At 36.3% G+C, this 288,358-nt stretch overlaps 1 protein-coding gene across 4 annotated transcripts; it reads right to left on the bottom strand.

The window, feature by feature from the left end:
• Window positions 1-58,256: 58,256 nt before the first annotated feature.
• Window positions 58,257-267,237, bottom strand: KCNC2 (potassium voltage-gated channel subfamily C member 2). 4 transcript variants are annotated; one of them, XM_032645605.1, is made up of 6 exons: window positions 266,601-267,138; window positions 264,745-265,444; window positions 68,137-69,064; window positions 65,904-66,068; window positions 60,301-60,395; window positions 58,257-59,387 (listed from the first exon to the last, which is right to left on the bottom strand). In XM_032645605.1, the coding sequence occupies exons 2-5, from the start codon at window positions 265,423-265,425 to the stop codon at window positions 60,334-60,336; spliced, it is 1,836 nt and encodes a 611-aa protein (XP_032501496.1). In that variant the 5' UTR covers window positions 265,426-265,444; window positions 266,601-267,138; the 3' UTR covers window positions 58,257-59,387; window positions 60,301-60,333. The 4 variants fall into 4 exon arrangements, with proteins under 4 accessions (XP_032501496.1, XP_032501495.1, XP_032501497.1 ...); XM_032645604.1 differs by lacking the exon at window positions 60,301-60,395 and having other exon boundaries at window positions 266,601-267,237; XM_032645606.1 differs by lacking the exon at window positions 65,904-66,068 and having other exon boundaries at window positions 266,601-267,237.
• Window positions 267,238-288,358: the final 21,121 nt, after the last annotated feature.

Genomic DNA, 288,358 nt, shown 5'->3' with positions numbered 1-288,358 from the left:
CTGCACTTTGAATAGCAGAGTTCCCTTTCATGAATATTCTAATCAGGTTGAAGATTACAGCCATAGCAGAGAGTTCCCCACAAATGGCAATACCTGAGCAGAGTAAAGCAACAAATATCTGCCTTTGGCAGCAGGAGAAACTTCTGATTTTTCATAAATAGCTCCAGTGCATCTTGGGTATTCATATCCGGAACCCTAGACAGTTTTAAAGAAAGAACTGTCATGTTTTGCTTCCACATTTGCCATTACACCAGGCTGAGTTTTATATTATCTGGCTGTTCTCTCAGTAATTAGATCATTTAAGTATATGAAAAATGTAAACTAGGACTCTACTGCTTCTAAAAGAATGAACTAACCTTGTGAATGACTGAATAAATGAATGACCCATTGACAGAAAAAGTACCAAAGTCTGACATGTTTTCTTATTCTTGACACCACCTGTTAATCTTCCTTGGCAATAAAACCTTCTCAGTGAAAAGGACAATTTTTTGACTGGTAAAAATAAAATTAGCCTAAAATGTCACTGGAACATTTTTGAACTGGGAAAAATATGCCAACTTGAGGAAACATTTTTTCCGTGAAATATTTAGCTAGAAGAAATGACAGAACCAGCCAATAATAAAAAGCTCCACATTTTTAAATAATAGAGAAAATGTTCTGAACATCTAAAAGTATACAGGAGAGGTTTGCAGAAAATCAATTACCTTTAAATAATCATTTAAAACAGCCATTTACATTAAAGTCATTCAGTATAGATTCATAAAGGATGTGTGCCCTAATGATAGTGTTTAATTAATACTGCTTCTTACCCTTTGTGGCAGATAATGAGTTGAAGTTTTTAAACATATGAAATTACATAGCAAATCGATGTGTTTTCTAAATAGTTACTTCATGGATATGGACAAATCAAATACGTTTTATCCTCTGTACACATTCAAGGTTATATATATATATATTATATAATTATATATATTATTCATATAATATATGTATAGATTACTTTCCATATGGTAGACAAAAAATAGGAGTTTTGTAATAAATATAACATACTCTCTGTTCTAAATTAATTTATATCCCAAAGGAGGGGACACCCAGGCAATTACAAGGCCACCTGACATGTGCTGTGACAGCACCTAGGAAAAATTAATCTTGGCATAAATGGGTAAGGAAAGTTTTCTTGGTGTACATAATGGCTAGAAGAATCATAACAAATGAGAAGCTAATTAAAAGTCTGATTAATAAGTAGATACGAATATCCCTAAAAATCTCAAATTGTGTTAAACATGCCAATTGTGGTGCGTGTTACAACGACAGGGTCTTTTAAGAGAAACCACCCCAATCCATTTGTCTAAGCTACAGCTGTGGCCCAAGTGCAGCCATTTTCTGGACTCCACTGTGGCCTCTGCCCTGGCCTAGCAGGGTGACCTCTACAATAACAATGAGACGTCAATCTTGTCACTGCTCTTTAAAAAGTAAAATAGTTGACAGTTTGAAAAGCTGCCGAGAGAAAGACCAAGAGAGAGAATAGAAGATATAAGTAATCTGAGATTGTAAGAAAATACACAATGGATGTTGGTAGAATCTCTGTGTAGATACCAAGTTGAGGGTGAGGCAAAAGAGAAGCAGTGTCAGAAAAAGTAACTGCTGAGCCAAAGGCAGAAGAAAAGAAAGAAGGTCTCAGCTTTGGGTCTAGTTTGTCTCCATCCGACCCTCTCACTTCAATCTCCCTCACGTTTCCTAAATTCCCTGCCTCCTGCCTGATAGTTGAAATAACTTTCCAATATTTAAAGTAACGTGAGTGTCAGTCCCTTGAAGCCAAATAGGTCTAACTCTAACAGAAGTTATCAGCCTTCATTATAATCTATATAAATGTATTTTAAGATCCCAAAATCATTCAAATTACCTTAGTGAGAATACATTTTAAGGAAAGGGAGAAAAAAAGAAAGCTTAAAACAATAAAGATGTGGGACAAGATCACATAACTTAGACTAATGGAGATTATATGTGTTCAATCTTATTTGTAAAAGGAAAGAAGAGGAAACATATCTCTTGGTAATATCTTGGTGCACACACTGACATTTAAATGGGTATGGAAGAACCACATGTTTATACTGAGTTCCTGCTCACTGGTCAAAACTGCTAGGCATCACCTCGGAAAATGGCTCTGCAGTTCATCTGGCCAATCTGCATAAAAATATCAATTATCATGGTCCAGTGACCACATATTTTCCACAGATGCTTTGAAGTTGTCATAACAAATGAAACATTGAGTTTCTCACTTAAGTAGACAAAGCCAGGCTCACTCCTGATGCTTGTTTATTTAGCCTCAAAGGGTAAGAGAAGGGAAATGGATTGACACTGAGCAACTACTGTGTTATACGCTGGGTGCTTTTCATTGACCATTTTACCTAATCCCAACAGCATCTCCATGATTTAGTGTATCCTTTCTCTGCAGATGGAAACAGTGACATCAGAGAATTGTCCAGAGGTCACATTATTGGCATTTGAACTCAAGTCTGCCTAGCTCCAAATCACCTATACCATGCTGCCTCCCAAACTCCTGGATAGATTTTCCATTTTCATGCTTTGTTTAGCCTCCACAAATTGCTTTACCCTGAAACGCTAGAGACAAAGGGCACCAGGAACTGAGGTTGCCACTATGGGTCACACAGGCACAACCATGACACTGAAGAAGGAGATGTTTGAAAAGAGACTAGAGAATGTTTAGCTATTGTGGACAGACTCTGCTGGGGTGATTATTAAGTCTGCATATAGAAATTCTCATCTAAGAAAGGAAGACTCATAATCCAACACAAGCCAAACACTTTTGGATAATGGCTGTCACAAGTTAAAAAATGCATATATTACTCCCTCAACTTTCCCTCCCTTCTCTAAAGAGAGAAGAAAGGAAATAGGATAGTCTTTCTTTTCCATTTTTCCTGTTTTACACTGACAATGTCCCTATGTCTGTGAGGGTAGGGAGACACAGTCAGTCTTGCCCAAGTCTATCCCTTGAACTCTATGTTCTGGCTCCCAATTCTGGGGAACAAGAATTTGGGCAGGGTACAGTCAGTACGGCCTGTCTCTGTACCATGATATCTAGGTTTCATCAAGGAGCACAAATGTCAGGATATGGCTGAGACAGCCACATGTCTTGGACTTCAGTTCTTTCCCACGTGGCATGTTCTGGGTCTGGGAAGTCCAGGATGACTACCTCACACTCATTACTGGTATCTGGACTTAGGCGGCAGAACAACCGGCAAATAACCAGTATTGCTTTCTTTTTATATATCCTCTCCACATGACCATTTTGGAATTCCTCACCAAGACGGTCTCAGGTAATTGGACTTCTTTTTTTTTTTTTAATTTATTTTTATTATTTATTTTATTTTCGGCTGCGTTGGGGCACGCGGGCTTTTCTCTAGTTGCAGAGAGCAGGGGCTACTCTTTGGTGTGGTGCGTGGGCTTCTCATTGCAGCGGCTTCTCTTGTTGTGGAGCACTGGCTCTAGGTGCACGGGCTTCAGTAGTTGTGGCACTCGGGTTCAGTAGTTGTGGCTTGCAGGCTCTAGAGCGCCGGCTCGGTAGTTGTGGCGCATGGACTTAGTTGCTCCACGGCATGTGGGATCTTCCCAGACCAGGGCTTGAACCCGTGTCCCCTGCATTGGCAGGTGGATTCTTAACCACTGCGCCACCAGGGAAGCCCAGGTAATTGGACTTCTAATGTGGTGTCCAGTTTCCCCTAAAGAGAGTATTTCAAGGGACAAGAAGTAAAACATAGCAGATTATTAAAGCCTGAATCTAGAAACTGGTGAGACTTCTGCTCTAGTCTGTTGGTCAAAGAAGTCATAGGACTCACTCATATTCAATGGAGGTGATATAGACCACCCCTCTCAATGGAGAAGCTGTTAAAAGTGCGTTGTTAAAACTGCCATACCTTATTTCCTGCAACTTTTCCCTCCATTCTGCCTGTTTCACTATTAGTATGGATTCCTGACCTAATGAATATTTTTAAACTTCTTTTAAAAATTAAGAACCTACTATGTACTACTCACTGTACTAATATGACAAGGGAATAAAATAGTGTACATAATTGATGGTTCTACCCATTACTAACTTAGTATCTTTGTAACAAATCTACTAAGCAATTCACGTCTCCTTCCCTGATCCATTTTTGTCATCTGTAATAAATATATATGACTGGGATGTTTTAACAATTAAATGAGATAAAACAAGTAAATTGCCTAACACAGTTCCTGGTATAAACTAGATTGTAAATTGTCAACTTTCCCTTCCCTAAATTAGAGTTAGTTGTGGTTAATGTGTGTAGTTTGGGTATCATAAGTGTGATCTGAGGATGGAGTAAAAGGGAAAGTAAAATTTTATTTTGTCAATGCCAGTATCATAACAGAAATAGAATCCTTCATGCTCCATTTCTAGGGAGTATGGAGTAGTAATGGATGGGTTTATTTGAGGACATCGAGAACCCAGCAAATCTACCATCATTGAATAAGGGCACGAGAGAAGGAGCTTCTGAAAATACTAATAATTATTTGGGTCTAATACATTGTGTTGGCTTATGCACAGTTCTTTTCTTTTTTATTACAGTCTTCTTACATTACAGTGATTTTAGGTATAAATGAGTCCAAGTATCTTTTTACACTTTAGTATCTACAGTTAAAGAATAGAGAGCCTACATATTTATTTTATTCTATTTTCCACAGGACTTATTATTGTGGTACTTCACACATAGTAAGAACTCAATAATTAATTGGTCAAACTCCTAAGGCTTTTTACTTTTGGTAAATGGCAATAAGACATGAATAACATTGGGCTTCCCTGGTGGCGCAGTGGTTGAGAGTCTGCCTGCCGATGCAGGGGACACGGATTTGTGCCCCGGTCCAGGAAGATCCCACATGCCGCGGAGCGGCTGTGCCCGTGAGCCATGGCCGCTGAGCCTGCGCGTCCGGAGCCTGTGCTCCGCAACGGGAGGGGCTACAACAGTGAGAGGCCCGCGTACAGCAAAAAATAAAAAAAAAGAGACATGAATAACATTAATCTAGATACTGTATGACTTTGCAGAAATGGATATTTCTCGATGATAAGGTGCATAGTTTCATAGGTACAAGTTAAAGCTCTACGAGATCCACTGGATTGATATTGAAAAACTGTAATATTCTTCCTCCAGCATAAATTCATTTTTATAAACAGACAATTTGATCATGCATAAACAAGTCTGAATTGCTTCCTTGCTTTTTATTTTCAAATTCAATAGTGTGGATTCCTATGGTTTGCATAATTTGTAACTAAAGACATTTGCCTAAAAGAAAAGTAACTTTCCGATGAAATTCCAGTTATCTTATAAATTTAATATATACATTTTGTATCTTAAAACTCACTTCACAATTTCTTATTTATTATTGAAAATTTAATTATGAGATGTAGACTTTAGGAATAATGTATTTCCAAACCATGAAAGAGCCATTAAAACAAAGTAATTTTTATATTTCAAGAATATTTTTAGTGTGTGTACATAGCTTCCACAACCACAAAAATCACATCAGCATGCAGAAGAAAATAGAAAATTTTAGGTGAAGTAAAAAGAATATTAAAAGAAATTTTATATTATTAAATGTTCTTACATAGGCTGTGACTTGCTACCTTTCTGTGGTATTTGTTTTTTTTTTAATTAGCCCAATTCTATATGGGGTATATAGAAAATTCAGCTGTCATTGAGATATTGAAATACAGGAGTCTACTATTTAACAAATGAAATGCTAAGCAATGAAAATGGACTAAATAATTTAGAGGGTTTTTATTTGTAGTATCTGTCAATTAGAATGAATGCTCCTATTGACAATTAGTAATAATGTAATCCTTTCAACTGATATTTTAAAACTTAAGTTACATAATAAAATTATTTATTTAATAGAAAAAAGAGATTAAACATGGACACTGTCAAGCAGAAATCAGATGATAACGTTAGGAATATTATAAGGGAATCCTTTCCATTACTAGACATGTGTTCCCTCTAATTCTATGAAACATTCACAATACACTGGCTAATGAACACTATATGAAATTTAAACATAGTTCCTGCCTAGTAATTATCTAAAATAATTTATATGAAAAATCATCCTCTTATTTAACTAAAAAATTGTTGGTATGCCAGAAACAAGATGATTAATGTAGAAGGAATTGCTAAGAGCCTTGAACTGGCTGGGTTACAATTACAGAAATATGACCCTGAGTCTAAAATACAAATAGAATTGCACATAATCAAAGTGTTTTCTATTTGAATCCGAATTTTTAGAAACCAGGTCAACTGTACCTAGTAGTTTTCTGTTGAGTCCAAAGAGACTTACTTCAGCTGAGTCTGTCATTGTTAGTTTTCATAAGTGAAAAATGTGCCTTTCACTGTCCCCTCATTCCTGTTGTTCACTCACTTTTAGATAAACTATTCAAATACTACCAGAGCTACTAAAATTGAGAATTCAAAAACAAATGTCAGTCCTAAACAATGAATTAATCTACACCTTTTTTTCCCCAGCTTTTTTGAGGTGTAGCAAATATACAAAAACTGCATATATTTAATGTATCCATTTTCATGAGTTTGGACATATGCAGACACCTGTTATATCATCACCAAAATCAAGGTAATAAATACATCTGGTACCTCCAAAAGATTAATAACACCTAATATGATGTCTATCCTCTTGAGTTTTAGAATGCACAACATTGTGTTAATTATAGGCACAGTTTTATAGCAAATCTTTAGAACTTATTCATCTTGTATAACTGTGATTTCAGACCCACTGAACAACAAGTCCCTACTGCCCCCTACATCCAACCCCTGGCAACCACCCGTCTACTCTCTATTTCTATGAGCTAGATTATTTTATGTACTTCATATAAGTGAAATCATGAAGAAATCTTTCAATGACTGTTATTTCACTTTAGAATAACGTCTTCCAAGTCCATCCGTGTTGTCACAAATGGTAGAATTTCCTTCTTTTTTAAAGCTGAAGAATATTTTCATTGATTTTTTCTATTGTTTTCTTGGTCTCTATGCCATTTATTTCTGCTCTGATATTTACGATTTCTTTCCTTCTGCTAACTTTGGGTTTTGTTTGTTCTTCTTTCTTTAGTTGCTTTAAGTGTAAGGTTAAGTTGCTTATTTGTGATTTTTCTTGTTTCCTGAGTAAGACTGTATTGACTTTCTAAGACTTACCCTTAGAAATGCCTTTGCTGCATTCCATAGGTTTTGGATCACTGTACTTTCACTTGCATTTGTCTCTAGGTATTTTTTGATTTCCTCTTTGCTGGTTCTTTGACAAGATAAACAAAATTGATAAATCTTTATTGAGACTCATCAAGAAAAAGATGGAGAGGGCTCAAATCAATAAAATTAGAAATGAAAAAGGAGAAGTTACAACAGACATCACAGAAATACAAAGGATCATCAGAGACTACTATATGCCAATAAAATGGATAACCTGGAAGAAATGGACAAATTCTTAGAAAGGTACACTCTCCCAACACTGAACCAGGAAGAAATAGAAAATATGAACAGACCAATCACAAGCATTGAAATTGAAACTGTGATTTAAAAAAAACTCCCAACAAACAAAAGTCCAGGACCAGATGGCTTCACAGGTGAATTCTATCAAACACTTAGAGAAGAGTTAACACCTATTCTTCTCAAACTATTCCAAAACATTGCAGAGGAAGGAATACTCCCAAACTCATTCTATGAGGCAGTATCACCCTGATACCAAAACCAGACAATGATATCACCAAAAAAAGAAAATTACAGGCCAATATCACTGATGAACATAGACACAAAAATCCTCAACAAAAATACTAGCAATCTGAATCCAACAATACATTAAAAGAATCATACACCATGATCAAGTGGGATTTATCACAGGGGTGCAAGGATTTTTCAATATTGGCAAATCAATCAGTGTGTACACCACATCAACAAATTGAAGAATAAAAACCATATGATTACCTCAATTGATGCAGAAAAAGCTTTTGACAAAATCCAACACCTATTTGTGATTAAAAAAAAACTCTCTAGAAAGTGGGCATAGAGGGAACATACCTCAACATAATAAAGGCCATATATGACAAACCTACAGCTAACATCATAATCTATGGTGAAATGCTGAAAGCATTTCCTCTAAGTTTAGGAACAAGACAAGGATGTCAACTCTCTCCACTTTTATTCAACATAGTTATGGAAGTCCTAGCCATGGCAATCAGAGAAGAAAAAGAAATAAAAGGAATCTAAATTGGAAAAGAAGTAAAAATGTCACTATTTGCAGATGACATGATACTATACATAGAAAATCCTAAAGATGCTACCAGGAAACTACTAGAGCTAATCAATGAATTTGGTAAAGTTGCAGGATACAAAGTTAATACACAGAAATCTGTTGCATTTCTATACACTAACAACAAAAGACCAGAAATAGAAATTAAAGAAACAATCCCATTTACCACCACATCAAAAAGAATAAAATACCTAGGAATAAACCTACCCAAAGAGACAAAAGACCTGTACTCTGAAAACTATAAGACGCTAATGAAAGAAATCAAAGACTACACAAACAGATGGAAAGATATACCACGTACTTGGATTGGAAGAATCAATATTGCTAAAGTGACTATACTACCCAAGGCAATCTACAGATTCAACACAATCCCTATCAAATTACCAATGGCATTTTTCACATAACTAGATCAAAAAATCTTAAAATTTATACGGAGACACAAAAGATCTCAAATAGCCAAAGCAATCTTGAGAAAGAAAAACTGAGCTGGAGAAATCAGGCTCCCTGATTTCAGACTATACTACAAAGCTACAGTCATCAAAACAGTATGGTGCTGTCACAAAAGCAGAAATATAGATCAATGGAACAAGATAGAAAGCCCAGAAATAAACCCACTCGCCTATGGTCAATTGATCCATGACCAAGGAGGCAAGACTATACAACAGAGAAAAGACAGCTTCTTCAATAAATGGTGCTGGGAAAACTGGATAGCTACATGTAAAAGAAATGAAACTAGAACATTCTAACACCATACACAAAAATGAAACTCAAAATGGATTAAAGACCTAAATGTAAGACCAGATACTACAAAACTCTTAGAGGAAAACATAGGCAGAACCCTCTTTGACATAAAGCGCAGCAATATCTTTTTTGATCCTTCTCCCAGAGTAATGGAAATAAAAACAAATGGAACATAATTAAACTCAAAAGCTTTTGCACAGCAAAGGAAGCCACAAACAAAATGAGAAGACAACCCACAGAATGGGAGAAAATATTCACAAATGATGAGACTGACGAGGGATTAGTCTCCAAAAATTACAAACAGCTCACGTGTCTCAATATCCAAAAAACAAACAACCCAATCAAAAAAATGGGCAGAAGACCTAAATAGACATTTCTCCAAAGAAGACATACAGAAGGCCAAGAGGGACGTGAAAAGATGCTCAACATCACTAATTATTAGAGAAATGCAAATCAAAACTACAATGAGATATCACCTCACACCAGTCAGAATGGCCATCATCAAAAAATCTACAAACAATAAATGCTGCAGAGGGTGTGGAGAAAAGGGAACCCTCTTGCACTGTTGGTGGGAATGCAAATTCACCCAGCCACTATGGAGAACAGTATGGAGGTTTTTTAAAACAGTGGTCCCCAACCTTATTGGCACCAGGGACTGGTTTCTTGGAAGACATTTTTTCACAGACTGGGGGGAGGGGAGATGGTTCAGGTGGTAATGTGAGTGATGGGGAGTGATGGGAAGTGGGAAATGAAGCTTCTCTCACTCGCCCACTGCTCACCTCCTGCTGTGCAGCCTGGTTCTTAACAGGCTGTGGACCGGTACCGGTCTATGGCCTAGGGGTTGGTGATCCCTGCTTTAAAAAACTAAAAACGGAACTACCATATGATCCAGCAATCCCACTCCTGGGCATATATCCAGAGAAAAATGTGGTTCAGAAGGATACATGACCCCAATGCTCATTGCAACACTGTTTATAATAACCAAGGCATGGAAACAACCTAAATGTCCATTGACAGATGAATGGATAAAGATGTGGTACATATATACAATGGAATATTACTCAGCCATTAAAAAGAACGAAATAATGCCATTTGCAGCAACATGGATGGACCTGGAGATTATCATACTAAGTGAAGTAAGTCACACAGAGAAAGACAAATATCATATGATATCACATATATGTGGAATCTAAAAAAAAATACAGAATGAACTTATTTATTAAACAGAAACAGACTCACAGACTTAGAGAATGAACTTATGGTTACCAGTGGGGAGGGGTAGCAGGGAGGGATAGACTGGGAGTTTGAAATTAACATGTACATACTACTACATTTAAAATAGATAACCAACAAGGAACTACTGTAAATAAATAAATATAAAGCTGAAGAATATTCCATTGTATGTATCTACCACAGTTTCTTTATCCATTCATCGGTCAGTGGACATTTAGCTTGTTTCTGTATCTTAACTATTGTGAATAATGCTGCAATAAATATGACAGTGCAGATATTTCTTTGAGATATTGATACCAATTCTTTTGGATAAATACCCAGGAGTGGGATTGCTGGATCATGTGGTAGTCTTATTTTTCATTTTTTTGAGGAACCTCTATACTGTATTCCACAGTGGCTGCACCATTTTACATTCCCACAAACAGTGTACCAGGTTTCCAATTTCTCTATGTCTTTACCAACATTTGTTGTCTTTTGTTTGGAGCCATTTAAAAAATTTTTTTTAATTTTTTGTCGAGGTATGGTTGATTTACAATGTTGTGTTGGTTTCTGGCATATTACAAAGTGATTCAGTTATATATATATATATATATATATATATAATTTTTCATATTCTTTTTATTATGGTTTATTACAGATATTGAATATAGCTCCATGTGCTATACAGTAGGACCTTGTTGTCTATTTTTATATAGTAGCTTGTATCTGCTTATCTCAAACTCCTAATTTATCCCTCCCCACCCCCTTTGCCCTTTGGTAACCATAAGTTTGTTTTCTATGTCTGTGAGTCTGTTTCTGTTTTGTGCAGCCACTATGGAAGACAGTATGGATTTTCCTTAAAAAACTAAAAATAGAGTGAGCATATGATCCAACAATTCCCAAGGTTCATAGTAGCATTATTTACGATAGCCAAGATGTGGAAGCAACCTAAGTATCCATCAACAGATGAATGGATAAAGAAGATGTGGTGCATATATACAATGGAATACTACTCAGCCATAAAAAAGAACGAAATAATGCCATTTGCAGTGACATGGATGGACCTAGAGATTATCATACTAAGTGAAGTAAGTCAGACAGAGAAAGACAAATACAATATGATATCACTTATATGTGGAATCTAAAATATGATACAAATGAACTTATCTTTTGTAGGGTTTGTTTTTGATGACAGGTGTGAAGAGGTATCTCATTGTGGTTTTGATTTTCTTCTCTCTGAATGTTAGTGATGTTAAGCAACAACAAATTATAACTGCGAGAGAAACATATGAAATACCTCCTGTGACCATGAGATGTCACAAATATAATACTAAGATGTTAAATGCCTGTTAAATGCCTGTTAAGATGACTGTTAAATGCCAACTCCCTTTACTAGTACAAGGGAAGTGCTTTTTTTTATATTGCACACAATTATGTCCCTTGGCAACATGAAACAAAACTCAACCATTATAATGTCTCCTTAGCACTGAGAAAAAAAAAAATGTGGCATGTCCCTGGAACTGATCCCTGAAAAGCAAGAGAAAGTCCAAATATTTGATTGAAAACAAAAAGGAAAAATAAAGTTGTATTGTAACAAAGAGAGACTGAATTGCAGGCAGCTCTCCAATTTGTAGCTAAAACCATTTGGAATATATGCTCTTAAAATTCAGCCAATTGCTCCTTTAAATTGCAAAATGCTTTGAAGACAATGGTAGAATGAAGTAGGTAAGATTTAGGTAAGTAAAATGTCTGTTATGTTCTTGGAGAAACTAGACTGATATAAATGAAGCAGTTAGAAAATCTAGGATAGTTTGTGATTTGGTGCTAAACTATTTAGTACAAACTAAACTCCTAGGTCCCTAGGAGTTCAAGAAAAGGAAGAATTAATGTAGCATAACATGACTTTTGAAGACTCCAGAGGCTTGAACTCTGAGTCTTAAAGATGACTAGAATTTGGAGAAGAATAAAAAGAGAAATGTTTTTATACATCTTCTGGATGGAAAAGAGTCTGTGGGAGAAAAAAGAAAGAAGGTAACTAATTTTTTCATATGTATAATATCTTGGTTTGCTTATCAATAAAAAAGAAGAATTTTATAAAACTGTTGTGAAAATTTAAGGTGACGATATGTGCAAAGTATTAATACTATGCCTGAGACATTTAAGTCTAAGAACTTAAGACAACTGGCTTAATAGGATTTCTTCAATTAAGAACCAGCTTAATATGAGCAGCCAGTGTTAACTAGTTGCCACATATAAAAAACTAAATATGTTTTCTGTTAGGTAGCTGAGTTTTCTGTTACTAAAAGTGACAGAAGCTATTTGATTATTTATTAGATCAGTGTGTGAAGCAATGTCAGTGTTGGGTGGAAGTGGGATTGATTGATTTCTACCAGTTCTTCCTTTAATCTTGCATTCTTCGAGTTAGTATAGCTCTATTATAGATCAGCCTGATGTTTCCTGAGAATAAGAACCATCCTTAAGCTCTGGAATAGAGTGGACAAAACAGTGTTTCTTATGACAAACTTCTTCAGAAACTTACAGCATTTACTTTGCTGAACTGTTGTGTGTCTTTACTTTGCTGAACTGTTGTGTGTGTGTGTGTGTGTGTGTGTGTTAGTGGGGGAGATGATTACTAAGAGATAATTATTGTTTGGGGTTGAATCTACATTTTTAGAGGGAAATGGTTCAGTTCTACATTAAGCACTGACTAAAATTTTCCCTCTACATTTTATCCAGATTTATTTTCATAACATTGAAAATGTTTTTCTAGACTCCTTTCAGAAACAACTAGTCTAAGAAAAAAAATCATGATGTGATTAAAAATGTCTAAATATGAATAAAAACTCTTCTTGATTAAGTACAATAATTAAATGACCTACTCACAAATTGAATTAATGAATACATTTCACACGGATCCTTATTGAAAAACCTGGGGTTTCAAATATTTGTATTTATTTTATTGAACATAGCCTATAGGTTTCTAGTTTTATATGACACCCATATAAGATAGCTATATCCAGTTTCCAAATAGGACATGACTTTAATTATAATTCCAGAATTCCATGTCAGTAAGGGATTCATTAATAATATGTCTAATATGGATTACCATATTCAATAGAATATTAGAATATTAATGCAAATATAAAAAAACTGCAGTTAGGAGCTATGAAGACTTAATTCACTGTTCTCTTTTTTACTTACAAAAGAGAGGAATTTTCTAATAAAAATTTATTATGGTGTCAAGGTATTAACGACAATAATACACCATGGAAAAAATCTAAAGCAATACTTTTTTTAAGTTAATATGAAGTATAGATGAAAAGAATGCTCTAGGTTAGAGGTATATGAACTTTTTTCTTTACAGGGGCCAGATGGTAAATATTTTAGGCTCTGTGGGCCATATGTCTCTGTTGCAACTACTGAATTCAGTCATAGATAACTGAAGAAAATACATAGATGCATAGGTGTAGCAATGTTATAATAAAACCTTATTTACAAAAGCAAGTGGTGAACCAGATGGATTTGGCCCACAGGCCTTAGTTTACCTTAGTTCACTTAAGGTGAGCAGTTAAACATATTTCTTTTACAAAATAATGGATCCTTAGAGCCATAGTTTGAGTAGTATATTCTGCCAAATCCCTGAGGGTTTAGTTGGGAGGAAAGGTGTTTTCTTCAGATACTTGCACACCAAGGCCTCAAGGGTTTCTCTGCCATAAGCTAAGACTCCCTTTTTAGAAGTAAATGCTTGACTAAGTCTGCAGAAACCTCTTTAGAAACTAGACTCTCACAATTAGAAAACATGGAGGAAGAAAAACACAGCTGCATAGGATGCTGTGGACCGGTAATCAGTGGAATTGCTGGTTATTTTCTGTGAGGACAATAGATCTTAATTTAGTTCTGCTATCTTCTCCTATCTTTATGTTACATACTCATCTTTATCCTAGAATAGCGTATACTGAGTATAACATTGCTGCTTTATCAAAATTCCATGATAGGTATATTTTTTGAGGTTCATTTGGCTGTTAGAATTTAAATGTTTCGTGATGTCAAAAAAAAAAATTCTTTAAAACTCCCTTATCCTAGATTCTGTGTTATGAGAATCTATAATATCTCTTTCACTGTCTCCTAACACAGAACTACAGGCTCCCAGGAACTTAGGAAAAGCTTTCACAGTATAAAGAGGTAGAATTTTTATTTGAACTATAAATAAGATCCTGTTGAATAGAATATATTTAACAGGATAAAGGATAATCTTTCTCTCACCTCTGGACAAGAGAAAACATCTTGATGTATATCCTTCTATCATTTGAAATGACTCTTATTCCATATTAGAAATATTTCAACCAATTTCCTGCTGTTGACATAAAGGTCGTTTCCAATTACTTACTAAACCAAGTAATGTTATGATGAGTATTTGTACACAAATCTTGAATGCCAAGGATAATTCCTAGAAGTAGAATACATCAGACTGATATTTTGAGGCCTTTCTATGCAACTTTGGATGAGTACAGGATATTTTTGTTTTAATTTTGCCATTTTAACATACAATAATGGTAATTGAATGGTTTTTATATCCATATTGAATTGAGTTTAAATTTTATATGTTTACTTTCCATTTGCATTCCTTTGTCTGAAGATTTACTCTTCCAACCAATATTTGTCATCTTCCACTTGTGCCAAATACATCAGAGGGTCCTGGAAAATACAAGATTGCTATTCCTCTAGGAGTCTAACTTGTGGTGTATATGTCTGTCAACTGATCAACAAATATTTACTGAGGGTCTTCAAAGCACTGAGTATATAGCAATGTATAAGACAGAAAAGATCTTTGTTCTGAGGCGGTAAGAGAATGATATAAAACACAGTGAGTTAATATATATTTCAGATATTAATTCTACAGAGTAATATGGTAGAGGACAAGCAGATACAGTGAGGTGTGGAAGGGGAAACCTGCTTTATTTAGAGGAGTCTGATGAGGCAGCATTTAAGTTGAGATGAATGATTAAAGGAGTCATGTTAAAATCTAACTGGAGTATCATCCAGCTTGGTGAAAAAAAATTACAAAAGGTTCTGAGATAGGAGTGAATTTTCTATCCTGGAGGGTTAGAAACACAACCAATGAATCTAGAGTATGAAGAACAAGGTAGTGAACAGAGGGGAACAAAATCACAAAGTTAGGCAGTGAACAGATCATGTTGGATCTTGTAGGTCAACATAAGAAGCTGGATTTTTATTTTAAATATAATAGGAACCTATTGGACAATTTTGAGTAGGGAAGTGATAAGAAAGGGGCTGATAAATTGTTAGAAGATGGAGTAAAATGATTAGAAACCCTGATGAACTAGCAGATCTGGTGGACAAAATAAATTCATAAAGTTAAAGATACAAGATTGATCTCAATGCTTTTGGAGGTCATATATTTACAGAGTGTCCATGGTGTGGTTACTTGAAGTGAAGTCGAGGTAGAATTCATTGTATTTGAGGAGGTCAAAGAACTTTGATGGGACATACAAAGTGACACTGAAGTGAGAGAGGATATCAGGCCTCAGAAGGGAGAAAGGATGAGAAGCAGGTGTACGTGATGTGATAACAATCGAAGATAATCAAAGATGTTAACCAATAGAATGTGCCATAGGTAATTAGCATAAGGGTTCATTACATGATGGTGAAGATGGATGAGTGGTCAACTGGAAATATAAAATGTGAGCTGGGAGAATACCACCTTACCTGGCATTTCTATAGTACATGGCTGTTAGTGGAGCATGGATCTTCAACGTGATATGGCTGAAGGGGTCATGTATTCTGGAAACCAGCATATTTTATTTATAGCAAGAAGCAGCGGTCTGTTCTGCAATGAAACTGAAAAATGAAGGGAACACAGTTCCCTAGGAACGTAAGTGTCTGAGGCACTTTAACAGGGCTTGGGATGAATGAGAAGTGGAGAAGGAGATTCAATAAGTGTAAAAGAATGAGTTTGTAAGAATGGGTTATAATTGACTTTGATCAGGTTCCAAACAGAAGTTATTATAAAACCTTCACATAAAGCATAAAAATAAAATTATCTCAGGACTCTCATCTCGTGGTGAAGACAGCCACAGGTCTTAATACCAAAAGGATTCAGGCTTTTATTCATGTATTATTTATTATTAAAAACCATTGAGGGCTTCCCTGGTGGCGCAGTGGTTGAGAGTCCACCTGCTGATGCAGGGGACACGGGTTCGTGCCCCGGTCCGGGAAGATTCCACATGCCATGGAGCGGCTGGGCCCGTGAGCCATGGCCACTGAGCCTGCGCGTCCGGAGCCTGTGCTCCGCAGCGGGAGAGGCCACAACAGTGAGAGGTCCGCGTACCAGAAAAAAAAAAAAAAAAACATTGAAGCATTTGCCAGGCACCGCTGGGTGCTAGAATTATAAAACTAATAAGAATTGATCCTTTTCCTCAAGAGGCTTACTGTCTAGTAGAAAGAGGCAGAATGCATTTTCTAAAAGTGTACGTAAAGTAACTAAGTATGCGTAAATTCATAAAATATTAATCATCTTTTTTTGCTCTAAGATCAAAAGTTCTTATTTTTAGTATTTCAGGAACTTCATACTACAATAATATTTGCTAAGTAGTGCAGAATTCTAGGCTGAATTTCACACTGGGTATGGCATATAGAGGGCAATGAAGTATGTATTTATGAAAGGTCTTAAGCAAGGGACTTTTGTATAGAGAATCTTCCAAGACAAATCTCAAATATACCTGGATCAGGAGCCAGGTCTTTCTGCCCAGTCCTGCCCTTTACAATGCAAATGTCCTGTTATATTATTTAAGGATGGTTTGGTCCCTATTCAGAGAAAACTGAGTAAGGTTGTTTGCTTAAAATGTACGCTGGACGTGTCAGAAGTAGTCAGATTTTGTCATGCACCTATTTTATGACAGATCCAGGCCATAGACATGAAGCTTGGCAAGTGCCTTATAAATTAGAGCTGTGCTGAAGCCTACAGCAATGCTAACTGTAGGCTAACTCAAGCCCACCTTCCAAATATTCTTGCAAAAATAAAAATGATACAGTTACCTAACACAGGAAAGGAAAAAGCAGTTCCTCAAAAAAACTGTCAAAGCATCCAATAATGGTCTTAGATTTTTAATTAATCTGCTTTATTTCTCTTTTTAACAAACCTAGAACTGTCACTATTAATAGAAAACCATGTAATATTATGTAATGCTTTTTTTTAAAGTTTAACCAGCCCTAATTCTAAAGTCCTGGCACAGTTTTTATTTGACAAAATTTCACCCCAAAGAAATGCGATGCTAATGTCACTCTTTGCTTCATTTTGAATATTGATTTGGTAATCTTTATATTCTAAATGGAAATGTTCTGCATTATCTGTATTCTACCTTCTAAGAGGGCAGAAAGGAAAATGCCATCATTACTTAGAAGTAATGTATCTCTTCATTCACTAATTTAGAATAATTGTTCAGTATTATTAAGAGACACTTTATTATAATGGCAATAAAGGTTCCAGTATAAATCTAATATTCAAACTAGAAAGAAGTCTGTAATAAATCAATGAAAGATTTTTTCACCTCAGACAGTGTGACACATAAGCCCATGTGTTTCAACAGTAGATTAAACTTTCACTATTATATAAAATTTATATAAACTCTTATAGCACCATTTAGTTATTTATAATTTGTTTGTGAATAGTATAAAAAAATACAATAAATCCAAAAAGTCCCAAAGAATTTTGATTATCTATTTCTTAAATTTTCTTCACTTTTGGGTAATTATCATGGACTTATTATACATTCTTATTGACTTTCACAACTTTCATATTCTTTCTAGGAAATACTTGCCAGTACATGATTCCCCTCAGACTACTAAGAAGATGAATTTCTCTTTTCCTGGCCTAGCGCTGCAGAATAGCTTCTATGGGCAAACCTGAAGCTTTTGTAATTATTCAATTCCAAAATTCCTTAGTAAAAAAGCATGTTCAGTCAATATAAACAATTTTTAAAATATGGTGCTTAAGGTAGAATCATTTAGTGTGTAATTGTATGGACAAATATGAAATAATGGCAATAATTCTAATTGTCCAGCCCTGTGAACCCAGTATACGGGTACAAAAGTTTTCTCATAATAGTGTTGAGGAGAGCATATTACATCTAGATTCTGAAACATTTTCTTCCAAAACAATAGTATGAACAGAGGTCTGATTTATTTCAAAATGAAGAACCTTCCCAAGAGAAATACTTCCATAAAGCTTTATCTTTTTGGTGAAGATAGATAAATAAAGACATAGAAAATGATATGAAGAAATTTTTTTACATAAGAAAAATAAAACTAGGATCTTGCAATTCTCAGCATGATGGGAAAACTGTGCCCTTATAGCTGTGCTGAAGCCTACAGCAATGCCTTTGAACTTGAGCCCACATTCCAAATATTCTTGCAAAAATAAAAATGAAGTTATCCACACAGGAATGAAAAAACAATTCCTCCAAGAAACTGTGTCAATTATCCAATAATAGGAGCTAGGAACTGGACAAGATATATGAAACAACTTTTTTCAGACACTGGACAAAATGCAACTCAGAACTCTAATCCTTGAGCTAAGAGAAACAAATGAGATGATCGCTATGGTCACCCTGTCTTTCTGCCTACAACCACATTCCAGACCACGTGAAGGCAAAGGGAATCCAAGCAGAGCATAGTTGTATCACTGAATTTAGGAGACAGAGAATCTAGTTTGGGAAGGCTGAGAAGAGCTTCAGAAATTTGAATGGACGTTGCCTTGAGTCTTTGGATGAACACTAAGCTGTGCATGACCAGGTTTATTAAGCTCCATAAGGCTCATCAAAGAATACCATGGAGCTGTAAACTTAGCCATTCCCAAGGCTCTCACAGGACAGAGAGATACTCAAATTCCAAACCGAGTAGAGGAACTTTAGTGAGTAACCAAGCATTCATTAGAGACCCAAGAAGGTCATACTTTAGTAAAAGGGCTAAGATGGTGTTAGGGGTTACAGCTATTCTAAATGCATCCTAACAAATGTTAAAATCTTCAAAAAAGCAAGTTGACCCAAGATTGACTTAAATTATTGTAAAACAAAACAAAATGTCCAAAATCTTTAAAGAAGAACAACCAAATCCAGACATCAGACAATTTAATATTTACAATACTCAGCATACAATAGAACCTATTAGACAAGGCAAAAAGCAGGAAAACGTGAGCAATAACCAGGAGAATGACCAATCCTTAGACACAGACGTGACAACAATGGTAGAATAAACAGATAGTTTTAAAAAAAAAACTATCATAGTTATGTTTAAGAACTTAAAAATATGAATATAATGAGAAGCAAAATATATTTATAAAACCAAATGGAACTTTTAGAGATGGAAGAATACCTGAAAAAAAATTTACTGAATGGGTTTAATATCAGATTAGACACTATAGAAAAAAATAAAAGACTCTCCAAAGGTAAACATAAAGAAAAAAAAGGTTGAAAAAGTAAAAAAAGCCTAAGTGGCATGTAGAACAATATCAAGCAGTCTAAAATTCTGTGGTTGGAATCACAGAAGGAGAGGAAGGAGATTCGATGGTGAAAATATTTGAAGAAATAATAAGTTTACATTCAGAGGATTAGATTTCTATCGACTTCTTTTCAGATATAATGCAAACCAGAAGAAAATGGAATAGATTTATAATGCTGAATGAAAACAACATTAAATTAAAATTTAATATCCAGCAAAAATACTTTTAAGAAATAAAGGTGATAGAGACATTTTCAGAAAAAACGAAAGATGAGAGAATTAATCGCCAACAGCCTTGCACTACAAGGTGTGCTAAAAGGAAGTCTTCTGGCTGAAGGAAAATAATCCCAGATAGAAGATCAGATCTACACCAAAAAATTTAAAATTCCAAAAATGGTAAATTAAAAATAAGACTTTTGTTTCTTGTTTTATAATTTATTTAAAAGATAATAAAACATCTGCTATTTTACACATTCACCACAAAAGTTTATCATTAAGTGGAAACTGGAAAGAGAGTGTTTAGTTTAAAATATGCAAGTTTCAATATCAGAAACAACCAAGCAAAATCTGACTTCATGGACTTGGTCAGGCTATTTTAAGTGGAGGAAAAGTAAAAAGAAAAATTAAGACAGGAATTAATTGGCAAATTTTGAAAACCAAAACTCAAGTCTTTTCACAACATGGCCTCAAACTAATTTTCTAGAGTTATTCCTCACCATTTCCCAACATGTTACAGAGAGTTCATGCCTTCTGTATTGTTTTTATTGGTTATACTTTCTCAGCACTTCTTGATATTCTCACTACCTAGAATGAAAATTTCACTAGCTCAACAACCTTTAAATGTCTCCTCTTAGCCCAAACCTATCTATTATTTGAGGTCTGTTTCAAAAGTGACTTCCTCCATGGAGCCTTTCTTAATTCCCCTTGACAAAAATAATAGCCTCTTTTTTGAACCTCATGATACATTGTAAGAAACTCTTATACACATGGTCTGTGTTTATATTACTTTTGTGCTCAGCTCATCTTCATTGGTCAGGCACAAGCAGAGAACGTACCTTTCTTACTGTGGTATCATCTATCTCATGCAAGATGAAAAGGGAATTAACATTTACTGAGTACCTACAATGTATCTTCAGGGAACTAATCATTTGAGAAATACTTATCTCTACCACAACCCAAAGAAATGGGAATTAATATTCCTGTTTTACACATGATGAAATAAAACCTGTGTACCTTGTCCAATATCACATAAATACAAAGGCAAAGCCAGAAGGATAACCTGTGATTCTATGACTATGAAGCATAGTTTTATTTCACTAAATATTCTATATAATTAACTGGCAAAAATAAATACAAACAACAGTTTCAGTTCAGGTAAGTTGTTAATGTACTAAGTATTTCAAAGATAAAAAGAAGGAAGGGGGCTTCCCTGGTGGCGCAGTGGTTGAGAGTCCGCCTGCCGATGCAGGGGACACGGGTTCGTGCCCCGGTCTGGGAGGATCCCACATGCCGCGGAGCGGCTGGGCCCGTGAGCCATGGCCGCTGAGCCTGCGCGTCCGGAGCCTGTCCTCCGCAACGGGAGAGGCCACAACAGTGAGAGGCCCGCGTAACGCATAAAAAAAAAAAAAAAAAAAAAAAAGAAGGAAGGAAGGAAGAGGGTGGAGGAAAGGAAAGAAGGGAGAATGGAGAGAGGAAAAAGAAAGTAAGAAAAGAAAGGAGGAGGGAGAGAGGGAGGAAAATGGCAGAAGTGGAGGAAGATGCTAACACATATTTCAAGCAGAAATGCCGAGCATTTTCGTTTAGAACATTTCATATAGAATACCCAAGGGAGTACAAAAGGCTAAATCAAAGTAACTTTCAGCTCAATACAAGACAGCCATCTTCTAGGGGAAAAAAAAAAAAAAGCCAAGCTACTACTAAAACTGACAATTGTAGAGATAAAATTTCTATTGATTTAGATTTCTTAGAGTTAGAGGAAGTACCATGAATAAACAATGCCCTGAATTGCTGTTGGCAACTCCAAAAGCCATCTTATGAATGCCTGAACGAGAAAATATATTTCTTTCAAGTAGATCAACTTTCTTCAACAGATGTTGCATATGTATATAATTAGATCTACATCCTTGGAATTAGCATGATGATGATGAGAGGACTTTGATTTCGTTAATAAAATAAACACATTAGTTAAAGCCTTAGTTACTACAAAAATGTCAGGAACACTTTTGTGCTAAGAAGCCTCAAAGAATATTATTTCTTGCTCAATGACAGTAAATTTTTAGATAAATAAAGCCATGGTCTCCACCTGTTCTTTTAAACATATGGTTTGGAGCAAGTATCACATAAGTTGTTAAAATATTCACAAGTATTATTTGTGTATATAATCTATGTCTATTTATGTGTGTATACATATATTTACAAAAACATACATATATATACAAATGTAGAATAAATCTACTTACAAATACCTCTGAATCTTGCTACAGAACAAGATAAAAATGCTGGAGATTACCTACATTGATAGATACATATCACTGCCAATAAAAATAGTTGCATGATTTACTAACATATTTCAAAAAGTAAAATGCGCAGGTGTTATTAACCTCCATTTTGGTCACATTAAGTCACAGACGTGCATTGTGATGACCACCACCAATGCTCTGTAGAAATGTGTTAAGTGCTTAGGCATATGAAGTTAATATCTAAAAGATGTATACATCTCATAAAAATACATATGTAAATCTCTCCCTGAAGGACATTAACAGAGTTTCTCCAATATGAAATTTTAGGATATTGAACCATTTAAAAAATGTATTTACTAAGGCTCTCTCTTCAACATACATTCCAAAGTGGTTCATAATAACAATAATTAAAATTTAAAACAATGATGATCTTCAATAATAGGAAGCAATTATTGAGGTAATAATCTGTGGAAGATAACTCCAAGCAGCTAATAGCAAAGGCAAAATTATAGGGACTGAATAATAGTAGTAATCAAATGAACAATTTCTCTACTAAAAAATGCTTATTTCACGGCAGCCTGGTTAATTAATATTGTTGGCTGCAAATCAATTTAAAAAACAAACAAGTATATTAGCTAAAATAATTAAGCAGAACACCTTTCAAAATAACTGAGAAAACTATTCCTGAGCATCACACAAAAGACTAAGTTGACAAATATTTGTGGAAACATATCTCAATCAGGTAAGTAGGTAAGAGATTTAGATGCAGTGGTGAATTATGAATCATAATGCTAATTGATATAGTTTGCATCACGTCACAAATATTACCTAATGTTTAACCTCCATGAGATCAGTGACTTTGTTTACCACTACATTCACAGATCTAGCACTTGTGCATCGTACTTCATTTCACTGAACAACATGTAGCCCAGAAGGAACTGAAAGCTTAACGTATGGGTTAAATGTTCCTTTTGATGTTTCACTGTAGCACTGCACAGTAAAGTTTTATAGGTTCTATGAAAACAGTAATTCAGACTCTGGTCTAACTATCTCTATAACCTTAATTTTTGTTCTCATTTATGGCATAGTCATCTTGGGAATTCTTATTACAAAATTTAATTGCTGAAGCAACAGAGCAATTCAGAAGCAAAGCTGTTCAACCCATCAAAAAGGTTTGTGTTGCAGAGGGCAGATGAAAGGCAGGAACCTCTTTACGTTCATTCGTGTGGTCTTAAGAACTGACACATTCTGTCTGGTATCATAAATTCCTTGCCACTAGAGCCGACGGAGGTCTTATGTTAAACCAGGTTAGTTTTACCTGTTCAAAAATGTCCCTAGCCCCAGCTCTAATACGTATGCTCAAGATTTTATGAAAAATGAGTTGTCAAAGCTACCAGCTCCTTGAATATGATAAATAGGCAAGAGATGAATACTGGGACTTCCCTGGTGATGCAGTGGTTAAGAATCCACCTGCCAATGCAGGGGACACGGATTCGAGCCCTGGTCCAGGAAGATCCCACAGGCTGCAGAGCAACTAAGCCCATGCACCACAAGTACTGAGTCTACGTTCTAGAGCCTGCGAGCCATAGCTACTGAAGCCTGCGTGCCACACCTACTGAAGACCACGCGCCTAGAGCCTGTGCTCTGCAACAAGAGAAGCCACCGCAATGAGAAGCCCGTGCACCACAACGAAGAGGAGCCTCCGCTGGCCACAACTGGAGAAAGCACGAGGGCAGCAACGAAGACCCAACGCAGCCAAAAATAAATAAATAAATAAATAAAAATAAAACTTAAAAGAAGATGAATACTGTCAATGATTATGGGATTAAATTTTTTTAAAGAATATTAAAAAGGTCTTAGAAGAATTCTGTCCTAAAAAGAAAAAAAAAGGAATAACAGACTCAAGATAAGTGAGTAAAGACATTCATCACTGAAGTTAAGGGGCAGATCAAGAAAAGTGATGACCGCAGGAGGAGAGGCTGAAGTAAAATAAAAATACAAAGGTAAATTTTTGATTCAATATCTTGTAACTAGCTAGCTCTAGCTCATATGTGTAAAAACAACATGGGAGAGACCAGGATAAATGTGGTGATCTATGGAGCTTGGCTCTGGAACTTCAAAATTCTTCAGTATTTTTTAATGCTTCAATTAGATGTGAAGGGCAACAAGTGGTACAGTAAGTGTCAGGGTTGAATGAAGAAATTATGTTATATGTATTATCCAGGATACATATAAAACTTCCTGCGATTTCTCTTTTTAAAAATCAATATTCCAGGTCATGTGAAATAAAATTACTGGGATAGACTCCCAGTTGGCATTCTGGTTTTCTATTCCTGGATTGGAAATGTCAGGGCTGAGCTATGTGTTGAGTCTTGTCTGCTTCTCTCTATGAATAAGAGAATAGTATAAAGAAAACAGCTTTCTTGAAGTTAATGGAAAGTAAAGGTGATTAAAGAAAGCAACTCAGGGGCTTCCCTGGTGGCACAGTGGTTGGGAGTCCGCCTGCCGATGCAGGGGACACAGGTTCGTGACCCGGTCCGGGAGGATCCCACATGCCGCAGAGCGGCTGGGGCCATGAGCCATGGCCGCTGAGCCTGCGCTCCGCGGAGAGAGAGGCCACAACAGTGAGAGGCCCGCGTACTACAGAAAAAAAAAAAAAAGAAAGAAAGCAAGCAACCCAGGAAGGAACAGCCCAGGTTCCTGAGATCTAGCCAGGGAACACTGAACAACCAAGGTGTCACCATCTCCAGTTACATGAAACAGAGCCTGTTGCCAAAGATTCCAAGGATGATTCAGATCCTTTGGGAGAATTCAGTCTTTGAATAAAGAAAATATTGCTCTATCTTTTGAGTTATTTGATACATATAATCTCAGCTTTGAGACATAGAACAGTCACATAATCCTGGATTTTCTGAGTCAGTGCCAAATTAAAATTTTCTGTTGTTGATGTGCGTGCCCTAGGTTTGGACTCAGGAAATAATGTCCCCTTGAACCTGACACCACTGGCATTAAAAAAGCCCTACCTTAACTCAGTCAGGGCAGGGAAAGGAAGAAGGGGTTTTCTTAGAGTTCTAAGTCCCACACCAATTTTTAGCTTCTTAAAAGAAAGGACGCAGACTTTGAAATATCACAGAGATCAGGATAGTGAAGAGGTTGGCAGAGAATATGGATTACTTTTAGATAAAGAATATTTGCATACCTTTATCTTATTTATTATCATTGGAGCAGTTAGAAAAGACCCTAAAATAAGCGTAGAAATTGAGAGCAGACATAATATAAATGCACCTGCTTTTATCTCTTCCATTCACTTGTTATACTGTGTGCATGTATGTGTGTGTGTTTTCTCAGCATTTCCCCCACTATATTGTGAGCGTTCTTCAGGTAGGGGTATATTTTTAAATATCTTTATGTTCTAGAGCCTGACTTAGAATAGGTACTTAATAAATGCATATTTGTTGCATCAATGCATGCATACTTGAATGAATGAATGCTATTCACAAGATAGAAAGATTAAATAAAACAAAAGTTACATTCGTTTTAGCTAACATGCTTAACTACCGTGGTGAAGAAGATAAAATCTTGGCTTTTAAATTGGAATGTAATTTGTTTCTCTAGCTCGGATGTAGGAAGCAGTAGGGGTCTAGGCTTGGAATCGTTGCCTAGCTTATCACTGCTTATCACTAATAAGGAAAGGTCTCAGAGTCAGACCCGAAGAAAGGATCCTAAACCACTGTAGCACAGAATTTATTTTCTAGCTCAGGTACAGTTAATTCTTGATTATTTAATTCAGCTTCATGATCTGGTTTATGACTAGCTGTGGACTACAGGGCTTGCCTACGAGGAACGTAGAGCAAGCAATATTCTCTATTTGCCTTACTCAGTCAAGCCTTTGCACCCCTCTCTGCTACACTCAGTGCCGAAAACGTAAAGCTGAGTCAGCTCTTTAAAGGAAGAGGTGAAAAGAAAGGCATATGGAAAACATGGAGCCAAAAAACCTGCTTGTCTGGAAGCAGGTCAGGTATGGGGAAAAGCCACATGAAACGACGATGGCCACTCTGGATGCTTCTGGGAGCTAATTTCACCCAATGGAACTGTGTCACTCACTTAGCTTAAAACCTGGAGAAGCTTGCATTGCTTACACCAACTCAAGGCCTTCAGACTGGGTGTATCTGACAGACATGTTTTCTTAGGTCTATTCACTATTAGCCTTCATAGTATTTTAAAACTATGGTTTATCAACAGTTACGATTTGGTTTTGGGATACTTCACAAACAAAATGTGTAAGTCTACATTTCTTGAAAAATTGGAAGTTGTGGCAACACTGGGTGATTACAGTTTGTGCTTTGTAGTAGCCACTTTAGATAATAAAATATTCTCCAGTCTACCACAATCCTCATCACTCCTAAATAATCAAATGACTGTCAGGTCAGGACTCCTTTCTGGTATACGAAGGTAAGACTGAGGCAGTGGTATGCTGGAGCTGGCTAGTTCTGGCTCAAGAGAAAGAGTATGCACGTCTCTGCCAAATTTCAAGTTCAACGGCACCTTGCTGGTAGCTTGAACGGTCAGGTTCTTTAGCCAACCTTGGAGACCAGTTGTTAAACATTTATCAGTGCACCTCTGGACTGAGGTGAAATGAAGAGCAGCTGCAATTCACAAAGCCTCTTCAGTTAACATGTTACCTGCTTTATAGAAAAAAAATCACAATCCACAATAAAAATATACTGAATCTATCATGATTGACCTCTATACTTATTTTTTAAGCATAATATCAAATGCTCCATTCCAGCCCTACTGAACTGTTTGCTATATCTAAGATGGAACACCATTTTTTCTTTGTTTTTTTGTAAATATTGTTCCCTTTTTCTGGAATAACCTTTCCATCTTCTCCATCTGACCAGTGCCTACCTGTCCTCTAAGATTCAATTCAGGTAATATCTTCTGCGGAGTTATCTCTTTAACTGGCTTCCATCTCTGTGCACTTGAACATGGAGCACATTTTTATAATAGTTGTTCAATGTTTGGCCATTGCCTCTTTGATTGTCTCTTTCCCCTCCTGGACTTTGTGCCACTTGAGAATAGAGTTTTGCTTTTTAATTTTTTTTTAATATGCTTATAGAAAGAGACCTGTTTTCCAGTAAACATTCAATAAAAGTTTCTTAATTTTAAGAATATGAATTTCTTTGTATTTTGAGACATTTAATGCCTGCTTGTTCTAGCTATTAGTACTTGCTGTCTGTTGATCAAAATGTGACTCTCAAGCCTTAAACACTGGAGATAAGTTATGGTGAGGGGTTAGAATGGCAGATAAGAGAAATAGCATGGGTCACCAAGACCACAAGGCTCTCAGTAACTGACTGAATCAGAACGCTAGCCCAAGGTTACTAAGAACAAATCCAATCTTTCCACTGGTTCCCAGCTTCCCTTTAATCCTATTACTTAATCTTATTACTCCAGTGTTTTCTCCCCACTGCTAAAAATTCCAGCACTGGTATTATCGTCTTCCTAAAGGCACTGAGATTCAATAAATAATGTAGATACCTAATTTTATAATTTAACACCTTAAATTTCTACTTATGAGTCCATTTCTACCTTTCCTGGAGTTCCTCACAGACATCCCCTATCATCATCTTATCATTGAGATTTATTGATATCATTTCATTTACCAACTGCCCTTTTCAATTTCTGTCAGAGGCAGATGTTCAATCTGGCATCTTCCCCAGCTACAATCAATGTACATAATGCCACAGCTCCTTGATTGGCTTCAAAACATTTTCCTGTCTACAGACAGGAAGACAGTTTAAGGTTTCTGATGGCACATTTCAAGTGATGCTGCTTAATCTGTCTCCAGTTCTCAATATCTTGGTTGTTTTATACTGATCTTTAAAAACAGACTCTCTGATGTTACAAGCTGAAAAGTGGTCCCAAAGAAAAGGAGATTAAAACCATGATGGTGCAGTATAGATACGGGACATCCTATTGCACTATGAGTATTAAAATGAATATGTAGGAGAAAAATGGAGATGTTTTGGCCCTGAGAAGTTAGATAACACCTGCTAGGTGATAAAGTTGTTTACTGTGTTTGTTCTTACTTTCCTATTCAGTTTTTTTAAAAAACTCCTCTTAATGTAAAAGGGTAATGATTTTCTTGGCAGTACTTATATATACTTATATATATAAGTACTTATATATACTTATATATTCATGATCCATAAGAAAAATTATCAATTAAAGAATGCTTTTAGAATACTTGTTATATGGATTCTCTTACGCTGAATTAAAACAAATTGTTCCAAACACACTTAACAAAATAAATGCCATTTATCCAAGACCTTTATAAATTTCTCAAATAGTGTTTTCACCTTTTTAATTTTTACATATTTTATTTATTTTTTTAACATCTTTATTGGAATATAATTGCTTTACAATGGTGTGTTAGTTTCTGCTGTATAACAAAGTGAATCAGCTATACATATACATATATCCCCATATCTCCTCCCTCTTGCATCTCCCTCCGCGTGAAAAATTTTTTAAAAAAAAAAACAAGAAAAAAAAAAGAAAAATAGGAATAAAAAAAATCAAATAGTGTTTTTAAATGATTTTACTTATAATAAAATGTGCAATCTATCTTCATTGAAATATTTCCATTAATATTTTCATATGAATGTTGTTGTCATTTTTATCATTTCTTTGCTGGCCATTGATCAAGTACATACAGCAAAGCCAATGTTTTTGCCATTCTCCATTGAGTTTGGCTCTGCTCTGACTCTTCCTCCCTCCCCAACTTCTGAGACAATTAAACCAAGACTACCTTAAAACTTCAGCTGTAGTTGATGAATTGAAAATGGGGTGACTTTTAAGAGAACTTTTTCACAAAAATCATAATAGAAAACACACAAGTGATTTTTTTAAAAATTCCTCTAGCTTCTAGAGCTGTGTTCACTTTGCTCACTTGTTATAAATTGTTATTTTTTTAGGTAGATTAAAGCAACCTGGTGTTTGGAAAGTCTAATAGACTGGCTTTTCGGTTTCTACTGTTCTATTTAAAGGTATTTTAAAGAATTTTTAGCAGTATTTGTACCACAGGGGATCCAGGATATATTAGGAAGGTGGAATGAGGTAAGTGTTTCTCAAAGTGACAGTTATAAGTGAGTAAGACATAGGGAGATGAGTCACTTGGTCATCATATTGATGTGAATTCTTTGAGGACATAGATCGTAAATTTGAAGGAGAAGGGCGATGCAGTTCTGCAAATGGATCGTGCATAAGTCTCTAAAATGCTCCTTGAAATAAATGGGACACAAAGGAGGTTGCTTTACCTAAAATGATCTCACCTCCAATCTTAGCAGATTTCAGCATTCTTGAGACTTCCAGACTACCCTCTTAGATCAGTGTGTCTCTAAGGTGGTAGGCAATGGGGTATCGACTGGATGAGAATCAGAGGCCTTAAGCAAGTCACTCTAAGCAAGCAGGTTACTCTGAGTATTAACTGTGCCATCTGTAAAATAGACCTTGTTGAAGAAAAATGTTCACAGATCTCAAAAATTCTGTGACATACAACAGTGCAATGCAGCCTCAAACCAAAAGCCATTCTATTTTCTTCATAGACTGCTGTCTCAGAAGCTACTGGAAAATATTCCAGTAAAACATCTAGTAATTCCTGAAAATTCTGGTGCTGTATATACATTATGTTTTTATATGATAAGGCACTAAGCATGTAGGTTAGGTCTCAGTAAAATTCGTAATTGGTTTATTGCCAGAAGAAATTGGCAAACACATATAAATACACAAAATTTTGAATTTCATCTTTGCTACTTAACATTTTCATTTTAGCTAAATAACCTTAGCCATCTCACAAAACTCCTCTGAGTTTCATTTTCTTCCTTCTATAAAGTGGAAAGAACAATCCCAATTCTGATTATATCATGGGTTATTAAAAGTAAATTAAACAAGGTAAAAAAACTAGCTATTATATTACCTAGGGATGACTTGTGTATATGAGTAGAAACCAAGAGTCTCTCATAAGCAGTGAATTGCTTTACTGGCATGCTCAGAAGAGGGGCTGATTTTTAAGTGAGATTCATTCATTCATTTACTCATTCAAGCCACACTGATATATTTCAAATATTATACCAAGGTGGAGGATACTGAGATACATAAAGCACCTCCTGTACCTTCAAGACAGGCATAGTGCAGAAAGGGTTGTAGGCTCAGCTCCTTGTGGGCCACAGATATATTTTGTTGGTTAGCACAGTTTATTTAAAGTTTGATTTAGAAGACGTTTTAATATACTCTCCAGTTAGCCACATGCTCAACCACTTCCTTTCTTCTTACATTAACCCACTTTATTCAAACATAATATATGTATTTGCCTCCCAAAGTTCATGTGATAGAGGTGTGATACAGGCATGATACTCCTTGCCTTAGCCAAATGAGCACCGTAGTACAGATGCCTTATTAATTTTGTTGTTTGACTCTCAGGCTACTTTCAAGAATGCATGTTCCCACGCAAGCTGTTGGAATAACATTCAGATCATCCTTTCTTATATATGTGCCCCAAAAGGCTTTTTTTCCATCTTTCTTCTGGATCATGCATATCTCTAAATATTTCTTAGATTTGCTGTATTTCATTGTAGTTTTGCTGAAACATAGCCCTGCCATACAGGGTATGCTTCTGTTACATCCTTCTGAGGCCTGTATTTCCCTCAAACTCAACAAAGTGAAATCTTCACTACCAGACTAGTTTACTCTTTAGTATTTGCTCCCTTTTCTGAATTCTTGTAGCATTCTTAATGCCTATACCAGTCATCTGGGAATGGAACCACATTTGGAAACATTTCTTTAGCTACTTCATATCTTTCTAAAACTGCTTTGTTTATTTTTTGAGAACAGGCACTGGGTGTTACATTCTCTTGTTTCCAGACCTTCTCCTAGTGAAATCTTGGTGAAGTATATTAACAAATAAGCAGTGAAGGATGACACAACTCAAAATGTTACTTCAAATACATAGGTCTAATAATGTACATGGCACAGTTATATGAAATATAAAATTATATACTATATAGTAAAAATTACTCTTAATTCTCAGAAGCAACAGAATCAACTAAGAGTAACTTGTATGTCTACTTTATTCATCCTTAAGCACAACCACCCACCAAAAAAATAAAAAGCTCCAAACGCTCATTCCATAGTTACCTGCAATAGCAATTATAATAATAATATCTGTGGTGCTATATTATACATTAGTTTTCCTGGAGGGCTAGCCTTATCTTCTGTTGCACTTGAGAACCTCTTGATTTTATGTATAAACTTATTTTTCTGAGGCTAAGTGTCTTTACCTTATAAAATCACACTTTAATGCCTCTGGAAATAAAGCTTGTTGTGAGAAACTATATGGAAACCTAAAGACTATTATCTTAATAGTTTCACCTGATACATAGCTATATAGTCTGCTGCAACCTGTAATTGTCTCCATGTAATTCCTAGGAGACTACATTACTTTGATTTGCAAGATTTTAAGACTACATTTAACCATGCTTAGGCAAGTCAGTTATCCTTTGTGGCTTTATGCCGTGAAAGACTGGCCTCTTTTTGTACACATTCATTTTTCTTTCATTTTTTTTAATGGCTCACTGCATGCTGGTCAGATATTCTCAAAATGATTTCCAAGGAGAAAAAATGTAGATTTGGGATCTTTTATAAATGTCCCCCAAATGGAATGATATTTTTGTATATAAATTGAAAAGAATTAGCAGAAAGTGAAATTACTGAAGAAGCATTGAACTTCAAATGAGAACATCAAAATTTGGCTTCCAGGGACTTCCCTGTTGGTGCAGTGGTTAATAATCTGCCTGCCAATGCAGGGGACACAGGTTCAAGCCCTGGTCTGGAAAGAGCCCACATGCCGCGGAGCAACTAAGCCTGTGAGCCACAACTACTGAGCCCATGTGCCACAACTACTGAAGCCTGCACGCCTACAGCCTGTGCTCTGCAACAAGAGAAGCCACCTCAATGAGGAAACCGCGTACCACAATGAAGAGCAGCCCCCACTCGCAGCAACTAGAGAAAGCCTGCAAGCAGTAACTAAGACCCAATGCAGCCAAAAATAAATAAATAAATAAATAAATTCATTTTTTTTAAATGGCTTCCAGTTTTGTTAGTTAATAATGATACAACTTTGGTTGACCAACTTTCCTATCCAGGTAGTATGATAATTATAATTCTACCACTCATTAAGAGTAATTGAGAGGATCAAATAAAATATTTTAAGTGAAGAGATTTGCAAACTTTTAAACACTACACAAATGTCATAGTATAACTGCTAAGCATGAATAACGATTGCTAGAGCCTCATACTTGGCACCATTAATTCTTGCATAGCCACAGGACAAGCCATTGTTGATGGAAATAATCAATAAACAATCTATAATAGGAATAGATTTGGTTTCATTTGAACCAAACTGAGGACAATAAGCCAGGAAGACACAGATTCAAGAAACTCTGGACTACAAAATGAGGGAGGCTTATAAAAGGCAAAACCTGCAAAATTGCGTAGACTATTTTTCAAGAATTAGGATTGGAGCTGGCAAGAAGTAAGGATGCTTATTAAACAAGGATTGGTTGGAGTCCGAAATGGTTGCATAGTTACAAGGGGTGAACTTGAGAGCATAAGCTTGCAGCTAGCAGCTGCTAGCAGATATTCTTTTAAGAATGCCTTGCCATGTCCTTGAGTTTGATACAGTTCAGAAAATTCATGTTCTCAGTGATGCAGGAACATGTCTGAAACCATACCCACAATGGCCACCCAGCTCCATTCTGAATGCCTGAACAAGTTACTCCATTTTGATTTTTAAATGCATTCTTTTCTTTAATGGTTAAAACAGATACACAATGAATGTTTAATAGGCTACAAAACAGGTTGTTCTAGTTGGCAAAAACTTGAAGTTAAAGCATGTATAATTCATAATGACTTCCCTATACCTCAATAGCAGAAAATTCCTTCCATCACCACACAGTATGGGAGTTGAGTGTACTGACTGACCTGTGGAATTATGCAGAGTCAAAATACAGTTTTGAATACATGAGAAAGAGGCCAGAGTTAGATATTTGAGTGGTGAATAATCAGAACAAAGTAATTTTGAGAATAAGTTCAAAACCAGGAAATTGCATGTGAGAAAGCAACAGACAGTACATGAACAAATAATAATACAGTGGTGGTGGTTGTGATTCTAACCTAAATTTTCAATCAGTATACAAGATTCAGGTAATCTATCCAAGTAGAAATGGAGCAAATAATCAACAAATAGCTAACAGCTATGCATTTGGTAGCAGTCAAGGCAAGCAGATAAGCAGCTGGCATTCATGTAATCTCACAATAAAATTTCAATCTAGTCAAGATAACATTAAAGTTGATTGGAAAAGGTCCAATTATTAGAATGATTGGTTAATCAACAAGAAAGAAAATGGAAAAGGAGTTTTGTTTGTTTGGGTTGTTTAACGTAGTATATTGCAGTGGTTAAAGAATATAGCTAAAATCTCTGTTGGACAAACCACAAGGCAGATTTGACTTTTGGTCATGTAGCAATGGCCAAAAGAATCTCTCTACTTCTTACCAGCCACACTCTCAAAATTTAGGCTGGTACTTGCATATATTTCAGGATGAGACCAAGGATGGCATTAATAGGCTAATCTACTAGTATTAGAGGAGTTTCATGCAACTCCATTGTATTTTGTATCTTTAGAGAGCTCACCTTGTATTCAATGAGAAATCAATCTAAGCAGCATACAAGGCTGTAAAATTAAACCTGTGATAAAAGCTATGTCAAAAAGCTGGTGATACTATTAAACTTCTAAATTGGGCATTTACTTGCTTGTATATGCCAGGGAAATTTCCCTAAGCAAGTAATAACCGAATTAAAATATGAAGAAAAAACAAATTAAGTGGTGGGGAAGACGAAATCGGCAGGAAGCATTCAAACAGAGGAACAGTATAACCTCTTCAAAGGTAAGTATCTTCTCCCATTCAGTATAGGCAGCCTTTGTGTTTTGTTGATAGTTACCTTATTTGCAAATGATATGTCTGATAAGAGGTTAATAGCCAATAAAGAACTCGTACAACTCAATATCGAAAAAAACACTGTGATAAAAAATGGGCAGTGGACTTGAATAGACATTTTTCCAAAGAAGATATACTGATGGCCAACAGGCACATGACACGATGCTCAACATCACTAATCATCAAGGAAACGCAGCTCAAAACCATAATGAGATATCACCTCACATCTGTCAGAATGGCTGTCATCAGAGGCAGGAAATTACAAGTGTGGGGGAGGGTGTGGAGAAGAGGGAACTCTAGAACACTGCTGGGGGGAATATAAACTGGTGCCACTATGGGAAGCAGTATGGAGGTTCCTCAAAAATCTAAAAAAGAGCTACCATATGATCCTGCAATTTCACTCGGGTATTTATCCAAAAAAATGAAAACATTAATTTGAAATGATATATGCACCCCAGTGTTCATTGCGGCATTATTGACAACAGCCAAGATATGGAAGCAATCTAAGTGTTCAGTGACAGATTAATGGATTAAGAAGATGTGGTAAATAGATATTACTCAACCATAAAAAAAATGAAATCTCTCCATTTGCAAGAACATGAATGGACCTGGAGGATATTACACCTAGTGAAATAAGTTAAACAGGGAAAGACAAATACTACATTTTTTCACTTATATGTGAAATCTAAAAAACAAAACAAGGAATAAAATAATAGAAACAGGAGGAAAGGAGCTTCAAGATGGCGGAGGAGTAAGACGCGGAGATCACCTTCCTCCCCACAAATACATCAAAAATACATCTACATGTGGAACAACTCCTACAGAACACCTACTGAACGCTGGCAGAGACCTCAGACCTCCCAAAAGGCAAGAAACTCCCCACGTACCTGGGTAGGGCAAAAGAAAAAACAGACACAAAGAATAGGGATGGGACCCGCACCAGGGGGAGGGAGCCGTGAAGGAGGAAATGTTTCCACACACTAGGAAGCCCCTTCGCGGACGGAGACGGCGGGTGGGGAGGGGGAAAGCTCCAGAGCTACGGAGGAGAGCACAGCAACAGGGGTGCGGGGGGCAAAGCGGGGAGATTCCCACACAGAGGATCGGTGCCGACCAGCACTCACCAGCCCGAGAGGCTTGTCTGCTCACCCGCCGGGGCGGGCGGGGGCTGGGAGCTGAGGCTCGGGCTTTGGAGGTCGGATGCCGGGAGCCGGGAAAGGACTGGGGTTGGCGGCGTGAACACAGCCTGCAGGGGATTAGTGCGCCACGGCTAGCCGGGAGGGAGTCCGGGAAAACGTCTAGAGCTGCCGAAGAGGCAAGAGACTTTTTCTTACCTCTTTGTTTCCTGGTGCGTGAGAAGAGGGGATTGAGAACGCTGCTTAAAGGAGCTCCAGAGACGGGCGCGAGCCGCAGCTATCAGCGCGGACCCCAGAGACGGTCATGAGACGCTAAGGCTGCTGCTGCCGCCACCAAGAAGCCTGTGTGCAAGCACAGGTCACTATCCACAACTCCCCGCCCGGAAGCCCGTGCAGCCCGCCACTGCCAGGGTCATGTGATCCAGGGACCACTTCCGCCAGAGAACGCACGGCGCGCCTCAAGGTGGTGCAACGTCACGCCTGCCTCTGCCGCCGGAGGCCCGCCCCGCATCCGTTCCCCTCCCTCCTCGCGGCCTGAGTGAGCCAGAGATCCTGAAGCAGCTGCTCCTTTAACCCCGTCCTGAGGGAAGAACAGACGCCTTCAGGCGACCTACACGCAGAGGCGGGGCCGTATCCAAAGCTGAAACCCGGGAGGTGTGTGAACAAAGAAGAGAAAGGGAGATCTCTCCCAGCAGCCTCAGAAGCAGCAGATTAAATCTCCACAATCAACTTGATGTACCCTGCATCTGTGGAATACCTGAATAGACAACGAATCATCCCAAATTGAGGAGGTGGACTTGGGAGCAACGATATATTTTTTTTTCCCTTTTTCTCTTTTTGTGAGTGTGTATGTGTATGCTTCTGTGTGTGATTTTGTCTGTACAGCTTTGCCTTTACCATTTGTCCTAGGGTTCTGTCGGCCTGTTTTTTATTTTTTTTATTAAAAATTTTTTTCTTTATAATTATTTTTTATTTTAATAACTATTTTATTTTACTTTATTTTATTGTATCTTCTTCTTTCTTTCTTTTTTTCCTCCCTTTTATTCTGAGCCATGTGCAGGACAGGCTCTTTGTACTACAGCCAGGCATCAGGGCAGTGCCACTGAGGTGGGAGAGCCACGTTCAGGACACTGGTCCACAAAAGACCTCGCAGCTCCACGTAATACTAAGCGGCAAAAAACTCCCAGAGATCTCCATCTCAACGCCAAGACCCAGCTCCACTCAACAACGAGCAAGCTACAGTGCTGGACACCCTATGCAAAACAACTAGCAAGATAGGAACACAGCCCCACCCATTAGCACAGAGGCTGACTAAAATCATAATAAGGCCACAGACACCCCAAACCACAGCAACAGATGTGGACCTGCCCACCAGAAAGACAAGATACAGCCTCATCAACCAGAACACAGGCACTAGTCCCCTCCACCAGGAAGCCTACACAACCCACTGAACCAACCTTAGCCACTGGGGACAGACACCAAAAACAACGGGAACTACGAACCTGCAGCCTGCGAAAAGGAGACCCCAAACACAGTAAGTTAAGCAAAATGAGAAGACAAAGAAACACACAGCGGATGAAGAAGCAAGGCAAAAATCCACCAGACCTAACAAATGAAGAGGAAATAGGCAGTCTACCTGAAAAAGAATTGAGAATAATGACAGTAAAGATGATCCAAAATCTTGGAAATAGAATGGAGAAAATATAAGAAATGTTGAACGGGTTGCCCTGATGGCGCAGTGGTTGAGAATCTGCCTCCCAATGCAGGGGACATAGGTTTGAGCCCTGGTCAGGGAAGATCCCACATGTCGCGGAGCAACTGGGCCCGTGAGCCACAACTACTGAGCCTGAGCGTCTGGAGCCTGTGCTCCACAACAGGAGAGGCTGCGACAGTGAGAGGCCCGTGCACCGTGATGAAGAGTAGCCCCTGCTTGCCACAACTAGAGAAAGCCCTCGCACAGAAACGAAGACCCAACACAGCCAAAAACAAATAAATATATTAAAAAAAAAAGATCAGGAACAAGACAAGGTGCCCACTCTCACCACTATTATTCAATATAGTTTTGGAAGTTTTAGCTACAGCAATCAGAGAAGAAAAAGAAATAAAAGGAATCCAAATCGGAAAAGAAGAAGTAAAGCTGTCACTGTTTGCAGATGACATGATACTATACATAGAGAATCCTAAAGATGCTACCAGAAAACTACTAGAGCTAATCAATGAATTTGGTAAAGTAGCAGGATATAAAATTAATGCACAGAAATATCTGGCATTCCTATATACTAATGATGAAAAATCTGAAAGTGAAATTGAGAAAACACTCCCATTTACCACTGCAACAAAAAGAATAAAATATCTAGGAATAAACCTACCTAAGGAGACAAAAGACCTGTATGCAGGAAATTGTACGACACTGATGAAAGAAATTAAAGATGATACAAATAGTTGGAGAGATATACCATGTTCTTGGATTGGAAGAATCAACATTTTGAAAATGACTATACTACCCAAAGCAATCTACAGATTCAATGCAATCCCTATCAAACTACCACTGGCATTTTTCACAGAACTAGAACAAAAAATTTCACAGTGTGTATGGAAACACAAAAGAACCCGAATAGCCAAAGCAACCTTGAGAAAGAAAACTGGAGCTGGCAGAATCAGGCTCCCTGACTTCAGACTACACTACAAAGCTACAGTAACAAGGCAGCACAGTACTGGCACAGAAACAGAAATATAGATCAAGGAAAAGGATAGAAAGCCCAGAGATAAACCCACGCACATATGGTCACCTTATCTTTGATAAAGGAGGCAAGAATATACAGTGGAGAAAACATAGCCTCTTCAATAAGTGGTGTTGGGAAAACTGGACAGCTACATGTAAAAAAATGAAATTAGAACACACCCTAACACCATACACAAAAATAAACTCAAAATGGATTAAAGAACTAAATATAAGGCCAGACACCATCAAACTCTTAGAGGAAAACATAGGCAGAACACGCTATGACATAAATCACAGCAAGATCCTTTTTGACCCACCTCCTGGAGAAATGGAAATAAACACAAAAATAAACAAATGGACCTAATGAAACTTAAAAGCTTTTGCACAGCAAAGCAAACCATAAACAAGATGAAAAGACAACCCTCAGAATGGGAGAAAATATTTGCAAATGAAGCAACTGACACAGGATTAATCTCCAAAATTTACAAGCAGCTCATGCAGCTCAATATTAAAACAACAAACAACCCAAACCAAAAATGGGCAGAAGACCTATACAGACATTTCTCCAAAGAAGATATGCAGATTGCCAACAGACACATGAAAGAATGCTCAACATCATTAATCATTAGAGAAATACAAATCAAAACTACAATGAGATATCATCTCACACCGGTCAGAATGGCCATCATCAAACTATCTACAAACAATAAATGTTGGAAAGGTTGTGGAGAAAAGGGAACCCTCTTGCACTGTTGGTGGGAATGTAAATTGATACAACCACTATGGAGAACAGTAGGGACATTCTTTAAAAAACTAAAAATAGAACTACCATACGACCTAGCAATCCCACTACTGGGCATATACCCTGAGAAAAACGATAATTCAAAAAGAGTCATGTACCAGAATGTTCATTGCAGCTCTATTTACAATAGCCAGGACATGGAAGCAACCAAAGTGTCTATCAACAGAGAATGGATAAAGAAGATGTGGCACATATATACAATGGAATATTACTCAGCCATAAAAAGGAACGAAACTGAGTTATTTGTAGTGTGGTGGATGGACCTAGCAACTGTCATACAGAGTGAAGTAAGTCAGAAAGAGAAAAACAAATACCATATGCTAACACATATATATGGAATTTTTTTTTAAAAATTGGTCATGAATAACCTAGGGGCAAGACGGGAATAAAGATGCATACCTACTAAAGCATGGACTTGAGGATACGGGGAGGGGGAAGGGTAAGCTGGGACAAAGTGAGAGAGTGGCATGGACATGTATACACTACCAAACGTAAAATAGATAGATAGTGGGAAGCAGCCACATAGCACAGGGAGATCAGCTCAGTGCTTTGTGACCACCTAGAGGGGTGGGACAGGGAGGGTGGGAGGGAGGGAGACGCAAGAGGGAAGAGATATGGGGACATATGTTTATGTATAACTGATTCACTTTGTGATGAAGCAGAAATTAACACACCATTGTAAAGCAATTATACTCCAACAAAGATGTTAAAAAAAATAGAAACAAACTCACAAATAGAGATAAGAAATTAGTGGTTGCCAGAGGGGAGGGGCATGTCGGTGATGAGCAAAATATGTGAAGAGGATTAAAAAGTACAAACCAGTTATAAAATATATAAGTCACAGATATGTAAGGTACAGCACAGGGAATATAGTCAACAATATTATAATAACTTTGGGTTTTTTTGTATGCTATATCCTTGCACTTTATTTATTTTATGTATTTAATATATTTATATTATTGAAGTATAGTCTATTTACAATGTTGTTTTAGTTTTAAGATATACAGCAACGTGATTTAGTTATGTGTATATATATATATGTGTTATTTTTCATATTCTTTTACCTTACAGGTTATTATAAAATATTGAGTACAGTTCCCTGTGCTATACCGTATGTCCTTGTTGTTTATCTATTTTATATATAGTAGTGTGCATATGTTAATCCCAAACTCCTAATTTATCCCTCCCCCCACTTTTTCTCTTTGGTAGCCATAAGTTTGCTTTCTATGTCTGTGGGTCTATTTCTGTTGTATAAGTTCATTTGTATCTTTTTTTTAGATTCCACATATAAGCGATATCATATGATATTTGTCTTTCTCTGTCTCACTTACTCACTTAGTATGAGAATCTATAATAACTTTGAATGGTGTGTAATCTGTAAAAATGTCAAATCACTATGTTATACTACTGATATTAATATATTAAAGTCAACTATACTTCAAACCAACAAACAAATAATCAAAAAAAATGTTAAGTAAGGCTAGAGTTCTGATAGCAAAGGGAAAAATGGAGAAAAATGAAGCTGTGAAGGTAAGGTCAGGTCTGGAAGGCCTTGTTTATGGGCCCTGCCAAATATGTTGGAACATTTGAAGTTTTAAAACAAGAGATCATATGTCTAAATTTACATACCATACAGCATGTGGCTTCAGTGTGAAGAAGAAATTTAATGATGCAACACTGGTTTTGGGGACAATTGCAGTAGGAAGGAGACAATACTGTGTTAACTAGGGCAATGGCAGCGGAGATGGAGAGAAGACCGATTTGAGAAATATTTAGGACGTAAAATCTATTCACAGTGCTGACTTCTACATTGGAGGAAAGGAGAGGGCAATGGAAATTTATGTTGGAAACAGTGGAAGAGATCCAACTTAGGGGGACAATAGTGAGTTCATAGATGTTGACTTACAGGTGCCTTTGAGGCATCCAATTAAGGATATTGGAACCCTAGTTGGAAATATATTTCTGGAGTTCAGAAATTTCAGGATGATATAAATTTCTCAGTGATTTGCATATGTTCGATAGTAGAATGGTTGAATTGCATTCAGACCTATTTTAATTTGGTGATCACTTTGCTGTGTTGTAGTACAATGTGGCTAGTGTTGCCAAATCTGACTCCCTGTGCACCAATGCCGAATCAAAATACGGAGACAGAGAATTGGAAGATAAGAAATAGAGAGGCTTTATATTTTCTTTGCCAGGCAAAGGGAAGACACAGTAGGCTAGAGCCTCAAGAACTGTGCCCCACCTTCCTGGGGAATTACAGGGATTCTTAATGGGGAATTTGCAGTCCAAAGTGACTGATAAGGATCAAAATGGTGAAGGTCTTGCATTCTTCTTCTTGCATTATTTCAAAATAGTCATCGCTGGAGTCAGGCAACCCGGTAATTGGGTCCCTTAGCCTCTGGGTTATCGGTCTACGACCTCCCCTCTGAAATGTAAACAGCTACATGGGTGATTTGCTACAAGAGTTTATAGGGAGAGTAAAGAGTAAATACCAGGTACAGGATGTAAATTATTTAAATTACACAGGGTTAGGGATGACAGATTAGCTTTGTGAAGGACAAATCTAACTACAGACACAACAGATTTGTAACAGTTAAAATAAAACTAGGACTGATTAACTCAGGCCAGTTTATGTTTCTTCTCTAGCCTGTTCACTGTTCCCTTTATTTTCCTGGTTATCAGGAGAGGAAAAACCTCATTTCTATTTTTGCTGCAACACTAGTCTCAACAGTATGTGACTGGTGAAGTGCATTTACTGAGAAAGCAAGTGGTTGAACTTATTCTCAGTTGGGGGTTTGTTTGATGCATGTGACAAAACAGCCGAAGAGGCCAAGGAATTGAGAGTATTATCAAGAGTGTGTTAAAATATGGATAGTAGACTCTAATGAAATTGGAGATATTTGAAGTCAGGGAAGAAGTACAGGGGATTAGTGGCCTTGAGAGACCAATGAAGTCATAGATCAAAGCAGCTAGAATGGGAGAAGTTTTGAGATCAGAGTGTGATGCGCTTTAATTCTGACTGAAAATGAAATAGTTACAGGTGGCAGCAAGGTGCCCCCTCAGAATGAATGAGGTGGTGGAGCGGAAAGGAAACTCATTGGTAGTGAGGTCAAAGAGCTGGGGAGCTGCATATTGAACATTCCATGCCCTCAAAGCAATGATGAAGAGAAAGAATGAATTGTTATGCAAATAAAAACACAAAGACTTGACTTGCATACTATTTCCTTGCTTAAGAATATCAAAGAAACTAGAGCATATTCTGTTCCAGGAACTTTAAAAACATTATCACAATAAACACTTTGAGGTGTCTCAGTTTTTGATTTCAGTGCCAAATATTTGTACATAAGAACCTAGTGCTTTTGGATATTTCACATTTTAGCTGATATTGCATCCTTGTCTCTCATTATCACACACACAAAAAAGCCCAGAAAATATAGCACCGAAAAATATCTATTTTGACAGTTTTGATCATTAAGAAGCAGTGACAACAGTCACAAGATATTTCCTAGTAGGCTCTTGGATAGAGAAAGGAAATGTAATTAAGATGTTGAATAATTTAATGATGTACTAATAATTTAATGGTATACTCTCTAGAGCATACCTACTTTTACTGTGGTTGCTATTTCCAGATCCTATTTTCCAGCCAGCGATTTTTTCATGAGTTGTGATATTCACTTGAAACCTTAATCATTCTCAGAGATCCAGCTTTAAAATGGAAGCTAGGGCTTTTCCCTCTACCTGAAGCTCACTTGAAAGAACTACAGCTGCTGTCAACTGCTTTCAAGAATTATGGAGGGCAGGCCAAGGGAAAGCCTTAAGAATAATGTAATAGTTGCTTTTTGTTTGTTTTTTAAAGGCACTGGTTATCCAGACTTTCCCTAAGAAAATTTCAGTGCTGAATTTTCAGGTCCCAGATTAAGGTGCTGGTTAGATGCACAGTATGATCTAGGTAAGAATCTCTAATAAAGACCCTATCGTTGTAAAATGAACCATAGGCAGCATCTAAAATAGTGTAACTACAAAGTAAGTAGGAAGCAAAATTTTAATACTCAAAACTCTAATTTGAAGAGTTCTATTAATTAAATTTCAATTTGTTTTTAATGTTATTCTACTGAATTTATTTACCAAATTCTATCATTTTTACCTAACACTGTGCACACACTTTTACCTTTGTTCCTGACTTTAAAACATAATCCTCATTCACTCCCAATTTGCACCCTGAAATTTGTCTCTATCGGTCTCCTGGCTATATCACTGTTTCCATGCAGTCTTTACTTTATGATATTTCCCAAAATGACTCTTTAATTTTGCAAATGCTTTCCTGTCCCAAAGGGAAGATACAATGATTGATCTCATTCCACCATTGTTTTTCAAGCTGTAGCAGAATAATGTCCCCCCATAGATACATACGTGATAATTCCAGGAACCTATGAATATGTTATGTTATAATACATGGCAAAGGGAATTAAAGTTATAAATGGAATTACATTTACTAATCAGCTGATTTTAAAGTAGAGAGATTATTCTAGATTATCCCAATGTAATTGTGAAGGTCCTTCGAAGTAAAGGAGGCAGAAGAGTGTCACAGTGAGGGATATTTAGTGATGCTACACTGCTTGATTTGAGGATGCAGGAAGGGGCTTTGAGCCAAGGAATGCAGGTGGCCTCTAGAAGCTATAAAAGGCAAAGAAACAAATTTCCTTCTAGACACCTTAGAAGGAACACAGCCCTGCCAGCACCTTGACTGTAGCCCCGAAAGTCCCACTTTAAACTTCTGATCTCCAGAACTGTAATATAAGTTTGTGTTTTTTAAATCACTGCATTTGTGAAAATTTGTTACAGTGTAAAGGTAAACTACTACACAAGCTTTTACTTATGTGTCTATCAGCAATTTTCAGCTTCTGAATTCTCACCTTCATTAACAACTTGCACAGATTCTCCACCCACATCAGTGACTGACATTGTTATCAAATCCGCACCAGTTAGTTTACTGCACAGTAGTTAGGGTTTTCCATTACTCAGTGGCAATATCCTGAAATAAAAGCACTCCCATAAAGGAAACATTGGAAAACCCAGCATTAAAGATGACAGAGCTTCCAGTAAAGCTGCAGTGAAGGATCACTTTGCTTAACCTCTGCTCATATCACTCACCAGGCTTTCTCATCTACAGGGCTGTTTTTCCCATATTCCCAGATTCTCTTCTCTTAGTGCTTACCAGATCCAGAGTCAAACCCATTTGAATGTACCTATATGTGTGCCCCAAAGTCTGTATCTAGGATTCATCCTAGGACTGTAATATCCCTTATTGTTGTTGCTAATTAAAACAGCTCGTGAAGTATCTCTTCCTCCTAGGTAGTTCACAACTAATTGGAGGAGATACATTGGTCATCTAACTAATTTGTCTAAATAAATAACAATTTCCCAAAGGCATATAACTTCCAATTATTTCTAATAATAATCTGAATTATTGGTCCTGACTAGTCCTGAGTGTTAAAAAGCTGGAAAAGACTAGTCTGAAGATGAGAAAATCTGAATGATATGATATTTCTAAAGGATAAAGTTTTAAATTTGTATCATTGACCTAATTATGTTGCAGCTCTCAAGTACTGAACTATTTTTCTTAAAATGATGTCAAGGTTATGAGCAACCTATCAATGTTTCTATGCTTATAGATGCTTCTAGTGTGAAAAAAATAGCTTGTCCTCCTAAAAAAAAAGAAAAAGTTGAATATCCTTCTGGAATGTTACTCATTTTCTCATCATTTTTTTTTCTTTCTGAGAAAGTAGAAAATTAAGTTTGTGTGCCCAGAGATGGCAATTTCTAAGTTAATGAACAACCAATTGGTTGGGTTTTTATTTATGAAACTGATGTATGTATTACATAGTAAACATACTTGTCTACATCTGTAGATTTTTGTTTTTTGGGTTTTTTTAAAATTCCCTCCCTCTTGCGCCTCCCTCCCACCCTCCCTATCCCACTCTCTATGTCGTTGCAAAGCACCCAGCTGATCTACCTGTGCTATGCTGCTGTTTCCTACTAGTTAATTATTTTACATTTGGTAGTGTATATATGTCGATGCTACTCTCACTTCACCCCAGCTTCGCCCTCCCACCCCATGTCCTCAAGTCCATTCTTTATGTCTACTTCATTATTCCTGTCCTGCCACAATGTTCATCAGTATCATTTTTTTTTTTTTTTAGATTCCATATATATGTGTTACCATGCGGTATTTGTTTTTCTCTTTCTGACTTACTTCACTCTGTATGACAGACTCTAGGTCCATCCACGTCACTAAGAATAACTCAATTTCATTTCTTTTTAGGGCTGAGTAATATTGCATTGTACGTATGTGCCACATCTTCTTTATCCATTCATCTGTCGATGGACATTTAGGCTGCTTCCATGTCCTGGCTATTGTAAATAGAGCTGCAGTGAACATTGTGGTACATGACTCTTTTTGAATTATGGTTTTCTCAGGGTATATGCCCAGTAGTGGGATTGTTGGGTCATATGGTAGTTCTATTTCTAGTTTTTTAAGCAACCTCCATACTGTTCTCCATAGTGGTTGTATCAATTTACATTCTCACCAACAGTGCAGGAGGGTTCCCTTTCCTCCACACCCTCTCCAACATTTATTGTTTGTAGATTTTTTGATGATGGCCATTCTGACAGGTGTGAGGTGAAAACTCATTGTAGTTTTGATTTGTATTTCTCTAATAATTAGTGATGTTTAGCATCTTTTCATGTGCCTCTTGACCATCTGCATGTCTTCTTTGGTGAAATGTCTATTTAGGTCTTCCACCCATTTTTTAATTGGATTGTATGTTTTTTTGATATTGAGCTCCATGTGCTGTTTGCATATTTTGGAGATTAATCCTTTGTCTGTTGTTTCAGTTGCAAGTATTTTCTCCCATTCTGAGGGTTGTCTTTTCATCTTGTTTATGGTTTCTTTTGCCGGGCAAAGACTTTTAAGTTTCATTAAGTCCCATTTGTTTATTTTTGTTTTTATTTCCATTTCTCTAGAAGGTGGGTCAAAAAAGATCTTGCTGTGGTTTATGTCAAAGAGTGTTTTTCCTATATTTTCCTCTAAGAGTTTTATAGTGTCCAGTCTTACATTTAGGTCTTTAATCCATTTGGAGTTTATTTTTATGTATGGTATTAGGTACTGTTTTAATTTCATTCTTTTACATGTAGCTGTCCAGTTTTCCCAGCACCACTTATTGAAGAAGCTGTCTTTCCTCCATTGTATGTTCTTGCCTCTTTTGTCATAAGTTAGGTCACCATATGTGCGTGGGTTTACCTCTGGGCTTTCTATCCTGTACCAATTAGCTATATTTCTGTTTTTGTGCCAGTACCATACTGTCTTGATTACTATAGCTTTGCAGTATAGTTTGAAGTCAGGGAGCCTGATTCATCCAGCTCCATTTTTATTTCTCAAGGTTGCTTTGAATATTTAGGGTCTTTTGTGTTTCCATATGAATTGTAAAATATTTTGTTCTAATTCTGTGAAGAATGCCATTGGTAGTTCAATAGGGATTGCATTGAATCTGCAGATTGCTTTGGGTAGTATAGTCATTTTCACAATATTGATTCTTCCAATCCAAGAACATGGTATATTTCTCCATCTGTTTATGTCATCTTTTATTTCTTTCAGTAGTATTTTATAGTTTTCTGAATGCAAGTGTTTCACCTCCTTACATAGGTTTATTCCTAGGTATTTTATTCTTTTTGTTGTAATGGTAAATGGGATTGTTTCCTTAATTTCTCATTCAGATTTTTCATCATTAGGGTATAGGAATGCAAGAGATTTCTGTGCATTCATTTTGTATCCTGCAACCTTACCAATTTCATTGATGAGCTTTAGTAGTTATTGGTGACATCTTTAGGATTTTCTATATATAATATGTCATCTGCAAAGAATGACAGTTTTACTACTATGCTCTAGCATCTGTAGGCAAAAGCGCTGCATTATGGAACATGGATAGGGGTTTGAGAGATGCATTCTTTAAAAATTAGCAGTAAAAATAAACATAGTAATCAATTTTTTCACCTTTCAACTCAAAAGCCCCAAATTCACAGGCAGAATGTTTTAATTAGAAAACGAGGATAAAATAAACAGATTACCTTGAAGGACTATCATGAAAGCCATTACCCTGATTGTGTACCTCAGAGTATACTTTCAAAATCTATTTGGAAGAATTAATATATTGATGATCCAATTAGACAATGCATGGTTTGGGAATGTCCTTTTGGTGAAAAGGAAATGCCATGCCATAGTTTACAGGAAACATGAGGGATAATGAAACCAACACCAAAATAAATAAATAAGCAAGCAAGCAATTCTTGCCACCAAATATGGGCTATACTCCTCAGATTGATGATGAACCTTTTTAAAAGGTTAACTTTTTTTAACATTTTTAAAAAGGTCTTTCTGAGAAACACAATTTCACAATATTTTAAGAGATATTTTCTTCTGAGCTGGTAGCCTTTGAAAGAATCCATCAGGTTGTCAAGTCAGGATGAAATAAACCCGGATCAAATGGAAAAACAACAAAGCCTAGCAAAAATATTCTGAATCTTCTCTTATTACCCTTTCTTCTGGAAAGTTCAAGCAAATAATATTAGCTTTATTCTATTTGTGGAAAACAGCTATCCAGTTACAATAGTTACACATTGAAAAGTAAAATGACTTGTTTTTCATTATTTTAAGTAAACATTGTACTGTTTTACTGATAGCCTTACCCCTATGGCCAAACATGAGAGAGAGAAAGACAGAGAGAGAGAGGGAGGGAGGGAGGGAGAGAGAAAGAGAGAGAAACACAGGTGAATACTGTGCCTGTATGGAACTGGGTTGTGGCAGTTTGATGGTTTAAATAAAAATGTCCAAAAGTCAGGTCTTTTTACCTATGTATAGATACCCATTGTGCCTAAATAAACTTTTCAAGAGGAATATTTGATGCCCAATGACCTCATCTGAACTGCCACGTAAACCAATATCCTTTATATTCTGTTTGTAAAAATGGAGCTCATATAAGGCTCACAATTTTGCCATTCTGAGTCATTAAACAGTCCACAACACTTGAGATAAAGAGTTTTTAGAAAATAAGCATATTATCTGTCTTTATACCATATTATTTCAGTAGTCAAGATTCCTTCATTTTTTTATGAAGCTTCATATATGCCACACAATGTAAGCAATGTTTCATTATTACTCAAAGTTTCCTATTGCAATTTGGAAATAAAATTATTTGTGTCCACCTTAGGGGTAAATGTAGCTTCTTACGTTTTCACTTACAGAATTGAATGGCCCTAAATCCTTTGAAATTTAAATAACTTCAATAGCTAGAATATTAATTTCATTTTTGAGAACTCATACTCTTGAAGGGAAAGACCACTAATGCCAAATATGGTATTGATATATTGCCCACAGGATTATAAAACAAATTTGCTTCTGGGTTACATAATCAACTACAAATTTGGGGAAATTTCCCTTTTGGCTACTACCATACATTTCTGTAGCCTCCAAACCAGAGAAGGATTTAAGGAACATTAGGAAAAATAAGACTAATTTGGATCTAAAAATTGCATCGTTAAATCATGGCATAAAAAAGATCCAACTTTTATTCAATTACGCTCCAACAGTATAAATCTACTTAAAGTGAAAAAAAGGCCTAGAATATGATCTTTAAATATTTCATGTTGGCTCTATGTTATATTCTTTTCATGAACAGGTGAGAACATTAGCAGTTATTTTGGGTTGTTCTGTCAATTAATTGTAATAGAAAAATCAGTGCTTTGGGAGAAGACCAAGGAGCTGTTGATTTGTGTTGCAATTTTTAACAGCCAATTTGAGAGTTTTTAAAATTTTTTAAATATTAAGGTTTTATTTAAATTTTATTAAAGTGATTAATGTTTTAAAACAGTTGTGTTCTAGAGCATCAGCTTCACGAAGGAAACAGTCTTTAATCTGTTTTGTTCACTGACACCAAAGCACTTAGGAGAGTACCTGTAAAATAGTAAGCAATCAGTAAATATTTTTACCATACCCTGAACTAAAGTCACCACATACTCAACAGAATTTGCAGAAAATAGTCATCTCTCTGATCTTTGGACATTAACCTACCAATGTTTGTTTATTATATTCAGTTTTATGTAAATAAAGTGTATTTTATTTAATAAGAATATAATGAACATTTGGGAATAATTTTTTTTTCTAACTTTTTTCTTTTTGGTGTCAGATATCAGAAATTCAAAATATAATATTACAATATACGTTCAATATTACATTCAAATTACTTCTCAATTTTATTTTAAGTTCAAGCTATGCATCTTAAAGAGCAATAGATTTATAATTATCTCAGCAATTCACATCAAGAGAGACAGTTTTCTAAAGTTGAAATCTCAAAAGATAAAGGTCTTTAAATTTTGCCTTTGAGGGTACTTCCATTTATAAAAACAATGTACTTGAACGTTTTATGTAGCACACTTTGGATATAGGAGGGATTTTGCTTCTGGCTTAGGTTTACACCTGCCATTCCCACCCCACCCCCATCCTTGCCCATGTCAAGAAAATGATAGCTCTGATTCTTTAGTGAATATTGCTTTCTCAAAGAAAATGACACAAGCTAAGGCATCTGGTTCTGTCATGTCTTTTGTTTTGTTTCAGAATAAAGATATCAAGACTTGAGAATAAACTGCAAATTGAAAACTAAAACGATCCTTTAAAAAATGCATGCCTAGGGGCTTCCCTGGTGGCGCAGTGGTTGAGAGTCCGCCTGCCGATGCAGGGGACATGGGTTCGTACCCCGGTCTGGGAGGATCCCACATGCCGCGGAGCGGCTGGGCCTGTGAGCCATGGCCGCTGGGCCTGCGCGTCCGGAGCCTGTGCTCCGCAACGGGAGAGGTCACAACAGTGAGAGGCCCGCGTACAACAAAAAAAAAAAAAAAAAAAAATGCATGCCTAGGGCTTCCCTGGTGGCGCAGTGGTTGAGAGTCCACCTGCTGATGCAGGGGACGCGGGTTTGTGCCCCGATCCGGGAGGATCCCACATGCTGCGGAGCGGCTGGGCCCGTGAGCCATGGCCACTGGGCCTGCGCGTCCGGAGCCTGTGCTCCGCAACGGGAGAGGCCACAGCAGTGAGAGGCCCGCGTACCGCAAAAAAAAAAAAAAAAAAAAAATGCATGCCTAAAAATTATACCCTTTTTATCACTGATATTTAATACAGAAACTCTAGATACTGCTTTGTAAGCCCAGAGTTTATTCATATGAATATTTATAACATAATCCTAGGTAAAAGAGAGTGAGTGCATGTTTTATTAGTAATGTGGTAATGTAAAGAGAGAAGTTGCATAATTAAATTATTCCACTCCTTAGAATATTTCATTCCTCCATTAGCAACAAATTTTATTTTTATAGTGTTGAGGGTTTTTTTTATAGTTTATATATATGAATGTGTTGGGAAAATGCTAAAGAAATGTATTTCATGTAGGTTTATTCAGTCACAAATACTGGAAGAGTTCACTTATCTAGTATGTCGTTTCTTTGTTAAGTAGGACATGATCACCATTCTGATATTATCTCAGAAAAGAACAAACCCAAAGTCTTGTGTTACTGCTGTTGTTAACAACATTGGCCACTGCTTCCCCCCTTCCCAAGCTAAATGAGGGCATTGTTTTCCATTTTCACAGTATTGTGAGAAATGACTAAGAGAATAACCATGTTATTAAAACCATTACTTGAACTAGTTCAGAACAAAACTTCCTCCTAATGTGAAAAATAAACAGACAATTCCACTTTTGTGGATTTGGTATTTTCTAAAGAATTCTTAATAGACTAGGGAAGTACCAATACCACCCAAAGATCATGTCTAATTTGGGGTGGTCTTAGTGTGACCTGGGGGTAATCTTGGAATCTCTTAAGCCTACTTTGCAGAATTAAATAGAAATTATATATACATATAATATTTTTATATTATTCAGGAAATATGCTAAGACTTTCCAATCATATTGAAACTTTAAATTACCAAAGAGATTCTGCCGACTTCTATTTGCTGTTATAAAATGTAAATACCTCCATCTCTGAGATTTAGTCTGTAAACAATTTCTTAAAAACCATTGAAAGTATGTTCATGTTGATGCCAGGATGAATTTGAAAGGAAGATTTCATTATCTTTAAAGGCAATTGGAAATGGGTTTAGAAACTGTTGTCAAAATTTTGTCCCATGTCTATCACACACAAAAACATCAACACTAGAGAAAAAATTACAAGTTACTACACTATAAAAATTCTTTGTAAAAAAAAAAAGTAATAATAATTATAATCATAATTGCAGTTCACATTTACTGAGCAGAATCTCTGGATACAATACTGTGCTAAGCATATTACATGCATTTTCTCATTCAAAATTCATGACAAAATTATGTTGTAGATATTATTCTCAGAAGTTTACAAGTTTCTATGAAATTTATAGTTTAAATTACTTGTCCTAAATCATATAGCTAGTAAAGGATGAGAACAAGATTCCACCTCAAATTTACTTTGACTCTAAATACCATTTGATTTACCATAGGTTAAGTAGGTTTATCTACAAAGCACAATAGGACTTAATTACTTGTGCTAATTAAGGGGAGAGGGCACCAGAGGAGATCTGTAAAGTGAATTTCTGATCCTGGGAGTTAATTCTGGCATTGCTGTTGAAAAAGTTTAGATAAATATAAAAGAGATTTAAAATAGAGTAACCATAGAATCTGTGGCAAATTGAAGTTTAATCCAGATAGTTATTAGTGTCCAAGAAGGTCCAGACCAATAAGTGAGGCAGGGCTGCAAGAGGTCCAGGGACAATGGTGAACACTGTGTCTACGATATCCTAGAGACTCTGTGAGGCCCTGGAGATACTGAACAAAGGAACCAAAGAAAAGAATAAATTGTTCACTATAGAGAGGTAAAAAGAAGCCAAATGATAAAATGTCTTGAATGGCAAGCTTAAAAGTTTGCATTTTACTCTGATGTTGATAGAGGTACAACTAGGAAAGAACATAGTGAGATACAAATTTCAGAAAAATGAGTCTTAGTAACAGTTCAATGTTTTTTGTTTGTTTGTTTTTTTGCAGTACGCGGGCCTCTCACTGTTGTGGCCTCTCCCGTTGCGGAGCACAGGCTCCGGACGCGCAGGCTCAGCGGCCATGGCTCACGGGCCCAGCCGCTCCGCGGCATGTGGGATCTTCCCGGACCGGGGCACGAACCCGTGTCCCCTGCATCGGCAGGCGGACTCTCAACCACTGCACCACCAGGGAAGCCCGTAACAGTTCAATTTAATAAATATGTATTGAGATTCTTCAGTGAGCCTGGTAGTGTGCCAAGCAGTAGAGATAGAGTGATGAATGCCTGCTGGGAGACTCCAAGGGACAGTGTCCAGAAAAAGAGCAGATCTAATTAGATCATTTTATCATATTTTTGGCAGTAAAATGAAAAGACATGAATGGCAGCAACTTATCAGTTTACTTACAGCTGCCTTTCAATTTAATCCTTTCAAAAAAGGAAACTTAACTGTTTCAAAAAAGGAAAGGAGCTGATTTTTATTCATTTTCAAATTAATTTATGATATTATTAAAATCTTCTAAAGATTTATTTCAAAATTAAAGTGACTAACAGAGTGGTTGGAATTCCTCCCCACTCCTACCCAACCCATGTAAGTCCTCAAAGTTTTTTTTTTTTTTTTTTTCTGTGATTCACCACAGCTTATAATATCTACCAAGGAACTGTTAAAGACAAATTGCGTGGTACTAGTTAGGCAGGGAAGATTTTATTTAAGACTACTGCAATAAAGGAAAGAGATGGAACTCAACTACACTGAAACAAAAGTGGTAGAGATTTTAAGCCCCGGGGTGAGCTAGTGAAAAGTACCAGAGGACATTAGAGGGGAGTTTGGTTAATGTGATTTGGCCATCTGTGTTTGCTAATTGGCGCTTAAGAAAGTTAGGCTCCTACCTTCCCACAGAGACTAGGAGTTAGAGGTGCTATCTTTCATGATTATTACATTTCAGAGAAATGGCTCCCGGGCCCTTGAGAAAAATATTCCTGGGTTGTAGAACTGGCAAGAGCTAGGAGAAGACTTACACTTCCAAGGGGCAGAGAAAGAATTTACACTAGCAAGTTTTCAAAAGTAAATGCTCTGAGAAAAGGGTTGTCAGGGGCCGATGGCCAGGAAGAAACATGTTTTGTGGACTTGAGGGGAATGTTAAGGCATCTTGGTCATAACCATCAGTTGGCAATTCAAAAGATAACATTCGTGTCATGAAACAGTCTCATAGTTAAACCTAGTTTAGTTGGATGAAGGATTATTCAATGGTGTGAGGCTGTAGAAGTTACTGCCTATGGATCTCAAGTGAACCACTTAGGTCAGAAGATGCTTTCTAAGGAGTAATTCTGTGTGTCCTTTTTCCACGGGTCCAACACACCGCATGTCAATACAAGAACATTTGGTGCCAAGAAAAGATGATATTAAAGGCAAATAATCTTATTTCCCCTTAATATTTTGACACTCAATGTTATGGTTGTTATGCCATTATCAGTTCTAAAAAACAAGTAGGTAGATCTGAGCCTGAAGAAATTTAATTTTGGAAAATAAACCTTATAATGATATTTTTCCTAGGAATCTCATTTGTGTCATTAAGGAGTTTCACATTCAAAGGCAGTGTGTTCTCAGTAGTACTCTGTCATGTGGTGCTCTTATAATAAATTTTTAAAAACTTGTACAAATACATTTTACACAGATCAAAACAAATATAAAGCTAGTGGTATTTTATATTTTGACAGTCATCGGTTGGTTCTGAAAACATTTAATCTTAACATTAATGTAAAAGTAAAGAAAGGATATTTCTTTGTCAAAACTGAAAGAAGCAAATAAAAACAGAGCATCTGAGAGAAAATTGTCTAAATTCATTCTTCGTTAGGGAATGTGAAAATTGATGGTCTCTTCTCTAGGCCCCTGTGATGTAATGCAAACCTTTCAAGGTCTCCAGTGAAAAGAATGTCTGGTCCTTTTGTGCAGAATTTATTCTAACATGGCTTATGAAGCAGAATTATATAATTATTCCTTTACCTTTGACTTGTCCTTTTGTTTATTTCACACTAAATGACCTTGCTTCAGGCAATATTCAGCGTTTGCTGCTCTATCTTTGGCTTTTCTTTGTCTCTGAATATCCAGAGGTATATACATGTGTGTTTTAATCATTACTATCTTAGATTCTGATGCTCTCTATCAGCCATCTGTCCAGAATTCCCATGATTTTTTTAATCTTCCTGCCAGCACCCAGTGTGATAAGGAACAGCTACTGCAACAGGAGTAAACATCATCGTAGAGTGTTTAAACTGGTGCCCTTTGTTTCCAGAGAGACCAAATTACTGGTAAAATGTGAGCTCTCAGGGAAAAAAAGAAAAAAATAAAGAAATACACATTCAGTCCTTAGGTACTGCCTTCATGCTTAATCCTTTGCAATAAAATTACAGGTTTTGTTTTGTTTTATTTTTGATCAGAAAATTAGGCATATCTTTAAGTAATATACTTTCTCTTGGCCATTAAGAAAGAATTGGTTTTAAATAAGAGTTCAGTTCATTGCTAACAGATCTCAAAAGGAAATAAAAACACTGAGCCCATTGATTAAAGAAAGGTTTAATCAAAGGTTTCAGAAACTACCACCTTCAAATTACATTAAGAATCCTTTCATATGCTAGCTGTTTCATGTCACTATTCACCACTCCTAAGATAAATGTGAATTTTTCACTAATGCCAAAGAAATTTTAATCATTCTGGTGTGACAACAACACTTCCTGGCTCATAGACAAAAGTCTAAGTGTTTATCAAATTTATAACAAAAATCAAAAAAATTGAGTTTCCCTCAAAAATAAGTTACTTGATCTTGAGTTACATGGTATGTCCTTATATCATTTTTTATTATAAGAAATATACTGAGAAATGAAGATTTAAACTCTATGGATTTATAATACATGCACAAACATTTTTTAAAACGGCTCCTCAAATTTGGAATCACATTTAAGGACTACGAAAAAAAAAAAGAATTTCCTAATGAAGTACTTGGTTGGTCTGCTAGTAAAAGACTAGCTATATAGTAAATAGGGGCATGATATTTCTAAAATCTATAATAGCTTAATTCATGCTAATTTTTGTTTGCTCTGTTACATTTGTTAATAATATATATGCTAAGTCTTTCTTAAAAACAGTGTATGTCTAGGACTCATCTCCAGATATAATTTCAAAGTTTAGAGTTGAGCGCTGGCATTAGTTTTTTTAAAGGACACCAACAGTTTTTCTGATGCAGAGCCAGAATTAGAGATCAACATAGTAGATGAAGTTTTCAATGCTAGGAATGATGTCTTACTCATCTGTGTTGCCCTGGGATGTTTCCATGAACATGCACATAGTTAGATCACCGTACATGAGAGAGAATGAACAGAGGCTAGAAAGGTAGTAGGCCAAATTGCAGCATGACTTGAATGATAGGTTAAATACACACGCACACACACACACACACACACACACACACACATTAGTATTATAAAGTGAAAATAACAAAAGGGAAAAAAGGCAAATTGATAAAACAAAAACATTTGATTTGTGGAGTGGAAAATTATGGAATTATAGTTAATTTTTTAAACTTTTTTGATTTCTGTAAGAGCTTTTACTATTTTTTGTAAAAAAAAATTACTTTTACAGAGAAAAATCTGTTGGTGGATAATCAATCAACATATTTACAGCTTGAAGTGAAGTGACAGATTTATAAATAACTCCTGTGTGGTTCACATGATTGACAGTAAGAAGATGAATTAGGAGAAAAGTAGTTCTGGTAAATATGTCAGGACCAAATAAAAAAAAAAATGAGTGTAAATACCAGCAGCTGTGCACCTTGGTATTTACCCAGATGAATTGAAAACATATGCCCACACAAAACCTGAACACAAATGTTTGTAACAGCTTTATTCATAATTGCCAAAACTTGGAAGCAACCCAGCAACTTCAGTAGGTGACTGGATAAACTATGGTACATCCAGACAATGGAATATTATTCAGCACTAAAAAGAAATAAGCTATCAGGCCATGAAAAAACATGGAGCAACCTTAAGTGCGTACCACTGAGAGAAAGAAGCCAATCTAAGACTACATCCTATATGATTATAACTGTGTGACATCTAGAAAAGACAAAACCAGGAAGACAATAAAAAGATTAGTGGTTGCCAAGATGAGGGGAGGGGTAAATAGTTAGAGCACAGAGGATTTCTAGGGCAGTGAAATTATTCTTCAATAATTGATTCCTGTCATTAGACATTTATCAAGTTCCATAGACTGTACAACACCAGGAATGAACTCTTGGGCTTCCCTGGTGGCGCAGTGGTTGAGAGTACGCCTGCCGACACAGGGGATACGGGTTCGTGCCCCGGTCTGGGTAGATCCCACATGCCGCAGAGCGGCTGGGCCCTTGAGCCATGGGCTGAGCCTGCGCGTCCGGAGCCTGTGCTCCGCAACGGGAGAGGCCACAACAGTGAGAGGCCTACGTACCGAAAAAAAAAAAAGAATGAACTCTAATGTAAACTATGGACTTTGGATAATGATGCATCAATGCAGGTTCATCACTTGTAACAAATATAACTGGTGTAGGATGCAGATAGTCGGGGATGTTGTGCGTGGTGGGGGGCAGGGGATAAATGGGAACTCTGTACTTTTTGCTTAATTTTGCTGTGAATCTAAAACTGCTCTAAAATATAGTTCATTTCTTAAAAATTGAGTGCTAGGTACCTGGGATCCTCAAAGGAAGATCCATAGTCTTTGAACATTTTAATGTTCAAAATGCATATTCAGTGATCTGTCACTTTGACATGACGGTTTGATAAGTAAAAAAAGAAATCATGTAATACTAATTCAATTAAATTATTTAATTTTTAGACAATAATGAAAACAATTATTTTAGGGGAGAACAGGAAGTAACAAAATTTAAGATGAATATTAATGACACAGCAACCATGTTAGAGAAAATTTGTATAAATCTATAGTTTAATAGTGTCCAAGTATTTAAACAATTCATTAAATTTTGGCAGGGGAAATTGGAAGGAAGGATGACAATTTTTTTCAGTCAGGAAAATTTTAAACCACATATTTTAATCATCATAAACTGCTAAGGATTTCAATTTTTTAACAGATTCATTTAGCTCTAAATGTCTTCAAGCATGTTATAAATCCTCCAAAGTCCCTGCTTGGTACTATAGCCTTTTAATACATTCATTGTCTCTTTCCAAGTTAAGTTCACTGTTGCTATTCAATTCATCTGTCTTGTGATTTATTTCAAAGATAAAATGAATATCTTCACTTTTCATTCATGGCTATTTAACCTTGATTTTTTAATCAAAATTTGATGTCAATTATCTATTAAAATGTATTCTTTCCCCATCCTACATATTTTCCCTTTTTACAGTAAGTCCTACATCCTGACACAATCATTAAAAACTTTTTATCAGTAATTATATTTAGACAGATTTCCTTTTCTGAATCTCAGTTTCTTAATAGTCTCTTAATAATCAACACTGAGCACTTTTAGACCTAGAAAAGATTCTGTTGATGCATTATGGGAAAGTGTTGGATTACCCAACCTTATTTCTCTTTTCCATTTTACCTTTTCCTCTAATCCTGTTGGCATCATAGAATTTACAGGATAAATTTACACATAACCCCCCAATACAAATGGAATGTCAGCTACGTGTGGTGCACTGCTGAAACAGTGGTCCATTATCCAAAAGTGAGACAGAAGCCATCTTTGGAAGATAAGTATTTACAACAAGAGGCTCAGTAAATATTTAAACCATAAGAAACTATGACAGGGGAAATTATCTGTGACACAGTTTTGGCTCTGTGATCCTTCACTTCACCACCAATAAAATGAAATCAAAAAATATTTACCTCCAGAATCTCTGTGATAATTAAGTTGGAAAGTGCAAGTTAAAATTCAGTATTAGTCATAAAATGCCATATAAAAATCAAATACCATAATAATTCATAATTTTACCACTTCTGAATCATAAGAGAAAAAAGCACTTAGAAAAGGAAGACACTGGCTACATGCCTAAGACTTAAATGAAAATGTGAGCTATGTATGTTTATAAATCCTTTCATCTCAAATTTTTTATAATGTATGAGTATTAGGTTTGGTATCATGATGCATAAAAATAGTAAAGCCTGTTGAAAACTCCAAAACAAAGAGAAGAGCCAAGAAAAGAATATGAAGAATTTAATCAGATAGGATTCAAGTTTATCCCCAGCTTATTTGCCTTTTATTCTTCATTTCAGTTATTTACATTTCCATCAGTTATCAACAAGGATGTGCATGCACCTTGAGATGTTCACAAAAGGTCCACGATACAGAGGTTCATAATTAGGTTATATGTTATATTCAGAATCCCAGGGGAACTAATAGATTCTGGAAATACTGATTAAGCAAGATGAAGAATTCTTATACAGTTTCAACTACAACAGTTTTAAAGACAAGTACAAGCTTAATTTGTCACAAAACACAAAAAAGTAATTGATTGAAGAATATCTCTTTTATGCAAAATATACATTTTAGGATATAATTCAATTAATATTCTACTATATACTGACATTTTTCCTTGATCATTTAATAAAAAAATAATCTCATTGCCAGAATTTTATTTTTTGTAATATTAATAATTGAGGTAACAATGACAAAACACTTAAACTATAAGTAATATTAGTGAGTTTTTTAAGTCAAACAATTTTTCAGAACTTAAACAAATGTGGGATTCAAAATAGGTCAGTTTTGATAAATAGGCACTGAAAATTTCACAACGTAATCTGACAAGCTGATCATATAAGTGGTTTATTAAAAAAATGATACAGTTAGTGTTTGTGGATCCAACCAACAAAGGAGAAATAAGGGAAATTAAGACAGACCTATACTACACCAATATCACTGCTTTTATGATTCACAGCACAATCTACTGCAACTCCATGAGGTGGTAATTCACAGAGGTATGGGCCTTACTTGAAGCTCCAGAGATGTTGATCATGAATCTGGCTTCCTTTGATGTGAGATGGCCAAAGCTGTTGATCCATGCACACACGCTGGTATTTACAGTTGTTTCATGGACGCTGGCCAGTCCACAAGCAGACCACTCATACGGGGAGCACCAAATGAGTTCCATCCACAGTTCTTTTACGAACTTTTAATGCCTCATGAAGACGGGAGGATCTCTTCCAAGTGCAACCTGGTCACATCAGGGCACATTCAGCAGCAGAAATCTGTTTCCAGTACAGTCCTTGGTATGGCTAAATTCCACAGTCCCTTTTTCAGCAGTCAAAAATCCATGATAAATTCTGTACAACACTGCAGTCAATAACAGCAGCACCAGACAGTATATTAATTTCTTTACTATAAAGCTGTGTGTAATTATAACTTTTTATGTGTGGTGTTATCAAAAGCATCACTGAATCTCTAAATATCAGATGTTTATGTCTGAGTAAATACATTGCTGTACAAGGTCTTTGACATGCAGGTCATGCTCTAGGACTTAGGAATATAAAGTAGTACTTGTTATGTGGCCAATCATAAAAGTGACAATTATCTTCCTAACTGAAAATAAACATGAGCATTAGGAATTAGCAGTCTCTAGGATCCTAAATGCCTCTGAAATATTGTTTATCTCTCAATTTATAGTATGACATTTTTCCTCCCTCTCATGCCCAGTACACCAGACACACTACTGCTATTGCATTTGTAGGGATGTGTAAACAGAATTTCTTCCACTTGGACTGAATAAGACACCCTGGGGGTTTCATCGGAGTGAACAAGCAGAGAGGCTTGTTCCAAGTAACCAAAGAAGGCAAGGGGCAGGGGAGAAGACCCAGTACTAAAATCATGAACACCTTATCAAGGCATTTCTGTGCTTCATGGAGACGGATGGCATATACACTTAAGACAGGGAGCTAAGACAAACGGACAGAACAACATACAGGACAAAGCACCTGATTAAATACTGCCTGAAAATCTGATTAATCCTGTGAGTCAGAAATTTAAGGCTGGTCAAGAAAGCTTCCTGTGAACAACAATGCTCCTTGTTGTTTGCAAAAAAATTAATAATTAAAATAAAGGAAGGGGGTAAAAATGACAAGAGCTTTGAATGATATTTGGCACTCTGCCTCTGAAAATGATGACAAATTCTGGGATTTAAAAAAAATATATGACTCTAGTACCAAGCAGCAATTCCTATCTAAACAATGCAAGCCTGGCTGGCAGTTACCTTTCTCTCATGTTTTGTGCCTTCCCCAAGCCATTAAGTAAGAGATCTGGCCTCAGCTTGCGTGTAACCAGTAATGACAACCTCTTTGCAGTTATCTGTGTGCAAACAACCAGAGATATTCAGAACTCCAATACAGCATTTTGGAACAAAAGTAAATCAATCAAGAAATTAAATCTTTTAAGACAAATATTTTTTTCAAAGAATAAGGAAAAAAAAAAATGTCAGGGAGAAACTCGCCCTCCATGCCCCACAATTCAACATGCAGAACAGTCGACCAGTGCTTTCACATCAGCAGGATGGTTCGATGCAAGTACACATATCCCGAGCCATCCATGGTCCCCGAACTTTGTGACATTGCTTTCAGGTGATAGAGACAAGATGGTCCATGCAAATGAGCTGACCAAAGTCATGTTGTGAGCAATCAAAATAGAATCCCAGACATCTTCAGAATGGTTTAGAGAGTCACAAGAAATGAAGTTCTCATGAAGTGGTTGGCATTTGGAAGCACACTGGTTTAAATATATCTCCCTGAAGATATGTTTATGTATTAGGGTACTGGCCAATATCTGATGCTATCTGTCATTTTATTGCAAAAGGAGATCAGGGCAATTAATATGGAGAAGTAGTAGCACTACCAGGATAAGATTCATTTAAAGCCAGGATAAGATTTGTTGGCTACCCAAATGGCATTTCTGACTTCAGATAGTAGTATCATGCAGGATTGGTACTGTATTAATGGAGCTTGGAGTAAGTCTATGTTTAATTATTTCCATTATGGGGTAAACAGTACTTGAATTAAGACAATTAAGCCGACTGATGCAGTTTGGTTTACAAGATAGATGGGATGGGAGATCGAGAGCGCCTCAGAGGACAAGGAGAGTTGTAGGGTGATGTTACTGGAGAGAGCCTCAGAGCATTGCCTGCCAAGCCCGCTATGTTGTTTAAGCTTCGGGATTTTTCATATCCTTTTATGAAAAAATGCACAGACATCAGTTGAATTCAACCAGAAAATAGACAAAGACAAACAATATCATGCAGGGTAATCAAAAGTGCTATTTTTGAGCTCAAAGAACTTGTTTACAAAGAATTCAATATTGAGACAATTTACAACTCTAAAAAAAAAAAAAATGAAGCTCACTGTAGTTGTCACTTCCAAAAGATTAAACCAGCTATCACAAATTACTGTTGCAATACTTCAAAATCTATTCGTTCGCACATTACAGTCTGTATTGATGTAATTTTGGCATACACAATATCAGAAAGCTTTTAAGAATTAGGCAAAGCAACTTAAGTAAGATATAAATTTGGCAAATATTTTAAAATTTCAGAATATGTTCCTTAAAAAAAATGAGCTATTTTTTCTCTTTTCACTTTTTATTATTACTAAGCTAATAAAGCATGCTTAACTTTAAGTGGACAACTCTTTTCCAGCATATTTAATCTTCCAGCCTTATGGGGTTAAAAGGATGATTCCTAAATAATGGTTTTTAATGCCATTATCTAGATGATGTAGAATGAATGCCTCCCTTGTATTTAAAAAAAAAAAGTAAAAAAAAAAAAAAGAAAAGAAATGAATATAAATTGAGTCACAATTTTAGTAAATTAAAGTCTGATTTTGATTATATATTTTCAGCTGACTCTCCCCTGCCAGGAATTGAGAACAATTTGATCTTAATCCACCTTTTCTTTCTATTATCGTGCATTCTAATCTTTTGTTCATGATCATCATGAATTTACAGAATGAAAGATACTTCCCACAAGCTCTAACCTATTGATTTGCCTTAGCTACTCAAGCAACACCCCATCAAGGTCACCTTTGGAAGGATTCATATATTGCAGTACTTTTTATTAGAAAAGATTAGAGGCAGGTAAATGAGGAAGGGAGTACCTAGTATAAAGTTAGAAGTAAAATTGTCTTAAAAGCCAGGCAAATATTAACTGAAAAAGTTGTTATATTATACAGCTTAGCAAATAAATGTTCTGACAGCTCCACTGAAAAAAGTGTTGTAGATAGGAAAACTAAATAGCTCTACTGCGGGGTAAGATTGGAATAATAGGAACCTCTCCCTACATATACACCCACAAACTTTCAGCAGATTAGATGTCTTCTTTGATATTTTGTAGATGGAAATTTATGTCCTCCATTAACTACAATGAAGTTCTCTAGGACATAATTTCTGCTAATGAGGAAATTATCTGCCTATATATTTTGTTAGTATTTTGAGCTATAAAGCATGGGAGGAGGTATATATTTCATTCTCCTTTGGTAGCTAATGGAGTAGTTAATGGGAGAATGTCTTAAATAATTAAAAAGGAATTGCAAGTCATTTTTTCTTACATAGGGATCTTCACGTGCCTGGAGGGCTAGTTATCACTACTCTTCTGTAATGCGATTGGAAATATCACTGGAAATTGTAGAAAGAATAATTTATACAAGTTGACTTGGATTTTTAGTGTAACCGAAAAATGTAAACTAGACTATAAACATTGATTGGTTTTGATTAAAAGCGAACTAGTGAATATGTATGAAACAAAGAGGTTGTTAATAACTAAAATTCATCCTTATAAAAATGTACCTTTTGTCCTCACTGTCACCATGTTCTCTATAAGACTTCCAAAAAGGTAAAAAATCTGTTTGACAATTTACATTAATCATGCTAGTTACATGTAAATCTTGGTTGCCATTCTCAATGTTTACTTTTCTGAATTATAGTTATTAACATAAATATTATTTATAGGTCTTTTATTTTTAATAACTATGATTTCAATGTCCATTTGAGAAGGCTTCCCTTATAATTTAGTAACAAGTATTTAATTAGTAAAATTATAAGTTATTCATATAAATATATTGTTCCTTTATTCTGGAGGTTCATTTATGAACAGAAAATTTGATAAAATTTTGCCTTATCAAACTTCTACTGAATGGAATGACTAAAAATATAATTCATGAGAATAAACAATGTTGAACCCAATACATGGTATACACTTTATACAGCTTTTAAGAGCACATATTAGTTTAGGACAGTATTGAAACTTCCTATTCATGTACTATCAATGGGTATGTTTGTGTTCATGTAAAATGGTTTCATAAAACTACTATATAAATGAAAACACAGGTTCTAAGTTTTGGGAGCTTACTCTTTTAGGGAATCCACATGTTTTCTTAATGTATGCCCAACTACATTTACATTTGTTGATAGAAAAATAATACAATGGGAATCCAGTCATTTATCTCATGTACATAGGGGAGAATTTTCATAACTCTAAAATCAGGCTAAGGTAGAAACCAATTTGAAAGGCAAGGAAGAAATCATATAGGAAATAAATATCTGAGTAGGAGTAATAGGAGACATCTCTAATCTACATAAAGGAAAAAGGAGAAGAAATGAATGGATTTCTAATAGACATGACAAAATAAGACACTGAGAAGATTAAGTGAAATTAGCCAGAAATGTTATCAGACCTAGGAAAAGAACACAAATCTGCAAAAGAATTGGGCAAGAATGAAAACAAAGTTGATTATGGTGAGAAATGACAAAGAATAAAAAACTCATAGATGAGTTTTCAAAGATGTTCTCACTGATAGAATTTGTATTTGTGAAATAAGATTGAATGTATAGTTTTCTCATATAAACTGAATATCTTATGAATTGCTTTGCTCATGAAAGTTTGCTATTTTATGGAAAAACTATATTTATATAGTGCTTTATAATTTGCAGTCTTTTTTCAAATGTGATCCCCTTTGACAGTTTAAAATTCAAAATATTTTCTAACCTAGAAAAAAAAATTCTATCTAGATCCTTAAACATGTAACCCTAGTATAAATATTGCATGTGATACTTTATTGAATGATGCTCAAAATGCACATAAATCTAACCACATATTACATAAAAATACATAAATACATGTATAAGTATATATGTATATACATGTATAGTGATTTAAGATTACAATACACTTAAAATACTATGTTCTATATTATTAGTTAGATATTATTTAATATATGTACATATATTTTGCTCAAATACTATGACAGAATATTAACTATCTTTATAAAATATTTAAAAATTGTTGTAACATGATATTTAAATGTAAAATAGCAAAAAATCAAATAAATCTATTAAGATGATTGAAATACATTTTGGTGCAAGGGATAGATGTAGAGATTGAAAGTTCTTAGAATGAAGAAGGATTTAAAATATTACATATTAAAGAAACAAAAGAAGAGTCCTTTGTCTTCTCTTTCACGACTCACAGGTGTGGAGACAGAAAGAACAATGTAAAGTGCTCAGAAGAAATGAAAGAGAAGCACAACATGGGTAATGAGCTATTTCAAAGAAAGTAGTCATCACAAAATAAATATTTTAGGCTTAAAATGGTAAAGTATTCAATAGGGAGAAACTGCAATGAATAGCAAATAAGCACAATATTTAAAAAATGTACTTGCACTAACGTGAAAGTTTTGGAGTGGCTTTTCATTCAAATTCAGTCAACTGCATCAGAAATTATTATTTCTTCATAAGAAATTAATAGTTCTTTCTCTATTCTGTCAATAAACAGAGAAAAATAACCATGACACTAAAGCCACTGGAATTCTCAAAGTAGGAGGTAATCTAAGAGCATACCAGCACTTTGACAATGGTGCGTTATAAGTGTCACAAAACTATTTCTTAAGGAGAAGAAAAGGGTCCAACTGTTGGTTCGTAAAATTTACTAAAACAAAAACAAAGACAAAAGACAAAAACTAGCACCTAAGGAATAGTCATAGACACCTGGCACAATCTAGGGAAATGAAACTGTGCTGGAGTGGAGCTTCAGTATCCTGTTATATTCCTTAACAAAGATGTCTGTCCGATACAATGTATTCATTCAACAAATATTTATTAAGTATCTTCTATGTGCCACGCACTGTTCAGTGTCAATTAAAAAAATAATAAACTTAGAATTATTACTGCCCTGAAGAAAAATTCCATCAATACATTTTGTAAGTACACAAGTAGCCTTTCCTGTGATTGGGTATATTGTTCTATATGGCTGAGGATCTTGTACCTTAGCAACCTTCTGACATTCAGGTAAACCACTAGGAAAAGTTGCCCAAATACGGGATAAGAGACAACTAGAGTACGTTTAATGTTTTACTTTGAAAAAAGCTTTATTATTGTTTTAAATTATTAATTACTTATCAAAAGCTTTATTATTGTTTTAAATTATTAATTACTTATCAAATATATGCATAGTGTCAATTAGTGAGTTTAATTCATTGTAGGAAAAATGATAACTTTTAAAGACTGCTGAATCCATTGTATTAATTAGACGAGTGACTTAATTTTTAAATACTTCATTACAATTCTGCCCATAGACAAATGAAAAACCAAAATGTAAAAAAAAAAGGGTGAAATGCCTTTTAGATATGACAATCAAGTCGGCTGTTATGATATGTATTTTTAAATGTTTATAAAGAGAGAAGATATGATGAGGAAAAGAGCACCATGATTGCACAGTTGCTCCTAGAAAATGATGAAAGAGCATTTTACAGCACTCCATATATTTGCAGCATTTAATTGCTAAGTCACCTGTTAGGATCTGATTAAATGCATGCCTACCTTTCCTGATCCCTCCATCAGAAGCACACGTGTAATCACCTGTCGTCAGTAGGAAACATGTTTCCCCTCTTCTGTGTTTGTCTCTGGTACTAGAGCGTCTGATGGGGAGCCTTTCTGGGGGTGATAATGGCGGCTCACTTCCTGTACTGTCGTCACCTGATAACACTGGTCACAGCACCATGCCCATTGACAGACAGTGATGGATGAGGAAATGAGACAGTACAAAGAGTTTACGCCGAATGTCCATAGTACAGTCACTCGATATACAAAACACAATAATCACATCATGATAAGAAAAAGAATTTTCATCACTCATTACAAAAATTTATGTGGAGCAAAATGGAAATGTACTGAAAAGGAGAGAAATGTTTTTTGGGAAATTTTAACTTCATTTTGGATTTTATCTAATAGGACAATAACTTTTACAAAATTAATGTGAATTCAAAATAAGTGTGATAATGAAGTAGCACACAAGTTAATATCTTTCCATTTTTGACATGTTATCTAGTTAATGCAAATAGACATCTTTGAAAGTGGAGCCTACTGAAGGAAAAACTCCTAAGTAAATATTTGTCTTTGCAGGGCTTTAAGACGCATGCTTTTATTATTTTCTGAAAGTAATTTTCCCCAATAAATTGTAATGAAAATAATCCTGAAGTTCACAAACTTCATGTCCAGGTTCTCTATTTTGAGGTGACATAATATTTTTGAGCATACCAGTGGAAAAAGATCAACTTCTCAAATGCCCTTGAAACAATTGTTTACTTCTATATGCTTTTGCCAAAGACTTTCACATCCTATCAGCCTAGATACTAACTAATAACAATGTTTGCCCAGGCTGAGAGTGTGTCCTCATTTCCATGCCCTTCATACGGGCTCTGCGCAAGTACGTGAGAGCAGTCTAATGAGAGCAGTAACACCAGCTAAATTTCATCTTTCATAAAGACATTCCTGGCATAACAATTCTCAGATACATGTTGACAGAATTTGCAAAACAATGTACTAAATAAACATAAGGACTGCGAATAAAATCTTTGAAAAAGCAGTTCAGTTCCAGCCAGTTTTTTTTTTTTTTTCCATGTACCCCATAATAACTTTTGGAAGCTAAGGAGGGAACCTGTGAAAATGTCACTTGCCTTTTCTTTTGTTTGTTTGCTTGCTTGCTTTGTTTAATTGGTGTTATTTCTAAATAACGCAAAATTATTCACATGGGATTCTAGTAAGTCATTTTTCTACAAGAAAAAGGTCAAACCTATCTAAGTTATAGGGAATGCATATACCTTAACTTTTCATAGTGGACAAAATCTAAATTGTGTAAACTACAAAATATTTCATCTGTAGTAGACATAATAGACTAGAGATGACACTATTGACTATCACTTTGGCAAACTGAATGTCAGCTTACAATCAACCCTAGATTATTTATGACAATAGAGAGGAGTAGCAATTCAAGCAGTAAATCATCCAAAACTGAGTTCTGGGAGGGAACAAAGCCCAATGCAGAGTGCATAAAAAAGGAAATCCACAGAGAAATTCAACCTTGCCATTGATTAGCCAAAGCAGATCATCTAGCCCCTGAATAATGTTGGGCTGATTATATTACATAGCACCTTACCCAATCCAAAGGGATTATGTTGAAATATCCTAATTTAAGATTAATGAAAACTTAATGAACCCTCAGTAATATTACTGAGGAAGCTATTTACTTTGAAAAGGGACATCTTACATATCACCTCTTTGGTGTTTAGGCCTTTGAAATGTAAACGTCCATTCTTCTTACATATCTTCTTCTTGTGAATTAGGTTAAAATGCATGGCCCCATGTGGCAGAGATAAAACTGAGACAAACACGCCAAGCCAAATGATATGGAGATCAACATTTTGAGAATGAAGGATGGAAAATGTCCAGTATCGTACCGTCACATCGTGCAGGGAAACAAAGAAACATTGGCACAAAAGCAACAAACAGGCAAAAGAAAATATTGGTACCATCAGCAAAGGGCATTCCCACTAAAGCAGGAGAGCTCTATAGTCAGCTGTGCAGACTTCTACTTAGGATTCATTTAGAAAAGCTATAATCTAGCTATCTACAAGCCTGACACAAACAAATTTTTTGTGAAGGTAGAATGGAAAACTCATGAAAATTTGCAGAAAATGAGAATGCTTGCCTTCTATTTCAGGGACATACTGGTCTATAAAGTATTTAATGGCATGCATTTGAAATCGTGCCTTACCTGATCTGTTATGTTCCGGAAGCCGATTGTCTTTGCCCAGACATGGGTCACCCTGTGTGCTATTACAGGCCATATTTAATTCTGTCTTGCAAAATGTAGGCGAGGTTGCCTGAGGGGCAGGAGGGATGTGCTTCTTTCTTTTTCTTGGAAGTTTCTGCTTCGCCATTGCCAAGGAGTAGTACATTCCAAAATTGTTGACAATGACAGGCACCGGCATGGCTATTGTCAGTACTCCAGCCAGAGCACACAGGGCTCCCACAAGCATCCCTGACCACGTTTGGGGGTACATATCTCCATAGCCCAAGGTAGTCATTGTCACTACAGCCCACCAGAACCCAATAGGAATGTTTTTGAACTGCGTGTGCTCACTAGCTGAAGGGTCATTGGGTTGAGCTCCTACTCTCTCCGCATAGTAGATCATAGTAGCAAATATCAAAACTCCTAGAGCCAGGAAGATGATCAGCAGCAAAAATTCATTAGTACTTGCTCGAAGCGTGTGTCCAAGCACCCTCAGACCTACAAAATGGCGGGTGAGCTTGAAGATTCTCAGGATTCTGACAAACCTGACCACCCTGAGGAAGCCAAGTACATCTTTAGCAGCTTTGGATGACAGCCCACTGAGTCCCACCTCTAAGTAGAAGGGTAGGATGGCCACAAAGTCAATGATATTCAAGAGGTTTTTGATGAATTCAAGTTTATTGGGGGAAAAAACAATACGGACTAAAAATTCAAAAGTAAACCATACCACGCACACTCCTTCTACATACGTCAAGGCAGGATCTGTTTCGATTTCATACTGTAGAACGACACTTGTGCCATTGATGACTGGTTCTGTCTTGTTTTTAACAATATTGAAAGCTTCATGTGTCTCCAGGCAAAAAGTTGTGATTGAAACCAGGATGAAGAATAAAGAAGCAAAAGCAATAAACTGTAGAGAAAAAAAAAAAAAGAAATAAAAGAAGAAACACAGAGTGATCTAAACATAATATATTTCAATCCAAATCTAAATGTATCAATCCCTGTAGTAGAAAAAGTATAAACATATATTTGAAGATTTCACTTGGCATGTTTCTCAAGTGTAAGAAGACATGTGTAGGGAACATTCATTAGAGTTGCACTGATGATATGTTTCAAGTTCTGTTTTCAGCTTATATAGGTAAAAAGTTTTGATTTATGTTGGAAAATAATTTGACTCTTTTGTGTAAGACACTATACCTGTGAAAAGAGCATAAAAATCCTTGCAAAAGAATGTTAAAGGGCAACAGGCTGAAAAAAAAATAAATGTAGACAATGGCTCCAGATATTTTTTACCATCCTAGAGATCTTCACATATTAGATCAAGATTTACAACCATAAATAAAAGGTGCAGTCCACACTGACAGAAATTTGGTAGCCACCCATATTTAACTGTAGGTTTCTTCTATAATGTTCAGATTGTCATGAGGTATGAACATGAAAAAAAAAAATTTGAGCTATGTTACCATTTATATTATATCAACTTAAGGCAGAGTCTTGTCTAAAAAAGCAAATCTAGGAAGAGGAGGCATCGAGACTGAAGAGAGAGAAAGAGTTAAGGAACAAATTAAAAGGCAGTCTTCTTCCTGTCCTGAAAAAGAACTCCAACTGTTAAAGTAATATGTTATAAAGTTGCAGGATTTTTTTTAAATTCAACATTTCTTTGGTCAATAATATATGAATACACACCTACTAATACAGAATAATAATAAAAGCTCTCACTTATATAGTTCTTACTAGCGCCAGACACTCTTCAAAGCAATTTACGTAATTAACTCACGTCAACACTCATAACAACACTACACCATCACCTTTTACAGTCACAGAGTTTGTCACTTCTCCAAAGTCATAAGATTACAAAGTGATAGACCTGAGACACTAACTTGGTAAGTTTTGCCCCCGATTCTGTTCCCATAACTACCAAACTCTCAAATGTAGAATACAAATATGTTGAAACCTTTATTTATCTTGGGATCACATACTTCTTAATATTAAAGATCTGAAAACTTGAAACCCAGTTGTTTTAGTAAATGGCACTGTTGCCATTTGTCAGCACCAGAGGCTTTCAAAGAAGCTGGCAGATTTCTGGTGCTCTCTGATAACGCTCTTAGATTGAGCATGCTTAATGAATACCAAGAGACTATTCCTTGAATGTCTAAACAAATGAATTATTCAGCAGGAGGAGGTCATCAGTCAAGTGGAGGGAGGCCATTATTTAGAAATAATAGGGTATATCCCAAACCCAAAGCTCTTCCCTAATATCCTGCGTCTCAACCATGACACTGAAAAGATCTAAGTTTCAAGAAGAGATTGAAACCACCTCTTTTTTTGCCCCTGGTTGATCTTCAATGGACGAGATCTACAGATCTCGCCAAATACATAAGAGATACACAAAAAGACTAAAAAAAAAAAAGCTTTGGCCTGAGATTATCTGCTTTAAAGAACTACACAAATACCTGTGAATAAACAAAGCAACGGAATAGTTTCTAAATATACACAATTCTAAGACACAAAACTTTAGAAACCAAAAATTGTCTGTTTTTATGTCATTGGAACTTGCATTTATAAATATTTTTATTAGCATAATTTAAAGAACTACATGATGATTTTTGTATTTGTATTATTCTTCATTGTAATCTTTATAACTCAGTATATCTTTAGCTTTTAAAGACTTTGTAACTCTGCTGGAGTGTGATAGTACTATAATCGGAAACTAAAAAGAGTATAAAGAATGGAAACAAACTTTGATATTCCTGGAAATATACAACATTCATCTTAGAAGTACCTCATTATTTTGCTTAAAAATCAGCTAGATAGGTCATTTTTTATTTATAAAGGCTTAGGACACTAGGTATGGTCTAGAACAGGAGTTGTAACTGAGGACCAAAGTATGCTTCATAATAACATGGTAGGAAATTGGAAGTTGGCCTCTATCAGCCTGTAAGTGAGGACCTTGGAAGGAAGTTGAATTCTGAAGAGAAGGAAGTGGAAAATGTCTCTAAAGTGAAGGAGGAGAGGCCCATAATATGAGCACAAACAATTGAGAAATCCCCCCACAGGTACAGCAGCAGAACTTTGGGAGACCAATAGAGAATATTAAATTCTAAGATGATGCTTGCTCTGTTAGGCCTTCAGCAAAAGGTGGTTGTACAAAACAGCTTGGTGTTGAAGGTGCTTTGAGTAATGAAGGCATTGGACCATGGGAGAACAAAAAGAGGACATCAGTCAACCACGAGAGGCAAAATACGTACTGAGATTCAAAACCATAAGAGAGTAACAAATAAAAGTAAAATGTAATAAGGAGAAATGCAGCTCCCAATAAAGTCCTTGGAGATATTGGGAGACAGAGCTTCCCATGGAATGAAGAATAGGGTCTCAGTTTATTAGGAACTTAGTTTGAGTATCAAATGAAAGGGTGACTCCAGAAACCTTGAAGATCTAGAATTATCCAGAGGGCCACATTTGGATTCCTTTAGCAAGGAACTTGTGCACTTTACCTGAACTTAAATCTAAGAGTCTTGGATATAGAAAATGTCTTCTTTTGTTCCTGACTCACTGAGTTAAGCCGAGATGGGTAAATATGAGGTTAGATTGAATAATATTTTTAAAGAATTAAAAAGGAAATAAATGGGGAAAAAGAAGGTTTTATTTGTTTTTCCTCTTCACTGAACTGGGAACTGTTTAAGGACTGGAATGATGTCATATTCATTTCTGTACCTCCTGCTTCTGTCACAGTAGTTAGTATTTAGTATGGCTGGATGGATGAATAGAAGGATGGAAAAATTAATAAAAGAATGAATAAATTAACAAAACAAGGTAGACTATATTCTAGTGAGGATAAAAATGATGTGAAAAAGGAAATAACAGAAATGAAAAATGAAAGTCCGCATATTGAAGCAAAAAAGCCAAATTTACAGCTGAAGCAAACTGAATTGGCTCACAGGTCCAAATGTTGCCAATGTTAGCTTCCATTCATTCTGTTAATGAAGTTTGTATCTTACCAGGGAGTTGGGGAAGAAACTTATACTGCCATCTTTCTCTTCCTTTTCCCCTGTGATAAGACCACAGACTCCTACAAGCATTAAATGAAAATAAAAAGAGGCATGTTAAATACTAATTAAAATGTTAGAAAGCTTTCCAGACAAAATGTAGCATGTTGACTGAAATCACAGAACTGATATTTCACCCAAGGCAGTTTCAGGCTGGGAATATCCTACTAAAATATTGGCTTGTGCGTCCAGTGAGTAGTTACTTTTTCTCCATAAGCTCAGTGCCCATGCTTAGCAACATAGAGTGCCCCAAACTCTCTCTCTCTCCCTTTTTTTTTCCAATTAGCAATTATGGAGTAGAAGTCCTCAGAGTCCAGATTCTACATAGAAGGTATTAGGTCAATCAACCTCAAAGCAAACATTCAAGTAGAATCTCCAGGTATATATAATAGGCTGAGAGAAACAGGGGGAAAGTGTGGTATATTTTTATGTTTCATCATTTTCTCTTTCAGGTTAGCATTAAAATATATGTAACTGAACTCAACAACTAACATTCTCTAACACCATATACAAAAATAAACTCAGAATGGATTAAAAACCTAAATGTAAGGCCAGATACTATGAAACTCCTAGAGGAAAACATAGGCAGAACATTTAATTTTTTTATTAGAACTATTCTTTTTTTCTTCTAGTTTTATTGAGATATAATTGAAGAACACTCTTTGACATAAATCACTGCAATATCTTTTTGGATCCATATGCTAATGTAAAGGAAATAAAAGCATAAATAAACAAATGGGACCTAATTAAACTTAAAAGCTTTTGCACAGCAAAGGAAACCATTGACAAAACGAAAAGATGACCTAATGAATGGGAGAAAGTACTTACAAATGATATGAACAATAAAGGATTAATATCTTACATATATAAACAACTCCTACAACTCAACATAGAAAAAACAAACAACTCAATTAAAAAATGGGCAGAAAAACTGAATAGACATTTTTCCAAAGAGGAAATGCAGATGGGTAACAGGCACATGAAAAGATGATCAACATCACTAATCATCAGGGAAATGCAAATCAAAACCACATGAAATATCACCTCACACCTGTCAGAATGGCTGCCGTCAAAACACAAATAACAAGTGCTGGCAAGGATGTGGAGAAAAGGGAACCCTTGTATATTGTTGGTGGGAATGTAAATGGGTGCAGCTGCAGTGGAAAACAGTGGAGGTTTCTCAAAAAACTAAAATAGAACTATCATATGACTCAGCAATTCCATTCCTGGATATATATCCAAAAAAAAGAAAACCCAAAACATTAATTCAAAAAGATACATGCACCCCAATGTTCATAGCAGCATTATTTACCATTGCCAAGATATGGAAACAACCTAAGTGTCCATCAACAGATGAATGGATAAAGAAGATGTGGTGCAGAGATACACACACACACACACACACACACACACACACACACACACACACACAATAGAATACTACTCAGCCATAAAAGAGAATAAAATTTTGCCATTTGCAACAGCATCGATGGTCTTATAGGGCATTATGCTAAGTGAAATAAGTAAAACAGAGAAAGACAAATACTATATGATACCACTTATATGTCAAATCTAAAAAATGCAACTAGTGAATATAAAAAAACAGAAGCGGACTCACAGATATAAAGAACAGACTAGTGGTTACCAGTGGGGAGAGGAAGGGGGGAGGGGCAATATATAGGGGTAGGGATCAAGAACTACAAACTATTGGGTATAAACTAAGCAACAAAGATATACTGTATAATACAGGGAATATAGGCAATATTTTATAATAATTGTAAATGGGTATAAACTTAAAAAAGTGTGAATCACTATATTGTACACCTGTAACTTATATAATATTGTACAGCAACTATACTTCAATAATAAATAGCTAGCTAGCTAAATAAATAAATAAATAAAATTGAACTCAATAACTAATTCAAAAGCTCCAGAACTTACAAACATAATGAGAACAAGACTCATTAAGTGACCCTTCTCCATGCTTCCCTAGCCCAGGATCACTGATGATATTGTAGCAATTTTCACACACTTTTGTTACTGATTCTACATGCCCACAAGTTCTTCAAAGAGAAGGATTTAACATCTATCCTTAGAGCCAAGGACAAGGCCTAACCCATGACAAGAAGTAGGTGCTCAGTTCTTATAAAATCAGTAAAGCAGCACTTTTAAAAATATTTATTTGTTACGTAAAAATTCTGTTGGCCACAACACGGAATCTGTCTTTAAAAGTCACTTCTTATTAATTCACAGTCAGAAATATGGACCTTCATTGTAAAACTTAAAGGGAGAAAAAACCTGAAGAAAAATTAAATTCACCTCTATTTTTTAATGAAAGTCAATGAGATAATTTAATACTTGGAAATAAACTATGAGAAGATTTTTAAGACAAGTTACTTAAATATATGCTAAGGAATTTGTTTTCACAATCCCACATGAGGTACACCTGTTTTTAGTTTGTATTTCGAGAGCTTAAATGAAATCAATACACGAGAAGAGCAAGGACTTCCAATGATGAAGTATCAGAGCGCATAGTGCCTCCTGATCCAAAACCTCCACTTTTAGAAATTTACTCGGGTAAAATATGTATATAAAAGTACAAGGATATATGTAGGGCATTAATTTAAGCATTACTTGTACCCGAAAAGACCCAGAAAAATGTAAATATTCATAGTCATGGTATTGTCATAAAATCGCATCGCAAAGAATGATGTAGTTCAATACATACTGACACAGAATGATCACTACTGAAACATATTAAACAACAACAGGTGGCTCATAGTAAATACTAAGTATTTGATTCTATTCTAAATGGCTGTGGCACAACAATACGCAGAGTCCAATCCCATTTCTTTCTTTATGTACAACTAGTGTATGCAAATAAATAGAAACACTATATTCTCAGCAGTGGTGATGTCTGGGTATAAGAGTGGCCTCAGGTGAGTGTGTTGCTAATGGAGAATCATAACTGATTTTATAAATGCCTGCAAAGTTTCCATTTCTCACAAAATTTTTATCATGTATTTTAAGTTTAATTTTAAAACAAAATTCAAAGAAAGTAATAACCAAGAGAGGATTAAACCTGGATCTTCATTCTCAATGACCATTAAGCTGATTTTATTTGTCCATAGAAATTATACATTTGCAAATTTTCTTCTTTTCTACAGCACCTGAAACACAGCAGATGCTCTTAACTATGTACGTATTCAAGTCCCTTGTACTACTTTTGCCGTAATTAACAAGTGTGGTGGTGTTTACAGAAATGTGGTCTCTAGAGAGAGAAAAAGTCTCTTTCATCAGTAAGTCTATCCTCAAAGGCCAACCAAACAGGGAAAACTAGAGACCAGTGTCTGCTGGTTCCATGCAGAATTGACAATTACTTTGACTTCTTCTGAAGCTGGTAAAATCAACTTCTCTTCATCCAAGTTTCACCATTTAAAAGCAGTTCCACAAACTTAACTGCATTTATCGTACTGAATTAGATTGAAGAAAGCTGATCACATACATGGTTACTAAACTCAGAAATCAGTGAAGAAGATTAAGCTACAGGTACATAATCATGTGTGTGTTTATAACAAGTTATATGTTTTATGTCTATATCTACATATAAAATGTGTTATATGTATGGATATATGTGTATTATACACAGTAGGTATAGATTAAATATAGACACAAATATATTATATAGATAGGCATAGAAACAGACAAAAAGCCCAAAAGACATAGAACAATATAAGATTTAGATTCTGTAAATCAAGAAAATATACCCCAATATTTCTTTTGGCTACTGAGACTTATGTGGCCCCTAATAAATATCTTCAATCATGTTTTTTGGTACCTTTATTCAATATATATACCATTCTCTCTACATTTTTTTTTTCTATGCCACAGACTGATTTCATTGAAATTTTAGCTGTTTGTTTACAGTCAAGGCCTATCCACTCACACCCAAGTATAATTTTGCAAGATACAGGCAAGAGAGTCCTGTACATAATATTAGTTTTATCATAATGGATTGTTGTATTCAAAGTTAGGGAACTAGAATTAAAAGTCATCACATATGAATATACAATATCATTTTACTTCTCTAAGTCTCACAATGAAATGTAAAGTGTACAATTAACATACTTCATGAAAATAATTTTTATAACTGTTTCATTAGACTGAAGAAAAATTCTATACCTTTTGAGTCATAAGAATAACAGATTATATATAGTCATTTCACAACATAAACATGAATTGTATACCCTAAATTCCAATTATTGAAAACTCTTCCCAAACCAAATTTTCCAACTTTAGCATATATTAATTTGTCTTAAATTTATTTTTTAAATGATTCAGTTTGTCTTGAAATGATATTATGTACACCACCATGATCTAGGATTTTACATAGGGGGGCACATTTTAAGCCCTATGTACCCCAGTATATCTTTCTTTAGACTAACAATTACTTTCCAAAATGAATTATTTAAGGACCCTTGATTTTACTCAGTTGAAAGTGAGAGAGATTAAGGGAGGATTAGTTGAAGGTGAAGGGAGGTGACTAGCTTTCAAACACCTGCCAAAGATTCACTGACTCATAAATCTGTTTCTTTCAACACTGTGGTGCTGTGGTTAAAACACACTCTACCCAGTGACATGAATGGCTGTCTACCCTGCAGTGTCACCTCTGCTGTACACCACAGAGTGTCCCAAGCTTCGGTCTCAAATATATTGCTCTCTTTTTGCCATATATGCTTGCTCAGTAATCCTTTCTATAAAGAGGACCTGTGCCAAGGTAACTGGGTCCTGAGAGTCCTCCAAGCCCAGGCATAGCTCCAATGGATCTGGCCCTTCCCCAAAGAGATTAACATATTTGTTAGGGCTTTAGTATTCCCTCCTCCTCAAGATGATTTATTTTTTAGTGGACATCTGCTCTTCCTTGCTACAAAGCCTGTGTCAGGACCTTCCAGTCCACTCTAGTCTACCTCCACAGGTATCCTTATGTGGATAGAGGAAACTAGAGTTTCAATTCCTCCCCTACCTGAAGATCTTGGGCATCTTGCAAATAGTTCAAATTCTTCCCAGAGGGCAGAGGCAAATTTTCTATATTCCACAAAACAAAAGCCTGTGTGTAACTTGTAATTTCGTTAGGAGATGCAGAAATGCCATATTTAAAATCGGGAGGGGATTGATTGGCTGTGTAATTGGAAACCCAGTAGGGTCGACCTTAATGCTGTTTGCCTTAGCGATTTAACTATATCAACAGCTATCAAAGTGTGGCCTGGGGACTTCTAGCGGTCCTCAGAACCTTGTTTGGATCTACAAAATCAAAATTAGCTTTGTAATGATATTAAAATGATTTTTGCCTTTCTCATTGTCACACCAGTTTACAGGGAAGTTTTCCAGAAGCTACATGACATGTAGTATTACAACAGACTGAATGCACAAGGAGATATGAGAATCCAGCCATCTTCTATTAAGTCAGACATGAAAGAGATTTGCAAAAATGTAAAACAATGTCAGTCTTCTCACTTTATTTTTTCTCTTTCAGAGATGCTATTCTTTTTAAAAATTTATTTTTTATTAAAAATACATTTGCTCACATCACTGAGTTACATCCTAATCCAGGAAAATAGGTATCTCCTGGCCCTTCTATATATAGCTAATAGGACCCAACAGTGACTCTATACAAGATCACAAGGTCTCCAATGTGATTTTCAATACAATTAGCTGCTTTACTAGATAAAAAACCATGCATTTGTCATATTAACACTTTTAAAGCTGTCATGAATGAACTGAACTCTAACCAAAGGAATTCTCGGTATTTACAGAAATCTGGATTAATCAGAAATATCTGCGTCCACAGTTTAAATATTGAAATCTCTGGAAATCTGGTAATTTCATCTACTTCCACAATTCCAACTGCCATCAATGCATGAAATGTCAATCTTCAGGTTATACCTTTTCTTTGTGATTTATAATCATAATCTCCAAATCCATACAGTTCTTCAGTCTCAGTAAATTAACAAATAATATGGAGGTAATCAAAACAATGGCTCTATTAGTCCAGGTTCTCCAGAGAAACAGAATCAATAGGATATTTATAGTATATAAAAAGGGATTTATTATGAGGGATTGGCTCACAAGATTACAAAGGTTGAGAAGTCCCATGATTTGCTGTCTGCCCCCTGAAGGCTTAGAAAAGCCAGTGGTGTAGTCCCAGTCCAAGCTTGATGGCCTCAGAACCAGGGCAGCCAGTGATGTAAGTCCCAGTCTGAGTCTGATGGTCCAAGAACCAGGAGTGCCAATGTTCGGGGGCAGGAGAAGATAAATGCCCCTGCTCAAGCAGAGAGAACTAATTCACCCTTCTGTTTTTTTGGCCCTCAGCAGAGTGGACGATGCCCACCCACACTGGTGAGGGGATCTTCTTTACTCAAGTGGACGGACTCAAATGCTAATCTCTTCCAGAAACCCTCATAGACACATCCAGAAATAATGTTTTACCAGTTATCAGGGCATCCCTAGCCCAGTCAAACTGACACATGAAATTAACCATCACACTATTATACCTTTTATTATTGAAGATTTTAAAGGAACTTCAAACTCTACCTGCCTAATATACTGCTCAAATCTGATCTTCCTGTTCCATTATATTTCCTGTTATTATTATTATTATTTTTTGCGGTACGCGGGCCTCTCACTGTTGTGGCCTCTCCCGTTGCACAGCACGGGCTCCGGACGCACAGGCTCAGCGGCCATGGCTCTGTGGCATGTGGGATCTTCCCGCACCGGGGCATGAACCCGCGTCCCCTGCATTGGCAGGCGGACTCTCAACCACTGCACCACCAGGGAAGCCCTATTTTCTGTTATTTTGACCATCATTTACCCATTAACCAGCTTGGTACCTAGATTCCTTATTTATTTTCCCAACACCTTTGGCTGTTGAATCAATGAATTGTGTAGATTCTCAGACTTCAAATACCTCTAGTTAGTATTCTTCTCCCTTCTCTCCATTCCCAAAGTCAGTGGCTTATCTTTTAATTTTCCTCTAATTAGCTTGTCTTGGATTACTAGGAATAAGCAATCCTTTAAGGGAACAAATGTGATTATATCACCCATCTGCTTAAAATAGTTTAATCGCTTCCAATTACAGGATAACACACAATGTTCTTAATATGTCATTCAAGAAATTTTTTTATGTGGACCTTACACACCTTTCTGCTGTGAACCTCACCATCTTCTATGATGTATGATGCCTTTGTACATGCAGTTCTTCTGTCTGAAATACACCTCTTTGCTTTGTGTGACTGGCAAAGAACTACTTAATATTCAAGACTCAACTCAGGGATCACTTAGTCTTTGAAAGTAATCCCTAAAATCTAAGGCAAAATGACGCACTTTCTTGTTAGGTTCCTATTCATATCTCTACTATAGCACTTCCCTCATTTCTGTAATATTTTATTTTTTCTCCTTTGGTTGAACACAAGCTTGTGACAGCAGGAATTTTTATTCCTATTTTATGTCAATGGTACTGAGTAGTGCTTAATAAATATTGACAATAGCAAAGACTATGGCCACGCCAAACATAAAGTTTAACACAACTTTGGTTCACTTATTTACACCCAACCACTCCCCCCAAATGGATGTTTAAGAAGGCTTATGAAAACAACAAACATAATAGATTAGGAAGAAAAGTATAAAGTAAGACTAATAAGGGACTAATAAGGGAACTAATAAGGGAACAGATTGTCAGTTTGAGTGACAAGAGCAAGACAATGTCAGAGATAAGAAAAGAAAGATAATGCTTCAAGGAAGAGGGATTAACAATGCCAATTTCTGCAGAGTTCAAAGAAGATAAAAATGGAGAAAGGACTTTTGAATGAGATAATTAGGCCATCCTTAGTTTCCCTCGATTAAGCACTTTTAGTGAAGAAATATGAGAGAATCCAGATTGCAAGGGATTAACAGACTAGTGGGTGCTGAAAAGTACGAGTCACACACACACACACGCACGCACGCACACACACACACACACACACACACATAACTGCATTCACAACGGTAAGCCAGTTTTATTCATAGAGATCATTACCAATTTTTTATTTTTGGCTCTACTTGCTATAAGAAAAAACAAAACGGGCCAATTCTAGAAAATATAAAAAGTTATTCAGCTAATACAGCACCAGACCATAATTCTGAAATTGTGAAGATAAGAGCTTAGTAATGAAAGCTAATACCAAACATTCCCAAGTACTATAAAACTGTCTAAATCATAGACGTTTTCTATCCATAACCAATCAGCAAAATATGGTACCTACACAATTGTTTTATACTGTTTTTAACTAATTCTACCTCCCAAATCTAATTCAGTGTCCATTGTCCTCAGAGACATCAGAAAACTAAGAAATTCCAGGCTATGCCACCAATGACAGTTTATACGATTAATAAGTGATACTTTAAAAAACTAGGGATAGTTTTAAGATGCCAAGAGCAACACTGCCTTTGTCATTTAAAAATAGCAACCAAAAAATAATAAAGATAACAATCTAAAACCAAGAGCTATAATAATTTTAACAGGTAAAATTCAGTGAGGGCATCTGTCCTAAAAAGATAATTTGCATCTCTTCTAATCCTGCAAACATATTGCACAGTAGATTCCACTATCCCATTTTAAAGAAAAGTGAACCGAGGTGTAGAGACTAAGGTCAAAGCTCTCTGTTTTGTAACATATATTGCTTCTCTGAATTCACCTTTTTTTCAACACAAGAATCTTAAACCCTACTGAACACAAATATTTAGAAAATAAATATTACAGTATTCCAATAAATAGCATTTTATACACATATATGCATGCAAACACTCATGCACGCACACATGCTAAACTTTTTTCAACAATAGGGCAAAAGCAGCAAAGCCAGGAAAATGAAATTCCTAAGCTTTATTCCTGATTTATCTTATGGATCTTTATATATAGTACTTTTTCAAGGTCCTTATAAAATAACTGATATAACCAAATGCTGACTCTACATAAGCAAAAATAACTAACCAAACAGGTGTCAGGATAGAAAGCAATTGTGTGTTCATTACTTGGACAAAGTCAACTATACATTTTGTTCCTAAAGTATCTGAAAAAGTCTGAAACATGCATGAATGGACATGTATGAGCTGGGTTCTCCTCCTTTACATACTTTTTAAATTTTGCGGTACGCGGGATTCTCACTGTTGTGGCCTCTCCCGCTGCGAAGCACAGACTCCAGACGCGCAGGCTCAGTGGCCATGGCTCACAGGCCCAGCTGCTCCGCGGCATGTGGGATCTTCCCAGACCGGGTTACGAACCCACGTCCCCTGCATCAGCAGGCGGACTCTCAACCACTGCACCACCAGGGAAGCCCTCCTTTACATACTTTTTAAAAATATATCTTCTAGCTAGAGAAAGAAATGGTGGTTTTCACAGATTATTTAGCTCATTTCAGAGCTTCCAAAGCAAGGTTTACAGGATTTGCCCTTGATACAGAGACAACAGAAGGGAAGCTTCTGAATATTTAATAGAGCTAGAAAATCCTACAGTTAATATTCTCTTGAGCTTGCACAATGCTGACTTAGAAAGAAACCCAAAGTATCTCTTTTCCGCACTGTAGAATCTTAAAAATGCTGTAAGCTCTAAAATGACACTCACAACTTGAATTGCTTTCACTCTTAAAGGTAAAACATTTCTTTTAAAATATGTGCTAAAAGTTTTAGTCAATCAGGAAAAGAGAACTGTGACTGTGCTTTAGGTTTTCGTTAACATCTCATTTTTTATTACCTTATTTCTTCTTTTTAGAACTTCAACCATTTGGCAACAGCCCAAATTTTATCTAGGTTTTGTTTTATTTTGTTCTGCTTTGTCATTTTTGTTTTGTTTTGTTTGCATCAGGGACACATTTTAGGAGTACTAAGCAAATCAGCCACCTAATGCCATTTAACAGTTTTTGCATATCCAACAGGCTTTGTTGATTTTGATTTTGCAACTGTGAAAATTTCTTTAGGACAGGGTAAGCTTTTGAAAGAACTAGGACTGGAGAAGGAACCCCCATACCTAAAAGTCCTTCTCAAATGGTTATAGTAATCCTTCATGGGATGTTTTTAATGACCTACAGTTTTCTTTCTTCTCTGTTCTATAATTTTGTTGGTTGTGCAAGAGTCTAATTCAATTCAATAAATATTTCTTGTTCAACTATTAAGTTGAAGGCTCTCTGCCCTAAGATTCTGGAGAAACCACGACAAGTTCTTATGTACAAAGAGCATGTAATCTATTTGGGGGGAAACATAAAAAGAAACAAATCCCTCAAATAAAGGTAGAAATTGTTCATTCAATAAGAAAGAGACAAAATGTTTAAAAGTCAGCCATCCACTCACTTCAGTCTGTCTTCCATTCATATTTCTCCAATTAGAGCAGCCGGCTCTTGTAGAGGTCATCAGTTGCAAGTCAGTGGCCAATTCCAACGGATATTTTTATGTTTTCCTCTCGGAAGCAGTAAACACTAAAGGTCCTCTCCCTTTGAGACACTCTCACTAAATGATTTTCCACATTCTTCTGATTTTCACCCTACTTCTCTGGACAATACTCTCAGTTTTCTTTGCTACTTCCTCTCTTCCACTTGATCTCCAAATGATGGAACAACATACAACTTGGCTCCAGATCCCTTTCTATATTTAGGCGACTTGATATGGTCCAATGATTAAAACCTACATCCATTTGCTTCTGATTCCAAATTTATATCCCCAGCCCTGACCTCGGTGAGCTCTAGACTGCATTCTTGCTCAGTTGCTTTCTTGTCATTGTCACTGGACATGGTGTCAAGTAGGTTCACCAAATTTTTAAATTTCTTTCCCCTCAAATCTGTTCTTCCCTTCATCTTCTTTATCTCAGTAGATGGAACACAAGTCAAAACTGAGAGGTCATCTTGGTGCCTCCCTTTCCTCCTCACTTCAGAGTCTAATTCACTAACTCACTGAAATCCAAGTGACAATCATCTCTTTGAGAAATCACTACAGTCTTCTAATTAATCTCCTTGCTCCCATGCTTCCAGACATGAAAGTTGTAATTATCTACTGCTATGTGAATATTACCCCAAAACTCAGCAACTTAAAACAACAGATATTTATTATCCCAATTTCATATCAGTCAGAGTGGGTCTGGGTGGGTTCTGGCTCAGAGCCTCTCATGAGGTTGTAGTCAAGATTTCAGCCAGCAGCTGTGGTCACCTAAGGTTTAACTGGGGCTGCCAGATCTATTTCTAAGGTAGCACACTCAGTCTGTTGGTAGAAGACCTAAGTTCCTACTGTCTATTGAGAGAAGGCCCCAGTTTCTTACCATGTGGGCCTTTCCATAGGGCTCCTTGAGTGCCTTCATAACATCACAACATGTCAGCTGCCCACACCAGAGTGAGGAATCCAAGAGACAGAAAGGACAAGGAAGGAAAGGTGATGTCTTTTATGACCTAGTCTCAGAAGTTACTTTATGTACCATCACTTTCTCCACATTCTATTTGTCAGAAACAAATCACTAAATCCAGCCCACATTCAAAAGGGAGAAATCAAACACTGCCTTTTGAAGGGAGAAATATCAAGAATTAGGGGAATATTTTTTAAAAGTACCACAGCCTTCCTTTGCCCAGAGTGCAGGGCCTTTACATAAAACAGCTCCAAGGCCATCAAATAACATATGGAGAGTGGAATTAAAGGGTTCTGAAAATGATTAATTCAAGAACTGTGAGTTTCTGCATATATTGATTCAGAGAATAGCATTTACTAAAAGAAATCTAGGTGAAAAAGTCTAATGTTGACAAGAGGGATTGGAAGAGGTTCAAAAATTCTGTGGGTAATTTCAGTGAAAAGGGATGGCCTAAATGCATAAACTACAGGGGCCAACTTTACTTCAAATGAGGAAAGCTTCAAAACATGGTCTGAACTTGGCAGCAGGGAGGAAAGTGAAAAGTACTTCTTCTCAAGGCATGGCAAAAGCAGGCACTGCTAATTAAAAGCAATCTCAGGAAAAGTTAGGTTTCACTTAGGCAAGGAGGTGGAAGAATGACAGGAAAATGAACTATAATCTGGGTTTATTAGTCTGGTCTAGCTGCCATAACAGAATACCACAGGCTAGGTAACTTAAACCAGGGGCCCCCAACCCACGGGCTGCAGACCGGTACCACTCCGCAGCCTGTTAAGAACCGGGCCACACAGCAGGAGGTGAGCGGCAGGCCAGCAAGCAAAGCTTCTTCTGCCGCTCCCCACTGCTCACATTACTACCTGAACCATCCCCTACATCATTCTCATTACCCCCTGAAGCGTCCCACCCCCCCCATCCCCCGACCCAGTCCCTGGAAAAGTTGTCTTCCACGAAACCGGTCCCTGGTGCCAAAAAGGTTGGGGACCACTGACTTAAATAAAATAACAGAAATTTATTTCCTTGCAGTTCTGGAGGCTAGAAGTCCAAGATTAAGGCAGGTTGTTTCTGGTAAGATCACTCTTCCTGGCTTGTAGATAGCTACCTTCTCCCTGTGTCCTTACGTGGTCTTTCTTTTACGTGTGCTCATTCCTGGTATCTCTTCCTCTTCTTATAATAAGGTATCAGTCTTATTGGACTAGGGCCCCACCCTTATGGCCTCATTTAACCTTAATTACTCCATTAAAGGCTGTGTCTCCAAATACAGTCACATTGACAGTTAGGATTTCAACATATGAATTTGCAGGGTGAGCAAGAGACACAATTCAGTCCGTAACACTGAATTAGTTAATTCATACTCAAAATGGACTGTGGGTTTCTTGGGACCAGGTGAAAGAAGAGAAGAACATCATGGTCCAGGTTGCTGTAGGCACAGGAAGGAGTCAGAATAGATGTTAAGAAGGTGGAAACATACAATGGGGAAGGAGATCTGAAAGCAGGGACGCAGAGTCAGATTGAGGAGTGGGGAGTAACTGAGGAATAGTGGGGTGTATCTTCACGAAGCAAGATAAAATTGCAGGCAGTGCAATGAGATGGAGAAAACTCCATATTAAGTGAGTATTATGAGAAGTTGGAAATTAGAAGTTATTCAATGTTCAATTTATATATTAGAAATTTGGCTTGAATTGGTGCCAAATTTTTAGCCATCTCAGAGCACCCACCTGCCTTCTCTGAGCCTGGAAGGGTGATTATTCTGCACACAAAAATGTTTTTCAAAACCCAGAATGAAAGAAGGAGGAACTTGATAGGAGTGTGTTAGCGACAGGTTGAGGGTGGAAGGGCGAGCAGAGCTGAATAAGCCGTAACTTGTCATGTCATGAACTAAATCACCTCAAATACTTCATTCAATAAATAATCATTGAATCACTGGTGGTAAATTCAAGAAAATGTTTGAGATCCTTAAGTTTCTTTTTATACATTTTGGCAGAACATGCATATGGACCAGAGACAGGACAAATCCTTTCACAATTTATGATAAACCTGTTCAGGCATGTGAGAAGCTGGATGAGAAAAATTAGATGCAGAGGCAAGACTAATCCAGTATGTCTACACTTCCTTAGCTTGCCAATGTATTAATTTTCACAGTCAATTATTATTTTTCCCAACAAATGATTCATAATAATTTGGATGAACTTTGAAACACTACAACTAAAATTACATAATTTTCACTTTCTTGGTGTTATAAAAGTGATTTCCTGATTATAAATTCCTAACATGGGGATATAATAAAAAATCTTCCCATCATGTTTGAAACTTTTATTAAATTATTAAAACTAGACTGATTCCAAGATAGATAAATACTGAGAAGCAAAAATTGATATGTATGTCACTTAATCTCTCTTAAATTCCATTTTGGAATAATTTCATTAGCTCCTTTGCTCCTTTATTCCATTACGTTACTACTCTAAGGTGCTATATGCAATGTCTCTTTTTGGATTCTAAAAGATTGTAAAGCCAAAAAAGCCACATTAGATAAACAATATCACCTCCCCATAGCACCTTTATCTTTCACGATGCAGCTCCATGTTATGGCTGTGACTATTTTAATAAGGTGTCCCAATTTTTCTTGAAATAATTATAACTTTTCATTTCCTGGAAAAAAACTTGAGTACACTAAATTCTTCTGACCAAGAAGTATATATTAAGTGTTTCACATAATTGTATTAGGAAGACAATAAATATTTCTCTAAATTGTATGCATTATACAGAAATGATGCCTAATTTTTTGTTACTGTGGTTATTAGATTACAATTTCTTTCCATTGAATTTTTGCTCGCTGTTGTCAGCAGTGGCAATTGTTTTTCAATAAGGCAGATGTTTTGAAAAGTGGACTTAGAAATGACAATAGAAATTATGCTCAAAAATGTCATTTCCAAGTTTGTTTCTTATGACAGGGTGTATAGCCTTTTAACTTTGAATTTAACCAATCAGAAAATGTTCTCTTGCTTTAAATTTTGAAGTTGCATGCTTGAATTTTGCAGACTTAACCCTCCATTGAAGTATGCCATTTACAACTTTTACACCAGGCAAAACTTTTTGGTATGCATTATTTAGATTGTGAGTGTATACACTCCATTATATATACATGTGTGTGTAGCACAGGACCAACAAATATCATACAAAAGTTATATAAAACTTGTGAAATTGTGTGTATATTTCCCCAAATAACATAGGCAACTAGATAGGTGGAAAAGAGAAACTAATATCAGTGAATTTCTTCACCATCTGAACATCTAATAATCTTTATTCACTAATTTGATTTTTTTATTAGCTAGCATTTACATTATAAAATACAAAATTAAATATAATTATCAGTACTTGAAAAATGGATTTCAGTGGTAACACAAGACTGAATCACTGGTATTCAAAGAATCCCTAGTAGGGATGCAAACAGTAACAATCAATATTTTTTGGCTCAGTTTCTTCAAAGGACCCCAACAGCTGTGCAAATGTAGTCATTCAGTGTGTTGGTATGCCTCAGGTGAAGCCCCAGTTTGACCTAATTTTAACTTTTTAGAAATTGATAACCATGTGATTTTACTTAAATTTAATTATTTATAGTTTTTATAAATTTTATAATATTATAAATATGTATGATATTGCCAGTTATTCATTTTCTCTAAATTTTATTTTTATAACTGCTCAAAAACAGCATTTGATCAGGCTTCTCATGACTTTCTTAAGTAAAATCATATTCATGTTTTCAATTTGCTATTGATCCCATTTGCACCAATTTTTTAAAAATGTGAAATATATTATCAAAATCTTATCTTAAAACACAATATCAAATATCTATTAAAAATAAGACATTATTCTTCTTTTATAGAAATATAAGAATAATTCAAGAAGACCTAACTTTATAGTAATATTTTCTTTTCAGCCATCTTTATCATTTTTTGATTTCTTTACCATTTATTTGGCACTATTTTTTATAGTTAGCCAATGTCTAATGTGTCACAATAAAGTGTATAGTTTACCTTAGGTTATGTTATAAATTTTGTTTTTATATGATGTCTAATACAGTAAAGATTAATATTTTCCTACAAGACAAAGCTTAAACTATAATGTGCTCCTCAAACCATTGGAAGAAATAGTAATTTTTTTTTTTCAACAGAGCAAGATCACTTATAAGTTGGATTATACGAATGTCACAACCTTTGTCTAAACTAAAATTTCCTAGATAATTTAAGCCTTTGGACTATAATGCTACTCAGTTGAAATAATTCATTTGCATATAAAAATGAAAGATTTGGATAATATCCAAATCAAATAACTCACTTACCTTCAATTAATGTTACTGAAATAAACAGCACTCTGTTACTACTTGAATGATGTAGTTATATTACATGGACCTGATTTTAAGCCATGTGTTCTTTCTCCTTAAGTAATCATTCACCATTTAATAAATAAGCTTAAAATATTAATTTCAATAAATCTAACATATTTGGGACCTGGAATTGACCTATGTATTCTTGTTCTTACTAGTTAATTGAAAATAAAGATTTCCAAATTTAACAAGATGTGGTTTAAAAGTGATATTGTTACCTTAAATATACCAAGGAAATATATTCCAATTAGTTTTTATCTGTTACAAATTGATAGAAAAGGAAATTTTAGACTTTAAAAAAACTTTAAAAGCTTTTTGTCTAACCTCTTCAATTTATGGATGAAAAAAGCCTAAGAAGTTAGGTCTCATGTCCAGAGTCACCTAGATAGTTTATGGCAAAGTCTCTAACTCACCAAGGTATTTACATACAGTTATTTTTTAAATTTTACACACAAGTAAACAGATAAATTATAAAACAATGTAGTATATTATGTCCTATTTGAGAAATTCATTATATGTGCATTTAACCAACACTTGTTGAACACCTACAATAGGTAAGACCCATGATAGATCAGATATAACATGATCAGATATAACATGATATAACATGACAGATATAAATGGAGTTCTATGGGAATGGAGAGACAGAAAAGGTGAATTCTTCCTGGGGGAATATGGAAAGGCTTCACTGTGGAGAAAATATTAGACTCCACCTACTCCTTTAAAAAGCTTTCCCTGACTGTCTTCTGCATGGCTAGTTGTGTTAGAAGAAGAATCATACCCCAAATCCTATGGCAGCACTGAAAATAGATTCTAATCTTTAGCTACCTGCTCTAAATATATAAAGATCTGAAAAAGCATCACTATGGAGAATATTCAAAAGTAGTAGCTACTATCACTGTAACTCCCTGTGTCATTGATTAGCTACTCCCTTCCTGGGTTTCCATGATATTCTATCAATTAGTCAATATCTCTCACATTCTCCTTACAGACTGTGAACTCTTTCGGAGCAGAGAAAATCATTTTTTCTTATATTCTCAGTCTTATGCACATAGAGAGCCCCTACAAAACTTCTGTTAAACTAAAGTAAACTGGGTCTAATGGGATGATCACAGTGTTTACCTCTCAAGCAAAGAAGCTGGAAAATGACTTCCCAGGGAAGGAAAAAAAGTGGAAGAGGTACAGAGTTTTAAAAGACTCTACTAAGTCTGAGGTAGAGTTTAGTCAATTATGCATACTTGGAGGGGTAAACCATGGTATGGAAAGTGGGGGCATGTTACTTGTGAAGTAAATGATGGGTGATGAGTTGGATCTAAATAGGGAATGGTCTTAGATGCCATAATAAACATTGTGTGTTTTTCTGTTCACCACAGGTATCCAAGGAAAGTTTTAAGCACGGTAGTGACATATTCAATCTTTATTTTTTAATAAATTGTAATTAATAAGAAGGAAGGAATTTGGAGAAAAAAAACTAACTAGAGTATATTCTAAACAACTAAGCAAGAGAAGACAAGGGCATGGGTTAAAGCCATGGCAGCAGCCATCAGGATGGAGTAAGGAAATAGGTTCAAGATATATTTCTGAGGTGAAACAAACAAAATGTACAGATATATTTTGTTAGGAATTATTTAATGAGGTCAATTTGTAGAAAGCAGAAGTTAGAAATTATAAGAGGTGAAGCTATCCAGACAAATTAAGTGTGCTTTACTCCTATGGGAATTGTCTACTGACAGAATGATTATATTTGTACCGGTAAGTTTAATTTTCAAAAACCCAAAGGAGGAACAAAATTTGAGGAGCAGAGTGTTATTAACAGTTACAAATATCAGGCAGAAATAAAAGAAAACTTAAGATAGGTCTTTGGACTTCCCCAATGGGAGGTAATCAGTGACCAGAATGGGAATCTTTTCAAGGGAGTATTGGGCCCAGAAGCAAACTAGGTTTAGGAAAGACTGGCATAGAAGAAAGAAGGGCTAACTCTTCTTCACAAAACTCACCATAACAGGAAAGCAAAACGCTGAAGGGGAGGAAGAGTTAAAGCAAGGTCTGTTTGTCTTTGCTTGGTTTTTGCTCTTCTTTTAGAAGACATTTTGAGTATGAATACTCAAAATAGGCAGAAAGAAAGAAATCAGTGGAAAGGAAGAGCTTGAATATACAGGAGTAAGCACACTTCTCTGTAAAAGTATCTTCAAGAATTAAAATAAAGGACCATTGAAACATGTCAAAAGAACTAAAACATAGCTTCACTTTTATATAATCTGAAAATCAAAACAATTTTCATCTCAGGCTTAGTGTACTGTTGCTGTTGAATGATTCCAGTGGGCCAAAATTTCATTATACAGTATGGCTGTTGCACAATGACTACTGTGGACAAATTTCAGTGGTTTACAAACATCTTATTTCTGTTCTTCCAATCTGATCATAACTGGGCTTAATTAACCATTCTTTATTACCAAATACTGAAAAAGAGGAAAGGAAGTCCCTTTATTGGGTGTAACAAGAAAAGGAAAGCATTCCTTTCCACCTTCAGCCTCTGGGTAGAAGCTTCTTGCAGACCTAGGGGATAAATGAAGCTTCAAGACCATAAGGAGTTATCTTCTCTATGCCTCAGCTAAACTGTCTGCATCTTTCCTATTTCAGGGAGACCCAGAGGAGTACAGGTGGGCCTCAGAGTATCAATTTTTGAGGCTGTAAAGTCAACTTCAGTAGCCCCCACTATACATCAAGAAAACAATAAACTCCTCTGCAACAAATTTCACGAGTGGGAGACTTCTCTCTCTGGCTCCTTTATTCATGTATAGAAATGTGGTTTTTAACAATCATTAGCTAAGCTCTATGAGCTAACTTAAGAAAATGCACTTAATCAATAAAAGAATATTAATAAATAAGATTATTCTTCTTGCTAGTATAAGAAATATTTTATGATACATTTTTAGACAAAGAATAGTCACTCTTTAACTTGCATAATATTAAAAATTGCAAAGGCAAATTCTTTCAAGGAGAATTAAATATTTTCAGAGAAAAATTCCCACACAGTCTGATACCTACATTGCCATTTTATCTCAATCCTCAAGGTGATATTCACAAATAGGACTTAAAAAAATCCTTTACATATTCTTAAATACAGAATTATAAAATGATAATATACAAATGTGTAAATGCATTTATAATACATTTAATTTATATGTACCCTTTATAAGATGTCTGTGTATTAATTTAGTTTAAAAGAAAATGAGGGCTTTCCTGGTGGCGCAGTGGTTGACAGTCCACCTGCCGATGCAGGGGACACGGGTTCGTGCCCCGGTCCGGGAAGATCCCACATGCCACAGAGTGGCTGGACCCGTGAGCCATGGCCGCTGAGCCTGCGCGTCCGGAGCCTGTGCTCCGCAATGGGAAAGGCCACAACAGTGAGAGACCCGCGTACCGCAAAAAAAAAAGAAAATGACTTTATAAATACTGATTAAAACAGCATTTGTGGGAAATAAATGGAGAGTACAAGTATTCTGAAAAACTTATTTTTCAGACTAAGGTGCTAAAATGTACTCATAGGACATAAAAATGTAGGGAGAAAATTACATTTTAAAAATACAAGTTTTAAAATTAATAGTCTATTTTATTAGCAACAGATGTATTTTTCAAATTAATTCTTATATTTATTTTGCTAAGTTCTTTATTTTCATCTTTCTCATGGTTTTCCTGTACCTAACCACACTTTCATGGTATAATAGAAAATAAATTTTATAGGACTGGAGTAGAATCATATCTTCACCATTTACTATCTGTGTAACTCTGGCCATTAGTGTCCCACTTGAAGAAGAGAGACAATATACTCTTTATATAGTTACTATTTGAGCTTCAAAATAATCTGATCTATGTAAAAGGCACTGCATAATGCCAGGGTCTCTGCTAGCATAAGATGTCTTGAAAGCAATTTAAATAAACATTGGCTCTGGGCAGACTAATTTCTAAAAATCCTTCCGTGCTTCACCAAAGTCTCATGGTTTAAGGACTGAGAGAAGGGATTTCAGATCCCCACTTATACCCCATGACAGGAGCCATTACATGCAGCACAACCTGCAAAACCTAAATCAGAGTCCTTAACATTTACTAAGGAGGCACTTAATAAATATTATGTTTCATTCCCCTCTTCTTCTTAGACACACCAGGTTTATGAATAAAGAAGTATGCTAAAAATATTGGTACACTTTTTAAAAATTTATGTTTTTAATATAAACACTTCAAAAGGAAACCCAACACGTTCTTTGTTATCTTAAATGGTTAGGTTCATAACTTATTCTTATTGGAAGTTATCCTATGTGCCTCATGCACATATGTGCCTCAAAGAATTAGAAAACAATGAACTATGCTTCCTACTAAAAGTGTACTCCACCAGTTAAACCTCTTTTGTCCTTCAGCAGACACTTAAGAATACTCTATTGATAATTCTTCAGGGCTGTCATCATGAAAACAATTAACCCTCTATCCAAGTGAGAGTTAGCTAAGGTGCTGGTTAACAGAATGCCAGATACAGAGATTTTGTTTATATAAATCTCTTTCAAATGAAAGCTCAGTAGGGGTATTCCTTAAAATAATGTCAACTTGATATATGTAACATAGCTGATATAGAATTAATATGTCATGGAGCTGGTCGTGAAGTTGCATATTGCTCTCTTTGTCTTTCCGTTGATGCCCCTGTTACCTAACTGTTCATAGCTGTTACTAGACATCATGTCATCAAAAGGGAGAAGAATTAAAGTGACCTTGACATTTGTGGGCACTGTGGCAAGACAATGTGATATCTAATTTGATTCAATTAAGGTTTAAAATTATGCTAATCACTGGTAAATAGATTCAACATAGATGATTCAAACTGTTATTTATGGAAATAAAACCAAAGAATGGTAAAAAGGAAAGAAATTTATTCTTCTATAATTACAAAAAAATATTTCAGAAATATATCCTTCAAGAAGATCCTTCTTGATGTCCTTCAGGAAGTCCTATTAAGTGCATGTGTTAAGATGCTTAATCTCCCCACATAGCTGAAGTTTTAAAAATGGATAACATCTGGGAAACCCAAAGATATGAAACATCAGGATATTTAAAAGGGAAAACCAATAGAAAAATCAAGTAAGTCCTATATACAAAAGGTCATTTTATGATTAGCATTTCAGGAACTCTTTTATAGAACACAAAAATTTCTCTGGAACTTGCTGGATGCCTGGGAATGACAACCTTAACTTGCAATTTTCTTTTGCTTGTCAGTTTCAATCAGACCTTTAATGCTATTTCAGTAAAGGGTTTTGAACCAAAGATCTTGAAATGGCTTTGATCTGACATGATTTTAAAACACAAATCTGTCAAAACTGTCAAATAAATATAACTTGTAGACTATTAGGGGATTTAGGATCTTTCGATAAGACAGTTTCTACTGATGTGGGTAGAATGGTGCCCATTCAAAGGAATAGAAATACATCCCTCATTACAAAAATGACTGTTTATGTTGAAGAAAAACAAGTCTGATCTAACCTGCTTGAGTCCAGGCTCATTTCTTTTTTTTTTTTCCCTCTATACATGTAATATTACATTAGTTTCAAGTAGGTACAAATGATCTTATTTTGAGTATTTTGTTTGTTTCTTTGCTTAATGCACAATTAGAAATGCTGCACCTAAATTTAGGAGACTGTGAATTATTCATATAAACTATATGCAACTAAGATATCTCTTTAGAGAAGGAAGAATATAAAATTCCATAAATACAGAAGTAGATGACTTTCAAATGCCTCTATTAAATAAACCATGGAAATGATTTAAAATTCCAGAGAGCATATAAATTTACAGGCTACCTAGATCTAGGTAGTAATTATCCTTAAGATGTTGCTATGCCTCTCAACTGATGATCTTTAACTCAATAAATCCAAATAAAACTAGAGGTACTTAACCTAATTAAAGTTGCCATTTTGTATTGTAGTTCTTCCTAAACATTCTGGACAAGTGACTTTTCCCTATGTCAATTTCACATATAGTAGCACTTTTGTTTTTTGTCTGCCTATTGAAATTGTAAGCATTTTGAGAGGAAAGGTGGCTCATAAAAAATAACAGCCAACAGAAAAATAGATTTAGAGTTGAAGATAGTGGTTTGGTTTTAGGATTGTCATAAGAATCTATTTAAATAAAAATCTGTTACTTTATTAGTTATAAGAGAAATTAAGTAGGGAATCAGCAAGCTGGGAAAGGGAGGCTAACCAAAGCTGGCTCACAGATGTTCCTTTTGCCATTTGCGTAAAGTCACTGGTGAAATTCTGCAAAACTCATCAGTGGCCAGCTTCCAGGGTAGAAAGTGTAGAGCGGTCCCACAGACAGATTTGAGGCCAACGACAGGGAGGAGGGGAAGAGGGGAGAGTCATACATAGCCTGGTTTCTCTCTCTAGAATGCTCTCTCTGATACCCAAATCTTTATGAAGTTGCTACTACTTCACCAATTCTGCTTTCCTTGCCCTTCTGGATATTAACATCAAATCAAGTTGCCTCAAGGCAATAACTGCATTAACACTTTTAGTTTCAGCCTCATTTAGAGTTTTGGTCTCAGTCTGTCACTGAAGTCCTGACCTCTTGGGTCCTGTGTGTAACTCAGGATTTGGATATGATCTTGGAGACCACTTTCAAGTTCAAAAGTATCCGCCTGGTCTAAGAACTGAGCCTCGCTCAGCTCTTATTCATTTCATAAACATTAATTATAGACCTACATTTTTGCAAACATTAGATATGAGATACTGATACCACAAAGATGTATATGATATATTCTCTACCTCAAAGAGACTGAAGTGCTAAACAAGTGAGATGGGTAAAATAATACTTATTGTAAAGGTATAAGTGTGTTTGAGAAACACCGTGTGCCTATAGAAGCACAGAAAGAGGCCTAACTCAGGAGGACAGGGAAGGTTCACTTGAATCAAAGTCCAGATCACTGAAGGAGGGAAAGGTGTTCCTGGATCAAGAAAGAGAAGGAATAGAAATGTTAGTAAGCAAGATATATAGTATTATTGAGCGACAGTTTTATGTGGAGGAGCAGAAGAATGTGAGTCTAGAAAGATCAGACAAAAAAGAAATAATTTAGGAACCTAAATTGAATCTACAGGCTTTGAACTCTAAGCCCAAAACAATATTGAAGGCCTGTGCAAGACAGTGATAGATCTTCTATACTCTGATTAAAATGTGAAGTTACCAAATGTCTTTGTTTTGTTTTGTTTTGTTCTCTTGTTTTATCTATTTATCCTAAACCCCACCCCACCAGGCCAATGTTGGTGGTTAAACTCTGCTCTGGTCAAGAGATGCTATGATCCCTCCTCACATTATCCCTTCCGAAGAAAACACCCCTTCAGGAACTGAATAATCTCCTTAATCTCTCTGTAGGAAAGGCGAATGTTTCCAAACATTAAATACAAGTCTCAGGAGAACAAAATGCAAAAGTTCCTCAGCATGTATACCTTCTAATCTGAAGACTGAAAGGGAATTAATGGAAGCCTCTTTAGAAGAAAAACGCATAGCCAGTCTGGAATCAGTTGGGTTGAGTAGAAGGCAGATGACAGCTATGATTGTATTATTGGTTTCCAAAATGTTAAAGTTTTGACCTAAATGTTGAAACTCCTGACTTCATAATTTTAAAAACTTGATGGAATTATGGCTGCATTCATGCTCTAAATAAAATAAACTATATACCATTACTTACATTAATAACTTAAGAAGTATACCTAGGAAGAGGTACAGTATAGGGTCTTTTTCTACATCCTTTTACAAGTTTATTTTAATATCTTATTTTCCAGCTATATATATCTATTTCTCTCTGCCTAGCCAAATATATCACAAGCATTATTGAGTTCCAATAAAGCTTAAGAGTAAGATTTTTTGTGGTTTGAAATAGCTCCAAATTTAATCTAATCAATGAAAAAACCATGTCAATTCATAAAAATTTTAGTTTCACCAACTTTTAATAATAGATTTATTACATCAAGAGTACACCTTGCTAATGCCAGTGCTAGTTTCATTAGTATTTGCTGAGAAAAAAATCACTTTTGTCCTCATTATTTAAGTGAAAAGGCAACCATATCTCTATGATAAAACCCATTAAAGTCAATTTTCTAAGACTTAATAAATTCTTATTTTTATGGATCTAAATGACTCATACAATAGTTACTTTCCACACATGGTCATTTTGGTAATATCTCATCACATGCTGTCTGACCAAATTTGTTTGTTTCCTAATGGGATATTCCATGGCTCCTAGTAACTTTAAATGAGAAAACAAGGTAAGGTTTCTGATGCAAATCAACTTCTTGGCAGTACTCATTTGTTCTTTTATTGTTTAGTCCATTTTAACCTTGAAGGAGAAAAATTTCCTCTCTTGTAAAGCGTTCCAAGAGACACCTTAATTTGTAACCACGGATCTGTCAGCTGTCTTATATTTATTCATATGGTAACCATTAGAATTTTAGAAGGGAAGTCTAGGTTTATTTAGGCAATGTCCTTTGTTAGACTATCTAAGTAATGATACAGTAAGACCTCCAAAATGTATTACACAAATTTGCAAGTAAAGGGGCAAATGAGTTGAAACCCCACTTCCTCTGGTACTTCTGAAAGGAAAGCAGGATGGAGAGTAGAACATTTAAGAGCAGAAATACATAGTATCCAGGTATCCCAGTAGGAGGCTGGTGTTGCAAAAAGATAGTACATGTTCAGTTACTCTCTGAGTTATAAGAGGAGACCCCTGATTATCCTTATTATTACATTCCCCTTTCTACTTCAGAACTCAAGCTCCCTGGCTGTATTATTCTTGTCACTTGTATTCATGCTTTGTGTTGTTGTTTCCATTTTTGGGTGACTATGGTTAATAACACAAAATACATTCAGCCCATCTTAGGTAGCTTGTATATAATATTCATTAGGCAGAATGGTCAAGAATAAGAAACCATAAACTGTGAATAAGTGCTAGGAAAAAGTAGTCTGAATAAAGATTCAAGAATGGGTGTGTGATTTCACAGGCTCAGAAAGCCAGAGTAGTGGGTAGTGGGAGACCAACCCTGGTTGGAGGGCACTTTATTATAACTCGTTTTCAGGACATATAAATACAAAGGAGTTTAACTCCTGGCTTTGCTCAAACTTATGCTTTTGGACATTCAGTTCAACATTTCCAAATAAACCTATATTCTATCATTGTAATGACTTTCAAGAAAACGTGACACTAGTGTAGAGAATACAGAATGACTTGTTGAATGGTGATAGCAATTTCCTTCAGTGCAATCAGTCTTCATCATCATAATAGTCAACACATATTGAAAGCTCTTACTACATAACAAGCACGGTTCTAAGTTCTGTACATGTGTCAACCCCTGTAATCCTCGAGGAAATCCTTCATTCTATAAATGAGTGAAGCACATAGACATTCACTTGTGCAAATTCACATAGGTAGGGCTGGGATTCCAATCTAGTCAGTCAGCTTCTGTATTAACCAGGAGAGTAAATCTGGTAAGCAAAAGGAATGACGTGAAGGTATAGTAAGGATACTTTTAACATAACTTACATCCCTGCTATATTAGAGTTTCAGCGGTCTTCACTTAAGATGGTCTTTGAATACAAGTTAATTAACTTGGGTATGACTAGAGAATATCTAAGTAATGGTAGCATAAATTTCTGTAGATTCTATCTATACCCAAGTTTAATGTAAGAGCACAGAGAATTTTATTAAAGTGTATTTTCTTACTTCACTGAGATAAACATGTACTAAACACAAAAGCTTCATATTTTACCATGAGAAGCTGAAATTAGACTAGGATAGCAGAGAAAACTAGAATTATATGTTTTACATAGATCCTAAAATACATAACACCAAATGGTGTTTGCAACTTAGAGAAAATGTTTATGGTGTTGTGGGTAAGAGTATATAGGAATATGTTTAAACCATATTTATGGTCTGTGCCTCTTCCACTGTTAAACATGAAGAAAGATCAAAGCTTTGACCTTTCCTATGGACACATTTCCAAATGCCCTAGAGCTACAATTTCTCCATGATTCCCCAGAAATTCTCCAGTACCCTACCTTAGGGAATGCAATTGTCTTCATCCCTGAATAGAAAGATTATATGTAAAATTTCAATTTCAAAAGGAAAAAAGTTCAACTGTGAAAAACAATCTAAGATCTCAAGATCTTAAGAATCGTTATATTTATTGTAATTGGCATGTAACACATATGAAGGAATACTTTGTTGACTAAATGAATGAGTGAATGAATAAATGCATACTGAACCCCTTTGGTAGTATACCTATGTGTTTAAAATGGGTATGTTTGTATGAGTGTATAGATGCTAATAAACTGATCACCATAACTAACTGCAAGGTAAATCTTATCATGCATCATAAAAATAAACAGTCTCTACAAAAGGCCAGAATTCTAACAGAAATAAAACAAACACTCAGTTACTGAACATCTAAATCTGGAATAAATCGAAGCATCTAAATGGCTAGCTGAATTTTACAGCTCTTAGAGTTTCTCAATATAAGATAACCAAATAATCAAAAGTTAAGATAATTCTCTGACATATTTTTTAACATTTTAGAGATAGAGAGAGGGGAAAAGTATAGCATCCCTCTTTGATACAAAGCATTTCTTTCATTGATGCAACTCTTTTACCGGGGACGATGTGTTTTCCTGTTCTTGTCTCTGAAGACTTTCTGCATTTCATCAGCAATGAGAATAAAGAGGAATAAATGAGATGCTAGATTTGGCAGTGACTGTAAGACAAGGAGGCTGGGTCAATGACTGTAATGGTTCTTCAGTAGAGACTTTCTTCCAATCAGTTTTATTTTACATGAAATTTTTCCTTTTTTAATTTAAAAATATATTGCCTCTGTTCTTTCCATTTTCTTGCTCAATCTCAGGATCAATTCTGTTGGCAATGAATTACTCGTCCAAAACAACTTAAGAATTTCACTGAAAATAATTTTTAAAAATTAAAAATGTAGAAAAAGTAATTAAATAACATGCTAAGACAGAAAAAGATGCACTGTGCAAATAATCCTTTATCTGTGGCATTGTGCACCAAGATTGAGGATTAGAAACTGTCTTGTCTTGAATATGTGAGCAAGGGAATGTGTGTATTCACCATCATGCATAAGCTCCACTCAGAGTGGTAATATAGAAGAAACAGCAAAACATTAAGAAACTACTCAAGTTGTCTCTTGATATAAACCAAATAGCCATGCATAAAGGGAACACAGTGTTCATTCCAACATTCGAGCTTCAGATTTACAACAAAAACAAAAAGCATTTTTGAACACATATAACATCTCTATAAATGGAAATGTTATACTGGGCTAGAATCGTACTAAGTTACACATAACAGATCAATTTTTAAGATACGATTATCCTTGAAGAAATGTATTGTGAAAATAAATAAAGGAAACCTCATTTAAAAACAAATGAACAAATATAACTAAACAGAAACAGAGACATAGATATAGAGAACAAACAGGTAGTTACCAGAGGGGAGAGGGTGGAGAGAGGAGAGAAAGAGGTGAGGGAGATTAAGAGGTACAAACTTTCAGCTACAAAATAAATGAGTCACATATGTGAAATGTATAGTATGGGAAATATAGTCAATAATTATATATCTTTGTACGGTGACAGATGACAACTAGACTTAACACAGTGATCATTTTGAAATGTATAGAAATATGGAATCAGTATATTATGTACCAGAAACTAACATAATGTTGTAGATCAACTAACACTTCAAAAACAAACAAACTCATAGAAAAAGAGGTCAGATACATGGTTACCATAGTCAGGGGGTGTGGAGGGAAGGAGGCATTGGATGAAGGTAGTCAAAAGTTACAAAATTCCAGTTATAAGATAAATTAAGTACTAGGGATGTACCGTAGAACATGATAAATATGATTAACACAGCTGTATGTTATATATGAAAGTTGTTAAGACAGTAAATCCTAAGAGTTCTCATCAAAATATCTTTTTTCTATTTCTTTAATGTTGTATCTGTATAAGATGATGGATGTTCACTGCACTTATTGTGGTAATCATTTCATGTGTATGTAGGTCAAATCATTGTGCTGTGTATACCTTAAACTTGTACAGTGCTGTATGTCAATTATATCGCCATAAAACTAGAAGAAAAAAATTTAAATTAAAGTCAGGAAGCTCTGAGGGGGAACTGTCACGCACACATCACTCCACAGCTTACCGACCCCAGCAGGAAGAAAGATTCCCTTCTGACGCAGTAACAACAAGCTTCCCACCACCTGCAGCTGATGAAGAGCCATCACAGCTTCCCCAATTTCCTCCTAATACCTGTTGAAGGCTGACCTCCCATTTGTCTCCTCGGACTTGCTTATGTTTCACCATAGTTTGCATGGCCCAAATTGCAATTCCTCTGATCTTCCCAAATAAACTCATTTTGCTGGTAAAATAACTGGCTCTTTTGTTTTTTCAAGGTCAACAAACTCAAGGAACAGCTCTACACTGAAGCTTCCCCTGGCCCCTTTCACACACAGAGCCTCTCTCTAACCCTCTGTCCTCCGGCCGTGTGCCAGGCCCCCACTCCCACACACACAGGCAGAGCACTGAGATATGTGCCTATACTAGAATTTCATTCCTAGATAGTTGTTTGATCTTGTATTTGACCACCCCCATGATGGCATAACCCTCAACACATAGTGCAGGGCTGAGTCACATTAACTGACAAAAGTTGATGGATCCATTATGGCTTCTCAATCTTCTCATGGCAAATTCCTCCCTGAAAGAAGATATGCTAGCACAGGGTAAAATCAGTGGTTTTCAGAATGCCTTTCTCTTGTCTGTAATTATATTCTATAGCCTCCCTGTAACTCTACACACTGTCTTCAGTATCCATTCTATCAGAAGTGTAACTTTAACAAGTTTTCCCCATTAATCTCTAAACTTCCTGGAACAGCATTCAAACTAAACTAAGTCCCATCCCAGAGAATGTTTTTTTTTTCACATCACGACTCGGGTACGTCAACACACTTATTTTGACCTTGGAAGCCCCTTTGGCAGAAGACAAGATTTATAAAGATAGTAAAGTATAATAATACGACCTGAGACTGACTTGACCAACCTCAAAATACCTTTTTTCTATAGATTTACAGCTTTCTTGTAATAATTTGGTTGCTGGGGATAGTTTGCTAAATATTTTATCTACAAACAGCCTGATTCACTTCTTGTAATAAATGTCCTCAGCTATCTTGGAAAATGCCAGCAATAAAAATTTCCATTGCAGGTAACGGAGTCATGCCTATATAATTGTTTGAAAAATATAAAAAGACTATGAGAACTATTTATACCTAAGAAAAGAAAGGCATAAATGCTTCAGTGGAAACACACAAATTGAAAATCATGACGCACATCTGCTAAGTTTAGAAAACAAATATAACCCATGTTAGTAGACATCCTCTGATATAATTGTCCAGTACCTAGAAGCCTGTGCTGGACCCAAAGCCAATACCATGTGGACCGGACCTTTTTACTGGTTTCTACTCACACGCATCTTCAAAATGATTACATTACAAAACTAAGTTGAGTCCAGTTTCCTGGACGTATGCATTTCCATAGGATCTCTTGAGGACCACTTAATTTCTGCTCAAGCTTGAAGAAGTTGCCTTTCTGCTAAGTATCTTCAGAATGTGTGAAAGAGGCACAATAATACTTATTTCTTACTATTACCTCAGTGGTGTGAAGATTAATTAAAAGCACTGTTTGCTGACAACTTTGAAAAGTGCTATATAAACACAAGGTATTACAATTTTGAGGAGTAAGAAATTATCTTAGGGAAGTTTTAAATGCTGGAAACAAATGATACATCAGAAGGCATTGTAATCATCTATAAATTCATGAAATAATAATAATTTTACTTGAAATTATAGAATGACAATGGAAGTGAGATTTCTACACCTGACCCTGCCACTACCACCAACACCAGTTTTGTGTGTAAAAGAAAAAACTTTCATAGATAACAACCTCTAGAAAAATACAATGAATAGCACTCTTATACACAGATGAAGGAAGGACAGACAACATTATTTATTAAGCACTATATTATATACCAGATACTTTGCCAGTTGTTTTTACGTAGTAATCTCATTTGACACTTACAACAATCCTTAATGTAAATGGGTATAGTTTTAATTATTTCAGAGGTGATGAAACAGTCTCAAGCATGTTCAATAATATGCTCAAATCAAACAGCTTTTAACTACCAGAGCTAGGATTTCCAACCAGGTCTTCTGCTCTTTGCATTTCAACATGTTGTGAGTATTTATTTTTAATGGTCATTGACCAAGATATAGTTAATATTTCTACCATTTAATGAGAATTTAAACTTCTAAAATTAGAGAGATTGCTCTATATAAGAGTAGACACTTCCTTATGAGGGAGTGGTTATCACCTGTGTGCAGGTAGATACTGCCCTATGTGTAGGTACATAATTAAAATGTAGTTGTCACTACCACTGTGCAAAGACAATTCAGATCGTTAATATCACATGTAAAATGAAAAGACAATTAACAACCTAAGAAGAAAATGACATTTGCAACATATGTGACGTCGATTAGCGTACTTAATATGTGAAAAACTCTACTTTTTAAATTAATTATACAATTTTTTAAGGTGAAATATGAGTCAAAGAACACAATCAGTGAATTCACAGAGAAGAAATACAAATTCCATGTGTGTTTTTTAATGTTTAGCTTCACTTATACTAAAACAACGCAATTCAAACAATATTTGCTGCCAATCAAATACATTTTTGAGCCAATGTTTATAAAATTCAGGGATGTTTATTCCTCCGGTTGGAGTATAAACTGGTACAACATTTCAGAAGATTTTAATGTAATCTATAATATAAGCCCCAAATCTTAAAAATTTAATTTCTATTTGATCCAGAAATTCTTTTAGAAAATCAACTAAGGGAATTAAGCTTCAATGTGTCAAAATTTTTTGCTATGAGAATATTCATTGCGGTGCTGCTTTTCATAGTAAAAATATGGACATTACCTCAGTAAAGGTAATAAATAAAGAATAATTTAGGTAAATCCTGGGGCATTCATATATTGAACTTCTTTGTAACCAATTAAAATGGTATTCTGGAAAAATACTTAATGATATGAAAAAAATGTTCACAAATTAACTGAACAAAAACTCAGTGTACAAATTAGTATTGAGGATGATTCTATTTTGTTTATATAAAGACAGCATACATTTCATTTTTGCATCCAGAGATAGAGATATCTATATAGAGAGATAGAAAGACATCTGTACAATAGAGATAGAACCAGAGAGAAAATGAGAGAGACAGAGACAGATATACCTACCAAGATGGACATGGAAGTAAAATAAAGATAGAGATATCTACACAGAGTAATAAAATATATTTATAGAGATAAAATTACAGATTCAGAAATACATAGATATAGGTATGCATATATATTTATATGCATACCTATATCTATATACAGCAAAAGTTTAGAAGTGGTTATCTATAGGTATTGAGGATTAGATTTTTTTTCTTCTGTTTATCTGTCTTATTTTGCTTAAAAATTTAGAATTAAAAAAATTAATATGTAATATTTTCTTTAAAAAAGTCATTTGTAAAGACAAAAAAATTATGAATAAAGGTCAGCATCATCTTACCAAGAAGAGTATCATTGTTGTTTTCTGTTAGCTGTTTTAATTCATAGAGAGCAGAAAAAAATCAATACCCTTTTAGACTTCTCCAATCACAACTTATTTCTGTTTGTTAATTTTATCGGTAGTTAATTAGCATCATATTTAAAATTTTTCAGGTTCGCAAAAAAAATCCTTAGAGACAACCATCCTGGGTGCATTTAACTGGTCAATGTGTGGAGAATGTAGTTAGTTAGTAGTTAACTTGATAAAATTAATAAGGGCACATGTTAAAGCCAAAAGAGAATAATAAATTAGAAGTCATGAAAATAAGAGCTACAATCCTACTTCGTTATTCACTAGGCACAAAGCCTTGAAATATTTCCTAAAAATTTCTACACCTCATTTACTTCATTTATAAAATTGAGCTAAAAATAACTGCCCTTCTACCTTAACAGGTATATGTAAATACTGACTCTGGCAGTACACATAAAATCTAAGAAAGTTTATATAAGTATTACAATCAGTGTGATTATTACTATTTAAAAATAAACCAGGAAATTTACAATGTGAGTTAACTGTCGTGTCTGTTAATCAGTACAAAATACTTAAATTTAGCATTTTTAACCCTTTAAGAAGATATTTTACTATAATAAATACATGATTTACTAATGTTTTTCTTACTCTTTTTTTATAGACTAGAAATGTTCTGTACTGCAATTAGTAAAAATTCAGAAACATCAAGACATATAAAATAAAATGACATTTAGTTAAATTCAATGAATTTAATTCATTTTTATTCCCTCTATACTGTATTCTCGAACCAAGTGGAATATGTAAGCACCGATATTCCTAAATTAGATACACCCTTTTAATTAGAATCCTCTGTTCAATTTTTGATTTGAGTGTTTCATACTTCTCTTGAAGTATCCTAGAATTAAACCACTTCAAGTGTGTTCACAAAGAAAGTTGGAAAATGTGGACATGAAAGTAATTCACCCAAAAGTATCTAAGGAGCATCTTCTTTACCAAATACAATACGAAAAGGAAACCTTGCTCTCCAGGAGTTCATAATCTAATTGATTTTATATCTATATCTATCTATCTGGCTATCTAATAAATGAAATACACACACACATAAATACACCAGTTAAATATGAGAAACAGTAGGATTTTTAAGCCCCCCCAAATACCATAAGAATTCATAAAAATAAGACCTCGTCCTAGTTCTAGTATTTTTAGATGATTAAAATAATTACCACCCCTATGCTCTTACAATTAGGGAGTGGCGGAGCTAGGATTCAAACATTCGTCATCAGAAGTCAGAGCCTACACTCTTACCATCTACAGAGATATTTGAAAATTCCATTAACTCTCTTAGGTCACATATATCTTAGTGTCTTTAAGAGTCATTTTTCAAATAATAAGTGTCTCTAGGAAGTTTATTGGTCCAATAAAAGGTCTTTATTACCAGTCTCTCACACTAGTACTCCTAAGGATAGATTCCTTTTAACTGATTATGATCACTTATCTAGTAACTTCCTAAAATCTCATATCTCAAAATACAAATAACAAGAAAATTAGAAAATTAAAGATGAACTTAAAGTTGTGCCATTAATGCAATTGTTGTGATGGAAGAATATTACATTAAGATTCAAAAGACCTGATTTCCCACTCTCTAAACATTTCTTGATGAAATTCCTTTTCTGCTGAAGGTATCAGCCTAACTCATGCCCATGCTGGTTCTAAAATTTATAATTTTAATATAATTCAGCTTTTTTAGATAAATATATTTTCCACCTTCAGTATGCTCCATTCATATTCTAGGAAAGATTTAGGGTGCAAGAAGTATCAATCGTGACTGTAAAATTTCTCTACCCCAAAATTCAAGAAGCCATCATTTTGCTCTAAAACTACTGGGAAGGGTTTTTGCTGGCGTGCGTGTTGGGTGGGGTGGGATAAAGAGTGGAGGGGGCAATGGGTGAGAAACCTGGTCATTAGAAGACATGATTTTGTGCCAAATATGCCACACACGGCTCAACAAAAAGGAAACCGTCAAAATACTTCCTCTGTACCAAGTTCTTTGCTATGTATTGGGGATGCAAGGATAAATGACGCTGTGTTGGTCTTTGCGCTTACGAAGCTTTGGAGTTTGAGAAGGAAAACACGTAACAAATCATTATTATTCTATGTGAGAAGCACCATATGAAAGAATGTTCAAAGTGTTGAACCACTTATCTTCACAGTAACCTTGAGTTAAAAATAGTTAATGTTTGCATCCCCATATTAAAGGTAGCATTGGCGTTTGGAGGTATAGCAGGATTCTTCTAAGGCCTTAGAGCTAACTGAAAGCAAAATCATGATGAGACTTTTCATCTGTAACATTCACCTTAGCATTAGTGCACTCCCTCTCTTCCTGTTAGTAAAAATAATATTCTAGAGGTTTAGATTTATAAACCCTTTGGCTGTTATTTTAGATATGTAAAGTAATATTAGCTGGTGGTCTCAGCATCATTTTATAAGCAATTGTTCCTACAATTGGTCATTTCAATAATTTTTAAACCTCTAATAATTGTGTAAAGACATGATACATTTTTTGATTAATTAATATTTTGTAGTACTTTCATTATTTTGAGGTTCGTGACCTTTATCACTCAAGGAAATTACCATTTGGTTTTTCTTTTTGATGCCCATGACTTTAGTTCCACTTGTCCACATTAAACTCTTTCAAATTAAATCTTGGGGAAACCCAGGCCAGCACTCTTAGTTACTTTGCAGATTCCCATCCATGGGCACATGTTACCATGGAGTATAATAATGCAAAGCCTGGGCACAGGCTGGGAGTGGACCAGGCATGAGAACGTGAAGATAGGCCTGTGGAAAGCTGCGTCTTCCCCCAATAATCTGACTAAAGTGTTTCAAATGAAACCCTTTGGCCACCAGTACCATCCTCTTCCTTTTTCCTTAAGCTCTTGATTGCCCCAAGTGACAGAACCAAAAGTTTCATGGTAACAGAAATTAGCCTAATAATTGAGTGACAGGCTTTTTATTTGGTGGATATGGGTTTATATCCAGTCTATGACACTTATCAGCTGTATAACATTGGGCAGCATTTTTATCTCTCACCTGTGAACTGGAGGTTAAAACACTATTGATCCAATAGGATAATTATGAGGATTAAATGAGGCAATGAACATAAGTGTTTAGCACACTGTCTGGCATATAGTGAAATCAATGGAATTTAGCAAATTGTACAAAGATGAAGTTCTAAGTTTCAATTTCCACATCTGTGAAATGTAAGTAAAAATAATTTATCCCATAAGCTTTGAGAATTTAATGAGGTAATGCATGAGAGCATTTCACCTGGTGTCAGGTCTATAATATGAGCTCAGTAAATGTGAACTCTTAATATATTGCACAAGCATAAAGTTAAAGTGGAAGCTCTCTTAACCTCTAATTAATTAATAGCCTAGATTAACCAAAAATTCTGTTCTTTGTGTAAAACATATGAGCTGATGTCCAAAGGATCCAAACAGCATGGCTAGTGACACACCCTCTAACTATGGTAATCATAGGCCTCAGTTTGTCCAGGACTGTCATAATTTATATTTTCTTTTACTCTCAAAAGCTTCTAGGCATGGATGATAAATTACGTGCCTACTCTACAAGTACACCCATGCCCTCCATACACGCCAGAAAATTTGTATGCTCTTCAAGTACTCTCTGCATTAGTCTGCAGTACTGTTTTTGCAAATTTTCCTTACTATTGTAAATTCATAATTCAATTAAATTTTATAAAGACTGATGAAGATGCTATAGAATTAAATATAATTTAATTAAAAATCTACATAAACTAATGAAAAATTCTACAGCATTTGACATGAGAGAGGAAAAGAAAGATCAGGACAGGGGACTAGAGAGTTTTTGAAAATGTAGAAGCTTCCACACTCATTACTTCCCAATTTAAGTGCTTGCTCTCATTCACAGAAATTCAAAGTAAAAACTGTAGAGAATGAAAAAAAGAAAATGTGAAATGTGTCACTGGATTCATACATACATTTCCATTATACCTCAAAATAACCTTGCAAGGAAATAATTTGTCTAAGTCCACTAGTAAACAACAGTGCTGAATCACAAACCTAAATGTGTCTGAAACAGAACACTTTGCTCTCAGTAGCTAGATAATAGCTTCCGCCACCCCATAACGAAGATACAGTATGTAAAGGCTAGAGCAAGCAAAAAAATGTGATATCTTTCGAATGGAAGCCCAAAGAGCTTAATTTGCTAATTCTGGAAGACTGACTACTTAACTGATTATAAGTTAAGGATACATCTTTATGCTCTATGTCAGCATTCCATTGATATAGACATAGATATAGATATAGATATTTTTAATTGCAAAAGGAAAAAGTGAACAGAGATTGGGTACATCCTGGTGATTTATTTTCTCTGTTAATATTCTACTGAAAATTAAGTGCCTATATAATTCTGCTGTAACATACTAAAGGAATATATTTAATCTGCAGTCCATCAATGCATAATCTTTTATGTTAAATAAGAAACTGCCATTGTATTCTCAACATTCACTATGTCATACTCCTAAATTGATATCTTCTATTAGAACTTTATGTAATATAACTATAAAATAGACTCTAGTTGCATCAGTAATTGAATTGGGCTCTGCTTTGAAAGATTATCTTAATTATAGTGAAACTAGGGAAATAAAAATGCAACCTAGGTAGATTTAAAGTACAATTTATGAATTTTAAAACATTGAACACTGTTTTACCTACAGGTTTCATTAATGTCAATGGGAGATGTGCAGCTAAAAGAACATGCAACATTTAACAATTTTACATTTAACTGGGCACTTTTTTCCGTTTTCCTTATCAGTGATGAATTTGGTGGAATACTGCAAATGGAACTGTGGTCTACAAATTGTTAATAATGCACTCTGTTTTAGATTTAAATATGTGCTTAAAATATGGATAAAATATCTAGATTTATACATTATGAATATAATTTATAAATATCTAAATTTATAAATAAGATATTTAATATATTACATAAAATTTAAAATTCACTCTCACCAGCCATGTTTCAAGTAGTCAGTAAATACATGTGCTTAGTGGCTGCCATATAGGGAAGTGCAGATATGAAACAGCTATTGGAGAGCCACTAAATAGGATTTAGAATCAATTATTTTTAGCTTTCACTTTTCCATTCATAAAAGTCCAGTTTGTGACTTTCTAATAAATGACAATGGATTTTTAAAATAATATAGTGTCATTATTAATAAACCAGGGAGGTTTTGAATACTACCTTATAAGGAGCTCCAAATCCTCATTTCAATAGCCTGACATATCTGCCAGAAGTTTCTAAATATCCTCAAACTCATTGCTTTTGGAAACTCTACTTATCTGCCATACACAGTTCTTCAAGGTTTCTGTTTCCCTTCTTCCTCTATTTATGCTTATGGTACCGCCAAGTCAACATAATCTTCAAAATCATGTCTCTGATTTCTTCCTCTTCCTCTCTTCATATCTCTAAAATGGTCACAGTGCTATTTCTTCAATCACGTAATTCTTTTTTGTCTTTTCCTCCTCTCTACTGTCATGCACTCTTATCAACCTTTTTCTCACTTTAATCTATCTTCCAAACAAAAGCCACAGGAGCCTTACTAGAACACAGATAATATGACAGATCCAACTACAAAATGAAAGGCAAACTCCTGAGCATAGCTTTAAGGAACTTCATAAACCCTTACACATGCTACTGCTGCCCCTGACAATGGCTTGGTGACCCCTGTTGGCATATTTTGAAACCTTTTCCAAATACCTGAAAATAAGTTCAAGGTCTTTAATCTTTGTGACCCTCAGTTCTTCTGTCATAAAGTGAGGGAAAGAATATTTACAGGACTTCCCTGGTGGTCCAGTGGTTAAGAATTGGTCTGGCAATGTAGGGGACGCCAGTTCCATCCCTGGTCGGGGAGCTAAGATCCCACATACTGCGGGGTAACTAAGCCCGCACACCACAACTACGGAGCCCACGTGCTCTGGAGCCAGTGCACCAAAGCTAGAGAGAAGCCCACACACCGCAACAAAAGATCCCGGGTGCTGCAACTAAGACCCAACGCAGCCAATAAATAAATAAATAAATATTTTTTTTAAAAAAAGAATATTTACTTTCAGGGATAATTTAGAGCTTAAAATTAGGGATAAGTTAGAGCTTAAAATTAAGCCACGTAATAAATTGCTGCTGTTTATATCATCATCATCTTCAACATCATCATTCATTTGGCTCTAACCTCCACATTTCTGGTTGCATTTTCGAAGAAGTCTGCATAGACAAATGGCTAAAGATCCCTATGTTTCATTTCACTGGTGAAGAAAAATAGGTCAGACAAGGCACCATGCACTTGCCACGACCAATCGTATCACTAGGGTGTAGCCTCAGGATACCAATGACCTTCTCATTACTACTAAAAGTTTACTCAAAGGCTGTTGAAGCCTAATGCTATAAATGACTTTAAATTGTTTTTATCAGATTTCTGAATTTAGTGCAAAAACTTTCATTGTACTTCATCTACCTCTTGATGCAAAGATCTGAAGCCTGCATGCGCTCAGACACATTACAATACCGAGTCTATCCAGTTGGTAATATTACCACATTACTACTAAATAAAAATGACTGGAATATTGTTACTATAAGACTTATCTAAATCTTCATTCTTTTCTGTTTCTTCCAGTTTTATTGAGATAAAATTGACATACAGCACTATAGAAGTTTCAGGTGTACAGCATAACGGTTTGACTTATATACATCATGAAATGATACCACAATGAGTATAGTGAACACCATCATCTCATATAGACACAACATTAAAAAAATAGAAAATAATATTGTTTCCTTGTGATGAAAACTCTTAGGATTTACTCTCTTAACAACTTTCACATATAATATACAGCAGTGTTAATTATATTAATCGTGTGTTGTACATTACATCCTTAGTACTTATTTTTCTTATAACTGGAAGTTTGTACCTTTTGACAACCTTCACCAATTTTCATTCTTCACTTTCATTTGAGCTTTTTAATTCTTTGAGTTTAGTTTTTTTAGCTCTTCATGCAGCAACAATTTAGGAACAGTCATTAATAAAATAGCTGCCTTTTGATTTAATAAAGGCAACTTGTTATTAACAAAAGCATCAAATTTGCTGAAAGATCATAACATCTTTGTGAGGCTGTCCTAGCAAGTGAATCCTCTTGAATCTCAGCTTTCCTCATACAACAGTCTTATTTTGAAAAAACATTAAAAAATGCTTAAAAAGCAATTTATAAAATAAGAGGTCCTTAAAATAGAACTTTTATCCTCATAAAAAATAGGTGTAAAGTCAAGTATTAAGTTACTCTAATTAAAAGGTCTTCAGTTTCTATAATGCAAACCATGTGTTTGTGTTTGTTTCATTTTGTTTTTGAAACAGAGTTTAGAAGTTGTTAGAATATGTGGAGAATCCTCTCTCACTGGTGGTAAAAATATTTATGGTTATTTTTGAGAACCATAACAGAACAGAATGCCATAAGGACTGTAGGTAAATATAAAGTTGTGTCCTTTATTACTCAGCCATAAAAAGAAACAAAATTGAGTTATTTGTAGTGAGGTGGATGGACCTAGAATCTGTCATACAGAGTGATGTAAGTCAGAAAGAGAAAAACAGATACCGTATGCTAACACATATATATGGAATCTAAAAAAAAAAAAAAAGGTTCTGAAGAACCTAGGAGCAGGACAGAAATAAAGACGCAGACATAGAGAATGGACTTGACACAGGGAGAGGGAAGGGTAAGCTGGGACGAAGTGACAGAGTGGCATGGACATATATACACTACCAGATGTAAAACAGATAGCTAGTGGGAAGCAGCTGCATAGCACAGGGAGGTAAGATCAGTGCTTTGTGACCACCTAGGATGGGGAGGGTGGGAGGGAGGCGCAAGAGTGAGGGGATATGGGGATATATGTATATGTATATGTATAGCTGATTCACTTTGTTATACAGCAGAAACTAACACACCATTGTAAAGCAATTATACTCCAATAAAGATGTTTAAAAAAATTTTTTTTAAAGATATATGCAGGGCTTCCCTGCATATATACGGGTTCATATACGCGGGTTCGTGTGCATATACGCGGGTTCGGGTGCATATACGCGGGTTCGTGCCCTGATCGGGGAGGATCCCACATGCCGCGGAGCAGCTGAGCCCGTGAGCCATGGACACTGAGCCTGCGCGTCCGGAGCCTGTGCTCCGCAACGGGAGAGGCCACAACAGTGAGAGGCCTGCGTACCGCAAAAAAAAAAAAAGATATATGCAAATACTATCCACTTTGGTTATAAGACAGAGCTTATAAGATCTCAATTATTTTGTCATTTATGGCAAATGTTCAACAACTCAATTGTGGTTACTAGCTAATTGAGGGAAATAATGTACATGTTGCCCTTTTGTATGATTTCCCTCAAATACCAACATTATTTCGTTATATCATGTGCCTCAAAATGTGCTCCTTGGATCAACTGTATCAGATCCACCTGAAATGCTTGTTTGAAATACAAATGCCTTGGAGAATTTAAATTCTGGAGGCAGTGCCTGATCTGCATTTTAACAATCTCCTCAGATAACTCCTAGGTATTCAAAATTTAAAAACACCGCACTATATTTTTTAGAGTGAAAGAAATTAAATGACAAAGCCAAAGGCAGACGAAAGGCCACGTGGCCCATCTCCATCCTCTCCTCTAAATCACACTGAACAATTGGAAGTCCTTACTTTAGGATATAGTCAGCATGCATAATTACCCTGTAGCATAACAGATCTGGTTTTCAAATTTTCTTGACAAAGTTTTGATAGTTTAAATAGGAAAACAGACTGTTGCTTATATATCCAACGTAAATTTATTTGTAAAAGTATCTTAATCAGTTAAGTGTAGGCACTTCTCTGGAGGGAAAGCTTACTTTTCATTGCCCTGCAAACATATTCAAATATATTTTACTCAAGTTTGCATTAAAATTCACTGATGACAACTTGTATAAATATCTTCAAGGCAAATTGAACAAAGACATCTATTCCTGAAAAATGAGACTCTCCCTTGGGAAAGTGATGATTATGATAATCAGTTGCACAAAACTCTAAACAATAATGATAAAAAATTAAAATAGTATGGTTAAGGAAAATAAAAGAATAATTGTCAATCTTCCCTCCCCTTTACCTCTTCATATTTCTGTCACAGTCTCTAAAGGAAAACACATATCAAATATTACATTAGTCCTGAAGGAAACATTCTTTGAATAAAAGGCACAAATTAATAGCTATGCTCACAATTAAACCTAATATGTGGATAAGCTTATCATATGCCAGAAGTCATTCTTGTATATATTGTTCAATCAGTTCGTCACATATCTTTATCACAAGAATGACGCTAACTTTAAAAGGTCATGAATCCAGTATGTGGTTGTAATTTGACCTTCAGTTTTTTTAATTAGTTGAATAGCTAACTGTTCCTTCCCCTATACTTGAAACTTCTAAAAAAAAATGAGGATAGGGAATGGAAAGAAACCAATACAGCAATTGAAATTGTTCCTTTATATCGTTTTATGAATTCATAGATCCAAAATACTTTGGCAACAATAAACATAAAAAGAAATGTGCATATTTGGATGGAATGGCAGCAATTCATAAATTAAATGAAATTCAGGAAAGTTTTCTTTTAAAATTTGTTCTCTTTTTTCACCATAACAATTGTCTCAGTAGTGTCAACTCTGCATGTTACAGGATCAGTTTATGTCCATAAAAAGAAAAAATTATGTTAAAATACATTCCTTCTCTCATGTGTTTGTGAAAAATCAATCTCTGTAAGAAGCTAATGGCCCAACAAGCCTGATTTCTCCAGATGCAACATCTATTCTTTAGATCTTTTCACCACTGATTGGTCACCCATGGATTTGTGGAAGATTAAAAAACTTGAAGCTCTTTTTTAGTTTACTCAGGGGTAGAAGCACTAATTTCATCTAGAAGTATAGACAACAACATAATAAAAGTAAATTATTCTTAAATTAAAAGGGCTAATGAAGTTGTCAAAGATACTTAATTTACAGCGCGGCCTCCTAGGTATGGAGAACCCAGCACAACTTGACATTGACTAGAGCTTATTGCACTAATTTTGCTTTAATTTAAATGACCAGTGGCAACTAAGACCCATGGTTACCCGTAAAAGATTCAAGCTTTTCTGAAAAAGATTAATTTATAATCCTTATTTCCAGTTAGTAAACATATATGTACTGACCAGCAAGAAACCGATAATGCGAGGCTGCTTTACTAGAAGGTTCCACTTTAAGAGTGCAGTTTAGTACATTTTGAATGTATAATAATGCATAATCTCAGTGTAGTGTTTTATTAGGTCCTCCTTTTAAAATTTTAGTTATTTTCCAGTTCACAAAAAAGCAAACTCTTGCCCCCCAGTTGGGTTAAGGTTCAGAATACCAGTCCTGCTTACATTTAGTGACTAGTTCACAGTTTGGGTGGGGTGGGTACAACTTTCTGCTTGTTAAAAGTAAAGTTAAATATGATTTTTCTTTTAAAGTTGTCTTTTGATTTTTCAATTAAATAAAATTTAAACATACAGAAATTACATATTAAAAATAAAAAGTTATCTATTCCATCTATACTAACATCAAATATTCCATCAACTAATATTTTATGAATGGGCCACCAAAACACATTGCTACCAAGATAATACATAGTTGAATGAATTGTCATTCTCAAGTTGAGTGAAGTAACAGCCTATTTGTTCAAGGTGATATAGCAGAATTATTCTCCTCTTGTCTGCTTATAAAGAAATACACCTATTCTCATATTGTCTTAGCTTAAAAGTTGAACCTGAATAGCAAAAGTCTCCTCCACCCCTTCATAATTATGTTCAGTAATATTTTGCCTTCTCATTTAAATCAATTATATATATAACCCTTCTCTTATCCAGGGAAATGTCTGACTCATAAAATCATTGTTTCTGTTCAGCAAGAACTTTCACCTTTCTAACAGCAAGGTTTCCATAAGGGCAATTCAAGCAGACATTGAGAAGTTTCCAGGAAGTTTTAATTGAATCAGAACTGATAAAGATTAATTAGCTACATCTGTCCTCATGACAGCCCTGATGTGGGAACAATAATCAAATAAAAACTCTGTCAACAGAAATGGTCAGTGATAAAGACTTACTGCATCTCTCTATCTCAAATGCAAATCCCCACTGCAAAGACATTACAGAAAATGAAGTTACAATGAGATAGAGGATAAGTGACCTGCTGTGCTTGGAAATGGACCAATGCAGTCTAGGAACATCTAGCTCTTTTAAAAGTAACAATGGGTAAAACCAGATATTAATAACACCTAATGTCCCCTTGATAGAACAAAGTCTTAAAGGCATCATGCTTCCACATAGAGTGGACTATACGTTGTCAGCACATTTATATACTGAAGGAAGATCTGTGTTTATTCATCTCTGATTTATAGATAACAGAAGAAGTGTAAAGGAGAAATATAAGGATGGAGAATGATTTATAGCTGATCATTAACAAAGAAAATTACACAACCATACTTTCTGCTCTCATGTCCAATTTATGATTTTAATCATTAAGTTGTTCCTCAGTGCTGGCAGGCAATTCTACTGTAATCTTTTAGCTACCTTAAAATGCATGGGTGTATTTGCACAAGGCCCACACTTAGAAACCATGCTTGGTTTTATGCAAAGCTGTCACTGTCTTGAATTTTTTAATAATTTAACAGGACTCTGACATTTTGTGTTGCCTGTGCGGGCTCTAGTCAAATCTCTCTTATATTCCTCTACTTTTGCAAATAATTATTATTGCTTCCTTTTATTATTCTAGTGTCTTCTCCTTTCTTGCTCTCAGTTTGATGGTTTGGGTATATTATTTTATAAAAAGAAAATGAAAACAATCAAAAGAGAAATTCCACCTCCTCATGCAACCATATTCAGCAACCTAGCTACATCTATACACATATAAACTTGGGTCTCCTCCTGTTACACTGAATGAATGTTTCTTTATTTTATCTAAAGCCACCTAACCCACAGGGAACATGACTCCTACTTAATGCCTGGTCTAGTCAATCCCATGACAGGACAGTAAATCTGCCTAATTCTGGAATGCAGTATTAGGAAACCCATTTTGCCCTTGCACATGAGCTACATTCCCCATTTCCACCTTTAATACTACTAGAGATAATATATTGGGACCTCTGTCTATTCATTCTTTGTCTTATTTTTTGGGACAAAAAAATTTTTAATGTTGTTTATAAGAGTCCCTCAAAGACCTCAACCGCAATCACTTAATAAATATTTGTTGAAGGAATGAATGAGTGAAGCTAATCATGTTCTTAAATATTTGTTTGCTTAATCTACCAAGTAACCTTAATTTTTAAAAAATTTCCTAATTTTTACTTCCTTATCATAATTATGATATTTTATTCTTATTCCATTAGATAGTAATGTGGATGGGTACAGGAATCTATTTCAAGTAATATTGGGGTGCTCAAATAATTTACTTGAGAAAGTAATTTAGAATGGCTTTTGGTAAAATAGTAAAGTTATGGATGACTCTATAGAATTCAGATTTCACCCTCTCCCTACAACAGGCCATCTACAGCTTGGCTGAAGTCCTTAATTTTCTCCATATATCATAATGGACAAATCCCACAATTTGCACTCCTGTTACACCACTTCCAACCAAATCAAACACAAACAGCTCAGCTCAATTTTATTTTCCTTTAGAAATAAAGATAAACTTTCATTTCCCATGCTTATAGGAGATTCAAACTGAGAAGAATTAATTAGATTAATGTTTTCTAATATTGTTGATTTCATGAAAATATTTTAGAAACAGACTTGGGGAAGTTCAAACCAGTCTGAACCACTGGTTTAAATTACTACCTTCTGCCTACTCAAGTTCTGTAGTAGGAAAGTTTATTATTTACATTATTTAATATTTCATGAAAATATTTTAGGAACAGACTTTAGAAAATATTTTAAGAACAGATTTTCTCCACTTGGGGAAGTGGAGAAAATAGGAAAGAATCCCAGTGAATTCCCCACTTTCTACCAGAGCAACTCTGTATTTATCTTCCTTATTCATTGTGTTTCTCATAACATTTAAGATATTCTTCTGCTAAAAATTGTCTAAGTCCACTTACAGTTCTAAGTGATTAAATAAAATATTTTTGTTGAGTATGAGAAAAAAGCATATGGTCAATTTGTTACTCAAAGGATCTTTATCAAAGAAAGAAATGGTATATTTCTTCAGAAGAAAGACTGAATGACAAAAGGCAAGTGATTATGTAATTACAGGAGAAAAAGGATGAGTAGTAAACAACAAAAGAATAAGAAAAAGTAGCAGAAGCACATATTCATCCCTACTATCATTAACCTACTATCCTTAAGCACATAGGAAATGGGTTTACCCAGATTTAGGAATTTGAAAAAATTCTGCAATTCATAGATTGAGAGATGAATTTAAAATCAAATGAAACTCATAATGTTTAGTGCATAAATAATATCCTCATTAGTTTCAGGCCTTTAAGGAATTTCCACTTTAATATTATAGAGAATAATTTAATTTATATAAATATAAACTAAAATAGAAACTACCTTTTTGACCAAGCAATTCCACTCCTGGGTATATATCTCAAAAAACCAAAAACACTAATTTGAAGATACGTATGCCCCAATATTCATAGCAGCATTATTTACAATTGCCAAGATATGGATGGAACCTAAGTGTCCATAAACAGATGAATGGATAAAGAAGATGTGATGTATGTATGTATTATATATATATTATATATAATATGTATGATATATAATATATATATATATACATAAAGCTACAATGGAATACTACTCAGCCATAAAAAGAATGAAATTTTGCCATTTGCAACAACATGGATGGATTTGGAGGGTATTATGCTTAATGAAATAAGTCAGACAGAAAGACAAATATTGTATGATATCACTGATATGTAAAATCCAAAAAATGCAACAAACTAATGAATATAACAAAAAAGAAACAGAGTCACAGATATAGAGAACAAACTAGTGGTTACCAGTGGGGAGAGGAACGGGACAGGAGCAATGTAGGGGTAAGGGATTAAGAGGTATAAACCATTGTGTATAATATAAGTTACAAGGACATACTGTACAACACAGGGAGTATGGCCAATATTTTATAATAACTAAATAGAGTATAACTTCAAAAATTGTGAATCATTATATTAAACACCTGAACTTATATTTTACATCCACTGTACTTCAATAAAAATAAGTAGCTAGGGACTTCCCTGGTGGCTCAGTGGTTAAGAATCTGCCTGCCAATGCAGGGGACATGGGTTCAAGCCCTGGTCCAGGAATATCCCACATGATGCGGAACAACTAAGCCCCTGCATCACAACTACTGAGCCCACGTGCCACAATTACTGACACCCACGTGCCTAGAGCCCATGCTCTGCAACAAAAGGAGCCGCCACAATAAGCCCGTGCACCACAACAGAGTAGCCCTCGATTGCCGCAACTAGAGAAAGCCCACCAATGAAGACCCAATGCAGCCAAAAAATTAATCAATTAATTAAAAAACCCAAGAAAACAAAAACACAAGATAGTACTTCACATCCATTAGGACGGCTAAAGTTAAAAAAAAAAAGTAACTAAATAAAGAAAGAATGAGATATGTTCATGCAAAAGCCTGTACATGAATGCCTATATTAGCTTTTATTTTATTTCTAAAACTTGGAAATTACCAAGATATCCTTCAATAAGTGAATGGATAAACTGTGGTATATGCGTACGATGGAATACTATTCAATGATTTTTAAAATGAGCTATCAAACCAGAAAAAGACATGGAAGAAACTTAAATGCAAATTGCTAAAAGGCCAAACTATATAGAGAGTAAAAAGATCAATAGTCCCAGGAGTTAGGGGGAGGGAGGGAAGGATGAATAGATGGCGCATAGGGGATTTTTAGCACAGTGAATATACTCTGTGTGATATTATAATGGTGGATATATGTCATCATATATTTGTCAAAACTGTAGAATGTACAACACAAAGAGCAAGTGTGAACTGAGGACTTTAAATAATAATAATGTATCAATATTGGTCCATCAATTGTAACAAATGTACCACTTTAATGCAAGATGTGGAAATGGGAAGAGAGGAGGGGAGAAGCATATGGGAACTCTCTGTACTTTCTGCTCAATTTTTCTGAAAACCTAAACTGCTCAAAGATAAATAAAGTATTTTTAAGGCCCATAAAAATGAGAAGAGAAAATAAAAGTACAGTAGTGAAGTAATTCTACCTTATAAAAAAAGCATTAGAAGCCTATATATAGCATGATTTTTAACAACAAGGACTTTGAAGAGAGCTCAACCAGCATTTCAATTGAAGCTTTGCTGTTTACCACCTGTTTGACCTTGGGAAAAAAAAGTTTCAACCTCTCAAAAACTAAGTTTCATCATTTACAAAATAGAGGTGATATCTGTACCTATTTCCCTCCCTTTGTTTTTTCTCAATGTGGAATATTCAAAAAACTAGTAATGTCCTTTTATTTGTTCTTTTGGAAATAAAAGCAGCATCAAGTTATGAAATGGTTCAGTTTGAACCACTGGTTTAAATTACTACCTTCTGCCTATTCAAGTTCTGTAGTAGGAAAGCTTATTATTTACATTATTATGAATATGTGCAATTCAGAAGTCTTGCTCATTTTCAAGCCTTAAAGAAGTGGTGAATTTATAGCAATAAGGCTCCAATCTGAACTTCATTAAGTAGAGGCAGTTCTCATCCAGATAAGGGCAACTTAAGGACATGATTATCTTATTGAATATTTCATATTAAAACACATCACCATGGGCTTCCTTGGTGGCGCAGAGGTTGAGAGTCCACCTGCCGATGCAGGGGACACGGGTTCGTTCCCCGGTCCAGGAAGATCCCACATGCCGCGGAGCGGCTGGGCCCGTGAACCATGGCCGCTGAGGCTGCGTGTCCGGAGCCTGTGCTCCGCAATGGGAGAGGCCACAACAGTGAGAGACCCGCGTACCGCAAAAAAAAAAAAAAAAAAAAAAAAAAACATCACCAGCATTTAATAGAAGAGAAGTTTGAGAAGTATGAGAAGCCCTTTAAGTACTTACATGTTTTACTGGGCGCTTATATCACTATGCAATCTGTTGCTATTTGTAAAGTATTTATTTCACATTACTTCGATTGGTTGATTCAGGTTTTATTTCCATGGAGAACTACAGAGAAGCTTTTCGAACATTCTAAAACTCTCTTAAATCTGCTTTCTCTGTGGAATTCTTAAATTGTGTTGGTCTGGTACAAGGAATTATTTCTCAGAAATCATACTGGAAGAATTCTGAAGCTATACAAAACCATAAGCCTAGCGTTGTCTGAGAAAGGATAAGAGAGCTGTTGATCCAGAGTGGGGCTTTGCCCTCAGAGAACTTGGGCAGATTCTGTTCTCAGTGTCCTGCTGATTCATTGTTTGACCTCTCTCAAGAACTCTTCCTCGCTACGGGAAGAAAACGAGCAAAAGGTGTCAACATCTTCTACATTCTTTAATGACAACCTAATTAATAACCTTGCCTTATGATGCAAATCTGAAGCAGAAATATTGCTAAGAAATGCAAAGCATTATTATTATTTATGCAAAATGTGATAAGAAAACTGGAATGTATTAATTCGAAAAATTACGAGTAGTGTCTAGAGGGCTGACACATATGCAAGGTGCTATTTGTGCTGAGATAAATTTACTTTCTATTTCTAAGATTCAAATGAGAGAAACAAATTGAATATTTCACACACAAATGCACAACTGTACAAGGCATCCAGGGATTTTGGAGTTGAATTTAGTTCAAAGTCAAATAAAGTTCAATTTTTGTACATTTTGCTTTATTTTGTCCATGAAAGGCCCAGCTGCTTGCCCAGCTGTCTATCAGTCATTCTCGATCATAGCTTTATTAGTGTGATTCTGTACTCCTGCTATATCCTTTGCAACTAAAAATTGTAGACATATATTTTCTTTGTTTGAGGGTCATACAGAAAAGCTTCTGACTCGATGAACACGAAGATTATAAAGAAGACATTATTTAAAGATTCTTATACAAAAATATGGCATTTATAAGAATTCAACCCTGATTGAGTTATTATGGCTTCCTTAGATAGTTGTTGAATGACCAATCATCTCAAGATAAACAACTCAGCTTGTGCTCAAATACTAGATTTCTATTATTCCCACTTCAATCTCAAGTCTCTATTGAATAACTTCAAATTAACAAACAAACAAAATATATCACAAGAAAGAATGTTATGTTTCTTAAGACCTATAATATTTGTCAGAATGAATAAAACAAAACACTTGCTGTGGAAAAGTGAAGGAATAGACCAGGATCAGAAGAACTTTCTCTGACCCCAAATGATGCTGTGATCTTTGGAAACTATCTGGACCTCCATTTACACATAACAATTGAGAATAGACTAGATGAATGTCTTTTCAAATTGTATTCCAGAACCTCTGGGTTCTATGAAGGTATTGTAGGGGAAGGTTAAGGTTACAAAAAAAGGAGAAAGAAAAGTTCGCACGGGTAGGATTTTCACTCCCCTTTTCATTAGAATCACTCTGCGCTTATTTTTCTTATTCTTGGGGATTATCATAAGATTTAATTTAACAAAAATGTTTCCTTTTCTACACATGCTTTAAATAATTAGGTTATTTCTATAGTCTTTTTTATATCTACCAGCCAAACTAGAAAAAAAATTCAATGATTTCAGACAAATCCTGATCAGCCTGTTCCTCAAACAGGTCTACATCAGAAGTTTGCCCCTCCTTTGGTTTATTTGTTGGTATTATGTACTTACTGTGCATGTCCACACAGCAAAACATATTCTAGCAATCCAAACCACCTGTAAAAGGCAGTAAGAAAATGTAAAACTCCATGAATCAATAAAGCTCCCTAAAGATATTACAAAAGAATATATAACTTTGCGTACTGAATATAGAACTATTTTACATGGAAATAATATTTATATAAAATGTATGTACAGCACACGTATTTTTGGGTATCATGAAGTACTATATTTTCCTTTTTTATGAATCATATTGCTACTACCATTTCAGGGGTCCCCCTTCTTTACTGATTAGAGAGACTATACATTTAGAAAGTCTTAAAGTAGTATATTCACAGTGATTATAAAAATCCCAACTTATAGCACAAAAACTTGACTGCACTTATTTTTAATACATTTTTGTCTTAGGAAAAAACTTGACAAATCTAAGTATTAAATTAATATTCCTTATTCTTCTTAGATCATGAACTACAAGCTCTGTAGAAGCAGTTAATGATAAAGGTGAAATTAGGAGTTTAAGTAATCAGGTATCAAGAGAAATACAACATGAAAAATAGTAGGAATTATGAAGCAGTAAATGTGTTTAAATAAAGCAGATCTCCAAAATCATATATAAATATCAACTCAATTTGGATAATAGACTTAAATGTAAGAGCAAAACTACACAACTTCTAGAAGAAAATACGTTAAAAAAAATCTTTTTGAGGGCTTCCCTGGTGGAGCAGTGGTTGAGAGTCCGCCTGCCGATGTAGGGGACACAGGTTCGTGCCCCAGTCCAGGAAGATCCCATCTGCCGTGGAGCGGCTAGGCCCATGAGCCATGGCCGCTGAGCCTGCGCATCCGGAGCCTGTGCTCCACAACAGGAGAGGCCACAACAGTGAGAGGCCTGAGTACCACAAAAAAAAAAAAAAAAAAAAAAAAAAAATATTTTTGAAATTCTGTTAGACTCATCCTTAGATAGGACACAAAATTCAGGACTTATGAAGATAAATACATAAATAGGACTTTATCAGAAGTAGAAATCTTCCGTTTCCTGTTTTCATGCTAAAAACATGGCACGAGAGGCAACAAACTATAAGAAAATATTTACAAAATACATTATCAGTTAAAGAACTTGTATCTACAATATGTAAAGAATGCTTATAGCTCAATAATTTGAAAACCAACAGTCCAATCTAAAAAGGAACAAAAGATTTGAACAGACACTTCACCAAACAAGAGAATAGGCACATGAAAAATGCTCAATATTATTAGTCATCAGGGAAATGCAAATTAAACCACAATGAGCCAACTACTAGAATGGCTAAAATTAAAACAAAACAAAAAAAGACAATACAAATTTCTGACAAGGATGCAGTAAAATTGAAACGCTCAAAAATTTCCTGGTGAGAGTGCAAAATGTTACAACTACTTTGGAAACCAGTTTGACAGTTTCTTATAAGGTCACAAGCATATCTACTATACAATCCAATAATTCATAGGGTAATTACCCAAGAGAAATGGAAACTTGTGTCAAAAAAGGTCCTGTACACAAATTCTTCACTCACAATTGCCAAAAACTGGAAACAACCCAAACTTCCAACAACAGTTAAATGGATAAACACATTGTGACAGATCCATACAGTGGAAACCTATACAACAATAAAAAGCAACAACACTAATGAATATCAAAAGCATTGTGCTGACTGAAAGAAGCCAGACACAAAAGAGTACACACAGTGTGATTCTATCTATTTGACATGTGGAATAGGGAGAGCAGTGATTTCCAGGGGCTGAGATGGCTGGCAGCGATGAAGGAAGAAAGATTGAACATAAAAGGGCATCACACTTTGGAGTGATGGAAATCTTCTATATTTTGATTGAGGTGCTGCTTCCAACTGTATACATTCACCAGAAATCATCAAACTCTGACCTGAAAAGGGTGCTCTTTTAAAATGAAAATTATACTTCAATAAACATCTTTTCAAAAAATAGATCTAGCTAATTGTGGTTTAACAATAAAGGGCTAGTTTTTAAAAAGTCATTATAGAAAGATATGCATAGACATAGGATTCATGGAATATTTCAGTTTACACAGAGCTTTTCAGTATCACTTTAGAGTGATGTGTGATTTGAACTTCCTTGGCAAAACCTATGGGGAACTAAAACAAGAAAAAAAAGAAAGATAAAAAGATACCTCCAAACAAACAAGAAAAGCTGGAAGGAAGAAACTTACAAGACAATAAATGTTGGGACATATAACGCATATTAAAAGAGCAGTAGGGCTTTAGATAGCACAAATTCTCAGGGCTCCTATCTCAATTAACTCTGTAGTGCCTCTCATACCACACTTCCTTTCCTGTGGCCATTTCTGGCTGCTGAGAATGGAAGAGCATCTTCTTATGGGATTTGCTAATCCCCCTACTCCTCAATTCTTAAGCAATAGCCCAGAGGGCCCTCCAAGTCGGACCAGAGTTCTAAGAGTAAGCAATATGTCTATGTTGTGTTTTATTTTTAAGATCAAAGAGTTGTCTCTTAATGGAGCTAATTAGGGGAAGTACAGAAAAAATTAGGTTTATAACATGGTGAACTTTCAGTTTTCAGAAAGTGCCACTGCCCATGGAACATATCCCCTCCCATACAGGTTTACTGATAATGGATCTTTTAATAGAGAACAAAGCCTTCAATTTTATAAGATAATATGTTTCAAATAGGAATCTATGGAATGCAATGTTTTGATCTGAACTTTTCCCATATGATATAAAAATTTGTAACTAACACTTTCCTCAGCGCAGGTCTTCATAGCTGGAGGAAGAGCACTGGGACGTGAGATGCCTCCACTGAGTGCAAGCCTGACAGACAAAGCCTGGACGCCAAGAGGTGAAATTGAGAATGTCAAGACACATTCCAGCTTTCCCTAAGAGGGTGCTGAATTGCTTAAAAAATAATCTCCAAGGGCAAATCATAAGCTCTCTAAATGAAAATGATTAAAAGGGTTAAATCTAACTCCATGGAAAACAAGCCAAAGAATGTAATTGGAAATTTCCAACCATGAGTCAGACTAGATGTATGGGTTCTATATCCACTATTATGGTTCCCAAAAGTGTAGGGTTTTTTCTTTCCTTATTGTTATGTAGAATTATTAAGGAAAGCCTACGATTTGTCCTTATCCATTTTCTTGAAACCTGACAATATAGCCATTCATAAAATTCCACCAGTAACTTTCTATAAGATATCAAAGCAAGGACAGCAGTTATATGTTCTGGGGATTGGTCCTTCTTCTTCAGTGCCACGGTTGCTGAGTAGTTGATTTACTTAGTATCAACCATTCTGTAGGACATTCTACTGGGTTACAAAAGATGTTACAAAAAACCCAAACGAACTTTTTGGCCAATCCAATATATCTGTTACCTCATTTGCTTATTATACTAGATCTCTGTGGTACAAATATGCCCCCATTTAAAAATGAGGTGGATAAAATTTAACATTAGTAACCTAAATCCACACAGCTAGTGGGAGAACTGGAACTACAAATCAGATTCCAAACCCCACACTAATCGTACAACATGACATTCATATACAGGGATCAGTACAATGTGTTCCCCCAAAACAGGAAGTGAAAGAAACAATACTAATAATTAAGTATAATCAGACTAGTTCTATGACCACCATTATATCAATATATTTTACTTCTGAGCATAGATTTTTTTTTTAAACATCTTTATTGGAGTATAATTGCTTTACAATGTTGTGTTAGTTTCTGCTTTATAACAAAGTGAATCAGTTATACATACATGTATATTACCATATCTCTTCCTCTTGCATCTCCCTCCCTATCCCACCCCTCTATGTGGTCACAAAGCACCGAGCTGATCGTCCCTTGCTATACAGCTGCTTCCCACTAGCTATCTAGTTTACATTTGGTAGTGCATATATGTCAATGCTACTCTTTCACTTCATCCCAGCTTACCCTTCCCCCTCCCTGTGTCCTCAAGTCCATTCTCTACATCTGTGTCTTTATTCCTGTCCTGCCCCTAGGTTCCTCAGAACCATTTTTTTTTTTAGATTCCATATATATGTGTTGGCGTACGGTATTTTTCTCTTTCTGATTTACTTCACTCTGTATGACAGTCTCTAGGTCCATCCACCTCACTACAAATAACTCAATTTCGTTTCTTTTCATGGCTGAGTAATATTCCATTGTATATATGTGCCACATCTTCTTTATCCATTCATCTGTCAATAGACACTTAGGTTGCTTCCATGTCCTGGCTATTGTAAATAGAGCTGCAATGAACATTGTGGTACATGACTCTTTTTGAGTTATGGTTCTCTCAGGGTATATGCCCAGTAGTGGGATTACTGGGTCATATGGTAGTTCTATTTTTAGTTTTTTAAGGAATCTCCATACTGTTCTCTATAGAGGTTGTATCAATTTACATTCCCACCAACAGTGCAAGAGGGTTCCCTTTTCTCCACACCCTCTCTCGCATTTATTGCTTGTAGATTTTTTGATGATGGCCATTCTGACTGGTGTGAGGTGATACCTCATGGTGGTTTTGAATTGTATTTCTCTAATGATTAGTGATGTTGAGCATCCTTTCATGTATTTGTTGTCAATCTGTATATCTTCTTTGGAGAAATGTCTATTTAGGTCTTCTGCCCATTTTTGGATTGGGCTGTTTGTTTTTTTGATATTGAGCTATATGAGCTGCTTGTAAATTTTGGAGATTAATCCTTTGTCAGTTGCTTCATTTGCAAATATTTTCTTCCATTCTGAGGGTTGTCTTTTCATCTTGTTTATGGTTTCCCTTGCTGTGCAAAAGCTTTTAAGTTTCATTAGGTCCCATTTGTTTATTTTTGTTTTTATTTCCCTTTTTCTAGGAGGTGAGTCAAAAAGGATCTTGCTGTGATTTATGTCATAGAGTGTTCTGCCTATGTTTTCCTCTAAGAGTTTTACAGTGTCTAGCCTTACATTTAGGTCTTTAATCCATGTTGAGTTTATTTTTGTGTATGGTGTTAGGAAGTGTTCTAATTTCATTCTTTTACACCAACCTGAGCATCGTTTTGAAACATGTCTAATTCACATATCAATTTAATAATAATAATACTCCTTGTGCAGTATATATACAGGTAAGGAAACTGATGGGATAATTAAGTAACTTGTCTAAGGTCATACAAAGTAAATGATAGAGCCAGGATTCAAACCTAGGCAGTATGACTCCAGTCTCAAGAATCTTACCACTAGCTTGAATGGCCCTTTAAGTAATAAAATCATGTTCTCAGTATTAATGGAAATTATTATAATCCATTAATTCAACAAACATTTTTTGAGTGCCTACCTTATATCAGATCTTGATCTATGTGCCTGAGATGAAGCTAGAATCAAAATATATCAAGGCCCCTGACCTCAGGGAGGTTGTATTCCAGTGGGGAAGTCAGAAAATAGGCATCATCAATAAGTAAAATATATGGCATGTCAGTGCTTTAGAGAAAAAAATGTTAAGTAAGTGAAATAAGAAAGTCTAGGTGTATAGGAAGTGAAGATTTCCTGTTGATATTTTAAATGTCACTACAGAGATGACATTTAAAAGAGCTGCAGGAGATGAATGTGTGTAACATGTAGATGCCTGGGGGAAGAGCATTCTAGCCAAGGGAACAGCAACTGCAAGGGTCCCAAGGCCAAAAAATGCTTAACCTCTATAAGTAACATCAAGAATACCAGTGTGGCAGGAGCAGTATGAACAAAGGAATAGACTAACAGAAGTGAAGTCAGAGATAAATGGAAACCTAGGTCCAAAGAACCTTGGAAGGACTTTGGCTTTTACTTTAAGAGTAATGAGATGCCATTTTTGGATTTTGAGCTGAAAGGTGTTTTGGTCAAGAATGGACTAAGAGGGGAAATGTCAAGGCAGGAAGATCCGTTAGGTTATTGTACAAAAACAGGTAAGATGATAGTGGTTTGGATTTGGCTAGTGGTGGTGGAGACAGAGAGAAGTATCAAATTCCAGATATATTTTGAAGGCAGAGCAAACAGAATTTCCTAAGGAATAGGATATAGGAAATAAAAGAAGAGAGAGAGGTTAAATTTGACTCCTGTGTTTTGGAGTCACAGGATAAAGTTGCCATATCTTGAGATGGGGAAGGCTTTTAGAGAAGCTGGTTTAGAGCTTACCAGAATTTCATTTGGGGTCATGTTAAGTCTGCAGTGATGACTATACGGCAACAGGAAGAGGATGTCAATTACAGCAGTTGAATACAAGACTGCAGAGTGTGGAGAAGAGGACTATATGCATGAACATATAGATGGAATTTAAATTTCTTAGACTGGAAAAGATCACCAAAGGGGGAACTAGAGAGAGTAAAATTTTGAGGACCTATCTCCTAGAGACTCAATCATTAGGACATTGGGCAGAGGAGAAAACAGCAGAAGAGACTGAGAAGGAGCAAAGAGAAGGTCAAGGGGAAATCAGACGACCTGTAAACCAATGTTTCAAGCAAGATGGAATGATCAATTGTGTGAAATGCTGTTGATAAGTGTTAGTGTTGCCAAGGATTAATGATTTCATCTTAGTTTTCACCTTAGTTTTAGCAATTAGAGGACTTTGGTTACCTTGAAAAGAGCAGTCTCTGTGAAATTGAGGGCTGAAAGCCTGAGAGTGGTAGATTCAAGCAAGACTAGTAAAATGGAGAATGTAGAGAGAAAAAATGGGCAACTCTTTTGAGAAATTTTTCTGTAAAAGAGCAGAGAAGTAAGGTGGTGGCAGGAAGAAATTATAGTATGTTTATATGCTGATGAAAATTATTCCAGGGTAAGAGAAAAAGCAATGATAAACAAGAGAGAAAGAGAATTGCTGGAGAGGTGTCACTGAGGAGAGGAGATGAACTGGATTTACTGAACAAGAGGAGAGATCGTTATCAGATGGGAAATGGGAAAGTTCATTCATGGAAACAGGAGGGAAAGCTAAGGATGTGGATATGGCTAATAGATGCAGACAGGTGTCTAGAAGCACATGTAGGTTTCTTTCAGATTGGTACTATTTTCTCAACAAAATATGAAGTGAATAAACTATACTACAAATACAATCACCACTAATATTGACTGAGCATCAGCTATGTAGCAGGCACAGAGCTGGGTCCATTAATTATGTGACTTAATACATCTTTTAGTTTAGATATTATCCCTACATTACTATGGTGTAAGCTGATGTCAGCAACAAAACAATGTATATATTCGATTTCAAAAATATATTTTTAATTCCACACATGTTAATATTTAAAGAAAGCCAAGAGTAATCAAACAACAATATACACTAAAAAATAGTAGTTTTTTGAATCAAGTCAATTTTCTGTTAGCAAATTGAAAGTTGTCTTTTTTTCTTTCATAATAAGAAGATAAACCAAAAAATAATATAACACAGGGATGTGAACAGAGTTGAAAGCGTAGGAATAATCACTCATTAAGAAAAGCTTTTCTTATAAAGTTCATTATAAAATCAAAAACATATAGAAATCAAATAATATTTTCCATCTTCTATGTATTATCTGAAATGTTCAGTCGATTTTATTAACTTCTGTCAGAAAAAGAAAAATTTTTCTAAGACTAATGTCCGATTAATGACATGGCCACTCAATGTTCTCAAGTCTTTGCTAGATTTATGTTTTCAGCTGAAGAGCGGAAGGAAAACATGAAGTGTGTCTTTTTATTTGACTATGTTTCTTGCAAATATCTTTCATATAACACAGCTATAATTTTTAAGTTTAAAAATCAGAAGAGTAAAAGGAATGTGATGATGCCAACCATAAAGAATATAAATTTTAGAATAAGTTGTAAGAGCAAACAAAGAAAAAATAAGGCCCAGGTCATTGATTTTTACCTTTTCTAAGCTATCAGGAAAAACTGCAAAAGAATTACTTTTACCTGATGCATATTAAAACACAGAGCTCTCCAGATACTCTTATTTTCTGAAAGTAGCAAGCAGAATCCTGCATATAAACTTAATTTACTTTTAAATTCTGTATTCATATCACAAAAGATGAAAAAGAAAATTAAAAAACAAAACAGGGAAGAGAAAGAAGACAATTGCAGAATAGAAAATAAAGTCACCAGAACTGTCCTTAGGCCTATGACCTCTGAGAGCTGACACATTACTTCAGTCAATAGTGAAAAAGAATGTTTGCTGAATAAATCAATCAATAAATATTGAGCAGATATTTGGAACAGCATTTTGGGTTATTTTCCACTTACCTCTTTAGAAAATGACCTCTCCGAAGCTAACTGAATATATCCAAGAAAAATTAATCAACAGCCTGAATCTTGACTCAGAATGACTAGTGGTTTAAAAAGCTGATATGCAATAGACCAATGTGACCTTCGGCAAGCTGATTAACCTCTCCAATCTTTAGTTTCCACATCCATCAAATAAGAAAATATATATTTTTTAATTTAATGAGTTATTATAGGGTAACTTGTGATAATATAAATAAAGAGCATTCAGGAAGGGGTCTGGAACAAAACAAAATGAAACGTCTGCTGCCATGATTATGACCTCGTATAGCCTTTCCCAACCTCACTGTGATGATATATTTCTCCCTTCTATTTCATAATTTTTAATACGTTCAGAAACATCCATGTACATTCTTTAGGCATCCCACCACCCCAACTACTTAGTTCCTTATATTTTCATATGACAGTGAATTTGAGAACAAATTTAATTAAAAATTAGAGGAGGAAAGAACAGTGACTAAAATTTGGTTCTGATTATAGATATATAAAATAATTACTAATATTTGAATATTTTTGTTTATCCTATCTTTTCTATGACTATTGAACTGAAGACTATTTAGGGCAAGAAAAGGAGATGTTGCCATCTTTTTCCTTTTACCCCTCGACAGCTTCTAGAACAATTTCTCTAATATTGCTGCTTATCTATTTCACCTTAGAAGCAATTATTTTAAAAATACATTTAGAATTGGGACTACTGTTTACCATGACCAAGCCTTTAACTGCCCTTATCCATTCCAAAACAGCTGCTAAATTTCATGAAGCCAGCAATTACAATTTGCTCCCCCAAATCCTCACAGCTTCTTGTAAATGGATTCTTTGTTTAATTCCATTCTAAACCAAATAAGAAATGGTGTTTTCATGAATCCAATGTGGTAGTTTCAAGGCTGAGATAGTTTTGTTGGGCATGGAGATTTAAGCATTTTTTCTCAGAAGTCCAACTGAAATCAAGCTATCAGATACAGCCATTTAACTTTACAGTAAATACCATCCCTAGTATCTAGCAATACTTTCACATATGTGCTAGAAGGAAAGAAGGGAATATTATAGCAACTTTCACAATTTTTCTGCAATTAAGTTCAGGGTAACTCAGAAAGTAAGACAGTCACCTATTGGAAAGAGTACAAAGTTTAAAGTCCAGACAAACTGCAGTCAAAATCTGAGCCACTTACTCGTGCAACTGTGAGAGGGTTACTTATTTATCTAAGCCTCAGTTTCCTCACTTAAAGTGGGGCAGCTATTACATATCTAGTGCGATTGATGTGGTGATTAAAAGTAGATAATGCTCGACACATAGTAAACCCCATAAAAGGTATTATCTTTCATGTAAAACTGATCAATCTTATAGAAAGATCTGGGAGTTCTGGAGAGGCAGTGTCTCCTAAACTTTACCTTAATGCTCCCACCATACTCTCTCTTGCTCTATGGTTCAAGACAGCAGCCACTGAAGACAAACTGTTCACTCTCTGTGTTTTGATGGGAGTCCAGAAACCACTGGTCTGGGATGATTATTTGGACCTTCATACACCCAGAAATAACCTCATCCTTGAAAATCTGTGAGTTATTTTAGGGAAGTCATGCTTATGTGGGGTCTGAGAACCTATAGAGAAGCCATAATTGGAGCTACATTGCTAATGGTCTTTGAAGTTCGTGGAGTATTAAAGCTTACATTGCACCCCAGCAGGTCTAGGAGCACCCAAGAAGTTCCTTCATGGTGCCTCATCAGATTTCAAGTCCCCTGTCTGACATTCACCACAGGCCTAAAGGAACAAAAGTCATTTGGGCTCCCTTTCCTGGTTGGCCAGCACTTATAGGACCCTAATAATCTGATCTGATGGCTACCAACAAGCAATGAAACCCAGAAACCTCTGGGAGGACTTTCAAGTAGATGATCCCAAACTGAAGGCTTTGAAAAAATTCACTAAGAAGAGTCTGATGATGACTTGAAACTAGTAGAAAGCAATAAGACTATATAAAGATATCCTTTAGATCTTAAAAAATAATCTGGAATTTTAAAAACATTCAGTAAAGGAAATGAGAGAGAAGATGACAACGTTTAGGGAAAGATCAATGAACAGGAATATCTCAAAACATACAAAAAATGGTACTAGAATATAAAAAGTCATGGGAGAACAGTTAAGAGTCTGAAGGAAAAATACAGGAGGTTTGATATGCAAGTAATAAGAATTTAAGGGCTTCCCTGGTGGTGCAGTGGTTAGGAATCTGCCTGCCAATGCAGGGGACACAGGTTTGAGCCCTGGTTCGGGAAGATCTCCCATGCCGCAGAAAAACTAAACCCGTGCGTCACAACTACTGAGCCTGCACTCTAGAGCCCACGAACCACAACTACTGAGCTTGAGCGCCTAGACGCCGTGCTCCGCAACAAGAGAAGCCACTGCAATGAGAAGCCCGCACACCGCAAGGAAGAGCAGCCCCTGCTCGCCACAACTAGAGAAAGCCCACGCACAGTAACGAAGAGCCAACACAGCAAAAGTATGGAAAACTGCTTATTTTTTTTTAAACATCTCTAATGGAGTATAATTGCTTTACAATGGTGTGTTAGTTTCTGCTTTATAACAAAGTGAATCAGTTATACATATACATATATCCCCATATCCCTTCCCTCTTGCATCTCCCTCCCTCCCACCCTCCTTATCCCACACCTGGGAGAATTGCTTCTTAAAAAAAAAAGAAAAAGAATTTCAGAGCAAGGAAAAGGAAACAGTTTGGAGGAGGGAGAATAATCAAGCCAACAATAGACAAAACATTTTCTCAACTGCAGAAACATTTGAACTGCAGATTGAAAAGATTCACCATGTCTCAGAAAAGACTAATGAAAAAAACATATTTTTATAAGTACTCTGGTAAATTATCCCAAATTCCTAAAATGAGGTAAATTCTTTTAAGCCTCCATACAAAGTAACTTTCACAATAAAAAGAATCAGAGTAGCATTCAAACTCATCTGAAATCCCAGAAGGTAAAAGAAGTTCATATTCACAGGCCCCTGAGAAAGGACTGTAATCAATAACCCATACCCAGATGAGACACCTGTCACCTGGGAAAAGAAAAGAAGTATATCTCTGGATACACAGGGAATCTGAGCTTATGTCACTCACGTATTCCCATTTGCAGAAAATATGAGAAGGTACCAAATATCAACTGAGCAAGACTGGAGACCTTGGGATCGGAAAAAATGAAGGGAAGAATGGTAAGACAGGAACCTCGTAAAGCACACAGATAAATCAGCAGACATGATAGCCATGATAAGGCTGATGATTGATATGTTATGTTGTAAATATGCATTCTTTTTTGGAAATATTTTAATGTAATGTTTTTAGTTATAAACTATGTTACATATATAAAAGCTATAAAGAATATTCACGAACCAAACACCTAACTACTCCAATACCTTGATTGTAGGCTACAATACCTCTGCCTTACTGTATCAGCAGAGACCACTATCATTTTCTTGCTTTTTTGAGTTTATGTTTTAAAAAATATATATGTATATTTCTATATGATACATTCTTTGCTTTTCTTGTTTATAAGATTTATAAAAACTGGTGTCAGACTATGCAACTTTCTAGACCTTACTTTTTATGCAGTAATATGCTCATTAAGTCCATGAATATTTTTATGTAGATGATCTGCTTTCACTGCAGGATATAATCGACTGCATGAACCCACTACACTGTTTGTCTTTTTTTTTTGTTGGAGAAACCTGGTCGTTAGCAGTTACAAACAGCATTGGTATAAGCAATTCTATTTATATTTCCTGGTGCAATAGTTTCTCTAGAAAACATACCAAGATAAATGTATCAATTTTTTGTATATTAATAAATATATGTTCTACAAGGTAATGCCAATTTCATTGTCACCAGTAGTGTATGAGTTTTCAGTGAAAGTTGTCAAGATTTGGCATTGTCACTAAATAATGAGTCTTAAAAGCTAGTGACACATTAAAAGAGAAAACTTATTAAGTCTGGAATTAAGAATATTAAGCTATCTCCTCAAAATCTAGAGACATAAAGTGATTTAGGGAAAGATGGGAAATATATGCATTTTTAAAATATGTGCATTTAAATATGCATTTTGTGGACAGAGGCACATTATACTTGCTTCTTTTTTTACATAATAATCACAAAATATGAATATAAAAACTAATGATTAGGGCTTCCCTGGTGGCGCAGTGGTTGAGAGTCTGCCTGCTGATGCAGAGGTCACGGGTTCGTGCCCCGGTCCGGGAAGATCCCACATGCTGCGGAGCGCCTGGGCCCATGAGCCATGGCCGCTGAGCCTGCGCGTCCGGAGCCTGTGCTCCACAACGGGAGAGGCCACAACAGTGAGAGGCCTGCGTACCGCCAAAAAAAAAAAAAAAAAAACCAAAAAACTAATGATCAGAATGGGAGTGTAAGCACCAGCAGAAATGAAAGATATATTAAAAGCTCTAAAATTATCAATTTAGACAGAAGAAATTCCCTATCAGTTTATAAAATAAGAAATAAGAATGAAGATAACTAGAAAAATTCAGAGAGCAGAATTAAAAATCATGCAATAAAGCTATCATTAGTTACATTAAACGTGACTGACTTGACTGCTGCTTTCCCCTATTACAGAAGAGGGGCTGAAAAAAAGCACAAAAAAGCCCCTCTGTTGTTTTTTCTTTAAAAGTACACATAAAACAAAAAGTCTAAAAATAAAATGAGAGTCAGCTATTAGACAAATGCAAATAGAAGCAAAGCAGAAGTGACAATATCAGTAAAGTAGAATTTAAAGTCAAAGCATCAAATAGGACAAGAGGCATGTAATGTAATCATAAAGACGCAACTTACAAAGTTCTTCTATAAACTCTGCAGTTAAATATAAAAACTCGAACTTACTCAAAGTACAAGGTGACCTTGATAAACAATTATAGTGTGAGATGCTAATTTACATCTTTCTGAATAGAACAGAATACAGAGCAAAAACATTTGTTAAGGAATGAGGGGTCTGAAAAATACGATTAAAAAGCTCAGTTATGTTGATTTATATTTTCTATCCATCTCTGTATCTATCTAATTATGTCTTATACTGTAAGAACTGAAATTCTTTTCATGTCTTATGACCAAGGAATATTTACAAAAATGCATCACGTACTTAGGAATTAAAAATATTCAGTATACTTTACAAAGAATAAATCAACAAATAAACTTAGAAATGATAAAATCAATAGAGTAATTTTTCCTTACAATTGCATCCAACTGATCAAGAAAAATATGTACTTATTTTTCAAATAAAAGGCCACAAAATAGAAAATATATGAATGTCTATTATTAATCAATCAACCAATAAACTTAGCAATGAATTAATTGCAACCATACAAAGAATGAATACTGATAAAAGTCACCATGCCAAAAGCTAAAAATTTGAAAATGTGAGAGATATTGCTAACAAATGCCTATGGTATACAGATATTCTATCTTTTCTTGACAATCAGCCTTGCCTTGATATTCAAATAATAGGAATCAACCAATAAACTTAGAAATGATAAAAAGACAACTAAAAACCTTAGTACAATGGCATTTTCTAAATGTTTTTCTTAACCCTTGGGTCAAAGAAATAACCAAAACTAAATTTACAAAATGTATTTTAAGGGCTTCCCTGGTGGTGCAGTGGTTGACAGTCCGCCTGCTGATGCAGGGGACACGGGTTCGTGCCCTGGTCTGCGAGGATCCCACATGCCGCGGAGCGCCTGGGCCCGTGAGCCATGGACGCTTAGCTTGCACGTCTGGAGCCTGTGCTCCACAATGGGAGAGGCCACAACAGTGAGAGGCCTGCGTACCGCAAAAAAAAAAAAAAAAAAGGAAAGAAAAAATGTATTTTTATAAAGATTTATTTTAGAAAGAGCTAAAGATCTACTCAGAGGAAATCTGATAGACTTGAGTATCATCATTATTAATAAGTAGGAACTGAAAAAAATAACTTAGTGCTCATCTTAAGAAACTGGAAGGTAAAAAAGTAAATGAATGAATAAACCAGTAAAGTAAGAAGATGTAATTAAATACAGGTAAATACAGTTGGCCCTCCATATCTGCGGGTTCTGTATCTGCAGATTCAACCAACTACAGATTAAAAGTATTCAAAAATATAAAATTCCAGAAAGTTCCAAAAAGCAAAACTTGAATTTGCTACAAGCCAGCAACTATTTACCTAGCATTTACTTGTATTTGCAACTATTTACATAGTATTAGGTATTATAAGTAATCTAGAGATGATTTAAAGTAGACAGGAAGATGTGCATTGGTTGTATGCAAATACTACACCATTTTATATAAGGAACTTGGGCATCTGCAGATTTTGGTATCCGTGGGGGTCCTAGAACCAATCCCCCACAGATACTGAGGGATGACTACACTAAAATAAAAGAAATACAAAATTAAAAAGGAACTTCGACTTTCCAAACTGTCTTTTAGTATTTCATTCTAGCTGCCTTTATCATCAGTGTCCTTTAATCACATTTTACAGTTAACTACCATAACACTCATAATAATAAAGAGCCTGGAGTTTTTAGAAAGAGAGATGGTCATAATTCATCATTGTTACATTAGTTCACTAGAATAGGTCACAAATGCAAATGCCTAAAGAATTCAGGTAACTGACATAATTAAGTACATCAAGACAGGTCGGGGTATAGTAGGGAAAGATGTGCACTGCTGTGAATTGGAACACACAGGCTGATCACAGTGCTTCAGGGAAACACTGCCATGTGGGAGTGTGCGCCAGTGCAGCATATCTTCCAACTTTTCAAAAGATGCCTATTAACTCAATTTTGTTTTATTTTGTTTCGCTTTTACGTGAAATTACTTGGAAACTAAAAACATTTTAAATACAGTGAGGAACTATGCTATGTGAACTAAAACTGTTGGCCCAATAAAACAGATCTACAGCTAAACTCAGTCCATGGGCGACTTGTTAATCACCCTCTTCCTTACAGCCAAAATCTAATGTTCCCTAGGGTATTAGAGCAAACACATAAACAGGAAACACAGCGATTTCATTTTTAAAGTTCCTCGACAAACTACCCCATCAGTGTTGTGTGAAAAATTAGACACTTTTAAAATACTCTCATTGTTTAAAAAATAAACATTCTATAGACAAGATGAAGAAAATTATGAAAATATTGAATTCTCCATCCAATTCACACTAGATTTTGTATCTTTAATTTTTAGAAACCTTTTCTATTAAAATACAAAATGTCTGCTATAATTTCTTTTATAAATTAAAAAAAAATTTTTTATTTTGTATTGGAGTATAGTTGATTAACAATGTGTTAGTTTCAGGCATACAGCAAAGTGATTCAGTTATACATATATATGTACCTATTCTTTTTCAAATTCTTTTACCATTTAGGTTATTACAGAATATTGAGCAGAGTTCTCTGTGCTATACAGTGTTATAATTTCTTTTTGATTAAGTTTATTTATAACTTTATGTAACGTGAAAAAAAATGAACTACCACAGAAGATTGCTAATATCTTAAAAAAGAGTATCCAATTCTATTCTTTGCTTATGAAAATTATTCATAATTCACAAATTATTCTCCAACTATCATATATTAAGAAAAGAACAATATTTCAACTGAAGTTTTCTGAATTAATGCCTCCTTGATAGCAATGACTACTGAAGATTACATTTAGTTTAATAGAACTTCTAAGAACCAAAAGATTTTTTACATTTTCCAATTTTTTATGCTTTTCTTGTTAACCCTTCCTACAATCGGCCTGTCCCCATGTGTTTTATTACTACCTCAAGTCTGGCCATTCCGTGTTAATTCTATCTCATTTAAAAATTCTACTATGTTCTACTTTTTTCCTCGTTTTCTCCGTTTTTTACTTCTCTTTGAGCCAATATCATCTTCTTTTCCTGCTCAACTGCAAGTCCCTACGTATTTTCTCCACTTACTTGTACAATTGGAATGTACAATCAATGCAAGCCTGAACTTTGTTAATAGACAATATTGCGCAGAAGTGGGCATAGCACAAGTACCACAAAACATAACAAGCCACCAAACTACATAGCAGCCGTAAAATTAAGCATAAGGAGACCAACAGTCTAATAGAAATCTTAAGTACATAACTTTTGAATTAATTGTAACAATACAAAAGATGAATACTGATAAAAAGTCACCATGGCAGAACTAAAAATTTGAAAACATGGGAGATACTGCTAAAAAACGCCTAGAGTATACAAGTATTACTTCTTTCCTTAACAATCAGCATTGCCTTGATATTCAAATAATAGGAAATTGAAATGCTACAGAAAATTCTCAAATCTACACAAAGCAGAATCAAGTTAGTATAAGTAGGAAACCTGTATTCATTTTACTATATATCTCAAAAGATAAGCAATAAGTAACCACCCATAGTTCAGAAGACACCAAAATTAAGAAGCACGTTATATGGTAGAAAACTATGCTTATAATTATATATATACCAATATTTGAGCATCTGGAATGTTCAAAGTGAGTATATACATATGACGGTGCCTGCTATTTGATGAATTTAATTGCTTTAAAATCAATGTACTGACACTAATCAAAATTTCCATACCAAGGGATTTGGACCAGTAAGGTGAATGTACTTAATTTTCATAAAAAAAGATCTCAGCATTATCTCTTGAAGGTTGAATTCCCAAACTTGATCCCAAATGTATTAGTCATTTGGATATGCAGTCTGCGATCAACCGAATATTAAACCCACTATTTCCCCTGCACAGTAGTCCCCCTTATCTGTGGGGGATACATTCCAAGATTCCCAGTGGATGCCTGAACTGAAGACAGTATCAAACCCTATATTCACTATGCTTTTTCTTATGAAAAAGTTTAATTTATAAATTAATCATGATAAGAGATGAGCAACAGTAACAAATAGTAAAATAGAACAATTATAACAATCTACGGGTATAAAAGTTACGTGAATGTGGTCTCTCTATCTCTCTCAAAATATTGTATTGTACACAAATACATCTTAACTAAGCCCTTATCATGCACTGTGGCCATAACTTTTGCAGTTTGAGCTATGACAGCAAAACTAGCCCAAATTTCTTTTTCCTTCTTCACAATTTCATGGGTAGAAGATTTGCTCTTGTCGTAGATCTTAGCAACCTCAGCGTACAATTTCTTTTCTTTCCTGATTAGGTCAAGAACTTTCACCTTGTCACTTAAAGGAAGCACTTTATGGCTTCTCTTTAGCATCTCTGAATTGCCAGCGTCACTACTCTTGCACTTTGGGGCCATTATTAAGTAAAATAAGAGTGACTTGAACACAAGCACTGCAACACTGCCACAGTAGATCTGTCTATTACGTGACTAACAGGTGGAATATGCTGGACAAAGAGATGGTTCATGTCCAGGGCAGGGACAGGACAGGACAGTGTGAGAATGGTACATAATTTAAAACACATGAATTGTTTATTTCTGGAATTTTCCATTTAATACTTTTGTAGCACGGTTGATGCAGGTAACTGAAACCATGAATAAGGAGGGACTATTGTAATTTTTCAAAGAAAGATAGAGAATTTAGTTCAGCATAATCTTCCAAAATAGTATTGCATTTAGGGCTTGTATTTATAAAGGAATCACACCATCCTATGCCAGAAATCCTGGCCTGTTAACTTCCCGACACTGCAACCCAACCTCCGTATCTCCAGCTCCAAATGTCGTAGCCATCCTCAATTCCAATGGAGGTTAGAATGGCTACGGATACACGGGCTGCCCACTATTTATGAGAAACTGTCACTTAAATCGCAGAAACCCATTTTTGCAAATTCACAATACAATAGAGACATGAGGGGGAAAAATACCTCTTATTCAGGGAGACCATCAAGATGGCAGAGGAGTAAGACGTGGAGATCACATTCCTCCCCACAAATACAATAAAACTACATCTACCTGTGGAACAACTCCTACAGAACACCTACTGAACGCTGGCAGAAGACCTCAGACTTCCCAAAAGGCAAGAAACTCCCCACGTACCTAGGTAGGGAAAAAGAAAAACAGAGACAAAGAATAGGGACAGGACCTGCACCTCTGGGAGGGAGCTGTGAAGGAGGAAAAGTTTCCACACAATAGGAAGTCCCTTCACTGGCGGAGACAGGGGTGGGCAGGGGGGAAGCTTTGGAGCTACAGAGGAGAGGGCAGCAACAGCAGTGAAGAGGGCAAAGGGGAGAGATTCCCGCACAGAGAATCAGTGCCCACCAGCACTCACCAGCCCGAGAGGCTTGTCTGCTCACCCGCTGGGGTGGGTGGGTGCTGGGAACTGAGGCTTGGGCTTCAGAGATCAGACCCCAGGGAGACAGAGGACTGAGGTTGTCTGCGTGAACATATCCAAAGGGGGGCTGGTGCACCACAGCTAGCGAGGAGGGAGTGTGGGAAAATGTCTGGACCTACCTAAGAGGCAAGAGACCATTGTTTTGGGGTGTGCGAGGAGAGGGGATTCAGAGCACTGCCTAAATGAGCTCCAGAGACCGGTGCGAGCCATGGCTATCAGCATGGACCCCAGAGACGGGCATGGGAGGCTAAGGCTGCTGCTGCAGCCACCAAGAAGCCTGTGTGTGAGCACAGGTCACTATCCACACCTCCCCTCCGGAAGCCTGTGCAGCCCACCACTGCCAGGGTCCCGTGATCCAGGGACAACTTCCCTGGGAGAACACACAGGGCACCTCAGGCTGGTGCAACATCATGCCGGCCTCTGCTGCTGCAGGCTCACCCCACATTCCATATCCATCCCTCCCCCTGGCCTGAGTGAGCCAGAGCCCCCAAATCAGCTGCTACTTTAACCCCATCCTGTCTGGGTGGGGAACAAACACCCTCAGGTGACCCACACACAGAGGCAGGGCCAAACACAAAGCTAAACCCAAGGAGCTGTGAGAACAAAAGAGAGAAAGGGAAATCTCTCTCAGCAGTCTCAGGAGCAGCAGATTAAATCCCCACAATCATCTTGATGTACCCTGCATCTGTGGAATACCTGAATAGAAAATGAATCATTCCAAAATTGAGGCAGTGGACTTTGGGAGCAATGATAGACTTGGGATTTGCTTTCTGCATCTAATTTGTTTCTGGTTTTATGTTTATCTTAGTTTAGTATTTACAACTTATTATCATTGGTAGATTTGTTTATTGATTTGGTTGCTCTCTTCCTTTTTTTCATATATATATATTTTTCCTTTTTTCTCTTTTTGTGAGTGTGTATGTGTATGCTTCTTTGTGTGACTTTGTCTGGATAGCTTTGCTTTTACCATTTGTCCTAGGGTTCTGTCCGTTTTTTTATTTTGTTTTTGTTTTTTAAGTAGATTTTAGCACTTGTTTTCATTGGGAGATTAGGTTTTTGGTTTGGTTGCTCCTTTCTTTCCTTCTTTTTTCTAACCACTATTTATTTTTAACAATATCTTTTCATTTTTTATTTTAATAAATTTATTTTACTTTTATTTATTTATCTTTTCTTTCTTCCTTTTTCTCCCTTTTCTTCTGAGACGTGTGGCTGACAGGGTCTTGGTGCTCCAGAGAGGCGTCAGGCCTGAGCCTCTGTGGTGGGAGACCCGAGTTCAGGACATTGGTCCACCGGAGATCTCCCAGCCCCACATAACATCAAATGGCCAACGCTCTCCCAGAGATCTCTATCCCAACGCTAAGACCCAGCTCCACTCAATGACAGCAAGCTACAGTGCTGGACACCCTATGCCAAACAACTAGCAAGATAGGAAAACAACCCCACACATTAGCAGAGAGGCTGCCTAAAATCATAATAAGGTCACACACAGCCCCAAACACACCTCCGGCCGTGGTGCTGCCCACCAGAAAGACAACATCCAGCCTCATCCACCAGAACACAGGCACCAGTCCCCTCCACCAGGAAGCTATCAGCTGCAGCAACCTATCAGCTGAAACAACATTAGCCACTGGGGGCAGACACCAAAAACAGTGGAAACTGCAAACCTGCAGCCTGCGAAAATGAGACCCCAAACTGTAAATTAAGCAAATTGAGAAGACAGAGAAACACACAGCAGATGAAGAAGCAAGGCAAAAACAGATCAGACCAAACAAATGAAGAGGAAATAGGCAGTCTACCTGAAACAGCATTCGGAGTAATGATAGCAAAGATGATACAAAATCTTGGAAACAGAATGGAGAAAATACAAGAATGTTTAACAAGGACCTAAAAGAACTACAGAGCAAACAAACAATGATTAACAACAAATAAATGAAATTAAAAATTTTCTAGAAGGAACCAATAGCAGAATAACTGAGGCAGAAGAATGGATAAGTAAACTGGAAGACAAAATAGTGGAAATAACTACTGCAGACCAGAATAAAGAAAAAAGAATGAAAAGAACTGAGGACAGTCTCACAGACCTCTGGAACAACATTAAGTGCACCAACATTTGAATTACAGGAGTCCCAGAAGAAGAAGATAAAAAGAAAGGGATTGAGAAAATATTTGTAGAGATTATAGTTGAAAACTTCCCTGATATGGGAAAGGAAATAGTCAACCAAGTCCATGAAGTGCAGAGAGTCCCATACAGTATAAACCTAAGGAGAAACATGCCAAGACACATATTAATTAAACTATCAAACACTGAATACAAAGAAAAGTATTAAAAGCAGGAAGGGAAAAACAACAAGTAACACATAAGGGAATCCCCATAAGGTTAACAGCTGATCTTTCAGCAGAAACTCTGCAAGCCAGAAGGGAGTGGCAGGACATATTTTAAGTGATGAAAGGGAAAAACCTTTCCCTTAAATATGCAAGCCATATTTAAAGTGGCGCGGTGGTTGAGGGTCTGCCTGCCGATGCAGGGGACACGGGTTCGTGCCCCGGTCCAGGAAGATCCCACATGCCGTGGAGTGGCTGGGCCCGTGAGCCATGGCTGCTGAGCCTGCGCGTCCAGAGCCTGTGCTCTGCAATGGGAGAGGCCACAACAGTAAGAAGCCTGTGTACCACAAAAAAAAAAAAAAAAAAAAAAAAAGTGATGAAAGGGAAAAACCTACAACCAAGATTCCTTTACCCAGCAAGGATGTCATTCAGATTCAACAGATAAATTAAAAACTTTACAGACAAGCAGAAGCCAAGAGAATTCAGAACCACCAAACCAGCTTTATAACAAATGGTAAAGGAACTTGTCTAGGCCAGAAACACAAGAGAAGGAAAAGACCTACAATAACAAAACCAAAACAATTAAGAAAATGGTAATAGTAACACACATATCGATAATTACCTTAAATGTAAATGGACTAAATGCTTCAACCAAAAGACATAGACTGGCTGAATGGATACAAAAACAAGACCCATATATATGCTGTTTACAAGAGACCCATTTCAGACCTAAGGACACATAGTGACTGAAAGTGAGGGGATGGAAGAAGATATTCCATTCAAATGTAAATCAAATGAAAGCTGGAGAAGCAATTCTCATATCAGACAAAATAGACTTTAAAATAAATACTATTACAAGAGTCAAAGAAGGACACTACATAATGATCAAGGGATCAATGCAAGAAGAAGATATAACAACTGTAAATATTTATGCACCCAACATAGGAGCACCTCAGTACATAAGGCAAATGCTAACAGCCTTAAGAGGGGACACTGACAGTAACACAATCATAGTAGGGGACTTTAACACCCCATTTTCAACAATGGGTAGATCATCCAAAATGAAAATAAATAAGGAAACACAAGCTTTAAACAATACATTAAACAAGATGGACTGATGTTGATATTGATAGGACATTTCATTCAAAAACAACAGAATACACTTTCTTCTCAAGTGCTCATGGAACATTCTCCAGGATAGATCATATCTTGGCTCACAAATCGAGCCTTGGTAAATTTAAGAAAATTGAAATCGTATCAGGTATGCTTTCTGACCACAACACTATGAGAGTAGATATCAATTAGAGCAAAAAAAACCTGTAAATAATACAAACACATGGAGGATAAACAATACACTACTAAATGACCAAGAGAGCACTAAAGAAGTCAAAGAGGAAATTTAAAAATACCCAGAAACAAATGACAATGAAAACACGAAAACCCAAAACCTATTGGCTGCAGCAAAAGCAGTTATAAGAGGGAAGTTTATAGCAATACAATCCCACCTCAAGAAACAACAAACATCTCAAATAAATAACATAACCTTACACCTAAAGCAATTAGAGACAGAAGAACAAAAAAACCCCACAGTTAGCAGAAGGAAAGAAATCATAAAGATCAGATCAGAAATAAATGAAAAAGAAATGAAGGAAACTATAACAATGATCAATAAAACTAAAAGGTGGTTCTTTGAGAAGATAAAAAAAAATTGATAAAATATTAGCCAGACTTATCAAGAAGAAAAGGGAGAAGGCTAAAATCAATAGAGTTAGAAATGAAAAAGGAGAAGTAACAAATGACACTGCAGAAATACATAGGATCATGAGAGACCACTACAAGCAACTATATACTAATAAAATGGAAAACCTGGAAGAAATGCAGAAATTCTTAGAAAAACACAACCTTCTGAGACCAAACCAGGAAGAAATAGAAAATATAATCAGTCCAGTCAAAAGCACTGAAATCGAAACTGTGATTAAAAGTCTTCCAACAAAGAAAAGCCCAGGACCAGTGGGCTTCACAGGGGAATTCTATCAAACATTTAGAGAAGAGCTAACACCTATCTTTCTCAAAATCTTCTAAAATAAAGCAGAGGGAGGAACACTCCTAAACTCATTCTACGAGGCCATCATCACTCTGATACCAAAGCCAGACAAAGGTGTCACAAAAAAAGAAAACTACAGGCCAACATCACTGATGAACACAGATGCAAAAATCCTCAACAAAATACTAGCAAACAGAATCCAACAGCAGATTAAAGGGATCATACACCATGATCAAGTGGGGTTTATCCCAGGAATGCAAGGATTCTTCAATATATGCAAATTAATCAACATTATACACCATATTAACAAATCTAAGGAGAAAAATCATATGATCATGTCAATAGATGCAGAGAAAGCTTTCGACAAAATTGAACAGACATTTATGATAAAAACCCTCCAGAAAGTAGTCCTAGAGGGAACTTTCCTCATCATAATAAAGGCCATATATTACAAACACTCAGGCAACATCGTTCTCAATGGTGAAAAACTGAAACCATTTCCACTAAGATCGGGAACAAGACAAGGTTGCCCACTCTCACCACTATTATTCAACATAGGTTTGGAAGTTTCAGCCACAGCAATCAGAGAAGAAAAAGAAATAAAATGATGCAAATCAGAAAAGAAGAAGTAAAACTGTCACTGTTTGCAGATGACATGATACTATATGTAGAGAATCCTAAAGATGCTACCAGAAAACTACTAGAGCTAATCAATGAATCTGGTAAAGCAGCAGGATACAAAATTAATGCACAGAAATCTCTTGCATTCCTATACACTACTGATGAAAAATCTGAAAGAGAAATTAGGGAAACACTCCCATTTACCACTGAAACAAAAAGAATAAAATACTTAGGAATAAACCTACCTAAGAAGACAAAAGACCTGTATGCAGAAAACTATAAGACACTGATGAAAGAAATTAGAGATGATACAAACAGATGAAGAGGTATGCCATGCTCTTGGATTGGAAGAATAAACATTGTGAAAATGACTATACTACCCAAAGCAATCTACAGATTCAATGTAATCCTTATCAAACTACCAATGGCATTTTTCACAGAACTAGAACAAAAAATTTCACAATTTGTATGGAAACACAAAAGACCCCGAATAACCAAAGCAATCTTGAGAAAGACAAACGGAGCTGGAGGAATCAGGCTCCCTGAATTCAGACTATACTACAAAGCTACAGTAATCAAGACAGTATGGTACTGGCACAGAAACAGAAATATATATCAATGGAACAGGATAGAAAACCCAGAGATAAACCCACACACATATGGTCACCTTATCTTTGATAAAGGAGGCAAGAATATACATTGGAGAAAAGACAGCCTCTTCAATAAGTAGTGCTGGGAAAACTGGACAGCTACATGTAAAAGAATGAAATTAGAACACTCCCTAAAACCGTATACAAAAATAAACTTAAAATGGATTAAAGACCTAAATGTAAGGCCAGACCGTATAAAGCTCTTAGAGGAAAACATAGGCAGAATACTCTATGACATAAATCACAACAAGAGCTTTTTGACCCACCTCCTAGAGAAATGGAAATAAAAACAAAAATAAACAAATGGGACCTAATGAAATTTAAAAGATTTTGCACAGCAAAGGAAACTATAAACAAGATGAAAAGACAACCCTCAGAATGGGAGAAAATATTTGGAAATGAAGAAACTGACAAAGGATTAACCGTCAAAATATACAAGCAGCACACGCAGCTCAATATCAAAAAAACAAACAACCCAACCCCAAAATGGGCAGAAGACCTAAACAGACATTTCTCCAAAGAAGATATACAGACTGCCAACACACACATGAAAGGATGCTCAACATCACTAATCATTAGAGAAATGCAAATCAAAACTACAATGTGGTATCACCTCACACCAGTCAGGATGGCCATCATCAAAGAATCAACAAACAATAAATGCTGGAGAGGGTGTGGAGAAAAGGGAACCCTCTTGCACTGTTGGTAGGAATGTAAATTGATACAGCCACTATGGAGAACAATAGGGAGGTCCCTTAGAAAACTAAAAATACAACTACCATACGACCCAGCACTCCCACTACTGGGCATATACCCTGAGAAAACCATAATTCAAAAAGAGTCATGTACCACAATGTTCATTGCAACTCTATTTACAATAGTCAGGACATGGAAGCAGCCTAAGTGTCCATCAACAGATAAATGGATAAAGAAGATGTGGCACATATATACAATGGAATATTACTCAGCCATAAGAAGAAATGAAATTGAGTTATTTGTAGTGAGGTGGATGGACCTAGAGACTGTCATACAGAGTGAAGTAAGTCAGAAAGAGAAAAACAAATACCATATGTTAACACGTATATATGGAATCTAAAAAAAAGAAAATGGTTCTGAAGAACCTAGGGTCAGGACAGAAATAAAGACGCAGACTTAGAGAATAGACTTGAGGACACGGGGAGGGGGAAAGGTAAGCTGGGACGAAGTGAGAGAGTGGCATGGACATATATACACTACCAAATGTAAAATGGATAGCTAGTGGGAAGCAGCTCAATACATTGTGACCACCTAGCAGGGTGGGAGAGGGTGGGTAGGAGGGAGACACAAGAGGGAGGAGAAATGGGAGTATATGTATATGTAGCTGATTTACTATGTTATACAGTGGAAAGTAACGCAACATTGTAAAGCAATTACACTCCAATAAAGATGTTTTAAAAATAAATAAATAAACCTCTTTTTCACTTTGTATTTTTATTCTGAAGTTTATTTTGTCCATTACAGGACATTCTTAGTCCATTCTCCTGCCCTGGATCATAATATTGTGTTGATGCTAAGACATAGAGCATCTAACCATTTAAAAATCTCCTTTAGGGAAGAGTTAATTTTTTTTTTTAATCAACAGGATCTGACTTAATTATGGCTTATTTATTTATTTATTTTGTAAAGAAGATGTTGGGGGTAGGAGTTTATTAGTTTATTTATTTATTTTTTCTGTGTTGGGTCTTCATTTCTGTGGGAGGGCTATCTCTAGTTGTGGCAAGCGGGGGCCACTCTTCATCGCGGTGTGCGGGCCTCTCACTATCACGGCCTCTCTTGCTGCGGAGCACAGGCTCCAGACGCGCAGGCTCAGTAGTTGTGGCTCACGGGCCTAGTTGCTCCGCGGCATGTGGGATCCTCCCAGACCAGGGCTCGAACCCATGTCCCCTGCATTAGCAGGCAGATTCTCAACCACTGCGCCACCAGGGAAGCCCTGGCTTCGTTATTTTAAATCTAGTTTTCCTTACCCAATGTAACTCCCCGCCACACACATATTTGTGTATTAAAGTTTAATTTCTTACATAAATCAAAAGAAAAATCAGACAGTTTAATTACTGTAACTCACATTTGAACTTCATTCAGCTAAATTTTTAATTTGAAGCAGAATGAAAGACTTATGAAATCTGATGGAATAATATGTAAAGCAATCAACCAAAATGAGAGTTCAGAGAGTCAAAACCAGCTATGAACAGATATCACTAAACAAAAAAAAATCCAAAAGGTAAAGATAAAATTGTAGATGGTTGCCAGCTTCGATCTTTCCCCCTTTTTGTACCCTATAGCCAATTTGTCAGCAAATATGGTGGGTTCTTTTTCCTAAATATCTTACAGGCATTATTAATTTAGTTAATGAACATATAGAGAGTCTTTAATAAATACCAGATACTGTTTTAGCAGCAAATACATAGTAGTGAGCAAAAGAGACTAAGTCTTGCCCTCTTGAGCCTGTGTTTTATAATGTACTGCTGCTATTGGTATAAGCACGATCAAGAAAATTATATCAGGACAAGAAAATGTTAGAGGATAATATTTCAGATTGGGGATTACAACCTATAGAGGTAACATTTGATCAAAGTGTAAGTGACATGTGGAACTGAGTCTTCCTCCAGGTTTGTTCAAAGGACCTGGAATCCTCTCTGTATCTAGAGTTACTTACATCTTCTGTTTCCTTTATCTGTACATTTGCTTGTATTGTTCCCTCTCTAAAATGCCCACCACCCTTTTTGCTGCTTTTTAGAATCCAATCAGTTTCTTGCATGCTTCCATAACCCTGTCTCAAAAAACTCCAGTCAATACTCAACTTCTATCTTTCATGGCCAGCTATCCCACTTACTGTGATCTGCACCAAATGTCATTGAACTTAGAATCTAAAAGAGAAAAGAAGTGATACTTATAGAACTTCTAATATGAACCAGGATCCCTGCCCATAGCCTTTTACGTATTATCTCACTAAATATTCATGATACTTCTATAAGGTAGGTATTACTATTCAGTTTTACAGATGAGGGAACTGACCTTCTGAGAGATTCTGACCACACAGCTATTAAATGGCAAAGCCAAAATCCATACCCAGTTTTATACAATTTCATATATTTAATTTTATTTAGTTATTTATTTATACTCCTCCATCAAAACAGTTTGTCCCATGTCTTTCTTCCAAGGTAAGGAGTTAGATGATTTTCAGTGCTTTTGCCTGGAATTCTGTTAGGTTTCTCCTCTACGTATTAAATTCTTCAGGGCTCAGCATGATACAATGCCTTTCCAAATTAGTTAAGGTACACTTGGAATCAAAATTGCACAGAGTGGAGCCATTTCTTTCTTTACTTGTGTGATTCGTAATCCTTTTTCTAAACGAAATTATTTAAGAATCTAAAGCAAGCTCTAGACACTCTCCCCAGAAAAATAATGAATACAATTACATTACAATTACAATTGGCACACCTGAAACTCATCCCTGGACTCCTTGCTCTGAATGCATGTATTTAAACTACCCAAGAAAATTACCTATTCCTTGAGAACAGCAGCTATGATTTATTTTCTCTTGAGCTCCCTGCAGTGCCTGGTACAGTGCTGAACAAATATACTAAGTGACTTGCCTGTCAAAGAATCTTGTGCTTTGGATTATGCAAAGTGATAGGTTTTCAGCATAAACTCATCTAATTCCAGTTTGCAAAATAAGAAAGTTGGATGCATTTTGCAGCACCCAAAGATCAGGGGATTATAACTTTAAAAAGGGAGCACGATAGAGTTCAACCCCACCGTTTTGAGGTCATTGAGCTGTGAATTCTGAACCTGGCTGCAGAATCTAGATTTTTTTCCAAATTAATTTTTATTGGAGTGTAGTTGATTTACAATGTTGTGTTAGTTTCTGCTGTACTGCAAAGTGAATCAGTTATACATATACATAGAACCACTTTTTTTTAGATTCTATTCCCACATAGGTCATTGCAGAGTATTGAGTAGAGTTCCCTGTGCTATACAGTATATTCTTATTAGTTATTTATTCTATATATAGTAGTGTGTATATGTCAATGCCAATCTCCCAATTTATCCCTCCCACACTCTCTTTCCCTCTTGATAACCATAAGTTTGTTTTCTACATCCGTGACTCTATTTCTGTTTTGTAAATAGGTTCATTTGTATCATTTTTTCTAGATTCCACATATAAGTGATATCATATGATATTTATCTTTCTCTGTCTGACTTACTTCACTCAGTATGACAATCTCTGGGTCCATCCACATTGCTGTTTATGGCATTGTTTCTTTCTTTTTTATGGCTAAGCAATATTCCCTCATATATATAGCACAGCTTCTTTATCCATTCATCTGTTGATGGACATTTATGTTGCTTCTATGTCCTGGCTATTGTAAATAGTGCTTCAATGAACACTGGGGTGCATGTATCTTTTTGAATTATGGTTTTCTCTGGATATATGCCCAGGAGTGAGATTGCAGGATCATATGGTAGCTCTATTTTTAGATTCTTAAGGAACCTCCATACTGTTCTCCATAGTGGCTGTACCAATTTACATTCCCACCAACAGTGTAGGAGAGTTCCCTTTTCTCTACATCCTCTCCAGCATTTATTGCTTGTAGATTTTTTGATGATGGCCATTCTGACCTGTATGAGGTGATGCTTCATTGTAGTTTTGATTTGCATTTCTCTAATAATTAGTGATGTTGAGCATCTTTTTATGTGCTTCTTGGCCATCTGTATGCCCATCTATCCCTCCATTTCCCTTCAGACATTCCTCTTAAGCATGTAAATCCAGATTCTGTAGACATACAGAAGGAGGGATAGATAGGCTCAAGTGGGACTCACACTCCCTTCCTCAAAGAGAGTATCAGATGAATATTTCCACCTGGTTATATTTTTGGACTTGCTCATTATAAAATAATAACAAAGATAAAGCAAAGGGAAATATTATTAGATTTCAAAAAGAAGACTATAAAGGCAGCTACTAAGAATCACTGTTAGGAATTCTTCCAATTCACATAGTATCATCTTCTTATTCAGATTCAAGTGAAATGAACATTCTGAGGGAACTGGCTGACTATACATATTCCAGCAGAGGAAAATACTGTAAGAGCAAACCAACATTTAAAAATAGCCAAATAAGAACAGTAGGAATAAGAGACAAAGCACCATATTTTATCCTGAAATTCAGGTCACTAGATAACAAAACAATATTTAAAAGCAGAACAAAACAGTAATAAATGTAGGAAATGTTGAGCTGCAAGATGGCCCCTTTGCTAACATCCTCTGTCTTGGCAACGTCAGCCCATATGATGCACCCACTTTCCATAGTAGACTCCACAGACTGACCCCCATAGACATGTCTCCAACTCACGGTTGATACAACTTTTTCCCTGCAGCCCATCTACCTCCAAAAAAACTGGATTTGCCTTAATTATCTAGCAGTAAAGGGTGGCATCTCACTTGCTTCATCTATAATTCCCAGCTTAGCATAAGAAAACTTTCCTTTACAATTGCTCTCCCTAAAATTCCATTCACATAGCAAAACAATTTTTCTTCTGTTTTGGGCACAGTTACTCCCTGACTCTCGTTATCACTGGTAATTGAGGTTTTTTTTTTTTTTTTGCATGGCAGTTTTTAAATAAAGAAGAAGAAAGAGAAAACAAAAAGAAAGGAATGACTTCCAGATTTAATTACACATTTACCTCCATACATTGAGAAGTTTCTGGGTGTAAAAGCTTAATGTTTTTCATTCTTTCTAATGCTCTGAGAAGGTTTTGTTTTGAATTCATTTTGCCTGCTCCTTTCAAAATATACAAAGGAGAAAATCTGCACAAGATACAGGCTGCCCTGTCAACAGGCTGGCCCTGTATTGCTTTTATTATCTTGACTGCAGCCTCCAAAAAGACAGCAGACAATTTATATAATCTACCCATAACAACTGTTCACCCTCCCCCGCCCTCCAAAAAAACTGTAATGCTGACTTTTTTCTTTTGTGGCAATTGTTAGAACCATGGATAGTCTCAGAATGTCCAAATTACTTTTATGGTCAAATGCTATTTTTCTACATAACCAAGCACTGCAGACTACAGTTTTAATCATTATTCTTTAACCAAGGTAACACTGAAGAGGGTTCAGGGAATTTCTTTTTAAAAACAAGGAAATCAGCAATAATTGAGAACAAACTAAAAATTAGAGCTTCCAGGTTTGCAAAGATAAAGCAGAGAGGTAAATAATCAAATTTTAAATTCACGCAATACCTAAATAATTGTAATAACACATGTAAGAATAGCATATCTACACTCTCTTATATTATAGTGAACTGTTAATATGGACATTTAACTGTCATCCTCAGCAGGTTTCTATGAATATCATGTGAGTTAATGCTTAAAAGTGTTTACAACAATGCACTACATAATTTAGGGCAATGAAGCTGGGTAGTACATACCACAAATTGAATGGCACCCCTGGAGTTGTACAAAGCAGTGATCCTGCATAGTGATCAACATGTGTCAAAGTTATTTGTCTACGTCCTTGCCTACCTCACTGCATGGTGCTCTCTTCAAAACAGGCCCTATCCTTCATCCTTGTACCTCAGTCCTAACACAAGGCCTTAAAAGGTGAATGCTAATATTTTCAGAGAGTGTTACAAAATCCCTGGGAATTAGAGCAGATAATTATTATTTTCTGTAGATAAATCAAGAAGCCAAATCTCAGAAAGGATAAGTGAGTTAGGAACTTTCAGTTAAATGATCATTGGTAATTTACTAAGCACCATTTCTGAATACTATGGTGTGCCATACTCCAAGGGCACAGCCAAGGATAACACATAACTGTTACTATATAGTAGCTAACATTCCACTGGGGAGAAACAGATGATGAGCATGTAAGCAAATAAAAGAACTTCAGATACTACTGATAAGAAAAAAGAATAAGGTGGGGTGGTAGGGTCTAGAGTGGGTTGGTTGGCAGGTTTACAACCTGCCCTGTTGGAAGAGGTGACCTTTGCATTTCAACCTCAATGCTGAGAAGGCTGCCCTGGAGAAAGCGACCCAAGCAGAAGGAGATCAAGGATCAAGACCTGAAACAAGCTGGCAAGGAGTAATAAGAAACCCAGAGTGGCTGGAATATTGTGAGTAAGCAGGAGATTTTCGGAAGAAGGCAGAAGGAAAGGCTGGGCATTATAAGTCGTGGTCGGGAGGATAGACTTTATTCTGGTTACACTGGAAATCCATTAGATGGTTTTAAGCAGGGAAGCAGTGGGATACAATTTAAACTTTAGAAAACGTACTCAAGCTAATATATAGAAAATAAGGTAAGAAAAGGGCTAAAAGTTCAGTTAAGGGCCCAGTACAGTAATCCAGGAAAGAGATTATGTTTTGCATTACATCCCTTTCTACCACAGTGAGAGAAAGAACTTCTAACTAGACAGAATGTACTGAATGAATATGATAGCCCAAATTTTATGCCTTACAGGCACAGGAATTTCCTTACAAGCCAAATGTGACCTGCACCTTACTTTTTAACAAGTTCACTCTAAGTTACCAGGCTTTACAAGAGTCCAGCTAAATCACAGTGAGACACTGAAATTACAAAGAACAAAGCAATGCACCAATTACACTGAAATGTTATGTGGAATGTGTTTGCTAGATATCCCCTTCCACTGTATCCTTTCAGGCCTTTTCATTTCACTCAATGGCCCTTTTGAATAGATTAATATTAAATGCACAACTTAGTAACTGCAAGATGGATCTTGAAGCTGCTCACATTTGTTTTCAGGAATACAACAAAAACTCGTTGCAGAGACTGCCAAATGAGCCATTTCACAAATAAGTTCAAAATTTAGGTTTTCTTTAAAAAGTGGCTTTGACCACACAAGTCACAACTAGGGAGATAGATATTCTCTATCTCTAATAGAGATAGTGAAAAGAGTTTGGTTAAAAATAACTAATATTATATGTCACTTCACTATTTGTAAAGTGCTTTTCCATACAATGCCTCATATGATCCTCAAACAATCACTGTGATGTAGGATAATAATAATTATTATTATCTCTAATACAGAGATGAATAAACAAGTTCCGAGAAGTTACTGACTTAACCAAGAATACTCAGCCAGTAACTGGTCAACTAGGTCGGAACTTGAAGCCAGTTCTTCTGTCGTTCAAGGTCATGCTAGTTCCATCACTCTACTCAAGCTTGCATTTAGAAAACATTGTCTTTCCCCAGAAAGCTGCTTAGTGCTGGGGGGTAAGAACACAGGCTCTGAGGTCAGATGTAGCTCCAGGGATCTATAAGCCGACTCTTCTACATAATTGGCAATCTCTCTGTGTCTAAATGTTTCCAATTTAGTCTCTTATGAGCTTCAGTTGAATAGTTCCAGCCATCTGCATTTACGAGATGTTCAGAATAACTCACTTCCCATTAACCCCAAATATTCTATCATTTTAACAGTTGCAGAGACTCCACAATATGGCAGCAGTGTCTCGTCAGTATTCAGGATTGATTTATGTTGGAGCACAGACCATAGGTTCCTGGGCATTCTGGCAGTCAGGCTTGGCAGACACAGTACCCTAACCTGGCTTCCCATCAGGAGCCTTAGCCTCCCCTGTGCTGGCCTCCTTTGACCCCATATTCTAAATCAAGCAGGATTTACAGCTGGGATTACATGCAGCGGCGCTTCTTTATAATGCCATGCCTTGAGCCCAGCCAGTTCTTTTCACAGCTGGAACAAATTCATATACTATATCTTATGTCTTAGGGAATGGCACCCTTTTAAGCTTCTGAAGCTGCATGGACTGAAGCCACAAATGAGGCCAAAGCCATCAAAGGAATGTCCCGATCCCCAAATATAAAAGTGCTAAATTTGATGAAAGACTCTGGCAACAAGGAGAGTCTTTTACAAAACCTTCCTTGGCATTTGGTTATTAATTACCCTGCCAGGAAAGGCAGTCACTTGGTGGTCCTCAGAAAGCGTCTCTTTAAGAGGAATTGTGGGAATTACCTGAGGGGGCTCCATGTATGTCTTTTCAGAAGACTTTGAGATAATGCTCTCATTTCTTAGCTGCATACATCTTTTCATTTCCTTTTAATCATTGTAACATTATTTTCCTTAAACACTAGCTCTGATTATAAAACCACAAAAGAATTACTTTATGTATGTTTCAACAGTAGGTGATGCTGTATTTTATCCCCTTCTCTGAGTTAATATGGAACTTCACCAACAGCAGCCTACTGTACAGTGCAGGCTTCTTTCTACTCTAGTCCACTGTGTACACCTCTCTCTGGGCCACATGCCCCACAGTGCCAAGACTGGCCATGGATACCTTCTATTTTTCTATTCCTAGCCTTTATGATGTTTCCAGTTCTTAATTCATCTCACCCCTAGTTCCTAATACTACACACTTCTATAACCAATGCCGTTGACTTCCCCATTTGGTTCTTAAATACAGAGCTGATTTCAATGGATTTCCTACTTATTATACCTGCTTTGTTTTCAAAATTCTCCCTCTTGGGATTCATAGACAAGCCAAGTATTCTCTCTACTGAGTCAGCTGATTTAGGACAATTTGCTTACAAGTTCTTTCTCTCATTTTACAATTAGCTACTGAGCACAGGGCCAGGCATAAGGTGAGATGCTAAGAACATAGCAGTGAAAAATAGACATGATTCCTGCCCTCAGGAAAGAGAGGATGCTAAGCCAGTAATCACACATATAACCAGAGAATGAAAGTTGTGATATGTGCTAGTAAAAAATATCGGAGGTGGGAGGGAGTCAGGGAAAGCCCCTGAAGAAGTGATTGTCTTTGTCACGGGACCATAAGCACTCTTCTTTGTTTAATTGCACTTTTTTTATGAGCTGTTGAAGTCAGAATGTTGTATTAGTTTGGTTAATATTCAGCATGTGATTCAGATACTCTGCAGCTGTGCCTGGAGAGCTTGGTCTTATTTCTTCTGGAATTTCCAATGGAACAGAAGCATTCATTTCCCATGACCGTATTTGATGGATTAAAATAAGTGCAACTCATTTGTCAGCTCAGTTGTAATGTCAGAGTAAAATTCTGCATTCCATTTCTGATATTCACTGGGATCCTTGGCTACCTCCACTGTATAAAGGAGAAAAGTGAAGTCCTTTTGTGCTTCAGTGATCTCATCCTAAGGACTCCACAAGTTCATGATGGGGAAAAGGTCAGAACACAGAGCTCTGGGCTATTAGCTCCTTGAGCACTGACTCAGCCTCTAAAGTGAGTGACCAGAAGCATCACATGGAGGCTGCTGCGGACACTGCTTGAGTCACACTAAGTACTTTGACCCCAATCAAAGTACTTAGAAGGATGGTACACTGAAGGAGAAGGAGCATCTGGGGAAATAATAGCCATGTTCCACCACCATCAAGGCAAGAACATTAGTCTTCTTGCCAGAAAAATGGAGCTATCTCTGCCCTCCCTAGACTCATGGACAGTAGAGTTCATTTGTTAGTGTGAAGGGAGATGAGAAATAGGAGCTATTTTATACAGTCATGACCACCCTACAAAAATCATCATCCAAGTCTTATAGCAACCCTATAGGATATGAAATCTTGTTTTACAGATGTGGAAACTGAGTCCCAGAGCCATTTATGTGGTGGAGAAAAACGGCACTCATTTTAGTACCCACATAGGTGGGAACCCAAAGCTGCCACATTTCCCATTACACCTACCAATGTTGAAAAATAGGGTATGAATTTAAAGAGTTAAGTTTGTTGTAATATATGTACTATTTTCCGTTAAATTTCCTTGATGAGTGCCCTTTTTTGTACGTTGACTTATCAACAGAAAGTTTTTTTTTTAAAAAAGCCAGAAGAACAGGAAACAGAACTTCAAAGCTGAAGGTTCTGACCTTCAACATACTTGGGTTTTTATCCTGGCTCTGCTGCTCATTAGACATTTTGTCACCTATAAACTCAGGTCAATAACTGTATGTTTCTATTAGGACTTTTTCAAGTATTGTATTGAATGATGTAGACTTATTTCTTGACTCAGTGTCTGGCACACACTCAGGAAATGTTAACTATCTTTATAGTCTATATTCACATGAGTGAAATTGTTTCTTGAAGCTGTGTTAAGTGACTTTGAAAGAGCTCAGCTAACTGAGCATACATCATGACACATTTTCAATAAAATCTCAGTTCTACAGTACATATCCTAAGGGTCTTTAAACTTTGTATTCCATTGCTTAAATTTCAACCTTCTAGAAAACTTAGCTCACACATCCTTAAAGCAAAACATAAGAACAGCCTGTAATAAGTAGATGACAGATTCAGAATCCAAAGACCAAAGTTCAAGTCCCAGTTCTTCCCATCTGTGGCTGTGTGATGTACGACATTCATTTAATCCTTATGAACTGATTACTAATCCTATATTTAAGATAAGGAAACTAGGATTCACCTCTTCCACATGGCTTCAGTATCAAAGTAAATCATTGCCAAAACAGGAAAATCTATTAGGTATATTTTTTGGTAAGTAAAACAGAAAAATTCAAGGACTGAATGTTCTTATTTGATCTGTTAGGCCAAATAAGCACTAATACAATTAAAAGGCATCAAAGTAAACCAGGAAGTACAAACATTCTTTTGTTCATCTATGGAATATTCATTATCTTCTAACATTTGCTAATATTGTATAATGAAATATCAGATACTAGTTAAAACCAGAAAGCTGGAAAAATATCAGATAGTGCTGTAGGTCATAGTTTTACTAAAAGAAATTTAATCTTTGAAACTCAGATTTATATTAATCAGAGGATATTTTAATTCAGGTCTTAGACCAATCTGCCTTGATAATTTATAAAGATATTTTATCAAGCATTATATTTTTTAAATTGAGTGTTTAGCAAATCCTCAATGAAATAAAATCCCTACCTAACTAGATCAGATAATTATATTAAATTAAATATATTTCTTCAAAAGCAAGTACAAATTTTGTAGAAAAAAGTGAAGATTGGTATATAGGTCTTGCTCATTTTTAAAGGATGAATGTTTCTCTAACATCATTATATAAACTTAAGGTACCACTTTAGGACAAAAATGAAAGCAGTTGCATAAGATTTCAGCTTCAAATTTGGGTATAAGAGAAACACACATGACAAAATATTCTTTTTTTAAGGCAATTTTTACTGCGTATTAAGCCTAAACATTAAGTTTATTTTAATTGGCGCAGAATCAATGACATATAAATCTTAGAGCATCATTTGAAACCAATTCTATTCTTAATAGTACTAAAATAGGTACAATGAAATACTTTTCTTCTAATTAAATGTTTTAAAAATACACTTCATGAGAAGAGCAAAACAAACAGATTGGTATCCACCCACCATTCTAAGCTTCTCTATGAATCCCAAAAGGGAGAATTCCCAAGTGCCTCTTTTGGGGCTGAATAGTCAGTGAGTTTGTAATCCTTACTTCTACCTGAGGTTCTCTTCCCTAATCATTCATTAGGAATGAATGCAAAGGAAACCAATACAGCAACATCCCCTCCTTCCTTTCATGTGGGAACAACACGATTTTATCTGAGGACACAGTTTAAGTTCTCGATTCTAGACCAATTAAGTCAAGGGTTAAAAGGTACCAGATTCCCTGACCTGCATGTCAGTCCAATACAATCTGAGTACAATTCTTCCTCTGGGGCATGCACCCCTCCACACTTCTTTCTCCTTCAATTCTTTCCTACCATGGTGAAACCCTTAGGGATCTGATGGTCTTAGAAACCCCAGGAATCAATGAGCACCTCTCAGAATCGCATAGAAATCAGGAGAAACTTCAGAATCAGCAGCATTTGGAACACTGGATCTAGAGGAGGCTGACCAGAGGAGGTTGCAAAGGCTACTTGTCAAAACCCAAAACTGAATACCACTTTTGCAACACGGTGGAGCTATCCTCCAGTAAACCCTACACTCTCTAAAGTCTTATATGTTCCCCATTCATCTAGTGAAGGGAATAAAATTTCACCTAAGGTCGCTAAAGGAAGCAAGTACAAAATTCCACTAAAGAGTCCAAACCTTTCAATTCTTGCTACATGAAATTTGATTACCATCTGTATACAGGATTTGGTTCTGTATGAACTTAAATCATCCTCATTTCCCTGAATCAATTTTCACCTTGTGTATAACTCCAGAAGAGAAAACAATCTGTCCTCTACTGATCAATTTTTATGCTGCAAAAAAACCCAAAGGTATGACTATTCATACTTCACAAAACATATCCAAGGGAGTTAAACACCCCAAAATGCCTTTACACTATAATTTTTAAAGTTAAAAGTCTGCAAGTTTACTTGATCATAATCTTTAGCTCTATGAGGATTTACTATATAGAAGTTTTATAGCTTCACTGAGGCCAGAACAAGAGTTTAGATTTCAATGAGAAGGTTTTTATGAGATATAAATATGAATTGATGGTAGAGGAGGCTTTTAAGATGCTTTAATAAGTGATTAAGAATTAATTATCTGGGCTTCCCTGGTGGTGCAGTGGTTGAGAGTCCGCCTGCAGACGCAGGGGACGCGGGTTCATGCTCCCGTCTGGGAAGATCCCACATGCCGCGGAGCGGCTAGGCCCGTGAGCCATGGCCGCTGAGCCTGCGCGCCTGGAACCTGTGCTCCGCAGCGGGAGAGGCCACAGCAGTGAGAGGCCTGCGTACCGCAAAAAAAAAAAAAAAAAAAAAAGAATTAATTATCTGAGATAGTTTAAATATTTAATCATACATAGAGACAAAAAAATGAGCTCTGGGGATCCTTTGCAGAACTATGATTCTATAGAAATGGGCCATGACACAGATGAGTCTTTGAAGATAAAGATGTTTTCTACATATCAAAGAAGGATTAAAGATGTAGAATTTGCATATATTGTGATTAAATCTCTATCTCCTACCATGTTCATAAAACTTTAAAAATAAAAAATATTTTGCAACATTCTGTGAAGAAGTTCATAATCTTCCCACTGAAATTTACCATCCTTGATATCTTTATTACTATTCCTATTGAGGAGACATTAATCAAAATGCATCAAATGTTGTGGGCAAATATGATGACCAAGCTGGCAAAGAACATCAAAGAGGTTCATATGATTGGTGTATAGTCCACCATGGTGGGAATAACTATGCCATTTGTCAAACTCATGAGGCTACCATTCTCCTGCAGCAAGTTTTTCACAGTGTGGGTAATAAACAGATTAACAAAGCATGCAAAAGTACACATCTAAATTGAATGTTTTGGAAAATAATTTTGAAGTCTTGAACTTGAGCCAAAATCAGACCAACCTATTTTAGCCAATCAACCAACAGTTTAGGGTTCCATGATTATACTGTTATTCTTCTTAACAGAAACTTACCAATATAGTTACAATCAAGAGTAATCAACTGTGTTTCTCAGCAGAAGAACCAAAACTCAGTGAAGAAAAGAGGAGCAGATGCTTCTTAGCTGCACTATTTGCATATCCTTATGAAATGGTGCAATCAGAAAATAATCATTCTGAATATGAACCATAGCTTCAGTTTCAATATCACCTTTTGTAAGGTATTTAGCCAAGACTATTAGAATGTGTAGGGTCAGTCATGGGAGGAATTTTTACGGAGAGAAATTTTATGTCATTGCCATTTTGTGTGCCAAACAACCCTTCTGTACTCCTTTAACCCTTTTGTATGCAGTGTTATCAAACTTATACATACTCAGGCTACCGGCTAGCACCCTCAAACTAAACTCACTTATTTTTCTCATTCCTCATCAGAATTCTCCCTTTCCTAGAAACATGCATTGGAAAATAAAGTGTTCAAATAAAATTTCTACTTGAATATTACCCTTAGGAAACGAGATAGATAGATAGATAGATACAGACACGGAGAGAGACATTTCATTTTGCTCCTTATAATAATACTGAAACATGGCAATCATTCTCTTCCTTTTAAATGATAAGGGAAATAAGGCCAAGAGATGGATATCTAGCAAGCTGTGAAGCCGAAACTGAAACCCAAGTCCCTCTTCTCTCAAACTTAAGACCTTACTACTACACAAAATAGTAAGGAAATTAATCTTTATAGCCTAGCTCAGTGTTACATGAACTAGTTTTAAAAAATATTTGTCGCATTGAAGGAGGTCAAACTGAGTTAGTGTGTCATCTCACTTATAATAATATGCATTTTAAAAGAAAATAGTTTGGTAAATTAAGTCCTTAAAACAGGAAAATGAATTTCCAATGTTGAAATATCAGCATTAATTTCTTCATTCACACACTCATTCAACAAACCCTTACTGAACACTGTACAATGTGCCAGTCACTGTATAAACTGTTAAGGGTACAACCTGAATAGGATATTTTTACATCTCTAAGTATTTTATGTCAGGGGATATAGAAAATTAAACACCATCGATTACAGTGGAGTGATACATAATACATGAGGTTTACACAGGATGCCATGGAAACAAAAGGAGTTTGGAGAAAACATTCTACAAAGGTTTCATGTGTAATGTGACAAATGAGCTGAGTTTTGTAGGATTAGGAAGTTGGTGATATGAGAGGGAGGATGCTCCAGACACTTAGGACTGCATGAAGAAGGCACAGGTGTGAAACAGCCTGAGACAAGGAAGGAATCACAAGCCATTCAAAATGGCTCTGGGTGATGCGCAAGGCTCAATGTAGAGGCTTAAAATGAAGGATCATGGTCATGGGCTAAAGCTGAAGTTTCTGAACTTTATCTTGAATCCTATGGGGACATCAAAGGATTAGAAACAAGAAAGTTCAGGATAAGGCTTTTGTTACAAAAAAGATGACTCTAGCAGTAGGAAGATTAGAACTATGCCTTTGGAGAAGCATTTGGGGGCAGGAAGGATTTCCCAGTGTTCTTAAATCACATGGTTGAGAGTCAATTCTTCAAAATTACCCAGATATATTAAAATAAAAACTCATGTATAATAACCAAACTTTTCAACAAACTTTCCATCATGCCTACTAAAACACTGCTGTATTAAGCATTCCCTACTCCACAGTATACCATTGTATTTATACTGTATATTTTATGTACTGTATATTGTTAAAGACTTTTGCTCTCTAGTTTGTTTCAGTTAATATTTTGGGTTTGGCACTTGTCTCAAGATTTATGAATGAGAACTCACCATGGAAATTACAGAAAACAGGTAGTAACAATCTTACTGTTCTAGTGAAAGCCACACTTTAACAAAGTGAGAATTAGTAGCTACATAACAGCGCTAGTTGAAAATGTAGCTGGATTAAATTCAAACAATATAGAAAATTATAGGATCTCTCACTTGCTTTCAGAGAAAAAGGTCAGTTCTCCAACTGCTGACAGGAAGAGAAAAAGGAGCTTGATATTTAAGGAAAATTGCCGGTGGCTTTATAGAACCATGGAGAAAACTGGTCTGTTTTATTTGTTTTGTGATGGTTTGGAAATAATAATTGAACATGTCAATTGGAAAATATAAAGAAAAAGCATAGGGGAAAAAACTAGTCCTTTATTGAGTAATCAAAACACATAGATTCTCATTCCCAAACTGGAAAGCTTTAAAGAGGATGATGAGGGCTTCCCTGGTGGCGCAGTGGTTGAGAGTCCGCCTGCTGATGCAGGGGACATGGGTTCGTGCCCCGGTCTGGGAAGATCCCACATGCCGTGGAGCGGCTGGGCCCTTGAGCCATGGCTGCTGAGCCTGCGCGTCCGGAGCCTGTGCTCCGCAACGGGAGAGGGCACAACTGTGAGAGGCCCGCGTACAGCAAAAAAAAAAAAGAGGATGATGAGGCAAATATACACATTGTCCTTAGGAATGAAAATAATAAAGACTAGAAATGATGGAGAAATAAAAAAGGAAGAGCAAACCATATTTGTCTAAAAAAAGGAGGCAAGTGAAAAAGACAGAATTTAACATTTGAAAAAAAATGCAGATGTGAGCATGTTTGGAAGACAAATATAATGAGAAGAAAGTTGAGTCCATTAAAAAAAAAAACTCAAGGGAATATTTCTATCTCACAACTCAATGTACCTTTTCAAATAAATTACCAATTATGGAATTGCTAATGGAATTCCTTTCTTATCTTTAAGTTAAATATTAAAATTTTTTCATGGCATTTACCTGGAGAGGAACGAAGACTATAATCATCTAAAAATATATGGATATGACTTTTCTCCAAACTAAGAAAGAAACATGTCAAGCCAAAACCATTATTATTTCATTAATAAAGGACATAATGATGAAAAATTTCTCAATAGTAAAGTGGTGTACAATGAAAATGTCTAGTAATATAATAGGATGTCCCAGCTTCAAACACAATTTCACAGAAAATTCATATTACAGAGTACACTCTACGGTCTATTTTCTATTACTTTTTCTCATAATTAGTCTACTTTTCTTATTATAATATGTTTAGCCCCCAAATATTTACAATTTAGATTTTTAAATGGGCATTGGAATGATAAAGGAAAATCTTCAGCATAATAACCATAAAATTAGTCAATAAAAGATGTTCAATCCTCTGTGGCCCACGTTGGAAATCTGTTCTATTATACTCATTCATAAGTAGAAATATATTCAACATAGAAAAAGACAAATGCATGTAATTATCTAAGCCTATTTCTGCAGAACACTATCAGTGATCAAAACAATGTGAGGACTGAAGTGTGTAAATAAATTCACACTTACAAGCCAGCTTCATATTCAGCATACTTTCAAACATGCCAGGGTAGCGGACCTTTCAAAGTTCCTCGTAATTTCATGATCCCAACACTAGTTTACAAAATCAGTTAAAACAGCAAGTCAACAAACTCTACCATTAAATAGGTGTTGTTTAAATCAATTAATGCTTAGAGAATGAAAGTCCCTTGTACTTTTAAGTGTAAGCACCTACTCTCCCCATTTACAGACTTAGAGAAAATGTTACCAAAAAGAGTAGTTCATATTTGCACTTCAGGAATTTTAGACTTTAACATTTATGCATACTCAATACCAGTCTTCTTTGTTAATAGGAAAAGAAAACCTATCTAGGGTTTTGTCTTTCAAATCCTATAAGAGAAAAATAATAGATATTCAAGCCTCAAGAGGGTTTTCAGACCCTGGTGATGTTATTCAAAAAGGATGTTAAGCTTTAAACTAATTAATTTCATATAGGAGGCAAAGAGAAATGCATACAATCAGATAATCACCAGTGGTGAGTCCCATTGTCTACTGATTCACGCTTTATTATTTCCATGTTTTCTCTGGAGAAGATGCAATTAGCCTCTCACCTGCTAATCAAATGTGTGGCTTCATGCCTCTCGGCATTTCCATTTATAGATTCATGAAACTAAGGTCAGATTGTCACCAACTTGAAAATCCTCTTCAATGACTTCTACAAGCGAAATTATTATCCAGGTAGCAGAAATAGCTTTTTTTTTTTTTTTTTAAAGAAAACCTGAAGAGTCATAGGAGATATTTTATTATTTTATTAAAATATGGTTGACGTACAATATAATGCTAGTTTCAGGTATACCACATAGTGATTTGACATTTACATACATTACGAAATAATCACCATTGTAAGTCTAATAAACATCTGTCCTCATGCAAAGTAATTACAACATTACTGACAATATTCCTATATTGTATATTATATCCCTGTGGCTTATTTATTTTATAACTGGAGGATTGTACCTCTTAATCCTCTCACCTATTTCTCCCTCTCACGCTCTTGCCCTCTGGCGACCACTTGTTTGTTCTCTGTATCTATATGTCTGTTTTGGTTTTGGTTTTGTTTCTTTGTTTTGTTTTTCAGGTTCCACATATAAGTGAGATCATACGGTATTTGTCTTTCTTTGTCTGACTTATTTCACTTAGCCTAATGCCATCTAGATCATCCATATTGTTGCCAATAGCAGTATTTAATTCTTTTTTATGGCTGAGTAATATTCCATTATGTATAAATATAAATATTCACATATACACCACACACACATATATATACTACACTTAATCCATCCATTGATCAGTGGGCACTTATGTTGCTTCCATATCTTGGCTATTATAAATAATGCTGCAATGAATATTAGGGTGCATTTATATTTTTGAATTAGTGTTTTTGTTTTCTTCAGATAAATACCCATAAGTTAAATTTATGGATTGCAGTTCTACATTTAATTTTTTGAGGAACCTCCAGACTGTTTTCCATAGTGGTTGCACCAATTTACAACCCACCAACAGTGCACAAAGGTTCCTTTTTCTCCACATCCTCTCCAACACTTATTACTTTTTTTCTTTTTGAAGATAACCATTCCAACAAGTGTGAGGTGTATCTCATTGTGGTTTTGATTTGCATTACCCAGTGATTTATGATGTTGAGCATTTTTCCATGTGTCTGTTGGCCATCTGTATGTCTTCTTTGGAAAAATGTCTAGTCAGGCCCTTTGCCCATTTTTTAATTGAATTTTTTTGATGTTGAGTTGTAAGAGTTCTTTGTGTGTTTTGGATATTAACCCCTTATTGGATATATTGTTTGCTAATATCTTCTATTCAGTAGGCTGCCTTTTCCTTTTATTGATAGTTTCCATCACTGTACAAAAGCTTTTAAGTTTGATGTAGTCCCATTTGTTTATTTTTGCTTTTGTTTCTCTTGCCTGAGGAGGCAGATCTAAACAAATATTGCTAGGACCTATTTCAAAGAGTTTACTATCTTTATTTCCAGAAGTTTTAGAGTATCAGGTTTTACCTTTAAGTCTTTAACCTATTTTGACTTTATTTTTGTATATGGTGTGAAAAGGTAGTCCAGTTTGATTCTTTTGTATGTACCTATCTATTTTTCCCAACACCATTCGTAGAAGAGGCTGTTTTTCCCTCCGTTGTATATTTTTGCCTCCTTTGTCACAGATTAATTGACCATATAAATGTGAGTATTTCTGGGCTCTCTATTCTCTTCCATTGACCTATGTGTCTGTTTATGTGTCAGTATCATATTGTTTTGATAAGTGTAGCTTTGTAGTTTAGTTTGAGATAAGGGCGCATGACCCCTCCAGCTTGTTCTTCTTTCTCAAGATTGCTTTTGCTATTTGGGGTCTTTTGTGTTTCCATAAAAATTTTAGAATTATTTATTATAGTTCTGCGAAAAAATGTCTTTGGTATAAGACTGCATTGAATCTGTAGATTGCTTTGCATAGTATGGTCATTTTAACAATATTAATTCTTCCAATCTATGAGCATGACATCTTTCCATTTGTATTGTCTTCAATTTTCTTATCAATGTCTTATAGTTTTCAGATTTGACCTTTTTGGTTAGATTTATTCCTAGGTATTTTATTATTTTTGATGCAATTGTAAACTGAATTGTTTTCTTAATTTCTAATTTTTTTTTTGCAGTACGAGGGCCTCTCACTGTTGTGGCCTCTCCCGTTGTGGAGCACAGGCTCTGGATGCGCAGGCTCAGCGGCCATGGCTCACGGGCCCAGCCACTCCGCAGCATGTGGGATCTTCCCGGACCAGGGCACGAACCCGTGTCCCCTGCATCAGCAGACGGACTCTCAACCATGGTGCCACCAGGGAAGCCCTTAATTTCTATTTTTGATAGTTTGTTATTAGTGTATGGAAAGACAAAAGATTTCTGTATATTAATTTTGTATCCTGAAACTTTACTGAATTCATTTATTAGCTCTAATAGTTTTTTGGTAGTATCTTTAGGATTTTCTATATGTGGTATCATGTCATCTGGAAACAGTTTTACTTCTTTCTTTCCAGTGTGGATTCCTTTTATTTTTTAATCTGATTGCTGTGCCTAGGACTTCCAATACTATGTTGAATAAAAGTGGCATGAGTGGGCATCCTTGCCTTGTTCCTGATCTTAGACAAAATGTTTTTAGCTTTACATTGTTAAGTATGATGTTGGCTATGGGTTTGTCATATAGAGCCTTTATTATATTGAGGTATGTTCTCTCTATACCCACTTTGCTGAGAGCTTTTATTATAAGAGGATGTAGAATTGTGTCAAAAGTTTTTTCTGCATCTCTTGAGGTAATCATACGATTTTTATTTTTCAATTTGTTAATGTAGTCTATTACATTGATTGATTTGCAAATATTAACTCATCCTTGCATCTGTGGTATAAATCCCACTTAATCATGGTGCATGATCCTTTTAATGTGTTGTTGAATTCAGTTTGCTAATATTTTGTTAAGGATTTTTGCATCTCTGCTGATTAGTGATATTGGCCTGTACTTTTCTTTTATTGTTGTAGTTTGTCTGGTTTTAGTATCAGGATGATGCTGGCTTCATAGAATGAGTTCAGAAGCATTCCTTCCTCTTCAATTTTTTGGAATAGTTTAAGAAGGTATGTGTTAACTCTTCTTTAAATATATATTTTTAATTCACCTGTGAAACAGTCTGGTTCTGAACTTGTTTGTTGGGAGTTTTCTTTCTCTTTCATTAATGTTTCAATTTCATTACTGGTAACCTGTCTGTTCATATTTTATATTTCTTCCTGATTTAGTCTTGGGAGATTGTACATTTCTAGGAATTTATCCATTTTTTCTAGGTTATCCATTTTATTGGCATATAGTTGTTCACAGTAATCTCTTATGATCCTTGGTATTTCTGCAGTGTCAGTTGTATATTCTCTTTTGTTTCTAATTTTATTTATCTAGGCCATCTCTTTTTTTTCCTGCTGAGACTGGTTAAAGATTTATCAATTTTGTTTATCTTTTCAAAGAACTAGCTCTTAGTTTCATTGACCTATTCTTTTTTTTTTGTCTCTATTTCATTATTTTTGCTTTGATCTTTATTATTTCTTTCCTTCTACTAACTTTGGGTTTTGTTTATTCTTCTTTTTGCTAGTTCCTTTAGGTGTAAATTTGGATTGGGTTTTTTTTTGTTTGTTTTTACGTCTTTATTGGAGTATAATTGCTTTACAATGGTGTGTTAGTTTCTGCTTTATAACAAAGTGAATCAGTTATACATATACATATGTTCCCATATCTCTTCCCTCTTGCATCTCCCTCCCTTCCACCTTCCCTATCCCACCCCCTCCAGGCAGTCACAAAGCACCGAGCTGATCTCCCTGTGCTATGCGGCTGCTTCCCACTAGCTATCTACCTTACATTTGGTAGTGTATATATGTCCATGCCTCTTTCTCGCTTTGTCACAGCTTTTCTTGATTCCTGAGGCAGGCTTGTATCACTATAAACTTCCCTCTTAAAACCATTTCTGCTGCATCCTTTACATTTTGGATTGTCCTGTTTCCATTTTCATTTGATTCCAGGTATTTTTCAATTTCTTCTTTGATTTTTTCAGTGACCTATAGGTTGTTTGGTAGCATGTTGTTTAGACTCCACATGATTGCAGTGTTTGCCTTTTTTTCTTGTAGTTGATTTCTAGTCTCATAGCATTGTGGTCAGAAAAGGTGGTTGACATGATTTCAATCTTCTTAAATTTATTGAGGCTTATTTGTTGCTTAGCATGTAATCTATTCTGGAGAATTTTCTAAATGCACTTGAAAAAAATGTGTATTCTGCTGTTTTTGGATGAAATTTTCTGTATATATCTATTAACTCTACCTGGTCTAATTTGTTATGTAAGACCAGTGTTTCCTTACTGATTTTCTGTCTGAATAATCTGTCCATTGATATAAGTAGGGAGAAAACCATTTAAAGCATGAATCACACTGAGGTTGCCAAGATGTCAACTTGAAATTCTCAAAAGCTAGTTATACTTGCTCTCTCTCATGATTATATACTTCACCCATAACTCTCGCAAAACTACTATCTTATAAATGCAGGCTATGGATCTCAAAGGGAAATGGGAAAATAGTGGCAGATCAGCACAAACAAGCACATCAACACCACGGGATGAAAAACTCCTCTTGGAACATATGTTTCAGCCAGGGAGTCAGGGCACTAACATTCTATGAAAGAGTCCCACTATAACTCTGCCATGGTTGCCAGTTAGCCTCGGTAACAAGTCAGCACATATATCCACTGATAGTTTTCATGGATAAAGTGGCTTACAGTGAGCTCACTTTTCCCCACCACTCAGTTTACTAAGTGCCGAATATTAAATAATAGAGAGCATTGTGCTTTCATTGGTGTTTATATTTTGACTCTTGCCCACATTCTAATTTCCTTAAGGGCAAGACTGTGTTCTCACTGTTTTGGCTCCCTTTTCAATGTATACCACACTGCTTGATGCACAAGAAGTGTTTAATATATACACCTTGAAATAAAGGCAAGTGAATAGAGAAAACAGAAAAGGCACTGAGAGAAGAAATAAAATGATTTTCTGTAATCTGTACCACTATATGGAAATCATGCAGAAAAAATGGGGATAGGAAGTGTTTGCTAGAAACAGAACATTCTGAATGGTCCTGATAATCATTATACTAATAAGATATCTGTAGAATGGTATGATGCCTAAGAGCTTACTGTACTTTAATATATTTTAGAAGGCTGAAAAAATTATGGCAGAATAGGAATTTGATTACATATTTGCTTGACTGGGTAAATAACTTACGTAAAGACATATGCAGAAATAAATCTCATGCAGAGTCCTAAAATCATTAAGTCTATATAACACTATTTAAGTTCTGTGTAGTATCCATGATATGCCAGTAGGCTTAATTTTCAAAAGTATGGGAATGGTCCTAAACAGTTCTGAGGTGCTTATAACACATTTTCAGTCTTAGTTCGTATACCTGTATTAAAGTGCAAACACCACACAAATATTTGTATCTTTCAAGTCTTTAACCTCAGTTAGGTCTTTCTCCTCCATGTTTATTTAATACTCTTGATCATAGCACTCATTATTGTATTATAATAATTTATTTATATGTTGTTCTTTTCTGCTACTCCACAAATTTTTAAAGTATCTTTTTCCAGTGTATCTCTCTCATCCCAGGACTTAACAGTGACTAACATAACATAGGCCCACAATAGCCCTATGCAAAAATGAATGATGTGATTAAGTAATCAAAATTGAGCACATATTTTGTATTAGAATCAGTATTAGGAAATGTTAGGGCTATAAATATGAAGCCATGTAAGTCATGACTTAACTGAGCTTACAGAGATTATTATAACATACAAAGCGATAAAACCATCAACAAGAAATTATTGTAAGGATGTGGGAAGAACTAATTCATCTGCATCGATGTGGATATTGAAAGCATATGCTATCCATATTTGTGAGGGCAAGAATTTTTTATTTGACTTGGATACTTTCACTTTTAAAATCATATAGGGATTTTCATATCTTGTGAAAGATCTCCTACTAATAAAAAACAATGCATATGCTGGACAGGTAAAGTGAGGTAGGAAAGCCACATAGGGAAGCTCAGATTTAGTTTGCCCTAGAATGCACTTTAGTTCATTGGCAATTCTGAATGAACGACCAATATCTTCCATTCACAGATAAAATCATTTCCATCTGTTGTGCCTTCTAAATTATTGCTGCTTGGATGCACCAATGCAATTATGTGTAGAATACCCTTCAGGATATAACTAGAATAAACATATGTTGAGAAAAGACCTAAAGCTTCAGAGCAGTTGGGGTACTTTGTATGTTTCCACCAAAATAAACAAGACTAGATGATTATAAATTTTCAGATGTGCAATGCAACAAGTCAGCTAGAATGCCTCAAATAAATACAAAATGACTCACAGCCTATGGAAGGGACTATTTCACAAGGAAGATGACCAAAATTTTTATTGATATCTTGGTATATTTGGTTTTCAACATCTATGCAGAAATCAAAAGGTAAATGTAAACATTATGATAATTTCTCACAGATCTTATCCTCAAATATTAATTACATTCTTTATAGTTCACTCTTAGTAAAATTTTTGGATAATCAGGATCTCTTTTTCAAAATAGAGGACTTCTGAAAGCAATGGCATGTAACTGTGATTGTAGCAGGCAGAATGAACTCCTCAGTGTCTTCAGAGTTGTGAATATGTTACCTTACATAACAACAAGGACTTAGCAAATGTAATTAAGGTTATAGACACTAAAATACAGATATTATTCTGGATTATCTGAGTGGATCCAAACTAATCAGATGAGTCATTAAAAGCAGAGAGCTTTCTCTGGCTGGAGGTAGAGAGATGAAGTAGAAGAAAAGTTAGAGATATTCAAAGCATGAAAGAAACTCAACTCATCATTGCTGGAGTGGGGCTATATAGAAAGTTTAAGGAAGTCAGCCAGCCTCTAGGAGCAAAAATGGTCCCCTGACTGACAGCCAGTAAAGAAAGGAAAACCTCTGTTCTACAACTGCATGGAACTTAATTTGGCCAACAAGTGAATGAGACAGAATCTTCTGCAGAGCCTCCAGATAAGTAACCAGCCCAGGTGACATTTTGCTTTCAGCCTTGAGAGATCTTGAACAATGGACCCAGATGAGGTATGCTCTACACAGATCTCTGACACATGAATCTGTGAGATAATAAATAGATGTTGTTTTAAGATTGCTAGCATTGTGGTCAGTTGTTACAGCAGCAATAAAAAACGAATACAGAAGCCCTGGCTCTGGAGTCAAGACTCTCTATGTTCAAATTCCAGCCCTACCACAAAGATATAATCTCAGAAAATTTACTAATCAACTTGTGTAAGTTTTCTAATCAACCTTGCAAGTCAATCAGCCTCTACAACTAAGCATAACATTAGGAAAATTATGTCTCCATGCTAAGGCTCTGTATTTTCACCTGGAAAGTTAATTTAATGAAAGCAATACCTTCCTCATAGCTTTGTTGGGAGTACCGTTGAGATACTGCAAGTAACATTGTTAGCCTAGTGCTTGGTCTAAAATATATGCTCAACAAATATTAGCTATTTCTATTTAAAATCAAATGCAACTGAAATATTTAGCCGGATGTGTAAGTGTCTGTAATTTACTGTGAAATGTATCAAAAATAAGCAGATTGATGGATAGACATTGGGTTGGATAAATGGATAGATATGTGACAAACCAAGTATAATATATTGTTAATGGCAGAAGGAATGTGGTGGATACATGGATGCTCACTGTGAAATTGCTTCAATTTTTTTATGCTTGGCAATTTTTATTACAAAAGCATTGGAACAAAACAAAATTCTGCCAGTGGCGTTTGACCAAGAAAACATCCTATGTTAAGGTGAAACAGATAGTTGTTATTATTAGCAAAATTACAAGTTTTGAGAGGAAACCTTGGTTTTCACCCTTTCTTTTTCTCTCTGCCCTGTCTCTGAGATGTTAAGAGAATCAAATTATAAAAGGGAAGCAAATTCTCAATGCAAAATAAAAGTGTTATATGGTATATTTTTATTATACAATTAATAATTCTTCACAAAGTGAAGTGACACATTGAATGTTCTAAAATAGGCTTATTAAATCAAATTAAATGATTCTGCAACACTGCTGAAGAAATGTAACGTAAATTTAATGACAGCTCCCCTGCTAATCCATGCTTCCTGTCACTGCATTATCACTGCTGCTCGGCATTGCTCTCATTAATTCCTTACTGACTCCCTCTCACACTGAATTTCTAGTTGATGAAATAGCATGTGAGGTTGTTTTGAATCCTGAATCACTGTAAATTCTGAATTATTAAAGAAAAATTAATAAAGTTACTACAAGATTGACTGTAGTCTTTATCAAATGTATTATACACCTCACTTTTATCCAGACACCAAAAAGCTTAATAATTTTTCTTTTAATAGTTAGCTACCTGTAACCAAAGATTTTTATTTTCATTTATTATAGATGGTTTGGTTAAGGGTTCTGAAATTGTAAATATCTTAGCATGACCCCTACCACTCATGTGCAGACTGTATACAAAATTTCTACCATTTAGCAGTTGGATTTTCATATGAGTATTCTCATATAAAATGGCAAATTTTTCCTTTCAGATTTTACTAACTCTGATATAATTTTGAAATTTAGTACCAAAAAATATAGTCTAGGCCTTATATATGAGTGAAATGGATACTAAACCTGGAAAGTTAGGACAAAGTTTATAGGCTTTAATAATCAAGTGATAATTACAAAATTCAGTCTATGTAATGCATGTTCTGGATACTGTAAGAATTGATAAATAAATGAGTACAACACCAGACTGCAAAAGCAAGTCAAGATGAAAAAGTATAAGCACTGGATTTGATAGTCACCTGGTTCCTATCAATAATCCTCAGAATAATACTCAGTAGACCTAGTTCTAGTATAACATAGAAAAAAAGATGATGTGTACTCCTTTCAAGATACATGTGGAGAAAACTAATTTAAATTGACATTTTTCTAATTCATCAACTAATAAATTAGTTGCTCTCCCAGATGAATGGGGGAAAGGATATTTCTAGTGTTTATATTACAGTGATTATGATGGATTATTCATTAGATTTTCTTTAAAATATACATTCCCACAATCAGCTAAAATGTAAAGACAAATTTTAACCCCAAGGACAATATATTTCATCATAATTAAAGTAGTGTTAAGGAAACCCATTGATTCTATGAAGTTCAACTTGATCATAATGAGAAAAATAACCTAGCTGCTAAAAACTGAATGCAGATGCTGTTCAATTTCTCAAATGTACTCCTAGTTAAAACCACATTTCACTTGTACAGGGACCATTAGGACCAAGTCAGTAATCATTCTGTATGTAGAAAGATAGCACATAGAAGCCAAGTGAATCAGCTCTATTCCTAGCTCAGGAACATTAGTTCTACAAATAGTAAATAAGTAGGGAGGGCAAGGGGCAAAGCAGAACCCTAAGAGAGTACTGACCCCAGAAACACCTTCAGCCAGTGAGTTGGGGAAAGCCATGGGATAAACATACCAGTGATATCGTCCTCTCTTTAGTCACATTTTCGCATGAATAGTAGCAAAGCTAACGTCAGAGCCAGATGTATTTGAATTATAATTAGTACCTCTGCATTTGAACTAGGTGATAGCTTAATTTCTCTCTGTATCAGTTAGATGGACCATTCAAAATTGGATAATTGAGGATCATTTAATGCAGGAATGGGGGGCTATTTATACAGTTGTGGAAAAGGTTCAGGAAATTCGTGAAGGATGCTGAATCACCTGAAGTTGGCAACAGCAGAAAGTGGTTACTATCCCTAGGCCTGAAGACCAATGAAGGAACAGTGTCAGGGAGAGCTGCAGCTACAGGGGAGAAACCTTTGGTCAAGGGATACAGCTATCACCAAATTAAGGTCCAGCAAGGAGGGAAATACGGAGACGTCTGGCCTTCCTCTGGTCTCTTGTCAATATTTCCAACTGGCTGAAACCTACTGGGATACAAAGAGCAAGGAAGGAGCCCATTGAAGACATCTCTAGGAGAGGGAGGTGGGGAAGAGGACCTGAGAGGCAAACAAAGATAACCTACATGTTTCCAATTGCCCAATATGACTCATTCTTTTAAATAGTACATAAGAGAGGGATGAGCAAAAATATTAAGAAGGAAGCAAAACATGGCAGTAGAGCTCTCTACTGCTCTCCCCCAGAGGCTAAGTCAAGTGGTTCAATACTCAGCCCTCTCCCAAAGTGGTAAAATATTGAACTGAAATGGTAAAAGGGATCTGTTCCCCATCTGAGTGGAAAGCATTCATGTTTTTACCAGAAAGAGTGATATTAGCTGTAGAATTTTCTTATATGCACTTTAACTGATTGAGTATATTTTCTTTTATCCCTAATTTGTGGGAAATCTTTATCATGAATTGTCATTGCTTTTTTTCCCCATCTATTGTGAAAATTATATCATTTTCTTTTGTCAGTTTGTTAATAAGGTGAATTACATTGTTTCATTTTCAAATGTTAAAACTACTTTGCTGTTTAACTACTGTTAATCCAATTTTCTAATATTTGATAATGATTGTTCACCAGAGATATTGATCTGTAGTTTTCTTAGTTTGTAATTTCTTTTATTTTGAATCTGCATTAAACTGGCCTCATAAAATGAAGTGGGGAACATTGCCTCCTCTTCTATTTTCCAGAAACGTTCTTGAAGAATTGATATTATTTCTTCCTAAAATGATTTATAGTCTCTATCAGTGAGGATATCTGGGTCTGGTATGTTTTGATAGAAAGATTATTTTTAGGTATAAATTTGATTTCTTTAATAAATTTTGGGCTATTCATACTATAAACTTATTTTAATGATGATTTTATGTAAATAATTCACATCTAATACAATTCACCATTTGAAGTGTACAGTTCAATAGTATTTAGTATATTTACACAGTGTGCAACCATAACCATTATCTAATTTTAGGACATTTTTATCACTCCACACAAAAATTCCATACTCATTAGCAAACATTTCCCATTTCATCTTCTGCTCAGTCCGATGACAACTACTAATCTAATTTTTGTCTCTATGGATTTACCTATTTGGGATATTTTATATAAATGGATCATACAATATATTTATGGTGTTTGCTTTTTATTTAACATCTTTATTGGAGTATAATTGCTTAACAATGGTGTGTTAGTTTCTGCTTTATAACAAAGTAAATCAGCATAACATATACATATATATATATATATATATATATATCCCCATATGCTCCCTCTTGAGTCTCCCTCCCAACCTCCCTATCCAACCCCTCTAGGTGGTCACAAAGTCCCGAGCTGATATCCCTGTGCTATGCAGCTGCTTCTCACTAGCTATCTATTTTACATTTGGTAGTGTGTATATATGTCCATGTCACTCTCCCACTTCGTCCCAGCTTACGCTTCTCCCTCTCTGTGTCCTCAACTCCATTCTCTCTGTCTGTGTCAATCCTGTCCTGCCCCTAGGTTCTTCAGAACCATTTTCTTTTTTTTGCATTCCATATATATGTGTAAGCATACTGTATTTGTTTTTCTCTTTCTGACTTACTTCACTCTGTATGACAGATGCTAGGTCGACCCACCTCATTACAAATATCTCAATTTTGTTTCCTTTTATGGCTGAGTACTATTCCATTGTATATATGTGCCACATCTCCTTTAACCATTCATATGTCGATGGACACTTACATGTCCATGGATGCTTCCATGTCCTGGCTATTGTAAATAGAGCTGCAATGAACATTGTTGTACATGACTCTTTTTGAACTATGGTTTTCTCAGGGTATATGCCCAGTACTAGGATTGCTAGGTCATATAGTAGTTTATTTTTAGTTCTTTAAGGAACTTCCATACTGTTGTCCAGGTGGCTGTATCAATTTACGTTCCCCACCAACAGTGCAAGAGTGTTCCCTTTCTCCACATCTGCTCCAGCATTTACTATTTGTAGATTTTTTTGATGATGGCCATTCTGACTGGTGTGAGGAGATACCTCATTGTAGTTTTGATTTTATTACCCTAATGATTATTGAGGTTGAGCATCCTTTCATGTGTTTGTTGGCGATCTGCATATCTTCTTTGGAGATATGTCTATTTAGGTCTTCTGTCCATTTTTGGATTGGGTTGTTTGTTTTTTTGATATTGATCTGCAAGAGCTGCTTGTAAATTTTGGAGATTAACCCTTTGTCAGTTATTTCATTTGCAAATATTTTCTCCCATTCTGAGGGTTGTCTTTTCATCTTGTTTATAGTTTCTTTTGCCGTGTAAAAGCTTTTAAGTTTCATCAGGTCCATTGGTATATTTTTGTTTTTATTTCCATTTCTCTAGGAGGTGGGTCAAAAATGATCTTGCTGTGATTTTCATCATACAGTGTTCAGCCTATATTTTCCTCTAAAAGTTTTATAGTGTCTGGGCTTACATTTAGGTCTTTAATCCATTTTGAGTTTATCTTTGTGTATTGTGTTAGGGAGTGTTCTAATTTCATTCTTTTACATGTAGCTGTCCAGTTTTCCCAGCACCACTTATTGAAGAGGCTGTCTTTTCTCCAATGTATATTCTTGCCTCCTTTATCAAAAACAAGGTGACCATATGTGCGTGGGTTTATCTCTGGGCTTTCTATCCTGTTCCATTTGTCTATATTTCTGTTTTTGTGCCAGTACCATACTGTCTTGATTACTGTAGCTTTGTAGTATAGTCTGATGTCAGGGAGCCTGATTCGTTCTTGTTTCTCAAGATTGCTTTGGCTATTTGGGTCTTTTGCGTTTCCATATAAATTGTTAAATTTTTTTTTTCTAGTTCTGTGAAAAATGCCATTGGTAGCTTGATAGGGATTGCATTGAATCTGTAGATTGCTTTCGGTAGTATAATCGTTTTCACAATGTTTATTCTTCCAATCCAAGAACATGGTATATATCTCTCCATCTGTTTGTATCATCTTTAATTTTTTTCATCAGTGTCTTATAGTTTTCTGCATACACGTTTTTCCCTCTTTGGGTAGGTTTATTCCTAGGTATTTTATTCTTTATGTTGCAGTGGTAAGTGGGAGTGTTTCTTTAATTTCTCTTTCAGATTTTTAACCATTAGTGTATAGGAATGCAAGAGATTTCTGTGCATTAATTTTGTATCCTGCTCTTTTACCAAATTCATTGATTAGTTCTAGTAGTTTTCTGGTAGCATCTTTAGGATTCTCTATGTATAGTATCAGGTCATCTACAAACAATGACAGTTTTACTTCTTCTTTTCTGATTTGGATTAATTTTTTTCTTTTTCTTCTCTGACTGCTGTGGCTCTAACTTCCCAAACTATGTTGAATGATAGTGGTGAGTGTGGCCAACTTTGTCTTTTTCCTGATCGTAGGGGAAACGGTTTCAGTTTTTCACCATTGAGAACGATGTTGGCTGTGGTTCTCTAAATGTTTGATAGAATTCGCCTGTGAAGCCATCTGGTCCTGGGCTTTTGTTTGTTGGAAGATTTTTAACCACAGTTTCGATTTCAGGGTTTGTGATTGGACTGTTTATATTTTCTATTTCTTCCTGGTTCAGTCTCCGAATGTCATGCTTTTCTAAAAATTTGTCCATTTCTTCCAGGTTGTCCATTTTATTGGCATATAGTTGCTTTTAGTAATCTCTCATGATCCCTAGTATTTCTGCAGTGTCAGTTATTACTTCTCCTTTTTCATTTCTAATTCTATTGATTTGAGTCTTCTCCCTTTTTTTCTTGATAACTCAGGTTAATGGTTTACCAATTTTGTTTATCTTCTCAAAGAACTAGCTTTTAGTTTTATTGATATTTGCTATTGTTTCCTTCATTTCTTTTCCATTTATTTCTGGTCTGATTTTTATGATTTCTTTCCTTCTGCTAACTTTGGGATTTTTTTAGTTCTTCTTTCTCTAAATGCTTTAGGTGTAAGGTTATGTTGTTTATTTGAGATGTGTGTTGTTTCTTGAGGTAGGATTGTATTGCTATAAACTTCCCTCTTAGCACTGCTTTTGCTGCATTCTATAGGTTTTGGGTCATCATGTTTTCATTGACATTTGTTTCTAGGTTTCTTTTTTTTTTTTTGCGGTACACGGTCCTCTCACTGCTGTGGCCTCTCCCGTTGCGAAGCACAGGCTCTGGACATGCAGGCTCAGTGGCCATGACTCATGAGCCCAGCCGCTCTGTGGCATGTGGGATCCTCCCGGACCAGGGCACGAACCCGTGTCCCCTGCATCAACAGGTGGACTCGCAACCACTGCGGCACCTGGGAAGCCCTCTAGGTATTTTTAAATTTCCTCTTTGATTTCTTCAGTGATCTCTTGGTTATTTAGTAGTGTAATGTTTAGCCTCCATGTGTTTGTGTTCTTTAAAGTTTCTTTTCGTGTAATTGATATCTAGTCTCATAGCGTAGTGATCGGAAAAGGTACTTGATACGATTTCAATTTTATTAAATTTACCAAGGCTTGATTTGTGACCCAAGATAGGATCTATCCTAGAGAATATTCCATGAGTACTTGAAAAGAAAGTGTATTCTGTTGTTTTGGATGGAATGTGCTTTAAATATCAAATAAGTCCATCGTTTTTAATGTGTCATTTACAGCTTTTGTTTCTTTATTTATTTTCATTTTGGATGATCTGCCCATTGGTGAAAGTGGGGTGTTAAAATCCCCTACTATGATTGTGTTACTGTCGATTTCCCCTTTTGTGGCTGTTAGCATTTGTCTTAGGTATTGAGGTGCTCCTATGTTGAGTGCATAAATATTTACAGTTGTTATATCTTCTTCTTGGATTGATCCCTTGATCATTATATAGTGTCCTTCTTTGTCTCCTGTAATAGTTTTTATTTTAAAGTCTATTTTCTCTGATATGAGAATTGCTACTCCAGCTTTCTTTTGATTTCCATTTGCATGGAATATCTTTTTCCATCCCCTCACTTTCAGTGTGTATGTGTCTCTAGGTCTGAAGTGGGTCTCTTGTAGACAGCATATATATGGGTCTTGTTTTGTACCAATTCAGCCAGTCTGTGTCTTTGGTGGGAGCATTTAATCCATTTACATTTAAGGTATTTATCGATATGTATGCTCCTATTACCATTTTCTTAATTGTTTTGGGTTTGTTATTGTAGGTCTTTTCCTTCACTTGTTTTTCCTGCCTAGAGAAGTTCCTTTAGCATTTGTTGTAAAGCTGGTTTGGTGGTGCTGAATTCTCTTAGCTTTTGCTTGTCTGTAAAGGTTTTAATTTGTCCATCAAATCTGAATGAGATCCTTGGTGGGTAGAATAATCTTGGTTGTGGCTTTTTCCCTTTCAGCACTTTAAATATGTCCTGCCACTCCCTTCTGGTTTGCAGAGTCTCTGCTGAAAGATCAACTGTTAATCTTATGGGATTCCTTTGTATGTTATTTGTTCCTTTTACCTTGCTGCCTTTAATATTTTTTCTTTGTATTTAATTTTTGATAGTTTGATTAATATGTGTCTTTGCATGTTTCTCCTTGGGTTTATCCTGTATAGGACTCTCTGCACTTCCTGGACTTGATTGACTATTTCCTTTCTCATATTAGAGAAGTTTTCAACAGTAATTTCTTCAAATGTTTTCTTGGTCCTTTTATTTTCTCTTCTTCTTCTGGGACCCCTATAATGCGAATGTTGGTATGTTTAATGTTGTCCCAGAAATCTCTGAGACTTTCCTCAATCCCTTTCATTCTTTTTTCTTTATTCTCCTCTGCAGTAGTTATTTCCACTATTTATCTTCCAGTGACCTCCATGTCTTACTCCTCCACCATCTTGAAGGTCTCCTGGTGTTTTGTATATGGCTTCTTTCACTTAGCATAATGTGTTCACTGTTCATCTATGTTGTAGCACATATCAGTACTTCATTCATTTCTATGACCAAATCATACCACATTTTATTTAGCCTTCCATCAGTTGATGGGCATCTGGGTTGTTTCCACTTTTTGTTTATTGTGAATAATGCTGCTATAAACACTCATGTCTCCATTTTTGTGTAGACAAATGTTTTCAGTTCTCTTGGGTATACAGCTAGGAGTGAAACTGCTAAGTTATATAGTAATTCTGTGTTTAACCAGTTGAGGAAGTACCAAACTCCTTTTTCAAAGTTGCTACATTTTACATTTTCACCAACAATGTATGAAGTTTCCAATTTCTCCAGTATCCTCATCAATACTACTTATTGTCCATTTTTTCTATTACAGACATCCTAATAGACGAGAGTGGTTATCTCATTGTGGTTTTGATTTGTATTTCCCTAATGACTGATGACATTGAACATCTTTTGGTGTACTTATTGGCCATTTGTAAATCTTCTTTGGAGAAATTTCTATTCAGATCCTGTGCCCATCAATAAATTTACTTATCCTTTTTGTTACTGAGTTGTAAGAGTTCTCTATGTATCATGGATACCAGTCCCTTATCAGATATATAGTTTGAAAATATTTTATTTAAATATGTGGGTTATCCTTTTTACTTTCTTATGACTTAATTTTCACTGTATTTATTTTGTTATGTTTCACTGATTTTTTTCCCCTGATTATTGGGCTGTATTATCCTACTTCTTTGTGACTCTTGGTGATTCTACTGAATTCCCTGTGTATTAGGTCTTTCCATTCTTCATTGTTGGAACATGAGCTATGCCCAGTCCCATGTGGCCTTTGGGATTGTTCCACCTTCCACCTTCCAGTAGTTCTTTCCCTGCATATGCAAATGAGTACTCAACCAAAAATTGAAAGAAACTCTTTTGCATATGTCTGAGACAATCTGTGCAGTTACATCCTCTTTCATATTTTGCTCTGCAAATTACAGCATCCCTGACATCCCCACGCATTAGATTCTGTATCCTCTACTGAAAGAGATTATTGGGTTCTTTTTGAATTCTTTCTCTTTGCCTGTGGCCTGGAAACTATCTCCAGGGAATCATCTGGGGCCATGGTAGAACTCACTTTCCTTCTCTCAGGGATCACTACCCTGTGGCCTGGATATAGTTAAATTAGGAGAAAATCCAGAGTTTGGAAAATGTGTTTAGAAAGTCATAAAGCATTAATTCCATACTAAGAAATTTATCTCTACTATTTTTATTGTTTTGTGTTGTTTTTCCTAAAAAGGAACATAATCAGTTAGTTATATGATGAGAAAATCACCAAGTAACAGTGTAATAGATGGATTACAGGGCAAAAGTTATGATTGGGGCCTAAAACAGGGTGAAAACTGTTGAAATATTGAAAGATTGCATTTAAAAATCACTCTAGAAATACTTATTCTGATGGGTATACCACTGACTCTGGAGAATGACACAAAGGAAGAAGTTCATGATCATGCGAGGTTTTGTAGCTTAAGAAAATTGGTGGTAATGATTCTAGAGAAAGCATTAAGGAATGCAAAAGAAGGAAGAATATTTTTTATGGGGGAGGAAGCAAAATGGTTAAAATCAGGATATACACTGTTAGGCACTCTATGTGATACAAAGCTACATGTATTAAAACCCCAAAATGTTTCTCTTTGACATCTGTGGGTACTGTATATTATTTGGTTATCCTATATTATATAATGGGAAAAGGTTGGAATTTGGTAAGCAATGAATTTGGTAAGCCTTATCTAAAGCCTCATTCATTAGTAATTTCCTTATCATAATAATTGCCCAATTGTTAATCATCTGTTTTAATTGCAGCACAATTCAATTTTGGATGCATCAAAATTCTGCTTTGAAACCAGTGTGGATCAGCTTTCATCTCCCTTGAGTCTATTTGTGAGGTTTTGGCAGAAGTGTCAGTATACCTAAAGAGAGTGTTGGAATTTTTGAACAAACTAAATTAAAAGATGACTCTTACTCAAGCAGATTCTTAAGGCAATGTTAAGACAAAATTATAAAATAAAATCTTCTTTTCCAACAGGAAAAGAATTTTGAAAGATATTCTGGGCAAAAGCAAAATAAGGAAATAAAGCGTATGTGCCAGGGGTTGGATAATTCCCCAAACTGTAATATCTTCTTTTCTAAATGCAACAGGCACTGCAAGTTAGCTCCTGTATCGAATGAGGACTATAATTCATAAAAATTGCCCTGATCTAAATTTTTGTCCCTTATCAAAGGAAAATGAGTTCAAACAATATTTAGACTGGAGTGCCAAAACCTTTCCCTGATTAATCAGCTGTTCATTTCCAGCTGCAAGGCTCCTTTAGAGATTTTCAATATGTGTAAGAGCCATGGAGACATACATTTACAGATCATGATCTTTTAAACAAATGATGAGAATTTCAGCAATACTGTACTACAGATATCCAACAGTGATTTTTTTTTTTTTTTGTAGTTTTCTATTTGACTGGCTTTTATTCCCCCTAGAACTCCTACTGGCTGGAGAAGTATGAACATTTGTTAAAAGTTATAAATGACTTCCTGATTTCATCAATCACTGAAGAAATATCTATTTGGATCTACCTTTAGAAATAAAAAGTATTAAATTAATATTTTCAGCTTTAAAGAATGTACAAGGCTCAGTGACTTCAAATAAAACAACTTGTACAAGTTTATAGAAGAGGAAATGATTTTGTCCAGTATTTGTCTTTCATGCTTAAAAATGTCTTCAAGATCTGGCTACTAGCATCATACAAATTAAGATGTGTGTTACAGAATGATTTATAAACCAAGTATTGATATTGCTTGAGTATTGTTTATGTAGGGGGTTTTGTAGCTAAGCTCAGAGCTCAATGGCATTACTTCCCCATCATTTAGGATAGATGAACATTCATTGCAATTAATGATGTCTATAAAAGGAAAGTTTTCAAGAATCCACTCAAACCAATTCCAAAGTTTACACTAAGAAACTACCAGGAAAACCTTCCTTATGTACCCTTTCATATTTCCAATGCTAGAATTGAATCATTTTCCTCAATTTTCTCTCAGTTGAGATGACTAATAATATCACTTTTTTCTGTGAGACTTCTGCAACAATTGAAGATCAGTCACTGAGCTCCACATCTATTGGAGCTCCAATTTTATCGGTTACCATTTTAGGCAAACAGCATGGATATGGCCCAGTGGGGTGGGTGGGGGGAAATAAGACCCAGAAATATAAGAAATAGATTCTGGCTCTGTCTCTGTAAATTTGAGCACATATTTTCATTTCTCTATAATTCATTCTTTGATAAAATGGGAATACATTCATCCAGCAAATATTACAGAACCTATAACCTGTGCAAGAAACTGGGCTAGACAGCCGTGACATAGTGATAAACCAAGCAGACATGGCTCTTGCCTTAAGCAGAATAGTTGGGATGAACAACTAAAATAATAATAGTAGTAATAAACAAAAAACAGAAAGAAAAGGAAAATGGTGGCAGAGGTGAAGGGATACAAGAGTACTACAAGAGCATATAATAATGGGTGTTTGTTAATATTTATCCTAATTTCCTCAAACAAATAAAATTTGTCATACAAATGAAAGCTGTCTATTATTATCTTCAATGGTGATTAAAATGTGCCTGGACAGTTGTCAGAGTCACCTGGCAAGTCAGCCATTATCCACTTAAAATGGTATAATTAAAATTAAAGCATAATGAACTGTCTGTAATAAACATCAAGTGATTACTTGTTGAATAAAGTATTGTGATACTCCAAATATATAATTATATTATGTTTCTACTCATACCATGAAAGCATATGATTAATAGACACACGTGAATTTTTTATAACACAGAAGGTCTGATATCTGTATTCTCTGAAACAAGAAAAATGCAGTTCTATTGGGCATAAATTATTATTTTTTAAACATGATGGCAGAAAAATAAGCATGGATATCTTTGTGATGACTTAAAAATGATTCAATGTCTAAGTTCATTGTTGGAAGCTGTTGCAATGTACATAAATATGTACTGCACATGTTTATAACATTGCCAGTCCCAACCCATCCATAGACATAAAGGACATTATTATTCTCCTTTCATAGAACAATCCAATGTTTTGGGTTAGACTCAGAATGGATTTTGCAAGGCACTAAGATTATAAATTCTTTTAACGTAGTATCATTCTTTCTAGAAACAACTATTCACAGATAATTTATTGATAAAATTATAATCATTTTATAATACAGGAAGTTTCTTAAAGCTTACCCTTAGAAAACACTTTCAGTCTAATACTAAATGCAATGTTCATTTGCAAGTAACAAAATCACATTTGCTTTAAATGTTCTAAAATTCAGATTCAAACTGGAGTTCTCCCCAGTTAGTCTGATTAACCAGGTTTCATATAATTATAATTACACTCGCAAAAAAAAATGGCTTCTAGTTAACTTATTCATAACTAATATCAGACCATTTTTCTCTAAATAAATACAAAATATTTTCCTATTTGCTCTCTCAAATGTTACACAGCCCAAGTCACTAAGTAAAAATTATACTGATTCTTATGACCTAGGGTCACAAATACTTGTTTTCATTAGAATCCCTATCCACATAGGGATTAGTTACATAGCAAATGGGAATAAGTCCAGGACAAAACAGATGGAGAGTAGCTGGGTTCATTAGGCAACATTCCAGGTGTTTGTTTCTGGCAAAAATGTCACTGAATCCCTGACCATTATGTCCTCACAGTTCTGCTTGAATGTGATAATGGCAGTAGTTAAATTAATGTGTCCTCTTTGCTACAGGGCAGGTCTGTGTTATTTCAATCAGACATTCCAACATTCACCGCATGGAGACTCAATGTCCAACTTTCCTCATATTAAAGTCCTAAAATTCTCTCTAGAGAAAATAAGAGAGATAAAGAAATAGCTAGCTAAACAAACAAATGCTTATATCCAAACTGCAGACATCTTTCTGAAAATAAGTATTTTTAGCCCAAGAGAGAATTTATAAACTAAGAAATACTGTAGATGTTACAGCAATAGTTTTATAATTGCAGAACTTTTGATAGAGCTTATTATTGAAAATCAAAGGAAGAAATGTAAGGACATTCTACATTTGTACTGTGGCAAATGGCTTCCCTTCTCCACACATCGCAGAATTGTGGCTATCACAATGGACATGATCTCTGTCCACTCATTTCCTCAGACCAATGACTTAGCTTAGCTCTTTAAAATAATTGGCTCATTGTAATTCCCCATTTTCGGTCATTAATTATGTACAAGGGATAATTGCACCCTACCTGTACCCTGAGCATGTTGATATTCTAATTTAACATGTTTCTTCTTTGACAAGTGTGTAATCTATGGAGAAAAAACTAAGCATTTTTCATTATATACATTAAACTTAGCTTCAGCTCCTTTAATCTCCAGTTAAGATTAATCTGTCAAGTTAAGAGGAAAGGTGTACCTCCAGTTAAGATTAATCTGTAATTTAAGCACTCAGATCTCCCCATATCATCTAGGACTCAGTTCCATCTATTATGCTTTCTCTCTTTTATATATATAACCATTCTCTTCACTGCCATCAAAATAATAGCTTACTCTAGCTGTCTTCCTTTTTTTTCTTTCAACTCACTACAGTAAGTTTCTTCCAAAAATGCCTTTGCCAAAGTCACCAGTGATCACTTAATAGTTAAATCTAATGGACTCTTAGGGTTTTTCTTCTCTCTTTGGCCCTCAGGATACTCTCGCCTAGATCTTTCCTATCTCACTGATCATTCCTTTTAAGTCTCCAGCAGTAGGCTTTTTTTCCTTTTTGTCGTTTATAAATACTAATTTCTCAAGGATCCTGTCCTCAACTCGTTTCACACACTGCATGCACCACCTGGAGAATCATATAACCTACTGGTTTTTATCCACCATCACTACAATAACGGCTTTTTACAACTGCATCAGTGTGTTCCTGGCTTCCCCTCAAAGTCCCAGGATCTTGTGTTCAGTTGTGAATAGTCTGTATATTTTTTGTTATTGTTGTTTATCTGTCATAACTAAATTCTTTATAAGACCAAGGAAAAAACTGGACTAATCATATTTCTGAAAAAATTGTATGGATAAAAGAAATGATGACATGGTCAAATCCATTAAAAATAGCAGGATTATGATTAATATTTTGTCCCAGTGCACTGTTTTTATATATATCTTTATGCTGAAACATTTCTGCACAGATCACTCTTATTTCTGAATGAAGAAAACTTTACAGTCAATATGATCTTTTAAAAAAGGATATAACTGAGACATAAAGTTAGCTTAAATTTCCTTTCTCAGTTCACATTTCCACTAGCACATATCCATCCATCAAATATCCTCACCTCTTCAGCATGGGAAGGAACAGAGTGCCAATACCTCTGATTTAACCTTGGTACACAAAAATGTGCCTGTTAGCAGCTTACATTTATTTTAATAGCTATGAAAATGAAAATACAGCATTGAGTTCATTTTCTAAAGAGAAAAATCTAATTCATGAAGATTATGAGCATTGCTGAAAGCCCACTATGGGAATGTAGTGGCTGCTTAGAATGGGTTGTCATTAATCAGTAGTCACCCATGCTGTGCCCTCATGTGGAATGACTCACTGATATGGACATAAACACAATCCTGCTAATTCCATTTTTAAAAGCAATGCTTATTTTAGGAGGACTGCATATCTGGACTATTTCTTGACATGAGAGAACAGCAACCACCTGAATTTTTGCTGTTGCATTTTGTCTTTGCCAAAGGAAAAAATATCCACTGTTTAGTCATTTGCTTGTCTTGTATCCACTATAAAAAACTTTATCACTTAATTGTTCTCACTATCTTTATCATAGGTCTTAAAATATTGTTTATACACATGTGTGACTTACCAATACCAATTAGAAGATAACAAAAATATAATTATATCTGAGTTTATGAAACTAAGGTTTAGGTCATTTCAGAATCACCTGGATGCTTTTCTAAAAACAAAACAAAACAAAAACAGATTCCTGGATCCCCCAGGAAATCCACTGAGTCAGAAGATTTTCAGTGAAGTAAGAGTCTATGTTTTAATAGACTTCCCAGGTCATCCTTATGCACACTAAAGTTGAAAACAAGACATTTTCATTGCTTTTACTAAGTTGACTTTGAACAACAAATCAGAAAGAACGGTTGAAAGCAGAGGAGGTTGTCAAAAATGTTTCACTTTTTTAAAAAATGGGATCCTATTTAGAAAAGGTTCAAGGAGATTCCTGCCTGTGCTCCTCACCTGAGAAAAAGCCAAGGCAATGAAGGCATTCTAGCATGATGTCCTAGAGACCTCGGGACCTAACAAATCATGTTATTTACTGTCTACATCTTTAAGAGCAGCTTGACTGCCTTTGCTCTCTTTAGAGTTAAAATAACCAATTCACTTCACTTCCTTCTGCTGCACAAAAATCAGTCACTTCAAGCATCCAAGTTGGCCCAGATATAATAATAAGGCCATGCCTTGAAAAGGAAATGAAAAAGAATAAAACATGAACCAAAATTTTACCTCTTCCTCAAAGGAAGCTGTGAATTATGGTTAGAAATAAGCTGATAAAATTGTAAGCAATGTTCTACTTTAAAAACAGCAGCAAGTGAAATACAATTTGGCAGCCAGGAAGAGCACAAAATTCTCTCAAAAAAAAGAGATCATGACTGAGGGTGAAATTTTCTTATGTGAACAAAACTTTCTGTGTAAATTTAGTTCCACTCTAACTGCTATTCCACATCCATAAGGACTACCCTCACTCAGGTTTTCTCTCTTTTCCTCTAAGTGTATGTTCTGATGGTGGCTAATACAACTCTTCTCCAGCACTGAGGAAGAAATGTCTTAGCAGAAATACTGCTACTTTTTCAAATATAAAATAAAATAATTTTGACCTTGGAAATATGATTCATATTTTGTCCTAGAATTTTAAAAAATTTCTAAAGAACATTATTATAATTATTAGACTTTGTTTTTCTTCTAAATCTGCTGAAGGAATTAATAAAGTATCATAGTAGAAGAAAACCTAATAGCAACCTTATAGATTCCTCATGTATAAAATTGAGACAACGAAATCTTCTCTAACTGCTTCACAGAGTTGATATCCCCACATGCTTCAAATAGCAATATGTGTATCAGTTGCCTATTGCTGTGTAACAAATCACCCTGAAATTTAGGCGTCTAAACAAAGACCATCTATTGACTTAGTATTCTGCTTTGGAATAGAGTCTTCTAATCGTCTCCCCAGTGTTCACTCATGAGGGGGATCTGTCAGGCATGGATGGTCCACAGCGGTCTCACTCATATGTCTGGTGTTTCACTGGGACTTTCGTTCTGGGCACTTTTGCTCTTCTCCATGTAACTTCTCCAGCATGTTCCAAAAGAGCAAGTCACAATGTGCAAGCATCTCTCAAGCCTCTGCTTGCATCACACAGATGAATATCCAGTTGGCTAAAGTCACATGACCAACCCTAGAGTCACTATGGGAGGGGATTGTACAAACATGTAGATGCCAGGGGTGTGATTCATTAGGGATAGTTATTATCACAATCTAACAAAAATGTATTACAGTTATTTAGTAACTATAAAGAATCATATGAGTATAAGAATTATAACATTCAAAACAGTAAAGTAGTAAAAGTATAATAAAAATAGTAAAAAAAATTATAAAAGTAAACTTGGACTAAGTCTATCAATGCCATCCACCCTTGACCATTGACCTTGTTTCCTACAATGCAGTAAATCTGATTGATTCAAATTTCATCAATTTTAAAAATACCCTTTGAAGTACATGTCAGTGGAAACACATTTGAAATACATATCTGCTCAAGAATAAAGGACCAAAAGGCAGGCAGACAGAAAAAGATATCTGCTACTTAATAGGCAAAAAAGAAAAATAAAAACCTTAGACAAATGAATAATCACAAACTCAGTGAAATAAAAGTTAAAAGTAGAGATATATAATCTATCATTGCTTAAAAAAATCGAATGATTGGGACTTCCCTGATGGTCAGTGGTAAAGAATCGGCCTTACAATGCAGGGGACGCAGGTTCGATCCCTGGACAGGGAACTAAGATCTCACATGTCACGGGACAACTAAGCCAGCATGCTGCAACTACTGAGCTTGCGTGCCTCAACTAGGGAGCCTGCATACTGCAAACTACAGAGCCCACACGCCCTGGAGACTGCGTGCCACAACTAGAGAAGAGAAAACCCACACGCCACACCTGGAGAGAAGCCCGCGCGCCACAAGGAAAGATCCTGCATGCCTCAGCGAAGATCCCGCATGCCTCAACTAAGACCTGATGCAGCCAAAAATAAAGAATAAATAAATAAATCTTTAAAAATCATGGAATGATTAATGTCACAGACCCAGAAAGACGAGAAAAAAAAAAAAGAGATTGTTTATCTCCTCTAGAACACCATTTAATGCCATTCTAAAGAGAAAACTATGCTTTAAAAAAAAGTGAAGAAAAAGTTCCATCTCTTCCATTAGCTCCACTCAGTAGTCTCTCAGTGAGGGAAAGACATTGCTTACATCCAACCTATGTTACTCATGCTAAAACTTGCCCTTGTTAGCTTTGCCCCTGTGTCTGGGCAATCCTCGTGAAAACTGGTTACCACCTTCACACAACCACATAACCCTCCATTCACCAGAGTGCTGTTCTAATGACATCTCTTTTTTTTTTCCCTTCTGTAAACTAAATTTCAGTTTTCTAAACTGTTCCTCAAGATGTTTTATTTTCAAACCCTTGAATCACTTTCACTGTACTCTTCTAAATCCTCTCAAAAATTTCAACATTCATCTCAAGGGAGTGAGGCTCCTTCATCTTAGGTTATGATTAGCCAGAGACAACTATAATGCAGTTAACCTCTCCAACCTTAGATTGTCTTGAGGATTAAATAAACTGATACAGTTTCTTAGAATGAGCTCAAATAGTAACTAGTATAGAATATGTTAGCAAGCAGTAATTATAGTAGCTGCTGGGCACATTAATTTTAAACCTTCTTGGGTATGGGCATTTTTACTAACAGTATGTACTATATTATCAACTAATATGGAGCTTCTCAGCCACTATGGCTACCAGCTCTTCTTCACTTTTATTCAGACTGAATCAGTGATTTCCCATTTGAGCATTCCATTTTTTAAAAATTTACTCAATTATCAAAGTCATTCAGAATTTGAATCTATCTTCTCACTTTTAAAGCAATTTTTCCATGTTTGAGTAAGGTTGTGACTAATGTAAATTTACCGTTGTGGATTCAGTGAGCTCTGAGGTCCTGAGAAGGAGTTGGAAGAAGGACATTACTCTTTAGCAGGTGTTGCTATGTATCTGAGGAGAAAATAGTTGTATGCTTTGAAGGATCATCTGATTTAATTCCAATAACAATAAATAATAGCTAACATGTTTTGAGCATTTACTATGTACCATACTGTTCTATACAATTTACATGAATTATTTCTTTTATCCTCACAAAATTACAATGCTGTAGTAGGTACTTATACTGTTCTCATTTTACAAATGAGGAAGTTCAGTTTTAGATAGGCTGAGTGACTTGCCTAATGCTGCATACCTTTTAGGTGTCAATGTTTGAATTAAGTCCAGGTCAGACTCTAGAAACTGAATTTCTAATCCTTAAATAAATATCCTGTACAACCACCACAAAAAAGTCTTGTAAGAGAGTTATTGGCTCTATTTCGTAGGTGAGTAGATTGAGACACGGAAAAGTTAAATAACTTATCCAAGATCCACCATAAATGGCAGATTAAATATTTGAACCCAGGGCAGTCTGGCTTCAGGATAAAACAACAACAAAAAAATAGTTAAAACAACTGTGGTTCCAGAAAGCACAAATCCGCAAATGTTAAATTTCTTGTTACGCTATCTGGGTAGACTTGTCCTTCACAAGTCCAACTTTAAGTTTTGAAAAGAAAATGATAGAAACAATGAAAGCTGTATGCTAAACAGTTTCTAAAGCTCTCTTGAATATAGGGTCTCACTGACAACTTCAGTCACGTAAGCAAGCACATGGCATCCAGCGTGACAAACCACCCCCAAAACTTAGTGGCTTAAAACAACATTTATTTTGCTCATGGATCTGCAGTTTTGAGATGAACAGGCCACTTCTGTTCCATGTGGCATCAGCTGTTGGAGGTTTGAACAGGGACTAGACGGTCTATTTTCAAGATGGTTCTTTAGCCTGAAGATAGGTGCAGACTGTCAGCTGGGACCTCAGCCAGGGATATTAAGCCCCTTCCTGGACTGCTTGGGTTCTCTCGTGGCATGGTAGCTGGGTTCCAAAGGAACTACACAGAGGTGGTATTACCTTTTAAGAGTCAGTGACACTTTGCTGTAGTCACAAGTCAGGCTGCCCATATTCAAAGGATGGAAACATGGCCACCCACCTCTTGGGAAGAGTGTCAAAGTGATAAAGTAATTAAACTCTTGCACTCATTTTACTTTAAAAGCTACAGTCCTTTAACCCTAATTAATAACTTTAGTCCCACTCTCAACTCTCAGATTAACTCTGTCTCTAGTAAAGAGGATGTACAAAGCCCTGCTGAAGCAGTTCAGTGGCTTTGCGAAGAGTCAGACCTGCAGGCCTATAGAAGCAGTCATACTGTTCAAAGAACACTCATCCGGGAATTCAGGCAATCCAAGATCTCATTCCAGGAGTTTCCTTAATCCTGTTTTATGATTAAGGACTTTACAGGCCTTAGTTTCCTCATATGTGAAACGGTTGTTGACCTAGGTGACCTCCAAAACCTCTGAGATTTATGATGAAAGTAACTCCTTACCTATGCATTCTCCCATACTTATGTCCCATACCTCATGTTCTAGTGCTTACCCAGATACAGAATTTGTCTGCCTCTGAAAATCTACCTCTGTGACTAGGCACCTAGTACCTGGTCCTACAACCTTCTCAGAGGACAGCCTGCCTTCCTGGATTTCTATCACATGTAACTCTGTCACTCAGCTGTCCCAAATGACTAGGATGGTAGAGGCTAGGTTTGGTAACTGATCTGGATGAGGTCCTAGCAGCCTGCTCCTTAGGTCGATTGACTTGTCAGAGATTTATCTTCAGATTCACTTCTGCATACCTTTCCCTGGAATAGCAGGCCCCATCCTTGATCCCCTGCTCTCCTTGACCTTCACACGCCCAAGAAGGTTCTAGGAGAAATCTCTGATTTTCTGGCTTAGAATTCCCCAGTGCCATCTGTTCTTGGGTTCTCATGTTTATTTTATATTCCTTTCTCTTTCCATCACTGCCTTTAACAAGAGTGTCTAGTGAGTTCTTGTAGTTTTCACCTTGATTTTTGCTTCTTTTTGCAAAAATAGTAGCAAAAACCTTCCCCAAAGTTTCCATAAGTCAGCTTGAAAACTCCTATTATGCATGATATATTTTGATGGGAGTCTTAATTATATAAAACTAATTTAAGTGTCAGCAATATTTTTTCTAATATGAATGTAGACATACTTTTCATCTGATAATAAAAATGACACAGAAGGTAAAGAATTATTGTGTGGGAGTAAAGATTGCCTAAGAAAACATTGCACTTCATGGTGAATACCCATTTTTATAAGACTGACATTGTATTAATAATTATAATAGTTTTACTTGTCACTGAAACAAAAATAGGAGAATATTAGTTTTATTGTACAAAGATAAGAGTCATCAAATGTATTGTCTGTGAGTATAACAATTATTTTTTTAATTATCATCTGTTTTTTAATTACTATGTGCTAGTATCCACAGGGAACTAAATATTCTGGAATACAAGTTATCGAAAGACATGGCTGTTATCCCCAAACATCCTTAAAAAGAAACAAATCTATGACTCATTGTCACATGTAAATTTAACAAAGTCCCAATTCAATCCTTTGCATGGCTAGTAAAAAAGTAAATGAGATAACCTCCATCCAAACTGACAAAACTTTAGAGCTCTTCTATGGCTGACATCCAATCTGTACCAATTATTCACTTAAAATGAGCTCTCAGGAAATGCTTTTCCTCCTTGACTTGCTTTTAAACTATGTATGCTTAGGTCAGGAGGTCTGCCTTGCCCTAGTTGTATGGATAACATAGAGTAAGTGTTTTGTTTTGTCTGGTTTTTTTTTTCCTTCTGGATATATCTTCCTAATGTTAAAAATAGTCATTTGAATCAAAAAATTAACTTGGTGACTATGATTTTAATATTTCCACTTAGTATATTAAAAAAGATTTCTTATGTGTTTTATGTTGCATTTTATAGGTAAAATAAAATTGCATTATTTAATTGTTTTTACCAAAAAAATAATGCAAGTTCACTGGCAAACACTGCTTTAGTTTTATAGTTTCTCATCAAACTTTGGTCCAATTCTTCAAAGAACAGTGAAATCCTTTTTTGGCTTAATTCTCTTTAATATCTATCTAGGGAAGAAAGAATGAATCAGCATTGCCAATTCAGTTTTTTTGCCTCAATTTCAACTCAACTGTTTGAGGATTTCCTGTCTGCCAATGCAAACATTTTTAAAGCTGCGTTATTTCTTACAAAACTTCTTATGTCTCATGGCATTTCACGATGTCAGAGTGTGAAAAGCTTTTTGATAACTGAGTTACTAAAAAAAAAAAAAAAAGATCCTTGGTGGAAATTGAAAATTGATATCATCTTATCACTGTCTATCAGAATATTAAAATGTGAACTGTAAGTGATGAATGACCAATTCCCAGTAACTCAATGAATCAAGGATGTAATTTAAGGAAATCTTTATCTAGTCATTAAAAAAGGTAATGGTGTGGAAAAGTTGGAGGAACCGTGTGTGTGTGTGTGTGTGTGTGTGTGAAGTATGCATTTTATTTTATGGTTTTCCCACTTACTCTACTCCTTGTATTAATAATATTGTGTAGAAAATAAGCAAATCCTGCATCTACACATTTTCATTCACAGATCAAGACTGTATGCTGTCTACTTCTCATTACCTTTTAGTCTTCTGAAGATCACATATTTTCCTCTCCTCCAAAAATTATTCTGTAATATGGTAAAAACCAAGAAAATGTACACCATTTAAAAGTGGATAGAACCTACATCTCTGGAAGTTTTCTTTACTAGTCTTCTAAGCCATACAAACGAAAAACAGCAACCACTAGTTGTGGCATGTCTTTCCACAGATATTCTAGCTCAAATCTCATATTAGTCATCTTTAATCTTCATTAGTGCTCCACATTTGTGAGTGAAATAGCGAATATTTGTTTTAATTTATGTTTTGACCTGTGTCCCAGAATTTAAAACACTCATTGGAAGACATTTAATTATCTGCTAAGAAATAAAAAATCAAGTTTAATTACCTAATAATGTTTTAAAAGGAAGATAATAAATCAAAATACATACATATGTTTATTAGGTTTGGACAGAAAAATCTCAACACCTTCTTACTCAAATCATGGCCATCATAACTAAGAGGTGCAAATGAGGATTACTGAGAAAATTCAGTTAGAATTCCCATTTTATTCAACAAGCAGATACAGTGTTATTGAAACACTAAATTTAAATATCTTTAGGTTGGGCAAGAACTTTTTAATTGACCACGGTGCCCTCATATCTTACTATAACCCACTGCCTATTATCTGCCTGACCCCTGAAGGCACTTGATCACAACAAACTCAAATATAAACCAAAATACTGCACCTCTATCCAGAGTCTACTAGAGCTCACTTCTGCTAAGTATTTATTTCTGTTTGGCTTTGTGCTATTACCTATGTTACTTCTTTAGAAAATCAGAAAATCATTCAGTTTCAATTATTCAGATGATTCATAAAAATAAAATAACTTCAATGACCTCTGCTTAACAGTTTATTCCTTTTTCACTACATCCTCATCGTCCACACTAACACATTGTATAGTCTCTAGTAATAGTGAGCTTAGAGTTCTATATTATATTGCTCTGCACAAAATGCTATGCTTTTATAAACTATCATCACCACCATCTCCAACTTATTAACTTGGTAAATGCCTATTAAAATATCAAGACCATTCTTTTAAAATTTATTTATTTATTTATTTTTGGCTGCATCGGGTCTTAGTTGCACCACGCAGGATCTTTTGTTGCAGTGTGCCCGTTCTTCACTGCAGCACTTGGGCTTCTCTCTAGTTGTGGCATATGGGCTCCAGAGCACGTGGGCTCTGTAGTTGTGACACGCGGGCTCTCTAGGTGTGGCATGCAGGCTCAGTAGTTGTGACGGGCAGGCTTAGTTGCCCTGCGGCATATGGGATCTTAGTTCCCCTACCAGGGATCAAACCTGTGTTCCCTGCATTGGAGGGCAGATTCTTAACCACTGGACCACCAGGGAAGTCCCTCAAGACCATTCTTAAAATTTCCGTGATTTTCACAGGCAGATTGAGTTGATCCTTCCTCTAAGCACCATTAATATGTACATGTATTTCGAGGTATGTAGTTATTTGATTGCATGGCTATCCATTTACTTAACTGTGAGCTTCATCAAAGCAGGAACATCCCAAGTGCTTTGAGCAATTCTTGGGACATGGTTAGCATTAAAGAAATAATTTTCAAAACAAGGAATGAATTGTTACATAAATAATATCCTCAATCTTCCAAGTCACTTAGAGAATGAATATTTGTAATGTAAATGCATTGTAAATTAGTAAATGTATTGTCATTTAAGAAAACTGGATTCTGAAGCCATACTGTCTGGGTGCTAAATCTGACGTGGCTGCAAGTAACTGTGTAAATATGGGTGAGCTACTCAGACTCTGACCTTGGTTTTCTCATATATAAAACAGGTATTAAAAAGGACCTTCCTCAAAGGGTCATGATGAGGACTGAGTAAATAAATTTTAAAAACTTAGAACAGTCCCTAGCACATAGAACTGCTCAACAAAAGTTAGCTACTTTTACTACTGAATCTAAGCATAGAAATAATGCCTTTTTATGGACACTATAAACATATCATTCATAAAAGAAAACAAATAAAACTGTGTAATCCTCACAATTCTTTGATTTTGTTTTTTTTCTGATTTTTTGTGTGTGTTTCTTTGCGGTATGCGGGCCTCTCACTGTTGTGGCCTCTCCCGCAACAAAGAGTAGCCCCTCCTGTTGCAGAGCACAGGCTCTGGACGCGCAGGCTCAGCGGCCATGGCTCACGGGTTCAGCCGCTCCACGGCATGTGGGATCTTCCCGGAGCGGGGCACGAACCCATGTCCCCTGCATCGGCAGGCAGACTCTCAACCACTGTGCCACCAGGGAAGCCCAGATTTTTAACAGAAGTTTTAAAAATTCTGTAAAGGCTTACTGGCCAAGCATATCTTCACATATACATATGAAATACTGGTTTCAACAACAACAAAATATATTACATGACCACATTACTCTAATAAAGATTTTATACATAAATAATATATATAAATTTTATATATTATAAATTATTTATATATTATATTGTTTAATATAAATAATATATCAATACTTTATGCATTCACTTTTAATGTTATGCCCCTCTGAATATCAACAATTCACTAAATTTTACTTCATTCACTAAATTTGTCTTCATATGGTTACAAGAATAAAATGCACCTTATAACAGCAACTCAGCTATGTAAAACATAACCTTCAAAACCCTACAGTAAAATTAGGGGTAAAATCAATCTTGTATGCATTTGTAGTCCCTAAATTAACACCCAGGATATCTAGTTCCATCTGTACGGTGGATTATATACCCTGCCTGATGCTCCTTACTGAGGAATTAAAATTATATATAAGAGTGTGTGTGCATGTGTGTGTAATAAATGTTATTTTGAACACATCACTGAGCTCATGCAAAAAATACAAAAGAGGAAGCAAGAGCTCTGGGGGATGAGCAAATACCAAAGATGATTTTTACCTGGACAATTTTTACCTGAAGCCAAAAGACTTTGAGCTTCCATTGTGATTACTGCACAAAAGGACAAGAGTGGTAAAACCTGAGGTTCTCACAATGCAGGGAAACTAATAAGAAGATTAAGTACAGGAGAAATAAACCCTTCCATTTGGAAAGATACATGACTGTCTAGCTGCTGGATGTGGGTGGAGAAAAATTAAAATTTCTCCTGAGGATCTGTAGCCACAGATTAGTTTTCACCCAGGTCTGCAGTTGGAATTCACACTATCTGTTTAGACCAAAGATCCTCATCATGTAGAGAATGTCAAGGTGTCCTGGGTTGGTGCACTGCCATATGACTCACAGAAAGAAATATAAAATCACTCTGGAAAAGCTCAACTTCAAACCAGACTGCAAAGAATCCCCACTGGTAAAAATTCCAAGAGAAATGAATAGGTCACAGTCAAAATTCACAACCTGTGCCAAAACGAGAACAAGCAGAATGTAATATATAGATAGACAGAAGAGGGAAGGAGAGCGGGAGGGAGGGAGAGCGAAAGTAGATTAGATAGTTGGATATACAGATAAATAACTAATACACAAATTAAAATAGACAACGGATTCTGGAATTATCATATACTTATTTAACACATTTAAAGCAATTAAAATCCTAAATAAAATATGTTTGATAATATGACCAGGTATCAAGAATATTTGAAAAAAAACAGAACTTACAGAAATGGAAAATATAGTAAAGAAATTAAAAACTTATTGGACGGATCAACTAAATGCATTAGTTTAAGTGAAGATTAGTGAACCACAATAAACACCTGAGATATTATCCAGAATATAATGCAGAGGGTTAAAGAGAAGGAAAATATGAAAAAGAGAATATGAGACATGGAGTGGAAGAAAATCTAATGTATGTATAACTATAGCCAATAAAGAGAAAGGGGAGCAAATGCTATTCAAAAAGATAATGCTGAAGACATTTCCAAGACTATGGTTAAAGACTCAATCCTCAGATCCAGGAAGCTCAATGAATCCTAAGCAGAAAAATAAAAAGAGATACAGCTAAAATAAAAGGTATCAAAATGAATGGGAAGATCTTAATATCAGTGAGAGAGAAAAATAGAGACAATCTTCAAAAGAATGATTATTAAAATAATTGCTGGTTTTTGAACAATAGAATCGAGATAAAAATGGATCCCTTGCTTTACTGAGAACAAATACTGGTTAACACAGTTCTATTTCCAGTATTGTAGATTTCAAGTCATATTCAAACAAGTAATAAATGAGAAAGCATAGTACCAAAAGACCCTCACTGAAAGAATTTTTATCTATATCCTTCAGGCCGAAGGAAAATTATCTCAGATGTGAGATTTGAGATGTAAAAAAGAATGGTAAGATAACATATTAATAAATATTTGGGTAAATTTAAACAAACATTCATTGTCTACATTAGCAGTAAAAATCACTAATTGTATGTGTGGGGTAGAGGGTAAATAGGCTACAATTAAAATACTGAGCCATAATAATACGTAAGTTGTTATAAGAGTGTTCAAGATAAGGAATTCTAAGGTATTTGATTTGTTGCAGAGAAACATGGCATAAGAATTTAGAGGCCTCAAGTAAAGTATTCCTGCTGTATGTACTAAGGTAGCCACTAGAAAAAGTCATAGTCCACATAACTTCCAAACATTAGAGGAGAAATATACAATAAGAAAAATAAATTTGAAAATTCAATTTATCTCAAAAGACTGGGGCAAGGGTAGGGGTGAGGGTGGGGCAAAGGGAGAGCGGGGAAAACAGGATGAATTTCAAAATATTATGTTGAGATAAAGTCAAAAGAAAAGAAATACTTGGAAAGGGGGAAGACGGCAGAAGAGTAAGATGCGGAGATCACCTTCCTCCCCACAGATACATCAGAAATACATCTACACGTGGAACAACTACTACAGAACACCCACTGAACGCTGGCAGAAGACCTCAGACCTGCCAAAAGCAAGAAACTCCCCATGTACCTGGGTAGGGCAAAAGAAAAAACAGAGACAAAAGAATACGGACGGGACCTGCACCAGTGGGAGGGAGCCGTGAAGGAGGAAAGGTTTCCACACACTGGAAGCCCCTTCACGGGCGGAGACTGCGGGTGGCGGAGGGGGGAAGCTTCGGCGCTGCGGAGGAGAGCGCAGAAACAGGGGTGCAGAGGGCAAAGCAGAGAGATTCGTGCACAGAGGGTCGGTGCCGACCAGCACTCACCAGCCCGAAAAGCTTGTCTGGTCACCCGCTGGGGCAGGCGGGACTGGGAACTGAGGCTTGGGCTTTGGTCGGATCGCAGGGAGAGGACTGGCGGCGTGAACACAGTCTGAAGGGGATAGTGCACCACGGCTAGCCTGGAGGGAGTCCGGGAAAAAATCTGGGCCTGCCGAAGATACAATAGACTTTTTCTTCTCTCTTTGTTTCCTGGTGCGCAAGGAGAGGGGATTAACAGCGCTGCTTAAAGGAGCTCCAGAGATGGGCGCAAGCCGCCGCTGTCAGCGTGGACCCCAGAGACGGGCATGAGATGCTAAGGCCACTGCTGCTGCCACCAAGAAGCCTGTGTGCGAGCACAGGTCACTATCCACACCTCCCCTCCCGGGAGCCTGTACAGCCTGCCACTGCCAGGGCCCCATGATCCAGGGACAACTTCCCCAGGAGAACGCACGGCGCGCCTCAGGCTGGTGCAACGTCATGCCAGCCTCTGCCACCGCAGGCTCGCCCCGCATCTGAACCCCTCCCTCCCCCTGGCCTGAGTGAGCCAGAGACCCCGAAGCAGCTGCCCTTTAGCCCCGTCCTGTCTGAGCGAAGAACAGACACCCTCAGGCGACCTACACGCAGAGGTGGGGCCAAATCTAAAGCTGAACACTGGTAGCTGTGCAAACAAAGAAGAGAAAGGGAAATTTCTCCCAGCAGCCTCAGGAGCAGTGGATTAAATCTCCACAATCAACTTGATGTACCCTGCATCGGTGGAATATCTGAATAGACAACGAATCATCCCAAATTGAGAAAGTGGACTTTGAGAGCAAGATATATTATGTTTTCCCCTCTTCCTCTTTTTGTGAGTGTGTATGCGTATGCTTCTGTGTGAGATTTTGTCTGTATAGCTTTGCTTTCACCATTTGTCCTAGGGTTCTATCCGTCCATTTGTTTGTTTGTTTGTTTGTTTCTGTTTTTTGTTTGTTTTTTATAAAAAAATTATTTTTCTTAATAATTATTCCTTATTTTAATAACTTTATTTTATTTTATCCTCTTTCTTTCTTTCTACTTTTTCTCCCTTTTATTCTGAGCCGTGTGGTGAAAGGCGCTTGGTGCTGCAGCCAGGAGTCAGTGCTGTGCCTCTGAGGTGGGAGAGCCAACTTCAGGACACTGGTCCACAAAAGACCTCCCAGCTCCACATAATATCAAACAGCGAAAATCTCCCGGAGATCTCCATCTCAACACCAACACCCAGCTTCACTAAATGACCAGCAAGCTACAGTGCTGGACACCCTATGCCAAACAACTAGCAAGACAGGACCACAGCCCCACCCATTAGCAGAGAGGCTGCCTAAAATCATAATAAGGACACAGACACCCCAAAACACACCACCAGACATGGACCTGCCCACCAGAAAGACAAGATCCAGCCTCATCCACCAGAACACAGGCACTAGTCTCCTCCACCAGGAAGCCTACACAACTCGCTGAACCAACCTTAGCCACTGGGGACAGACACCAAAAACAACAGGAACTATGAACCTGCAGCCTGCGAAAGGAGACCCCAAACACAGTAAGTTAAGCAAAATGAGAAGACAGAAAAACACACAGCAGGTGAAGGAGCAAGATTAAAACCCACCAGACCTAACAAATGAAGAGGAAATAAGCAGTCTACCTGAAAAAGATTTCAGAAAAATGATAGTAAAGATTATCCAAAATCTTGGAAATAGAATAGAGAAAATACAAGAAACATTTAACAAGGACCTAGAAGAACTAAAGAGGAAACAAGCAATGATGAACAACACAATAAATGATATTTAAAATACTCTAGAAGGGATCAATAGCAGAATAACTTAGGTAGAAGAACGGATAAGTGACCTGGAAGATAAAATAGTGGAAATAACTACTGCAGGCCAGAATAAAGAAAAAAGAATGAAAAGAACTGTGGACAGTCTCAGAGACTTCTTGGACAACATTAAACGTACCAATATTCAAATTATAGGGGTCCCAGAAGAAGAAGAGAAAAAGAAAGGGACTGAGAAAATATTTGAAGAGATTATAGTTGAAAACTTCCTTAATATGGGAAAGGAAAGAGTTAATCAAGTGCAGGAAGCACAGAGAGTCCCATACACAATAAATCCAAGGAGAAACATGCCAAGACACATATTAATCAAACTATCAATAATTAAATACAAAGAAAATATATTAAAAGCAGCAAGGGAAAAACAACAAATAACACACAAGGGATTCCCCATAAGGTTAACAGCTGACCTTTCAGCAAAAACTCTGCAAGCCAGAAGGGACTGGCAGGACATATTTAAAGTGATGAAGGAGAAAAACCTATAACCAAGATTACTCTACCCAGCAAGGATCTCTTTCAGATTTGATGGACAAATTAAAACCTTTATAGACAAGGAAAAGCTGAGAGAGTTCAGCACCACAAAACCAGCTTTACAACAAATGCTAACGGAACTTGTCTAGGCAAGAAACACAAGAGAAGGAAAAGACCTACAATAACAAACCCAAAACAATTAAGAAAATGGGAATAGGAACATACATATCGATAATTACCTTAAATGTAAATGTATTAAATGCTCCCACCAAAAGACACAGACTGGCTGAATGGATACAAAAACAAGACCCATATATATGCTATCTACAAGAGACCCACTTCAGACCTAGGGGGCACATATGGACTGAAAGTGAGGGGATGGAAAAAGATATTCCATGCAAATGGAAATCAAAAGAAAGCTGGAGTAGCAATTCTCATATCAGAGAAAATAGACTTTAAAATAAAGACTATTACAAGAGACAAAGAAGGACACTACATAATGATCAATGGATCGATCCAAGAAGAAGATATAACAATTGTAAATATATATGCACCCAACATAGGAGCACCTCAATACATAAGGCATATACTAACAGCCATAAAAGGGGAAATCGACAGTAACACATTCATAGTAGGGGACTTTAATACCCCACTTTCACCAATGGACAGATCATCCAAAATGAAAATAAATAAGGAAACACAAGCTTTAAATGATACATTAAACAAGATGGACTTAATTGATATTTATAGGACATTCCATTCAAAAACAACAGAATACACATTTTCCTCAAATGCTCATGGAATTTCTCCAGGATAGATCATATCTAGGGTCACAAATCAAGCCTTGGTAAATTTAAGAAAATTGAAATTTTATCAAGTATCTTTTCCAACGACAATGCTTTGAGACTAGATATCAATTACAGGAAAAGATCTGTAAAAAATACAAACACATGGAGGCTAAACAATACACTACTTAAAAACGAAGTGATCACTGAAGAAATCAAAGAGGAAATCAAAAAATACCTAGAAACAAATGACAATGGAGACTCGACCACCTAAAACCTATGCGATGCAGCAAAAGCAATTCTAAGAGGGAAGTTTATAGCAATACAATCCTACCTTAAGTAACAGGAAACATCTCGAATAAACAACCTAACCTTGCACCTAAAGCAATTAGAGAAAGAAGAACAAAAAAACCCCAAAGTTAGCAGAAGGAAGGAAATCATAAAGATCAGATCAGAAATAAATGAAAAAGAAATGAAGGAAATGATAGCAAAGATCAATAAAACTATAAGCTGGTTCTTTGAGAAGATAAACAAAACTGATAAACCATTAGCCAGACTCAACAAGAAAAAAAGGGACAAGACTCAAATCAATAGAATTAGAAATGAAAAAGGAGAAGTAACAACTGACACTGCAGAAATATAAAAGATCATGAGAGATTACTACAAGCAACTCTATGCCAACAAAATGGACAACCTAGAAGATATGGACAAATTCTTAGAAATGCACTACCTGCCAAGACTGAATCAGGAAGAAATAGAAAATATGAACAGACCAATCACAAGCACTGAAATTGAAACTGTGATTAAAAATCTTCCAACAGGGCTTCCCTGGTGGTGCAGTGGTTGAGAGTCCGCCTGCCGATGCAGGGGACACGGGTTTGTGCCCCAGTCTGGGAAGATCCCACATGCCGCGGAGTGGCTGGGCCCTGAGCCATGGCCGCTGAGCCTGCGCGTCCAGAGCCTGTGCTCCACAATGGGAGAGGCCACAATGGTGAGAGGCCCGCATACCACAAAACAAACAAACAAACAATCTTCCAACAAACAAAAGCCCAGGACCAGATGGCTTCACAGGCGAATTCTATGAAACATTTAGAGAAGAGCTAACACCTATCCTCCTCAAACTCTTCCAAAATATAACAGAGGGAGGAACACTCCCAAACTTATTCTATGAGGCCACCATCACCCTGATACCAAAACCAGATAAAGATGTCACAAAGAAAGAAAACTACAGGTTAATATCACTGATGAACATAGATTCAAAAATCTTCAACAAAATACTAGCAAACAGAATCCAACAGCACATTAAAAGGATCATACAACCATGGTCAAGTGGGGTTTGTCCCAGGAATGCAAGGATTCTTCAATATACGCAAATCAATCAACGTTATACACCATATTAACAAACTGAAGGAAAAAATCCATATGATCATCTCAATAGATGCAGAGAAAGCTTTTGACAAAATTCAACACCCATTTATGATAAAAACCCTGCAGAATGTAGGCATAGAGGGAACTTTCCTCAACATAATAAAGGCCATATATGACAAACTCACAGCCAACATCGTCCTCAATGGTGAAAAACTGAAACCATTTCCACTAAGATCAGGAACAAGACAAGGTTGCCCACTCTCACCACTCTTATTCAACATAGTTTTGGAAGTTTTAGCCACAGCAATCAGAGAAGAAAAGGAAATAAAAGGAATCCAAATCGGAAAAGAAGAAGTAAAGCTGTCACTGTTTGCAGATGACATGATACTATACATAGAGAATCCTAAAGATGCTACCAGAAAACTACTAGAGCTAATCAATGAATTTGGTAATGTAGCAGGATACAAAATTAATGCACAGAAATCTCTGGCATTCCTATACACTAATGATGAAAAATCGGAAAGTAAAATTAAGAAAACACTCCCATTTACCATTGCAACAAAAAGATTAAAATATCTAGGAATAAACCTACCTAAGGAGACAAAAGACCTGTATGCAGAAAATTATATGACACTGATGAAAGAAGTTAAAGATGATTCAAATAGATGGAGAGATATACCATGTTCTTGGATTGGAAGAATCAACATTGTGAAAATGACTCTACTAACCAAAGCAATCTACAGATTCAATGCAATCCCTATCAAACTACCACTGGCATTTTTCACAGAACTAGAACAAAAAATTTCACAATTCGTATGGAAACACAAAAGACCCCGAATAGCCAAAGCAATCTTGAGAAAGAAAAACGCAGGTGGAGGAATCAGGCTCCCTGACTTCACACTATACTACAAAGCTACAGTAATCAAGACAGTATGGTACTGGCACAAAAAGAGACCTATAGATCAATGGAACAAGATTGAAAGCCCAGAGATAAACCCACGCACATATGGTCACCTTATCTTTGATAAAGGAGACAGGAATGTACAGTGGAGAAAGGACAGCCTCTTCAATAAGTGGTGCTGGGAAAACTGGACAACTACATGTAAAAGTATGATATTAGGACACTCCCTAACACCATACACAAAAATAAGCTCAAAATGGATTAAAGACCTAAATGTAAGGCCAGAAACTATCAAACTCTTAGAGGAAAACATAGGCAGAACACTCTATGACATAAATCACAGCAAGGTCCTTTTTGACTCACCTCCTAGAGAAACGGAAGTAAAAACAAAAATAAACAAATGGGACCTAATGAACCTTCAAAGGTTTTGCACAGCAAAGAAACCATAAACAAGACCAAAAGACAACCCTACGAATGGGAGAGAATATTTGCAAATGAAGCAACTGACAAAGAATTAATCTCCAAAATTTACAAGCAGCTTATGCAGCTCAATAACAAAAAAACAAACAACCCAATCCAAAAATGGGCCGAAGACCTAAATAGACATTTCTCCAAAGAAGATATACAGATTGCCAAAAAACACATGAAAGAATGCTCAACATCATTAATCATTAGAGAAATGCAAATCAAAACTACAATGAGATATCATCTCACCCCAGTCAGAATGGCCATCATCTAAAAATCTAGAAACAGTAAATGCTGGAGAGGGTGTGGAGAAAAGGGAACCCTCTTGCACTGCTGGTGGGAATATGAATTGGTACAGCCACTATTGAGAACAGTATGGAAGGTCCTTAAAAATCTACAAACAGAACTACCATATGACCCAGCAATCCCATTACTGGGCATATACCCTGAGAAAACCATAATTCAAAAAGAGTCATGTACCACAATGTTCATTGCAGCTCTATTTACAATAGCCAGGACATGGAATCAACCTAAGTGTCCATGAACAGATGAATGGATAAAGAAGATGTGGCACATTTATACAATGGAATATTACTCAGCCATGAAAAGAAACGAAATTGAGTTATTTGTAGTGAGGTGGATGGGCCTATAGTCTGTCATACAGAGTGAAGTAAGTCAGAAAGAGAAAAACAAATACCATATGCTAACACATATATACAGAATCTAAGAAAAAAAATGGTCATGAAGAACCTAGGGGCAAGACAGGAATAAAGACACAGACCTACTAGAGAATGGACTTGAGGATATGGTGAGGGGCAAGGGTAAGCTGCGACAAAGTGAGAGAGTGGCATGGACATATATACACTACCAAACGTAAAATAGATTGCTAGTGGGAAGCAGCCGCATAGCACAGGGAGATCAGCTCAGTGCTTTGTGACCACCTAGAGGGGTGGGATAGGGAGGGTGGGAGGGAGACGCAAGAGGGAAGAGATATGGGAACATATGTATATGTATAACTGATTCACTTTGTTACAAAGCAGAAACTAATGCACCATTGTAAGGCAATTATACTCCAATAAAGATGTTAAAAGGAAAAGAAAAGAAAAGAAATACTTTTCATTTATTTAGAGTTCCCAATACGTGAACAGTAAACCATATGTTGTAGAGATGCATTTAAAGGAACTGTGACTTGGAATAATAGACATTTTGAGGAAGATACAGTGGTATGTGATGGGACAGGGGTCATGGAGGTTCCTAGCATACAAGCAATTTTCCATTTCTTAGTCTCAGTGATGTGACAATGATGTTTATTTTATCATTTTTTTCTGAAGTATGCATATAACTTTACACACTCATATAGGATCACAATAAAAACGTTTTACTCTCAGGACTCTTCATAAAGGAAAGTTACTTTCATTCCATTGAGTAGTTTCATGAGAGAATTGACCGGGTAGAGCACATTGAAGTAGATGATTCCTTGGGGTCCATCCTAATATTTAATTATTTAGCAAAACGTACAATTATTGCATTTGTCGTAAAAGGAGAAATAATTGTGGAAGATTTAGATGGGAGCATCTGAAAGCCTGGCATCTCAAACCAGCCGTATTCTTAAGATAAAACTGGCTGTTGCAGAGAGAGCAGCTGAGATCCGGGAGGCCTTAGTTGAGATCTCCTTTCCAAGGATCACCACACCTGTCCTCACAGTTGTCTATATACAGACTCCCAGCCTGATTCTCTCTTGGAGGTTCAGGGACTCTCATATTATGTAGGTTTTACACGTTGGCAAATGTCAAGGCATTAGGACTCTTAGTTTCTGGCATTTGTGACGTGTGGAGGATAAGTGACGATAAATCAGACTGACTAAATTTCCCAATCCCATCTGGTACTGCTGCTGCATAGATAGATGGAATCATGGTTTAAAAAAGAAATCTGACTGGCAATGGTGTGTCCTGAGTCATGAAATGTGTGAGCTGGTCACCCAAATAAGCAGGAGAGGAAAACTCACTTAAAGCTTTTATAATCCTGAGCTATTTTTGTTTGATGTCATTTTATAAATCATATGGTACTGGTGCTATAAAACTAAATACACAGTATATAAATAGATAATAGAGAAGTCTGTGGTTTTCTACAATAGTTACAACACGGCAACTGCTATGTGATATTTCTTTCACATTTTAAGCATTTTGAAAAACTAATATTTCCTCTGTTAATTGTTCTGTCTTTATTGTCTCTATCAAGAAGTACTTTTCAAGTTCCAACACACTTTTTCACTGATATGCCATGCTGTGTGCTAAGTATAAAGAGAGTTTCAAAACTATCACCAAACACTTTGGAGCTCACACAAGTTCAGGGCAAATAAAGACACTAGATTCAATTCTGTCTTCCAACTCTCTTTCAAGAAAATTTCCCCTCTCCTGCACAAGCCCCTGGTTCAAATATGCAATAACAACTATCAATGCACAAATTGGGTTAGGGCCGATTATATAAATTGAGGAAATTGTATTCTATGGTGCCTGTAATGAAGCCATGTTCTCTCATGCACTCCACTATTGAATAGCTGATTTGGGGGCAGAGGAACAAAATAGAAACAAAGAAAAACTGAGAATAGCTGTGATTCTTTTTTCCCCCAAAAGCTAGTCTCAAATCCAGTTTTAAACAAATGTCAGGGACAAGAAAGACAAAGAAAAATAAACTCACATCATTCAAGGGAATAAACTCAGCACCAGCATGATTGCACAATGATGGAGTCCCAACCAATTAATGTAGATTTCCTTCAAAGTTAGAGTTCATAGCTGAGAAATTAGGACTATATGAAGATAATGTGTATTTATGTTGGCAAGGCTTTATATCTAATCCTGACATATGAGTTCATATGCTGTATTTACCCACTGATGATAGAAAATGAGAGGGCTTGTTAAGACTGCAGGTGACCCTAACTTGAAAGGGTGCTTAGCAAGGAAGAAGACGGGAGAAGAATTAATAAGTTAAACACTGCCAAGCAGTTAAAGAGAAGCAGAGCACCATTACATAATGACAAGGTTAGGAAGGTTCAAGTCACTAGGCTAAGTGCTTTAGGTATAGTTTATCATTTCTTCTTGCAATAAGGCTTCAAGGTAGGTAACATTCACAGAAGAGGACAATACGAAATCCCAAAGAAATGGGACTACTTATATCTGAAAAAGGAGAAAATGTTGTCATCAGGGAGAATCAACAAAAAATAAGTACCTATGATGTAGCACTATGTATATTTTAAAAGTGGAGTTAGGCTTCAACATTTAGAAAAAATGTTCTAAAGGTCTGATTTCAGGTCACCAAGAGTAGTAGTTGTATATTACTTCCTCGTAGTTTTTGAGAGTGGAGATGTCACAGACAGTGCAGACATCTAGGAAATGCCAGTTGGATATATCTATAGCATTTAGGTATAGCACCAAGGTCAAAAGCACAGGATTTAGAGCAGTGGTCAGCAAACTATGACCCACGGACAAAAGCTGACACTCCTGCCCATTTTTTGGGCAGTCCACAAGCTAAGAATGGCTTATACATTCTTAAGTGGTTGAAAAATGTGAAAACAAAAATATTTTAGCACACATGAGAGTTATGACACTTGCAGTCTAAAATCTTCACCATCTGGCCCTTTACAGAGAAAGTTTTCCATCCCTGCTTTGAGTTGTTGGGTCTTGAATTCAAATCCTGATTTATGTTTAGCTAAACTCAATTTCTTTAAACCTCATGTCTTCATCTTTAAATGATACCTACCTTGAAGGTTTATTGTGAAACAAAATGGTAAACTATCTAAAGCACTTAACCTAGTATCTTGAACATAATAAAACTCAAAAAAAGTATAGATACCCTGCTCAGATAAGCCTAAGCTCCTTATGTAACTTTACAGCCTACCAATTGTATAATATGTCATGGGTTCATAAGCCCATTTAGAATTTTTCAATATCATTATCATACCCAAATAAGTCTACCATGTGGTCCTTTTCCAGGAAAATGGCCAGTGTGTTTATGAGCCAGGCGGTGGTTTAGCTAAAACTAAAGTTCTCTAAGGTATCACCTATTCCATATAAATCAACTTAATTTCAGAAATATTTATTGAGAGTCCATCATGGTCCAGGGAAAATCCTAGGTGCTACCCTGGTTCCTCCCTGTGCAGAGCCTGATGGTTGCATTCTCCCTTCTTCCTCACTGACAGAACTTCAGTTTTGTAGGGGTAGCAATGTACCCAGCTAAAGCAAAGCACTACATTTTCCTACTTACTTTGAAGGTAGGGATGATTGTGGTAATGAGAAGTAAGTGGGAATCCCTGGGTAGATCCATTTTTGGATGGATTACTCCTTCTGCTTTTTGTTCTTAGTTCGTGCCCTTCCTCCTCCCTGAACTGTGGGCATCATGGCTGGAGCTCTAGCAGTCATTTTGTGGTTATGGGGGAAAGGCTTAAAAATTTGCAGAAACCTAGACTTTGACATCCTTGAGCTGCTGAACCAGCAATGCTCTATCTCAAGACTTCTTGGTAAATCAGAAAAATAAAGCCTTTAATTTGTCTTTTGGTTTCTTTGTTTCTTATAGCCAAATCCAATCTTAACTAATATATCCAACCCCAAGGAGTTCTTTGATCCACATACTTCTTTGGGTCTAGGCATCCAAATATCAAGACTACACTTTAGCCATTTTAATCAGCTTCTGGTCATTTATGCCTGAGTAATATTATGTAATCTACTAGCACCAATCATCAAAAGTGAGGGAAAAAGATAAAGAAATAGGGAAAAGGAATCTGAGATGCTGAACTTTAAATGAGACTCCCTGCCAGCTGACTACCGACAGGGGTGGCCTTAATTGATATCTCTGATTTGGGAGCTTGAACTCTGTCCTGCAAATCAGCAATATAATTACTTTATCACTTAAAGACATTTTCAATGGAAACTTCAAACTTCATAAACCTTTGGTTCATCCACTCCTCTGGAAACTTCTGTCTCTTACAATGACTAGATTAAATGACAGGGAGGCTTTATTGATGTCAAGTCCATCTAAGTCATAACTCACTCAGGCAGGTCACTAATTCAAGTTACATTTGAATTTGGCCAATCTTTGTCATTAATCTGATCCTATGGACCTAACTTATACAATTTACATTTGAAGTCAGTAGAAGTCAGTGGGAGACTTATTTATGTTTTCTCACACAGGGTTCGGTAATGAATACATAAGTTTTTACCAATCTTTTAGTTTATCAATTTATTGTCTGAATCTAAGTCTGTCATCCACCAAACTCAAGCTGTGAAATGGAACAGTAGTAAAGTAGTGTTGCTTTATAAGCCAAAAAACTGTAGTTCTAATTTTATGAACTTATAGAATCTAACTTTTAACCTTAATTGAAAGTGGGAAAAAAGTTACTGACACAACTTTGCTGCCCACCTTTAGTAAGAAGTAAACCATATATATATTTGGAAATCATTCACTATATCACCGAAGATTATATTTTTAGATATGCTTCAAGGAGGGAAAAAGGAAGCAGCCATACATTTTTAGTTAATGGCAAAAACAAAGTAACAGTCTATATCCTCTGATCTTTACATTGGGTAGAGCCTTGGTTTTCCTTACCAAGAGGGCCTGGCGCTTTGAAATCCAAACCAAGGGTTTTTCATGGTTATGACATTTCCTTAAAAAAAAAAAATCAATCTGGCTTTTCAAGCACTGGAAACAGGGTCTTGTGAAATGTTGAAACCATAACAAGGCTTCAGCCAACAAAGTTACTTTGATTTTTTTTGCCCAAAAACCTTCCCAGAAGCTTCATCTGAAAATGGATCTAGTAACACTTCAAAGGCAAAGGCCACATAAGAGGCTTTTTATTAACAGCAGGGCTATCTTCTACAGATTTAATTTTAGTCCCCTGAGTCTTTGAATATAATCAAGTCATAGAGTCAATACTGAGCAAAATTTAATTTGGTCTTGTCCTAATCAGACCCAAGAAATGAAACAGGAATGACAAAAATTCTTATTTAAAAGGCTTAGAAATATGGGGTGAAAATGTGACCGTTACTCACAACTCAAACACTTTACCCATTGTACTATGGCATGGAATGTGCTCTTTCTATTAATAAATCCAGAATTATAACCAACTTCTAAAGCAGGATCCAATCTGCAAAAACATGAAGGTGATTTGTTCGGAAACAGCATGCTTTTCGGATAACATCGTTGTCAAATGCACGCTGAGATCTTCTCTATTCAGATCCTCATTTGCTAAATCATAAGATAAATGTACTCAAGGCTTCATTAAGATATAAAAGAAATACATGCATTTAAACATCTCAGTTATAAAAGAAATACATGCATTTAACATCTCAGTTAAATGCATTATCATAGTTTCACAAGTGATATGTATGGTAGGTGATAATAACCACAAGAAACAGTTTTAAAACATGCAGTATAACTTTCAAGTACATTATTGATTTGAAAATTTTGCATCTCCCATGAAAAGCAAATGAGACAAAAACAACTTTAATGGAATTTGTGTCTATTCTTAAACAGGAAATACAATAAAATTAAAAATAAAAACAGAATAAGTTTCATTCCTGTTTGTTACTAGGTTGTGTGAGGTGGCAAACATACATATTTGGGTTTTAACAAGCCCACATCATTAAAGGTTTTAGACACATCCATAAATTAGATCTCATGCTTCAGAGATTAACAGATACTCAATATCTTAAAGTATAAACTCAGGACTGCTTTTGTTTTTGATAAAAGCCTGATGGCAACAACAATAAATATTATGTAGAACTTTGTATTCTCAGAGTTAAACCAAAGTATCAAATCTAAACTATTGTTGTAAACATCTGTGGATTCATCCCACAAGCACACTTTTAAAATATAACTGATATCTACTCAAGTAGGAACTAATTTTACCCAAAGCCATATAGGAAGCTACTTTCAAGTAGTAGTCCCAAAACAAAGAGTTCAAATGAATAAAAATAATCTGTCAAATGGAGCTCACTGATATTACTTAAATGAAAACTTCATTTTATCGAACATCAGGGTCTTTTACAGAATGAGGTTCTGCAAAGTTTGAACAACATGAAGTTAACGCATCCTGATTTCTGCTCAGCAGGGAAGTTTATTGCCTTTTCTCCTCCAGCAATGTAAAGAAAGAAAAGTGATTACTTAAACACCTTGGTAAAATTTATAGTTCTGGCAAGTTTTAAACCTTTTAAACCTTTAAAAACTGTAGTCTAGAGCTGTCACATACGCTCACGGAGGTTGTCCGCTGCCCAATTCTAGAGACTTGAATGTGAATTGCAACCCCCTTGAGGCATGTAATGCTGTTTCTAACTGGGAAATACATTTTAACTCTAAATTTTCTTACTAAGAAAAAACAGCCTTGTTCCCCTACCCATAGTAGATTACTATGACTTAAAGTGTAGAGGGGGAGAGGCACTGGTAATTAAGAAGCAATATCCGGGCAGAGATACGAAAACATGCTGACGAAGGGAAGTGATACCGTTAATAGAACTGAAATCTTACAGTAACTAAATTCCTTCAAAGTTGTGAATTCTGTGCTTATAATATTCCCAACCTGTACACCATCCAACATTCATCAGCCAAGAATGACTGGACCCACGATGAGTAGAGTGCTATGTGAGGTTCTATTTGGGATTATAGAAAATAAACAAAGACATTCCAGTCATGTTCTCATTCTCTATTATAGACTGAATGCCTGTGTCCCTGCAAAATTCGTATGTTGAAACTTAACCCTGAGTGTGATGGTATTTGGAGATGGGGCCTTTGGGAAGTGATTAGATCATAAGAATGGAGCCCTCATGAATAGAATTAGTGCCCTTATAAAACAGATCCCAGAGATATCCCTTGCCCCTTTCACCATGTAAGGACACTGAGAAGATGGCTATCTATGAACTGGGAAGCAGACTCTCATCAGACACCTCTTTCTGCCAGCACCTTGATCTTGGACTTCCTAGGCTCCAGAACTGTGAGAAATGAATTTTTGTCACAGTTGGGCCACCAAGTCTATGGTATTTTTGTTATAGCAGTCCGAACAGACTAAGATACCCCCTCTCTCTCGCTCTCTCTGATAGTGAGTCTCTCTGCATGACCAACTATTCCACCGAGCCAGTTTACCCGTCTCAAAACTAAACCTTTTGTTAAAAAAATTAATGTTTTATAAACATCTTTCTAAAATTTATTAAATACAGCTTCTTCAACAGAATGCTTGACCTCGGTTTCTTCACTTATTAAAGATTTAGGTTATATGGACTCCAAGGTCTGCTTTTCAAGTTTTTCTAAATGATCAGGGTTTGCTGCTTTCAACCTAATGATAACTCTTTTCCATGACATCCTGAGGCCACCAGGGTTGGCTCAAGTTTATTAAATCATATGCACACTTACACACAACCAAGCCTGCTTAAAACTCTACGAAAAGAGGCTTGTCCTGTGCAGTGTTAGATTTTGAGGAGAAAGAACAGACTTAATGACATCTGTGTTGCCCCGTCATCAGAAAACCTCTCTTTCTCCCTTTCTTTTAGCTTCATTTTTCAGAAGAGGTAACTTCACCTGCTCTGCCTACTTGCAGATTAGTGGAAGAAAATAGTTCCAGCTCCTTTAGCAGCCCCCATCTCAAGACATTCATATGGGAGGTATATTTTACTAGAGATTTAAAAGGCTAAGGCCACAACCTACTTCCTCTTTATTTCCTGTAAATAGAGGTAGGAGGATATCGCTTACAATTTGTCCTCACAAAGCCGACCTATTTAACTCATTGTAAAAGTGGATCTGCAGATCCAGACCTGTCTCTCTCTCCCCATGCTGGCAAGCCTGAGCATGTGAGTCTGTTTTCAGTTCAGGGGAAGATAACATGCTCCATTTGCCTCAAAACCTAAGGCTCATATTGTAGCTTCCCTGAGAAGCCCAGCAAGGAGGGAGAGAGGGGATAAGGAGGAGGTGAAAGAAGAAAAGTGGGAGTTGCTGTCATCCTGTGCTTTTCCATTAATCACTAAAGCTAATATTTTATTTCCTTTATGTCTGCAATTCCTTGACCAGAAACCCCAAAGTAAAAAGGATTGATAGGTCATCTCCAGGTAAAAGAGATGTTACTGTGAAATCACTGCAGGGAATAAACAAAGAGTTGTTGGGAGAAACCTAATTTTTCAAGTGGGATTCCTAAGCCAAGAGTCTACCAGATGGAGAAAAAGAACACTTCTCACTGGGAACAGATGCATTTAGTTTCCACACATTAATAATTTGTTCTAATACCAGTCACTTACAGTTGAAAAATTCTGAGCATTAAATATAGCATTAAGCACACACATAGGTCTATGGATTGTTAAACTTCAAAATATGAGATAGATATATAGCCCATATAAGAAATATCTATTGCTACTTACTCACTCCAACCATTTCTGCTCCACTTGTTTTTTTTTTTTTTTTTTTTTTTTTTTTATGCTTTACGCGGGCCTCTCACTGCTGCGGCCTCTCCCGCTGCGGAGGACAGGCTCCGGACGCGCAGGCCCAGCGGCCATGGCTCACGGGCCCAGCCGCTCCGCGGCACGTGGGATCCTCCCAGACCGGGGCACGAACCCGCGTCCCCCGCATCGGCAGGCGGACTCTCAACCACTGCGCCACCAGGGAAGCCCTCCACTTGTTTTTTAAAAAGCTGTTGACATAATCTTTTTTTTTTTTTTTTTTTTTTTTTTTTGCGGTACGCGGGCCTCTCACTGTTGTGGCCTCTCCCACTGCAGAGCACAGGCTCTGGACGCACAGGCTCAGCAGCCATGGTTCACGGGCCCAGCCGCTCTGCGGCATGTGGAATCTCCCCAGACCGGGGCACGAACCTGTGTCCCCTGCATCGGCAGGCAGACTCTCAACCACTGCGCTACCAGGGAAGCCCTGTTGACATAATCTTGAATGTAATTTAGAAAATCTCACCATTACACTTGGAGAACTGCAACGTCAATGATTTGAAAAATATAGATTACATTAAGTAAAAGGAAAGATGAGTTATTTTCCTGAAACCTAAAAATTTGAAACGCTAAGTGTTTGTATTACAACACTTATAGTTTTGCTCGACTTCTCCAAACTGTGACCCCATTTCAAAACTGCCATCAGACTTCCTGCAAAGATTGTTGCTGTTACTGTGAAGAAAACCCCAGTTATTCTAAAACTACCTTGGGGAAAATCTCACACTCCCCTTGATTGGAATTTGCAAGAAAAATATGAAAGAAGGGCAACAGAATGATACCTGAACTCAGGAATTCTCAAAACTCTCAAAAAGAATTGCCTTTAATACCTGACTTAAGCTCCCTCTTGTATAACTGGCTTTTCTTTGGTCGTTTGAGGAGAACACAAGCCCAGCCTCTGAACATTATTAGCCTCACACTTATTTGTTGTTGTATTTTTAAAATATATTTTCAGTGGAGGAAATGGTTTGGACTTAGTATGTGTGTTGACCCTTCTTATGTTCACTCAGCCCAATGCAACACACCACCATCTAAACCGAATTTGATTCACTTCATTTTGAACAATAAATCAGCATCCACTTTAGGGACTACTCTGGTTATATTATCACATGACTATCCTGGGGTATCACAGGTCAAATTATACTCTCAGCTCCACACATATTCTAATACATTTCACACTGTGCCCTAACGAGAAAATTCTGGTTCCTGGAAACAATTCGAATTTCTGATCCTTTGCCAGTAGCCACTGTCCCTGCAGGCTTTCACTTAATGCATTTGGGCATAACTGTTGATCCTTAACTGGAGTGCATTCCTCTGGACTAAACAGCTACCAGGTAGAATTTGGGTAATGGAACCACCAGTCATGTGCAAGAAGAACATAAATGTTCTCTGGGTAAGTCAATTTGAGTCCCTTATACACGGACCTGTAATAAATGTTTTGTTTCCCCTCCCAAATCTATTTTTTATTTATGAGGACACCCAATAGTATGGCACCTGGAGTTTTCTATGTATTATTCATAGGTCAGAAATGATTGAAATAAAAGTATCTTCATCTGCATGAATTATTCAAAAATTTTGTTGGATATTCATTAATACTTCAAAAGCCCATTTAAAAAAGTCTGTCAAGTTTTCAATTATGTGCTTCCCTAACTTCACCACCAAAAGATCTACCAACCTACTGCAGTTATAACAATTATTCTTAGCCAAGCCATGACTGCTACACATACTTAAATGCCTATTTTATTTCTTAGTGATTATAACTTGTTCAGGTCAAGATAGTGAACTTGTACATTTCCTAGTAGTGTCCCCCAAATCCATGGGGCCCATTTATGACAATTCTAAGGGAAACTGATAAAATGAAGTCTGCATTGTTATCTTTGAGTCTGATTAGAAGTGTTTATAATATCTATCCTTTAATGATTCTTTTCCCATATTTTATCAGTGGACTAAATGGAAAATCTCAATAGGACTAAAAACAGTAAAGAGATTGAAGTAGTAATTTAAAAAAACTCCCCAACAAAAACAAACAAACAAACAAAAAACCCAACCTACATAGTTTCACTAGTGAACTCCACCAAACATTTAAAAAATTAATACCAATCCCTCACAAATTATTCAAAAAAGAAGAGAAAGGAACACTTTCCAATCCATTCTGTGAGGCCATTATTGCCCTAATACCCAAACCAGAAAAAGACATCACACACACATACACACACACACACACACACACACACTCATACACACACACTACAGAACAATACTCCCTAAAAATATAGACCAAAAAAAAAAGTCCTCAACAAAATACTAGAAAACCGAATTGAGTAAAATATAAAAAGGATTATATATCATGACCAAGTGGATTTATCCCAGCAATACAAGGCTAGATTAAATCTATTAAAACTTAATAAAATTTAAAAATTAATCACTGTAATACATTCTATTAATAGAATGTAGGACAAAAACCACATGATCATCTTAACTAATATAGAAAAAGGCATTTGACAAAATCCAACACTCTTTCATGATAAAAAACACAAAAAAATCTAGGAATAGAGGGAACTTCCTCATCTTGATAAAGGGCATTAAGAAACCCCTTATAGGGCTTCCCTGGTGGCACAGTGGTTGAGAGTCCGCCTGCCGATGCAGGGGACACGGGTTTGTGCCCCGGTCCGGGAGGATCCCACATGCCGCAGAGCAGCTGGGCCCGTGAGCCATGGCCGCTGAGCCTGCGCGTCCAGAGCCTGTGCTCCACAACAGGAGAGGCCACAGTGGTGAGAGGCCTGCGTACCACAAAAAAAAAAGAAAGAAAGAAACCCCTTATATTTAATGGCAAAAGCCTAAGATCAGGAATAGTCCAGTACCAGGAACAAGAAAAGAATGTCCATTGTTGCCACTTCTATTCAACATTAAACTGGAGGTCCTAACCAGAAAAATTATGCAAGAAAAGAAATAAAAGACGTTTGAATTGGAAAAGTATTTACAGATGACATAGCATGATAATAAGGAATCCACTGAAAAAAAATTATAACATAAACAATTTGAGCAAGTGTTCAGGATACAAGATAAATATACAAAAATCAACTTGCATTTTTATACACCAGCAATGAACAAACCAAAAATAAAATTCAGAAGGCAATTCCATTTAAAATAGCATCAAAAATACTTGAGAATAAATTTAATAAAGGAAGTACAAGATTTATACATTGACAATTATAAATATTTTAAAAGAAATTAAAAATTTCTAAAAATGGAAAGATAACCCATGTTCATGGATTAAAAGTCTTAATATTGTTAAGATGGCAATACTTCCCAAATGATCTACAGACTCAACAAAATGCCAGCTGCCTTTTTTGCAGACATTGATAAGCTGATACTAAAATTAATTTGGAAATTCAAGGGAACTAGGATAGCCAAAATAATTCTGAGAAAGAACAAAGTTAGAGGACTCATACTTCTTAATTACAAAACTATAGTAACCAAGAGAGTGTAGTATAAAGATAGCCATATTAATCAATAGAGTAAGATTGAGATTCTAAAAATAAACCCTTATATTTACAGTCAATTAATTTTTGACAAGAGTGTTAAGACAATACGATGGGGGAAATGATTGTCTTTTCAACATGTGGTGCTGGGATATCCACATGCAAAGAAGGAATTTAGTTCTTTAACTTGGACCCTATACAAAATTTAACTCCAAATGGATAATAGACCTAAGTGTAAGAGTGAAACTATAAAACTCTTAAACATAGGCGTAAATCTCTGTGGTCTGGAGTTAGGTAATGGCTTTTTAGATGCTACACAAGTACACAGAACAGTGCCTGGCATACAGTTGGGTCTTATTTCTTTATTTTTTAAAATCCAGCTAAATCTTATTTATTGTTTCTTTTTATCTGTCATTATCAGAAATTTGAATATTGTATTCCTAGGTGTGTTTAATTTTCTCACTTAGGGTTCTCTGAACTTCTTTTTTTAATTAATTTTTATTGGAATATAGTTGATTTACAATGTTGTGTTAGTTTCTGCTGTACAGCAAAGTGAATCAGTTATACATATACATATATCCACTCTTTTTTAGATTCTTTTCCCATATAGGTCACTACAGAGTATTGAGTAGAGTTCCCTGTGCTACACAGTAGGTCCTTATTAGTTATCTATTTTATATACAGTAGTGTGTATATGTCAATCCCAATCTCCTAATTTATCCCCCTGCCCTTCCCCCTTGGTAATCATAAGTTTGCTTTCTACATCTGTGACTCTGTCTTGTAAATAAGTTCATTTGTACCATTTTTTTAGATTCCACATACAAGCAATATCATATGATATTTGTCTTTGATTTCCTTCACTCAGTATGACAATCTCGAGGTCCATCCATGTTGCTACAAATGGCATTATTTCTTTCTTTTTTATGGCTGAGTAATATTCCCTTGTATATATACACCACATCTTCTTTATCCATTCATCTGTTAATGGACATTTAGGTTGCTTCCATGTCCTGGCTACAGTGCTGCAGTGAACATTGGGGAGCATGTATTTTTTGAATTATGGTTTTCTCTGGATATATGCCAAGGATTGGGATTGGTGGCTCATATGGTAGCTCTATTTTTGTTTTTTAAGGAACCTCCATACGGTTCTCCATAGTGGCTACACCAATTTACATTCCCACCAGCAACGTAGGAGTGTTCCCTTTTCTCCACATCCTCTTCACCATTTATTGTTTGTAGAATTTTTGATGATGGCCATTCTGACCAGTATGAGATGATACCTCATTGTAGTTTTGATTTGCATTTCTCCAATAATTAGTGATGTTGAGCATTTTTCATGTGCTTTTGAACCTAAGTTTTACCAGTTTTAGAAAGTCCTCAGCCACTATCACTTTAAATACTGTTTCTTTCATTCATTCCCCTCTCTTTCTAGTACTCTAGTTTCCCAAAGTTTACACCATTTATTATGCCCCAAATATCTATTAAGTTTTTTTCTGTTCTTTTTATTCTTTTTCCCCTCTGTGTTCCAGATGTGTTTTTTATTGATCTGCCTTTTGATTTCATTAAACCTGTGTTCTGATATCTCTAATTGTTTTTAATCCAACCTAATGAGTTCCTAAGTTTAGCATTAGTAGAATATCCACTTGACTCTCTCTGATGGTTTGAAAGTCTATATAAAATTCTCCATTTTTCAAATTTCATCTTTTTAAAATTCATATTTCTTTTAATTTTAAATATGTTCATTGTAGTTAAAGTTCTTGTCTGCTAACCCTACTGTGTGAATTAGCTGTGTGTCTGCTTCTACTCTCTAATAATTTTCCCTTGATTTTCTTGCCTTTTCACTTGTCTTTTAAGTTTTCATTTATATATCAAAAATTGTATATTTAAGAAAGAAAACATAGGCTGAAGTTGAAAATCTCTTCCTCAGAGCAGTTTCATCCTTTCCACAGTTAGGCAGATAGTTTGAGGAGTTAAATACTTAATCCAGTAAGGATCTGCAATAGATCAGGGATATTTTGCATTGTCTGTACAATTCAATACATCTCTGATTTAAATGTCTAATGGTGAGACTTGTAGAATGTTTATTTCAGGCCTCTCCCTCTAGAAGGATTTTGTTGCATCAGCAGTGAGACAGTGTACAAGATTTCACTCTGCTTTTCCAGCCCAAGATTAATCTCAATTTTACAAATGTTATGATTTTTATCATTGATCCATTAAATCCTCATAACCCTGAGAGGAAACCCAGCAAGAGAATTATTAAAAACTTTCCCCAAATTACTCATCCATTAGTGGCGGAGCTGACATTTGAACAAAGAAAATCTAGATTTAGGGACCATGCTCTTAACCATTACACATCTATTACTGCCTTTCATAAATGCTCTAAATGTTCAAAAATGGGAATTTGTTAGATAATGTAGCTTTCTAAGAAACATTATGTAACCATTAAAATTACCATGTAGATCTATATTCAGGCAGAAATGAGAGTATATATATATTGTAAAGTAAAAAAAGAGCGAGAGAGAACAAAACTGTATTATATGGTTTAATTTTTTGTAAAATAAAACAGTGTAGTATGTGCAGTCATGTACATGTGAACATATGAAAACTATAGAAAAATATACATCCAAATAGTAATGGTGGTTATCAGCAAGCATAGGGCAATGGGTGAATTTTTACTCTATTGTCTGGTTTTTTTTCCCCTTTTGTTTCTATTTAGCAACAAGCATGTTTTACTGTTTAATTTCTTCATTTGTAAAATAAAATTCATTTAATAAATACTACAAAGAGTAAATTGATGGATTAAAAATCTAACATTTTTCTCAAAAATATAAAATAAAAGTTCCTGATGGGTCACATTTTCCTCTTTAGAAATAATGATAATTACAAGCTAGTAACCGTTCATAAATATAACACACAAAAAGAAAATCATAGGTAAATACTGGAATGACACAGTGAGAAAGCTGTACAAACAAAATAACTTTGAGGTTAACATATGTAAAGACACATGAAACTAGAAATAAACAAAGGTTGATAACTAGAGTTGTCTTAGCAGAGAGGTCTTTCACCGATCTGAGTTGTAATAGATGCATTGTGTTTACAGCTCTACACTTTGGGCATTTCTATTTTCTTAAAAGTACCACGAGAAAGACTGAGTTATTAAATCATGCATTCCACAGGATAAATTTTTTATTATTTTCACTTTTTAAATCCTCTTTCTTTTGGGATAACTCCTATTTTATATAGAATTTAATCAGCATCTCAAGATTGTCTGACATCCTGATGGCCTTTAATCTATAATGCATAAAAAAGTTATCTTAAATCCTCAATCATCATTTCCAATTTTGCTTTAATCTCTACATTTTATCTTCCATATTCGAATGATAACTCTTTGTTAAAAATGTATTATATGAGATTGCTAAAGACCAAAATGAGTTCCACATCCAAGTGATTTGGAATACCTGTCTCCAAAAATCTAATCTCTTCTTGCTGTTCATCATTTACCCTCCTGTAATTGACAAAATGAATGCTGGTTTTTGTTTTTTTCAATGAATGATTTGAGAAAACTGAAAGTCATGGTTATGTTGGGCAAATCAGTCAAGCACTGGAGAAGAAAAAATTCTTTAATGACTTTTATATCTCTCTTTTTGAGTGTTTACTATGCGTAAGTCTAGTAGGTATACGTGGTAAATATATTCAATAAGAAATAATAATGGACTGTTTATTATGCATTTGTCTATTTACCAGGTATTGTGTTTAGTCCTTTACTAAAGCAAAATAAGAACACTAGCCCTGTTTTCAAACTAGAAAACTAAGTCAGAGAAGCTGATTGCCCAAGGTCATAAAGGAGCTAGAAAGTGGTGGTACCAGGCTGCAGAACCAGAGAGTTGGTTTAACTCCTATGCTCTATAATTTTAAACTGCATTGTTTCCATACAAACAATAAGTTTCACATAAACTTGCTAGGAAAATATAATTAAGTAGAAACCGGAACACAATGGTTTTGAGATTCAAAAATGATAAATATAATCGTTTGACTTTCTTTAATTTTGACAACCGCATTTTCTGTTTAAAACCATATCAGCAGAAGGAGAATTGCTCAAATATTTTTTAAAATGTTTATTCCCTCATCATACTTATTCCCAAATAATTCTATATAAGTAGGGGTTGTAAATAATGTAATAATGTATACTTAATGTATAAGTGGGGGTTGTACATAATGTATGACTGGCTAGAACCTAGAATCTGTCCAAATGTATTTAATTCAGCCAAAATCAATATTAAAAATCTGTTTCAATATTTTTGGAAGAAAAGTTTACACAATCTTCATTTAAAGATTCTCTTACTTGGTTTAAGCCATTGCTATGACTATTTGTAAAGATTTGGTCAAAAATATAATGCAAATAATAAGACTAACAGAAAGGCTTTCCTTTGCAAAAGTCAAGTAGATGATGGGATTTTTTTGGTTTTTTTTTCGGTACGCGGGCCTCTCACCGCTGCGGCCTCTCCTGTCGCAGAGCACAGGCTCAGTGGCCGTGGCCCACGGACCCAGCTGCTCCGTGGCATGCGGGATCCTCCCGGACCGGGGCACGAACCCGCGCCCCCCGCATCGGCAGGCGGACTCCCAACCCCTGCGCCACCAGGGAAGCCCAAGATGATGTTTTTAATCATCAATCTTCTGTTGAGATAGATGCCAGAAAGGAAAGAGCAAACATTTTTTGTCAAAGTTATCTCTCCACCAGGCAGTTAATTTACTATGTGTAGCCTCCATTTTTGAAACCCAGAAACCAATGTGATCAAAAACAAATCATAGTAATTAAAATAATCTGTTTCAAGCATAAAGCTAATTGGGATTGCCTTTGTCTTTGGCCCTGATAGTCTTTCCCAGGTAAATCTCTACACTAGCACATAGCACGGTGCCTGGCACACAGTAAGCACTGAAGAAAAATATTTTTGAATAAATGCATGAATCATTGACTATCACAAAATAGACGTAAGATGGCAATAACTCTGAAAAAACTAGTAGAATTAATTATAACCAATGAAATAGCACAAATTATTCAAAATGTATACAAGACCTTCAATGATGTTCCATTAGTAGTGATAAGATAATATCATTTAGGGTGCAAAATAAAAATTCTCTTTTAAAATTTGTGAAATCAAAAGAAATATATACATAATTTGCTTAACCAACCAAACTTTATTTGTACTTTATCTTCTCTGGGCAACAAGGTAAAAAACCAGTTTGGAAAGAATTTTAACCAATACAATCACTTTCAGGGTACTTTCATTTCCTCCTCTTCTGAGTTTCATTTTTTTAAATCTTCATAATATACGTAATCCTTCCCAACAACAAAAAAATCATTTTAAAGACAGTAACTTTTTTAATATAGATTTTGATTGAATTTTGGTTAAATATTATTCTTCCTCATAGCTCTGACATTTTTCCAACCTAGTTCCTTAATTTAACTGGTAATCAAAATCATAACAAACTTGAATATTCTAGATCATTGATTAAGCTTGATCAGAATTCTTAAAAATTATTAAACACACAACTAAACTGCCATAAAATGGATGCTGATATATAAAACTAATTTTTCAAATGTTCTGAAATATAATAATTGGATGACTATCTTAATCACTTTTGATGCTCTCCATGGCACGTGGATTCCCCTAGGGAATATAAAATAAAGAGTAGCAAAAACCTATCTTATTTTGCCTCATTCTCACCACAAGAAAGATGAAAACTTTGCAGCACTGTCGTATAGTCTGAATCGCTTATTGAGATACAAATGAATTTTCCTTGACATAGTACATGTGTTGCCTCTGATCCACTCCTCAGATATGAAAGTGGTCATTTAAATCCAGTCTTCACTTAGAGTTTGAATCTCTCAAATTTCTTCCATTCCCCAATTCTTGGTATTTACTGAAATGTGTCTTCTCAGTTGTTAGAAAATGAAGTCTATTTCTGGCAGAAATCCACCAAAATTTGGTTTTTTATCCCAAATGGATTCAAAAAGAAGTTTCCCATTTGAGTAGTCAACATATTTTCCTATACGTTCTATTAAATTAACTGTGGTTTTGTACACATGTGCTTATGTGTGAACATCTGTTTGTCCGACCTGACTGAAAGGATAGCAGAAAAGAAAAAGCTTAAGAAAAAGAAATTAATACCAGATTAATTCCTCCAAACTGGAGACAGCAGCAGTAAAGAGGCAAGGAGCAGAGAATCTGTAGTGTCCAGAAGCTTCCTGCCTGCTACATAGTACTTCCAGGAAAACAGCCAGACAAATGAGAAGCAGAGGAGAGCCTGTGCACCTGAAGGACCACTGAAGACCACAACACTGGACATCTCAACAGCAATGTTCAGATGAAATCCCACCTTCACACAGGACTGGGACTAGAGAGAGGTGAGTGAGGCACAAAAGGTAAGAACAACTCAACACACATGAATTGAAGTTCTACTCTCTGTCAATATAATTCTAAGCTCTGCCTCTCAAATAATCTATCCCAAAAGGATTAAATAAGTAGAAAGTGGTTAAAATAAGATAAATATCATTAGGGAATAACAAATAAATCCCTACGGGGCTCAAGAAAGGGGAGATTACACCTATGGGGAATTGTACATAGAGATTACACCTTTGGTGCTTTTCTCTACATAGTTCCAGCCCCCTTTTTCCCAGGACATGATAGAATTGAACTCTGGCTCCTCCTTAGTTGATGGGCCCAAGGGACTATTTCTGGCCAATGAGTTGCAAGTGGCAGTTATGTTTGTTACTTCCAGGCCAGAGCATTTAATTGCTCATGTGAGATTCTGCAAAGCTCTCTATTTTCCTCCTCTGGCATCATAAGAAGCAACTTTGAAATGGTAGTCTCTGAAGAGCTACAATTAATAGGGCTTCTCTGCTGCTCCATAAAGTATATGTAGTACAAGCAGGAAACAAAGCTTTGTTGTCTAAAGTCTCAAAGACTCTGGAGTTTCATTTTACCTTGGCATAACAAAACCTAACCTGACAAACTTCAGTGTTCAAGTACAGCTTATTAATAGGGCTGGCCAGATAAAATTCTGGACTCCCAGATGAATTTGAATTTTAATAAACAATGAAAAAATAGTAAACTGTGTCCCGTGCAGTATTTGGGACATAGTTATTATATTTTTAAAGTATTCATTGTTTATCTGAAATTCAAATTTAATTGGACCTCCTATGTTTTTACTTGCTAAATTTGACAACCCTATTTATGAAGGCAGTGGATCTGTGACGAGTTTTAACTCATTAATAGAATTTTGACATGTAGGAAAGATAAGCAAATGCTCAGGTAAAGGACCAAAGAGCAAAAAGTACAGAAGAATGGCCAAAGATCAGGAAGTCAGACTTAACTGAAACACTGTGTACCTGGGATGGCAGTTACCCTTGCATTTTGCTGTTTCTTAGGGTTCCATCCTTGGTACTACTCTCATTATTGTACATGCTTGCCCTAAGCACTGTCATCCACTCCAGCCATCCTCCCATCTGAGCTGGAATGGGACAAGAAATGTAGGTTGGGCTGTAACCCACTTCTATAACCTCCTTTCTGTTGAGAGCCACCATGTCTTGCCTATATTCTTACAATAGCCCCCTAACCCTGACTCAGCCCTTGCTCCCAGCCCTACAATGTGTTTCACAATAATGACCACAGTAATCATTTTAAACAGAAGCCAGGTCATGTCACTCTTCTTGCTCAAATGTTTCAATGGCATCTGGCTCAGAGTAAAATCTGAAGTCCTTATAATAGCCTGCAGGCCCTTCAAACACTCTGACTCCATTTACCGCTGCTCTCTTCCATCCTTGCGTCAGCCAAACAGCCTCCGTGGTGCTCCTCAAAGGCACCAGGCATACTTTCTAGCGTGGAACCTGTGCACTTGCCCACTGTCTTTATCTGAATACACTTTTCACATAATTTTTTTTTGCTCCACTTCCTATCTTACTTCCTTCAGGCCTCTGCTCAAATATTCTCTTTCCACTGAAGCCCTTCTTCATAGTTATGACATTGAAGCCCTCATCTCTTGTCAAATATTTTTCTCCATACTTTTATCACCACATTATATACAGCATTTAATTATTCATTTATTTTCTATCTGCTCCCCCAATAAAAGTAAAATCCACAAGAGTAAAGGTTTTGTCTGCTTTGTTCATTTTTGCATCTCCAGTGCCCAAAACAGCAACTTGCACATAGAAGTTACTCAATATTTTTAAATGAATGAATGCATAAGTGCTGTGGAAGATAAGAATAGCCTTGGATGATTTGAAGTCAGTAAGCATGTTATCTGAGTTGTGCTTTAGCAAGATTAACAACATAGTGTAAGAGTAGTTGGCATACCCCGAATAAATAACTTTAGAAAACAACCTGAACCATAAAATAAGTGTACGGAAGTCTAATAAAGTTATGATTTTTTTTCCAAATGCCTCTTTCAATGTATTTTGTAAATACCTAATACAAAATTTTTTAAGAAAAATACATGCTCCAACTTTCCCAATGCCATAATCTTCCCATGAATAATCCATGCAGAGGAGATAGGAAGTTCATTGTGGAAGCTATTTCTGTAATATCAAAAGAGCAGCAGTGTGCAAATGGGAAGAATATGTAGGTAAGAGGTAATAGTAAGATAAACATTTTTAAACTCAGCAATCAATTGAATAAGGAGAAAATTGCAGAAAAATTTTCAACATAACTGTGGAGTTTGAGACCCATGTGATTTCACTGAAAATTGGAATATTCAAGCCTTATGGGCACTCCTGCTTTATTTTAATCACCTACTGAATTCCATAATCTACTATCTCTTAGCAGACCATGTCCCAATCAACTTTGCTCATCCTTATCCCATATCAATGTTTAGCAAACTATTTGCATTATTGCAAGAATATAAGCACAGTTTTGTGTTTTTGTTTTTGTTTTGTTTTGTTTTGCTGTATGCGGCCCTCTCACTGTTGTGGCCTCTCCCGTTGCGGAGCACAGGCTCAGGACGCGCAGGCTCAGCAGTCACGGCTCACGGGCCCAGCCACTCCGCGGCATGTGGGATCTTCCCGGACCGGGGCACGAACCCGTGTCCCCTGCATCGGCAGGCAGACTCTCAACCACTGCGCCACCAGGGAAGCCCCTAAGCACAGTTTTATTGTAACCTAATTTTCAATAAGTAGGGAAATTCTTCCATGAGATATGCTACTTTCATTTTTATTAGTTTAATTTTAGATATTTATTATAATTTTATTTCAGCCATTATACTTTCTTATCCATAGTATTAAAAAATAATTAGTGTGATGATTTACCATTAAAACAGGTAAAGTAATATAAAAGTCTTAGAAAAAAATATGGGAGAATTGAACCATGACATTGGATATGGCAATTATTTCTTAGATATAACACCAAAAGCACAGTAAACAAAGGAAAAACTAAATAAATTAGACTTTATCAAAATTAAAAACTTTTGTGCATCAAAAGTTATTATCAACAGAATGAAAAGGCAACCCACAGAGTGAAAGAAAATATTTTTCAAAGCATATACCTGACATGGGAATGATATCTAGAATACATAAGAAATCCTACAAGTCAATAACAACAACAAAAAAAAACACCTGATAAAAAAATGGGCAAATGACTTGAACAGACATTTCTCCAAAGAAGATATACAAATGGCCAATAAGCCCATGAAAAGATGCTGAACATCACTAGTCACTAGAGAAATGAAAATCAGAACCACAATGAGATACCAGCTTCACACTCATTTAAATGGCTATTAGCAGAGAAACAGAAAATAACAAGTGTTAGCAAGAAAGTGGAGATATTGGAAACCTTGGGTATTGCTGATGGGAATGTAAATGTGTGCAGCTGCTAAATGGTATGGTAATTTCTCACTAAATTAAACATAGAATTATCATATGATCCAGAAATGCCACTTCTATGTATAGATCCAAACGAATTGAAAGCAGGGACTTGAATAGACAACTGTACACCCATGTCCACAGCAGCATTATTCACAATAGCCAAATATGAAGCAACCCAAGTGCCCACCCATAGATGAATGTATAAACGAAATGTGATACATACATACAATAGAATATCATTCAGCCTAAAAAGAGGAGGAAATTTTGACATGCTGTAACGTGAATGAAAACTTCGGAACAGTATGTTAAGTGAAATAAGCCAGTCACAAAAGAACAAATATTGGATTATTCCTCTTATATGAGATTCCTAGAGTAGCCAAATCCATAGAGACAGAAAGTAGAATGGTGGTTGCCAGGGGTGGGGGAAAATCAGATGGGGAGTTAGTGCTTAATGGGTACAGAGTTTCAGTTGGGGAGGATGAAAATGTTTTGGAGACAAATGGTGGTGAATGTTGCACAGCAGTGTGAATGTACTTAATACCATAAAACTGTACACACAAAAATTATTAAAATGGTGAATTTTACATTATGTATATTTTACCATAATTTTTTTTAAAAAACAGATAAACTGTACCCAATGTACTGTACTCTACCAGATTCACACTTTTTGCAGCTTTGAATTCAAATCCTCTCATTAAAAAATACAAAAACTGGTAACAACACTATACACTGAAGAAAAATAATACAACATACCATATTCCATGGCAATGCCCATTAGTTGTCATCTTAGTGAGAAAGATGAGAATCAAGGGATTTGCCCTAATCTCCCTCTCCACCCCGTCCACACTCATCTCTCTTCATTGAGAAAAATCTCCAAACCCAGATCATATAATTATGTAGTAATCTTTCCTCCTGATAAATTCTCTTTTTCTCAGTAATTTAATATATATGGTACAAGCCTTTAATATCCTCTCAAGTGTCCTATTCAACTTCTCACCTGCTACCTTCAACATAAAAACCAAAACCGCAGACATAAACTGGCTCATCTCCTGACCCATTTAGAATTTTATCTACATTTAAACCTGATACTATGCAATTACCTTCATTCTCAGAGGATGAGTGATTCTTGTGTGATTCATTAATCCTTCCACTGGTATCAACTCATTTATTCATTTAGGAAATATTGAGAGTCTACTATAAGTCATTTCATTTTCTACCTTTTCCTTGACTCATTTCAAAATCTATTTATTTTCCTTTTTTTCAATTTCTTGATCTCTCCTGGCTCTGAATATGTTCAAGTCATATCCAGCCTCAAACAATATCCTCCCTTGAATCCAGATCCACAGTTCTCTGAATTTGCAGTTCTTTCTTACTAAAACTCTTTCACTTTCCTTTCTTAGACAATCTTCTTGAAATAATATTTTACACTAGACTTTACTATTTCCTCTCATCCCACTGGAATATGGAAGCTTCCCACACAGAAACTGCTCATCCAAAAGTCATCAATAATCTCCATGTTGATAAATTGGATAGGCACATTTCAGGCCTTATATTATTGGACTTCTAGACTGCACAGGTCACGCTGACCTTTGTTTGAATCCTTTGTAAATGTTTTACTCCCTTCGTTTGATGGTTGGCTTTCTCTCGGATGATGATATCTTACCTCCATGGCCATTATTTATCAAGCTACTTTGTGACTCTTCTCTGCCCACTCTTTACGTTTTGCCATCTCCTAGGGTTCTACTCTTGGGGTGGTATTCTCATTACTCTACATGCCTGTCCTGAACCTCTAATATACTCCAGCCCTTATTCTCCCTAAGCCTCATGCATATGTTCAAATGCCTGATGGACACATGCATCTGCACGTCCCACAAACACATCAATTCAGCATGTCTAAATTGTATTTATCATCTTTTCTCATAATCTTAATTAATGACACCTGTCACTCAGACCAAAACTTGGGAGTTATCTGACTCTCTCTCTTTCACATAATCACTTTGACATTGTGTTAAGATCATGTCCTTAACACATTTCAAATCCAGGTCCCTTTTCCATATTCACTAGCACTGCCCTAACTGAATAATCATCATGGCCCCATAAATCACTAGTGGAGCCATCTACCTCCCAACTGCCATTCTTGCCTTAATTTCTATAAACCCATTCTCCTTACTACAGTAAGAGTGATCTATTGATCTGACTGAACTGTCTTTTCCACCACTTCAGTTAACAATGAATCCCTACCATCTCGACTTTGGAAACAGATAGAATGATTCATTTCAAATGATACTGTAAATTTATATAATCTCTTTGGATATTAATCTAGCAGTTCTTATTAAAGGGCATTAAAAATATTTGTGACCTCTGAAATAGCAGTCCAAGTCCTGAGAGTTTGTCAAAAAAAATTCAAATGGAAAAAATGTGTATTTTCAAATATGTTCTTAACACTAATGCCTCAGTAATGTTCTCAATAATTTAATTCACAATAGTGAAAAAAGAAGTATATTGATGGGATAGTGTGTCTCTCAGAAAGCCTAAAGAGGAAGACTGCATCAATATGAAAGTGTTAAGAAAGTTAAGTAAAACATTTCTCCAAATTATTATACACTGCACTTCGACTTTACACATTGGAAAACAGGAAGAAATGAAAACAATTGTTTTAGAGTGTAGTAGTTTGCTACAGCTGCTATAACAAAATACCACAGACTGGGTGACTTTAACAGCAGAAATTTATTTTCTCATAGTTCTGGAGGCTAGAAGTCCAAGATCAAGGCATTGACAGGTTCAGTTTCTTCCATGACCTCTCTCCTTGACTTGCAGATGGCTACCTTCTCACTGGGTCCTCACATGGTTCTTTCTCTATTTGGTGTCTCTGTGTCCTAATTTCCTCTTCTTATAAGGATACCAATCATATTGGATTAAGGTCCACCCTATTGACCCCATTTTAACTTAATTGCCTCTTTAAAGTCCCTATCTCCAATGCAGTCACATTGTGAGGTACTGAGGGTTAGGGCTTCAACACGTGAATTGTGGAGGGCTACAATTCAGCCCATAACATAAAGTAATGGAATTACAGTTGAAATTTTTTTTATTATTTTGTCTTGTTAATATGATAATCAAGTGTTAACATAAAAACATAAAAAACAAGAGCTACTTTCCAAGAGAAGTTGCTATGGGATGAAGTGAGGATTAAGGAGAAGTTTTAATAAACTTACATTAGAGAATTTAATAAAATCTGATCTCTTCCCCTACTTCCTGGCAAAAAGAGAAGTGAAGAAACACGAGGAAGAAGTAATGTTATTCCATGAATACACACAGGGTTCAGGAAATGTGCTTTTAATCTTATAAGCTTACTGTGGAATATCAATTATATATATATATATATTTTGTAATACTATATATATATATATTTTAAAGAATTGTCAAAGTGGAAGGAAATTTGGGAATTGTGTAAATTAAAATGCTTTCAGCTGCAATAAACAAGAAATACTGACTAAAACTGACTTAAAATATAGGAAAATTCATCTTAAACTTTATGCAAACCAGGAGTGGCTTCAAGGTTGGTTGACTCAGCAGCTCCCCTAGTGACCAGGTTCCTTCAATTTTTCTGCTCTAAGATCCCTTGTACTCACTTCATCTTTCATCAAACAACTGTTTCAGTCATGATATCTGGACATAATGTCATACAGAAAAGAAAAATTAAGTTCTAATCTTGAGGCAAACTCTTTAGAAGGAAGACAATTTCTCCAAAAGTTTCCTTGGAGACTTGCCCTAAAATTTCATTATTTTATTGAACCATTCATTGACAAGAGAAATGGGATTGTTCTTGGATCATTCAGGTCCACCACTGTATCTGGGTTGGAGTCAACATCACCTGAGACATATAGCTGTATACAGAGAATGGTGTCTACCTGAAAAAAATCAGAGTTATTTTATAAAGGAACAAAGTGGAGGACAGAGGTAAACAACAGTGTTCCTTGTCTGCATATGAACAAACACACTAAAGGTGACATGCAGACAGAGTAAAAACCTTGTCCAAGAATCGAGTGACAAGGCCTAACATTGATGCCCATGTCTTCTGGAATGTGGAGGGCCCAATGAGAATACTGGTTAATCCTCTCAACTTTTGTAATACAATTATCCCCAGGAACACACTGAAGGCATGGCCCAGACGTGAAATACTAATGAAGTAGTCAAGACACTCTTCTACTTTCATCACAACCTACATCTAAGCTTAGCGATACAGTTCTACTGTACCACACAAATTAGTGTGGATGCATAGGCCTACTAGCTCTCACTAGAAACTAGGCCTTCCCAAAAAGAAATCAGGTGGTGGGTAAGAATTAAACTGGAAAATTGATCCACGGGGATGGCAAAATGCTTCTTGAAGCTCTTAGTGTAATCGACATCAAATTCATTTAGCAGAGTAATGTTGGTGAAGGCAGTGTGGAAAGTTCATTTCCTGACATTGTGCTTTGTTGACTGTTAAAAATATTTTCAAACACTTCATTGTAGAGTAGAAAGTACCCTAGATTTGGAGCAAGATATACCAAGTTTGGAAATTGGTTTCACAGCTTACCAACGTTGTAAGCATGTAACTATTCAGAGCTCTGTAACCCTCAAATGGGAATTGAGTCAAACAGAATAATAACAATAACAAAAATTCACCACCCTCCAAAAAAAAACTGTCACAGAACTGTAGTAAAGAAAAATGGGATAGTATAAATGAAAACATTTAGGAGCACAGCTTAGCACTAAGATACTTCTGCCTTTGATGCAGAAGGATCCAAACTGCCAGCATGAAGCAAGCAATTCAGAGTTAAGGAATATATCCATCCCATCTATTCTTCAACAGTAATTACATTATATAGTTAGTATCACTGCCATTTCATAAAGGTGCAAGCATTTCAGACCTCCTTATTCAGAAAAGGAAAAAGGTCACGAATAGTAAAGTTCTGGGACAGATGAGCTAATAGATCAGGTAATAGGAACCCAGTGCATATTTTATCTTTAGGATTGAACCTTACATCCCTATACGAAACAAACAAACCAGAAGGAAATCTCACTTCAAGATGAATTATGATACACAGAAATACACTAAAGGAAAGAAGATAATGAAAGAGTAAGAATTAAATCCCATAAATCTAAAAAATTTTACCTACGTGTTCCAACAATATTTTTTTCCAACAATATTTGATGTATATACTACTACAAAATTAAATCAGCTCTAAGGTTGAATCAGAGTACCAGTAAAAATTAGGCTTTCTGTAGGAAATGATACAGTGTTTTACTTGTCTATAAACATTCAGAGGGCAAATAATTTTTAAAAAGTGAAAATAATTGCTCCTTAGAAAAAATACCATTTATCATTTTTATCAATCTCAGTTTTATTTTTCCTATTTTGGTTAAAATACAGAAGAAGAAATATGACAACTAGCTAAAGAAATGTTCCTTAAATCAGAGGACAAGAAGAAATTTACAAAGCATTAAAAAAAAATCCCATGTAATTGGATATCAATTCCAATTATATGAGAAAAAAGATTTGAAGTCAATTTGATTTTTTTCTCCCAGACCTACTAATGTATTTTGGCTAATTTATGCATGTACGTCTCCACGTAGTTGAATGGGTGCTATTAATTTCTAACGATGTGAAGCCTCTTTTATATGTTACATCCGTGTATAAACTAGTTCTATTTCATCACAAGTTATTTCTTGGTATAAGGAAAACAAATGAATTTGGTATGTTCAATTTATTGTTAAACACTCTCTATTCCAATTAAGTTTTTATTGTTTTTTTCCTTCGATTTCAAGGCATGCAAGCTGTTTATTATTTCTTATTTGATGTGTTGGTTTGACTTGCTTTAATAAAAGATTTTCACCCTTATAATGCCTATAATAAATGCAACCTGATTGGGGTAGATCAATGTTTTAATATCTTTAAATTCAATTTGCAAGTATTCCATTTAGTAATTTTGCATTCTATACTTGTAGGTAAGTTTGCTGTATAAGGTTTACTCTGTCAGATTTAAAACTGGAAGATTTTCATACATTTACTTGGTATCTTTTTATAAAATCTTTTCTGATGCTCTGAAATAAGTTATATATTGTGAAAATTACCATTTTTCAAAAGTTTAGAAGAACTTGTTATGAAACTAGTCAGGTTCAAGCCTTCTTAGTGTAATTTTTGGCAATTTTCAGGGTCTTCCATAGTTAGTATTTTTGATAATTTATGCCTTTCCAAAACCATAAATTTCTTCACAATTTTCTTATTTACTCACACATAGTTGCATACTTTTTGTTTTTCTTATAACTTGTTGAGTACAATGCTTCACAATAAATTCTTGAAAAGAGAGCCTTTGTGGACAGTCTTCAATACTGAAGATAACGATCCTCAAGGTAAAGTAAGGAACAAACTTGACGAATTGGTTTTCAGGATTCCCATGGAAATGTAAGGCAAAACTCAAAAGTCAACTCATTTAATAATGACGCAGATGTAGAGAATGGACTTGAGGACGTGGGGAGGGAGAAGGGTAAGCTGGGACGAAGTGACAGAGTGGCATGGACATATATACACTACCAAATGTAAAATAGATAGCTAGTGGGAAGCAGCTGCATTGCACAGGGAGATCAGCTCAGTGCTTTGTAACCATCTAGGGGGATGGGATATGGAGGGTGGGAGGGCGACGCAGGAGGGAGGAGATATGGGAATGCATGTATATGTATAAGCTGATTCACTTTGTTATACAGCAGAAACTAATACACAATTGTAAGGCAATTATACTCCAATAAAGATGTTTAAAAAAAAAGTCAGTTCATTTAAAATGCAACCAAGTTATAATCCCAGGTGCGAGGATTGAGGACCTCATTTAAATTAAGAAAATAATAATTCCTTACCCTTATTTTAAGAATAATGAACTGTGTCCATAAAGTAAACTGGTTCACTACTTCTAACAACAGTACTTTTTCACTTTTTCCAATGCTTAAATCACCCTTTTTCCAGTCTCCTTCTGTCTACAGGACATACCTGCCTATCCACAGCAATGCAGCTGCGACCAATACTATGCAGTACTGTAGAGCAGCAAAAACTGTTTACCACTTTTATCTCGGCCTTTGATTTCTGTCTCCTCCCTTAAGTATACCTGTCCACCTTTTCATGGCTGCTGAGGCCTCCCACTAGAGTACCTACCACTTGACCTCCTCCAAGCAGCCTCTTTCTCTCAATATTTTCATTCCAAGCAGTTCATCATTAAAGCACCATTTTTTGCAGAGAAGCAATAGAGTACAACAGTGAAAAGTGCAGATCTGATGACATCACAGATATGGATTCAAACCCTTCTCAATGACTTTTCTGCTGTGTGAACACAGGCAAGTTATCAAACTTCATTATATCTCAATTTTTTCATCTATAAAATGAGGAACATTGTGCCAACATCACAGTTTTATCAAAATGATTAACAATAATAATTCTCTGAAGCATAGTTATAAGTGCTTTGCATTTCTTAAGTCATTTTATCTCCATTACAAGTCTATTAGGGAAATGTTACCTCTCTATTTTGAGATGAGAAAACTGAGGAAAAGGGAGGAAAAGACTAGTACCCAAAGGCATACAGGGGGTTAAAGAATAAACCTGAAATTCCAACCCAGGTAGTTTGGTTTTCAAATCCCTGCTCTTTCCACTCTGAAACAGCTGCCTCTCATGTATTAAAAAGGTGACGTGTGTCAGCACATAGTGCCCCACCTGACTCGTGGGAAGCACTGAATACGTGATACTTTCCAAGATATTCAGTCTCTTACTCAAAACCCTTAGGGCCAGATGTACTTCAGAATTACGATTTTTTTTTTAGATTTTAGAAAGGCAATACAGTACCTTTAACACATGTTACGTAACACCTCCAGCAGGGTCTGGGGCAGCACCCTATAATCAAGCATATTAATATTTCTGCAGCAATCAAAACATTCACACTAAGTGGGATAAATAAAGAAGACTATAAATAGCCTCACCTCACTTCAGGACAAGTTTTACTGCAAATCAGTTACTAAAAAATGTTCTTTTTCCAGAGCTTCCCCCTCTGCCCCAGGATTTGAGAATTGAGGACAAGATATTGGGGGCTATTTTGTGCCAGGCACTGTACTGGGTGCTAGGGACACGTGATGTCTAACAGTAGACCACGAGAGACAGAATGAAGAAGTTATTCGGACCTTCTATCCCCAAACAGATTGTTTTTTGCTTCTTACTTCTTCCAGACCCTCTCTGATGGAACAGTTAGCAATCTGATCACTAATTTGTTGTAGTGTTTGTGGCTAAAAAGAGCCCAACAATGTTACCCCTCTCAGGAAACATATTTATATGTTAACAGAGACATTCCAAAATCACAGTGCATTAAATGAAAGGAGTGGCTCTACTACTAGAAGTTTTCTTACAAGTTTCATAATAAAGTAACATAATGCAGAGATTTTGGTGACCTTAGCTCAAATATTCCCCACAAACAGACTACTAATACATATATCTCAAACCTAGATTTGACAAATCCTTTGTGCTAAGTAGGAGCTTCTGTAACCACGATCATTTCTAAAACAAATTGTAGTTTATTATAGCAGATATCCACCATAATAAAAATATTTAAACTTTCTCTTCAGTGTCCAATCCAAAAAGTAAAAAAATACGAAAACCACTGTGCCCAATGCACCAAAATTATCAGTCATACTCAGGAATAAAATAACCAGTGACTGGAAAGACCAGGAAATGACAAGATCCTAGAGATAAAAGCAAACTACATCTGAAATTTCTGTAAGGCTTTAATGTGTCTTTGAAATATTAGCTACACGTTAGGAATTTCAGCATAATCATTATGCTTCTTTTCAAGTCCAACTGAATGATATCTTTTTCTTCTCACCATAAAGAGATGTAAGAATATGAAATGTCAGCTCCCCTTGAGATGGTCCCACAACTTTAGTAACAGAAATCTATTTTAACCTGGAATGTGAAAGTAAACTGAATAATATTCTTGTCTTAAAATATTTTGTTGATCAAAAAAAAGTGAAGCTGCTACTATTTTCCAGTTAAAAAAATATAAGTAAAGTCCAGATTGTCCAATAAAAAGTTGCTTTGTTTTTAAGAAACTTGTAGTTCAAGTTTGCTATTCACTGTGTACACTTCTATAGGCAAACATTGTATGACAATTAGCCATGAAGGGGAAGTACACTAAGATGCTCAAACAGAAGAATCTTGCCTTGATTTGTGTAATTCCTCCTTCACTGGTTGTTCTTCTGTTCTTGCCCCTGTCCTTTTATCCATCCTTAAGTGGCTTACCAGGCTCTCCACTATCTCCATCTGCCTTTGCAATCTCGCCACCCACTGTCCCTCTCAGATTCTCAGAGCTCCAGCCTTGCTCAGCTCCATTCTCTTCCTCGAGAGCATCACACTCACCCCTCGTCCCCCTGACACCCTCCCTCTCATAGCTCATACACATTTCCTTCACACCCACTTCTCCTAATCCATACTCTTCCTTCAAAGGATGGACCTAGAGTCTGTCATATAGAGTGAAGTAAGTCAGAAAGAGAAAAACAAATACCGTACGCTAACACATATATATGGAATCTAAAAAAAAAAAAAAAATACACATTTTTCTCAAGTGCTCATGGAACATTCTCCAGGATAGATCATATCTTGGGTCACAAATCAAACCTTGGTAAATTTAAGAAAACTGAAATTGTATCAAGTATCTTTTCCGACCACAACGCCATGAGACTAGATATCAATTACAGGAAAAGATCTGTAAAAAATACAAACACATGGAGGCTAAACAATACACTACTTAATAATGAAGTGATCACTGAAGAAATCAAAGAGGAAATAAAAAAATACCTAGAAACAAATGACAATGGAGACACAACGACCCAAAACCTATGGGATGCAGCAAAAGCAGTTCTAAGGGGGAAGTTTATAGCAATACAAGCCCACCTTAAGAAGCAGGAAACATCTCGAATAAACAACCTAACCTTGCACCTCAAGCAATTAGAGAAAGAAGAACAAAAAAACCCCAAAGCTAGCAGAAGGAAAGAAATCATAAAAATCAGATCAGAAATAAATGAAAAAGAAATGAAGGAAACAATAGCAAAGATCAATAAAACTAAAAGCTGGTTCTTTGAGAAGATAAACAAAATAGATAAACCACTAGCCAGACTCATCAAGAAAAAAAGGGAGAAGACTCAAATCAATAGAATTAGAAATGAAAAAGGAGAAGTAACAACTGACACTGCAGAAATAAAAAAAATCATGAGAGATTACTACAAGCAACTCTATGCCAATAAAATGGACAATCTGGAAGAAATGGACAAATTCTTAGAAATGCACAACCTGCCAAGACTGAATCAGGAAGAAATAGAAAATATGAACAGACCAATCACAAGCACTGAAATTGAAACTGTGATTAAAAACCTTCCAACAAACAAAAGCCCAGGACCAGATGGCTTCACAGGTGAATTCTATCAAACGTTTAGAGAAGAGCTAACACCTATCCTTCTCAAACTCTTCCAAAATATAGCAGAGGGAGGAACACTCCCAAATTCCTTCTACAAAGCCACCATCACCTTGATACCAAAACCAGACAAGGATGTCACAAAGAAAGAAAACTACAGGCCAATATCACTGATGAACATAGATGCAAAAATCCTCAACAAAATACTAGCAAACAGAATCCAACAGCACATTAAAAGGATCATACACCATGATCAAGTGGGGTTTATTCCAGGAATGCAAGGATTCTTCAATATACGCAAATCTATCAATGTGATACACCATATTAACAAATTGAAGGAGAAAAACCATATGATCATCTCAATAGATGCAGAGAAAGCTTTCGACAAAATTCAACACCCATTTATGATAAAAACCCTCCAGAAAGTAGGCATAGAGGGAACTTTCCTAAACATAATAAAAGCCATATGTGACAAGCCCACAGCAAACATCATCCTCAATGGTGAAAAACTGAAAGCATTTCCACTAAGATCAGGAACAAGACAAGGTTGCCCACTCTCACCACTCTTATTCAACATAGTTTTGGAAGTTTTAGCCACAGCAATCAGAGAAGAAAAGGAAATAAAAGGAATCCAAATCGGAAAAGAAGAAGTAAAGCTGTCACTGTTTGCAGATGACATGATACTATACATAGAGAATCCTAAAGATGCTACCAGAAAACTACTAGAGCTAATCAATGAATTTGGTAAAGTAGCAGGATACAAAATTAATGCACAGAAATCTCTGGCATTCCTATATACTAATGATGAAAAATCTGAAAGTGAAATCAAGAAAACACTCCCATTTACCATTGCAACAAAAAGAATAAAATATCTAGGAATAAACCTACCTAAGGATACGAAAGACCTGTATGCAGAAAATTATAAGACACTGATGAAAGAAATTAAAGATGATACAAATAGATGGAGAGATATACCATGTTCTTGGATGGGAAGAATCAACATTGTGAAAATGACTCTACTACCCAAAGCAATCTACAGATTCAATGCAATCCCTATCAAACTACCACTGGCATTTTTCACAGAACTAGAACAAAAAATTTCGCAATTTGTATGGAAACACAAAAGACCCCGAATAGCCAAAGCAATCTTGAGAACGAAAAAAGGAGCTGGAGGAATAAGGCTCCCTGACTTCAGACTATATTACAAAGCAACAGTAATCAAGACAGTATGGTACTGGCACAAAAACAGAAAGATAGATCAGTGGAACAGGATAGAAAGCCCAGAGATAAACCCACGCACATATGGACACCTTATCTTTGATAAAGGAGGCAGGAATGTACAGTGGAGAAAGGACAGCCTCTTCAATAAATGGTGCTGGGAAAACTGGACAGGTACATGTAAAAGTATGAGATTAGATCACTCCCTAACACCATACACAAAAATAAGCTCAAAATGGATTAAAGACCTAAATGTAAGGCCAGAAACTATCAAACTCTTAGAAGAAAACATAGGAAGAACACTCTATGACATAAATCACAGCAAGATCCTTTCTGACCCACCTCCTAGAGTAATGGAAATAAAAACAAAAATAAACAAATGGGACCTAATGAAACTTAAAAGCTTTTGCACAGCAAAGGAAACCATAACCAAGACCAAAAGACAACCCTCAGAATGGGAGAAAACATTTGCAAATGAAGCAACTGACAAAGGATTAATCTCCAAAATTTACAAGCAGCTCATGCAGCTCAATAACAAAAAAACAAACAACCCCATCCAAAAATGGGCAGAAGACCTAAATAGACATTTCTCCAAAGAAGATATACAGAATGCCAACAAACACATGAAAGAATGCTCAACATCATTAATCATTAGAGAAATGCAAATCAAAACTACAATGAGATATCATCTCACACCAGTCAGAATGGCCATCATCAAAAAATCAAGAAACAATAAATGCTGGAGAGGGTGTGGAGAAAAGGGGACACTCTTGCACTGCTGGTGGGAATGTGAATTGGTTCAGCCACTGTGGAGAACAGTATGGAGGTTCCTTAAAAAACTACAAATAGAATTACCATATGACCCAGCAATCCCACTACTTGGCATATACCCTGAGAAAACCAAAATTCAAAGAGAGTCATGTACCAAAATGTTCATTGCAGCTCTATTTACAATAGCCAGGACATGGAAACAACCTAAGCGCCCATCATCGGATGAATGGATAAAGAAGATGTGGCACATATACACAATGGAATATTACTCAGCCTTAAAAAGAAATGAAATTGAGCTATTTGTAATGAGATGGATAGACCTAGAATCTGTCATACAGAGTGAAGTAAGTCAGAAAGAAAAAGACAAATACCGTATGCTAACACATATATATGGAATTTAAGGGAAAAAAATGTCATGAAGAACCTAGGGGTAAGATAGGAATAAAGACGCAGACCTACTGGAGAACGGACTTAAGGATATGGGGAGGGGGAAGGGTGAGTTTTGACAGGGCGAGAGAGAGTCATGGACATATACACACTAACAAACGTAGTAAGGTAGATAGCTGGGGGGAAGCAGCCGCAAGGCACAGGGATATTAGCTCGGTGCTTTGTGACAGCCTGGAAGGGTGGGATGGGGAGAGTGGGAGGGAGGGAGACGCAAGAGGGAAGACATATGGGAACATATGTATATGTATAGCTGATTCACTTTGTTGTAAAGCAGAAACTAACACACCATTGTAAAGCAATTATACCCCAATAAAGATGTTTAAAAAAAATAAAAATAAAATTAAAAAAAAAAAAAAAAAAAAAAAGGTTCTGAAGAACCTAGGGGCAGAACAGGAATAAAGACACAAACGTAGAGAATGGACGTGAGGATACGGGGAGGGGGAAGGGTAAGCTGGGACGAAGTGAGAGAGTGGCATGGACTTATAAATACTACCAAATGTAAAATAGATAGCTAGTGGGAAGCAGCCACATAACACAGGGAGATCTGCTTGGTGCTTTGTGACCACCTAGAGAGGTGGGATAGGGAGGGTGGGAGGGAGACTCAAGAGGGAGGAGATATGGGGACATATGTATATGTATAGCTGATTCACTTTGTTATAAAGCAGAAACTAACACACCACTGTAGAACAATTATATTCCAATAAAGATGTTTAAAAAAATCTATAAAGTTTAATTCCTGTAGGTTTTCTCTGATTACCTTGGCTTGATTAAATCCACTTTCTATATGTTCCCTGTATACACACTGTTATAACACATCATATTTGCTTGTAATAATTGGTTCATGTTTTCTAAATGTAAATTCTATAAGGACTTGTGTAGCCCCATTAATGACACAGAGTCTTCCATTTTGTAGAAACACAAAATGAATAATTTTAATAATTATACATCCCTTTGTAGGAGCTGAACATTTTTTGCACTGTTCAAGAGCAGATACTTGGTAGTCCCAACTTCATCATCTAGTTGAGTCTCCACAGATGTCGATCGGTTAGGCTAAGGAAACCTGGGTTAATGGCACTGGATTTAATCACTAACAATAATGTCAACCATTAGATAAGTACCTTCTATGTGAAGTCAATTTATATATTTTTCTCACTTAACCCTTACTACATCTCCCCTTTCAGCAAGGGAAGGGAGGTAACTCCCTGGAAATCAATAATTTAATTGGCAGAGCGGATATGTAAACCCAGGTCTAATTCTGCCAGGCACTTCTTTTTACCTTGCTTTACATTACGTGATAGAATGTGCTGCCACACAGCATTTTTTTCCTGAATTAAGGAAATGTAGGTAGGAGTCACCAGGCACAGTGATCTCTCTTAATTATCTCACAGCGATCTCTTTTAATTATCTCACAGTACCTAAGAAAGATTATATTCAAAATATTCATCTAGTCCTGTAAGACGCATTGATTAAAGAGACACACAGGGCTTCCCTGGTGGCGCAGTGGTTGAGAGTCCGCCTGCCGATGCAGGGGACATGGGTTCATGCCCCGGTCTGCGAAGATTCCACGTGCCGCGGAGCGTTTGGGCCGGTGAGCCATGGCTGCTGAGCCTGCGCCTCCGGAGCCTGTGCTCCGCAACGGGAGAGGCCACGACAGTGAGAGGCCCGCGTACAGAAAAAAAAAAAAAAAAAAAAAAGAGACACACATATCTCAGTGCCTGCCTGCAAAATGATCTGTGAATCCACAGAGACAAAACAGAGTTTAAATACTTGTGGTGGTTACGTGCCCAATCCTCACTATTCAGAATCAGGGCTGATATTCTCATGAGAAATTTTTAGTATGTAAATATCCATTAATGGATACATGAATGCAGGCTATCTCTGAAGGGACAGAGGTATAGAGCTGCAAGGATATAGAGAACATATCTGGAATGTTAAGAGCAAATTCTACGTCTGAAATGATATAAGATCTGTCGAATTCTCATGGAAGAAATAGAATAATCAAGAGTTACAGGGCTTCCCTGGTGGCGCAGTGGTTGAGAGTCCACCTGCCAACGCAGGGGACGGGGGTTCGTGCCCCGGTCCGGGAAGATCCCACATGCCGCGGAGTGGCTGGGCCCGTGAGCCATGGCCGCTGAGCCTGCGCGTCCAGAGCCTGTGCTCCGCAACGGGAGAGGCCACAACGGTAAGAGGCCCGCGTACCGCAAAAAAAAAAAAAAGAGTTACAAAAAAGACTTGATGTGTAACCCTTTATAGGAATGCTATAACAGATGCTATATTTAACCAGATAATAGAGGACAGAATTATGAAAGACATCTTTGGACTGGCACAATGGTAACACATTACTAAGTTTATGTGATTTATTAGTTTGCATACTTATTCAATTTGTATGTATTTCTGAAAACAGAATGCTATAAAATCTGCTATCTACTAAATAAATGTACTATCATAGTCTCCTATAAATGTTACTTTAGTTATTAATTTCAATTTCATTGTAATGCCAATAAAGAAAATAGAGGTACATCAGTGGAGTCACAGTACAAAAGAGCCTACAAATCCTAGACTATTGGAAATTTTCTTTAGGCATCTCTGAGAATGATTCTGGAGTTCTAGAACCATCTAGTGCGTTTTAAGGAAAAACACTGGGCTCTCCCTCACCATTCCTCTATGCGTCTGTACTCTACTCAAGCCAAAATGATTGCCTTATGGGGCACTCAAACTCGAGGCATTCTCAGTGTTGCCCCCTCTATGAAGAACATATTGCTTCTTACTCTTCTTCTGCCTACTTTGAACCTGTCATTTGACTCAGCTCAGGTGTTGCCTTCTCAAGGAAATCTCTCCTGATTTTCAGGTCTGGGTTAGATGCTCATCCTATGGGTTCTTAAGACATTCTGTGTATCTCTCTCATAAATTTACCAAACTGTGTAATTTGTTTACCTGTCTGCTGCAGCTCCAAATCCCAGTTAGACTGTATGATTCTTCAGGCTAGAGATAATCTCCAGTACCAATAGCACTTAGGAGGCATAAAGCTCAATAAATATCTAATCAATTAATAAATAAAAATTAAATTGGACACAATTTTTCTCACTGATAATTTCTCTCTGTGGTGTGCATTAGAGTTTAGACATTAGAGGTGAGATTTTTGATAATTTTACCTATTCCTTTAAAGCAGAAAGATTTACGGAATTCCCGACCTGCTACATCTTCAGTGCTAAGAGCTTCATTTGTGCACACTGCTATACCTTAGAAATGTGCTCTTTAAAACTGGTACATTCATAATTTTTATAAAGTTAACAAATGACCACTGTACAAAACTTAGAAACATGTAATCCTTTTAGGATGAAAAAGTAAATGATCTCAAATCTCTATAGCTCAGTTATATAAATAACTTTTCACTAATTCTCAGAATTTTTTTACCATATATTTAAGTTGCTAATAATATATGAAATAAGTAGAATTTAAACCTGCTATGAGAATATTTTATAAATATTTTTCCATATTACTAAGATTTTTTCATACATATTATTTTTCACAGTACAGTAATATTTCATCATGTGGATTGTCATAATTTACATATATCTTTTATCTCCCTTTGATGGAAATTAAAGTTATTTCAAATTTTTCACTAATATAAAATAATTATTCAAGGAATACTTTTGTGCAAAGATTAGTTTCTTCATATTGAATACACTTTCTTATAATTCATCCTAAAAGTAAGATTACTAGATTGAGAAACAATCTTGGTTATTTACAAAGTTGACAGCATTTCACTAGTCTTTTCTATGTTTGAAAGGTCTGCTGTTAAGCATGAAGACATTCTTTTCATGTTACTTTTTAAAATTTTTTAGCTCTTGATTCCTTATTCTGTTATGGAATCATGTGATCAAACCCCTCAAATGTTATCTTGAATGGTGGCCAAACTCAAAGGCACACAGAGTTGAACCGAATCCTCATTTCATAAAATTTTCCCATTTTGGTCCTGCAGTTTAACTTAGATACCTGAATCACAGGTGCCATTTTCCTTTCATTAGCCATTTTAATACCTTTCCTGCAATATGTGACTCCACAGCAATGGCTTTAAAAACACACAAATCAAAACTCAGATAAGCAATGATATCATCTCCTTTTAAAGAAGTGCCCAAAGGACAGTATTTATGAAAGATACTCCTTGAAACTATATGTTTTGGGGAAGGAAATTGGAAGATAAGCAATTTTCCTTTTTGTTTTAAATGGAATTTCTCAGAGGCTTAACACACAATGTGCACTGTGAATCGACAAGTGGAGATACAGTGTGACTCATTTCTCAAGCAGAATTTGTTTTTTATGATGCAGCATCTCAAAGGACTTGCGTACTAAAGAACACACTTCCTCTTGGGGAGATTATGCCCTTAGTATGACATTGCCATTGTTTAAAGCATTTTTAGAAATCCTCTGTTGGAACCAACTTCAAGAGACAAGTTACCAAACACCAGAAAAATCAGTCTTACTGAATTACAGTTATAGCGTATGCTCTTTTGTTCCAACCTCTTTCTTTGTCCTTATTTTCTCGGCTGTATTCCTTCACCTGCCTATTCCTCACTTACTGAACCATGCGGAACTCACAGTGGGGCATGCTGGCTCTGCTTGCAAGGAGAGTTATTTGCAGAAGAGACACGGTGAAGGCCAAAGGGAATGACTGTGGAACCAAACTGAAGGCAGAGGCAAGATGCTACTTTGCCCCAAGTACATCATGGAACAGACTGCTTAATTTAAGTTTAATTGCCCACGGACTATTGCCTGCCTGAAAATAGCACAACTAATAGCATAAATATAATAACCTGAGGACTATAAAATAAAATTATGAGAAATCAAATTTCCAGAAGTTAGGAATGCATATACCCATATATTTTAAAACACACCTGAAATAAGATGCATCTCTATATAGCTCATTAGCAGTTACAGAGTTTTCCTCAAATAACATAGCCTTTATGAGCAATTATTTAGTAAAAATTAAAAGTCTTCTTTTTTGCAATCATCATACCTTTCTTGAGTAAAATATACTAGGAAGAGACTATTAACATGCAAGCAGAAGTTGTATAAAAGCCAACAAGAAGAGAAAAAACTACAGGGATATGTTGGTCCAATAACGTTTGAATGAAAATGGTATTAAATTTTACCCTTTCTCCACCTCTGGGACCACAGAAATCACCTCTGGCAAGGACCCAACCATCTTTGTTGTTGTTCTGGCAGTGGTGTCACTGGACAGCTGGAGAAGTTATCTGTCTCTATTTGAACACTAACTGCTTCAAAAATTAGTGCTGAACTATCAATTATTTGATAGTTCAGAAGTGGAGAGAGTTGCCAGTGTGTGATGTTCTCCAATACCAGCAGTGTAACAATGCTCAAGAGTCCTCTGTTCCTTCTTGTCTGACAACCATCCCAGGGAGCCACTGAGCTGCGGGAAGAAAGGTTTCTAGTTGCTCCCCTCAGAGATGCATTTGCAGGTGAAGCAGTAGAAGTCTTTGGAGCACTGCATGCTGGGAAGTATACCTCACCACTTACGAAATAATCAGTGGCCAGTCTGTCAGGAAACACTTCTTTGAGGACCTTCTGTGTACCAGTCTGTCCTAGGCATCAGTAATTCACTAAACGAAAGTAATTTCAGGGCTTCCCTGGTGGCGCAGTGGTTGAGAATCTGCCTGCCAATGCAGGGGACACGGGTTCGAGCCCTGGTCTGGGAAGATCCCACATGCGCGGAGCAACTAGCCCCATAAGCTGCAATTACTGAGCCTGCGCGTCTGGAGCCTGTGCTCCGCAACAAGACGATGCCGCGATAGTGAGAGGCCCGCGCACCATGATGAAGAGTGGCCCCCGCTTGCCACAACTAGAGAAAGCCCTCGCACAGAAACGAAGAGCCAACACAGCCATAAATAAATAAATAAAACTTTAAAAAATTTTTTAAAAAAAGTAATTTCAGTCTCCCCTGTGCTTCATGATCTTTACTCCCTTCATGTCTTTCAGAGAAGCATGCAATGGTATCAGGAATATTATCTTACATCATTTCAACACAGGGTCTAAACTTAGTGGAGTTATAGTAAAGGCAATGATAGAAAGTTGTCAGTTGTGCTCCAAAAGCTATTGACAAAAATGCAAAGAATCTCGGAAACTATCCCACAGCCTCCTGGATTTTCTACCTATGATCCAATGAAAAGAGGCTCTCCTGTCCCAAGATCTAGGGATACAACAAGCATTTGAAAGATGCCAATTATTAGACTAAAGATTTTGCACATCAGCCTGCTCTCAAGCTTCATATGATAATAGTTACCATTTACAGAAGGCTTACTTTATGTTAGGCATTCTGCTACACACATTAAATGCATTATCTCATTTAGTTCTCATATCATTTAATCCTCATAAAACCCATCTTATGAGGAGGTTCTTTTACAAATAATGAGACAAAATCTTAAAGAAGTTAATTATATCATCCAAGGTCATTCAACTAATATGTCGTAGGGCCATACCCAAATCCAGCTCTGTCTGATGCCAAGATCTCTACTCTTAGCCACCACAGTATGCTGCCTCTTAAGAGAGGTTATGCTAGAACATAAATGGATTGGGAGGAAATTCAGGACAATTCTGAATCTTGGCTGCAGAATACCAAGAAATGGAGACTAAAGGTGGAAGTAGAAGTGGAACTTGCAGAAAGAGATGTCCTTCTTGGGGCCAAGATTTGTTTAGTGCTCCTGCCTGTGCTTATAGCACAGGGAATTTCCCTATTCTCTTTTTTCTTCTACTTTCATTATTTCTAAATATGAGACAGAAACCGCAGATTCTAGTGATCAAAATTGTGTATCCAAAAATTCTAAACGTAGCCAAGATAATTTTCATAGGTCAATGCAACAGAAAGATATCCTCAGATCTATGAATACCCACAAAAATATATCATACTCAACTCATTCCTAAAAAATAAATTTTAAAATATATAGCGTATCACAAAGAAGTGTTTCCAAATTGACTCAAAAATGAGAAATAATGACAGAAAGTAATAGTGGTCATTTTTTAAACAGGTACAAATATATCTGAAAATTACGACCATAAATATAGTTACCAATTATATACATATAATAAAAGTAAAAGATATATTAATTATAAAATGAATTATTGTTTACATATATGGCATATCCACAAAACCTAAAACAATAAACTGAAATACTATTTCTATCAATAAGGATTCAGTAAGATATCTATACATATGATTAATATACTAAAAGTAGTTCTTACTCATATGCCATCAATAACTAGTTAAAATGTAATGGAGAGCAAGATCCCATTCACAATACCAACTAAACATAAAATATATAGTATAATACTTGAAGTAAACACATAGGACATATATGAAGCAAACGACAAAATTATTTTTTGAGATGTAAAGCCAGATTTGAATAAAATCGGAAGGTACTGTGTTCCTGATTACAAAGATTAAATATTGGATAAAAAAACTCTCTATACCCCTATGACTAAAATTATCTTAGAGGAAATAAAAATAAAATAATTATAGTAAATTTCTAATAGCCTTTGGGGGACAAAATGGCTATTTTCTTTTTTCATATATTATATACTCCCTTAATTGTCCATAATAAGAACATTTACTTTTATGATTTAAGACTACTTTTTATTTTAAAAATAGGGTTTCCTGGGCTTCCCCGGTGTTACAGTGGTTAAGAATCCGCCTGCCAATGCAGGGGACACGGGTTCGAGCCCTGGTCCGGGAAGATCCCACATGCCGCGGAGCAACTAAGCCCGTGCACCACAACTACTGAGCCTGCGCTCTAGAGCCCGCGAGCCACAACTACTGAGCCCACGTGCCACAACTACTGAAGCCCATGCACCTAGAGCCCATGCTCTGCAACAAGAGAAGCCACCGCATTAAGAAGCCAGTGCACTGCAACAAAGAGTAGCCCCTGCTTGCCACAACTAGAGAAAGCCCGCGCACAACAGCGAAGACCCAACACAGCCAAAAATAAATAAATAAAATAAATTTATAAATAATAAATTAAAAAGAAAAATAGGGCTTCCCTGGTGGCGCAGTGGTTGAGAGTCCACCTGCCGATGCAGGGGACACAAGTTCGTGTCCTGGTCCGGGAAGATCCCATGTGTCGCAGAGCAGCTGGGCCCGTGAGCCATGGCCACTGAGCCTGAGCATCCGGAGCCTGTGCTCCACAACGGGAGAGGCCACAACAGTGAGAGGCCCGTGTACCGCAAAAAATAAATAAATAAATAAACTACAATGATCCCCTATCTTAAAAACATAAATTTATCCTAAAATTATTCCGTTTTGAATACTATATTTTATAATTTTTATTTTATCTACTATCTCACAATGGTTTTTCCTAAAAACAATAAAGTTTTACTTGATGTCTATAATACATACAATATATTTGTATAAATGAAGGCTTTTCCAATTCCTTCTATTTGCATGACCACTATAATGTATATATGTTTCTTTGAATGTCTTTCTCAGTCTTCATATTTGCCACAATTTAGAGAGAATATCTGAGCATAATTAGGTTTTAGATGTAATGGTCTTCATTACTGCACTGGTTTGATAAACTGTATTCTAGGTAGCATGAGGAAAAAGTCACCTTGGATATTTCCATTTTATTAAATGAAATGAGATAACAATACTCTGATGAATAAGAATCTTTTTTTTTTCTGTTCTCCTTGTCTAATTTTCTTGCTGCTACAACGTCCATTCTTCAGCGTCTTTTCTTAGAACACAGCACCCTTCACTGAAGGCCCCGTTTCCATGTAATAAGCAGGACAATCAGTGCCATCTATTATCGTCAGCCAGATGTTTCTCTGTAAAATAAGGACTAAGCATTTGGTCCCATTGGCAATGTCTCTGTGTAAAAAATTAAAGCACACTAATATGTAAACATTATTTCAGCTTGATGCTGTTACTTTATTGGGGAACTTTAAGTACCACAAACATCTGTTTAACCATCAATGTTCATGTTCTTACAAATGTATTTTCAGTGGACAGATGATAAATTAAAGTGTCACTGTTCTCCAAGTGATAATTTTCTAGGATTTTGTATTAATGTTAGTCTAACAAGCTTCTTATAGCAATGATAAAGTCACACACTACACGTTGGCTTTGAATTTCTTCACTAGGAATATATATTTGGGGACCAGAAGAGACAAAAAGTAGATAAAGAAGGTGGGCCCAAAGAAGGTAAGAAGAAACAATGACTTTGTAGGGAAGAATCATAGAGGAATACATCCTTGTAGACAAGAGAACTAATGGAATTGTTCATATGGTAATAAAAACCCACTGAGAAAACTACCAGACACTGCATGACTCTGGAGAACAACAACAAGAACGGAATGGTGCCCCTACGCAGAAGTTCGTAACTAGTATGGGCAAGAAGTCTATATACATACAATCAAATTCTAGTGGAAGATAGTATACCTCATCTCCTTGGCCAAGTCTCATTAAAAGTGATGAAAAAATATCACAGGGATAGAAAACAGGAAACATTGCTATCACTGACCCAGAAATATTAAGATATAAAGCAAAGAGAATTGAACGAATCGAGATGCAGATTCAGGGGAGAGGGAGAATGGAATTCAATACAGGTGCAAGAGGAAGCTTTTCTGGGAGTTGGTCCAATTCTTCCCACAGAGATCCAGAAGCCAGAGGAACCAGAGGCAATGGGCCCTAAGACAAGGAGCTGGCTGTGGGACAACTCCTTGGAAGTTCCTGAATTACTTTAGTGGCTGGCTACAGAATTTTCCCTCAGGATACAGCCAGCAAGAATAGCTCTCTAAATTATGTAGAGATTCAACAGTAGAGTAGACAGTTTCTATTAGGTGTGTTGGTGTGATAGAGAAAAGTAATGTAAACTTCTTAGTACCTCAGATTTCCTCAAAGAGCATGGAGAAAAAGAAAAGAGAAAGGTCACCCTGCATTAACTGAAATTCACTAAATTTCTTTCCCCAAATACAGCTTCCTTTCTTAGGCCTTGAGAGGGTCCCTAGCTTGCCCACCTGCTCCTCCCTACACACCCTGAAGGGAATTCTTTGTTTCTGCATGATCCTGCCTATCTACCCACATAACACTATAATCACCCCCACTCTCTTTCAAAGGAAAAGATATTTCAAGAAAGTAAATACTATAAAAAAAGAACAAAGGTGAAAGAATAGAAAAAAAAAATACCCATAGAGGGACCAGAGTTAATACCAGAAATGAGACAGAACTTTAAAAATTATTTAACTGGTATCTTCACAGAGATTCCTGAAGACACTCTATCCATTAAATGAGAACATACTGAAATGGAAAAGGAGAAGTCAGAAAATAAATGATTTATTGGATACTACAAAAATGTTGCCCAAATGGAAAAGTCAGTGTACTGGGTTAAATGGTATCAACCCACATGCATATTCACCCCAAACCTCAGAATATCCTTATTTTGAAATAGCATCTTTGCAGAGGTATTGTAATTAGTTAAATTAAGATGCGGTCATACTGGGTTATTAAGGGCTATAATCCAAAAATTAGTGTCTTTATAAGAAGAGAAAACCGAGAGAGACACACAAGGAAGATCAGCTTGTGAAAAGGGTGGCAGAGATTGGAGTGACGTGTCTACAAATCGAGGAACACCAAAGATTGCCAGGAACCACCAGAAGCTAGGAGAGAGCCATGGAGCAGATTTTTCCCTCAAAACTTTCAAAAGAAACCAATCCTGCTGAGACCTGGATTTCAGACTTCTAGCCTCTAGAACTATAAGAGAATAAAGTTCTGTTGTTTCAAGACATCAGGTTTGAGTTGTTTGCTACAACAACTCAGAGAAACTAATACAGCCAGTTAAATGCTGTAATACTGTATCTACAAAGTGATAGAGAAACTCAGAGGAAGAAATGAACTGCTTTTGAGAGAGTTTAGAAGGTGTCAAGTAAGACTTGATAATTATACAGGCTACTGAAAGATGACTGAATCAACCTGTTACATAGAGGAGGAGAAAGTATTCTAGGCTGTGAAAACAGTGTGCACAAATGTGCAACAATGCGAATGCATCTCGTATTCAGGAATGGCAAAGCATGCAGTCTGACTGGTAGAGCTGTGAGAGCTATTATTATGTTTATGGATGATGGGCAGATTCTGGAGAGCCAGACTAAGGAAAATATAGTTTAATATGTAGCCAACGGAAAGGGATAACAAGGTTGTAAGCAAGAAAATAGCATGGTACATTAATGCTTTAGAAGGAATTACTCTGCCTTGGATCTGAACACACCATCTTCTTCCCAGTTTAACTCCTTTGGTGCCTGTTTTCATTTCTGTTTTTCTTCCTCACTACCTTTGCTCCTTCCTGGACTTTTATCTAAAGGAAATATTTATTTAAAGCAATTTTCCAAAGAGTATTTTAAAGCCACAGAATCTTATTGGTATTTTTGAAATCCCCAGTTCACTTTAAGCTTCTAGCTTTGGAGTCTACATGAGCTACTATATTGAACTAGTCAGTTCCATTTCATAGAAATTATGCAAAAATTAATATTATTTTCTTGGGTTTTAAGCCAAAAAAGCTCACATTTATTGTACAGAGGACTTCTTACTCCTCACCACCTTTTTATGGTGGTGAATTACTGCAACAAAAAAATTTAAGGGGCATACTCTGCATCTAATTTCACAACTATAAAACCTATGAAATAGCTATTAATAATCGAGTAATTGGTACTGAAGTATAAAAGATAAACCACAAAACATAATACAAAATATTATAGGGCTTCCCTGGTGGCACAGTGGTTGAGAGTTCGCTTGCCGATGCAGGGGACACGGGTTCGTGCCCGGGTCCGGGACGATCCCACATGCCGCGGAGCAGCTAGGCCTGTGAGCCATGGCCGCTGAGCCTGCGCGTCTGGAGTCTGTGCTCCACAATGGGAGAGGCCACAACAGTGAGAGGCCCGCGTACCGAAAAAAAAAAAAAAAAAAAAAAAAAAAAAAAAATATATATATATATATATAAAATAGTGTTAAATCCCATGAAAGAATAACTGCTGATTTCTCAAATCATATAACCACTGACCCTTGAATTAGAAAAAAGTCATAAAGGTTGTCTTGTTCCATTGTGCAAACAGAAACTAGGGAGACATTCTTGACATCTCTCTCTGCCTCATTCACTGCACGTAATTAATAGACAATTCCACTTTAATTATGTTCATTTTACTTCATCCCTCTGGCCACTGTTTTAATTAAGATCACGGGTATCTCTTACCTGGATTACTGCAATAACATGCTAATCTGTAGCTCTTCTGAGAAACTTGTACTCATTTTCCCCAGCCCAATCCCCTCTTCAAGTATAAAGGTTTCAGAATAATATTCCCAATTACAAACATGCCTGCCATTGCTCTGCTTAAAATCCTTCAAAAGCTCCCCACTACCACCAGAGGAAGACCTGACCTTCTCAACAGAGTTTACCAAGACTCTGGATCCAACCTCAGCTTCTGTCTCCTGCCCTATCTCCGCATCCCTCACGCAATGCTGTAGCTGTCCTGAATTATTTACAGTATCTTGCACAGGCCTTGCCTTCTTTCCCTTTTAGGACTTGCCTTCTTTCCCTTTTAGGACTTTGTTTCAGCTCTTCTCTCTAAAAAGTCTAGCTATTTCCTCCTCTTCATCTTCTGGTACCAACAGAGGCATATTTCCTCCAGGAAGTCTTTTTCCCACCTTGGCAAGACTACATTAACTTCTACTGGAGCTCTCCTGACATTGCACTATCATTTCCCTTCTGTTCTCCTCCAGGACACCACAACTCCTTAAAGGCGGGAAATATGCCTTTACCTTGCCACTCGTAAAATGCCTGGTATATAATACATACACATTAGATATTGTTCTAATTAATCACCCTTTATTCATTGGGATAGAATTACTCCTACAATTTTCCAGACAGTAATCCAAGACCCATATGAAAAATCTCAGGAACAGACAACTTATTTTTTTATGAACATTCTAAATGCTAGAAAGTTCACTTAAGGTGGGCTATTGTAACCACGCTATCTCCCAAAATAAGCAATGCTTGTCATAAAGAATAGTGGTGATGGTGACGATGATGATAATAATATTACAGCTAAAATTTAGAGAACCAGGCACTATGCTGGCTTCTGAACATGACTATGCTCAATCCACCCTTCTAACAATTCCTTGAGTCAGATAAAATTATTATCTCCCCAGTCCAGATGAAAAGAGGGAGGCTTAAAGAAGCAACTTTGTGAAAGTTATACAGCAAGCAAGTGGTACAGCCAGGATTCGAACTCAGCCAACTGAGTTTTAATTCACACCACTTCACTTCGCATTAATTCACTCCCATCTCAAAACCAACTGTCAGCTAGTCCTTCAACTCTTTGGCCTGAAAAAGAGCTGTAGTAAAAATGATATTAATAATAATAATAAAATTAAAAAATAAAAACCTAGTTAACTTTGTTTTAAACTAGTCTCCGAGTTCATCTGTCCCTGGAACTCTTTTGAGGAGCAACATCTGTTAACACCCTGAAGAGCTGCAGATCTAGAAAACACACTTTGATACTGGTCCAAGCATGATTATTATCTTAATTCATTGTTAAATTGTATTTGCTTTGGCAGCAGTCACATCACAGTACTGTCATGTACTGGGTCAGTAGCCAACTACAACCCCAAAGATGTTCATCTTATCTGAATCCTATCCAAATCCTACTGCAGTGAGACCTGGAAAGTAAAAATTTTAGTCATCATCTTAAATTATTCCTATCTAAGTTTCAGAACCACTATTTTGGAATAAACTGAGATAACAGTGTTTATTCCTGCCCTGGACTGAATATCTATCTCATTAGAAAATCTCATTTATAAGCCCAGAAGCCCTCTCTTCCTCTGAAGCCTGTTTTCCTGCCTTCTGATCCTTTTATTACCCCATATAACATGGCATGGTATTCTCTGTCAAACTTCCATGTTTGCACACTACTCTGTTAACCTAATCCTTAATTGCTGGGAAAAACCTTATCTCTTGCGCGTTAACTAAAATCTCATCTCCTCTGTATAAGAGACTGGGTCCTTCCCAAATCTGTGTGTCCACACTATACCAATATCTCTATTATAGTGTTAATGCATTATATTGTAACTATGGATATACAGTTGTTCTTTTCCAATAGAATACAAGCATCTTGAAGGTAAATGCCAAATTTTTTTTTTTTTTTTGCGGTACACGAGCCTCTTACCGTTGTGGCCTCTCCCGTCGCGGAGCACAGGCTCCGGACGCGCAGGCTCAGTGGCCATGGCTCACGGGCCCAGCCGCTCCGCGGCATGCGGGATCTTCCCAGACGGGGACACGAACCCGCGTCCCCTGCATCGGCAGGCGGACTCCCAACCACTGCGCCACCAGGGAAGCCCTAAATGCCAAATTTTAACCCTTGCATTCTCAGTACTAACCTAGTTTTGGCCAATAGTTGAAGCTCAATAACTGTCAGCAGAGAGATTCAAAAGCATTTGAAAACTTTCATCTTTGATGCTTCCAGTTTGTTTAGCTGAGAAAAATGTACTAATACCTGGTGACGGCACACTACTTCATCAACCAAGTGATGCAAGCCAAGGTAGAGGAAACACAAAATGTTGTTGACAAAGAAACCTAGCAGTGAAGCACAAAGTCAAGTACTCAAAAGTAAAGTTACCAAGAAATCACCTATATAGAGAAATTTAAGATGAATTAAATCCATGATTAATACATAAATAGAAAAATGAATAAGTATTGAAAACAATCACTAAATTAAAAAAAAACTAAAGAACTGATAGTATGCACATGTTACAACTAAAAACTGAGCACTGGACTCTCAGGAGAAGGTGAAACAACTAAAGAATCCTGCTTCTGAATTAAGACTAATCCATTTTGAATGTCATTGCAGCCTATTAGTACATTAAAATATATTTGATTTCATTAATTTGCATGAATTTTATATCTCTAGCATTGTACTCCAAATATCAAAGCACAGTCAACACCATTTTGAACCTAGGAATTAAGCATAAGCTCACAAATATTTCTCCATCATGATACAAATATGATGGTTGTTCAACTTGATGCACCCACTACTCATTTTATATGACCCTCATAGGTCACTCAGGCCTGATAATAAAGTTCCAGCTTAAAAAAAAAAAAGGCTACTTGCTACCTTAGATTCCATTTGCACAAAAAAAGGGCCAGCTAAATCTCTGTTCTGTCCATTTCCTACTCAATTTATATGAAAGATGGGTTTCATTAAGAGTATTTTAATAATTTTTATAATTGCCCTCTCGCTGTTCACCCCAAGAGAGAAGCAGGACAATTTAAACAGTAAATCAAACTATAATGATGCATTGTTCTGTTTTCCTGAATAACAATTTTATCCAAATTAATATATTGGGTTGGCCAAAAAATTCATTCGGGTTTTTCATAACATCTTACTGAAAAATCCGAATGAACTTTTTGGCCAGCCCAATAGTAAGGAAGCTTCCTCTTGCTATGATTACTTTGCCATTGTTTCCAATACAGTTATTACACAATATTCACTTTTAGCAAATGGCATTTTATCCTTAATCAATAAACAGAAAAATAAGCAACCCTATACCTGAATTTCTGTTGTATAATTTACAAACACAGATACAAAATTTACAGAAATTCTGAATAATCTGTCCCTTTCATTAAGCCCAATCTGACAAACAACTCAATGAATAATTTTATATTCATCCAAATTGTTTTTGCTTAAACATAATTCATAAACATGTCTTAAATTTAGAATTAACAATATTATTTGGATATCATGACAATATTATCTAGGATCACTTTATTTTATAAAAAAAATTTGCATTTTATCATTTAGTGAATAACTTTCAAATTCTGGACAAAGTATTGGTGTAAAATAAGAGAATGTCTGTGGTCAAAAGGTGGCATATTTTTGTCACTTGGACTTTCTCCATAGAGACAACTCAAAGGAGAACACCTTCCATTGCTGACTAAATCACATCACTTGCCAAGAAGGGCTATCTTGACCTTTGCTCCAGTTTTTAAAGATATCAGCAACGTTGTCAGATACATAAAGAATGGCAAAGCTCCAAGATCTGATAGCAAACCCACCAGAGTATTAAAACAGAAAATGAAGATGACACTGAGGTGTCTGCATAGGATTTTCTTAATACATGAACACTGAGGAAATGTCAGATTACAAAGATGTCTCTATCATTATGAGCTTTCAGAAGAAAAGTTCAGTCAACTAACTATAGCAATTATGGAGTACTTTTTTCCCAATATTACCAGAAACTTCTTCTGTTTTGATTCCTAGAAAATGCATTCTTTCAAACATTCCAAAAATTATAATGCTGCTTTACATCCCACCACAGGGAAGGAAACACCACCTTTGGATAACTGTCTACTAAAAGAAGGTTGAAGGAAAAGTTTTTCTGTCCTGTATTTGCTGACCTCAAACAATATATAATCTCATTTTCAGATCTTAAAAACCACTCCAAGTATCTTTCACTCTGATTTACCAGTTATTCCTGTGTAAAGCCAACCATGATCTGGTTAATTACATGTGAGAAAAGAATGTTCTATAAAACACATTAACCATCACCAATAGGTTGAACTAGGGCTGCATTTAAAAATTCCAAAGGCAATAAGTCCAATAAAAGCAGAAAAACATATTACAAAAGACACACACACACAAGGATAAAGGGAAAAAATAGGAGGTAAGTACACAGGCAGGTTAGTTTTGAGGCTTTAAAGGTTAGTAGAACAGTAAGATATAGAACTGGTAGAGAAGGCAGCAATGGAAGAATTCATCTGGAGGGGACCTGGAAATAGAGGGAATATCTAAAACAGTGACAATTTCCCTGCTATTGCTGAACAATAGGACATGGAAGAGGATAGACCCTACCCCAACTATTCCTAACATACTTACTGCTTCCCAGAAGCTAAAATCTGTACACCTAACGTTAAACCCAACCCAGACAAAGCAATCAAGATTGAATGCGAAGAGCGCCAGGGGTCAGAAGATCTAAATTCTAGCCCTGCTCCTGTCACTAACTAGCCAAGACTATGAACAAGCCAGCTGCTTTTTCTGTGAGTTGAGGTAACTGTGTCAGGTGATCACCAGTTTCCTTCCAATTCTAAGTCTCATGCACACCACAAGTCTGTTTTATATACCAATCTCATTCAAAGAGTATATATTATATATATAAATATACACATGCACACATACAAATTAATATTCTCAATCAAAACTTTAAGCAATACTCCCATGAGTCTCTTCCTTCATTTATCCATATAAAAATTTTATAAACACATACAAACCCTGAGTGTGTATCTACAGTATGACAGTGAATATATGTTTTTATGTAAATATGTATACACTGAAATAGAAAAACTATTTTTTCTCAAAAGAGAAATATGGTGCCCTATATAATACCTACATATATTTCTCTTGAAATAGTCTTCATTAATGAGTACATTAAAATACAAGCTTATGAAGTGTGCTAGACAGCATACCATTCTCTATGCTTACTCTGATAGAATGAGCTGTGAAAGAGATTAGGACTAAATAATTTGACACTATTTTGTAAACACTTCAGTGTGTTAGGCATACCTGTAAATCCTCAAGTGAATAAGACTTTCCCTTCTGTATAAGATACGGGAAGGGGAAAACGCTGGTGTCTTTGACAAGGCTCTATTCAAATGGAAATAAAACTGAGATTATCTAATCAGTTATCCTTGTGGGTGGATGGGTATACACCTGCACTGAATCTTAGACTTAGGAAATGACAGAGCCGATCATCTTTATGGGTTTCATGACAGAGCCACAGCAAAATGATTTCCTGAGATCAATATGTGGTTGAGAGAAAGCTGTTTTCAATGGAAACAAGAAGCTAGGAGCTAACCTGTTTCTATGGTAACCAGAGCAGCAGTTACCCAACAGCTGTAGGGAAAAAGAAGGGCAGAAAGTTAAAATGCAAAAAACAAAAGAAATCCATACTAGTTTACCCTATTAGGGTGATGGTCCCTAGAGTACAATCAAAACCAGTGCAGACATACTGTTCCCCCCACCCAAGGGATTTTTAGCAATCACTATCCTTATTTTTCCTTCAAACCTCAAAATCTTAGAGCTGGAAAGAAGTTTGGATACTTATCTAGTCCAGTGTGTCATCCCCATTTTTTTCTTTCAGAATAAGGCTGAAGGATATCAAGACTCAAGAAGATGAAGTAAATTCTTTAAGGTCACACAGCTAGTTGTGAAATCAACGTTAGTGCCTAGGTCTCATGGATTCCAACTCAGGCATTTTTCCAATGCTGTTTCCATATATTCTCTACTTCTAGTCTCTTCTCCTCCCAACACCCACATTTTAGTCACTTTCTGAGAAAATATTGACTACAGAGTATTAAAATTAATCACCACCCTTCAACCTATGAGAAAAGCAAAAAAGCAATGCTATCCTGTCATAAAAAAGAAAATCTTGACTGCTCTTCCAAAAGAAAAGCCCTTCATACTTCAAAAAGAATTGAATTAAGTTTATATCATATATTGATGGTTATTGTTTAGATTATGTTGCCACTCTATATTTCCTTATGGAGATCTGTTTTTATATGTTATCAGTCCTTTAGTGTCCTTTACTATTTCATTTAGATATACTTTAAAGGTTGCCATAATAAAAAGGATAAATGACTCAGAATTTGAAAAATATATGAGATCTAAAAACTGCATTTACTTTATTTGCAGTAGTAAAAATAAATAGTAATGATACATATTTCTAATGGGAAAGGTTGACCTGCATTTCTTTATAAACCTACACATTTCCTTGTTTTCAGTTGCTTTGAAAATAAGCTTCTTGACAGAGAAGAAAAATTTCCTTGACTCTCATTTAGTATTGTCAACTCAGTTCTACAGCTGAGCTCTTGGGAAAATATAACAGAAAAAAGTCATACCTAATCTGTCCAGCTATTCACCTTTGGCATGCCTAATGCCCCAGCAATGGATCAGATCACCTAGTTTGTGATAAAATACACTACTGAAAATACAATTCTATTAGAGTTACCTGTTTTTTTTAAATTATATGTTGAATGAGGCACTCTCTGATCTTATCCAATGCTCAGAATATAAGAATAAAATTAATTTGTGAACTATACAATTAGTGGCCTGGAAAAGATCAAAGGACACTTAGATGCTTATACAGCAAATGCAAACACACCAGACTATTACACCAAACTCTTTTTAGGGGCCTGAAGTTTGGATTTACATTGTCATATGCTTGGTCATAACTTGTAATTAAAATGCAAGGGATGAAGACACTCGACCACACTGCAAATAATTCACTTGTTTGGTATATGTACATCATTTAACATATTCTTCAATAATGCTGCAGAAAGAGAGTGTATAAATCACTTTGAAAAACAGAAAAATCAAGATTGAAAAAGCCTAGCATTTTCACATAATAAAATAAAGACTAACAATACCTTAAGACCATCATTTCTTTTTTTTTTTCTTTGGTCACCCCCTGCAGCTTGTGGGATGTTAATTCCCCAACCAGGGATTGAACCCTAGGCCCTCTGCAGTGAAAGCACGGGCGTCTTAACCAGTGGACCGCCAGGGAATTCCTGAGACCATCATTTCTAGATGGAATATTTTCCTGCACATCTAGGCAATATTTCTATGTGAGATTTTTTTTTGAGGAAAACATCCATAATATTTCTGGAATTTTGTTTGTTGTTATTTTGTTGCATTTTTAATTGAATAGATAATGTTTTAGGAGATATCTTATTATAAATAGAGTGGTGAGCTTATTGAGGGCAAAGCACTATATCTTCTCATGCATTCCCAGTAGCTTACATAGTTTCTGGTACAGTGACTGCATAATCAGTATTCACTGACTAAATAAACATTCTAAAATTTTAATAATTAAGAGCAATATTTTATAAACAAGCTATATTTGACCATTAATTCTTTTAACTGGAGCAAGGCTCACAAAACAAGAATTAATACACTTTCTTTCTTTAATCTTAATATATGACTCAAATTGTCTTTGCCTTATTATAATATTTTAAAATTAAACGTTACACTTAAAGCTAGCAAATAGCTACTTAGATAATTTCTTTCCTGTTTTGTTTTGTGCTTTGAGGTAGAGGAAAATATGGCCCATAAAAAGTAAATTACATATTTGCAATTCTGAATCCAATTCTAGATATTTAAGTTTAAATTTTAATAGTTTTAAGGAGTATATTTTAGTAATGCTGTGGAAATAAACAATTTAAAATACTAATAAAGTATATTTTCAAGATTATAAAAATGGTGGATTCACTATCATAATCCCAGTATAGTCAGGATATCTGCATATAGTGGTATATGGATAAAGGTCTGGAGAACATATACGAAGTGATCCAGACCCACACCAAAAAGCCAACATCTTAAATATGGTTCTATGGCAGTTTTTTTGTTTTGTTTTGTTTTTCTTTTCTAAAATTCTCTTTGAGAGTAAAAAAAAAAAAAGGTCTATCAGGTAATCAAGGATACACATGCTGCCAAGGAAGGGCCACACTCTAGACCAGAACCTAATTCAATCACTTTCCCTCCTTCCTCCAAAAAATAAGTGAAAAGAAGAGGGAGATCTAATATAACCACTCTTAGCTCTGTAATATTGGGAAATTTTGTGCTTATATTATCTTTCAAACTTCTAAAAAATCTAGAAGTTCTATTAAAGAATTTCTGCCTGGTGCCTGTTCACTTACTATTATATGCCTTCATAGGAAAGTGCATACAAGCTTCATTTCCTTCTAAAACTTAGACATTAAATTGGAAATATACAATGCAGAACATTTTTACAAAAACATCTATGCCTCCTTGTTTTTTACTATTTGTGTATATCACTCAATGGCATCAACGGAATAATCTCACCTTTTCTTTCCTGATCTCATTTTCTGAACAACAGGTTTCCATGACAATTTATATTTAAACTTTTATAAATTTCTATTTTGGAATACTATTCTTAAGGATACAATTCATAAATGAAAAGTATAAACTTATTTACCAAGTTAACCTGAACAATTTAGACCTCTCAAATATGTATTTACATCATAAATTAAAAGTAATAGAGGAGGGGGAAATGCCAACCAAAACAAAAGGCAAAAATACAATGTTGTAGAATTCAATTAATTATCCAGTTCCTATCACTCTTGTTTCAGTCTGCCACTTTAGATCATAAAAGTTAGAAATTAAACATGTCTATTATAAAATTGAGCCAATCTCCTCAATGTTGGGAAAGGATAAGGACAATGTTGAAACAGGTATAACAAATTGAAAATAGAATTTGGACAGTTAAAATTGTTCATCTCAAGTATATCAATAAAAGATGAACTAATGTAAAATGAAAATAAGAGGGCTTATAAAAGTTAAATACTTCTATTAAGAATGAGACTTGTGGCAGTAAGACCACAGCTAAAACAAACCACTTGATAATTGATTTTATGTCTCCTAGAATCATGTCCATGCAAAATATAATTTCATCCAGTGACCTCCCAATGTAATTCTATTTATCAAATTTGTCAGATAACATTGTCTGTCAATCATCTGAACTAAAAGTGTCCATATAAAAATATTAGATCACATTTAAATAGAATGGTGACTTCTGAGTATTCTTCAGGCAACCCCTAATAATTTCAAAAGGGATTTTCTTGAAGACAAGTCCCACAAATGTTAGCCAATCTGAACAAAAAGGAAAACATTACATATCAACTGGTCAATAAAAATGGAAAGTTAAAACAGGGTTCATTTTAAGAAAACTGGAATCCCATATTTGCACTCTAATGTTGGGTGGTACAGCCAAAGACCTGGAAATATATATATATATATACACATATGTCAGAGATGACCTTTCAAAGTTAGAATTCTAGTGACTGTCCTATGCTGCATTAAATCTCAAGAGCAACACTATATGCAGAGATTTCACAAGCCAGACAGTCAGTTATAATCAGTGGTTGTGGTGGAAAGGGCCTGGGGGGGATGTCATGAGACCTCCAGCATAATTTTGGCTCTGCTAATAACTCGCTGTATGACCTTGGCCCTCACTTAGTATCTGCAGTCTTCATTTTCCTCATCTACAAAATACAGGGTCCTCACGAGGTGATCTCAAAGAAATTTACCAGGTCTATGATTCTCAGCTGATTCTGCTTCTAATGGCTCTTTGACCTTGTATTAATCTCTAAGCTATCTGTGTTCTTTTCCTCACCTAAAAGGGATGCAGGTGAAATCCTTAATATTACTACAATGAAATCTTAGTAAGATTTTTAAAAAACTATTTTCAGTTCAATAGTCTAGCCATTGACCAATAATCAATAGAACCAATTACCATAGCAATAATAAAAACTGAACATCTTAAAGTTTTTGCTGTGCAACCTCGTCTACAATGAAATGTACTCTATTATTATGAGGAAAGATAATAAAACTTCCTGTCTTTTTTTATACCACATAAAATAAGAAAATTATAGGATGAGTCTGAAAACAAATGCAGATTATCTTTTTAGCTGCCAAGTGGAAAGAGCACTGTAGCACTCAGCTGAAATCCAAAACAACCGAGGTAAGGGTCATGAGTCTATGATTTAACTTAAATAAATAATATGCACTTTTTTTCCCCTGAATACCAACTCTTGCTGAATTTATAGAATGGTCTTAGAAGGAAGATTTCAGAGTTGAAGTTAGTAATTCTACATTCAAATATGAGAACATGGGCATACTAGAATTTATGTATGCATTAAAATACCAGATCCCATAAAGTAGCAATGTTTTAAATTGTCTCTTTGATATTCTATTTCAAATTGAAAACAAAACATATCCTCAGACTTCTACTAAAGTGGTACCAGAAGCACATCTTCTGACATGTTATCAGCTGCACAACATCTCAGATGCAGAGACTTCTGCCATTCAGGGGAACACAATAATGAAGATATAGCCAAAGTTAAGCTGGGAGAATTCCAATTCTGCCCAAGGGGAATCTTTTCTGGGTGTCAGAAGCAAACCAGACACATGCAGTTACAAAGATTTAACTAAATACAGTACTCTGTTCTCACATATAATTAAAAACCACTCACATACTGTATAATTTTGGGTTGTTAATATTTCTTTTCTTTCCTTTAAAACTAGAGAAACCATTATTAGTTACTTTTATAATCTCTTCATTGGGATTTTGAAGAATTAATCGTGGGTATCAAGGACTAAATTTAAACTGTCACTCAAGCTAAAGACTGAAAAGAAAAATTGAGGATGGGATCACAATCTATAGAGTATAATAAAGTTGCCTACAATCTAAATTACCCAGTCTTTAATTTAGAGACTCCCACTAAACCAGGATCACCAAAGTGACCAATTGGGTTCAACCTGTAGAAAACACAGATACAGCACAAGGGGAAAGGCATCAGACTCCAAAATTCACTGTGCAGGTGGGCTATCCCGTCAACTCACGGGGACAAGCAAACCCAGCACTGCTCTCTCTTGGAAGGACACAGGCGCAAACAACATTCGGGAGATTTTCACAAAATGAACCTCCTGGCACACCCTCTCCCGGCCCGACCACGGACATATATTCCATTTCTCCTCTACTGTCCTCAGATTAGATCCCTAATTGGAGCCACTGCTCTGGGGGAGTCAGGTGCGCAGCAGTGTCAGGTCTCACTGGAAAGGTCCAATAGTGATGACCAGAAGGCCTGAAGGGCCGTCCGAGCTAAAGAAAACGTTGGAACAAGAGTTAGAAAAAGTAACTCAACAGGAAGTGTGATAGCGGTTTCAGAACAAGGGTCCGGACAGACTCGCCCAGAGTAGCCGACATTTGCCCTTTCGGTCCCATCTGCTGAAGTAAATCTCAGTTGCAGTTGAGGAGAGGAGGGGGATGCTGGGGGGCGGGGGGTAGGGAGCAGGGAGGATCGGGGCCAGAGTCCCTGAGTTTACCCTGCACGGGAGGGGCCCCTCGTCTCCTGGTTAGGGAACCCTGTTCTCTTCTCCCCCTGCCCCCATCCCAGAGGCCTCGGCGGAAAAGAACAGGAAGTTGCGGAAGGAGTTGGGAGAAGTTGGCGCAGCAGGGAAGGGGGCGACTCTGGCCTTACCCTGGCGGCTCTGGACGAGTAGGGGTCCTCAAAGAGGGCCCACATGCGTGGCTGCAGCCTCCTCCAGCGGCCGGACTTGCCGTCGGGGCCCCCCAGGCCCGCGGCGTCCTCGATGCCAAGCCTCTTGGCCGCCAGGTCCTCGTCGTCGCCCGGGTCGCCGCCGATGAGGTCGGGGGTCTCGAAGATGTCGAGCGCCTCTTCGGCGTCGCGGTGTTGCCGGTAAGTCATCCAGCAGCAGGGCTCCACGTCGGTCTCGTCGATGCCCCAGAAGGCCAGCTCCTCCTCGAACAGCGGCCCGCACACGTCGGCGGGGCAGTGCAGTTTGCCGGTGCGGTAGTAGTTGAGCACATAGGCGAAGACGCCCGGGTGCCGGTCGAAGAAGAACTCGCGGCTGCCCCGGGGGTAGTCGCCGCCGCCGCGGACGCTGCAGTTGCCCGCGCCGCCCTCGAAGCAGCCGCCCGGCCCGGGGGACAGCGGGGGCGGTCGCGGCGGCGGCGAAAGCGTAGGGGGCGACGGCTGCAGCTTGTCGCCCGCCGCCCTCAGGCAGTCGCCCTGGGGCTCGGAGGCGGCGAGAAGGGCCAGGCGCGTCCCGGGCAGGGTCTTGAGGGTGCTGCGGTAGGTTTCGTGCCGGGTGCCCCCGACATTGAGGATCACCCTCTCGTTGTTCTCGATCTTGCCCATCTCTGTGCCTTAGACATGACTGGGGGGAGGCGAACACAGCACCAAGTTAAAGATCTCGGCCGGCGGAGCCGCGCTGTGACTCCCACCCCCACTCCCAGCCCGAGAGTCCCAAGATGCAGGGTTGACAGAAAGGCGAGGGGCAAAGGGCCCTCCCAGGATGAGTTTGGCGCCCAGCCCTGTCCCCGCCTCAAGCATCATACCTTTCCCATGTTTCTAGAGAACTGAGGAGATAGCAGTCCGAATCTTCCTTGACCTTCCTTGACACCTTTTACCCGCCTCACACCTTTCTCCCTCTGCTCTGTCTCCTTCATCTTTTCACCCTTCACCCTCTCTGCCCTCTGTCCTCTCTCAAGTCTCACCTGTTCCCAGCCCCTAACTCTCCCCCTCTCTCTCTCCCCAAACCCCTTATCTTTCCCTCCTAAGTCCTCCCCTCCCCCTCTCCCCACCCCCGTCCTCTCCCAGTGCCCCGTCCCTTTCCTCCCTCATATTCCGAGACCCTCTCCCTCCTACCCTCTCCGGGAGGCTGTTCCCTTAGGCAGGGAGTTCCCTCTGCCCAGGCAACTTGGCAGTGTTGGGTGAGAGACTCCCAGACTGGGCGGCGAGCCCCCACTAAACGCGTACTCTCGGTGAACTCTGGACAGCCCGCTGTTGCCGGCTCGCGGGGAATGCCCCTTGCGCGACCTCTACTCCCCTTCCCGGGCCAGGCAAATAGACTGAACGCGGAAGTCAGAGCAAAAAAAACGTCCCTGCTGGTGCCTTTCACCAGGGAGACCTCTCCCAAATTTCCTGATCCAATTTCCTTTTCACATTACTGCTATTGTTGAAATTATTATTACTTGGGAAAGGAAACGACTGACTAGGATCCATTTTGGGGAGCAGAAGTGATCAGTGCATCCCACCCCATCCCCCTTTCCCAAGAAATGCAAACGTCTTGCGGGCGGAGGGGTGCTTTCTAGGAGGAGCGAGGCCCGGGTAAAAGCTGCTGGAGGCACACCCCCTGCATCCCCGAGCTGGGAGTCCTGGCTGACAGTGTCCCCGTTTCCGATCTCCCAGCCACCTCTCCCCTGGGCTTCACCTCTCCAATCCTACTGCGGAACGGAGGGGGGATGCCTGCCTTGCAGGGTCAGCACGCCCTTCCCGGCAAATCAGCCCCTTGCCCTCCCGCCTCTAGGTACCTTAACGAGACCGAGAGAAAAGTGGTTCTGCTATGGTGTCCGAGTGGACGAGGTGCTCCGGGCAGCCGGACGGAGTCCCGACACCCAGCCGAGCCGCCCTTCTCCAACGAGAAACTACTTGTTGGCGTTTTTCGGGTTCAGGTGGCTGGGCCGCTTCCCGTGGCGCTGGGCTCGCGGAGACAGCCCCCGCCGGCCGCGCGCCGCGCCACCCGCCCTCATTGTGCGAGCTGCTGTGGGCTCGCTCCGCGCCGACCTCGGCGCCCAGAGTCACCATCGCGCGGGGCCGGGCGGACCATGGAGCTCGGGGCGGGTCCAGCCGACGCTCCGCGACCCAGCCGGGAGCCGGCAGAGCAACCGGCCTTGGCTGCCGCGGAGCTGACCTGAGGTACGGAGAGCTCACCCACTCGAAGGTGAGACCACCCGGCTCCGACTTGGACCTGCAGGTCTCGCTTCTCCCCGCTAAACAGCCGCTGCTGGAGCTGTCCCTTCCCCGCCGCTCGCCTTCAGCCCCCGCCGCCAAAGCCCAGAGCTCGGGGAACGGTGGGTGGTGGGTGGACCTGGGGAAGCTCTGTTGTACCAACCAGGTTCCTCTATTTTTCTTCAGTGAAGCTGTATTCCCACCCTCTCTGGAGCGTCTGTCTGCCTTATTTACACCCCACTGTCTACACCCTTTCTCTTCCCGCTGCCGCACCCCTCCCAACAAGTGAGAGAGAAAATCTAAGACAAATTGCATTTTTTTTTTCTTAATGGCAGCTGAAGGGAGAGAGCTCTACTTACAGGTGACAAGTGTGTCCGGTTTCTCGCGTCTTATCCATGGCTCTGGCTTGTTCTTTTCAGTGAAATGTAGGTCTCCAGTCACCACATCATGGTTATATAAAACAAGTTTTAAAAGTTTATTCCAGGAACATAATGCTCTAGCAAGTAAGAATTCAGGTTTATCGGAAGCTAAAAAGACAAGCTACAGATATCCAAGTAACGAAGCAATGCTCTCTTTAGCCAATTTCTCCCTTTCTCAAATTTTTATTGCACCTTGTATTAGTTTGCTAGGGCTGTCATAACAAAGCACCACAAACTGGATTGTTTAAAGAGCAGAAATTTATTATCTCACAGTTCTGGAAGCTAGAAGTTCCAGATTAAGGTGTTGTCAGGGTTGGTTCCTTCTGAGGGTTGTGAGAAATGGACCTCTTCAAGGCCTTTCTCCTTGGCTTATAGATGGCTGTTTTCTCTCTGTGTCTCTTTACATCATTTTTCCTTTATGCATGCCTGTCTCTGTGAACAAATTTCTCCTTTATATACGAACACTAGTCATATAGGATTAGGTGCCACCTTAATAATTTCATTTTAACTTGACACCTCTGTAAAGACCCTATCTCCAAATAAGATGACATTCTGAGGTACTGGAGGTTAGGACTCCCACGTCTCTTTTTGGGGGGAGGGGAGGTTTGAGGGGAAGGCTGAGACACAGAGCAGCCCATATCAGACCTTACCACCAATGGATTATGTGTTTCTGTGTCTGTGTGTGTATTTCTAGAAAGAAAAGAAAGGAAGGAAGGAAGAGAGAGACCATAGTCCATGGAGATAGATTGATAGGCTGGAACTTGAAGTCCATGGAGTAGGTAAAACACCAGGTTTTATGTAGGAGGAAGTCTCTTTGAAAAGCAGATACTGATATTGACATTATGGAAAGAGCAAGAGTTGTGAGTTACTAATGAAAACGTTTTAGCAATATACAGGGCTGCAAGGCAGGCAATTAAATATAAACAATTCACTAAAGAAAATTACCTGTTATGACAGTAAATAACTAAACAAACTAAAAAGTCTTTGGAAGGCCACTAATGTCTAGGAAACTAATGCAAGAAAATATGGTAAGTATACATTTATAAGAAATTTACTAACAATATGACAGTAAATGTGTAATAATAACCTACCTAGCCTTGTGAAAATATAAATTTTACTGACATGCAAAAAAAATGTAAAGCTTAAATACTGAGGGAATGATTCTAGTTTTGCACAGTCACTGAGGCATTTCTAAAAGCAGCAGTGATAGTAAATTCCATTGCCAGAAAATTTACAAAGAAAAATTATGTTCAGATTCTAACATGCATTCTCATATTGTCTAGATAGTTCCTTATATAGCTTAATGTAAATTCAATAGGGAGAAAAAGGCATATGGTTTGCTTTAAAATAAATTAGTAATAGTAAGTGTAGTAGCAGCAGCATTTATAATTATAGGTAGCATTTAGTGAGAGCTTACTATGTGCAAAATGCTTTACATAAATTACCCCTGTTAATTTAAATGGAGGAAGTATTTACACTAAATTACAAGACTTCCAGAAAGATAACTCCTACAGATGGCACGAATCAATAATGAAAGCTTTTAGCTTGATAGTGTTAAGTTTGTATTAGAAAGGCTCCATATAGAAACCAAAAGAAAAGTGAAAAATAATGCAAAGGACTCATGGGGGAAAGGAGAAAACAAAGATCTAATGAATCAAGTTGAGTCTGAGGTTGTATAAGCTCTCTGGAAATAATAACAATGGCAAAAGGATCATCTTTTAGAAGAATTCAGAATTTTCTTGTGATTCATAAAGAAACAGATGTGAAATTAGAGAAGATTTTGGATAAATTTGAAAATAAGAATGTGGGAAGGTAAAAGGATGAGATGTCCTTATCAATGGAGAATTGATAAATGAAACAGTAATAATAGTCTCGCATTTTTTTTTCCTGGTCATTATAAGAGGGGAAGATCCTAAGACAAATACCCAGCCTTCATTATATAAGACAGGAGAGAACAGAAAACCCCTCCAGCTAACTAAGTCCATTGATCCTGCTGTAAAACACACATAAAAGTGTGTGGACGGCGGGGAAGCAAACCTTTGAAAGATGGCAATGGAAAACTGAGAAGGAAAAAACAGTTGTGGTTTCCTTTGTTGGTCTGTGTAGAGCAAGGATTTAAAAGACTGTATGGACATTACCTCTTGCAGAGAAGCAATTGAAATACTGCTTCCTTTATATCCTTGAGTCAGCATCACAGAAGGCTACAGAAACTGTGCTACATCACCACCAGAAATGTAGATTGATCTCATAAAGCCACATTGTGACTGTCAGAATGACATACTTGTCAAATGTTAACACTTTAACAAATTAACTCTTTTAAAGTCCAGTATAATGATTATTTAAATATTATTCACCTTCAGAAAACAACATATTCATAAGCAAAATTTCTCTGCAGTAGATTTTTAAGATGGCCAGAAGTTCCCATCCCCTCCTTTAGGTATGCCCCTTTGTAATGTGATTTTGCATCTTCTCCCATTAAGTCTGTTTCTCCAGCCCTTGAATCTATACAGGCTTTGTAACTTGCTTTGGCCAATAGAAAAAGTGCAAGTGATTTTGTACCAGTTCAAAGCCTTGGCTTCAGAAGGTCTTGTGTGCTTCTGCTCTCTCTCTTTCTTGGAACCCTACCCTAGTGCTACAAGAACAAGCCTTAGCTGGCCTGCTTGATGATGAGAGACATATATACCATCACACACACCCCCGGCCACACACACACACACACACACACACACACACACACCTCTTTGGTACAAAGAAAAATAGTACTAGAAAACAAGTAAGAGGACATAATACAATAAGGATTTAAAAGAAATAAACCCCTAAAAGATATAAAGCACCCTGCACCAACAGCTAAAACTTCTCATCTCTGCCCCTGGAGGATACCCAGCTAATCTCCAGAAGTAGAACTGCCTTGCCCTTATACATGTGTCCAGAAGAGCTGTCCAGCTGAACCAAGCCCAGATGCACTGACCCACAGAATCAAGAACTAAAGAAAAGATTATGTAGAGACTATTAAGTTTTGGAATGGTTTGTTATACAAGCTGATTCATCCTCTAAGGTCCCTTCATCTGAAAAGTAAAAAACGAGCCTACTTACCTGACCTCTTAACAATAACTAACATTTATATCATGTATTGTGAATTCTAAAAAAACTAACAATATATGATATACATTTTCTTAAACTATAACTTTTTGAGAGGTAATATTTTACGGTGGTTGATTCCACAGGCCTTGGAGACAGATAAAATGGAGTTTATCTTCTGAGTGTCACTCGCTAGATGTCTGACCTAGAGAAAATTACCCATCTCCTTGAGCCTCAATTTTCTCTTCTATAGAATGAGGAAGATGACACTATAGTTACTATGGGACTTAAATGACATAAGGCCAATAAAACACTTAAAAAGTTTCTGGCATATTTTAAGCATCTATGAATAGTAACTTTCACTGTCAAATGAGGAAGAAGTCTCACCCCAAAATCACATAGTTACTAATTGGCAGAAGCAGGACCATAACCCGTATTTTCTGATGGCAATCCTAACTCTTATCTGTTACAGCACACTGCCTTGCTGAGAGGTCAAAACTAGCTCAAATACTGAATAGTCCATAAAGATGTAATGAAACCAAAACTCTAGAATCCTTGCAATATGTCTGTATTCTTATCAAATTATTTTAATTTAAAAATATATGTATTAATCATCTTTTAATGACCTAGTTTATGCAATACACTTTTTTTTTTACTATCCAACATAGTTACTTGTGACAATTATGATAAGATAGACCTAAATACAAAGAATTCATGGATTACTAGTTTTACAACTTGGTCGTTTAATTTGTAAGAAATACATATTTGCATTGGTTATCAAGAGCCAGAGGCTCTGCATAAATACTCAGCATAACAACATAGACATTTAGCCAATTTGAGTTTACTGTATGCTTATAAAATTAATGTGCAAGAGTGCTAAGAAAAGGCATTTAGAAAGGATGAGAAAAATTTCCCACTAATATAGGATCATGTTGACTGATGACCATTAAAAGCAAGAGTTGAAAATAGCCTCTTGTTATGAAAAATTCTGGGTCATAGTCCTCTGTGCCAACCATTCATTTAAATAGATGATGATAGATAGGTAGATAGATAGATAGGTAAGCTTTGGTAAATGGAACAGCCCGTTATTCACGCTGCACTACTTGATGTCATTTTAACTTACAGATGGGTCAATTTGCAGTAGTTTCTCCTAGAGTAACCAACTGTTTTACTGCTAAGGGTTAAATTATTGGCAGATACCAGTAAAGTGCACTTTACTTCCTATTGTCCTTGTTCCTCAATAGGTCATGGATGCTAGATAAGATATTTCATTAAAATTTTATAATCTGTATTTTTAGTACTTTCCTGCCTTCTCCTGCTAATTATTTCATATCTGTATGACTTACTCTACTATGTTGTATACATTTATAGATTCCCTCTCTTTATATGTTCTCCCTCTCCCCAGGCTGGAGAGTTCTATGCTTTAAAGTGCATCAGACTCCCCTAAGAAGCCTTTCAATATGCAAGTCTCCACCCTGAGATTTTGATTCAGTTGGTTTGGTCTGCACCAGTTTCTGCAGTTGGAAATCTGTGTTTTTAAAAAGCATCCTACACTTTATGAAATGTCCATAGGAAGCTGTATGGAAGTGAATGTTTATAAATATGTAACAAGAAATTAGCTGAACATTGCATCTGCAGAATATATTAGAGAGGGCTGGAGCAGGAAGGGAACTAACATTTATTAAGGACAAATTATAGACACATATATATATTATTTTATTAGTATTACAGTAAGTCTAAGAAGCAAGTGTTGAAACACTTATTTTCTTCACATTAGGCCAGGGATTGTCAGAGTGATTAAGGAAAGAGAATTATTAGCAACTGCAGTAGTCAAAACAATTTTAAGTACTTAAGAGCAAAATAAAAGGCCAAGAGCTTTAGATGTAACTCATTTGATCCTCAACCTATGATTTTACTAGCATTTTACTGATAAGGAGGCTGAGATTCCGTAATTTTAAAATAACTTGCCCAGTGTCACATTACTAATAAGACACAGATGGTAACTTTCAAACACACAGGCATTTAATCTCAATGCTTGTGTCCTAGTCAGAGAATAAATAGTAGAGCCGTGATTTGAATATATGTAGAACCATGATTTGAATAGGAAATAGAAGAAAATAGACATAACAAAAAATAAATACCATATTTGAAGTATACCAATTGTACAGTGAATTGAAAACCCATTATCACAGTATCTCAGAGCTGTATCTCTTCCTTCTGTTTAATAAACAGCATACGAAAAAAAAGCAGAAATCAAAGTAGGGAAGTAAACCAGATTTTTAAGAAGGACTTTGTTTGGATTTATTTAATACAAGAGGAGAAGAATGGAAACCATGAGTCACAAATATTGTTTTGCAAAAGGTCAGAAATAATCTGGTGGGTTTCCCCAGGAAATAAAAGTATGAGCTCAAAGAATGAGGAAAGCTGAAAGAGACTTGCAATAAGACTAAAGCAAATATAAGCACACCATTTTAGCTTCATTATTTAGAAATAGAGCTAGACAGGTAGGAAAGCAGGCTTCTGAAAAGCTACCATATTCAGGTTTCAAACAGAATTGAGTGAAGTAAAAATAATATCAGGGCAAAGGAGCAGTTCTAAAAAGGAACCAGACAGAGACAAATATTATTGAAATTCTTCTTTAACCAGAGCATGGAAACCTGCTTTTCAATTTATTTTTATTTTTTTTTAAAGAAATGGAACTATGGGATAGCATAGAATATCATGCAATTTTGGGAACAGAGGGGGAAAACAGTTTAAAACTCCATATGAATTAGCATGACAAAATAACCTCTCAGAGAAAATGTTATGCCCCATACTGAAACACACAGTTAATTGTTTCCAAGAGATATAAAACACGTTTCAAATTTCTATCAAGAAAAAAAAAGAAAAACACGCATCAATTTTAACTCCATAGTATGATATATAATCTTTAAAAGTCCAGGATTCTCTGAATGTCCTGAATCTTTTTTTATTGCCATAATTAAATTTGGACATTTAGTTAAATAGATTTAAGAGCATCTTTAGTTGATTTCATTTCATTACTGTGATGGGTGACACATTTATTAATGAAATATTAAACCAAGAGAATACTCACAATACATACTCCTCCCTAACCCTAAAGGCAATACTTTCTGCTTTTACTAGTAGTCATTTCAATTATTTTGTCCCCTTTTAGGCAATGACAAAAAAAAAAAAATATATTAGGCAGTAGAACCAACTTAGAAAGCATAGTTGTGGGGGCTTCCCTGGTGGTGCAGTGTTTGAGAGTCCCCCTGCCGATGCAGGGGACACGGGTTCGTGACCCGGTCCGGGAAGATTCCACATGCCGCAGAGTGGCTGGGCCCGTGAGCCATGGCCGCTGAGCCTGCGCGTCCGGAGCCTGTGCTCCACAATGGGAGAGGCCACAACAGTGAGAGGCCCGCGTACTGCAAAAAAAAAAAAAAAAAGAAAGAAAGAAAGAAAGCATAGTGGTGGACAATAACTAAAAATAAAAAAATTGTCCCAAAGGCCTTGCAAACACAATACCTAGAACTAAACTCATCATCCATTATCTTCAATCCCCAATTCAGCTTTTCCAACTTCCTCCTGAAATCTATGAGTGGTATTGATATGCTCAAGCTAAAAACTTGGAAAATAAACATTCATGACTCAATCCCTTTCTATCTCACATCCAAGATCAACTCTGTCACCATGTTCAAAAAATTCTTTCTCCTAAGCAGCTTTCATGTCTGCTTACTTCCTTCCATTCTTAATTGTCCAGGCAGTCACCATGTGTTACCTGCATAATATCCACAGCTCCCTAACAGAGCTCTCTGCCCTCAGTATTGATACCAAAAAAAAAAAAAATCTATTCTGCTTATTGCAGTCAAAATGGTCTTTCAGAGAATAAAGACACTCATGATGCCCTGCTCTATTTTATTACTTACCAATGGCTATTTCTTGCAATTAGGATAAACCCAAGTTCCTTAAAATGTCCCTGTCCATCTCACCTGGGTCATTTCTTTCTGACGCTTTCTCCTTCTTCGAACTACCTCAGGATAATTCTCAGACACCATTCCTTTTTCTTAGAACCTTCCCATCTCTCCTCGCATGTCTAACTGCTACTCAACCTTCAGATCTCAGTTTAAACATTATTATCTCCTCGCAGGCTTCCTCAGTCCTCTAAAATATGTTGTGTTCTGTGGATTCAGTACTATGCATATGCACGTAGCATGCTTTATTTTCTCTATCGGGACACTTAGAAGTCAGAATTGCAATTACTTGTTTAATTGCTTATCTCCCATGCTAGACTATAAGGGCTGAAATCAAGGCTTTCTTGGCTACAATTATATCCCCAATGCCCAGGTTAATGCCTGCTTTACAATGATCAATGATGAAGATAATGAAGATGATGATGATAATGAAATAACTGCAATGTTGACTATATTGCATTTGATGATTATAATTATATTATTGTGTAACTACCATCTTCCGGATTCTGGGTTAAATGATTTACATTTATTCCTCCGTTTAATTCTCACAACAATCCTTTAGTATATGTACTATGATTATTCCCATTTTAAAGTTAATGACTATTCCCATTTTAGAGGTAAAGTTATGTAGGTATAGAAAGGTTATTAAAATTGCCTGAAATCAAACCTCTAGTAACTGGAGGAAATAAGACTTGAATCCAGGTGTTTTGCCTGCAAAGGTTGTCTTTTTCAATAATATTTGTGTTGAATTTTATTGAATGTTGCAAGCCATGTGGAGGAAATTGCTCTTCATGAGTTTGAGTTTCTACAACCGAGAATTTTAGATATTGGATTCTTTTCCCATTGGATTTCTGATGATTCAGTTGTACTCACTCACAGTGGAATCCTAGTGCTCTCAGCTCTGCTTCCTTTTCTTAAGAATTCTAAATGTATTATTTCCTTGGAAAATTACAAAACCCATAATATACAATACGTTTACAAAGCAAAAGGTTTTTAATGGGTATTCAGAAGTTTATAGATCAATGTCCTTCTAATTTTAAAATTAACTTAGTGACACTATTTTTCAATTAATATTCTATTCTAATATGTCATCTATATTCAAAAAATAAGAAGAGAAAATCTTCCAAAATATAAGGATGCTTCTCAGCCTGCTTCTTATCTGAAGCAGGTTAGAGTCCAAAAGCCTCTTTTCATTTTGAACTTTCCCTGCCCCTTTTAGTCCAATCTAATATAATTCTTTTTAAATCTTTGTGCATCAAATTAGGATCTATTCCATTAAACAAAAGATACATTCATATACTTTTTCTTAAAGCCCATCTAAATCTTAAAGCGCATCTAAATCTTAAAGCCCATCTAAATCTTTTCTTAAAGCCCATCTAAATCTTGGGTTCCCTGTGAGGCTGCTAGGATACAAAACCCTTCACAGTCTTAGGAGTTCTATTGTTTTAACAGGGAAGGTCTATGTGGCATACCCTTAAATTCCTTAGATGGCTTTTGTCTAACTGAAAGTATCTATGAGATATACCAACTTATATCTTTTGAGGATTTTAACAAAGGATCTTACAGCCCTATCTGAATTTGATTTCTTACTTTGGTATTCTTTTGCTGGGAAAGATTGAGAAAAGAAACAGTTTTACTTTCAAATCCAGCAATTTCTGGTTCATGTAATTTCTCTAAATTCTGCTCAGAAATTTAGAGGCTTCTTCTTTGGTGCATCTCTTCTTCTCCTGTTTTATCACAGGCAGCAAAAAGAAGCCAGTTGTCACTTTGTACATTCTGCCTGAAAATCTCCCCTGCCAGATCTATGAGTTCATTAGGTTTCCTTTCTGTTTCTCATGTGACTGTAGGCAACAGTACTGTCAAACTTTCTGCCACTACATAACAAGAATCCTCTGTTTGCAATCTCCAGTAACATTTTCCTCACTTTCCTTCAAGCCCTCACCAATGGTTTCCTCAAGGTTATTTCCAGCTTCCACTAACAGTCTCCTTGAGACCCTTTCAGCTTTGGTCTACCACTGAGTCCCAAAGCCAATGGAAAATGCTTTGGGCAGCAGTGCTACACTTCCAGAACCAAATTCTGTTCTGATTAGAGCTGCATCACAAACTACTCCAAAACTTTGTGGCTTAAAACCAGAGCCATCTTATTATTACCTCTAATGGTTTTGTGGGTCAGGTACCATGGCAAAGGATGGCTCATCCTTGCTCCATGATACCTGAGGCCTCAGATGGGAAGACTGAAATGACTGTGGTCTGGATCTGCTGAGACTGACTGAGAGTTTGCCATCTACATAGTCTCAGGGTCTTTTCATGGGATGTCTCCATGTAATTTTTCCAGTATGGCAGCCCAGGGTAGTCATACACTTTACATTGAAGCTCAGGGCTTCAGAAGCAATAAATCCAATAGATCTTGGTAGAAGCTACAAGGATTCCTGTGATGTTGCAAACCTAACCTTAAGCTCCAGTCCTAGTAGTTTTATTTCTATTCCATAATGTACTAAAACTAGTTCCTATCTTGAGACCATTTCAGTTACTGTTTCCTTTGCCTGAATTGCTATTTTTATGGATCTCTTCCTGGATTGCCCTTTATGTCATTCAAGTCTCTGCTCAGACTCATCATCACATGGAAATTGTCTTGACATAGTTACCTCCTGCATCAGTCACCGAGAATCCAGGGAAGCATGTCACTTTTCTTAATGTGATACAGGGTGTGCAGCGGAGAGGTCAAAAGGAAAAAGAGAACCCTCTTTTGCAGGCGGTGAGATACTGCAATTACTTATGACTTTATTTTTTTCCTGACTTTTTTTTCCCCTCCTTGAATCTTCGTGGTTTTATGAAAAGCAAAGTGATTCACAGTCTAATCATATACCCCTTTCTTTCTTGTCCTTCACCTAATAGGTTTGGAGAAGTTGTAATTATAAATAGAAGAAATAAGTTAGAATCCAGGCTTTAAAAAGTGGGGATGATAGAGCAGAATATTCAGCCCTAAAACCCCTCAACCTTCCTCCCATCAACTGTGTCAATTACCATCTTCCTGTTTTGTTTTACTCCCATACCCTGAGCAACAGCAATAATATATGAAGGATAGAGAAAATTCCAGTATAAAACAAATGCTTACGCATTTTTGTTCATTCAAATACTATTTCTTAAACTCTGTCTCTCATCTGAACAATAGAACACCAAATGAAATTGCTAGTTTGGAAATTACATTAGACATACAGGGAAAAATTCTGACTTCAGTGGTTATAAGAAAGTACGATGTGTTGTCTTGTCATAGCAGATGCAAAAGAAATTATTAGAAAGTAATGCCTGGATCAACTTGGATGAACTCTCCCTCTAGGCAATAGAGGAAACTAGAAATTTAATTGTAGTCTTGTCCCTGTCTTAGAAATGTGCACTTTAAATCGCAAGGAAACATCATTAAACATCAAGTTTCATCACTTCCACCAGGATTTAGAAGCAAGTTAATTTCACATGCATTTTTTCTTAGTAAGGAAAATGTTTCCACAGAATCTACCTCATGGGAATCATACTAGAATTTATTACACAGTGAAAAAAAGCAATACAGAAATATCTTTGTGCAATTGCTAGACTAAAAAGCATAGGTGAAGCTAGTAACTTTGTATAATCCGTTAAGAAAGTGTACCCGGAAGCCTCATTCTCAGGCTAGCAAAATAAAAGTCTTGACTCTCTTCCTGTGAAGATAAAATTAATTTATTGGAGCACAAATACTTGCAATGAAAGTGGAATGATGGAACTCTGGCCAGAAAGGACAGCCAGAAATATAATTTGGCAAATGATACTACAATATGTCCACTACACATATGCTACCCTGGAAGAGATAAGAGACTCCACAGGGCTTGAACATTTTACTTCCAGAAAAAAAGTGTCAGTTCGCACTTAACATATAATGTTAAGATTTTGTTTCTAATATCTAGGATAGCTGGTGAATGTTCTGATTGTTCACATTTTCAAGACATGTAGCAGTTATTCCTTTAGATTTCATATATTTTCTTTTCAATATTTTAAGAAAAGCTACCTAAAATGTATTTCACATTTTCTGCCTTAGTAAATTGTGTGAAGAAGCATAATTTATCCTCTCTATTGATATAGAAGGAAAATACTTTATTGTTTTATTACCTTATATTTATTTTATTATCAGTGAATTTAACTTGTTCATTAAATATGTATATTTAGTTACATTTATATGTATAAGGACTTACATTATATATACAAATATACACACATATGTATGTGTATATGTGTATGTATATTGCTGAATCAATTGAAAATAAGCTGTAGACGACTTGACATTTCACCTCTGAATATTTCAATATGTATTTCCTACAAATGAAGACATTCTCTTATATGTCCATAATATCTAAGAAAATTAACAATAATTCAATAATGTCTAATAAACATTCAATATTGAATTTTTCCCATTCTGGGATCTAATCGATGTTTACACATTTGCAATGTGTTCATTAGGTCTCTTTAATCTCCTTTCATCTGGAACTTGTTGCCCTTCCTTTGTTTCTCATGATGTTTTCAAAGAGGCCAGGCCATTTGTCTTGTAGGATGTCTCATATTCTGAATTTGTCTGATCTCTTATTATGAGATTCAACTACAGTTTTTGGAAATAATAGACGATATAGCATACTTTTTTATTGTATCACATCTGAAGACATGCAATAACCAATTATACTACTATTGATGATGCTAAGGTTGTCATTTGGTAATCAAGTGACCACCAAATCTTTTCAGGTAAAGGTGCATTAGACTGTGGTAATTAGTAATCTGTGGGATGATTCTTTGAGATCACATGAAAATTCTTTTTCCCAACATTTTATTTGTTTTAGCATATATGTATAATGTTTGCCTGAATTAATCTTTATTATATTAGTTGTTACAATATAAGAAATTCTAGAAATGAAATATATAGTTACTGGAATTAAGAAATTATTACATGAGTGTAACAGGATATTAGACACAGCTGATGAAATGATTAGTGAAATGGAAGTTCAGCCAATTAGTAGAAAATATCAGGACTGAAACACATACAGGGAAAAGGAATAAAAAATGAAGAATATAGGGCTTCCCTGGTGGCGCAGTGGTTGAGAGTCCACCTGTGATGCAGGAGACACAGGTTCGTGCCCCGGTCCGGGAAGATCCCACATGCCGCAGAGCAGCTGGGCCCGTGAGCCATGGCAGCTGAGCCTGTGCGTCCAGAGCCTGTGCTCCGCAACGGAAGAGGCCACAACAGTGAGAGGCCCGCGTACCACAAAAAAAAAAAAAAAAAAGAAGAATATAGGAGATGTATGGGACACTATAAAAGGTCTAATAAGAATGTTAAAATCCCTGGAGGAAAAGAGAAATAATTGGGCAAGTAACTGTGCTTTTTCAAGCATATGCAATAGTTACCTAAAGTTAAATGACTTTATAAAAGAATAAAGAATATTCTTGAAAGAATACTGGACTAGAATTTTAAAGTTTCTAGCCTTGGCTTTACTAGTGCCTACTCATGGCAAAAACGTCTTTACTCATTAGACATATCATTTAGCTTTGATGGTCTTCAATAGCCTCAGTTTTTTAAATGGTGATTTTAAAAAACCCATATTGTCTACCTTACAGGATTTCTTTTAAAATAAATCAAATGAATCGCATACATAAAAGAACACTGAAAAGTGTAACATTTTCAAATGGAAAGTACTGATGTTGACATCCTTCATAGGTGTTAAAATCACTTGTCATTATTGATTCCAAGAAGGTTAAGAAGAAGGGACCCAACAGGAAAAAAATACTTTGTTATTTTATAATTATTTTTCTTCATAGGGAACAAGTCTTAAGTCTTCAGATAACTTACTATGCCAAAATAAAGCCCTTTGTGATTAACAAATTTAATAGAAAAGAGTGACTTAAACATATGTAGATATTGTTCAGTCTGTCCTTAAACATATGTAGATATTGTTCAGTCTGTCCTTGAATAACCTTGTGTTGATTCATATATTTGTCAAGGCATTATTTGGAAAACACCAGAAAACAAACCAACTTTATCAGAACTACAAGACTATTTACAAAATAGTTGGTACACAAGTCCATTCTCTAAAAAAAATTAATGTTATTCATACATTTGCTTTTTTAGTAATGTATCTAACTTTGAAGAGTCAAAGTCACGCATGCATTTAAAGCTACATATACCAAGTTTATATGTTAATAGTTTTTTTGGGGCTTCCCTGGTGGCGCAGTGGTTGAGAGTCCGTCTGCCGATGCAGGGGACACGGGTTCGTGCCCCGGTCCGGGAAGATCCCACATGCCGCGGAGCGGCTGGGCCCGTGAGCCATGGCCGCTGAGCCTGCGCCTCCGGAGCCTGTGCTCCGCAACGGGAGAGGCCACAATAGTTAGAGGCCCGCGTACCGCCAAAAAAAAAAAAAAAAAAAAAAAAAATAGTTTTTTTGTTTTAATTGTTAGGTATTAGGAATACCTTTGACCATTTTCAAGAAAACAGGCTCCTTAGTGGCTGCAGCAGCAGCTTTAGCATTGCATGCCCATGTCTGTTTTCCATGCTGATAGCCGTGGCTCACGCCCATCTCTGAAGCTTGTTTAGGCGGTGCTCTGAGTACCCCCTCCTCACGCACCCCAAAACAATGGTCTCTGGACTCATTGGCAGCTCCAGACGTTTTCCTGGACCCCCTCCCGGCTAGCTGTGGCGCACTAGTCCCCTTCAGGCTGTGTTCACACACAGCCAACCCCGGTCCACTCCCTGGGATCCGACCTCCGTATTCCGAACCTCAGCTCCCAGCCGCCACCTGTCCCCGACGGGTGAGCAGACAAGCCTCTCGGGCTGGTGAGCGCTGGTCAGCACCGATCCTCTGTGCGGGAATCTCTCCGCTTTGGCTGCACTCTCCTACGTGGCTCCGAAGCTTCCCCCCCACCCCACCCCCTGTTTCCACCAGTGAAGGCGCTTCCTAGCACGTGGAAACTTTTCCTCCTTCACAGCTCCCTCCCAGAGGTGCAGGTGCTGTCCCTCTTCTTTTGTCTTTGTTCTTTTTTCTTTTGCCCTATCCAGGTACATGTGGAGTTTCTTGCCTTTTGTGAAGTCTGAGGTCCACTGCCAGCGTTCAGTAGGTGTTCTGTAGGAGTTGTTCCACATGTAGATATATTTTTTAATGTATTTGTGGGGAGGAAGGTGATCTCCACATCTTACTCCTCCACCTTCTTGAATGTCCTCCCACTACATGGCTTTTTAAATGAATGAGATAGACTTTTATGTACTTGTACAAACCCTCAGCCCAACTCTATAAAAATGGAAGCTGCAAGATACAAACACTAAAGGTCAAAGTATCAATTTCCATCTAATAGAAATCCCAGAAAGAAAAAAATAAATAAGAAAATGGAGAGGAGGGGCTCCCCTGGTGGCGCAGTGGTTAAGAATCCGCCTGCCAATGCAGGGGACCCAGGTTCGAGCCCTGGTCTGGGAAGATCCCGCATGCCACGGAGCAACTAAGCCTGTGTGCCACAACTACTGAAGCCCGTGCACCTAGAGCCCATGCCCCAAACAAGAGAAGCCACCACAATGAGAATCCCGCTCACCACAATGAAGAGTAGTCCCCACTCACCACAACTAGAGAAAGCCCACACACAGCAACGAAGACCCAACGCAGCCAAAAATTTAAAAAAGGAAAAGATAATGGAGAGGAAAAACTAAAGATATAATAGTCATGAAATCTTCATAACTAAAGAAAAATACGTGCTCTCAGGTGAGAAGCCTCATAGAGTACAAAGCAGACCAGAAAAGATAAAATAATACATATTTATAAATAGTACAGAAATATTTGAAAACATTAAACACAAAGAGAAATTCTCAACATTTGTAGGGTAAAATGGTAATGTTAAATTTGAATCACTGAGCTGAGGTTCCCAAAGAGCAACATTGGATGTAAAAAGATAAAAGACTAAAGTACTACATAGAGGATAAAGTATGGATTATTTTGTGAATGATGTTGAAATAATTGGTTCACTATACTATGTAAAACACAAAGGAATTATGACTCTTCACAGAAAAAAGCTCCATGGATCGAAGACATATTGTGAAAAGAAAAGCAGAATTAGTGGAAAGTGTACTCTAACATCTTTTCTCTCTCTATGGAGAATGACTTTTAAATAAGACCAAAAGGCATTAACGAGGTAAAGAAAAATCATGTATAACATTACATCAACAGTAAAGATTTCCTCAGACAAGGGCCCCTCAGATAACGTTAGCAGTAATAGGGTATTTGCAACATCCAAAAGTGACAAAAGGATTAAGATCTGGAATATCAAGGAAGTCTTAAAAATTATCAAGAAAAAAGGAAAACAATAATAACTTATAATGTAAAATAATATGAAAAAAATTATATATCTGGATCACTTTGCTGTACTTCTGACACTAACACAATATTGTAAGTCAACTATACTTCAATTTTTAAAAAAAGTCTCAAAAAGAATAAGGAAACCACAAAAAATTGAGAAAGGATATGAATAGGCAATTTATAGACACAAACACTATTAAATATACAAAAAGGAAACCAACTTCAGTAGTAATCACAGAAGTGCAAGTAAAAATAACAATGGCTACACTGCATGTTCATCATATTGGCAAAAATTCAAATAATATTAAGTATTGTTACAGATTCAGGGAAGCAAAAACCCTGATGCACTATTTTTGGATGCAATCAGTAGCATTCATTTTGGAAATAAAATCTGTTAGTTCAATAAGGGTATGTACATCTCCTAGAATCAAAAACAAGCTCTAGAGAAACTCTTGCTCAGGTACACAAATAGGCATGAATAAAAATGCTCATTGAAGTACAACAGTAGAAAAACATTGGAAGCAATCTAGGTATCAGTCAATAGAAGACTAGATAACCTAGGTGAGTACTAAAAGGATAATTCCAATATATTTATTTTTTAATTCGGTTCCATATGGGCTGAAAGAAAAAAGTAAGAAATGTAATGCAACACATGTAGTAATATATAAATCTAATATTTATATGAAACTTATGTAATTTATATATACATATATAAGTATATATGCATTATATGAAGCAATACTGTATATTTTACCTTGACACATGTAAAGACATTTATGGAAGTATGAATTGGCAGGACAAAAATTAAGCACAAAAGGAAAGAAAGCATAAGGGGATGGGATCGTGCTGGGAGGTGACGGGTATAAAAATACAAAATAAAAATGTATCATATACTGACTGATAATATACCGAGGAATATACCTCAATTTAGTTGGATGCACTTGAGATCCTCCTTCTCAAATTATAGCATCCCACATGGGCAAGGTCATAATGAAACAAGCGCTCACATATACTGCTATTAGATGATACTTTTCAGGACATAAACTCTAATCTGTGTTTTTTTGGAATGTATAATAAACTAGTCAATTTCTAAGTCTATATTATTTTATAGGAGCAATTTCACCGCTCTTGACTATCAAGGCCACGTTTAACCACCCCAGTCTTAGCCTTTATCTAGTTTCTAAGATATTTCTCTTTTATTCATTCAACAGATGTTTACCAAACTCCAATTACATTCCACAAACTCTCTTAAAACTCATCCCTGTCCTTTATTGATTCCCCTTCCACTTCTGATTGCTCTATTATTTTATTTTTTATAATTTTGATCTACCTCTAAATCTGAAAATCTCTAAAATTAAACCATATTTTTGCCTAAAATACTCTTTAGACTAATCTTCTATTCTTGTACTTCTCTATATTGTCAATTTCCAAATCCAAATCTATTTTTTCATCTGGATATTTACGCTTTCATAACATTCTACTACCTCAAACTCAACATAAATCATTTGACTCTCATTATCTTCTACCCCAAAACATCTCCCATTGCCAATTATGGTTGGCTTCTCCGGATGCATTGTTATCCCAATTGACCACTTAAATTAAAAAAAAAAAAAAAGATTCATATATTTGTTTTTCTCTTTTCCTTCCCTGATCAATCACATCAACTCCCATAAATTCACACCTGTATTGATTTCCTATTGCTGTTGTAACATATTACTACAAACTTAGCAGCTAAGACAACATCAATTTATTATCTTACAGTTTTAGAGGACAGAAGTCTGAAATGGGCTAAAATCAACGTGTCAGTGGGACTGCATTCCTTACTGAGAGCTCTAGGGAAGAATTCATTTTTCTGCCTTTTCCATCTTCTAGAGGCTACCCACCTTCCTTGGCTCATGGCCCCCTTCCATCTTCAGAGCCTGCAATGACTAGTTGAATCTTTTCTATGCTGCCATTTCTCTGGTTCTATTTTTTCTGTCTCCTTCTTCCTCGATGACCCTTTGGATTACACTGAACCCACCTGCATAATCCAGAATAATTTCCTGCATTAGCTGATTAGCAATCTTAATTCCAATCTCAACCTTAATTTCCCCCTCACCATGTAACATTCACAGTTTCTGAGGATTAGGATTTGGACATCTTTGTGGAGCCATTATTCTATCTATCACATTATCTAATCCAAATCAATTGAAATATCACCTCCCTCACCCTTTTTTGCTTTTTTCCCCCTTATTTCATAATTTAGGACAAATCCTATGCAAAATTCTTTTCCTTCCAAGCACTTCTGGGAGTTCCACCAGGTACCTCGCATGTACTTAAACCAAGTCATATTTTTTAAAGTTTCACCTGTACTGTTATTCTCTTTTCTTCCTTAGCCTTGTTCATTAAATACAAGCATGTCTTCTGGTTAGTGATGTAGCCTTGGAGGATCACGATCACTGTTCCTAGCCTTGCCCATCATTTCTGCTGATGCTGCAATAGTGGCACTCAAATCCCAGAAGCATCAAATTTTTGAATTGGAGGAAAACGCTTCTTTCCACTTTTTATGTTATGTTCTACTAAAGGATAACACAGCCAAGTTGCTTGTTCCCATCTTAGAGACTTTTTAAAAAAACTTAGTTTTTACTTTAAAATATAGATCCATAGAGGAGACAACTGGCAAAAATGATGTGTACTCAGCATCACTATTCCCCAAGGATGAAAAATGCCTGGTTTTGGTTTGAATATCTACAGATTGAGTCATTGACTCCCTCTTCTCTGAGGTCAAGTTTTCATCCAAGAAGCCTCCTCACTTAGGCAGGATGGACTCTGGTAGACCTAATCACCATCACACAGACCACATCTATCTTAAACCAATGGTGGAAACAGTTTGCTTAAATGCAATCAGCTACAACCACAGCCTCTCACACCTATTCCTTCTTTACTTTTCCATAATCGCAGCTTGCCCTGCAAGGGAGGTTCACGTAGTATTTATGTAATTGCAATAGCCACCACCGTCATCCTATTGTCTATATAATCCTTGCCCATCCAACATGACATCATTGATTAAGATTCCTAAATCAGTGCTACTTTTCTATTTGGGGATGTATAGTATTTTTCTGTGACCATTCGAAAAAAATCCAAACAATCTATCATTCAAATATCTTTCTAATATTTATAATATGACTTCCATTGTTTTGTTTTTAGCTATTGCCTTTCTTCATCCTAGTCCTTATGTCACACACTTTCTTTTTCAAATTATCTAATTCACAGCATCTTTAAACATCCACCACAAATCCCCACTACCTCTCAATAGAGTTGGGAAATTTTCTAGGACAATTTTAAGTCTTTTTAAAAATTCAGTAAATCAGTTGATGCTTAAATGACTGAGTAAATATGGATTTTGTTTAATAGATATCAGCTGTTGCTTTATTGTACCTAGGTGAGAAGAGTATCTCTTAAAAATAAAAATTAAACAATTTATGCTAGGGTTAGCATTACTTTGTTATTACCCTCTCGGGCTAGCAGACCATTGATAACAGCCCCAGGTGTTACTCTGTTCTTTTTCGCTAGACTTAAACTCAATAATTCCAGGTTAAGTCTCATCCTCATAGCCTCAAAAACCCAATTTGGCAATTCTATTATTTCCTGTCTGTACCCAGTACCCTTAGCAAGTCTCCTTTCCTGAGGCCACTGCCTGCCTTTTTAGAAAAATTCCCTTTTATCAGTGGCTCCAAACTCACAATATTTTTCAACTGACTTGCCTTCAGTCCTTCTGGAAATGACTGCCGCTCTTTCAGGCTAGATCAAAAATATACGTCTTTAAATTCCAGAGTTTCTCATAAAAAGTCTAGTTCACCATTCATAGCCATACCAGGTCAAATTACTGCCATATGATTATTAATAAATCATGAAATTAGTTTATCTGAAGATAATGTGATCACTTTCACTGACAGGGAAAACAGGGACTATATTTCAATATCCAAAAACATTTGAGGAAGGAAGTATTCTTCACGAAGCTTTCTGGTTGAAAAATGCTGCATAATTTCAAAATAGCAGAATCATTTGGGCAACAGAGGAAAAGAGCTTCAAGGGTTCTGAGATTATGTCTTTCCTCTGATGCATTTTTAGAGATCTCTCATGAGGACAAAATAACCCTTAAGGAGGAAAAAAATACTAGTGTTGCTGTAATTTTTGATAAAAGCAAATAGTTCCAACAAAAGAACCGGGATTTAAGACACTGTGTGAGCAGAAGGCCAAAAGATCGGATACTTGGGCACTTAACAAGTTGAACGTGCTGAGAAACTCATTGTTAGCAGCTTGAATGCATTTATTGTCTCTCCTAAGGAGGTTGAAGAGACAAGCATTATGAAAACCAATTTTTTCAAAAAGTGAAATCGTGTCTTGGGGTCTTCATTGGTTATCTCTGACCTGACAGAAAAGAGTGACTGAGCTAAACTTAAGTCATCTCATCACCGTTTCAATTAATTATAAGATACATGGAGGGTTATGAGGAAGGAACTTAAACTAATGACTCACTGCTTCTAACACCGTGAAAAACCCTGGATTTATCAGCACTCTGGCTGATATCGCCTCATATACAGTCCTTACCACATGCCTAAGACAAGCAGGGTACAGTACTTCCCACACAAAAATGACTTGTGCGAAAGTTAGAATGGAAGATATCTGAGAACAATCACCTGTGAACAATCTTCATTCTTGTTTCTCTTAATCACTGAACAATTGCAGCATCCTACACTCTCTCCTCTTTTCTTTCCCTGGGCACCTGCACCATTACTGTTTTCAAATGTCTCTTCCTGATCTTTCTCTCTATTAAACAACACAACCTCCACCTTATTCGTTGCCATGCAAGAGTCCTTTCTGTGGATAATGAACTGCCTGGTGTCCTTCTCTTTCAGGACCGCCTCCCCTCCCCTTTCCTCCTAGATAATTCTAAAGTTTTCCACATACGTGACAGTGAAAAGAGAGTCTTTGGAAGGAACCATAGGACTAGCCCAAAGCAGCATTTCATAAGTGTAAATTTTCTTTGTCATTTGCTGTTTTATCATTAATGTACATAAATTTAGTATCCTACTTCAAAATGCATCTGAGTTTCTATTAATCTGAGATATATGAAATTGTTTGCCAAGCATGGAAATTGATGCTACAGGAAGACAGACCTTGATTAATTGTGACTTTTAGTACTCCCGTAAGCCTCTCTACTGAAAGCTATTCTTTTTCCGATGTCCACAGGAAAGTGGATATATGGAGAGATAGTGGAGGTGACATTCTCCTGATTCCCTCATTCTTCTTCCTGACTTTTACTCTTCCATCTGCCTGTAAAAGTCCATCCTCATTTAAGGCTATTTATTGTATATCATCCTTGTTAAGCTCATTTCATTGAATGTAGACCTTCAGACCTGGCTCACAGTATTTTTCTACCATACTTCTGCCGTAATTCTAGGAGATTTTAGCATTCATGTAGACAAAGGATGGCATCCTAGTTTCAAATTCCCTAGACCTCTTGCACCTTACCTTTCCTCCTCTG

Source organism: Phocoena sinus, chromosome 10 (genome assembly GCF_008692025.1).
Source record: "Phocoena sinus isolate mPhoSin1 chromosome 10, mPhoSin1.pri, whole genome shotgun sequence".
Lineage (NCBI taxonomy): Eukaryota > Metazoa > Chordata > Mammalia > Artiodactyla > Phocoenidae > Phocoena > Phocoena sinus.
The sequence above is the reverse complement of the archived record's forward strand: the minus strand, read 5'-3'. Positions and strand labels throughout refer to the sequence as shown.

What these genes read in the sequence shown, in the direction of transcription:
- KCNC2 (XM_032645603.1), bottom strand. Translation starts at nt 265,425, where the DNA reads ATGGGCAAGATCGAGAACAACGAGAGGGTGATCCTCAATGTCGGGGGC. An exon ending in ACTCGTCCAGAGCCGCCAGG is followed by an intron (nt 69,065 to 264,744) that starts GTAAGGCCAGAG and finishes TTTTCTCTACAG; the next exon opens with TTTATTGCTTTTGCTTCTTT. An exon ending in TGATGGAGGGATCAGGAAAG is followed by an intron (nt 61,266 to 65,903) that starts GTAGGCATGCAT and finishes TTTTCATAAAAG; the next exon opens with GATATGAAAAATCCCGAAGC.